The sequence below is a fragment of the Microtus oregoni genome, unplaced genomic scaffold (assembly GCF_018167655.1).
Source record: "Microtus oregoni isolate MIOR12 unplaced genomic scaffold, Mior012 000021F_ref0000039, whole genome shotgun sequence".
Lineage (NCBI taxonomy): Eukaryota > Metazoa > Chordata > Mammalia > Rodentia > Cricetidae > Microtus > Microtus oregoni.
In genome coordinates, this window is record NW_024543080.1 from 18,515,208 (window position 1) to 18,739,276 (window position 224,069).

At 43.3% G+C, this 224,069-nt stretch overlaps 7 protein-coding genes and 2 pseudogenes across 12 annotated transcripts; 4 read left to right on the forward strand and 5 right to left on the reverse strand.

Moving 5' to 3' along the window:
- Positions 1–8,187: 8,187 nt before the first annotated feature.
- Thegl (theg spermatid protein like) lies at positions 8,188–47,669 on the reverse strand. Its single transcript, XM_041671634.1, has 10 exons — positions 47,205–47,669; positions 46,887–46,973; positions 28,779–28,812; positions 26,453–26,518; positions 23,221–23,349; positions 17,139–17,276; positions 15,362–15,467; positions 10,453–10,584; positions 8,662–8,837; positions 8,188–8,346 (listed from the first exon to the last, which is right to left on the reverse strand). Exons 1-10 carry the CDS (start codon positions 47,578–47,580, stop codon positions 8,232–8,234), a joined length of 1,359 nt encoding a protein of 452 aa, XP_041527568.1. The 5' UTR covers positions 47,581–47,669; the 3' UTR covers positions 8,188–8,231.
- A 4,767-nt stretch (positions 47,670–52,436) lies between these two features.
- On the reverse strand, positions 52,437–68,024 carry Arl9 (ADP ribosylation factor like GTPase 9). Its single transcript, XM_041671131.1, has 6 exons — positions 67,976–68,024; positions 65,907–66,062; positions 64,719–65,593; positions 61,606–61,768; positions 58,596–58,771; positions 52,437–52,613 (listed from the first exon to the last, which is right to left on the reverse strand). Exons 1-6 carry the CDS (start codon positions 68,022–68,024, stop codon positions 52,437–52,439), a joined length of 1,596 nt encoding a protein of 531 aa, XP_041527065.1.
- Positions 63,880–64,008, reverse strand: LOC121460977 (annotated as a pseudogene).
- Positions 68,025–68,081: 57 nt separating the features above from the next.
- Srp72 (signal recognition particle 72) lies at positions 68,082–93,992 on the reverse strand. Its single transcript, XM_041671612.1, has 19 exons — positions 93,857–93,992; positions 92,409–92,529; positions 90,532–90,655; positions 88,899–89,042; positions 88,708–88,819; positions 87,196–87,227; positions 85,822–85,946; positions 85,677–85,734; positions 83,691–83,822; positions 82,272–82,400; positions 81,055–81,127; positions 79,601–79,665; positions 77,572–77,667; positions 76,655–76,758; positions 76,478–76,555; positions 75,681–75,818; positions 71,264–71,301; positions 70,030–70,189; positions 68,082–69,219 (listed from the first exon to the last, which is right to left on the reverse strand). The coding sequence occupies exons 1-19, from the start codon at positions 93,963–93,965 to the stop codon at positions 69,042–69,044; spliced, it is 2,016 nt and encodes a 671-aa protein (XP_041527546.1). The 5' UTR covers positions 93,966–93,992; the 3' UTR covers positions 68,082–69,041.
- Positions 93,993–99,639: 5,647 nt separating this feature from the next.
- Paics (phosphoribosylaminoimidazole carboxylase and phosphoribosylaminoimidazolesuccinocarboxamide synthase) lies at positions 99,640–115,025 on the reverse strand. The gene is made up of 9 exons (XM_041671061.1): positions 114,648–115,025; positions 110,596–110,793; positions 107,940–108,118; positions 106,160–106,339; positions 105,936–106,049; positions 105,273–105,356; positions 102,963–103,143; positions 100,502–100,660; positions 99,640–100,226 (listed from the first exon to the last, which is right to left on the reverse strand). The coding sequence occupies exons 1-9, from the start codon at positions 114,661–114,663 to the stop codon at positions 100,060–100,062; spliced, it is 1,278 nt and encodes a 425-aa protein (XP_041526995.1). The 5' UTR covers positions 114,664–115,025; the 3' UTR covers positions 99,640–100,059.
- A 284-nt stretch (positions 115,026–115,309) lies between these two features.
- On the forward strand, positions 115,310–148,025 carry Ppat (phosphoribosyl pyrophosphate amidotransferase). The gene is made up of 11 exons (XM_041671060.1): positions 115,310–115,558; positions 128,736–128,802; positions 129,616–129,822; positions 132,650–132,762; positions 132,866–133,011; positions 134,424–134,496; positions 136,389–136,540; positions 136,931–137,058; positions 138,574–138,795; positions 141,654–141,774; positions 146,044–148,025. The coding sequence occupies exons 1-11, from the start codon at positions 115,431–115,433 to the stop codon at positions 146,238–146,240; spliced, it is 1,554 nt and encodes a 517-aa protein (XP_041526994.1). The 5' UTR covers positions 115,310–115,430; the 3' UTR covers positions 146,241–148,025.
- LOC121460647 lies at positions 141,965–142,997 on the forward strand (annotated as a pseudogene).
- A 4,182-nt stretch (positions 148,026–152,207) lies between the features above and the next one.
- Positions 152,208–190,955, forward strand: LOC121460625 (amidophosphoribosyltransferase). Its single transcript, XM_041671059.1, has 11 exons — positions 152,208–153,061; positions 169,872–169,938; positions 170,764–170,970; positions 175,575–175,687; positions 175,791–175,936; positions 177,379–177,451; positions 179,516–179,667; positions 180,058–180,185; positions 184,688–184,909; positions 186,151–186,271; positions 188,784–190,955. The coding sequence occupies exons 1-11, from the start codon at positions 152,934–152,936 to the stop codon at positions 188,978–188,980; spliced, it is 1,554 nt and encodes a 517-aa protein (XP_041526993.1). The 5' UTR covers positions 152,208–152,933; the 3' UTR covers positions 188,981–190,955.
- A 5,156-nt stretch (positions 190,956–196,111) lies between these two features.
- On the forward strand, positions 196,112–222,696 carry Aasdh (aminoadipate-semialdehyde dehydrogenase). 6 transcript variants are annotated; one of them, XM_041671044.1, is made up of 15 exons: positions 196,112–196,129; positions 198,337–198,604; positions 199,164–199,284; positions 201,111–201,421; positions 204,088–204,280; positions 208,930–209,171; positions 209,608–209,714; positions 210,163–210,335; positions 212,001–212,193; positions 213,081–213,196; positions 214,162–214,945; positions 216,870–217,033; positions 218,836–218,958; positions 221,081–221,212; positions 222,219–222,696. In XM_041671044.1, the coding sequence occupies exons 2-15, from the start codon at positions 198,375–198,377 to the stop codon at positions 222,609–222,611; spliced, it is 3,282 nt and encodes a 1,093-aa protein (XP_041526978.1). In that variant the 5' UTR covers positions 196,112–196,129; positions 198,337–198,374; the 3' UTR covers positions 222,612–222,696. The 6 variants fall into 6 exon arrangements, with proteins under 6 accessions (XP_041526978.1, XP_041526976.1, XP_041526975.1 ...); XM_041671042.1 differs by lacking the exon at positions 196,112–196,129 and adding an exon at positions 196,198–196,295; XM_041671041.1 differs by lacking the exon at positions 196,112–196,129 and adding an exon at positions 196,238–196,645.
- The last annotated feature ends 1,373 nt before the right edge of the window (positions 222,697–224,069 follow it).

Genomic DNA, 224,069 nt, shown 5'->3' on the forward strand with positions numbered 1-224,069 from the left:
TAAGCTCTTTTTCTCTTTTGGTCCGTAATCTTCACGCCTTGCAAATCAGCATGTTTCAGCCCGATCGGGTGAGTCAGGATTTCCCCAGGAAAGTAATAGACAGCCAGTGTTCTCCGCCACCCATTTACTTAAAAAAGCAAACAAACGAAAAACCTAGATTCAATTTTTTTCTGGAGTTTTAAGTTTACAGAAAGAAAGTGAGCAAAGCTTACATCTTACATTAGCAGGATACAGCTGATAAATAATCGATGACCGAAATGAAGAGGTCATTCTTAACTAAAGTTCACGGTCGATGCTGAATTCACAGTGGCGCTGCAGTCTTTGAGCTTGCATGAATACACAGTGTCAGGTGCCCATCAGAATCATGCAGAGTGGTCATGGTCCTAGTCCTCTGTGCTCCCCCTCCTAACCCCGCCTCCCTTCTTCACCCTGCCTCCCCTCATCCCTCCAGCCCTGAAAACATCCAATTTGCTTTTACTCATTGCGCCACCTCAGAGATAGTGGGATTCCAGAGATTGTGAGATTCCAGAGATTGTAGCCTTGTACAGATTCTCTGTAGCTTTGGAGCCTGTTCTGGAACTAGCTCTTGTAGAGCAGGCTGGCCTCGAACTCACAGAGATCTGATCACCTCTGCCTCCCAAGTGCTGGGATTAAAGGCATGTGCTACCACCGCCCAGCCAAGGCTGTGCTTATAATGACCTTTGATGACTCCCAATCATCATTGTCAGAGCCCTATTTCCAGGTTCCCCAGAGTCCACACCCACACTGCCCCACGATGTGTAAGGAGGAATCCCAACCGTATGAAATAATCCAGCTCTTCAACAGAAGCAACCAACACCAGAACACAACTTGGTTTTGTTTTTTTTTTTTTTCACTTGTGAACTAAATGTCTGGATTTGGTCCACCTTCTCAAAGAGGAGTGTTCTATTAAATCAGCAACTTCTCATGGTTAAATTCTGATTTTCCCATAGGAAACAGAGAATAAGGGAACTCTTTCTGGAATGTAAAGGGACTGTGTCTTTGGTTTAGTGTTGCTGGAAGATAGCAAGACTGTATACTGCTTCGGTATTATTCGAGAGGTCTCCTGTCGGCTCCTGGGTGCCGCCGGGTTTGAGATCCACGCCTAATCTAGAGCCTGCTGGTGTCAGTCAGAGACTTCAGAAGACCCTACTCATCACAGGAAGCATGGGGGAAACTGAGGTAGTGTATTATCTCCCTAACCAACTGAACTTTTTTGATAGTGTGTGACTTGAAGAAAGGGCTAGCTTGACTGCAATTGGCCGCCATAATCCCAAAGGGAGCTGCGCTATTAGGAGGTGTGGCCTTGTCAAAGTAGGCGTGGCCTTGGTGGAGGAAGTACGTCACTGTGGATTGGGCTTTGAGTTCTGTGTTCAAGCCTCTCCCAGTGTCACAGATGACTTTCTGTCCCAGTTGTATTTCTGTTGTGGTCTGGGCAAGGACCACATCAGTTCTTATAAAGGAAAGCCTTTAATTGTGGATTTGCTTACAGTTTCAGAGGTTTAATCCATTATCATCACGGCAGGGAGCATGTGGCATACAGGCACCACGGTCCAGGAGAAATAGCTGAGAACTACGTCCTAATCCACAGGCAGAGAGAAAGAGACTGGGCCCGTTATGCGCTTTTGAAATCTCAAAGTCTACCTCCAACAAGGCCACACCTCATAAGATATACCTTAGGCCAGATCCCTTAAATCTCATAAATCTCACACACAACCCTCCCCTTGGTAGATGATATGGAAGCCAAGCTGCTGTACTTTAGGGATAGCTTTTTCTGAAGACATCTTGCCTTCAGAAATGTGTACTTTTGTCCAACATTGCAACATTAATAATATGCTTTGAGACCATTTAAAACTGCTGGATCAGGAACTCTTAAGGAATGTGATAAGGATGCTAGGTGTAGCTCTCCACAGCTGATGGCCACTGGCAGGGGTGCAGGTGAGGAAGGATTCGTTTTGTTTTGTTTTTTAAGGGCTGACCACCGGGAGTTTGACCATGCTCCAGTGAGTATATGAGCAGCACAAATTGGACCTGTGGGTTTTCTTTTCCATTTTTGTGGAGGTCACAAGAGTTGGGGGGCAGATCTGGGAGGACTGAGAAGTGAGTGTGATCAGGGTGCATTATGTGAAATTCCCAAATAATCATTAAAAATATGCTGAAAAACCACTCTGTTTTCCTACTGGTTCTCAGCCTGTTTAATAGCCTGTGCTATACTGGGTTAGTTGGGGTCAGTCTTTCCTTGTAAAACTGTGGTAAGATTCCTGCAGAAAACATATCCCCTTCTGAGAGTAGTGGCCCTGGCCTTTAACCCTAATATTCAGGAGGCAGAGGAAGGGAGATCTCTAAGTTCAAGATCAGCCTGGTCTACACAGTGAGTTCCAGGCCAATCACGGCTACCTAGAGAGAGACTCAGTCTCCAAAATAAAAGATAGATAAATAAATAAAAAATAAATAAAAACTTAGCAAATATCTGTTGTATTTTGAATGAGAATGCTTCCCATAAACTCACAGGGAGTGGCATTGGATGTGTGGCCTTGTTGGAATAGGAGTGGCCTTGTTAGAGGAAGCGGGTCACAGGTGGCGGTCTTTAAAGTTTCAAAAGCTCAAGCCAGGCCTAGTATCACCCTCTCTTCCTGCTTCTTGCCTGTTCAGATGTAGGACTCTCGGCTACTTCTTCAGGACCACGTCTGCCTGCGTGCTGCCGTGCTTCCTGCCATGACAGTAATGGACTAAACGTTTGCACCTGTAAGCCAGCCCTGTCGTAGGACGCATTGTCCTTTATAAGAGCTGGCGTGGTCCTGGCATAGATCCACAGCCACAGACACCACACACACACAACAAACAGATGATGGACAGACCACAGGAAACAGACAACAGAACAGACAAAAGACACAGTGAAAGGTGTGGCGAATTCAGATTTGGGCTCACTCTTGCTCTAACCTACTCCAAGAGGAAAAACCTTTGCACTCCTTAATGCTGCCTTGATGCATTGTACCTCAGCAAACTATTAGCTCCACGTTGCTCTGTTCCAAAGCTACATGGTGGTCTTTGGGAGCCAGAATTTAATAATAGTATTTTTGCTTCCGTTTTATTGGTGATAAAATGGAGGCCCAGAGGGGTTAGACATGGAGTCATAATGTGCTGTTCTACTCATATATCTACACTGCTTCCCTGGAACATTTGAAGTCACATGATACAGGTTTTTTTTTTTCTCTATAAATGGCCAAGCATGTGGGAACCATCCCAGAGAAGCCTGAATTTACAGCGGACCCCTGACACTGGCTATGTTTTAAGTCTGATGAAGCCAGGAAGGGAGGGGGCACTTTCAAACTCTTCAAGTCTCAAGGAATGTATGCCAGCTTAGGCATTACGGTTCATTCCACGAAGCTGCCTACCCGTGGCCACTGTGTTCCTGGCACCTGGGTGTGGCTCACTGCCCACTTACCCTGAAGGTTTCTGTTTCCCGATCTCCACCCCCTACAGCCACCTTCCCTTATCCCTGGCCAGATGCCGATGCTCTCTTGCAACCCTCCCAGGATGCTCATCATCCGAGAAGTCCTAACAGGCCACACCTTAGCCATAGGAACCAGAAAGGCAGGCAGACGCATGCTACGGTGGGTGGGAGCATTCTTTCACCTGGGAACACCTCCCAGATGGAAAAGGAAAATGCACATGAAGTCTGAAAGAATGAATGTCTTCAGGCACCCTTTCCTTACAGCCCCTGGTATAGTTGTTGCCAAAGCAGGCCAGTGGCCAGGACCTCCTCAGACAAGCCCTTTAGAATTCACAGCCTGATGGGCATGGTGCTGCATGCCTTTAATCCCATCACTTGGAAGGCAGAGATAGGTGGATCTCTGTGAGTTCGAGGCCAGCCTGGTCTACAAAGTGAGTTCCAGGACAGGCTCCAAAACTACACAGAGAAATCCTGTCTCGCAAACAAACCAAAAGACAGAACTCAAAGGCTTCTTCAGCAGGAAAGAGTCTACCAAAGCAGGAGAGCTGAACCTGTCGTGACCAACCCACTTCTCTACTCCAAACATGCAGTTCTTACTGGCCAACCCTGGGTGGGTATAAGAAAACCGACAGGGGGCTAATAAAGAAGTGTTACCTGCTCTTTCTACCAAAGCAAAACCTGTGTCCCCAAGCCCGTGGAGAGCAGACAACAGCTGGCAAAACCATTCCACTTTCCCCGTTTTGTAAGCCAAGACTGTGTGCAGTCTTTCCTTCTGTTAGCTTATTCTAGCTTCATAATCTATGATTTCATTTTGCAAAGTTATTAAACAGAGAATCCCAGTAGTAAACAACTTGCATGTTTCTTACTGTCTGCTATTCTGAGTATTGAAATAACCTCTCATAATTTCCCCCACCAGCCTCCCCACTCCCACCAGTGTCCTCCAACCAGGGACACAGTTTACTTTTGTATCTGGTGTATCCACATCATATGTGTTACGCATCTGTTAGTCACCTAATACCTATCTTGGTTACAGACTGTCCTTGTGGTATCAGAGTATTTGTCTTCAGGCAATCCTTATTTTGCTCAGTCATATCCCCAGAGTATAAGAAAAGTGACATAGGGCATTTAAATGTGCTAAAGAGAATATGTAACAGGCTTCCTTTAAGCAAAAAGGTAACTGTTTCTAACTAAATAGAAAAATACATACATGATAATCTAGAGTAGTTGCTGCCTTCCTGACATATCAGAAGACCAGTAGCAGCCTCGTGCTATGCCACACGCCTGCATTCTTGAAGCTTCATCTCACCATGGAGACACTGGACCAACTCACATCATCACAAGAAGGGAGACCACGTATGAAGATATTCTGAGAGCTATAGAGAGGGAGGGACCACACTAATAACATTGTGTTATAATGTTCTGTGGTAATCTTACCTATTGTTGTCACTTATGATGGCTACTTTATAAATTAAACTTTTTCTTTCTTTTTTTTGTTTTTATATTTTTATTTTCTTTTGTTTTTTTGAGACAGGGTTTCTCTGTGTAGCCCTGGCTGTCCTGGAACTAGCTCTGTAGACCAGGTTGGCCTTGAACTCAGAGATCTGCCAGCTTCTGCCTCCCAGGCATATGCTACCACCTACCACTGCCTGGTGTAAACTAAACTTTCTTATGGCCTGGCGGTGCATGTCTTTAATCCCAACACTCAAGAGGGAGAGGCAGGTAGATCTCTATGAGTTTGAGGCCAGCTTTATCTACATAGTTTGTTTCAGGACTGCCAGGGGCTACATAGACCGTCTGAAAGAAAAAAATAGCCAAAATAATAATAATAAAAATAAATTAAATGGCCGGTTGTGGTGGTGCATGTCGGTAAGATTTGCTGAAGGAGGTAGAGGCAGGCAGATCACGAGTTCAAAGCCAGCCTGGGCTACACATTTAAAAAAAATAAAAAAATAAATTAAATGTTCTCATATCGCCGGGCAGTGATGGCGCAAGCCTTTAATCCCAGCACTCGGGAGGTAGAAGCAGGCAGATCTCTGGGAGTTCGAGGCCAGCCTGGTCTACAAGAGCTAGTTCCGGGACGGGCACCAAAGCTATAGAGAAACCCTGTCTTGAAAAAACAAAAAACAAAAAAAAAAAATGTTCTCATATCTATTCATCCATAGAAAAAGCATAAGTGGTTTGGCACTCTCCTCATTTTCAGATGTCCACAAGAGACTGGGAACATCTGCCCCAAGGACCTGGGCAGTTACTACACTAACACACTGGCTGAGATGAAGCTAAGGCAGTAAGAGAAAGCATCCTGCTCTCTCTGCCCAGAGCCCAGTCATGACTTATAAGGACCAAAGATATTCTGTCACCTCATCTACATAATTTACTTAACTCAGCAGCTTTCCATTGCCTTTAGGATGGAGACTAAAATGCTCAACTTGACCTCCAGAGTCCCATCTTGCAGCCCTTTCTGTTGGAGGAAGCTGACATTCTTTCAGCCTACGATCCGCTCTCCCCTCTGCTGCAGAGGATCTCCTAGAAGGCTGTAGGCAGTTCCCGAATCAAGGGGGGGGGGGAACTGAGAGAAGTCTTAGCGTTCGAACCCCTAGAGCTGGAGATGTCACTTCCATCCTTGCATCGTGCTACTCAAAACCCAAAGTTTGAGACAACGGCACTAGGCCTGGATGGCCTGGGCATGTGCCCATTCTTTTACTAAGACACTTTGAAGAAAAGTCACCATAATTGGTTTTTTGTTTTTATTTTTATTTTAAAAGTCTCTTATATAATCCTGGTAAACTGAAGCTTGATATTTAGACCAGGGGTTGACTTCAATCTCAGAGAGATCCTCCTGCCTCTACCTCCCAAGTGTTGGGATTAAAGGCGTGTACCACTACACCCAACCCCATAAAACTTTGTTACTTGTCTATGTTTTTTCTTTTGAAGATTTTACTTTATTTCATATGTATGGATGCTTTACTAGCATGTAAGTAAATGCATCATCACATGCATTGTGCAAGGAGGCCAGAAGAGGGTCTCGGATAGCCCAGCACTGGAGTGACGGGCAGTGGCGCCGTGCCGCATGAGTGCTGGGAACTGGATCTGGCTCCTCTGCAAGCATCGCGAACGCTCTTCACCCACTGAGCAGCCCTTCCAGCTCCCTCACTTACCTGTTTTCAGTGTAGGTCCCGGGGGTTGTACCGGGGGCCTGGCACATGTTAGACAACCACTGTCCCAATCCTAAGCCATGTGCCCATCACCCCGTGTAAAACGAATGAGAAGACGCTAGCGCATCGAAAGGAAACAGCAGATGTTCTCCGATGGGGGGAAGACTCGATGAAAGATGACCGGAAACTCAAGTACATCCCTGAAACACAGATTCCCGCTCTCTGGAATGTCTTGCTGTCCTCTCTGATGTTAGTCAGGTTCCAGCTCAACTGTCTCTCCTTTGAAGAAAAGCTCCCTGGCTTTCCTAGGGGACTGAAGCTCTCTGTTCTGTTATTTCACGACACTGCTTCATGGCACTGTTCTATGGCCATTTTACACTTCTTTATAAGGGGATGTCGCCCAGATGGACAGGCCATGAGAACAGAACTGGCATCTCATTGGCTCACTGTGCTGTACCTCCTGCCCCTTGACCAGCACCTAGAAGAACACTCAACATTCACTTGAAGGGGGAAAAAAATCAAGCCATGTTTTTTTAATATTAATTATGCCATTTCTCCATCCCAGAAAACACAGTGAAATTAAAAAAACGAATTTCAGTTCAAATTCACACTTTATTATATGTATTTTTTTCCATTTAATCTTTTCAACATTGTGGGAAGAACCTTATTTATATGTAAGGAAACAGAGATAGGGAATGAAGGAATTGATTTAAGCTTCAATGCCCAGTAAATGGCCCAGGAGAGCTACAAACCCAGGCAGGCAGATCTCTGAGTTCGAGCCCAGTCTGGTCTACAGAGCAAGTTCCAGGACAGGCTCCAAAGCTACACAGAGAAACCCTGTCTAGAAAAACCAAACCCCACTCCCCACAAAACAACAACAAAACAAAACAAAAAACCCAACCCAACCCAAACAAACAAAACCTGTTTATCTTTTTGAGATGGGATTCTGCTCTTGAGCTCAGGCGACCCTCCCTCCCCTGCCTTCCCCAGTAGCTGGGATTATAGGTGCACACCTTCACTATGTGGGTATCTTTTTTTCTGTCCTTCACAGCGAGCCTGGAACAAGGCAGTGGAGACCAGTGAAGATGTTAAGGCAAGCAACAGTTCCCTAATAGAGACTACAAAACCCATTTTGTCTCATCCAAAGAAGCCCTTCGGGTCGGTGTTTTTGCAGATGATGAAGGAGGATAGACAAGGCAACACTGAGACTAACCTCAATTCCCATGACTTTGTAGAGAAGGGCTGGAGACAGAATGGGGAAGTCAGAGGTGGAGGATGAGCAAAACATACGAAAGTGAGAAAGCAAGCCCTCTGCGCAGCACAGTGCGGGAGCTGCCAAGATGCCTGCATGAGTGGGAGGGATTTCGAAGCAGGCATTGGTTTCCCCTGGTTTCCCCTTTATTGCAGGGCAGAGTCCCCTAAGCCAGTAAAGACAAGGAAGATCACAGACAGCGCCTATCTGACGTTCACGGTGGTGTTCCCTGGAACGCTCATATTAGGGAGGATTTGGTAAGATGTAAACACCGAGGCAGGGAATCAAGTCATCTGCTCCATGTGCCGGATATGGAACTCCATAACTCGTGTTGACCTCGGGTAGATTGTTGCCGTTAGCGCACAATGGGTTCAGCCAGCTCCTTGACCCTGGGAGAACACTGTGCTCTCAAAGCAGAAGGCTTGACTTTAAAGACGTCTGGGTCGTAGTATACAACGTGCACTGAAGCCCTGGAATAGTAGGAAAAGAAACCAATGTGAACTAAGAAGAAGAGAGAAAAGAACTGGTATTTTCCAAGCACACCCCACTCCCACGTTAAGCACTAGGGTATTATTGTTTGGTTGGGATTTTGTCGTCTCCATTATACAGAGACGCCATTAGCATGATCTAGGGTCTGCATGCTATCATATTCCAAAAGTTTTGCTCTTCCACCCCCTAAAATTTTTTGCCTTTTTGCTTGTTTTTTAACTTTAGATCAACCTCCCCCACCCTTTTCTCCAGACCCCTAACCCTTCCTGTTTCATGTTAGCCTTAAATTGCCATACCTTGTGGGTGGGTTAGCTAGCTCCTGGATTCTGCTAGACACTTGAGAATGGGTGGCGGCATAAGAAACAGGCCATCGGGCATCCCGGACAGGGAGATAATCTTCATGAACAGGTTTAGACTTTGCTAGCTTTATGGTTCGGTCAGTAGCTTTGGCAAGCAGGGCAGCAGGGGCTACCTGTAGCAAAAACAGAGATCCAAATCTCCATCCCAGAATTCCCCAGGCTTCCCTTGTCTCCCTCTCATTCCTCTCCTACAATACTGTGACTGTACGGACTCCCTGCTGATCTCCTTGCCCCCTCTCATGGCTCGACCCATCCAGCCTTCCTGTGATGGCTACTGGAGAGTGAACGGCTCTCAGTGACTCACCTCCATCATCATCCCCACTTCACCATCACTGTTGGGGACTGCAGACCCTCAGACCCTGAATTTTCTGTGACCCCTTGCCTGCCATAGTAAACAACTTGTTTTCCTATACTTGCAGCTGCTCTGAGCACGAGACCCTCAGGAGTTCCTGATGGTAGGGGAGTGGTTTCTTGCAGCTGAAAAATCCCAAGAGCTAGAGCATGGCCATTAGTCAAGGAGAGCCATATATAAGCTGCCCTGGAACACAATAAGAGGGGCATTCTTGTTTCAAGGATGACCCGTGTCTCTGTCTATGTGTGTGTGTGTATGTATGTGCGCGTTTCAATCTCCAGACCCTTGCCTGACTGTGAACCATCACGTGGTAGGCAGGCGCTATTCATCACAATACTCCACCAGGCAAGGACCTCCTAATGCTAAGGGACACACCACCCTCAGGTGCTAAGCCCTCAGGCGGGTACCCTCATTTTCCTTCCTGTATCTACAGAGGTCCATAAACTCTGACTGCCACCCCTCTTCTCTAACCTCATCTTCCCCCTCCTCATCAGGGACACTGTGACTCTCAGCAGCCTCCATTCTGGCTCTTTCTGCCTCAGAACCTCTTACTAGTTCTAGTAGAGACTACTAGTTACTACTACTTCCTAGTTCTACTTGAGACTACATCTTTCCTCGTTCTTGACTGAGATACATTTTCCTCGCATGTCTCTAGATCAGACCCTCAAGGAGGGCTTCCTGACCTGCAGCCCACCCTTCCTAATGTGCCTTCTCTTCGGTGTTTATAATCCTACCGTCTGTCTGTTTGAGACAGCCTTACAAGCCCTGGTGCCCAGCTCATGGGACTCAACTCAACTCTGCCTCAACTCTGAGATCCTCCTGCCTCTGGCTCTTGAGCACTGAGAGAACATGTTTGTGTGCACCTGGGTCATTTAATCGTCCTCATAGTATGTATCTACAGTATAAACTCATTTGCCTTCCTATCATCTGCTTTTTCCATTACGATATTTCCAATCTACCTAGGGAAGATTGTTTGCCAGAAACTAATCCAAGCTCTGGTACCTACCTAATTAGGTACCAAATGAGTATATGGTGCCTAACTAGTCTCTTCTTGTCTTACTCTGAAAGGCACGTCTTCCAACGGTCTCTTCACTGTTTCTTTACTGGTGAAATAAGGATGGAGCCTAGCAGCCAGTCCTCACGGTGGGGAGTTCTTGGGAAAGGGCAGACTCACACCCAGCCCACTAACTTCAAAGTCCATGTTCTTTGCCCTCTACTCTTGTGCCTTTTCCCCTTATCATATCCATCAGCCTCCCTTCCCGCTACAGACCGCTTTCAAGATGGTCTGTTCTGATGATTCCTATGCCTTGTTGAGGCAAAATAACATCTTAGGGGCAATCGGAAAGACAGCCGATGAGTGAGGAGGGGTGGCTTACGGGACGGATGGGCAATTCACTCTTTTCTCTCTCATAACACAGGCCTTCTATCTTGATTCTCGGGTGGGCGAGGTCTACAATCCTTGGACTTGCAATAGCACTTAGGGTAGATAAGGAAATCTTGGTTTCAATCTAGGAGAGAAAAAGGAAGCAGTGTGTAAGTGCCTGTCCTGTTCAGTGTTATAAAATGGGGTTTGAGCTCAGAGCCACCAGGCTTCTCAGCAGCTCAGCAGAAAGGACGGGAATCACGGTCACCCCTGACAGGATCGGTTTCTATCTCGCTTAAACTGGAGTGTATGTTGTTCCAAGCCAGCTTTCCACAGATTCAAGCTTTACATGACAGACGTGGGAGAGACAGTCAACGACACTACATATGAACTCAGAAATAAGCGGCGATGCTGAGCGGTGGGCGAAGAGAGTCAGCCCAAGTCTAGTGAGGTGGCTCAGCAGGTAAAGTGTTTGCCATGCAAGCCTGACAACATGTGTTCGGTACCCAGAACTCACATCAAGGTAGGAGGAGAGAACAGGCTCCATGGGATTGTCCTCTTTCCTCCACGAATGTACCAAGGCATGGTTGAATGTGCACAGGCACACACACACACAGACACACATACACACACACAGAGTAAATAAATGTGATGAAAAAATTTAAAATAAAATACAAAGTCAGCCAAGAGAAGGTCATAAAAGAACATCCAAAAGAGAAAACTTTTAACCCTTTCGGAAATGGAGCTCTTGCATCACAAATCGCCGTAGTATAGGACATTTACCCAAGCGGCTCTCTTCTAATCGGAACACGTAAGAAAAGCAGTGAAAGCCAGAAGAAAGCAGAAACACGCACTTCTGCCAGGTAGCTAGTTAGATATTAGCAGGCTTGGAAGACTTTGGGGCAGGACCCCTCACTCAGAGTCGATAGACTGTAAACAAAGGATTAGGCAGTCCCGGCCCAGACACAGAAGAAGCAAGATGTGACTGTCTCGCTGAAAAAGGTACTGAGCCATGTGGCTGACATATACTAGAATAATGGGTTAATATAAGTTATAAGAGTTAATAAGAAGCCTGAGCTAATGGGCCAATCCGTTTATAGTTAATGGGGAAAAAAACCCAAAGGACTAAAAGGGTGGCATTTCATTTAGCGGTTGGAGGAATCGGGCCCGAGCCATATTTCTGTCCCTAAAGAGACATGTGTCCTGAACTGTCCAAAAGGCTGTTAACAACTCTCTAAACCTGAATCCGGGAGCCATAAGCCTCATGGGAGAACCACCCAGCAAGGGTCTGTCTGCTGAAGAGTGAAGACAGAATATTACTGCCTCTTGGGAGAGTCAAGTGACACAGTTCCCTGTCACTTAGACAGGTCAATGCCTCTCAGAAAAAAACCTGCTTGTTCTGAAGACTAGAAAACTGTATAAAACCTGTGTAAAATGCGGATGAGACAACGGTCTCTTTGGCCATTGTCTACTCTTACCCTTGAAAATGTGGTTTATTTTTTTAAGATTACTTTTTAGAATTACTAATTTATGCTTGTGAGTATTTTACCTGCATGAATATCTGTGTACCTCTTGTGTGCCTGGTACCATAGGAAACCGGAAGAGGGTGTCAGATCCTCTGGAGTCGAAGTTACAGATGATTGTGAGTCACCACGTGGGCAATAAGAATCGAATAAGAACCAGAATCCTCTGCCAGAACAACCATGGGGCCATCTCTCCAGCTCCAAGAGTGTAGTGTAAGAAACTCAACCTGTTTCCCACACTAAATCCGCGTGTCTTGTTTGAATTCTTAAGTCAGAGATCACAGGGACCAGGAAACGAAAGGATGCTGGTATTGCTACCACCGGATAGGGAAGTCATTTATTAGTATCTGTTGTGAATATTTGCTCAAATCGTGTGCTCTTGCGCTTGGGCTCTTTGTATTAGTGCTCCAGTCTCAGCGCCCACATGCGGCTCACAGCCACTTGTAACTCCAGTTCCAGGATATCTGTTGTCCTCCTCCATCCTCCGCGGGCATCAGTCATGCAAGTGGTGCGCATATACACGCAGGCAAAATACACACGAAATAAAATAAATCTAAAACTAAATTGAAAAGGGGTTTGAAAGAGGATGTATCAATCTATGGCAATACAATAAAACCTCAATTGCAGGCAAAAAAATAGTAAACTGTCTTCCTGTTTAAGTGAAGACGACAATGGGTGTCACCAGTGATAGTATTTTATGTGTATTCAATAATTTCTTCCTTGCCTGGGCTGTTGTTTCCATTCCTATTTCACTGAAAGAAGCACCAAAGCATTGGAGGTTCAATAGTGTACGTTTATGTAACTGGGGAATGGCAACGCTGGGATTTAAACAGAGGACAGTGCATGTCCTGACACCATGAAGAACTAATTAAGCATTTAATGCGTTTCTTATAAATAAAGCTTTGTCTGCTACAGAGCTCTAGGTGAGTTGAAGGAATATGCCAACCACTGCTTTTAATTAAGCCTTTCAATCAAAAGGGGATACAACTATCAGTCAGCTCTACAAAGTAAGGCAACAAAGAATAGCAAAGCACAATAGAGTCTAAGTTGCATATGGACATGCAGAATGCCTACAGCTATATAGTACGTGCTAGGCCATTCTGGGCTACAGAATAAAGCCCTTGTCTCAAAAAACAACCAAATCAAAACATACATTCGCAAACAGCTGCACACAAGTGTTCATAGTAAATTTATCTGTGGTCGTCCACATAGAAATATCTCAAATGGGGCTGGAGAGATGACTCAGCAGTTAAGAGAACTAGCTGCTCTTCCAGAAGACCCAGGTTCAATTCCCAGCATTCAGATGGCAGCTTACAACTGTCTATAACTCCTGTACATTAACAGCCAAGTCTAGCCTGGTCACCGCAGCCTAGGCACAATTCACAACAGTACAATTATGGATTGACTGTTTGTGACCCTTCACATATAAAAGCCTGAATCCCAAGTGTATCAGATGTGGTCATCTGCTAGAGTTGGATATAAAATAGCTCCCCACAGGTTCAAGTGTGTTTGAATAGTTGGCACCCAGCTCATGGTCTTGGTTTGTAGTTTTCATGCCGGGGTCTCATGGAGGAAGTAGGAAGCTCCAGACAGGCAGACAGATTATGATCTGGCCCTAGTTCCAGCCTGAGTTCCTGCTCTGCTTACTACTAGCCAACAAGAAGTGACCAGGCCACCTCACGTGCTGGCTTCCACAGCTATGTGCTCCCGTGCTTTCCCCATAATGATGGACTGTTTAACACCTCAAACCATGAGCCAAAATGGATCTCTTTTCTCTCAAGATGCCTCTTGTGAGGTATTTGGGTTCAGAGAAGAGGAAAATAACTCTCACCTGGAACATTATCTGTAATCAAGAAATCACCTTCAACAAGAACAGAATCTATTGAGGTCTTCATCTTGGGTTTCCCAGCTTCTAAGAATACCTATATGTCTTTTGAAGCCACCCAGCCTATAGCGACCTGTACTGATTAGGCTATGGAGGAGCCTCCAAATGATTTTAGCTGACCGTAACTGACACCCAGGTAAGCACAGATTCCCCAGTTAAGCCTTGACACGGAACAGAGCCATCCCTTTCTCCTTCTCAGAATTTCTGACTTATAAAATCCTTGAGTGTGGTAAAGTGATGGTTACTTCTCCCCATTAAGTCTGTGGGTTGGCATGATGCAACAATCAGACCAGAGCTCTAAGATTCTCTATAATGGTTCTGATGCTGGTTTTAGAATTAGCTTTGGTGGCATTTAGACTCACAGGCATTAAGGGGTACATTGTTAGTGGCAGTTTAAAAAAAAAATCAACAACTGGTAGCCCATGGCATGCAATGGCAAAACAAATCAAAGCTCTGGCTGAACGACAGTCAATGCCAAGAACTCGTCAGTGAAATAAGGTGGAACAATGGAGTGGGATGTTGCTGGTAAGGATGCTGGACAACTCGAACGAAAACAAAACAATCTTAGGCCATTAAATTTCCAGCATAGAATCCAGATAAAGGACCAGAAATGACTTCCACCAAGAGAAACCTTTATCTTCTATTGTCACAGGGCTGGATAGTCTGAAAAACAAAATCTAATTCAGCAGGTGAGTGGGTTACAATACAAATTGAATTTTCAAATTTGTCCAATCACTGATGTTAAAGTTGGGGCAATGGTTAAGAAATAGCAGGGCCTGGAGAATTGGAATGGTGCTGTATGGGCAGATTCCAATAAAACAGGGGGCCCTAAATCCTACATTTCCAATAAAACAGGGTACTCTAAACCCTTAAATACTGCTCTCCTTACCAGCCCTTCCACCTCAAACGGGACTAGACCCCACACCCAGGAGACCTCCTGAGGAACTTCCCACTTATTCCTATCACTGCTCCACTGTGGACCAGCCTGCCATAGACTTCATCTAATTCCGAAATTATTCAAGGGCTAATACATGTAATAAATCCCTTGCTCTATATCACACATGGTTCTAGTCTATGATCTACTCCTGGCAGATTAGGCAAAATAGATTTTGTAATTGTGGGAAAACCCACAAAGAAAAGCAGCAAAGGAGCGGTGGATGAAATGAAATGTCTCCCATAGTGCCGTGTATGTGAACGCTTGGTCTCCATCCAGCGGCCTTTGCTATTTTAGAGGGTTGAGTAACCTTTGGGAAGTGGTGCCTGTAGCCTGGCCGCACTTCCTGCCAGCTTTCTGTTTCCTGTTCTGTCAATATGTGAGGAGATAAGAAGTCCCACCTAGCTACTCCTGCCACCGAGAAGCCCCCATTGCCACGCCTTCCCCTCGACGATGGACAGTATGCTTCAAACTGCGAGCCCCAGCAAACCCTTCTCCCCCAAGCTGCTTCTTGTCGTGTTCTTCGCCACACAGGAAGTAACCCGCTCGGAGAGTGTTGCATGAGACAGTCACCACTTACGCTTTTCGGAGGAACGTAGTTGGGATCTGGGCCTTTGGCTATGGAGAGCTGCAGGATTCTGGGAGACGGATCAGAGAAATGGAGAACCTCTGGTGGTAAGTCATCCCTGAGGGGGCGATATGCAAACGGAAACAAAATACAGCTTTGGACGGAAGAACAAACAGTTCACAGCTACAACCAACTGCAGCTATGCACACGCTCTGAAAGCAGGAACATCTTTTCTCACGCGCGCGGGAGTTCTTTTGACAGATTGCTGTTTCCCATTGGTCCACAGTAGGGGATACATTTAATGTGTCACGGTGTATGTAAACATGCTCCTATATACGAAACAAAATTCTCAATACACTGTGCTTCTATGCCATACAATCTGATCTAATTCTTTTAAAGTTTGATTTAACTAGAAAAAAAAAAAACACCCTAGAAGTACATGTTCCATTGGATGGGTTCTGACCTATAGACTTAAAAAAAAATCTCACTTCCTAGCTGGGCTGTGGTGGCGCCCGCCTTTAATCCCAGCACTTGGGAGGCAGAGGCAGGCAGGTCTTTGTGAGTTTGAGGCCAGTCTGGTCTACAAGAGCTCGGTCATCACCTAGGACACCCGTGGGCCATTCTCTCTCTCTCTCTCTCTCTCTCTCTCTCTCTCTCTTTCTTTTTTTTTTCTTTCTTTCTTTCTTTCTTTTTTTTTTTTTGGTTTTTTGAGACAGGGTTTCTTTGTGGCTTTGGAGCCTGTCCTGGAACTAGCTCTGTAGACCAGGCTGGTCTCGAACTCACAGAGATCCGCCTGCCTCTGCCTCCCGAGTGCTGGGATTAAAGGCGTGCGCCACCATCGCCAGGCTGGCCATTCTCTTTTGTAGTGCAGTGTGAACTAATCCTTGTCTCAACTCTCAGTCACTTGGCCAGTTATTATGAGCTGTGTACCATATACTTCTCTCTCTGATCAAAAATCTAAAACCAGCCAATTAACAAATCTACAAACTTAGCATGGAAAAAGGTTTTCTCAGCTATGCAATGACTTTCTAAGGGTGGAGAGCTATAGGTTTTGTTATCATTAAGGTACAATTGATGTACATAAAACTTACCCTTTCAAAGTATGCAACTAAGTGGTTTCTAAAATATTCACAAAATGTTCAACCATCAGCATTAATTTGAGAGTATTTTCGTCAACCCAAAAAGCAAAATTCCTATGGTTATACAAAGGTCCCAGAATAATCTAAAATGATCAAAGTTTAAAGGTATTTTATGATTTCAAAATCTACTAAAAAGCTGTGATAATCATGATTGTGCATTATTGCATGGAGACAAACATTTAGTATATGGAGTAAGACTGGCAATCCAGAAATAAAAGTTTGTGCTTATAGTCAAGTGGTTTTTGACAAGGTTGCAAATTATTGCATGTACGTTTGGATTTGATTTGCTAGCATTCTGGTGTGGACTCATGTGTACATGAGTGTGTATATTTGCAGGAGAGAGTAGTTGATAACTTTTACATTTTGTAATGGATTTTTCTGGGTGCTGTAGATTGCGAGCAGGAGCTGTCATACCAGGCTGAGAGATTCCTTTTATTTAAAGCCTGATAGTGAGGTGGTTTACTGTGAATTTCTGCCCCAGCATTCCCAGTCAGAAGAGTTGATGATGAGCTCCTGTTGCAGATATTCCACAGTTTTATCCAATGTGTTTAGACGTAAACTGTCTTTTTGCTCAGACGGAAACTGGACCTACAGTGAGTGACACTCCAGTCAGCTAGATCGGGATGTCTGGAGAGTTTAAGATACTCTACCTATTCAGCAGACACTGCATTTTGAATCTGTTGGGTTTTGCCAGCTTCTGGATCCGTTTAGAAGGCCGGGTAAACAGCGCAGGAGGTGGGATCTCCCAAATTACAGACTCTCTGCCGCAGCTGTAGTAATACTGAGCCCTGCCAGTCGCAGAAGAGAAAAGAAATCAGTGGCATATGAATTCAGATCATTGCGGTCTTCTCAGGCGTTGACTCCCAGGCCGGGGAAGCAGGCAGAAAGCTCTGAGTGTGCTCCTGGGCTATCTTCCACACTGGGAGAAGTGAGCATTGTCTTAGAAACGGCTACAGAGTAAGTGTTCAGCTCGTTTCTATTATCTTACTCTAAAACAGGTAGTTTTCTTTACTGAACAGTGTATATCTTCCACACAGATGAAAAGATACACTATTGAGAAAAAGATGATTATCTGTTTTTAAGGCCAAATTTTTCTAGGAGGCAGGAGGATTCCATTTGAGACCAGTCTGGGCAAGATACGCACACAAACACCCCATCTCAAGAAGAAGAAGAAGAAGAAGAAGAAGAAGAAGAAGAAGAAGAAGAAGAAGAAGAAGAAGAAGAAAAAGAAGGGAAAAAGGAAGGAAGGAGGGCGGGGGGAGGAAAGGCAGGCAGGCAGGTTTGCTGGCTGGCGAGTATCCTGGCCCCGTGGCCTTGACTCAGCTCTGCAGTGGTGACGTCCACGTTGTGCGGAGCAAGGCTGAGATCGCTGTCGGTGGACCTGAATGTAATCCCTTACTTAAGATGGACATCCTGGTATCTCAGTGAGAGGGAAAAGGTCAAATGCAGCAAAACCACTTTGCATGCAGCAAAGCCACACTGCCCACTTTTCAGAGCCTTCACAGAACAGCATGCAGACTGTGGGGCTGTACCACATGCTAACTGAAACAGTGAAATATGATGGACTTATTACCCCTCTTGTTCCTGAAGAGTGAGACTTCGATGACCCTCAAGAGAAGATGCAGATGGGAGAAGGAGCAGGCTCTACCCACCAAGAAAGAATTTGCCAAGATGAAGCAAGCACCGGAAGCTGTGGATCTCACAGTCTTCGAGAAGACCGTGTGCTCTCGTGAAACCTTTCCTCAGTGCCTTTCTTCCCACCCTGTTCTCAGTGAAACTGTGACTCTCATGGTTTTCTGGAGCCACGCAGTGGGTGGGCAAATACCGAAGATGCGTGGCAGCTTTTTAAAAAGTGTGATACCAAGGGCTGGTGAAGTTCCCCATCTGGAGTGAGGGAGGTGGTGACCTTTTGAGTGAGAGAAAAGCTTCCTTATCTTTCACAACAGGATCAGCGAGTCCTGAGCTGAAGTGGACAGAAGGACATGATTTCACTAAAATGTTGCTGATGACGGTATCCACACTGCAGCCTGCCTGCGTGGCTCGGCATGCAAACAACACACTTGCATGGCGCGGCATGCGAACAACACACAACCCCCATGCTTGAGGTGCAAGGAACATTACAGAAGAGTGGGGTGGGGGAGACTGTAAAAGTCAGAGGATCGGGATGTTGGCTGTGAGATTGTGTCTTCTGTATATGACAGGGAAGCTGTGCGCATGAAATCTCAAAAATACAGCCACCTAAACAAAAGCTGCACGATGACAACACCTTTTGACATGCCAGTATGTATGGGGAAATCACAAGGCGATGGCCCTAAACAAAGAGCTACAGGACATTAATACTGAGGGAATTTGGAAGAACAAGTGTGATTTTAAGGGTTTTAGTAGATATATGTACATTTAAGTTCAAATATTTTTAAGAGTTTTTACTTATTTATTTATTTATTTATTTTACTTTTTGCTTTTTGAAACAGGGTCTCATTACATAGCCCAGAGTGGCCTGGAACTTACTATCTAAACCAGGCTGGCTTGAAACTCATGGAGACCTGCCTGTCTCTGCTTCCCAATGCCCGGATTAAAGGCATCTGCCACCACACCTGGTTTACATTAGATAATTTAACGGGGCACAAATATGGCAACTTGGGAAGAAAGTGCATTAATGGCTCAAGTTTGGGGGAACTTAGCTTCAAATAGCTAAAATCAGACAGAGATTCTGCCAGAAAGAACCCACCTACAAAACCTACACACTAGCTGGACATGGTGGCACATGCCTTTAGTCCAGCGCTGGGTTGGGGGAAGAAAGGGCAGAAGCAGATGGATCTCTGAGTTTGAGACCAACCTGGTGTACAGAGCAACTGCCAGGACAGTCAGAGCTACACGGAGAGACTGGTATTAAAAAAAAAAAAAAGCAGTGACGAAAACAAAACCATAAAAGTGATCATTTATTTTGTTTTAATAAATGACAAAATATAAGTATTGTGAATGTATGCATAATTTTTTTTTTTTTTGGTTTTTTGAGACAAGGTTTCTCTGTAGCTTTGGAGTCTGTCCTGGAACTAGCTCTTGTAGACCAGGCTGGTCTCGAACTCACAGAGATCCACCTGCCTCTGTCTCCTGAGTGCTGGGATTAAAGGTGTGCGCCGCCACCACCCAGCTTCATAATTTATTTTTTTAAATACAGTCTTACTATGTAGTCCAGGCTGGCCTCAAACTCTGGATCCTCTTGCCTCAGCCTCCTGAGTGCTGGGATTACAGGAGTGAACCGCCACACCAAGTAATCTTATTTTTTCTGGAAGACATTTTAGGGGGTCTTTTAAGGGGGTCTGAGGTCAGAAAAGATTAAGTTTTTCTTTTCCTCCCTTTCAAGCCACCCAGGGTAAATATATTCTCTTCCTCCTGCCCTGTGAAGGGCAAGGGGTTTCCTGTTATTTTTCCTGGAATGTGTCTTAAACACAGTCGGTATGTCTTACCTGGCTCTGTCCCTTCGACACCTTCACAGTATGCTTGCAGAATTATACTTAGTCATATTGTTAAACAAGCGTGATGGGAAAGTGCCAGCAAACACGAGCTCATTCGCCCGCTGCTGGGAGAGACGGTGAAATTCACGACGTGTACCTGGCACCGTCTTGTTCAGACAAATGAGGTAATTTCCTTTAAGGATTTTGAAAAACTGTCTAAAAGAAACCTTAAAAAGCAAACAAGTCCATCAACGAGCAGAGCCTACCTAGATGTCATTCTGAAACAAAAGTCCAATTCTACCTGCATAGATGAGGAAGAAGCCCTACGGCACTGGAGGGTTTGGCGTGGGACCTGGCATGGCAGACTGGATAGAAACATGGACAGAAAAGATCCAAGCCTCCCTGAGAACAAAGAGCAAGGGCACGGCCAGTTCTCCGAGGGAATCCGAACTCATTTCCCAGATCCCTTGAACTTCTAAAATGTCTCCCATGAAAAGAGTTTGGATGTATGTTTGCCCGGGAAGACCATTTCTCCTTCTCAGCCCTCCTTACTTGCTTGTAGCTCTTTGTGCAGGTTTGAGACCTCATGTCCCCCCCCCCATCCCCCCCCCATCCCCATCCCCATCCCCATCCCCATCCCCATCCCCATCCCCATCCCCATTCACTTTAGTGTGTCTGCTGTTGTGTCCTTGAGAGGTCAAGACTTTGAAACAGAGCACAAGGGGTGTATGGGGGAGTTGGGGAGAGGAAAGAAAAAGGGGAATGATGTAATTATAATCTCAAAAAGATAAAAGAAGCAGGTTTTCTTCATTGAAGGCCCTGTCTTGAAATATTAAGGACTTCTGTAAGAATTCCTGAAAAATAGCTTGAAAAGCTGTTTTCTTAACTATAAAGAGATTGATAGAACCGTTGCTTAAAATGTGCAAGGCCCTTGGGTTTAATCCCCAGCACCAGGGGAGGAAAACCCAAAGAAAACAAAGAAACAGAACCCCAGAACTTTAAGGTTTTTTTGTTGTTGGGTATGTATTATGTCTTTCCCTCATGCATGTGTCTGTGCCATCCATATGCCTGGTTGCCCACAGAGGTCAGAAGGAGGTGTGGGGTACCCTGGAACTTAAGTTTAGGATGGTTGTGAGTTACTGTGTGGTCGCTCTGAGCTGAACCCAGATCTCCTGCCAGAACAGCAACACTCTTAAGCACTGAGCCATCTCTCCGGTCCCAAAGAAGAAAAGTAAGATGCATTTGTTGTACAAGCGTGATGGCCTGCGTTTGGATCCTGCACCCACATAAGAAGGCAGAAATGGTCATCCACCTGCCATTATCCCAGTGTGGGGTAGACAGGACCACCCCTGGGGCCCGCTGGCCACCAGCCTAGTCCAGGTTCATAACAGAGTCAGTTTAAAGTAATAGTGGAAAGAGATAGAGCAGGACACCTGAGGTCCTCCTCTGGTCTCTGCGCGCGCGCGCGCACACACACACACACACACACACACACTTACTTTAAAACTCCCTTAATTAAAAAAAAAAAAAGAGCCCACATAGACCAAAGTATTAGGAAATAGAATACAAATCTTCAAGGCTGTTCTTAGAACTGATCTTGTTCCAAAAAAACTTGCCTGTGGTATTGTTTGCAATAAGTTTGGGGCTGGAGAGATGGCTCAAGTGGTTAAGAGCACTGCCTGCTCTTTCACAGGTCCTGAGTTCAATCCCAGCAACCATATGGTGGCTCACAACCATCTGTATTGAGATCTGGCGCCCTCTTGAGGAAGAGACCAATCAGTCATTCTCATCGACTTAGATCATGAAACCCAATATAGAGAAGTTCAACAGAACCTATATATGGGCTGCCCATGCTTGCTTCAGCACTGTCAGGGCATAAATTTCACTCATTTCAAATTGTAAAGAAAGAAACCACTGTTAGGCAACTTTACTCTTAATCAAGGAGAGCAAACACTGAGACAGGAAGTGCAATTGGTTTTTATTCTAAGGTGGTGGCTGTGTCTTTTCCCTATTGCCTGGGGTCTCTTTCCATTAGCTAGTCTGAAAAGAATTGTTGCATTGGAAGTGGGGAGACGGGAAAGGAGTTATGTTGAGTAAATTTTTACTAGGTGGGAAGCAAGTGTGATTTTAAGAGTTTTAGTAGACATATGTACGTTTAAGTATAAGTCTTCCAAGGTGGGAGAGACAAAAACATCTAAATTCCATGACCTAAATACTATATAACTAAATAAAATATAGCATTTTATAGAAAAGACTCATTCATGTTTGCTAATTCTTACATAATATACTGAGACTGGAAACCACAATAAGGCATTGTGGTAGCTTGAATGTAATTGACCCCCATAATCTCATAGGGAGTAGCACTGCTAGAAGGTGTGGCCTTGTTGGAGTGGAAAGTGTGCCACCATGGGGGCGGGCTTTGAAGTTTTCTATGCTCAGGATACTGCTCAGTGTCTCAGTCAACTTCCTGCTGCCTGCAAGATGTAGGACTGTCATCTGCTTCTCCAATACCACGTCTGCCTGTGTGCCTTCATACTCCCTGCTGTGATGATAATGGACTGAACCTCTGAGACTGTTAGCGAGCCACCCCAATCAAATATTTTCTTTATAAGAGTTGCTTTGGTCATGGTGTCTCTTCACAGCCATAGAAACCCGAAATAAGATATAAGTTGGTACCAGGGACTGAAGTATTGTTGGGATAGGTCTGACCATGTTTTTGTTTGCGAGAATTTGGACTTTGATACTTGGGTTAGGAAAGCAATGGAACACTTTAAGTGCTGCTTAAAGGGCCATATTGGTAGGACAATGGAAAACAACAATGTTGAATGTGATTTGATGAACTGTGGAGAGCTTTCTCAAGAGGTTGCAGAGGAGAATTTTAATATGTTGCCTAGAGATCATTCTTGTGACATTTTGGTCAAGAAAGTGGCTGCCTTTTGCTCTTGTCTGAAGGGTCTGCCTGAAGCTAAAGTGAAGAGTTTTTGGATTAATTCTGTTGGCAGAGCAAATCTCAAAACAGCCTAGTATGGACTCTGTCATATTGTTATTAGTGGTAACTTTAATGAAGAATTATAATGAAAAGGAACAAACTGAGTGGTGTCAAATTACCAAATATAAGTTTTGAGGAGAGAAAGAGCACCAGGAAGTTGAATGAAGCTAAGTTCCATAAGCTTGGCTTCCAGGTTCAACAGTTCACAGCTGGTGATAGAGCCGGGCTCTAAGCTCATTTTCCTTGTGAAGTCCTGACGAAGCAACCTGACGTCGTGTCAGCACCAACCTGTTAGGGACGTAGTGTCGGGAGACCAGCTTGGGCTGAGCAAGGTCCTCAATTCTCTTGGTCAGCTGAGCCTTCAAAGCAGCATCAGAAAGAGGGCGAATAGGATCTTGATTTCCCCAAAACAACCTTCTGTTAATGAAGCAGAAAAGCCAAGCATTGCTTTCAAATAAACTCCTGCTAATAAGCATCACAAAGGTGACACTCAACATCTATATAGATTAGTCTCCAAGAACTCACTCTCCTTTATAATTGTGTATTACAGTGTATTTATGTGTGCTGACACATATGTCGTGGTGTGCGTGTGAAAGTGAGGGCAATTGCAGGGATGGCTGTCTCCTTCCACCATGTGGGTTTCAGGGATCAGACTTGGGTCATCAGGTGTGGTGCCAAGTGTCTTCCCCTGCTGATCCCTCTCAGCATCCTCATCTCTCACAGGATTTTATGATTTTCAGACACCAGAGAGAAATGGACATTAAACTAAAAATAGAATAAAATTGCCATGACTACTCTATTTAAGAATAAATGGTAACCTTGGACCAGCGAGATGGCTCAGCTGGTAAAAAAAGCACTTGCTGCACAAGCCTGGCAACCTGAGTTTGAACCTCCATCCCACAGCAAAAGGAGAGAATTGATTCCCAAGGGTTGTCCTCTGAACTCCAGCACACACGCATGCACGCACGCACATAGAAGAAAGGGGGGGGGGGAGACTGTAGTAATGATAAAAATTATCAGTGACTTATAATGAGCCTATTAGTGATAAGATAGTTCAGTTTTGCCATCATGGAGTTAGCAGTGTCATTGTAGTAGGGAGGCATAAAATAGACATGCCTGGTGTGGGAAGTCCTTCTGTATATGTGTTGCTTTTATTAATAAAGAAGCTTTCTTGGTCTGTGATAGGGTAGAGTAGAGCTAGGCAGGGAAAACTAAACTGAATGCTGGGAGAAAGGCGGCGGAGTAAAGAGACGCCAGCCATGCAGCCTCCGCAGGGGACAGACAAGCCAGAACCTTGCCAGTAAGCCACAGCCATGTGGTGATAATAGTAATGAGTTAAATTAAGATGTAAGAGCTAGCCAATAAGAAGCTAGAGCTAATAGGCCAAGCAGTGATTTAATTAATACAGTTTCTGTGTGGTTATTTTGAATCTGGGCAGCAGTTAACCAATAAGCGTTCTCCTACTACACAAGCCAAAGTCTACACAGTGCTCCCTTTTTGAGTGAACCCCTGTACCAGGTGGTCATAAAATAAAACAGTAACAGAATAATGTGGCTTACAACCATTTGCAGAACATTTACTGTGTGCCAGGCACCATGACATCATGGCATTTAGTCCCAGTAGCCCTATGAAACAGGTATGCCTGCTGTGCCAGGCTGAGAGAGAAAGGCAAAATCAGCACAGAGTTCCCTGAGAAGGTTCCAGAAGAGGTGAAAGGTACAGACAGTTGGAATTAAAGCCCATAGCTGAGGTGGAATGGAGAATGGGAACAATCCTTTCCGGCACTCGGCAGGTTTGGGCCAGAGCAGAAGGGTATGTTGGGAGATGTAGGCAGTAGGATCGGGACTCCAAGATCATCCTGGGCTACACAGAGAATTTGAATCCAACCTAGGACACTTGAAACCCTGCCTCAAAATAATATGAGAAAATCCAAGGGGTGAAGGGTTTGGCAATTAGGCTGCAGATATCAGAATTCATAACAAGAAAAAATGATAAGCTGAATTTAATTGAAATCAGAGCATTTGCTCTGTGAAAGACAAACTCAAACTGGAAGCACTAATCCCCAGAAAACATAGCAAACACTCGAGAGGAACAGTTGGAAGAGAAGGAGTCCTGTTAAAACTCTAAAGGTCTAACGGGAGACCTCAGCAAAGGAAATATGCCAAGAAAGCTGTGAAGCAAGTTCAGATCTTGCCATAGGGAACCGCATTAACACGGTGAACTCCTCCTACATGCCTGTGAGAATGACTAAAAGCAAAAACACCGACAACACCGAAAGCTGACAGGGATGTGCAAGACAGCAGGAACTCTCATCTATGGGAAATGAAAACAGAAAATGGTCCACATTCAGCAGAAGAGAGTCCTGTGGTCCCTTACGATGTGAAGTGTACACTTGCCAACTGGTTCAGCAACCACCCAAATCCTAGACACTTACCCAACTACAGCTGAAAGACACCAAAACCTATACATAAATGTTACAACAGCTTTGTTCATGATTGCCAAATATTAGCAACAACCCTTCATATAGGTGCGTGGCTAAACCGAGGTTTCCATATAATGGAATATTAGTGGGACCAATGGGATATATTACAAGGAGATGAGAGAGAAGAGCACTAACATAAATGGAGAACCTAGAACACCTGTTACCAAACGAAACAAGCCCCTCTGGAGACATACAGCACGATTCCAATTATACGACATTCCAGAAAAGGGAAAATTATGGAAACAGTACAAAAAGAAAAAAACGGTGGTTGCCAGGGATTCTGAGAGTGGGATGGATGGGAGGAAATGAATGAAGGACAAAGCAGAGTTTAGGGCAGTGAACTCATCTGCACCCCACTCTGCACTGGCCAAACCCCACAGAACCACAGGGCATGGAATTGCATGGATGCCGGCTCCTCTGCTGTAACAAGACCACATTAATGCCAACGATGATTACAGAGGAGACTGGAGGAAAGGGTACCTATGCTCACCTTTCCTGTAAATCTAAGACTTCTCTATAAGCTACCAGGCTTTATACAGGAGCCAAAGAAGGAAAAGAGACGTCCTAGAGTATGGGAGATTGGGGTCTGGGTTGCTGAGACCCAGAGAACAGAAGGTCCTGGGAGGAGGCTCAGAGGCTGGTGGATGGTCCGCCAGGAGGCTGCAAAGGTGGACTCGCTGGATGAACCCAAGAGTTTCAAAAGAGTGTGGAGACCCACCTGGTGCAGCACTTCCCAAAACTTTGTTTATTAGAAGCATCTGGTAAACGCTCCTGAAGCTGCACCCTTAATCAAGTCAGACTTCTGGGTATGGGTATGGGGCTCAGTCTTTGATCAGTATCCAAGCTCCCTCTATGACCCCCTAATGTGCAGACAAATCGTGGAACCACCAAGCAAAGGTTAAACTCCCGTGTGTTCAGTCCTGAGGTAACATTATTGACAAAGTGAACCTAAGTAAGGAGAGACGGCAGCTACACCTGAGACGCAGTTGATGTAGCAAACACAGCCATTGCAAACAAGACCATATAATATTGCCTTACCTGTCTGGTGTTCCCCATTGCTTTTTCGGTTTAGCAAGCTCTTCAATTCTCTTTCTAGAAAAAAAACTAACAAATACCAGCTAGTTAATTCAGAGCCTGTTTGGAAATATCTTTATATCACAATCCCAGAGAATCTAGACAACAATGAGGACCCTAAGAGAGACATACATAGATCTAATCTACATGGGAAGTAGAAAAAGACAAAATCTCCTGAGTAAATTGGGAGCATGGGGACCTTGGGAGAGGGTTGAAGGGGAAGGGGAGAGGCAGGGAGGGGAGCAGAGAAAACTGTAGAGCTCAATAAAAATTAATAAAATTTAAAAAAGAAACCATAATGTTTAATTTTATAACATAAAAAAGAAATATCTTTATAACAAATAACTACTCATCAAAGAGGCTCTGGGGAGGGGCAAGTGAGACTATGCATATTTGGGGTGACTTAGAGAGCATCTGAAGAGGTGACTCAGTGGAGCAGCTCAGACTATGTCCTGCTCTTGCTGAGTACCCGGGTTCAGTTACCAGCACCTAGACTGGGTGGTTCACAACTGCCTGTAACTCCAGTGTCAGGGAATCCAGCTCCAGAGCAGCTGAACCTCCACAGGTACCTGTACACACACACACACACACACACACACACACACACACACACACCGACACATCCACATAATAAAAACAACAGGCACACGCCCGGTCCCTCTCTACCATCCTCATCCTAGCCACCAGATGCACTGATCTCTGTGTCCCCCGCCTCCACACATGTCCTCTGCCCACCTGCTCCCCACGCAGTAGCCGCAGTGAGATTTCTAACCCAGACAGAGAACTCAAGCTCTCCTTTCTGCTCAGTGTGTAATGGGTCAGGGTAATGAGCATTTCTGCCTCTTTTTGTGTGTTTAGAGTTTTGCTCCTCTCATCATTTTGAAACATAAAGCTCTTCCTAAACCAATAATTACGCACTATTGTGACCTTCTCTTTTCTGTGTTTTAAGGTCTCTTTAAAATTTTTACATGTAGCTGGGCGGTGGTGGCGCACGCCTTTAATCCCAGCACTTGGGAGGCAGAGGCAGGCAGATCTCTGTGAGTTCGAGGCCAGCCTGGTCTACAAGAGCTAGTTCCAGGACAGGCTCCAAAGCTACAGAGAAACCTTGTCTCAAAAAACCAATAATAATAATAATAATAATAATAATTTACATGTATTTATTTATTGAGTGTGTGAGCAAGAACACATGCTTGAAAAAGTACATGGCCTACAATACATGTGTGGAGGTCAGAGTATATTTTAAAGGAGTCATTTCTCTCCTTCCATCGTGTGGATCTCAGGGCTTGAACCCAGCTGGTTGGGTGTGGTAGCAAGTGCCTTCACCCACTGAGCCATCTTGCTGGTCTATTTTAGTGTCTCTTATTGCCAAAGAACTTACTTCATCTACTTAATACTTTTTTTTTCGTTTGGGTTTTTTGAGACTAGGTCTTGCTATGAAGCCAATACTGGCCTCTAACTCAAGGCGATGCTCCTGCTTTTATCTCTGAGGGGCTGGTATTACAGGTGTATGTACCACCATGCCAGGCTTTATTCAATAAATGGTTACTCCACACTTTCTATAAACCAGGAGCGTCCTTGGGTTAGATACTCACTGGTGCTAAAATGGTCTCAGGTCAAGGAAGAAAGGCATTACCTACTACTGTACCTTAGTTAGAAGCAAGGAGGATTGAGATATAGTCACCTGGAGCTTCGTGCAATCTGTGACAAGAGGTTGCCACTGCGGACCACTAAGAGCCCTGGAAAGCGCGGTCTGCTATGAAACCAACCCTGAGTAACCCAGGCACTTCCAGTTGGGTCTTTCTCCTTCCCTCCTTACTGTTTTAGTATTTTCTTAATGTAATGCCTATGAGTGTTTTGCCTGCTTGTATGTCTATGAACCATGCGTATAGTGATTGCAGAAGCAGAAAAGGATGTTGGATTCCTTGGGACTGGAATTATAGATGGTTGTGAGCTGCCATATGGGAGCTGGAATCCGACCTGGGTCCTGTGGAGAGCAGTCAGTGCTCTTAAGCGCTGAGCCATCTCTCCAGACCCTTCTTACTTATGTGTGTGCTTATTTCTTTATTTTGGTGGTGGTTTGGTTTTAAGCAAACACTCTACTATGAAGCTACATTCCCAGATCGCCTTTCTTGTTCCCACAGAAACTCAGATTCTAAAAGGGTCCATCACAGAGGGAAAGCACAGAGACTCCTAGGAAGATCTGGCTTTCTCTCAAATTCTCCAGGAGCCCGGCCTCCAGCTTTGCTAGTCACCATTTCAGGTGTGATAACACTATTTTCCTTGGTCTTACCATTTCTTTACAAGGTCACGGGAAACAGGATGTGCTAAAAGAGAATAAGAGCAAAAAATTAGATTTAACAGGAATTAAAGATATCAGGATAGCATCACAAATCAAAAGAGATCACAAAAGTAGCTATGGGGGAAAAATATTGAAGTTAAATAAATCATGTCATGTACTAAAATAAACCACACACAAATCAAGAGGTTCAATTTTTTTTAAAGCTGGGCTGGAAAGAAAATAGAACATTTAATCACCAGATTTTAATCTTCTAGGATTGAAGCTGCCCAAAAGATTAAAATATTTAAAACTTAAAAACTCCTGTGTATCCAAAAGACTATTATCCAGCTACAGAAAAATTGTATTTGCAGAAAAAAATGAATAAAACTAGAATTGTATTAAACAAAGCAACCTACAATCAGAAGGACAAAGATCACATTTTCTCTCATATGTTTATGCTAAATTTTAATTTTTATACATGTGTGTGGTTGTGAGATACAGCACAAAACTAGAAAGGGGACATGGGAGGGGAAAGAGGCCTTAAGGAGGGATAAAGAGTGTGAGATACTAGGGGCTGGAGAGATGGCTCAGTGGTTAAGAGCATTGCCTGCTCTTCCAAAGGTCCTGAGTTCAATTCCCGGCAACCACATGGTGGCTCACAGCCATCTGTAAAGAGGTCTGGTCTCCTCTTCTGGCCTGCAGACATGCACACAGACAGAATATTGTATACATAATAAATAAATAAATATTTTTTTTAAAAAAAGAGTGTGAGATACTATATATGACCTGAAAGTGGATTGGGGAAGAAGGGAGAATAGGGGAGGAAGAACAATAGAAAGAATGCATTATTTCAACAACGGAATAATGCCCATTATTCGATATGCTAACTTCAATTTTAACTGTGTGTAAAAAATGTAGATCTATAGGAGAATCAAAATATTCTATAAGTATCAGACAGTAAGTAGTAAAATGCTCAACAGATGGTGTTAGTATCTGAAGACTATCAAAGGACAAATAGGAATCATACTAAAATGTGTGCCAAGAATAAGATAAGCTAAGAATATGAGTTAAATTCAAATATGAACATCCATGAGAGGCCAAAAACACTTAAAAGTCAACTTTACATATTTTTTATTTCTTATCAACCTTAGTCATAATCAAAGCAATGCAAATAAAAACAGATTTTTTTTTACAAAGGACAAAGTGCTAGAGGGCGAATGGACGTGCATCCTGTGCACAGCTGGCAGGTGTGTAAGTTAGCACGCGCTAAAGAGAATGTCGGGACTGTGAGCAGCGATGTCCACACAGCGCAGACCAATCCTGCTTCTAGAAATGTACCTAAAGGAAATTGTTTCAAATGTGGGCAAAGATACATGCATAAAATGTTCGGTGTGGTGTCTCTGACAGGAAGAAACTGGTAAATCTGAGATATCAGTACCATACCAGGAGATATGATTCAGCAAATGAAAATTCATGGTTTTGGTAGAAAAATGTGGTTGATTATAGGGTCACTGTACCTGGAGACTTGTCCAATAGGCATCATAATGACAGACTGTTCCAGACAGAGTCTCTGCGTGGGAGTTTTTAATCACCTCTGAAAGCTCGGAAAGAGCACACTCTGCACTTGGGAGTGTTTTTTGGAAAAGAGAGCAGGTCGCGCTGGCACCACAGAGAGACAGATCCAACCCCGACTTTGTCACTTTGTCAACTACATGATCTTGGGCAATCGGATTAAGTTCTGTGAGATGCAGTTTTTCTCTTTCAGATTGGAGGATAATAGATAGGTCTGTGCATATATCAAAGAGATAGAGAGAGAGAGACAGATAGAGATAGACAGACAGACAGACAGACAGGTAGATAGACAGAGATAGAAAGATAGATATAGATAGAGAGACAGACAGACAGATAGACAGAGACAGACAGACAGACAGACAGACAGATGGAGATAGACAGACAGATGGAGATAGATAGACTTGGCTCCTATGAGAGAACACAGGGGAGGTAGAAGTGCCTGTCCTCTCTAGAAGGTGTCCTCTGAGGGAGGAGTGGGTGTCAAACTGGAAAGAGAATGGACTCGGGCATTTTCAGTTGTTCCTTTAAAGGCTAGACTCCTTCTGACCGCAGAAAAGGGTCAGTAGTTTATGGCTCTGCTGTGCTGCCGTCTAGGACAGTCACAGCTTTTAGTCTACGGGTTTTTCGTAGCCTACTAACTTGGGTTTTCAGCTTCACATACACAGGTCAGTGTCAGTATAACGCCGAACCAGTCCTAAGGGACCATTTGTAAACACAGGTGATGGGAATGAGTAACAAACTATCCTTTCATGCTGTGTTTCCCAGTGAGCCTCACTTCCGAGGTTCTTTCATTCATTAGCAGGATGGGATAGCTCTGGAGTGGCCAGTGTTAGGTAATGTCTCACGTAAAACAACATTTCTAAAATGGTCTCAGATCAGACTCACCTGGGATTTAAAACTTCCGGGTCTCGGTCCATATCCCAGATCAATTAAGTCACAAATCTCTGGAGGTGGGACACAGTCACAGTATTTTTAAAGCAGATATACATCTGGGGCTTTTACAATATTGTCTAATGGCTAAGAGCAATGGTTCCGGAGTCAGACCGCCTGGAGCCAAATCCCGACTCTAAACTCTGACCTTGGGCATGTATACTCCTGCTCTCTGTGACTCGGTGGTGTGGCGTGTGAAATGGGTCCACAAGGTACTGGAACATTAAAAAAAAAAAGGCCATATGCATTAAGTACAGCATGGTGCCCAAACTGTAAGGATCTAGCAATGGAAACCATTATTCATTCCCAGCATTTATAAGTAAAGACGCTGTTTAAATTTCTACAGATTAAAAAATGTTAAGAATGCAGTGTAAACTGAATTGTGAACATGTCCTTATTTCTATTTCTGTCCATTTATGTGCATATGCCTTCCAGTCATTTGAGGTTGCTTATATGAATACACACAGGAATGTGCTACAAAGAGGTGCATCTATTTTAAGACGAACAATTCAGGGAGGGAGGTAAACACTAGTGGAGGAAGAAGAAAAATAAAACAAAACAGGAGACTAAAGTCCAACACAGTGTCATCTGGAACATTCTGCCACAGCCAGCACACCCCTTAGCTTTGCTTAATACAGAAATCCTCTCTATTCCTGATTCCATTCTTGGTGGTTTCCAGTCAACGGAAGTCTGAAAATGATATATAGAAACTTCTAGAAGGTGATAATTTGTAAGTTTTAAATAACTTTTATCATAACATGTTGCAATCATTCAGCAATCTCTTACAACACCTAATTTATAAGTTAAGCTTTATCATGGGTATTTATACATTAAAAAAAATGCTGTACATGAGTTTCTAACGGTTTCAGACCGTTACATTTATATATTTATATTTATAAGTGGTTTCAGACATTTGTAGAATGCCTTAGAAGATCTTCTCTGCGGACAAGAGAGGGACTACTGCATTAAAGTGGGGGTGACTTTGGGAGGATTGCAAGGACTTTTCACTTACTTTAGTCTCTCATAGTAATACAATATTTTATTAGTTCGTGGAGAATAATGTACTTGCATACAATGTCTTTTGACCATTATCCATCCCTAACTCCTCACGGATGCACGCCCACCCATCTCCTAGATCATCGGAGTTCAAACACAGGGAGCATGTTCAAGGGTTCTACCGGTTTGCCAACGGCACTGTGCAGGTGTGAGTGAACAACGCCCTGGTCCTCCACGTTTTTCTCTCGTGCCCACAGGAGAAGCTCTGTGACCTCGGGCACGCTGGCTTTCCCGTTGTCTGAGATGCGCTGGCACAGTTTTGGTACGCCCCTCCCGTGGAGAAGGCTGCGGCTGTGGGCGTCTAGAAGCGCCGGGCGAGGGAGCTTTGTGGTCTTTGGTGGCAGCGCCCGGTGGTGGCGAACGTTCGGTAGGGGACGCCCTTAGGGGCTTCGTAGACATGGGTCTGACCCGGTCCCGGGGCCGGGGCCGCCCGGTGATGGTGGGGAGCAAGGCGGGGCCTGTTTGAGCGGTGCCCTATGCGGGGCGCTGCGTCAAATATTGACATACTGACGTCGTAAAAATTTGCCCTATGAGATCTTAAAGGAGTTATGCAAGGCACAGATTAAAGTAGTGTTGGCCGTGGAAAGATGAACAAAATTTCTCTGTTTCTTCTTCAAAGTTTACAAGTATGGGCCAAGTGAGAGGCCAGAAGTGGGTGTGGGATGCCTTGGAGCAAGTCACAGCTAGAAAGCCTGCTGGCCTGGGTGCTGGGCCCTGGAATTCCTAATTCCTCTCTCTGGAAGAGCAACAAATGCTCATAGCCCGAGCCATTGCTCCAGCTCCCAGAGGTTACTCTTGATTCGTTCATAAAATGAATTAAACTCAGAACACTGAGGAAGATCCCAGCAAGGTACTACCAGGGAAGAACCTTCACTGACGTTTTTATAAAACGGGGTTCCCAGCAAGAACCTATCTATTGAGCAGTTTCTTCTAAATGACCTATAGACACCGGCCAAGGAAAATGGATTACCTTGAATAAATGGAAGAAAAGGACCTCAGAGCGCTCCCTACCAAAATGGGAGAAGAAATTTAAACTATTTTAGAAAATTAACCCTTGAATTTGTGGAGATCCTCTTGTCTCCAGAGTGTTAGGATTAAAGGCATGCGCCACCAGGTTCATCTGAAAATTTATTTTCAGAACATCAGCATACAGCAGAACAAAGCATAGGAGATTGTAGAGTGAAGAAAAGAGAATTCAGTTGTCCCATGAACGCCTTCCGTCGGCTGGTGGCGTAATTTCTAGCAGCAGCCGAGTGCAGGGTTACAAGCACCCCATCTTCCTTGGCCACACAGTGGGGTGTAGACAATGAAAAAGACTGTCACCGGGGACTCATGGAGGGGTCGGGATGGTGGCTCCTCATCGAGCCTGATGCCCCACCCCAGTGGAAGAGCCGGACATCAAGTGTGACACCCTGAGTGTCTCAAGGAAGAACGTGGTGCCGAAAGGAATTTGTCCTGAGTGAAACAGTCTGTGTCCTAATTATCTGTGGAACAATTAAAAAATAAAAATACTCTTTAAAAATTTGAGGCCATTTTTTAAAATTATATATATAATTTTTAAAATTATATAGACATACATATGTATGTATGTGTGTGTATATATATATGCACACCTAGATCTGCCTAGGTAGCCCAGGTTAGCCCTGAACTTACAGGCATGCACTGCCATGTATGACTTTTTAAAATAAATGCATTTTTGAGACAGTTAGGAGGCTTGACTATTTACTGTGAGTATTAGATATCATTAGGAAAATTACTGAATTTTGACTGGTGTTAATGGCATAGTTATTGTGAAGTTTTAAATCCTTAGAAAGTAGAGGTATGTATGAGTGAAATGCCATGGAGCCTATAATTTTCTTTAACACAAATTTGTCCTGCAGGGTGGGAACAAAATTTGGAGGAGGCAGTGAAGAAAATACCTAAATTAAACAAAATTCCAAGTAGGGCAGTGGTGGTATGTGCCTTTATCCCAGCACTTGAGAGACAGAGGCAAGTAGATCCTAAATTAGAGGCCAGCCTGCTCTACAGAGCTAGTTCCCAGACAGACTCTGTCAGAGAAACCCTGACAGAAATACCCTGTTTTGAAAAAACAAAAACAGAACAAAACAGAAACCAACATGATTCCAAAACCTACTACTAACTGTTGAAACTGCATGATAGATACTATAAGACTCTTTGAGTATGTATACTTGAAGATTTCTAAAATAAAACCCATGTGCCCTGAAAAAAGTGTGTTCAGCTCTTCAAAGTGACGCTAGTGATGTCAGATATGCCTTCAAAAAACAAGAAAAAGCAAACAACAATGAAAAGACCTCTCTCAAGAAATACTAGAAATAAATGTTTTTGTACAACACCAAGCAGCCTGGCAAGACAGTCCCACTAAGGTAATAGTGGCATGACGGTTATGGGGGTAACAACTGCTCTCTGACGAGATACGAGGTCTCTTCTGTAGGAATTATTCCATGCTTGGTACCATAAACGTGGTCAGAAATTCCTGGCTGAAGGGGACCATGGGCACAAGGCAGAAGCTGCTGCTGTTTTGTTAAATGACCATACTGTCAAACTGCATTAGAAAACTTTATATATTTGTGCTGCTTTCAGTTCTGGTCAGAGAAGCTTCGTTTTTGCAGTAGGCAGAGGCTAGAACAAAGAGCCGAAACCTGTCCGAGGCCGGAACTCTGATCACTCAATTGTGAGTGGTTTATCTAGACCAACCACCCAACACCCAGGATGAGTATGGGAGCAGATGGGAAAGAGATCTGGGACACACTGGCTCCTGGACATCACACAGCTCAAGGATATCCAGCTCTCTCCCCTCGGAACTCAATGCTCCAGCTAGAACACCCAGTATGTATGTAGCCATGACTGAAGAACAGCAGTGTTTAAACAGCCATGTTGCTTTGGGGGAGGCAGGGAAGATTTTACACACCCAGCTCTTCCTCTTAGTTGTGGACCTGCGGCACAAACACAGCCTTGCTCCCTGGCTCTAAAACATTTCCCTGTCACCGGGAGGTGGTGGCACACGCCTTTAATCCCAGCACTCAGGAGGCAGAGGCAGGCGGATCTTTGTGAGTTCGAGGCCAACCTGGTCTGCAAGAGCTAGTTCCAGGACAGTCACCAAAGCTACAGAGAAACCCTGTTTTAAAAAAAAAATTTTTTTTCTCCCTGTCCCTGCGGTGCCTGTTTCCCGTGCAAGGCCAGATCTGCCCCACTAGTCCAGTCACTACAAGTGTGTTTACAGGTTTTGGATCAACTGAGTTGACTTGGCATGTTGATCCATGCACCTTTGGACCAGTCCTAGGTCTCAGATCCCTCAGTGCAACCAGGAACCAAAAATGTAAACAAGTGTGTGTGTGGGGGGGGGAGAGCGAGAGAGAGAGAGAGAGAGAGAGAGAGAGAGAGAGAGAGAGAGATCTGAGTGTAGAGGTTGTGATTAAGGGTATGTCCACATCACTTGTCTAGACTTTGTAGTCTGTTACGGCTTCGTCTGTCTGTAAATTGCCAGTAGCCTCATCAGAGAAGCTGCAGTCTGCAGTGGAACTTGTGGAACACAGTCCAGAGGATAACAAAGCTACTCTGGGTCCATCCAGGAGAGACAAAGCCCCAGGACTGACTCCAGGATGCCCCTGGCTTCTGCTGGGCTTCCTCCTGCTTGCTGCATCTGGGTTCCTTCTGTATTTGGCACGGTGTGGTTACCATGTGAAAGGATCCCACTGTAACTAGGATAAGTGTGATTGTCCTTGGGAAAATCCCACTCCTCACTGGAGATCATAATGAAGGTGTTTTTTTTTTTTTTTTTTTTTTTTTTTTAATTTTCGAGACAGGGTTTCTCCGTAGCTTTTTGGTTACTGTCCTGGAACTAGCTCTTGTAGTTCTCGAACTCACAGAGATCCGCCTGCCTCTGCCTCCCGAGTGCTGGGATTAAAGGCGTGCGCCACCACCGCCCGGCCATGAAGGTGGTTTTTATAGAAGCAATGATGATTTGTTAGATCTATGATTTAATTGAACTTTCTGAGGTAGCCTAAAAGATACAGGTGGCTAAGACAGTAAAGATAATAAGAAAAACGTGTTAAGTTACTCTGCCAATTGCTCCAATAAGAGATATAATAAAGACAAATACAGGCTAAAAGTCACCTTCTCCTTTGTTAGCTATGACAATTACGGAAGATGGAAAACAAGAACAAGGAAAGCAGGCCGATGATCAAAGAAAACAACTATGCCCCTACACAGAGTTAGGCCAGAGTTCCGTGGTCATGTAACTTACAGAATTAATCCCAGGCCTCAGTATGCACCTGGAAAAAACAAAACCGTGAAAGGAAATTAAATGACCCTATTAAGTGTAAAGAAAAATAGATTGTCAGCTGACCGCTTGAATGAAGCTTTGAAGGCATCGGCTGCACTGAAACCGCAAACAGCTTCCTGCCTACAGAAGGAACTGGCTAAAATACACTTAGTTTGCTTAAAACTTTGTTAATTATAAAAGAATCATTGCTTTGGGGTGAAGATATTACGGTTGGAAAATTAATAAAAGAAAAATGTTTAACTACTTATGAGCTTCTAAGAAAAACATGTAACTTGGCATCTTATGTGGTTGCTTCTTACGTAAAGATTTTAATTTGCTTTTTGAAACCATGTAACTTGGTTATGAGGTAATCTTTTATTGTGTAGAAATTTTTGTATTCAGAGGTATAAAAGGATAAGAGAAAAATAAGAGGAAGGAGAGGGAAAGATATAGAAGGAAAAACATCAGAAAAGAAATAGAAGGGAATCATCAGGGAAGAATTCAAAGGAGAACTTCAGGAAAGATCTAGAAGAACCGGGAAGAAGAGGAGGAGGAGAAGGAAGAAAGGAAGGAAGGAAGGAAGGAAGGAAGGAAACATCAGGGTAGAAGAACAGAACAGAAAAAGAACAATGAAGAACATCCAGCCAAGAGAAAATGAAATGAAGAATTAAGCTTTGACCCTCAGGAATAGTCTCCTGTGTGCGTACGCAGCTCCTTTCCAGTTTCTCAGACACTGCTGAAAACCAGTCTTCCAGCAGCAGCAAATGTCTTAGGAAATACTCTGCTCACCTTGATATTCCCTATAGCATACAGTGTGCACAGTCAAGAACAGGTCTTACTTCTGTAAAGAAGTACTAGGCATGCCTCGCCATCACTGACCATAACACTGAATGCTTAAAATGGCCAAGCATTTATTTATGTGCCAAGCTCTTTCTGTTCCTTCCCTCTCATCTTTACCCTTAGGTCACTCCTAGCACTTATAACAGGACTGCCCCCATGCAGTGAGGCAGAGAATAGGGTAACAATGAAGAGAGGGCTATGGGGTCTCATCACCTGGCTCAGTATCTGCTGTGGCTGTGTGCATAACCTCTGGTTAGTCATTTGACTCCTCTGTGTCTCAGTTAGCCCACCTGTAAAATGGGAACACAAAATGCTTACTCTAATGGAGTCTCTTGAAGATACAACAAAACGCTGTTAAATGTTTAAAACACTTAATGGAGCTGGGCGGTGGTGGTGCACACCTTTAAGCTCAGCACTTGGGAGGCAGAGGCAGGTGGATCTCTGTGAGTTCGAGGCCAGCCTGGTCTACAAGAGCTTGTTCCAGGACAGGCACCAAAGCTACAGAGAAACCTTGTCTCGAAGAAAAACAACAAGACAAACAAACAAAAAACACTCACTAGATATACGTTATTTGAGCTCAGTAGCTACCAAGCAAATCTAGAAGATGCCAGAAATGTCCATATGGAAGAGTCCTTTATCCGCCTTCTCCAAGCTATAGAACAGAAAACTAAATCTAAATTCCCTGTCCTGTCCTCATGTAGCTTGATGTGATAGACAGAAAGATGGAAAGGAGTTGAGTAAATAGGTTCAGGATGGAAATTAGTGCACACGATGTAAGCAAAGACATTGCCTACTTTAAGGAAAAGAATTTGGAAAGTACTTTTTAGAGGAACTGATACTTGAACTGGGGGATTGAGGATGGGGGGATAAGAAGGTACCAGATATTCACTGATGTGGAAGAAGATGAATTTGAAGACAGCTTTACATGAAAGGAAGCCCTGTGGAGGACCTGGGCCAGAGGCACAGCAATGTCATAGGCCAGGGTGGCTGGAAACAGCAAAGAGGAAGGACAGTGGACTTGTGGTTGGGTCCGATGACCTCCAAACCTGGAGGAATTCTGTTTCTGCTCTATGGGAAGGATCTGGAGCTAGATGGCTGCGCACATCATCCCACCAGGGGCCATCAGAACATTCCAGCTAGATGGCTAAGCATCTTCCCACTGGGGACCATCAGAATATTCCAGCTCCATCACTCCATTTCCAGGGTTTGAATTTTACTCCCCTGTAGTGGAATATTGTTAACATTTGTTTATGCTGTGGGACATTTGTTTAATGATGCAAAGATGTGTTGCATTCTTTTATGTTGCATTTGTTTAACTCTGTGAAGCTGTGTTACTTTGCCTGTCTAAAACACCTGATGGGTCTAATAAAGAGCTGAACAGCTAATAGCTCGACAGGAGAAAGGATAGGTGGGGCTGGCAAGAAGAGAGAGTAAGTAGGAGGAGAAATCTGGGGAAAGGATTAAGGAATAAGAAAAAGGAGGAAGAGAGAGGATACCAGGAACCAGCGACCCAGCCACACAGATACAGAGTAAGAAGTTAAAAAAAAAAAAAAGGATATACATAAACAGAAAAAGCTAAAAACTCAGAGACAAAAGGCAGATGGGATAATTTAAGAAAAGCTGTCTAGAAACAAGCCAGTCTAAGGCCAGACATTCGTAAGTAAGAATAAGACTCCGTGTATTTATTTGAGAGCTGGGTGGAGGGCCCCCCAAAGAGTAAAAGAGTTAAAAAAAATCAACAACACCCCCATAGCACTGAATCCCATTGCTTCTAGCATAGCCGCCTAAGGCTGACAAATGGGCTGTTGGCGCCAGGCTTTAGTCATCGGTGGACAAGACTGCCACCTTCTGGAGAGACGCTTCCAGGCACTCACACTCGGGACCGGTCATGCTCAGATAAATCCTTCTGATGAGGATGAACTATCAACACAGAAGAAATCTCCACCTGCCCCTGCCTGCCTCCTATGAAGTAAGTCTACGCCTGAGTACCTGTGAGGTGAAGGCGACCTGTGAGGACAAGACAAAGAGGAAGTCTACCAAGAAGAGTGCTACGTGCTGAGGATAGAGGGGACGGCTGGGTTAAGATTAAGCTAGTGTGTGTGCTTGCAGTGGCGGAATGAAACTCTGCTGCACTTTCTCCTTCTTCCTCGGCTAGTGTTTACCTCCCTCCCTGAGTTCATTGTTCGTCTTAAAACAGGTACACCGCCCTGTGGCATATTTCGGTGTGTATTCATATAAGCAACCTCAAACGAGTGGAAGGCATGAACACACACATCGATGGACATACAAATAAGCACGTGGTCACAGTTAGCTTCAGCCGTCAGCCGGACACATGCCTAGAGTCACCTGGGAAGAGGAGCCGCACTGTAGGAACTGCCTCCATCAGGTGAGGAATAACCATAGCTGCGGTGGGTGTCAGCCGGTGAGATGAGTGATTTCAGGAATGTTCAATCAAACTAACAGAACTTTTGCTGACGGAATTGTGTTTTTGAGTCAGAGAAAAGGAATCTAGGAAGAATGGATCGTTTTAGTGCAGGCAACTGGATGGTATTTTCTTAGATGGAAAAAAACAGAAGGAAGAACGGGATTCGGAGGAAATGAAGACTTCCATCAGGAAGTACATTACAGAGCTGGCAAATTGGCTCACTTGCCATCTGATGCAAACCTGATGGCGTGAGTTTGACCCAAGGAGCCCACATAAAGGTGGAAGGGGATCTAGGGATACGACTCACTAGGAGAGAGCTTGCCTCCTGTGCGTGAAGACTGCCGTGATCAAGCTGTGTGTGGCTCTACATTACCTTGTACTGTGTAAGAACGGTGGCTTTCAGGCTGTGTGTTACCCAGGTGACTCTGTTTTACAAGCAGGATTGGGTTCTGTGCCAAGTGCAGAGGCAAAGGGGAATGTCTCTCCTTGTATCACGTGTTCAGCGTGACCACGAAGCCCAGAATAACAAGTAGTTCTTAAAGGACAGAGGCATTGCCTGTAAACTTTCCAAGGTAGATTGGGAACACATGAACAGGCTACATTAAAGCCATGTCAGAAACAAAAACAGCTTTGCGAACTGATCAGACACAGAAGACTAGAGATGAGTATATAAAGACAGGACATCTAACCTGGCAATGGTGACAAACCCACATCCTAGCATGAGGTCCCTACAGTGTGCATCCAATGACCAATAGGCAGAGAACTCCCGACTGTCCCAGGACGTCACTCAGATCCTCTCCATTGCTGACGCAGCCTGCTTGATAGCTGCCTATCTGGACCTGAGCCTGCACCCAGCATCTGCAGGAAGATCTCTATGAGTTCAAGGCCAGCTGGGTCTACCTAGAGAGTTTCAGAACAACCAGAACTACACAGAGATACTCTCTTTCAGAGAAGAGGAAGGGGAGGGGGAGGAGGAGGGGGAGGGGGAGGAGGGAGAGGAGGAGGAGGAGGGAAGAAGATGTACTTGCCAATGGCATCTATGAAGGGAAACTGGGACTACTTGGCAAGTCCAACCAATGAAACTGATACTTCTAATCACAAGTTTATTTTTACTCAATAAATTCTGACATCGTGGACCATCTAGGTTTCAAGCATAGCACATTCATCACAAGGACCCTATTCTATTTCGAACACCAGAAAAAGAAATTTACCTTGATGGAACACACTTGTAATCTCAGCCCTCAGGAGCCTGAGGCAGGAGGATCATGAGGCCAGTTTCAGTTACATACTAATCTGTTGTCTCTAAGCAAACAAATAAGATGCAGTATTAGGAGGGTGCATATTAAAATTTGGGAATCCAGTGGGGAGAAGGAGTCAGTGAAAAAATCCAAGGAACAAACTAAGGTGGCTATATTATTCCAGAGGACAAGAGAAGGTCTGTTTCAAGAAAGGAACAGCTAAGTGTACGGAATACTGCCAAGAGGTTAAATAAGATAGCATCAATACTCCCACAGTTAGTGTCTACTGTACACTTACCATGTACCAAAACCTGCTCTACATCCCTCACAGGTATTAACCCTGAATCTTTTACAACACCCAGGACACCAAAGGATGCACTGGATTTCATGACACTGAAGTCACTGAGGAGTTTCTTCATCCAACAAAAATCATGCCTTCATGAGAGTGTAAAGAGCTAAACACAGAGGCATATATTAGAGTTGGATATGTGTTTTAGAGAAAATTATCAGGTCAAAGACTGGTATTTTTTTGTATGAGGAGGGAACACACACTTTGAAAGTCTCCTAGCAGAAGGAAAATTGACTCTGAGGAAGGAGACGGTGCCCGTGTGCCCGAGAGCAAAACAATAAGGAGACCGGAAGTCCTAAAGTTAGGGACAGGCCAGGTCAAGTTCTGGATCAGGTCAGTGAGTTGGAGAGGTAGCTCCACTGGTGAAGAGAGGGCTTATCTGCCCTACACAAAGCCCTGGGTTCCATCCCTGCCCATCGTAAACCAAGTCCAGGGTCCAGGCCTGTAGTCCCAAGCTCTATGGAGGTGAAGTGAGAGGTCACGCTCAGCTCCACGAGTTTGGAGCCAGTTTGGACTGGGTGAAAGCTTACCTTAAAAACAAAACTCGGGTTAATGATCAAGACTAGACCAAGTGGGGGCTGGAGAGCTGGCTCAGTGGTTAAGAGCATTGCCTGCTCTTCCAAAGGTCCTGAGTTCAATTCCCAGCAACCACATGGTGGCTCACAACCATCTGTAAAGAGGTCTGGTGCCCTCTTCTGGCCTTCAGGCATACAGACAGAATATTGTATACATAATAAATAAATATTAAAAAAAAAAAAAAAGACTAGACCAAGTGAGGCTTGGTAGGCTTTTTAGATTACATGCCACATAAGATGGGAACTACCGCTGGGATGGTGGAGAACAGGAAATATGCTTGTAACATATATTCTAGAAAACTCCCCTGACCGGGATGCGAACAATGAATTGGAGGGTAGAGACAAAGCAGGGGGCCAGTGTGGTGAACTATGCTAGAGATAAAAACAGCACACAGTAATACTTTGGATGCTAAGGAAGGGTCATGGAATATAATTCAGAGTTAGGGTTTGTTAACGGTTCAGAGCTGTCAATTTGACACAGTGAGCTTCTTGTGGGTAGTCCAGCAGGAAGGCTAGATAACTGAGTTCTGGGGGAGAAGTAAAAGCTATAATTTGAGAAGCTACTGGCAATTAAGCCACGGAACTAATGACATCATCCAGAGAATAAAGGGAGTTCTAGAAGAATCTGAGAGGATAAAGCCATCAGTAACGTTAATGTAAAGGCTGGGAAAGAAGGGCTCCGAGCAAAGGAAATGTCAGGAAGAATCCACGAGGTAAGACAGCAGAGGTATTAGTATTCCAGGAAACAAGGAAGAGTCCCACGATAGAAGGAAGTGTGTCAAATGAAGGGGTCACTTTCGCTCTTGGCAGGACAGAGATCATTGTGACCTCAACAAAACCAGCTTTAGCTAAGTGAGCAGAATGAAATCTTAATCAAACTCCTTCTCAAGAGGACAGAAAAAGAGGACATTGAAATCTTGACTTTTAGGCAACTATTTTGAGGATTTTTTTGTGTGTGTGCCTGTGTGTGTGTGTGACTGTGTGTATGTGTGACTGTGTGTATGTGTGACTGTGTGTGTGTGTGACTGTGTGTATGTGTGACTGTGTGTATGTGTGAGTGTGTGTGTGCCTGTGTGTGTGTGCCTGTGTGTGTGCCTGTGTGTGTGTGCCTGTGTGTGTGTGTGACTGTGTGTATGTGTGAGTGTGTGTGTGCCTTTAAAGTCAAGCAGAGAGATAGAGTGGTATCTGAAAGGGAAGGGTCCATAGGGCTAGGGAAGACTTGTGATCGTTTTCAGGTGGGGTAATTGTGTAATATTTGTGTGTCAAATGTGAACAGTCAAGAAAGAGAAGACCACAATGGTGCAGCAGAGAGAGGGTAGATGTGGGCTGGTGAGATGGCTCAGCGTGTGGGGGACTGCTGTACTAGCCTCGTGTCTAACCTAAACTTGATTCCCAGAATGTACATACAAGTAGGCCCTAAGAAATTGCCCTGACTCCACCCTAGCACCACGGCACGCATGCCCACCACATCCATACATCATTAGCATGCGTGCACACACACACACACACACACACACACACACACCACACTAGTTAAAAAATTTTAAAGTTAGATGAGATCCAACAGATAGAAGTCAGAAATGGCCATTAATAGAGGTTAAAAACAGTTCGCCCACTACTGTCTAAAGATAGGGGTCCACCCACTATCAGCTGAAGAAAGGGGTTACTTAGAGGTGCTGTATTGTGGTGAACTTCAGAGGAAAAAAATGAGTGAGTCTGTGTGTGAGTGTGTGTGAGTGCCTGTGTGTGTGTGAGTGTGTGTGTGTGAGTGTGTGTGTGTGTGAGTGCCTGTGTGTGTGTGAGTGCCTGTGTGTGTGTGTGAGTGCCTGTGTGTGTGAGTGCCTGTGTGTGTGTGAGTGCCTGTGTGTGTTCCTGTGTGTGTGAGTGTCTGTGTGTGTGTGAGTGCCTGTGTGTGTGAGTGTGTGTGAGTGCCTGTGTGTGTGCCTGTGTGTATGTGTGACTGTGTGTATGTGTGAGTGTGTGTGTGTGTGAGAGTGCCTGTGTGTGTGAGTGCCTGTTGTGTGAGTGCCTGTGTGTGTGTGTGAGTGTGTGTGTGTGAGTGGCTGTGTGTGTGTGTGTGTGTGAGTGCCTGTGTGTGTGTGTGCCTGTGTGCGTGAGCGCATTGTTTATGAGTGGCCAGATGAGGATAGCTGGGTGTTGTTCTATCATTCTCTTCATTCCTTTGAGAGAGGGGATCCTTCTGTCTGTCTCCTCCTCCTGCCCCCTGCACTGTTGTTTACAGGAGGGTACAGCCACACTAATGGTATAGGTGCTGAGATCTGAGTTCAGGTCTCCATATTTACACGAGTCCTCTCACCCACTCCCCAACCTCAGCTTTATGTTTGTTTAAGTGATGTGGAAGAAGGGGATATAGGGAAATAACGAAAGTTGAACACAGACAATGTTTTCTGAAGTGTTTAGAAATATTGTTTGGGTTTGCAAAGCAGGGTGGAGAGACCACTTGACATGCAGAGACCAATTATCCACATAGTTGTCTATCTTCCTCTTGTAATATCTGTCTACACCAGAGAGCTTAGGGAAGCATGGCAGCACACGCCTGTAACCCCAGTTCTAAGAGGATGCAGAAGGACCAGCCTGGGGCAGAGAGAGAGGGGGAGAGAGAGAGAGAGAGCGCACTACTAAAATATGCACAGGGGCAAAAGTGGGTCACAGCAGATAAGGTAAGAAGAGATAGAACGTCAGGGAAGATGAGGTAAGAGGGGACAGAACATCAGAGACTGGTGGCACATAATCGGAGATCAGAAGAATCAATGGGCTAAAGGTGCCTTCTGAGCTAAATTTTGGCAAAAGGAGACTCAAGGTTGAGCTCAAAATATTGGGCATAGCTTGAGACTGTGCTTAAAACAATTCTGGAATGACACAACAGTTGAGGGGAGCTAGGGGCAGGGGGAGCACCAGATGGGGTGAAAACTAGAGTCTTCCCAATGAGGGCATCAGAAGGAGAAGCCCAGTGGCTCACATGTAGGGATGATGAGATCCCCCACCACCATCAGCATGGGGCAGGGACAGGGTACACTAGAGAAGGGGCTGGGTTTTGTTGTTGTTTTGCTTGCTTGTTTGGTTTTTGTTTGTTTGTTTGAGACAGGGTTTCTTTGTGTAGCCTTTAGAGGTCCTGGAACTAGCTCTTCAGACCAGACTGACCTCAAACCCAGAGATCTGCCTACCTCTGCCTCCTGAGTGCCGCGATTAAAGGTGTGCACCACCGCCCAGCACCAGTTTTGATGAAGCAGTTTTGGTGAAGTAAAAGGGAAAAGAGACCTACCTAGGGAGCTAAGAAGGTAATAAGAGGAGGAAATGAAGGCTTGGGGTCAAAGGTTATTTCGGGCTACTAGTCTGTTTTTCATGGGACTGATTCGTTAGAAAAGGAGAAAACGCTGCAGCCGAGCAGTGAGATGTGTAAGGTTCTTTAGGAGACTAGTGGGATCTGAGGCATACGTGGGGAACGTGGCTTTTATAAAAATGCACAATTCTCTCCTGGAAGATGAGAAAAGGCAGCGTCCATGAGCACTAGTCTTGGGAGGCCAATAAACTGGTTGCAAAAAACTGGTGGCAAAAAAGTGAACTCGTGACCTGACCGATTGCTTCTATTTCTTGATAAAGTAGGAAGTAAAGTCTCCCACTGGGTGAAGGACAAAAGTGTGAAGGTTGGAGGAGGAGAAAGAATGCATTTAGAGCCCAGGAGAACCAGCTTACCCAGTATATAAAGGTGAGTCTGCCAGAGAGTTCTCAGTGCCAATTCAAATTTGTAGTAAAGAAATTGAAATAAGGGCTGGAGAGATGGCTCAGAGGTTAAGAGCACTGGCTTGCTCTTCCAGAGGTCCTGAGTTCAATTCCCAGCAACCACATGGTGGCTCACAACCATCTGTACTGAGATCTGGCGCCCTCCTCTGGGGTGCGGGCATACATCGAGGCAGAATGTTGTATACATAATAAATAAATAAATCTTTAAAAAAAAGAAAGAAATTGAAATAAAACCATCAGTACAATAATGCAATTTTGGCTAGCAAGAGTCAACTGCTGGGAGCATATAGATTGCTGCTGGTGTTTCCCAGGGTTGGAGATCTGGCAGGAGCGTGGGGACCAGCAGAGCCAGCGACATGTTAGGACGTGTGGCAAGGGGGTGGCTGGAGTGATGAACCATGTAACTGAGGCTAGGTGAGAAGCCATGCCTAGTGTGACCACAGGATTGCAGGTCCAGTGCCAACAGTCTCTAGGGAGGAGTTGGAGGTGGGCTTAAGTGGTAAAAGCAAGGACGTTTTTATTCACGTCCCACCAGCCTTGTTACCGTGTAAGTTTGAGAAGGACTGGGCAGACGATGAACAGTTTCATGCACTCTGCCAGTACTTGTTCTCTGAATGCTTCATTTCCCCTGGGCCCAAGCCCCAAACGCTAACAAAAACAGCCTCCCTTTGAGGATCTGTCTTTAGGTGGTGAGTAAAGAAATCATATAACAAAAAAAAAATCATATAAAAAAGAGAAATATAAATAAAATAAAAAGAGAGATCATATAACAAAAAAATAATAAGGACTAGTTGAGATGTAACCTAGCAGGATAGACTGGTGTGCTCAGTCCAAGAGCTTTTGGGGCAAGAGCACTTGCCTAGTACGTGTGAGGTACTAGGTTCAATCCTGGAAGCCGTGAGGTGGCTCTGTCATTATTAGGGTGTCAATTTCCCATTGGAGTTCCTTGAAGTACAAAGAGAGGCGGCTGCGAAGCAGCAGTAGATGACACAAGAGTCAAGTTCCTTTAAACTCGTGAACCTTCACCAGACTCCTGAGTTCTAGAAGGGTGGATATGGGGGCGGGGGGGGGGGGAGGGGAGCTAAACCTACCGCTCAAGGAAGCCAGCTGGAGCCGCGGTAGGTATCTGGCTATCAAAGATGGGGAGGTCGTAACCACTGCGTTGGGAAGCAAGTCGCCTTTTCCATACGCCTGGACCTGCGGTGACCGAAGAGGCTCACTGCCCTTGCGGTAGTGCAGGGGCTCACTGCCCTTCCGGGGCTGGGGGGGTTCACTGCCCTTGCGCGACTGGAGGGGTTCACTGCCCTTGCGCGACTGGACGGACTCACTGCCCTTGCGCGACTGGACGGACTCACTGTCCTTGCGCGACTGGACGGACTCACTGTCCTTGCGCGACTGGACGGACTCACTGTCCTTGCGCGACTGGACGGACTCACTGTCCTTGCGGGACTGAGAAGGAACGCTGGTCTTGCGGGACTGAGGAGGATCGCTGGTCTTGCGGGACTGAGAAAGATCGTTGGCCTTGCGGGACTTGGAAGATGTGGAGGCATCATGGGATTTGTGAGTACTGGAGGATTCACTGAACACGGTGAAGTCTTCATACTCATGTCCCTCTTCTTGTTTTTCCTCCTCATCCCCTGCGACCTCTTCACTTCCAAGTTCTTTCACCTCCAGGAGCCTGAGCACAAGGGGCTTCGGGTGGAGTTCCGAGTGTGTTTCTGTCGTGTTCTGCCCATCAGTCACCCCAGACAGCACGGATGAACCTGAGACGTCTCCTTCATCCATTTCAGTTAGAAGCTCCGGGTACCCAGGGCACGAACTGTCCGCCTGCAGCCCTAGCGCAACCCGCGGCGCGGACACGAGATTTGGGGCCGTCGGCACCGCGCCCGGGACAGACTCAGCTCCGTCCCGGGAAGACTAGCTCCGCCCTTCCCCGCCCCGCCCATCATTTCAGCGCTTTGGCTCTCTGGTTGCTACGGAGACGCGTTGCTAGCCTAGGGTGCACCTCTATTAGTTGCCGCACAGGAGACAGAGAGCCTGGAGAGCGGGATGCTGCTTCTGCTTCTGGTGTGAACTGAGAAGACTCAACAACTCACTGTACTTCTCTGCTTCCTGACTGGTTAGGTTTCCGAGATTTCTTCACACTCTTTACAAAGACTGGGAGTGGATAGATTTTTAAGTCTTAATATCCCCCGGCACCCCCCCCCCCCACACACACACCTCCCCCGCCCCAGCCCCACTAAGGCAATCGGTTTCTAGTAAAAATTCAGCAGTCAAAATGAAGGTTGTGAAGGGAGAGGGAATTACAAGCTTAATGTCCGCCGGAATAGTCCAGATCACTAACCTTTTCTTTACATGAAATTCTGCACACCGTCACAACGAAACACTTCAATGAAACACGTCTAAATACATATGCATATTCAAGGACAGCTTGTGTGCCGTTCCAAGGCCCACTATCAAAACGAGACTAGGAGTTAACTGTTAGCAGACAGATAGGGAGAGGGTCCCTGACTACTTAAGAAAGATGGCCAACTTCTATGATTGCCAGCTTCATCCACACTCCTGACTTTAGGCTAAGCTTGACAACTTAGGCTTTGTAGACTTTTGTCTTCCGCTGGCAGGGCCCTGCTGATGGACTTGCTCAACAAGTTCACGACCTCTCAAGACATGCCAGTCAACCATCCTTGCTTTCTTCAGAATGACCTAAATTAGGGAAGAAAACTCTTCAGGAGCTTTGAAACCCTACAACCTCTAAAAAGAGACCAGACTTTCCGCTTCCTGAATCCATTGCTTTGCCGAGGGTCTTTGCCTTGGGTGTCTGCTTATGTTGTTTCCTCATCTCCAATAAATGCCGTCCTTCAACTGCTGATTCTGTCTGCGATGCTTGAGGTTCCTCTGTGGCTATCTTTTGCGCTGCAGATTTTCCTGCCTTTTAATTCTTTAACTGGCAAAGAACACACTTGGCCAACATCTCTAGATTGTATCATTTCAAGACCCCTGAGCCTGTGTCACTACAGACATTATTAATCATATAATTAATCTTGTGAACAGCACAATTGTGTTGATTTATTCATAGTGATACCTCTGACAGATTATTTTGTGACTTTGTGTCTCTCTCTCCCACTTCCTCCCATTACATCTTTTGTCCCCACCATTTTTTGTTTGTTTGATTGATTGATTGATTGATTGATTTTTGAGACAAGCTCACTCTGCAGCTCAAGCTGGCCTGGAACTATTTAGTCCAGGTTGGTCTCGAACTCTTGAACTTTTGGCAATCCTCTTGCCTCAGCCTCTCAAGTGATAGGTTATAGGGAGTCTTTTAAAAATATTTACTTTTGGGCTGGAGAGATGGCTCAGTGGTTAAGAGCATTGCCTGCTCTTCCAAAGGTCCTGAGTTCAATTCCCAGCAACCACACGGTGGCTCACAACCATCTGTAAAGAGGTCTGGCGCCCTCTTCTGGCCTTCAGGCATACAGACAGAATATTGTATACATAATAAATAAATATAAAAAAAAGGAAATTAAAAAAAATATTTACTTTTAGCTGATTGATGGTGGATCAGGCCTTTAATCCAAGCACTCAGGAGACAGAGGTAGGCAGATCTCTGAGGTCAAGGCCGGCCTGGTCTACAGAACGAGTTCTAAGACAGCCAGGGCTACACAGGGAAACCTTGTCTTGAAAAAGCAAAACAAAAAAAATTTACTTTTATTTTTTAATTATGTGTGTGTGCCTGTGTAGGTTTGTGCTCTTTTTAGTATTAGAACCCATGGAATCCAGAAGAGGACATCAGATCCCCTTGAGCTGGAATTACAGGCAGTTAGCAGCTGCCAAAGGAACTGGAAACTGAACTGGGGTCAAACTGGGATCCTCTGCAAGTGCAGTACCCCTCTTAAGTGTGTGTGTGTGTGTGTGTGTGTGTGTGTGTGTGTGTGAAAGAGAGAGAGAGAGAGAGAGAGAGAGAGAGAGAGAGAGAGGACAGAGAGACAGAGAGAGAGACTGGGAAGTACTCATCTTCATGGCCATAATAGTATGGGGAAGAAAAGCAAAATTGGTGCCGTCTCAGTCTTGTGTTTACCTTCAAGAGCAGGAATTAAATGTTAAGGAATAAATCATCTGTCAAAATGTATGGTTGAAGGCACCGTTTACAAAGAAAAATGGAGAGTACTTAAATTCACTGTCCTATAGAAAATTAAAACGTTTTTATGGAAGTTACCTGGAATGGAACTAGGAGACTCATTCTAGAGTGTGTATGCATCAATCAGGTAATCTGTTGCTTCAAACGTATTTTTTAGGATCTGATTACATTTTGGTCCATCAGTGAAGACCACGTACAGCCCTGGAAAGATGGTTCAGTGCTTAAGAGCATTTACTGTTCTTACAGAGGACCTGGGTTTGGTTCCCAGCACTTACATGGTGGCTCACAATGGTCCTTAATTTCCAGGGAATCAAATACCTCAGACATCTGCAGGCTCCTGCATGCATATGGTGTGCATACCTACACCCAGGCACACAAACATACAAACAACCGCTTGCTGCAGAGAACCCAATAATGGCTCCCAATGGATTATCCTCCAGTTCCAATGAATCTGGCACCTTCTTCTGGCCTCTGCAGGAACTAGCCACACATACAGGTATACTTTCAGATATGCAGGCAAAACATTCAACACATAAAGATTTTATTACATGTTATGTGTGTGCATGTATAACTGCCACATTACACATGTGGAGGCCAGAGGACACCTTCGGTGCCGCAGCCTGGGAGTCTAGCTCCCAGAACTCACCAAGGTTGCAGAAAAGAATGCCTTCAGAGCAGTGAGCACTTCAGGAAAATTTCCAATCTTTCTAAAGGAAAAAGACAGCCGGGCGATGGTGGCGCACGCCTTTAATCCCAGCACTCGGGAGGCAGAGGCAGGCGGATCTCTGTGAGTTCAAGACCAGCCTGGTCTACAGAGCTAGTTCCAGGACAGGCTCCAAAGCCACAGAGAAACCCTGTCTCAAAAAAACCAAAAAAAATAAAATAAAATAAAATAAAAAATAAAGGAAAAAGACATCCATGATCTGAAGGTCATGCTCTTTTTATTTCCAACTCTCATTCCGCAGCTTCAATCCTTTAGTTCTCTGCTCTCGTTTCTCCTGCTCTTCTTCTCTTGTTCCCATTCTCTCCAGCTTCTTTGCTCAACTAGCTTATATGTACAACAAACTTCTTTCAACAAAAAAAGGTTACAAAAGCTACATCTGAGGGGAGTGAGTAACCATGGCAACTCCTGGCTTCAAAGTTCCTGGTACATAGGCTGTGACCCGAGGCCAAGGGGCATAGCGTTTGGCATTTTGCCAGGCGTCCCAAACCTAAGAGCACATTTTCTTATCCTGCATGCAGCCCCAGAGCACAAGGAGGGAAACTTGTAACTTTTTAATTCAAGGCTGTGAGGCCAGACCATCTTTGTAGCCCTGGCTATCTGAGAGATTTTCCCATGTAAAGCTGTTTCTCTCTGGACTTGGGCAACTGGTTGTTGTTCTTGTCCTCCACATATATTTTAGGACTTAAACCAGTTAGTTAGGTAAGCCTTAAATTGTGTATCAACAACTGAGGTTAGAAGCTTGTGCAGAGGGTTAATTGCTGAGGAATTTAGTAGGGAGTGGTCACTGGTCTCTGTTATCAGTCAAGTCTGGCTGGAGAAACTCACGTGGTAGTTTTAGACTGCTTTTGTGTCTAAACGACTTGGGTTCAACAAAGCAGTCACCTATACCTCCATCCTTAAATATAATCTGCGGAAGTCTAACAATTGACACCCAGTGTTTCTGTCCTGCCTGGACCCACAGCTGTTCAGTTCCAAAGAAACACACAGAGGCTTATAGTAATTATAAACTCTTTGGCCTATTAGCTCAGACTTATTATTAACTAGCTCTTACAATAGATTAACCCATAATTCTTGTCTATATTTAGCCACGTTGCTTGGCACCTTTCCTCAATGCAGCATTTTCATCTTGCTTTCTCTGAGTCTGGATGAGGACTGACTCTCTACTTTTCCTCTTCCCAGAATTCCTTAGTCTGGTGATCCCGCCTACACTTCCTATTTGACTACTGGTCAATCAACATTTTATTAAACTAATACGAGTGACAACTCTTCACAGTGTACAAGAGCATTGTACCACAACAGAAACCACAAAAAGCAAAAGTGCATACATGATTTATGGCACCTTTCTGACCTTACATGTACATACATGAACATATACACAAAACATAAAGAGAAACCACAGGTGGGATGAAAGCTTGCTAATATGAACTTTACTTTTGAGTTAAAACCCTCCTCCAGGTGTGTGGGCATAGCACCACGGTAGATGGGTGTGTTTAACATATGTGAGGCCCAGGGCTCCACTCTCGGCACCCAAAACAAGCAAAAATCCAAATTGCCATCAAACAAAATAATTTAAAAAATTTAAAGTTAAAAATCTAAAAAAATAAAAATGTAATCTTAATAAATGAGCATTCTCTTCGTATATACACTTTGCATTGAGAGAATAGGAAATGGCTTATTTTTTATTGTAAGTGGAAACCTTTGGGTTAAGCCTGCCTGCCATTCAGCCCTCTTTGATGACAGTTTGATGGTGAATTGAGGAGTGGGCCGGGTCCTAGTCAACTTCTACATATTTGCGGCCAGATGTGCAATCAGGTCTCTGGCATCTTGCATGGTGGAAGGGATCTCTGAGCCATTTTCAGTCACCTGAGTTCCAAACAAGAACAGCTTCCTGTCATTCCCCACTTCCGACAGTGCTAGAGCTTCGTGGATGTCTATAATATGGTAGGCGTCTTCAAGATCCTTTACCCACAATGGAGAGAGAGGAGGACACATTGTTAGTCTGCATTCTTGTCGGACAGAAATATTTCCTCCTTATTCTAAATGACTCTACCATTTAATGCAGAAAATACTGAAACTTTGTTATTATGACTCCAGAGTTGGTATGAACAGTAACATTTTTATCAGAATTATTCCAGCATTTCTGACTTATCAAAAAGTACTTTCTGCCCCCACCAAAGACCTTAATTTTTCTTTTCTTTTCTTTCTTTCTTTCCTTCTTTCTTTCTTTCTTTTTTTTTTGTTTTTTTTTTTTTGTTTTGTTTTCTGAGGCAGGGTTTCTGTGTAAACGGCACTATCCTGGAACTTACTCTGTAGACCAGGCTGGCCTCAAACTCATAAAGAGCCACCTGCCTCTGCCTTCTGAGTGCTGGGATTAAAGGTGTGCGCCACCACCACCTGGCAGGACTGAATTTTCTAAATGATACCATCAATCTGTTTATTTTTCTAAGATAATTTTAATATGATGAACTATTAAGAATTTATATCAACAAAAGAAATTTGGTTCATCATTTTATCTGGTTGTTTGATTAGTTTTGTTTGTTTTGTTTTTCGAGACAGGGTTCCTCTGTGTAACAGTCCTAGCTGTCCTGGAACTCGCTTTGTAGAACTGGCTGGCCTCGAGCTCCCAGAGATCCATCTGCCTCTGCCTCCCAAGGGCTGGGATTAAAGCCATCCACCACCATGCATTTGATTGCTTTTAATGTACTATTTTTATTCTTTGAGAATTTCATACAGGCACACCATCTACTTTGATTATATCCCCTCCTTACTTTTCCCCCAATTCCTCTATATCCATCCTCAGCCTTATGCCCTCTCTCAATTATATGTTTCCTTTTCTTCTTATAACTCACTAAATCCAATTTGTGTTGCCTGTATAATCGTGGGTATGAATGAGGCCATCCACTGGAGGGTGGTCAACCTATAGAGGCCACATCTTTAGAGCACATTGACTGTCCCTAGCCCAGAAGCCATCAATTGTCCATTGCGTCTCAGCTGGGTGGGAGGTGGGGGGGCTCATGGACCCTTAACTCACTCCGTGTTGATCTTGTGCACATGTTGTGCAGGCAACCACAGCTTCTGTGAGTGAGTGCGTGCAAGTGGTCCTGGCTGGTCTCTGGCTCCTGCAGTCATCCCCCCCTCCTCCCTCCGCTGGTATGTTTTGTTAGTGGGAGGAGTTGGTTGGTTTTCTTAAAGAGACATACCGTGAGACTTAAACTGGGCTTGAAGTTTTGAGTCATACACCTGTTGGGGTTAGAGGTGTAGGCCATCATACCCTACTCATCAATTACTTTTTTAATTTTAATTTTTTTCGAGACAGGGTTTCTCTGTAGCTTTGGAGCCTGTCTGGAACTCGCTCTGTAGACCAGGCTGGCCTCATACTCATAAAGGGCCACCTGCCTCTGCCTTCTGAGTGCTGGGATTAAAGGTGTGTGCCACCACCGCCTAGCTATCAATTACTTTTTGCCCATATTTTACTGATTCTCATACTTATCATTTGTGAGTTCTTTGTTGCTATTATTATTTATTCAGATCAAAAATTTATAGCAAACTGGTGGGGTATACAGAGGTCCATGTATGTTGTCTTAGCTCCACAGCCCTAGAAGTCTACGAGGTTCCCCCTGGTGGGCTATGTATGGTGACTGGGTGTTGGTAATCACAATATGTTATTCATAGAGCCCTTAGAGACTTCTGTGACAGAGTAACGGATGCAATAGTATATAGATGATATCTCAGGTTAATACATCTACTGAAGAAATTATAAAGGAAGATGTAGGGAGGAGTCAGTATGGGTAGGAATTGAGGTTATAACCAAAGAATAAATAAAATAACATTTTTTATATGCAAGGTCTCCCTATCTAGCCCAAGCTGGCCTTGAACTTGCAATCCTTCTGTCTCTGCTCTCCACTGCTGAGATTACAGGCATGAACTTCCATGCCCAGCTTTCAAAAGATAACCTTTTGAAACCCCTGATGTAATATATTGACCTAGTGATTCATCTAAAAGCATAGACTAAATATTTTCCCTAAAGAATACAAGCAAAAATGCATTAATTTAGAATAGCTAAGACTTATATACTCAAGATGCTCAGTCATTCCACAAGGACACTTGCTCAACTATGTTCACCATTATTCATCATGGCTAGAACCTGGAAACAACCTAGATGCCCCTCAACTGAAGAATGGATAAAGAAAATGCGGTCCATTTACACAATGGAGTATTACTCAGCTGTTATAAAGGCATCAGCAAATCTGAAGGCAAATTAATGGAACTAGAAAAAAATCCTCTTGAGCGAGGTAACTGAGACACAGAAAGACAAAGATGGTATGTTCTCACTCATAAGTGGATATTAGCTATAAAGTAAAGGATAACTATGCTACAGTCCACAGTCCCAGAGAGCCTGGGTAACAAGGAGCCCCAAGAGGGGGACACATAGATCTCCCTGGGAAGGAGAAATAGAATGAAATCTGGGTGGACTGTGGGCCAGTGGGGATGGGAACTTAAGAGACTGAGTTGGGGGGTGGATGGAGGGGGAAATTAATGAAAGAGACATCTTGATGTGGGGATGTAGGGCATTTGGGGGTCAGGTAGAGGCCTGGTGCAAGGGAAACTCCCAGGGATGACCCCAGCTAAGACTCCTAGCTATGGTGAATGGGTAACATGAACTGGTCATCTCCTGTAATCAGATTGGTAACAATCTCAATTATCATCAGAGAACCTTCTTCATCCAGTGACTGGTGGACATGGATGCAGAGATCCAGGGCCAAGCACTGAGCCAAGCTCTGAGAATCTTGTTGAAGGGAGGGAGGAAGGGAATAGAGGAGGTGAGAAGGGGAGTAAGGGAAGAAAGGGATGGGCCGTGGGGTAAAGGATAGGGAGTAGTTTGTCAAGATCATGGGAGAACCCACAGAAACAATTAACCTGGCGTCATAGGAACTCACAGACTCTGAACCAATGACTAGGGCGCCTGCATGGACCAACCTAGTGTGACAGTTGTGTAGCTTGATCCTCTCGTGGGATGCCTGGTGGTGGAAGCAGGTACTGTCCCTAACATTTACCAGGAGCCTATTTCTAGTACTGGGTTGCCTTGCCCTGCCTTAGTACAAGGGGAGGAGCTTGGTCCTACCTCAACTTGATATGCCACTCTTTGTTGACACCCATGGGAGAAGGAGTGAATTGGGGTGGAGTTGGTGTGTGTGTGGGGGGGGGGGGAGAACAGGGAGGGGAAACTTCGGTTGGGGTGTAAAATAAATGAATAAATTTAATTATAATTAAAAAAGAATAACTAAGTCTTTTATCATTAAGGTAAAGCAAAAGTCTTCAATTTAGCTGAGTATAGTGGTATACTGAATACTCAAGAGGCAGAAGCAGGTAAATCTCTATGAGTTCAAGACCAGCCCAGTCTATATAAAGAGTTCCAGGCCAGCCAAGATTACATAGTGATATACCTTGTCTCAAATAAACAACAAAAAACTTTCAATTTGACAATGGTTCTGTTTATTCAATTTGATGAAGACAAGACACACAAACCACAAAAGGAAAAACTGGATAAATTTGATAAATAAAAAGGAAAATCTGGCCAGCCTTTAATCCCAGTACTCAGGAAACAGACAAGCAGACCTCTGTGAGTTCAAGGCCAGCCTGGTCTACAGAGCAAGTTCCAAGGCAGTCAAAACTATATAGAGACCTATGCAGAACTATGTCTTAAAAAGAGAAATGGGGGGTCTCTAATGTAAAAATAGGAACCATAAGCAAAGCAAAATGAAAATCACTGAGATACTGGAGAAGATGTTAGTGATGCATATAACCAACAAGGGAATTTTGCAAAAAATATTCAGTACCCTTATATATCAAACAGGAAAGGTAGAGGCTTCCGTCCCATCTTTGTGGTAAACAGTATGCTTAGTACAAAAGACCTCGGCTCTCATTCCCAGCACCTCTCCCACAGGAAGAATCGGAGGTGAGAAAACAAGAGCAAACAGGATGTAGGTCTCAGCCAGCAATAAACACCTCAAATAAATAAGGATCATAAGACCAACACATTGGCAAAACGGATGGTTGTGACAATGGCCAGTCCCAATGAGGGGTGGAGCTTCAAATAACTATCATCTCCCGATGGAAGAGTAAACTAGTGTGACTTTGGAAAGCAATTTAGGAATATCCAATAAAACTATTTGCAAATCCAAAAACCTAGCACTTCTGCACACTTGAGAAATACGCATCCGTGGGTACAAGGGCGCACACATTTGAAAGCTCACTGCAACCTTGCAACAGTAAACAACTGGGAATAATAAAAATGACCAGCAACAAGAGAAAGGCCAGATTACAGTCCACCAGCATGCCACACAGGTGAAATGTGTGTACAGGAACTTCTAAATCTTTGCAGTTCCCTCACCTACTGCCTGCCGGGATTGAACCCAGGACCTCGCATATGCTAAGCAGATTCACTATCATTGGGCTACATCTCTCAGGCCCTGAGTCTTCGTAGTTTTAAGATACTTCACTTGAAAACGAAAAACAAATCATCAACCTTTCTTTCTGAAATGCCAACACCATATCAAAATGTGCTGGACCAGCCTCTATTCTTAATGCCAATCAAGATTTCTGATAAAGTAAGATCTATTGTAATTATTTAGTTTGCTTCCATGAACATCCTACTCATAGAAGACATAAGGGAAGGAAGGCATTGAGTTTTTGGTTGGCAGACCTAGTAATTGAGAGAATTACTGTTCCAGTATTTGGAAACCTAAAGGTTATGTGTGTGTGTGTGTGTGTGTGTATAGTCATTGTCATCGTTGTAATAGTAGTGCAATAACAAAATTTACCATTTTAGTGTGTAATTCAGTAAAATTAAATGCATTCACAGTGGTTTAAACCATCACCATCAACTCTTCATCTTGCTACACTGAAGCTCTAGCTGTCCTAAGCTAACTCCACTTTCCTCCCTCCTATAACCCTTGACATCCACAGTTCCACTCGGTCCACTGCAGAGTTGATGGCTCTGGGAAGACGCTCTATACGCAGAACCACACAGCATCTGTCCCTCTGTGGCTAGCTCATTCATTTAGGATAGTATCCACAGGTCCATCCGCATGGTTGCATGCGGTAGAACTTCGTCCCTCTGCAGGCTAAAGTAACACGCTGTATGGACACACCATGTTTCGTTATGCGGTCGTCAGCGGACAGACCTTTCTAGCTTCTAACCTGCGGCTGTTGTAATCATAGTGCTACCATGAACCTAAGTGTATAAAAGCAGACTGGCTCCCTGGTTTCATTTATCTGGGGTATATAAAAAATGTAGAATTGATGCATGATACAGGAATTCTGTTTCGTTTTTTTTTTTTCGTAGTTGCTTGCACTTCCAAGGACTGTGTAAAAGCTTCGAGCTTTCTCCATGAACGTTAATTGCTTTTGATGCAAGCACCAAAAAAAAAAAAAAAAAAAAATTCAGTCAAGTGTAACTGATCTAAAATAAAACTCTTTTTCTATACATAGAAGCCACTCAAAATTGTGTCAAATTAAATCAACAATCAGTATTGGTTTATTGAAATAAGTTCAATACACATGGTTAAATTCCTTTTCTTCATGAGGCAACAGACTAGGCAATTCAAGTACACAAGACAATTATATTTACATTGAAAGAGTATATAATCCAGGAGACCTAATAAATTGAATACGCAGTATATTTTTGATTATCTACCTATTTTTTTTGTTGTTTTGTTTTTTGTTTTTCGAGACAGGGTTTCTCTGTGGCTTTGGAGCCTGTCCTGGAACTAGCTCTTGTAGACCAGGCTGGTCTCGAAGATTATCTACCTATTAAAATAAGACATGTCTGTGCTAATAATGAGAAACTATTGAGTGGAGGTTCCATTAACCTAGCTTTGGTGTGGACTTGCCTGGAAGCGAGGCAAGGTGCTCTGCCACCAGATTAGCACAGCTTTTTACCTGTTTGTTGGCAAACACAACCAGAGGGAGCCCTGGGTTTGGCGCAATCAGCTGATGAAGGTATCTCCTGGCTTCAGGCAACCGACTGTGATCAGCTGAGTCTACCACAAAGATCAGCAGCCATACCTTAGGCAGGTACATCTCCCAGTAGGCGCGGAATGGCTCACTGCCGCCAACTGCAGAGAATGGGAGAGGAAGGAGTCACACATGAATGAATGAATTAAAATCACAGGGATGGCCCCCAAGGGGGACTATAGGACACACTGGCCAGGTGCTCTGGTCAATGTCACTGAGTTACACTGTAGGCAACTCTGAGTGGCCAGAGGCATGTTACCGAGGGAATCGTTGGTCAGTGGGAATCACCGTCCCTCAGAGGTGGATCACTCATCCAGGAATGACTAAGAATCAACATGAAAAGCCAGGCCGGGCAGGTCATGCCTGTAATTCCAGCACTCAGGCTAGTGAGGCAGGAGATCTGTTGTGAGTTTGAGGCCTGCCAACCAACATAGCAAGACGGTGTCTCACACAAACAAACATAAAATTAAAAACAAACAAGCAGAACACAAAAGTATCAGTATGGGAATCCTAAATACTCCAGTGATGTCTTCCTGTGCTATATAGACACAGAAGAACGGCCAGCTACTGCTTGTTCATCCAGCATAACTGAGAAAATGGGCATAAGGTACTAAGATAATGGAAGATGGTAGGCTGAATTGTGTGCCACTCTAATAATATATGTGTGTGTGTAGATAGATAGATAGATAGATAGATAGATAGATAGATGGTAGGTAGGTAGGTGAATGGATGGATAGATAGATAAAGTAGGTAGGTAGATAGGTAGATGATAGACAGGTAAGTATGTAGATAGGTAGGTAGGTAGATAGATGGACAGAGATAGATAGATAGATAGATAGATAGATAGATAGATGATAGGTAGGTGGATGGATGGATAGATAAAGTAGGTAGGTAGATAGATGATAGACAGAGACAGATAGATAGATAGATAGATAGATAGATGGATGGTAGGTAGGTGGATGGATGGATAGATAGATAAATTAGGTAGGTAGATAGGTAGATGATAGACAGGTAAGTATGTAGATAGGTAGGTAGGTAGATAGATGGACAGAGATAGATAGATAGATAGATAGATAGATAGATAGATAGTCTCACTATGTAGATCTGGCTGTCCTGGAACTCACTATGTAGACCAACTGGCCTCAAAGTCACAAACTCCACCTGCTTCTGCCTCTGCTTCCCAAGTGCTGGGTAAATGCATGGCCCACCATGCCTGGCTTCTAAAATAATTTTTAATGTTTATTTTTATGAATGTGAATGTATGCCATGTGTTTATGTGCCTGTGCATAGACCAGAAGAGGGCACTGGGTCCCCTGAAGCTGGAGGTATAAGCAGTTGTGAGCTGCCTGACATGGGTGCTGGGAACTGAACTCAGGTTCTTGGCAAGAGAAGCACATGCTATCTGAGCCATCTCTCTACCCAGCAAAACCATTGAAGCATTCGTGGGAATGTTACATTCCTGTCAGTGTAACTGGTGACAAGCTGGTTTTTAAGTCATATTGTTTATTTGTGCTTTACAGATTTTCTTGATAAATTTTACCAGAAGTTTGTCTATTTTGTTTATGTTTTCGATGTACTAATTTTGGACTTTTCTGACCTTTGCTATTGTGTCTTTCTTCCCCATTTCACCGGTTTCTTAGCGATTTTCTCACCCTCCCCCTTTGTTTTTATTGTTACTGGTTTTTTTCGACACTTTCTTGGCCTGCTCCTTTCAATCAGAAGATTTTTTTTTTTGGTCATTGTTTCTGGAGTTTTTGAAACAAGGTCTTACTACGTAGTCCAGGCTAGCCTCTAGCTCATGATTCTCCTGCCTTAGTCTTTCAAGTGCTCAGATTACAGGTCTGTAACACCATGTCTGGCTTCACGGTGGTTTCTAACAATGCCTCAGTTCTCCATCTTTCTCACTTTTCCATAACACCTTATCTTTGAGCTAAGAGTTATCTAGAAGTGGATAAACCAATCATCAAGGCTTTTTAAACTAGCAAATGCTTAGTTTAAATAGTGTGTTAAAATAGTGCTCTTTGAGTCTGGACAAAAGCAAAGATTTCACAATTGACTGTGGTGCCTGGGAAGAGAAGAGAGGGGCAGGTTCTTCTCACATGGGAGCCAAAAAGGACAAAACTTATACATTTGATGCATGCTTTGGAGACAGAAAACCTCGGTGCTTGACTTGCAGAATGATGCCATAGAGAAAGACTGTCAAGGGTGATGCCTGGGGCTCCCCCTTGAGCACCTAGTGGAAGAACAGCCCCCATGCACTGGCCATGGGCTACAGGGAAAGGAACAGACAGGGGATAAATCATGCTTGCTTTGCTTGTTTTGTGACCACAGTAAGTCTCAAAGGCCACGTAGGAGTTCAAGTGGAGGTAGCAGAAGACATCTGGACATGCTTGAACTGCTTAGATAATTCTGGGTGCCTCTAAGATGATATTTAGGGCCATGAGGACAAATGTCTTGTGTGGGGGTTTGTAGAGGGAAGACTGGAGGCCTGATCTGACTTTGGGAACTGCATTATTAGTGAGGTGGGGACAGTACTACCATACGGTAGAGACTGGGACTGTCAGCTTACTAGAAGAGGTTTGGGACTGCACCCAGTTTTGTTGTTGAGAAGGACGCCCATTATAGTTGCTTAGATGGCCGTGTTTCTGCAGCAGTGAGGGAAGGTGAAGGATGATTACAGGAGATCACAGGAGGGTATGCTAAATTTAGCCTTCCTCTAAGCCTCTTCTGTTGCCAGCACTACAGAAACGGGAGAAAATCGAAACAGCGGAAAGTGGATTCCCCAGCCCCCACCCCGAGCACCTAAGTATTAAACCCTGAGGTCTTCCTAAAGTGTAAAAGAATCGCATCCCGCACCACTTCTCTCAAGATTACAATGTCAGTAGATAACGCTGCTTCCGGCTTAAGATGGATGCTAATGAGAAGCAGAACGTACTCTCCAGGAACTCCATCTGCCTGTCCTCAGTGCTGATGCAAACTTCGTTGAAACCTTGGGTAGGTGCCAGGCTGTGCTGGATTCTGTTGGAAGCCAGCGAGTGGAGGACGCTGGTCTTTCCTGCACCATCCAGGCCTACTACTAGGATCTGGTTACTTTTCTCCTGAAATAAAACAAAAAAAAATCCATCAATAAACTCTTGCCATCGGGGCTGTGTGTGGCTGGCTTCTGACAGCGTGCCTGACTTGTTAGGACCTAACTGTAACCAAGGAATTGCTGACCAGTCTAAACCAAAACTACCCCTACTTCCGTGACATCATTCCCAGGTCCTTTTTTTATTGTCCAATTCCTTGTCAGTTTATCAGACAACAAATATATGAAAACACACACACATGCATGCATGTACGCATACATACACGCACACACAACTCACACAGCGCATGCACATGAACACACATCTTAGAATTTACGTGCCATGCAGTGTCATAGATCTACGGATACCAGGACCAATTTCCATATTGTGTGTGTGTGTGTGTGTGTGTGTGTGTGTGTGTGTGTGTACTCATGCATAGGGGCACCTCAGCATGCGTATGGAGGCCAAGGGACAATTCTCAGGAGTTGGTTTTCTCCTTCTACCATGTGAGTCCTGGGGATCAAATGCAGAGTGTTGGCCCAAAAGCAAACATCTCTACCTGCTGAGCCCTCTCCGGACCCCGTTTTGCACCTGGGATTATCATTTATTGGCAACTGCGCTGGAGTGAGTTGTCGATGACACAAGTGTGGCTGGAACCCAACATGGAAGCATTTAAGGTCTCTTATTTGTCTTGTCTTAGCAGTTGGATAATTTGGCTACAAAATATTAGGACAAAGGTCCTCGCTTAGGTTTTGTTTGTTTGTTTTTGAGACAGGGTTTCTCTCTGCAACAACTATGACTGTCCTGGAACTCACTCTGTAGACCAGGCTAGCCTCAAACTCATAGAGCTCCACCTACCTCTACCTCCTGAGTGCTGGTATTAAAGGCATAAACCACCACCACCCAGCTCTCACTTATGTTTTTGATACAAGTATCATGATTAAGCAGAAAGACTAAGGCTATAGAAATTGTCAAACCTCCGAGGGTTAAAGACGCGGACTACCACTTAGCTCAAAAGGTGATCTTAAATAGTATTACCATGGTGGTTCATGCTTTTAACCCCACTCGGGAGCAGAGGCAAGTGAATCTCTGTGAGCTCCAGGCCAGCCTTGCCTACAGAGTGAGTTCCAGGACAGCTAGGCTATGTAGAGAGACCCTGTCTTGAAAAACAAAGAATCTCTAGTGCAGCTCTTTGAGTCTGGTTTTTTTTTGTTTGTTTGTTTGTTTTTTTGAGTCTTATTTGCTAGCCCAGAGTGGCCCTGATATCCCTAGTGCTGGAAGTGAAACACTCTCATCTGCTTAAAAAAATAAAAAAAAATAAATAAAAGAATCTGTGTGAAAGAAAGATGTTTTAGGGCATGGCCCAACAGGGACTTAATGTAAAAAGCATGATTTATAAAGGCCTCTGAGTTTTTTGTTCTTGGAGCAAAAAATAAATAAATAAATATAAAAAAATAAAAAATTGTCTTCTGGTTGGTGTATTCTGGTACACTCACCTGAACCTCTGTTTGTGCATGCGCGGCTAGGCCAGAGGTTGGTACTTAGGTGTTCCATGAATGCTGGGGATCCAAATTCAAGTTCTCCAGCCGCACCGCACCCACGGAGCCAACCTCCTAGCCCTAAGGAATTGGGATTCTCACGACTATTTCATATCTCATTAGATATGAAATTCTAAGTCCTTACTTCCGTTCCCGTTCTAAGTGTTACAGTGTCGTTCTAAGAATATGCTACGGTAAGGAATAGGACAGCGGAAGTTGTTCAGACTGTACTCTTTAAAGGGACAGAGGAACCAAGAAATGACTGCGGGGTGTGGATTATATCCCCCTACAATTGCCACTGTGATTCCTACCCAAGCTACCCTAATCTACTCTACCAATTCTAAGAAGACTACCCCCACTGCTGAAATGAGGGCGTATTTTATACCGGTTGGTCATATTTTGACAGTTTTGTATCCGAAGTCTTAGGAAAATATTGTGCTAAAATCTGTCCCCTGCTCCTCACCATGCCCCCGGCCTATCTTCCCTAGAAATTCCACACTCACTTTGGCTTCCATTCTGCTTATACTTTAGTCTACACTATATGTTTTGGGCTGAGGTGTAGCTCAATGGTAGTTTACTGCTGAAGCCCTGGGTTCTAAGTTTATCTAGCCCTAGTCCACAACTACCAGAAATTATGCAGTACCTCGAATTAGGGGAAATCGCAGGGGCCTACATATCCAGAGTGCAGTGGAGAAGCCGCGCCCTGGGAAAACCACTCCGCTAGGTACATACTCAAATCGAATTCTGAACATCACTGTTCTTGTAACAGTTATTTCTTCCATCATCTATGATTCGAGTCTGTGCTTTTGCCAGGGATCAAGTCTCCGTTAACAATTCCCACTGTTCAGAAGTAGAAAGCGGCTCTGAGCCAAGGAACCAGTCAAGGAACTGGGAACACTAAGCGACAGAGTAGTTTCTGACCAAAACAGTGCCTGGGCTTCTGAGACCAATCTGCGTCCCTCCTATGGTGAGTTCTGAAAGCCCTGCAAAGGGTAACTACAACGCCCGTGGAAAAGAACCAGGAGCTCCCAAACACACCAGGTACTTATCGTGTCCAGGAACCCTATCTCTTCCAACCAAGACTATATTAACTGCACGTGCTGGGAAGAGGATTCGGTGCTGTTTTCAGCATTGTCTATGTGGTCCGCACCTGGTATGAAGCGCTGGGACAGAGCCAGGAGCCGGTCCCTGCGTTCAACTAGGACCAATTAAGAGATCCCTGGTCTCTCCACAGTAGACAATAACGGGTGCCGGAAGGGGTGAAGTTGGGGGCGGGGATACGTTCGAACCTTGGCACATTCCCCCACACCCCCGCCATCCATACACAGACGCCCTCGGACAAGATCCGGTTCTCTGCGTACTTCGGGGGCGACGTAACAGAGCCCGGCGGGTTTGAATGCCCACAACCGACTCGGAGGCGAAGCGGGTCCCAGGTCTCTTACCGGCGGCGGCGGCGGCGGCGGGTTCAGGATTTTAATCGAGGTGCTGCTGCTGTCTTTGACCTTTTCTGTGACCTGTTCCTCCTCATTCTCCATCCCTTGCTCCTCCTTGACTTCCTTTCCTTTTCCATTCTCCTTGATTTTCAACTCCACACTCTTCCTTTTCTCCTCTTCCTTCCCTTTCTCCTTGATTTTCGCGTCCACACTCTTCCTTTTCTCCTCTTCCTTCCCTTTCTCCTTGATTTTCGCGTCCACACTCTTCCTTTTCTCCTCTTCCTTCCCTTTCTCCTTCCCGTTCTCCTTGATTTTCGCGTCCACACTCTTCCTTTTCTCCTCTTCCTTCCCGTTCTCCTTGATTTTCGCGTCCACACTCTTCCTTTTCTCCTCTTCCTTCCCTTTCTCCTTCCCGTTCTCCTTGATTTTCGCGTCCACACTCTTCCTTTTCTCCTCTTCCTTCCCTTTCTCCTTGATTTTCGCGTCCACACTCTTCCTTTTCTCCTCTTCCTTCCCTTTCTCCTTCCCGTTCTCCTTGATTTTCGCGTCCACACTCTTCCTTTTCTCCTCTTCCTTCCCTTTCTCCTTGATTTTCGCGTCCACACTCTTCCTTTTCTCCTCTTCCTTCCCTTTCTCCTTCCCGTTCTCCTTCCCGTTCTCCTTGATTTTCGCGTCCACACTCTTCCTTTTCTCTTCTTCCTTCCCTTTCTCTTTCCCGTTCTCCTTGATTTTCGCGTCCACACTCTTCCTTTTCTCCTCTTCCTTCCCTTTCTCCTTCCCGTTCTCCTTGATTTTCAACTCCACACTCTTCCTTTTCTCCTCTTCCTTAGATTTTCCGCTGTCGTTTTTCTGACCTACATCCTTCCTTTTCTCTTCTTCCTTTCCTGTCTCTTTCCCCTTCTTGATTTTCAGCTCTACAGACTTCCTCTTCTCCTCTTCCTTCCCTATCTCTTTCCCTTTGCTTTTTACTTCCACATCTTTCCTTTTTTCCTTCTCTGCTTTTACTGATTCCCTACTGCTCGAAGAAGAAAACTTGTCCCTCTCCTTCGCCTTCCCTCTCTCCATCCCCACCGCCGCTGTTCCCCTTCTCTCCCACGCGCCAGCGCGCAGGAGCCGCGGCCCTGGATCCTGGCAGGTGTTGCCCTGGTGTGGGGGCTCAAGGGAGACGTAGGTCCAGAAAGCAAGCGTAAGCCACACCTGCGGTCACAGGGTGGCAGGCCGCGCCAGTGAGCGCAGCTGTCAGTCTGGCATCTTGCTTTAGTTGGTCTAGAGCTGGCAGCTGATTGGTCGAACTTGAGCCTGAAGGAAGGACCGGGAAAGGCGTGGATGCTAGGATGCCCAGTCTAAGGGAACCTGGTGATTTTCAACAGAGAACGGGAGAAACAGGCAAGGCGGACTGCTTTTGCTGGAGGTCCTTAGGTACCCCTTGCTCCAGAGCGCACAAAAACACGATTTGACAGTGCTGGAGAAATGCTTCCTACGAGTTTCAGCAACCCCGCTTCAACCTCCAATTTGCCCTGCCAGTCCGTGCCTAACTTAAGAACGCCTAAGGCTCTAGAGTCCCTAGAAGACTCCACCTTCCCCCACCTTACAACCACCACCCCAGAACACAGGCTACACATCTCCCTGCTCCCATCCCATGTGAATTCCACGGGTAGAAACAAAAACTGCTGCTATTCAGCACAGAGATCGCAGGTCATGACAGCAGGGGACAGATATCAAAACCTAATGATCCCGTTCCCAATCACTGCGGAGTGACTTGCGCACCCTGACTGAGGTGGCATGTTTCTTTAGTCGAGGAACTCACGGTTCTCATATTTTCTGGCGGGACTCGGAATATTTCACAATTTAGCAAGGCGGGATTTTAGGGATGGAGTATAAGCGGTGAGAGAGTGCTTGCTGAGTAAGGGGCCCAGGTTCCTGCTCAGTTAAAAAAAAAAAATGACGAGTAACATCAGGACATGGGTGCCTGTATCCCAGCACTGGGGAGGCTGAGGGAGGAAGGCTTGAGTTTAGACTAGCATGCTGAGACCCTGTCCCTCCCCGACCATATGGAAAACTTTAGTTGCTACATGAAATTGATTTTCTTTCACCAGATTTCAGATAAGCTGGCGAGGAAAGGTGGCAAGTTCCGGAAGGCCTGAGTCAAGGGACAGGTTTTAAGGTCAGCTGTCTTCAGCTACCTTGAAAATGCTAGGTTAGGGGCTCAGTGGGTAAGAGCACTGGCTGCTTTTCCAGAGGACTGGGGTTCAATCCCCAGCACCCACACGGCAGATCACAGCTGTCTGTAACTCCAGTTCCAAGGGATCTGACACCCTCACACAGACAAATATGCAGGCAAAACATCAATTCACATAAAATCAGAGTAAACAAACCATTTTTTAAAATGTTTACCAAAAGATTTGCTACTGTTCACTAATGCCCATACCAATAGGATGGATTTATTCTTTGTAAGATTTCTTGTTTTGGGGGGAGAGGGAGAGGAGAGGAGGGGGAGGGAAATGGGAAACAGGGAGGAGGCGAAAATTTTTTTCACCTAAAAAAAAATAAACAAAAAGATTACATAAAATACAAAAAAAATTTCTTGTTTTATGTTTATGGGTATTTTGCTTGCACATGTGTATGTGTATGGCATGTACGTAGTGCCAGATCCTCTGGAACAGGAGTCACAGGCAGCTCTTGGCTGCCATGTAGGTAGGTACTGGGAACTGAACTCAGTGCCTCTGGGAGAACAGCTAGCGCTTTAACTGATGGGCCATCTCTCCAGCCTCTGACTGTCACTGTTTAAACAGAGTTCTCCCAATCCCACCAGATTTGTAGTTTTGCTGGGAGGGACAGGAGGTAATTTTAGATATTCAGTTTAAAAGAAATTCTTAGATATATCAGTAAGGAAGTGCGCCATAAATGCCAACATCTGGAACATCTTCACTCCAGTGAAGGGATGCTTTCCATACTGCACACACACACACACCCCAGAACTATTGGTTAAAGGCATACCCAAAATATTTACCAGAATGTTAATACAGATGAAATTTAGACTTAAATAACATATTTGAAATGAGGTTTTCTGTGGCTTAGCAATGACAATACAAATCTCTGCTACTAGAGTATGTATGTATCTCACCATGGTGTCTTGGACCAAAATTCTCAAAGTGCAGTAATCTCATGAAGATTCTGTGGGTAAACTTAAGAAAATTACCTTTGGCCATAGAGATGTAATGGAACCCTAAATGACACTCATTCCTGTAAGAGGTACTCAGTCTCACCAAGACTGTTCTCTGGAGAGCTGTGTAAATCGTTCTCAGCTGCCCCCATCTGTAATCCCATAGGGCAGGAAAGCCTTGTAAGGACTCACTGAAGAAGTGCCAGAGATAATGCTCAAACACAGCAGCACTTTTATTAACAAGGACAGAGTAATGTGATCACAAGGAAATAGAAGTGTAAAATGAATGATAGCGTGGTGGCATAAACGAGTACTGAACATGGAGACACCCAGGTGTGCCTCTCAACTGTTGGAGCAAGAAAGTGGCCTGCTAGCCATGAAAGACAAGAGCAACATTTACACCACAAAGCGACTGCAAACCACATTACTTTGAAGAAGGTAATGAAAGGCCATGTTCCATAAAGAAAGGGGTGCCATCTGAGTACTAGCTGGGCCAAAAGTTCTGGTGAATTTCAATATCGCCTGTTTCCTCTTAAAATAAAGAAGTCAAAGTTTATGTTCTGATTAAGAAGCCCAAACCCATTTGCCCTCAGAACGCTGGGTCTAAGTGACAACTACTTGTAACATTGATATATCTTCTTGAGGTCTTCAGTGGAACTAAATCAGCATGTTAACATAATCTGAGGATGAAAATGACAAGGGTACAAAGGAGCCAGTCAGATGTGTACACACACACACATGAGAGCTCCAATTCCAGTGTCGCAGGACAGAGGATTTATGGTGAAAATTATTTTAGACACTGAGTCTTTTTGGCCACTCATTTACTGAGATCCCTTTTCATCACATGATAGCTCTAAACAAATACTTGGAATGCTCAGAAGATTCCACCTTTAGCCTCCTAAGACATAATTTAAGGTGAGACTTGAATAGGAACGCGTATCTTCACACTAGTTTCCTTAGATAGCGTGCCTCATGCTCAGTCTTCAGTCTTCTGTAGAGCTATTTGGTACAAGTAGGCCAAATCTGATTAGACAGTTTGAGGAGGACGTCTTCCCACTTGAAGTATAAGAAATCATTTCAGGACTCGGGATGGAGGAGGGAAGCTCTGTGCGTCTTGCTGTGTTACCTTTATTATGTTCCTAATGTCACTGGCGACAAGTACATCGTCTTCACCAGCCACTTTTGCCTCCTTTCTTCTTCTTCTGTTGTTGTTTCTTTTTCGTTGCTGGGGCCCCTGCAGGCTTCTGGTGTCTTGGGGGCACGATGTTACTTGTAGAGGAAGATATCGTTGCTGCACTGCCAGGTCTTGGGGAGGTGGGTGGGCTGCTCACAGTTTTACTGGCATCTCTGAAATCACCAACCAGAAAGGCTTTTAGTCATTTAGAAATATAGGACAAGGCATAAGCATATATGTTCATGGATTTCACTTTTCCACACCTAATACTTCCCTAAAACTATTCTTTTTTTTTAAAAAAAATAATGACTTAATTTTATGTGCATTGATGTTTTGCCATGGGTGTCAGGTCCCCTGGAACTGGAGTTACAGTTGTGAGCTGCCATATGGTTGCTGGGAGTTGAACGTGGATCCTTTGGAAGAGCAGACAGTGCTCTTAACCGCTGAGCTATCTCTCCAGCCCCAATTCCCACACACTTTAAGGATGGGTGCACCCTACCTCTGTCTATTTCTTCTGAATATTTTTAAACCACCTAAAACTAAAGAAAATGTAATAAGTGCTACATGACAAATTTAATAACTTTAAATGACTATGTAGAAAAAAATTCACATTTTAAATTCTTCTTTCTAGGTATCACCCCTCTATCACACAATTAAATGATTCATTATCTTTAGTTTCAAAACTAAACGTGATTGCTAGGCTGGTCTGTGGTTTGTAATACTAGGGCATATGCTAGGCAAGGGCTCCATTACTGGGCCATTCTCACAGCTCCTAGAATAGTTAGTTTTTAACAATAAAATCACACAGTTTTTGTATCTGTAATAAAATCAAACACTGTATTTTCTTCCTTTCATATATACTGCAAATATTTATCAAGGCTGTAGGACTGTGTTTCTCATACAGCATATAAACAAAAGTCTTCCTAATACTTGAGTCAGATGAACTACACTCGGGGGACTTCTGTTCCTCAGCCACAACTCACAGTTCAGAGGAGGTCCCTGCAGTCGCTCCCTGTGTTCCTTTTCCAATCTGGTCCTTCTTTTTACCCTTCTTTCTTCCTCGGTAGTAAGACCGTTCTCGCATGGGTAGCCATCTTTCTGGATCTGGGGTGACTTTTGGGTCATAATTCTTAGGCAGCTTTCCTAGAAATGATTGTTAAATGAGAAATATACCTAGAATAGTTTCAAGTTTGTTCAAACAACATGTTCATGACTTGGGATAAACACAACTGAAATTAGTATGAGAAAGCCTGTCGGTTTTTGATTTTACTATGTAGCGGGGCTGGCCTTGTACCTGTGATCCTCCTATCTCTCCCTCTGGAGTGCTGGGATTGTAGTCATGCACCATGTTCAGATGTCAAGAAAATTTCTCTTGAAACAGTGTCTCACTATGTAGCCCTGGCTGGCCTAGAACTCACAAATATCCCTATATCTCTGCCTCCCTAGTGCTAGAATTAAAGGCTTGAGCCACCATGTGTAAGGAAAAAAATTTTCCAGATATAACTTTACAAAAATTTATAATTTTTATCTAATAAAATGATACATTTTAAAGAAAGAATGGGGCACTAATATAGGAAGATCACAATTGTGCTACTGAAAGTATGTCTATATATCAGGTAAGAGTAAGCTGATACCCAAGTACTGGGACAAGAAGTGAAGAATAAGTGAGACTTCTGAAGATAATGGACTAATGCAAACATTAGTTTGTAAAATTTCTGTAAACTCAACTATAATAGCAATAACTACACATTTAGAACTTGAAAAATATATGGACTTTTAATAATTCATTTAACTAAGGTTTAAAAATCTATCTCAAACAACAATACAGAAATCGGAGTGTATTTTTTTTTCAAGACAAGGTTTCTCTGTGTAACAGTCCTAGCTATTCTGGAATTAGCTCTTTTTTTTTAATTAATTTATTTATTTGTTATGTATACAATAGTCTATCTGTATGTATGCCTGCAGGCCAGAAGAGGGCACCAGACCCCATTACAGATGGTTGTGAGCCACCATGTGGTTGCTGGGAATTGAATTCAGGACCTTTGGAAGAGCAGGCAATGCTCTTAACCACTGAGCCATCTCTCCAGCCCCCTGGAATTAGCTCTTTTAAACCAGGCTGTCCTTGAACTCAGTGATTTGCCTGCCTCTGCCTCCCAATTGCTGGGATTAAAGGCGTGTACCACCACCATCCGACCTATTTTTTCCTTAAAATCTTACCTTTCTTTTTTTTCTTCTTCTTTTTCAGATCTCCCTGTCTAAAAAGAAATTGAGATTCATTACATCACTGTGATAGAACATGGTTCATTCCATGTGTGCAAAAGAGCAAGCTGGGCATGTTTTCATAAAGGTGCATGTAAGACTTGGTGCCAGTCTAAACTAGCTGGACTGTTAATTCAGTCACACGGCAAACTTTTCTCTTAAGGAAAAAAAATATTATGTGTGTATGATATGTTTGTGGGTTCTCATGTCAAGGCACATGTTTAGAGGTAAGAAACTTTGTGGCATTGGTTCTCTCCTTCCACCACTATGTGGCTTCAGGAGGGAAAACTCCAATTATTAATTAGACTTGCAAGTCAAGTGGCCTGTATGAGCCACCTCACTGTCCCTCAAGTGGCCTTTAGCTGCGAAGCCACCTCACTGGTCTTTAATTCCAAGTCCTGCCTCAAGGCTTCCAGTGCTGGAACCTTCTGAAAGTACCTCCAGGACTGGCTGAAAACAATCTTAAAATGACATACATCAGCTTTAATGTAGAACTCTTTACCCTAGAAATATTATCTATTCATTGAAAAGAGCTATCATGCCTAAATTACCCAGTGTTGTCTGAGGTTTCTGTCACGCTCAGTCCCGCAGCTGTTCAGTCCCAACAAAACACACAGAAGTCTACGTTAATCATAAACTGGTTGGCCTATTAGTTCAGGCTTCTTATTAACTAATTCTTATATCTTAAATTAGTCCATTATTCTTGCCTGTGTTAGCTAGATGGCTTGGTGCCTTTTATCAGTGAGGCAGTCTCATCTTGCTTCTTCTGTGTCTAGATGACACCTGCAGACTGAGCCTTTCCTCTTCCCAGAATTCTCTTGTTCTCGTCACCCTGCCTCTAATTCCTGCCTAGCTACTGGCCAATCAGCATTTTATTAAAAACAATATAAGTGACAGGATACAAGACCACTGTCCCACAGCAAGCCAGTTATCCTGTAAGTAGTGTAAACGGTATATAAAGAACCTAAAAGTACAGAAGTCTAATAATAATAGTAAGTTATTATACAAAAAAAAAAACCTATCATGTCCTCAGGAGTTAACTGTTTGGCAAGATTTTAGAGAATCAAGAATTCTCTGCCAGAGAACATGGATAGGCAATCTTTTAGGAGGATATGGAAAATAAGTTACATTGGCCATGGCACTAGAAGAGAGGATGGATGGGACACCTTTCACTTATTCTGCACTTTTTATTTCATTTTAAAAGATTTATTTATTTCTTACATTTTTGTGTTTTGCCTGCATGTTTGCCTGTACACCAAAAGAGGGCACCAGATCTCATTACAGATGGTTGTGAGCCACCATGTGGTTGCTGGGAACTGAACCAGGCCTCTGGAAGAACAGCCAGTGCTCTTAACCTCTGAGCCATCTCATCTACCCCTACTCTGCACTTTTGTTTTTTGAGACAGAGTTTCTCAGTAGCTATGGAGCCTGTCCTGGAACTTGCTCTGTAGACCAGGCTGGCCTCGAACTCACAGAGATCCACTTGCCTCTTTCTCCCAAGTGCTGGGATTAAAGATGTGTGCCACCATCATCTGGCTTACTTTGCACTTTTTTTCTTTTTAAAGATTTATTTATTTAATATGTCTGCATGCTCAAAGAGGGCACTAGATCTCATTATCACGGTCATGAGATGATGTGGTTGAAGGGAACTGAACTCAGGACCTCTGGAAGAGCAGCCAGCACTTTAACCTCTAAGCCATCTCTTCAGCCTACTCTGCACTTTTTAAAGATAGGGTCTTGTGCACCAGCTGGCTGACTTGGAATTCACTATAGATCAGGCTGGCCTTGATTCACAGAGATCCCTTGCCTCTGCCTCTTGAGTGACAGAATTACAGGCATACCTGACCTGTTTTTGTTGTTGCTTTCCCTTAAAAACTAGCCAAGGCTGGTGTTCAATTGACCCCCCTGCCTGGTAGTACAAAAACGTGCCAGCACGCCTGGCTCATTATGTAGAGAAGGACAGCCTTGAATTGGGAAGTACCTGCCCCATTCCCTCAGTGTTAGATTACAGGTTGCTGACACCATGCCCAACGACTTTATCTTTAAAAACAAAGTTATTTTGATGGTGCTAGGGCTCAATCTCAAGGCCTCCTGCAAGCCAGCCAAATGCTCTAAGACTTAACTACATCTCTAGCTTTGTTTTTCAAAATTTGAACCTTAAAAATTTGTTAACTTTTGAAATAGGCAAAGCAGTTTACTAAGTATACTGACAAAAATAAAAAGTACGTACTGGGAAGAAATCAAGAAAAAATTTTAAAGTCATTATTAAGCACTCTGAGAGTTACCATCAGAAAACAAAACATCTCTTTGTATATTTATGTGTGAGCAGCCAAGAACTGCTAATCAGAAAGCTAAGGCTGAAGAGGTCTCACTCCATCTCTCACTGCTATTCTTAGGACTTTCCACCAGGGACACTTCTAGCAAACCCACGTGAAATCTCCACTCCAATTACTCTCTAAATGTATTTGTTAACTGCTTAATTTTTGGTCAAGGTCTAAGATAAACATGGTAGAGCTTCAAAATAAACTAGACCTTTGCTATTTAATAGTATAAAGAGCATCAATAATGTCTAGTGAACTTACTATACTGATAATTTGAAGCTCAAAAGTCAGCGGTAAGGCCATCAAGATAATTCAGTGGGTTAAGGTGCTTGCCACAAAGCCTGATGACCTGAGTTTGAGCCTTAGAAACATAATATAAAGACAGAACTGACACCCCCCCAATACACAAGTTGTGTTCTGACCTTCACAGAAGTGCAATGGCACAGGAATGTCTCCCTCCACTGAATGATTAATGTAAAAAGAAAAGAGTAGTTGGGCATGGTGGTATATGCCTTTAATCCTAGCACACAGAAAGCAGAGGAAGGATGATCCCTGGGTTCAAGGCCAGCTTGGTCTAGGCTACCCATGGAAATATAAATCATCTTTGTAAAAAAATGCTACAGTTTTCCAGATTCCATCGTTTTAGCTGATTCAAGTTTGAAGCTTTTGGGAACACCAAAATAAAACAGAAAAACATAAAAAAAGACCATTTCTCAAACAAACAAACAAAAAAAGAGTCGGTGTACAGGTGGGACGTGGCCGTAGCATGAGGAGGTGGAGGAAGGACCAGGAATTGAAGTCATCCTCTGCTACACGTGAGTTTGAAGCCAGTCTGGGCAACATTAGATCCTGTTTCAGGGAAGACCAGAGAAGTGGGGTCAGGGCACAGCACGCACATAATAGGCTGGGCATCTCACCAGATGAAGACAGAGAACACTGAGCACCATCTTCAGGCTATCCATGTGAACACATAAGTGCAAAAACATACAACCACACACAAAATCTCTAAAAGAAAGTAAACATGTAGTATAATGATTAAGAGAAAAAGAATTTAGAAGGGCCAATCGCTTATGTTAGAGAAAAAATTACATAAATAGATAGCACTCTAGAATTCACATTAAGACTTAGACTAAATTTATTTTGTCCCCAAAAGCTTGAAATTTGAAGTCAGTTGAAACAATGGAATCAGAAATACTGTAGCATGTGAGGCATCTTTTAAAAGGTTTTTTAAAAAGATGAAAATAGGGGCTGGAGAGATGGCTCAGAGGTTAAGAACACTGGCTGCTCTTCCAGAGGACCCATTTTCAATTCCCAGCACCCACATGGCAGTTCACAACTCCAGCTCCAGGAGATCTGATACCCTCACATGAATATACATACAGGCAAAACACCAAGGAACATACCGAAAAAACAAAACATAAAAGTATAAAAGAAACATTTAGTATCTTCCATGCTCTGTTCATTCTGAACCAAAAATAAAATCTTAAAACATTAAAAAAATATTTCATTGCTGGGGCACGATTTCACCCATCTTTAATCCCAGTACTCAGGAAGATGAATCTCTGTGAGTTCAAGGTCAGTGTGGTCTACATAATGAATTCCAGGCCAGTCAGGGCAACACAGTGAGGCACCTGACTCTCCCCAAAAAGAGGAGGCAAGAGGAGCTCCAGGGCCAGCCAGCCAACCAAGCTATGGTGAAGAGATGAGCTGAACAGGTAAGCTCCAGGAGGGGCTGTGGAAAGGTCCACATATGAAAGGTGTACTCAAATACATGCACAGAAGATTCAAGTTTTTATTCCTAATGAAATTTCTGTTTTTGTCTTCAGACAGGGTCTCATTTAGCTCCAGATAGAGGAACTGGCTGAAGCTAAAGATGACTTGTGTGTCACTATTCCAGTTTATGTGATGTTAGGGATGGATGAACCAGAGCCTCCTGGCTAGGCAGGCACTACCAACTGAGCCATATCCCAAACCATCAAAGTTCTCTTACATAATTTTAAATTATGTAAGTCTTAGAAAATATTTTAAAAATATTTTGTAATTAAAAACATTACCCTTGTTCCTTCGGCTGATTATCTCCAGTAACCTTTCCACCCTTCTTCCGAATGTACGTAGCACCAGGAGAATTTTCAAGAGCCTCGACATCCACTTTTAGTGACATGCTATCCGACGAGGGCAAGTGTTTACTAAGACTGGAGGAGGAGAGGGGTTCAGGAACACAACACACACAATTTGTCTGTCAGGACATCTCTGTCAACAGAAAAATACTGTCTTTTCCTGATGGCCCTTATCAAAAGCAAAACATATTCTTAAATCTTCTACAGAAAACCAAATCACATCAAATCCAGTCTATATTCCGAAAAGAACAGTAACTCGGTAGTGCTGGAGTTCAAGGATTCCCAAGCTTCCAAATGCATAGGCTGTCTCAGAGCGGAGGCTATGCCTAGCAGCTTCTGAGCATCTGATAGGCAGCTCAGTTCTGGGGACACTGCTATGTCAGAGACCACAACTAGCCAATCAGCATATGGAAATTGTTTTTGAACTTGGATTAGTCTTGAACTCGCCATATGGCTAAGGATGATCCGATTCTCCTGCTCCTGTCTTCCAAATGCTAGGACTGCAGGCACACACTACCATGCCTGGTCTTCAAATCATCCTATCAGCATTGTTTGTGATGGGCATGTGACCCCCTTCCCATTTCATTACTATTTTTCAATCCAACTGATAGATCTATAGTCCTAACTTTTGCTTTGTCTAGGCAGAATCAAGTCTGTGAGCTACAATTTCTAATTCCAAACACAAGCACTAGCAGAGCTCCGGCACTCCGTGGAGAGCTGTGCACAGAGGATACGCCTTTGCCTTCTCAGGATCCACAAGCGAGTAAGCAGAAATAAGCTGGGCTAGGGTGTGAATATCTTTTGAATTTTGCCTAAAAGAAGAAATAAAGTTAATAAACAGTTTATAAAACTGACACTAACATAAATAAAGCAATACCCTTCATATGAACAAACCACTTTTCAGGGCTTACTTCCACAGCTGTTCTAGGTCACTAACTGCCTCCTTCTTCCGTCCATACTTGAGCTTGAAGTTTGCAGCTTCTCTTATCAAGGACAAATGAGCAGGGGATTTGGGCTACAGGTTCAATAAAATAAAGTCTTGAGTTAAATATCTAGCCAGTCAGTGAAATTCTATTTATCAGCCCTTTAAAATGGACCTGCTCACTAAATTCTTCATCTTAGTTTTACTAAGTATGTAAACAAGTAATCATCAATTTATGAACTAGAACACAGTCCATTTCTATCTCAGTCACCTGCTGGGAATGGAGGTCTGTGTGAGTGCACCTGCCTAGGATGCCTGGGGTGTGGTTCATCTCTACCACTAGCAGAAAAAACCCAACCAAACAAAACAATGTACTCCCAAAATCAAACCATAAAAGATATGGCGCATTCTCAAACACTAATTCAACACAGTACTTTCCAAAACTGATGCTGATAGTCGATAAGCATGTAAATGCAATGTGTGTGTATGGTAATGTGTACGGATGCATGCGTGGTAGAAAGCTGATACTACCCATGCAGAGATCGACACCGGAAATAATGAAGATGCCTCTATCAGATGAGACATGATACATACTCATTCCAGACACTGCTGTTTTAATAACCAGCCATCCCTGCTTGACTTTCTGAGTGTGTGCACACGTGGACCTACACAGCAAAGAGTGTATAAAAATACGAATGCACTGCTTTGCTTCATTTTGTAGCTGTTCCCTTATGTCTAACAATTTTATTTGAACCTGGCACACTTTACAAAAATTAATGAGTCTAGCAGCTTTCCATTTTTAAAAGAGTGACTCAGAATACTTGGGTTCTCAAAATCTTAGTTCAGGAGAATACTTTATTTATGGAAAAAAATATGCCCTTGTAATACTTCACCCCGTTCCCTTACCTGATGGCTTTGATACCATTGGATAGCTTGTGTGAAGACCTCAATGGCACTATCGATATCTTCCTCGTGGCTGTACATGGTCACTAAGGCAGACACCTGTCCAGCAAAGGAGAAGTTAATGAACAAAATGCTCCATTCACTCTCAGAACATAGTTTTTAAAAATTAAAAATGCTAAGCACTAAAGAAAAATTGATGGGATCTATGCCAGTACCTAATTCACCATAAATGTTATTGTTTTTAGAGAATATAATGCCTAGAAATACTTAGAAAAATAAGGTCTTTTCCAAATACAAAGGCATTTATCTATAAATTGGACTTCTTCTAAAGTAGTGTCAAGTTTTGTAAGATCTGAACATGAAAAATAAGCATTTTGATATACAAACCATCTTGCTAGACATTCAAGTGTGTGATTAGGGAGCTTCCAGCATGGCTGAACTGGAATAAGACACACATCCCCTAAGCTGTAAAAGCTTACCTAGTGAGCGTGTGGGGAGCACGGAGACCCACACTACCTGTGTGCACAGGTAAGTGCTGTGCACTTAAAGGAACAGTAAAGGACAGGAAACAAAACAGCTGCATTTTAAAGACACCATAGTCTGACCACACTGGTCAGACAGAGATAACACAAGTGTGTTGGCCGGTCTTGAACATCAGCATGACACATCCGGGAAGCAGGAACCTCAATTGAGGCACTGACTGCATCAGACTGGCCTATGGCCATGCCTGTGTGGCATTTTCTTAACTGATGATTGGTGTGGGCAGGCCTAGTCCACTGTGAGTGGGGTCATCACTGGGCAAATGGTCACAGACAATATAAAAAATGTGAGCCTAGAGTACAGCAGTACATGGTGTCCCATGGCCTCTGCTTCAATTCCTGCCTCCAGGCTTCCCTTAATTACTACTTTGGTTTACTGTAACCTGTAAGGCAAATGAATGAACTCTTTTTCTACCCAAAGTGGGTTTGGTCAGTATTTTACCACAGCGACAGGAAACTCTGACTAGGTCAAGTCACCAGCACCAGTGAGATCCCGCAGTTGTTCAGAGTATAACAAGAGAGAAATTGCACAGCCTCTCTGGCAAAAAGTCCAACAGCTCAGATGAAATTTTCCTTATAGCAAAAGGCCAGATTTTTCAGTCATATAATGGTATAATTCTAACAGAAAAAAACTGTAGCACAGGCCTTAAAATATGGATGAAGAGAAAGCACTGTGAAGACGGTGCACAATTACCAGTGCTGTGTCCAAGCTGCGCGAGAGCCAGAACTGTGAAGAAAACAGTTCTTAGTTCAATAGACGCAGGTCTATCACCACCCAACCAAGACTGGATTACGAAAAAGACACTTCCGCACCTAGATAAACCCGCAATACTGTGAGCTATATAAACTTAGCTTTTTGAGACAGGGTCACTTCTGTAGTCTTGGCCGGCCTCAAACTGAAAGAGATTCTGCCTCCACTCCTGGTATAAACTACAGTATTTGAACAAAGAACTAAAATCTAAATTTACTGATCACTATTTTTTTAAATTTATTTATTATGGATATAATATTCTGTTTGCGTGTATGCCTGCAGGCTAGAAGAGGACACCAGACCTCATTATAGATGGTTGTGAGAAACCATATGGTTTCTGGGAATCAAACTCGTGTCCTTTGGAAGAGCACGCAATGCTCTTAACCGCTGAGCCATCTCTCCAGCCCCCAGTAACCACTATTTTTAAGCTGTTTTAACAAAAACAAACAACAAAAATAAAAAAAAAATTATAATGACATGATAATCCAGGAAGAAGAAAAAAATCCATATACAGGTCTGAGGTTGAAGCTACCCTTTATGGGTAATGTGGGGCTTAAACAAGACTTAGTACAGCTGTCTACCAGAGCACAGAATGAACTGTGTCCCAGATGAGGAACTGGAGCCATTCTAAATGCTAGTCCTGCCTTACCCATACATGAAGCAGAAATGAAAGAACACAGAGAGCACAGACATGGAGATAGTAGCCCTCTCATGGTCTTCTGGGAGCCACTTGGGAACTTACCATGCCTGGCTTATGCTTTAACTCCTCTATGCTTCTCAGGATGAGACAAGCTTTGGAAATGTTGCCTAAGGAGATGGACACAAAACCAGCACCACAGTGAATAAAGCATAGTGGGGAAAAAATACCAGAAAATTTACTTTCTACCATTTTTCCTTGGGAAAATGCATTTTGCAGTATCTCTGACTACATAAACACAGGGGACTTTGGACGGTGTACCCATTGCTCAGTTCTTAAGTAAGGAAACTGACTTGCTAAGCTTTGGCAACTGTGTTGAGTGTATGGCGATGCAACTATGTACAGAAACATGGAAAATAGGATGTCGGCTGTCTTCCTTGGAGCTGCTGTGGAGACAGGGTCTCCTACAGCATTGCAAGTTTGCAGTTTGACAAGGCGGCTAGTGAGCAACTGCTGGAATCTGTTTCTCAGGGGATGGAGGTTCACACTGAGCTCCGCATGCTCCCTCACTGTCTCCCAGCCTGGAACCATGGCTTCCTACGGAGCTTTTATCCAAGTCTTGTAACTCCTTTTCTTCTTTCTAGACTGGAGCTGAAGGGGGGGGGGGCGGGGGGGGCGGGGCGGGGACTTCCCAAAGGGCCTTAAAATATGTTACTACAGACTAGAGAGTAATGAAAAACTGGTGGTATTAAAATTCTGATTTTACGCTCACTGCAAATCTCAATAACCCAAAATTTCATCTTTAATTCCCAAACAATCCTCAATCTTGTTTCAACTACTGCCTCACTAAGGAACATTTTTTTTCATTTTTCCTTTTTACACTTTTTCCTAAATGCCAACTGTTTTCTCCCAACCCATGAAATTTTCATCTCAGCCACTGTGGCTAGCTAAAATTTTCTGGACAATCTGCTACTGTCCACTGAGAACCTGAGCTGTCTGATGTCGACTTCTGTAATGTCAAGGTCCATGCACCTGCACTGCCCACAGTCCTTTAGTTTTATCTGGCTAATATTAAAACTCACATTTCTGAAACAGGCCATTCTGTTCTTCTTAGTTTAAAATTCAAATAGCTACATGAAGAGAGCAGCTAGGTCACTGGACAACCAAGCTTAATTAAGAACAAACAAACCACAGTCTTCTATTGGGTAGCAAATATATGAGATAAGTTTCTGTGCTTAGCAAAGTAAACAGGAAAAAGGGAACAAGCTATGAAATACTGCAAAGTCCAAAGCGAAGGAGCGCTGTTCTCACTCTCAGAGGCAGGCTCTCTGCACGGGACAGCCCAGGGGATGTAGTGCAGTGCTCTGCAACAGGAGCCTCAGGCTTGCAAGGACCTTTAAGGCTTGAGAATCATCCTAACAGCACAGGGAAAACCCAAAAACCAAAGAGGCCGATTTCCTCACTACTCAATCTGTTGGACATCACGTAGTCTAGTATGTTTGGAAAGAGCAGTTAACCTTAACCAGTGAACAAAGAACTTAAAAGTCAAACATTAATACCTTGAGAAATCTTCAATTGTGCCATGGTAAGCTTGATTTCAGCTGCATTTTCTGGATGTTGATCAGAAAATTCCTAAAATATTTTTAGTTGTGTGTTAAAAATACATGCTTAAAAGTGGCTTAGACAAAAAGTGAAGAAAAACCAGCTTACAGTCCACAACCCCAAAGAACCTAGACAACAAAGAGGACCCCAAGAAGAACATACATGGATCCACATAGAAATGAGAAAAAGACAAGGTCTGAGTAAATTGGGAGTGTGGGGGTCATGAGAGGGTTAAAAGGGGAGAAAGGAAGGGAAGGGAGAGAGGTGGAGAAAAATGTATAACTCAAAAACAATTTAAAAAAAAACATGCTTAACTTATACAACTGTAATATTATAATTACTTATCATATGTATGTAAAATTTCAAAGTTCAGCTTAAAGTATTAAACTTCTGGTTTCTGGACTTTATTTATTTATTTTAAAGACAGGACTTCTGCATAGCTCTGGTTGTCCTAGAACTTAATCTGTAGACCAGGCTGGCCTTGAACTCAGAGATCTGCCTGCCTCTGCCTCCCAGGTACTGGGACTAATGGAGTGTGCCACCAACCTGGTTCAGGTCAAAATCTTACCTTAGGAGAAACTATATTCAACACTCATGCTTTATAGCAAGCTCTCTAAGTAGGTACGGTGATGTTACGATCCCTGCTACACAGACTCGCTTGTTTTAAAGAGACACATTCAACTACTCCCTCCTCACTGGGGGTCTCTGCAAGGCGATTTTCTCTCAGAATGGTCCTAATTTTATCCTGTCCATCTTCTCAACTATTACATTCATGAAACTCATATAACATTTACATAATATGCCAGCTGTTTCAGAATGCTAAAAACCAAGTCAGTATCTCCCTAACTGGAACTATGGAGTAGGACCCAATGAGGCATAAATCACTGAAATGGGGGTCAAGCACGGTGTGGGACTATAAGTCTAAACCTCAATAAAGTCAGCCCTCTAACTCATGCTGTATACACTGACAAATGAAAAAGCATTCTTTGGGATTTACACAAATATTAACATTACAACATATAAAAAAATCTGTAACTTACAAGTCAACTAAAGCCACACTGGAACTTGGTCCGTAGGCTGTTACAGTGTATTGCACAGGCTTGCACATTGTAGTGTAACGAAACAGCTTTAACTACCTGATGCCTCACTAAGCATTCAAGCTCGATGTCTTTACCTGAAGCAGCTCTATTGCTTTTGTGTGTTGCTTTTCACGGCAGAGCTGGGCAGCTTGGATTAACACAGGCAAGAGACGCTCAGGACTCTGGGACTGCAAGCTGGCAGATATTTTTCGGCACTGTTCTGCCTAAAAGATGCACCCCTTATTAATAAGTGTATTAATAAAATTAAACATTAAATAATCCAAAATAAAGGGATGGAGTAATCAGCTTGAATTAAAATAGGTGAAAAAATATGTAGGGTTAAACACATCAGTTTATAGCATCCATCTTGTGGTTTATGGTAAGGACAAAACTTGTAGTTACTGAGTTTAAGAGAGTCCTAAAAGCAGTAAGCAACAAGCAAATTCTAAATCAGTTGTTCTCAACCTGCGGGTCATGACCCCTTTGGGGGCGTCAAATGTCCCTTCCATGGAGGTGGCCTAAGACTATCAGAAAACATAAATATTTGTATTATGGTTTATAACAGTAGTAAGATTACAGTTATGAAGTAGCAGCAAAAATAATTTTATTGTTGGGGGGGTGTCACCACAACACAAGAACTGTATTAAACGTCACAGCATTAGGAAGGTTAAAAACCACTGGATTAAATGATCATCTGAAACCTAAGTTTCAGGTAAATGAAATTTAGAATTTCTTCCTAAAAGCAACACAATGAACAGAAAAGCCACGGAAATATATTTCTTGCTGAAACATCAAGAAACTTGACTCAGCTCTAAATAATAAAAACATTACTGCTTCTCATGTTTTTGGACTAAAATCTTGTATGTATGAATTCAGAATTTAATTAGGAATACAAATAAAGAACTGAATCCCTTGGGGGCTGGAGAGATGACTTAACAGTTAAGAGCACTGGCTGTTCTTCCAGAGGATCTGGGTTCGATTCCCAGAAACCACACGGTAGCTCATGACTGTAACTCCAGTTCTATGGGAATCTAATAACAGGCAAACTCGTGGTGCTCAGACAGACATGCAGACAAGACACATAATAATAAATATAAAATAATTATTTTTTAAAAAAGAATTGTAACCCTTAACATTTCTAATTTGTGCTATGTACAGTAAAATGGAAGTTGGGTATTAGATCTGACTGATGTCTTTAATGATTCTGTTTTAATTCAGAAAGATTAGCAATGAAAGTAACAAAAGGGCTAGGCATATAGCTCAGTAGTATATGCAAGTCTGTGATCAATCACCAGCAGTTAAACAGGAAAGAGAACACCCCCTCCCACAAAGCTGCTAACTTTCTCTAAAGTTATTAAGTCCATATGCTTAGAGAATTACTTGTTTAGCAAAATTACTAAACTTATATGTAATACTAAAGAAGGAAAAAAGACGAAACAGATCATACAGATACCTGTCGTGCCTCTTAAGCCCACGTAGTACAAGGTCAGCCAGGCAACAGACTTATTACTTACCTGGTTTGTATACATAGCCAGCAAAGCTTTGTTAAACTCTATGGCTTGCAGCTGTCTCTTAGAGAGCTTGAACTCTACTCCTTCTGCATTGGTTAATTTTACTTTCTTCTTGGAGTCAAAGACATTTTGGTCCTGACAAAGAAAAGTTGCCCACCATTAGCAGAACTTCCACTTTGGCTTGTGACTCTCAAACGCCTTCCTTTTCCATTCATTTATTTCACATAAACACAATAAGAAAGCTTGGTTTTTGTTTGTTTATGTAAACACATATTCCTTGTCTACTTATAGCTATGGACATGCTGCCATGACATTCTTTACGGGAGAACAAGCTTTTGTTTCATCTTCCCAATGTTGGATGCTGGTTTTGAGACTTTTCGTTTTTAGTGTTTGGTTTTCAGACAGGTCTCACTCTACAGCCTAAGGTAGCCTGGAATCCATAGCAGTTCCCTGCTTTGGCTTCTCAAGTGCTACGATGTCAGGAGTGAACCACCGTGTCTGTTTGTTTTGTACTCTGTAAGTAATAAATATGGACAACACAAACCCTAGTCACTTAAGACTACAAAGATGCTGGGCAGTGGTGGCACATGCCTTTAATCCCAGCACTCGGGAGACAGAAGCAGGCAGATCTCTGTGAGTTCAAAGCCAACCTGATATACAGAGTGAGATCCAGGACAGTCAGGGCAGTTACACAGAGAAACCCTGTCTCAAAAAATCAAAATGACCACAAAGACACATACCTTCAGTGTCTATTAACCATGCCGTTTAGAATTTAGATGAGAAGTGAAGAAGGTGACAATCCTGCTTGAATTGTGGCTAAGAAAATCCCTAAGTTTCTGAAACAGACTCCACTTGTAGCAGACAACATGAATGTAGTACAGTCACTAATTCCCTTTCCTAAGTTCAACTAGGCAGCCACATGAAAAATCAATTTCTGATAAAAAAAAAAAAAGAAAATCAATTTCTGAAGCTTCTTACAGGGCAACCATGTACTTAGCACCGAAGCTCTGAATTCAAGCCCCAGCTCTTCATAATGAGGGTGAGAGGGGTAGAAGACAAAATTATCGAACATTGTGCATTTCTTAAGAAGGTAATACAACTAAGCCATAAAGCACTCTGTAGACAGTTTCTTTTGCTTGCAAGCATATTCTTATTTTTATTGCTTTGAGATAGTCATAGGTGGCTATAGCTGGTCTTGAATTCTTGAGCTCCCTACCTAACTCTACCTCCCAAGTGCTGGGGTTATAGGTATGAGCCACTACTCCCAATACCCACGCTTTTGAATTAGGTATTATTACTACTTTTTATAATTCAATTCTTTATGTATGCCAATTTGAGACTTTTCTTTTTATTTATTTGGTTTTCCAAGTAAGGGTTTCTCTGTGTGACAGCCCTCGCTGTCCTGGAAACTCCCTCATACAAACAGCTTCTTTCAGTCTCCTACCATTGAAGATAAGGAACAGCACGATAAATCAAAGAGTTGATTTCAAATCTCAACTTGAATTGTTTTTCCATTTAAACAATGTTCCACATAGTAATTAATTTGATTAGCATAGCACTCTTAAGTTAGAAATACCTATAGCCACTCCTATAATGTTTCACAGAGGGTAGGTGGGTAGGACAAACCACCTACCCATATCTTGTTCCCCATTACTGCCCTCCCCCCAATTCAGACTCAGAAAAGGAATATAAAACACCCATGTATTTAAAGGTCCAAACTACTTATATTTCTAACACAAAGATATTCTTCATTGTTAGCATAAAGTAGACAGTAAATATTTTATTAAATCTAAGGCCTACAACTAAAAAAGTTTTACTACTTGAATAAACATGGCAAAAACACCAATACTATGAGTTGAGAATACTTTCCATTATGAGTTTGTTACACCTGAATTTCTTTCTGTAATGGAAAAAAGAAAACATTCTAGAAAAAAGCTGGGATAATATGTTCTCAGCATAAAACACGTGTAGAAAATCCAGAGTTCATACCTTATTAATGGTAATGATGTTATTTGCGATTACGGCAAGTAGAGCCACATCTGTTGGCCTGTGAACAAGCAACAGTTAGCATCAGACACACTGTCAACAACAACAAAAGCCTCATCCCCAGGGATGCTTCATTTCAACAACTCACTTCAGCTTTATTATCTGATTGTAGAGCTGCAGCGCCTCCTCGGTGCGACCCTGCAGCTGCAGGATATACGCCATCTGACCATGAATGATGGCCAGCTCTGCCTGTGGGTCTTCCTCAGCCCCATCCTAAGCAGAAATAAATAAATAAAAAGAAACAGCTACATATTTTTTTTATCAAGTATTGCAGACATATGAAATATACACAATCTTCATGAAGTTATGTAACTTCAAGAATCTTCCCTGAGAATCAGCTTTGATTTCAGAATTGAATTTCAGAAAACTGTTGAAGGAAAATGGAAAGGAGGTCTTGAACAAGTATGGTTACAGATGCAGGAATTTAAGGTATTAATTACTAAATGTATTATAAAAAAGTAACATGTGCTTTTCATGACTTCTCCCCAAATTCTTAAAAACTGCTTTCTTGCAAAACCACATTTAAACATGCTTCTCAGGATTGTATAGCTCAGTGTTAAGAGCACATACTGCTTTTAACACTGGGACCTGAGTTCACTTCCCAGCATGGAGATCTGGCACCTCACAACTGCCTGTAACTCTATTTCTAGGGAATTCAAAGCTCTCTCCTGGATTTGCTGGACATATGGCAGAATGCTTCCTAGCATTCATGAGGGCCCTTGGTTCGATCCCCAATACCTAAAAAAAATAGATGCAGATGGCTTTCTTAATTGATGCCCCAGATTAAGCTAATAATGTAACTTATATGCCGAAGGATTATTCTCCAATCCTTCCAGAAAGACTGGCTGGTGCATTCATAACGAATAAATATACAAAGCTAGGCGGTTATATTCTTTATCCACGAGTATACATATTCATGTATGTACATGTACCATCTTCTCATCCCATCTACTTTCTTATTTGTCACTTGCTCAGAACCTGTTCATCAGGGTAGGCTGCACCTCTAGAGGGCTGGGATTACAGTGCAAGATGTACACAGCATGCCCAAGAACCCAGCAAATAAAACTCATTATCAGCATCCACAGCTAGCACTTCACAGAGTAAGCCATCTCCCAGCACCCAGTACTTCTTTTACTAACCGAGCACTAAGCTGGTCAAAGTATACTGGCTGGGTGGGTATGAGATGCTGTTCCCAAATGCATGATTTCATTTGTGTTTGATAGAGAAATGTTAAAACTAAGAATTAAAGTAAAAGAAGAACAAGCGCAAAAAGATGCTTGTCTCAATACAAATCACACATAATGCCCAGATTTGCTGAAGGCGAGTTCCTGAAGAAAATTACTATCTGATCAGATAAGAACCAAATGTATGCAGTCATCTTTCCCACAAAGTTAAAACACAATTATGAAACCTCCCACTACTATTAGTCAAAACATAAAATTTGGTTTTATTGAATACTTACAGAATCTTCTGAAAATGAACGACGACAAAGATCTATAGGAGAAAAATGGTAAATGGCTTTAAAATTAGTATTGCTGGGCACTTCCTATTCTTTTCACAGTTCAAAGGGCAAAGCTAATTTCTGAGCAATTTTCAAGCAGTCTACCAATTGAGATACATCCTTAGGCCCAGAGTTTTTGTTTGTTTGCAATTGTTAATTTTAGATGTAGGTTTTGCTAGCATGTAGTATGTGCATCATGTGTGTGTGCCTGGTGGCTATGAAGGCTAGAGGAAGGAATCTGGTTCCCTAGAATGGGAATTGCATATGGTTATGAGCTACCATGTGGGTGCTAAATCAAACGGGGGTCCTCTGGAAGAGCAGCCAGTGCTTTTAAATGCTAAGTCATCTCTCCAGCCCTACCACAGCTTTTTTATGGGAGGACTGGACTAGGAACAAGTTCATTCATTGCAAGGCAAGCACTTTACTGACTACGTAACTCCCTCCAGCTCCATGACCTATCTTTAACAACACAGAAACTCATGCTACTTATAAACTCGTTCTCCTAAACATCCCTTCAGTTTAAAAATTCTCTCTCTCTCTCTCTCTCTCTCATTTAATTCTAGAAATAGAATTCCTGGATATGGCAGTGCATCATGTGTGTGCCTGAAGCCTGTGGAGGGCATAAGAGGGTGACAGATCTCCTACACTTAAGCTATAGATGGTTTTGAGCCAAATTTTAAATCTGCTAAATTTAAATTTAAATCACCCAAGCTTTCTCTCTTTCCTCTCTCATTCCTCTCCTTCTTCCCTGTTTTCTTTTCTATTTTGGAGCTGGAGACTGAACCCAAAACCTTGTAGAATGTTAAATGTACCCCTACCACCCTGGTTTTAAATTAAAGGCTTCAAAGTATAAAATGTATGTAGAAAAATAGTAAATGAGCTAAAATATCCTTGAGTGGTACAGTTCATATGTGCACATGTACACAGGAGTAATATGTATTGAGTAGAAATAATAACTAATATTATGGAATGACTTTTAAAAAAAATTTTAAACTTACATTTATAAAATTTATTCTGTATGTGTGTGCGCACATGAGCATGTGTTTGTGTATCATGTCATGTGGAGGTCAGAGGACAACCTGTAGTAGTCAATCCTCTCCCACCATGTGGCTATCAGGTCATCAGGGATAGAGGCCAGCACCCTAACTCGCTGAGCTGATTTACTGGCCCTTCACTGGTTCAGGAATCATTTTATTATAATACTGTTTTGTTGTGAGTCAATTAATTTACACTTAGTCCTCATATTAACCCCTCAAAGACCTATTCTTCAAAATCAAACTTTAGAAACAACTTTAATTCTTCAACAGAACTAGAAAGATGGCCAATGAGAGATGGCTAGACAAACCTCTGAAAATCTCACTGCCCCAGTAACTTCCACTTCAGAATTTCACAAATATTAAATGCGATTTTTAGAGATTATATAGAGTTATGTATCCCACACTGTAGTTACAGAAAGCTTTAAAAACTCCCAACCTTCAGCTTTCTGTAGGATTTTCATGGCCTGGTTCAGCTGGCCTTGCCCTATCAGTGCACAGGCAGCATTGTAGCAGAGCTCATGTGTGCCTTCTTGGAGACCCAAGTTCTCCTGTCACAGAGAAAAACGTCAGTCAAACCGCAAGTACATGAATATTGTTTCATAGCTGCGTGATCAGAAGGATACTCACTGGAACCACCTTCTCCCAATTGCTCTGCGCTGCAACAACTGCCGACAGGTTTGTTTTCCGTTCCTCATCATAATCGTCCTGCGAGTTCCGGACAAGATCTCTGTACACAGCCAAGCACTCGTCATACCGTTCCAAGCGGTAGAGCTAAGGCCAAAACAAAGAAGTCAGAGGTGACTAAGGGTCTTGGTTTCAGACGCACTAACGTTTTCTGGAACCAGTAAGGAAGGAACATGGGAACACAATAGGAGCAAGTGAAAGGTTTATCTTTTGTATATATTTTTAACTAGTTTTGTGTGCTAATACTTTCAAGAAAAATTGCTTGTGATGAATCTATTATAATATACATTTGTAGGTATTATAATACCTATATTTAGAAAGCAAGTTCTTTATCTTTCTATAACGATCTATGCAATCTATAAAAATCTATGTAATTTGGCTATCTGAATTACAATGAAGAAAAAAGGCCACACAAAATGATTACTAAGTGCCAGTAAATAGAAGAAAAATTAAATGCCAACTAAAGCCTTAACATTTCCTATTAGTTCACTCTATACAACCTTTACTCTCTGTTTCTCAGAAGTTAAGGGTCACACAATATGATAGTAGCACCAAGTATATACAACACTAGTCCTGCTTTAGTCAGGTTGTTCTAAAAGGACGGCAACAGGGCTGGGCGTGGCAGCACATGCCTTTAATCCTAGCAGGAGGATCTCTGTGAGTTTAAGGCCAGTCTAGTCAACACAGCAAGTTCCAGGCCAGCCATAGCTATATACTAAGAAAGAACCTTCCTTCAAACAAAATCAACAAACAAGAAGGGCAATAACAGTTGCTCCTCTAGACCCATTAGGCACCTATGTGTCCAGAGACTAGTTCCTTCAAGTCCTGGAACCTACCTATAATGATCCAGTTTACACCTCTGTCCTCTCATCATTAACAGCACTTTCAGATCAGGCTGAATTTTGTCTGAAATCCTTGGAGAATATTTTCAGGGGCTGGAGAGACAGCTCTGTGGTTAAGAGTACCTGTTCTTGCAAAGGACCCAGGTTTAACTCCTACTATCTACATGGTGGTTCACAACCATCTGTAACTCCAGTTCCTGGGCATGGGACACTGTCTTCTGACCTCTATGGCACAAAGCAAGCATGTGGTGCACATACTATACATGGAAGCAGAATACTCACACATACATACAATGAATAAATCTAATTTTAACAATTTTAAAAACAGAATATTTTCATAGGGCATAGTTTTACAAATAAAATATCTATTGCAAAAAAAGTCCCCCAAATTCCCACCCTTCATAATCATCCTATTTTCAATTTAGAATACTAGTTAATATTAGAAATATTGTCTCACCTATGTACACAGCTCACTGGCCTTACTTTACCTTTCTAACTAGAAGTTCCAATCTCATGCACTGACCTTGAAGAAATCTTAGCTTATAGAATGCTATACATACAACTCTTCCAGCAAAGAGCAAGAACAGGGAATATAGTCAAATCTCAAGAACTGGTTTGGTGGCTAATTCTGTTGAGATCAGGATGGGCTGGATTTCCTCAACCCTGCTCCATGTTAGGGCTAAGGCCATGCTTCCTTGGCATGACTGTCAACAAGTATTGAAAGCAGTAATTACCACTTGTCCGTAAAGCTCCTTTAGTTTGTCTGTCTGCTGGTTGGCACTTTCTATTGTCTTCAAGGCATTTTCAATTCTGTTCAGCCTGTACTCGCAATATGCCTTCTCAAAGGAGAGAGAATTACTGAAGAAAAAATAAATAAATAAAAAAGGATCTGATTATTATATAATAATGTAACACTCCATATATACCAGATTGCTCTAAGCCTGTGGTTCTCAATCTGTGGGTGATGACCCCCAAAGACAATCAGAAAACACAGATATTTACAATACAATTCATAACAGTAGCAATAAACAGTAGCTACAAAGTAGCATTGCATTAATTCTATGGTTGGGGGTCACCACAACAGAGGGATTATATCAAAGGGTCTGAGCATGAGGAAGGCTGAGGGCCACTGCTCTAAGCACTTAAGGCATGTTAATCTATTTAATAGTCAAAACAAAGCTTTCTGACTTCCCTCCCAAATCACACAGACTCTTAAAGAGGCACAAAGTACTACATTCATTTCCTCATCGACTCTTCTTTTTCGTGAATATTAACAAAACTACTGGTATTTTGAAATAAGCATTAAAGATGGCAATTGTGGACTAGCTAAACCCACGACTGCCTTAGATACAAATACTCAAATGGTTCATCTTGACACACAGCTAGTAGAGTGCTTACCTAGGATACACCAAGTCCTGGTTCTATGCCCAGCACCCCACAACTGCATGTGGTACACATCTGTTATCTCAGCCCTGGGAAGTACGGGTAAAGATCAGAAACCTAAGCTCTACCTCAGCTACTTCAGGAGCTCGAGACCAGTCTGGGAGACACAAGATGCCAAAGAAAAAAGTTTCTTAAATCTTTCTAATAAGTTATATGATGCTTCTGTTTTTGTTCATGAAGCAAATAATTAGCAAAGGGAAAAATTAGAAGTAAAATATTGTATTTATAATTAACTGGCAAAGATAAAACCAAACAAGCAGCATTTAAATACCCAGATTTAAAACTCACCCATTAATGTATCTAAAGTTCACTTTGAAATTTCAACTAAAATCTCCCACTCAGAAAAAAATCTATCAAAACAAATGTAAAAAAGTAACCATTCAGGAAGTTCACATTCTGTGAAATAATAAATTAAGTTAAAAAACCAACAAAAACTTAAACAACTGAAAGGTCTTCCCTAAACAATTAATGGAGTTAGGGCCAAAGGTCAGGCAAAGCCTGCCACATCACTTTAAAGCCTTCCATCAATTTAGATGTGCCTATGCTCTGACCTTATACATATCTATTGATGGATTCATGATTGCTTTCTCCCTCCTTTCCCCGCTCCATGAACTATTACTCACGCCCTTCACCAAACTCCACCTTTGGAAACAAAGTCTCAAACTAGGAACTCGGCCTCAGCATCCTGAGAACAGGATTACAAGCATAAATTATACACCTGGCTCTTTTCACATTTATATTCTGCATTCCTTTATAGTTTGCCCCTTCCTACTAGTTCAAAAGAAATAAAGCTGGGGGCTGTGGCACTTACCTGTCATCCCATCGTTCAGGAGGCTGAAACAGGATTTTAAAATTTGAGACCTACTTGGGCTACACAGTAAATTCCAGGCTATCAAGGATTAGACCCAGGACAAACAAACATGCAAATACAAAACAATGAAACCAGGGAAAACAAACAAAAAACCCCAATAAATGCTTCTGATGGTACAGTAGAACAGAACAAAAGTAACTACTGCTTCTTCCAACTTCAGAAAGACCCATGGCAAACAACAACAAAACAAAACAAAACAAAGGGGAAAGAAAAGTAGGTCAAAAGTATGTGACTAGTGGAAGCAAACAACACTAACAAAGTATTCCTAGTAACTGGACAACTCACTGAACCACTTACTTGGCTAACACTTTGGTGTGAGTATTGATGACATTCAAGGCTTCTTTGAAACTTCCATTCTGAATAAGGCAAACAACTTTGCAGTGCAGGGCAGTTACGTCATCCTTGTTGATCTGCAATACTAGAGAACGATTTTAGGTAAGTCATTTTTAAATCCAATTCTTACCCAATTTTTTACTAAATAAAAATGGGAAGATAGCTCGCCTAACATATGTGAGGCCCTAAGTCCAATTTCTAGCACTGCAAAACCAAAGGACAATGTAGACACGATTTATCTCAAATTTTCCTTTTCCCATAAGGAGATCAAAGAGATATACAAACAACTCAGGTGGCCTAGGCTGAATGCTAACAGAGGGTCAGTGTCAAAATGACTAGGATCATGGTTGTCCTTGCTCCTGGTCAACTACAGGAGTTCAATTCTCAGTTTACGAGTCAAAGGAATTTCTAGAAAGTGATATATATTGCTAAAATGACAGTCCTGGCTGGTTAAAGTATTACTGCAGAGGGTTACACAGCTAAGTATTGGTTGGAGGCCCAGTTAAGGGATAGTGTTAATTCAAGTAGAATCAAGGATTCAAATTAGTCGCTATTTTCCTCAATGCACTGTGGCCACCATCATTATTTTCACAGTAACTCAAAAACCCAAAGGTGCAAAGTGTAGGTTACTGCTGTACCTTTTACATAACTAGTGTTTTGCGCAGCTAAACCGTTCGGTAGTTACATTACCAAGCCTAACACACAAGCGCATCTACTCTATAGAATTTAGCAGGGCCAAATTACAGGCACGTAGTGAAGAATAACAACGTATGGAATCTCATACTGAAGACAATTAAAATTAGAAATGATCACTTATGGGGGGTAAAAACACAGATCCGAGTTTTCTTCCTATGTAATTTTAAATGTTGTGGCACTTACGCGGAGACACACACACACTCACACACTCTGGCTAAACACCACGGGGGAGACTATATACGTGGAAACGAATAAATGGAGCCTTGACATCCACACCCCACCCCTTGTCTGCAACAAGCTGTTACGTATCCAGCAAGGTTGCTTCTCCTGCCCCTACCCTTGCCCCAGTCAACAGGTTCCCTCCATGAGACTGTACGGATCAGTTCTCTCAAGATAACGAAGAAGAAGAGTCAATTTGACGTCTCTGCAAAATCCGGCAGCGGAGAAGAAATCGAGAACAATTTGGATGCGGTCCGGGACGCCGCGGTCTCTTTAAGGCCCCCCTCCCCCTCGGCGTCGGATCCCGCGGGCACGGAGGAAGTCCACGTGGCCTTAAGCAACCGAGCCCGGGCCGCCGGTGGCCGTGGGGCTGCCGCCCGCCTCAGAGTTTGGGGCTGCGCCGGAAGACGCAGCGATCCCCACGGCGCTGTGCTGAGGCGTCGTGCGCTGGACACGGACGGCGGCGTCCTGACAGCCCGGGCCGCCCCGACACTTACGCTTGTTGACGGTCTTGAGGGCACGCGTGAAGTCGCCGTTCTGGCCATAACGGTTCACCTCACTCCACAGCGCAGGAACAGACACCCCGCCGCTGCCGCCGCTCGCCATCTTGGAGGAGACGAGGGTAGGAGCGGGGCGAACTCTGCCCCGGAAGAGAATCTCGAAGTTGGCCGGGCGGAGGAGGAACTTAGTGGTTGCTAGGCGACTGGGAGTCGCCAGCGCTAGCGTCGGAAACCGCTCTTCTTCCGGTCTCCCGGCTAGAAACTGGTTTACCTAGTGATTAGCACTCCTACTCCCGACGAAAGGCGGCTGGAGGAAGAAAGGGTAGGGCTCAGGAGGGGCTCACCGAAGTTGTCCGCCCAAAGCCGCGCAGCCACGGTGGTCAGGCTGCGGCGGGGCGACAGGCTTCGGGAGAGAAGTAAAGCCCGTAAGGCGGTAACTAAGAAACCCTCGGGAGTCACGTGAAGGAGGCAGGTAGAGGCACAGCTTCTCGTGGGTGTTTCAGAATTGCCATTAAAGGACTTGGAACGGTGGTTAGAACCCGGGGCTGACTCTAATGCGGACGCAAATGCGAAGGCACTGTTTAACCTCTTCGAGATCCAGTTCAGGAGCAGAGGGTTGGCGCCTAATCAGGCGAGAATGCCCAGTTCAGAACTGGATTCTACGATTTATGTGGATGCCACACAGTAAACTACTTCTTGGAGGACTTCCTTCAAGTACCTCTGTAAGTTCACATAGCCTTTCTACATCCTGGTTCTAAGGGGTCAACTTCCTTGGGTGGCGGTGGAAAGCAGGCCCATGCATGCTAAGTGCTCTTACCATCAGCTACGCACTCCGTACCAGACTGTACCTCTGAGCATTGATCCTTTAAGTATTTAAGTACTATCTTACTCTTATAATCCTGAGGCCAGAAACCTTATTTACTTTGCTGTCACTGCTTTTTATGGTAACCGGGGAGACCTGTGCCAAACCTCCCTTCACTTCCTCCAGAGTCAACCCCAGGTTCTCCTAATGCGGTTGTTATGCAGTCCCCCCCGCCCCCAGAGTTTCTCTGTGTTAACAGTTCTGCTGCTGCCCTGAAGCTCGATTTGTAGACCAAGCTGGCATAGAACTCAGGAATGTCTGCCTGCCTTTGCCTGGAATTAAACGTGTACGCTACCAGTACACCGCCACCACCTGGCTGTTACTCATCTTTTAAACCAAATATTTATTTCCTATTGTCTGAGTCAAGGGCTGTCTAGCCAGTGGTCATATGGTGCCTGCCAACTTTGTGGGCTTAGTGTAATACATCATACTGAACTAAGATTATTTTGGATCATGAATTCACAAATTTCAGCCCATGGTTGGTTGGTTGCTTTGGAACCTTGGCGAGGAAGAGCATGGTGGGAAGCTTGTGGTAGTCACCTAGAGCTGCTCACTTAATGATTACCATGAAGCAAGAAGCTGGAAAAGCCCCAATCCAAATGTCTCCCTTAAGAAGACACTCTAACTAGGCTCCACCTTCTAAAGGTCCCACCACCTCTAAACAGTGTCAAAAGGGTCTTTGGAGGACAGCTGCTGGACATGCACTAGATGTGTCTCCATCTTTGGGAATTGTCACTATTTTCATTCATTGAGTATTTCAGTGGCATGTGTATACCTAGAAATTGACTTGTTGCTGAGATAAAACAAGATGTCCAGTGTACTGGGGTTATGTACTTCCTAGCTGGAAGTGATAAGCAATAAACAAAGATACCTGGTGGTGGTTTAAGTTTTATGAAAAAACTGAGGGTGATGATTGAGAATAAAAGGAGATGTTAATCCCCCTCTTTATTCTCTGCATTTTTCCTTAGATTTCAGAAAGTCTATCAAAAGCACCTTGTCACTATTCCATACTAGGGTCATTTAAAGTATTGAAGCTAATTCAGTCATTTGCCCAGCACACACAAGGACCTGTGTTCAATCCCTTCCACAGGGATGGGTGATCCCACAAAAGACAAAATCAACGAAAACCAACCTCCTCACACACACAAAACCACCGGCCATGCAAACACTACAAAGGACTGTTTAGCAAAGACTTACTAAGGGCAGAAAGTCAGTTGTACTCATCTTTGCATCCTCAGAATCTTGTACATGTTATGGGTATTTGTGGGAGGTTTCCAGAGAAAGAAAAGCCATGGTCAGTGTACATGATTAGTTTCAGGTCAAGCATGGTGGCTCCTAGCCAGGAATGCTAATGTCTAGGGGAAGAGACATTTTCCGTCTCAAACAGAACAATCTAGTTTATCCTTCAACAGATTTTTACTTGGTCAATATTCAATGCTATTTCCTTTCAGAAACACTCGCAGAAATAATTTTATCAGCTACCTGGGCATCTCTTAGCCCAGTCAAATTCATTAGTAGGTACTCAAAAGCTTGTCTGTGTATGAATAAACCAGATCACTTATGACTCCTGGGAAGCTTCCGCGTATACTATTTTACACCACCCATCCCATGAGACAAGTGCTTTTTAGCCTCACATCATCCAAAACAGCCTTTTATTTGCTGGGACATGTTAACCTGTTCTAGGGATTCCCCTCTGTATACTGTGAATGTTTTATTACTATTGGTTAATAAAGAAGCTACCTTGGTCTATAGCAGGGCAGAATATAGCCAGGCAGGAAATCCAAACAAAGATGAATATAGAGTAGGTGGAGTCAAGAGACACCAGGTAGCTGCTAAAGGAGACAGATGCATGAAACCTTTCTGGTAGGTCACAGCTTCATGGTGATACATAGATTACTAGAAATGTGTTAATTTAAGATGTAAGAGTTAGGGGCTGGAGAGATGGCTCAGAGGTTAAGAGCATTGCCTGCTCTTCCAAAGGTCCTGAGTTCAATTCCCAGCAACCACATGGTGGCTCACAACCATCTGTAATGAGGTGTGGTGCCCTCTTCTGGCCAGCAGGCATACACACAGACAGAATATTGTATACATAATAAATATTTTAAAAAAAAAGATGTAAGAGTTAGTTAATAAGCCTGAGCTAACAGGCCAAACAGTGTTGTAATTACTATAGTTTCTGTGTGATTATTCAGAGTCTGAGCAGTCTTTGCCTACACCAAAGCAGAACAAATGTAGTTGATGAGGTCCTCTTAGTCAGGGTAGTTTTCATGGTGAGCTAGAATTTTATTTTCTATACAGTTGTTAAAAGGATCTAATATACTATAGTCATTTGCCAGGTTTACATATTAACTCACTTGATTTTAGATTACTTATTGAAGCAACAAAAATCTCACATAGATTTACAACAAAGATTTAAAAACCAGACAGGGCTAGGGGTATAGCTCATTTGGCAGAGTGCTTGCCTAGCACCATAAAGGCCTGGGTCCAATCCTCAGCACCATCTAAATCAGGTGGTAGTGGTAGGAAGGTCAGAAATCCAAGGTTACCCTCGGCTATAGATCAGGTGTAGGGCACACTGGGCTACATGTCAGTGTCTCAAGAAATAAAAACTATACCATTGGCACTTAATGTTCCTCTACAAGCCAGGGAAATGAAAAACGTTTACGCATTTTAAACAAAACATACTTTCAAATGCAAATAATGATTATACCGAGGACTTATACTGCATATTAAAAGAAACTAATGGGGGCTAGAGAAATTGCTCCTTGGTTAAGAGAATACACTGTTCTTCCAGAGGACTTGCATGAGTCCCATCACCCATACCAGGCAGTAACTCCAGCTCTAGGAAACTCCTGACATCTCTGGTCTAAGGGCACTGATATTTACACACACATACCCATACATGTAAACATATTTAAAAATAAAAATGTGAAAACAAATGGTCAAACTGATGAGCACTGCTAATAGATGTTCTGTTAACCAATCTGTCCATGCTTAAAAATAATTTTCACTACTGTGGGGTAGTAGAGCAGAAATATCAACACATCAAGCAACAGTAAGACTGTCTAGATGTTAAAAAAACCAAAACACCATGGGGGCTGATGAGGTGGCTCAGGCATTAAGAACACTGGTTGCTCTTCCAGATGTCCTAGTTCAATTCCCAGCAGCCACATGATGGCTCACAACCATCTGTAATGAGATCTGGTGCCCTCTTCTGGCCTGCAGGCACACAAGCAGACAGAAAACTGTATACATAATAAATAAATCTAAAAAAACCCAAACTGTAATTCTTTAATTTCTAGGAGACACCTAGGCATAGCGGAGTGAAACTGTGATGGTTAACTGTCAACTTGACAGGACTTAAAATCACCATGGAAACACACTGTTGGATGTGTTGAAGGTATTCCCAGGAGAGCTCCCTGAGCCAGGATGACTCATCTTAGATGTGGGAGGCACCATCCCATGGGCTAGGCCATGGACAGAATGAAAAGCAGAGTGAGCCTAGCACTAACATTCATTCCCCTTTCTGCCCCTGGGAGCATGACTAGCACTCCTGCCAGCAGGCCTTCCCCACTGTGAGCCAGAAGAAAGCCATCCTGTTAAGTAGCTGTGGTTGGTATCTTGTCACGCATGTGCAGAGTAACTAATATGCTGTGAGAAAAACAAAGTGTGCAGCATTTCTCTAGAGTTGACAAGCCAGCAAAGAACTGTTATGATTGTTCATCACTTTGGGAGACAAACCACGCCCACTCCCTCCCTCCTGAGCTTGCTCTCTTTTCCACCTTCCTCTCTGAGAGGCAGCTTCACTTCTGCCTTTCTCCCCACTTCTCCGCTCCCTTTTTTTTTGCTGTCCTCTTTTCTCTCTTCCCTTTCCTTCCCCATTCCATAACTCAACTAATGTACAATTCTATTCTGTATGATGTGTCTGTCCATGTGCCTCCTACATGCCGCAGGGAACCTGCACCTTTGCTGGGAACTTGCACTTTCCGGGGACTCACTTCTCTGTAGCACCAGCCTGCTGCCTCCACTGCATGGCTGGGCCCTGCCTAGGGGTGGCGGCTCTCAGGACCCACTGCCTGGCCCCCATGACCCGCAGGCAATTTCATAACATGTTATATCCACCGTGCCTGTTTTATGGAAACTGAAGATGAAGCCCAAATAACCAGTATTTTACTTTTTGGAGTGTCAGGGAGGGGAAGAAGGGGATTGTTTTCCAGGGGAAAAAGTGATTCCTCCTTCCAGAGCCTTGTGCATGCCAGAGAAATGCTCTGCCATTACACTATATCCCCAGCACCTTTCTGCAGTGGGAGCTTCTTTGGCCAATAGCCTTTAAGACACCAAATGGCAAAAATAGGAGGACTCAGCCTTCTGGTATATGTAGGAGGGTGGCAAAGCTCGACATTGGACTGCTAAGAATCTTAAAGTAGATGGCACCAATACCTAAGAAAAAGGCTGAGAAAATATGGTAAGTTTTAACTATCTTGATGTCTAGCTGAAGGAACAACTAATTACACCCTACAGGGCCCAAGCAAGTAGATTATAAGAGGTAGTATCTGAATAGGTGAAAGGTGGGACATAGACTAAAGTGGGTTGTCACCAGTTCATCTGTGGTTGCTTCTTTGCAAACCTATACTCCTTTCTCATAAAAATGGACATGTAAACTTCTACCCACCCACTTGCTTGATTATACACTGGAGATCCAATTTTTTAAAAGGTGGTAGGAAGGTGCCTGCAGGTGTGACTCAAATGTTTTACAGAAATAAAATTGGTAGTGCCTGCCTACATGTGCAAGGCCCTAGGGTTTCCTCACCACTGTAGAAACAAAGCACAAACTTAGCTGGAGTCATGTAGCTGTGTACTTTCTTAGATAATGACTTAGAATACAGACCATGCAGTGAGAAGAATGCATTGTTATTAGCATAAACAACACAAATATTTTAATTTTCAAATAGTGAACTATAGAAGATCAAGTAGTAACTACTGATTTATATAAAGTCATTATTAGCATTTAGAAATAATGAAAAGTTACAGGTGATTATTATTCCACACGGATGCTGGGAACCAAACTCAGTCCTCTGCAAGAGAACCACACTGATTCTTAAGCAGAGACATAGCTCCAACTCCATAAAGGACATTTCTTTGCTAATGTTACACAACTGCCCAACAATGATCATATAGTGGGTGATATCTAGAGGACCATTTGTTCAGTAGTTAGTTGAATTGATTTCCCTAATGTGAAATCATTTTGTTTGAATTCTTTCCTTTTTAATCCAAACTAGGAATGTGTAACTTTTCTCCTAAAAGGTAAATTTTTTCTCTTCCTTCCTTTCCTTTTTTTTTACAAATTGCTTTCTCTGATTTTCTTGTCAGCTTGCTTTAAAGATATCCACGTGTTCAATATGCTTGCTCGAAGTTTGGCCCACACCAAATGATTGTTTAGCCCAAATATCTGAGCAGCAAACTGGGCGGATCCTTCTGGAGAGAGTATAGTTGAACAGCCAAGACCTATTGATTCAGAAGGGAAAGGACAGAAAAATGAGTTGGCAGCTTAAAAATAAGTAAAAAACAAACTAAAGGATAATAAACCCAAGTTCTTATCTTTTAGAGATACATATTAAGCATATAGATATAGAATAATTAAAAAAATATAAAATCTGGTTTAAAATTAGTAGCCTGTAATGTGCAATCAAATATCAGTAGATGAAGTTGGATAGAGACATTGAGATTGCATCTTGAAATCTGGGGTATACATGCAGTACTGATAATTTTCAGGGTCTTACCACTGGGCAATCGAAGAGATGACCACACATCCTGAGCACCCCAATCTGGTGTGATGGGGGGACAGCTGATAACTGGATATGCAGTGTTACCAGACATCACTGGGCCCAAACCATTGCTTCTGCCTGCCACTGCGACAAATACAGTAGGTATGCCATCCCCTAGGGAAATTACAAGATAACCAGGTAATTTGTTTTGGTGACAGTAACAGCAGGAACAGAACAATCTTGGGCAGGTGAGATGGCTCTGTGGGAAAGGGGGACTTTGTTAAAGTCTGATGACCTATGCTTGACCTCTGGAAACCATATAGTTGGAGAGAATTGACTCTTGCAAGCTGTTCTCTAACCTGCATGCATGCTCATGGCACATGAACCTACACATACCCATACAATAGAAATAAAATTAAATCCCTTAGTAATCTGCTCTGGAAAAAGTATCTAAAAAGATAGTTGCATACATATATTCAAAATTAAGATTCACTTTGTTACCTAAGTGTACAGTAAATAATAACCTAGGTAGAATAGGTCTGGCCATTTTTGAGATCTATGGTATAAAGGCAATGTCGTGAAGTAGGTGAGGGAATGTATGGTTCATAGCTTCCTTCTGCTATGGTTGCTTAGACTCGGCAACATGAAGACCCCACCAGCTGAAGGGCTATCTTTCATGTTGAGCTTTCCTTCAACACACTACCAATACTCATTTAAAAGTGAGTAAAAATGTTGTGGCTACTTCCTCAATACACAAGATCTGGGTGCTGGGGTACATACAGTAAAGCTCCCACAGCTAACGTGATTAGGGTGCTTGAGACTATAGGCTCGATCATTTCCAGCATCAAAAGCCAACAGCCAAAGTGCATATACAAATTTCCAACCTGACATATTTACATATGGTATTACTTTAGCCCAGGCTCAGCTTGACCCTCCAACAGTTAGGATTATAGGTGTGATACCTGTTTCTGGGTTTTATGTATGTTGAATCACGAATTTCTTGCATGCTAAGCAAGCACTCCACCAACTGAGCTATATTATAACTCAATCTGCATTTCTGGAGAAAGAATCCAAGTCTTAATTAGCTTATTAAAAGGACCGGGAAGCATTCCTCCCATGATTAACTATACTTCTGTAGTAGTCACCGAAAGAATCAAACATTTTTACCTAGAAAAGTTTTAGATCAATGATATCATATCCTTTATTTTTATCCTGTCATTTATTTCATGAAATCATAGCTTTTTATTTCTTATTTCCTTCTAAGAAAGCTAACAAAGAGAAAGGCCCAGAACAAAGAAACGCTGCTTCAGCCTTAGGCCTCATCCAGGTGGGTAAGGGGCTCCTTTTCTTTTGAAACACAGCAGAAACAATGCTCAAGGGGCGTTGATAATTAGACAAGGAGACCATACATCCTTACAGGTGTAGTTCGCTCTCTTGCATGCCAGAACACCCCAGGACTGGAGCTACAGATGGTTGTGAGTGCTCTTAATCAATGAGCCATTTTTTTAAAAAACGATTTACTATGTATGCCTGCATGAGTTTATTGGCATCACAAACATGCAGGTGCCCAAACAGGCATAGGATGTCAGATAGATACCCTGACTGGAGTTACAGGCAGTTGTTGGATGCCTAATGTGGGCACAGGGAATTCAACTGAGACCTCTTTCCAGCCCTTCACACTTGTGTTTTAAGTTCTTGCTCCTTGTTCTTTTAAAGGTTTCTAATGCATCCCTGGAAATTAAAAGTACAGGCCTATGTGGAGGCAGACAGATGGGAGCCTGTTCCACCTTGACTAAAGATCAGAGTGTGAGCTTATTTTTACTCTTTCAAAGTTGGTGACCACGAGTGTGGCTACAAACAAGAAATCCTGATCTAGGGTGTGTTTAAGTGGTGTTTTGGATATTAAGATGGCCCAGAGAATGAGCCTATTTCTGCTCCTTCATTTTAAAATAGGGGGTTTGACATAGGGAGTGGCTGCTTACAGGATACTTGGTCTAGGTTGTGTTTGCCGCATATCCATATCCTGCCTAAAACATCAAATGCTTTACTCAGGAAATAATGGCTCGATGTCTAAAGTATTGAAGCAAGTAACTGTGCTGGTTGTCCTTTGTGTCATGTTTAAGCAATCTTTTGCCTTCTTTTCCCCCTTTTATTAGGGTATAAAAGTGTATGAAAATTAAACTCAGGCAAATTGAGTATAGGTTGAGCTGCCGCCCTATGTCTCTGTGTTTCTTTCATATCTCTGTTCCTCCTACCTAACATTTCTAATCACACACCCTACCCTGGAATGTATGAACCAGCCGGCTGGACCACAACAGAAGTCATACAAAAACATGGCTTACGATAAGGCATGCCACATGATTTTCCTTGGAAATATGGAAAGGCTCTTTTAAACATATTATTCAAAAATAATATTTTAAAATCTTTTATCAAAATCAGAAACAGCCAAAATTCCTCATTTATTTATAAAGTTTACCTTCATACTCTGCTTTAATCCTCAACGTCTCATCTGGTCCTTTATGGGCAGATGTCACTCGGAGTTCACACGGAATCCCGAAGTTTCCACAAGCCTTCTTAATTTTCTCACAGTGACCAAGGTCAGAAGCTGAACCCATCAGCACTACAACCCTGCACTGACTGTCTGACTTCAGAAGCAACTAGAGGAGAAATGGGTATGGAAAAGACAAAAATGGGTACCACAAGAAGTCAGTGTAAGAGAGTATCTTTTTTTTCTGTGTGTGTGTACGTTGAGCCAGGGTGTTACACAGCCGAGGATGCCCATCAATTCTGGATACTCACTCTTGCCTCTCTGCCTCCAGCACCCAGACAAGTGGCTTCTCTATCTTTTCCTTCCCTTTTTTGAAAGGGTTTTGTCTGTGTAGCCCCAGACGACCTGAGCCTCACAGGCAACTGGGCATGATTATCAGCCTGTTTCCTGCGTGCTGGCTCACAGGTGAGCACCGTCACATTTGGTTTTATGCAGTCCGGGAGATCAAACCTAGCTAGGGCTTCATGACAGCTAGGCAAGCACTTGTAAACCAAGCTACAGACTCAGCACATAATTTTTTATGTTTTATTTTCTGAAACAGGCCTCCCTCATTAGGTAGAGCAAGCTGGCTTTAACCTCAGAGATATGCCATCTCTCTTCTAAGGGCTAGAATTAAAAGTGTGTGCCACCATGCACAGTTGACATTTTCTTTCTAAACAGACCAAAATGATCATTAAAGTAATAGTAAGAATCTTAGACACAGTGGCACACACCTTTAATCCCAATACCGAAGAGACAGAGGAAGGTAGATTCCTGAGAATTGGTGGCCATCCTGGTCTACATTGCAAGGGCCTGTCTCAAAAAAGAATGAACAGATCCCAAACCTCTGTATAATGCATAAATTTGGTTGTTTAACTTAAGGTAGGGTCTGGTTACACAGCTCAGGCTTGACTCAAGCTTGCAATCCTACTGCCTTCTGGGTCCTAGGATCACAGACATGTACCATCTTGCCTGCCTGCGAACAGAAAAGACTTTTTAACCAGATAAATTATGTTTACTAATTAATAAGATAATAAGCATTTTAATATTCGAGACCAGCCTGGTCTACAAGAGCTAGTTCCAGGACAGGCTCCAAAACCACAGAGAAACCCTGTCTCGAAAAACCAAAAAAAAAAAAAAAAAAAAAAAAAAAGCATTTTAATATTCAGGGAACAATTTAAAGCGTAATCAGCCAAATAAGGTTAGGTTATAAATTTGTCAGTTGGCCACTTTGCGCTCTATCTACACACATAAGTTGGAAATAATCTTCTAAAAAGTGATTATGATTCATAATGAATCCCATTCAACTTTCATGGATTCTCAGTTGTAATACCATAAAAATGAAAGTGACACACAGAGGTTAGAAACAGAACCTCAGGCTCCCTCATGAGAACTGTGAATGGCATGAACTCAACAGCAGAGAGTTCTGGTAAGGTAGTATAGCGGGGCCACCTCTAAAGCTGTTCCTTTCTTTCAAATCACTGAAAAAAAGATACAAAATGGGCTGTCGTGGCGCATGCCCTTAATCCCAGCAGAGAGCCGAAGCTAGCCTGGTCTACAGAGGGAGTTCCAGGACAGGGTCCAAAACTACAAAGAAGCCCTGCCTCAAAAACAAAACAAAACAACACAACACAACAACAAAAAACCCACCCCACATAGTTTCACTTAATCAGGTTGCCCACACTGGCCTGGACCTTGAAACTTCACATCTTGGCCTCCTGTCAGCATCCTGGACACACTGTTTGCTATGTACAAACGTGTGGAACTGTGTGGAACGCAGAGGACAGCACAGATGCTCCTCAGATGCCAGCCAACTTTCCCCTAATTTAAAAATTAATTTATTTTTGTATATATGTCCACACAAATGTGAAAGTCAGAGAACTCTTGGGATTTGGCTTTTTCCTTTGATCTCTATTACACGAGACTTTGCAACAAGTGATTAAACCACTGAGCCATCTTGTCATATCTATCTTTTTTCTTTCTTCTGGAGACAGGACTGTCTGTGGCCTGGAACTTTCCAAGTATGCTGGCCACCATGGGAGGCCAGGGGTCCTCCTGCCCCGAATCCCAACCTTGGGACTGATTACAAATGCCACCACATCTGGCATTTTCTTTGTTGTTTTATATGGGTGCTGGAGAATTAGAGCCAGGTCTTCATGCTTCAAAACAGGTAAACACTTTAAAAGCTACCGAGCTACTTCCTCAGCCCAATGATGCCATCAAGTTTTGGTTATTGCAGGTTTACTAGAGAAGAATTACCTCCACTCGATCTGCAACCCACTCAAAGTTTTTCTTTACCATCTGGAGTCCTTCCGGAGTTACTTCCTTGAGGTCACGGTAAGACTGGAAAATAAGATACAAAGTTAGATAATCTTATCATGGTATCTTAAAAGACTTGTTTAAGTAGAGCTTATGACAAGTTCCCATAATAAGATGTATCTGAAGATGCACCCTGCTGTACAAATGTTTTTCCAATAAAAAATTTCTGCAGCAAAGTTTTGCTTTTCATTTAAGGTCCTATGCTTTTATTAGCAATTACAAGTAACCGACTTAAGCCCTTGAGACTTGCTATGTAGAGTCCCAGATTTGTTACTTAGTCTTGATATTGTGAAGATACTTATTAGATAAACAAGGACACACGCTCCTTTCCTGTTTAAGAATCAAAAGATGACAAATAATACAAAAACCTGCTTTTGTAGGTTAAAAGTATTCCTTACTACCACAGGAGAGTTCCGTCTACTTTTACTTTTTGGTACTGAAGGCTGAATCCAGGGCCTTGTGTGTGCTAAGCACGTGCCCTGCCATTGTGCTGTATCTCCAGCAGAGAAATGATTTTTGAAGGCAAACACTTAACAACATATCAGACTAATATCCCCTTCCTCTCACCACTGCCACAGCTTGATCTTACAAAGCACTACATACCTGTTTGTCTTTCTGCTGGCTCCGATCTCCCGATGGCCAGAGTCTCCAAGAATCATTATCAATTACATCAGCAAGAACAATCTCTTTGGTAGTTACATCAACACCAAATTCAATCTAGAAGCAGCACATTACCAAGGAAATGATTTGAAAAAAAAAAAAAACACACACTACTAAGAACATTTCTTATTTACAACCTTCATTTTTAAAACTTATTTTATCAGTACCTTCATATCAACCAGCGTGCAGTTCTGGGGCAGCCAGGCTTTCTCCAGTATTTCAAAAATAGCTTGTGTAGCATGACTCATGATGTCCACTTCAGTCTGGCCTATAGCAAGTCCAGCAAAACAAAACTGTGCAGCAATGAGTTGCTCCTCAGACCACTGTGGATCATTATTGGCATCATCCTGAGAACAAGGCAAAGCAGTACAAGTTCATTTCAATCTTAGAATTTCGAATTTTCCAGAGAAAAGAAAGTTCTCTTTTTCCTGGAATGTGTTCCTAAGAATTGAAATTTTCACCAGACAGTAGTGGCACACACATATTTAATTCCAGCACTTGGGAGGCAGAGGCAGGAGAATCTTTGTGAATTCGAGGTCAGCCTGGTCTACAAAATGAGTTCCAGGACAGGCAGGGCCACACAGAGAAACCCTGTCAGGAAAAACAACAGAATTGATATTTTCAATATAACTAACCTTCTCTCAGAACATCTTAAGATTCAACTTTGTCTATTTATTTTTTTTTAGTTTGTGTTATGCTACATGTGTGGAGATGAAAGCAAATTCTGTTTCTTTGTAAGAGTAGTTAAGTGCTGAGCCACCATTCAGGCCCTAAGTTGACTACTTTTACACACACACACAGTTTTTCTTTTTAGGTCTATGTGTGTTTTGCCTGCACATAATATGTCATTTGTATACTACGGTGCCTATAGAAGCCAGAAGAGGAAGCTAGATCCCCTGGAATTGGAGTTACCAGCATATGTGAACCACCATGTGGATGCTCGGACTTAAACCTTGAGCCAGTGCTAAGCCATCTCTCCAGTCCTTAATTTGTTTACTTTTAATAGCTCTTTTAGGTCATTTAGATAAGAAACTTATTCTAGGTAATGAAATACTTAAACCAAATTTGTCCTCTCTCTGTAAAGCAATTTTTATGTAATGAATGTTCTGTCTGTATATATGTGCATCACGTGTATCCACTTTGGATACAATGTCAATTTTCCTTTTTAAGCAATTAATAAAATGTTCATAATATGACTAAAATTATAAAACTTCAATTACTTGGGAGGCGGAAGCAGACAGATCTCTGAGTTTGAGGCCAGCCTGGTCGAGAGTTGAGTCCAGGATAGCCAGGCAGGGATACACAGAGAAACCTGTCTCAAAAATCAACAAAACAAAAATCAAAGCACCTAGGGACAGTGTCTCATTACATAGCCCAGACTGGCCTTGAAATAGTAATTTTCCTATGCCCCTTCTTTAAATTTCATTTCTCAGTAAGTATGGGTATTTTTCCTGAATGTATACCAGAAGAGACCATCAGATTCCCTGGGACTGGAGTTAGAGTTAAATAGTTGTAAGCCACAAATGTGTACTGGGATCAAACTTGGGTCCTCTGGAAGAACAGTCAGTACCCTTGACTGCTGAGTCACCTCTTCAGCCCGGGCCTTCATTCCTTAAATACTGGGCAGGAATGCAGGTGTGCACCACCAGGCCTATCAAGCATCTAAATCTTTCCTTGCTGTGGGACAACAATTTTACCCTGTAAAGATTTGTTTCTTCTATTTGTTTAATGAAATGCTGATTGGCCAGTAGCCAGGCAGGAAGTATAGGTGGGGCAATGAGAACAGGAGAATTCTGGGAAGAAGATTGAGTCTGCAGTTCTCACCCACAGAGGAAGCAAGATGGGACTGCCTTGCTGAAAAAGGTACCAAGCCACATGGCTAACACAGACGAGAATTATTGGCTAATATAAGTTATAAGAGTTAATTTAAGTCACAAAGGCAATCACCTTGAAGAACATCTCCACTTTTGGTGGGTAAAACTTATACCCCTCTTTTACACCAGGGTTCCTTTTGAGAAAAGATCCAGTTGCTATTCTTCGGCACACCCATTCAATTGGAATCATTTCACATTGGGGTGCAATGAAAGCAATCTCCCCACATTTCTTGGTGAAAGCAGTCTTGATACCTACATATTGATGATAAAAGGGTAAAAATCAATAAATTTTTCTTTAAAGGTTAATAAGACATAAAGAATAAAGTTCCTCTTTCAATTTATTCTGATATATGTATACACTGCAGGGCCAGCTCCCTCTTTATAAGGTTTCTGGGGGATAGAACTCAGACAAGTTAAGCTTGCATTGGCTTAGCCACCTCAAAAGTAAATAAAAACAAAAACAAACAAACAAACAAAACCTCTTATCAAAAATAAAGTTCACCACGGGATTAGAGATGGCTCAGAGGTTAAGTGCTTATTGCTATCCTAGAGGACCAGAGTTTGGTCCCTAGCACCCATGACTGTAGGCTCACAATCCCTTTTAACTCCAATTCCAGGGCATCCAATGTTTCTGGCCTTTTTGGCACCTGCACTCAAATGCACATTCCCACATGTAGTATACTTTGTGTCTTAACATACAGTGCTTGCCTGAAGATCAGAGTGCAGAGCTAAACCACTAGGGGCCAGGCAGTGGTGGCTTATGCTTTTAATCCCAGCACTAGGGAGGTGGAGACAGGAAGGGATATGGCAGGATGGAGAGAGAAATATAAAGCGGGAGACAGGAGCTCACTGCAGTCTGGAGATGCAGTCAGAGAAGGCAATCTGAGGACAGGATTGCCCCTTGGTCTGAGCATCGGTAGAGGTAAAAGGTGTCTTTAGTGACTGGCCACTCTGCTTCTCTGATCTCTCAGCTTTCATCCCTAATATCTAACTCTGGGTTTTTATTAAGAACAATTTGAATTCGTGCTACACCCATACACAGATATATATAATTAAAAATAAGATCATAAAAAGGCTAACAATGTTTTTGATTAGCTATCAAAATAGCAGACAGTTTCATTTTAATATCACACAGTAGAACTAAAGACCCAAGCTAAGCATGCTTTACCCTCCACCTATGAGGCTTATTTTAAACAGGACACCCCAGTCTCTCCCCTATTTACTACTGATTATCTAACTTTGTGGAAGGCATTAATACCGAGAGGTATTAAATTACCTCTAAAGCTAAATGGAGTACAGAAGTCTCATGTCCTATAGTCCAGTATTGTGATTCACTCCTACATTCTAAAGATACCTTTTCTTTTAATGTCTAAAGAGTCCTTGAAATAGCATCTATCATATGTGCTCTTCCATTTCTTGTGACTGTAACTGAAAAGCTAAGCCAAGAGCTGTTTGGGATGGGACTCTGAAAACTAACAACCTCTCTGATGACAGTTTAAATGTATAGTGCTCTAGGGCTGGAAAGGTGGGTCTGCACTTCTTGCTCTTGCAGAGCTGGGTGTGGTTCCTAGTAGCCACAAGGCAGTTCACAACCACCTCCAATCTAGTTCCATGGGACCGGAAACCCTCTGCAGATACCAGAGGACTCATGCATGCATGTGGCATCCCACCCAGCTTCAGCACGTACACATAAACTTGGAAAACAAAGCCTCATGATCCAATAAATAATAAAAAATCCTAACTCTCCTCCTTCACTTCAGTATTCTGTATACTGGAAGAAAAATAGTTTTTCAAGGTGGACCTCTTAACTAAGTTCAGTCCAGTCACTTAGAACACAAGGACAGGAAGGCACAGCTGCTACCTTCCAATACTTCTCAGCATTTACAAGTAGAAGCAGGACTTAAGTCTGTACTGCCTCCAATAGGCAGAACAAAGAGCAACTGTGCAGCACTCCAGGGAGTAAATTCATGTTATTACTTAGGGCTGCTAACACCAGGAAGGCAGCCTGTATAGTTAAATTCCCTAAGGTTGAGATGATCTTGCAGAAGAAAATTACACTGGTGATTCACAGGACCGAAGACTACAGGAAATTGTTAGTTTCTCTTAAATTCTTTTTTTTCCCCTGGGAGGTGGGTTTGAATGCTTGTTCCCTAGCTGGTGGAACTGTTTGGGATTAGGTATGGCCTTGTTGGAGGAGCTCGGCTTTGATGTTGCAAACCCCCAAGTTATTCCCAGTTAGCTCTCTCTGCCTCCTATGTGTGGTGTAAGCTCTCAGCTATTGCCCCAGTGCCCTGCCTGCCTGCCACCATCCGGCCACAACCGTCATGAACTCTACTCTCTGGAACTGTACACCCCAAATTAAATACTTTCTTTTATAAGTTGCCTCAGTCATGGTAACAGAAAAGTAACTAAGACTGTGGGCAATATTGGAGATTATATACCTGAGCTATCCCCAGCCTAAAGTTTCTTTGAACCTAAAGACCATTACCTCCAAACCAGTTACCTGTTAAAAGTGAACTTTAAAAACTCTAGCCTTGATTTTACTATATGCAACTAGCCTGTGGGACATTCCCAAACAGGTCAGCTCAAATACAGCCATCTCCCAGAGAAGAAGTCAGTTACCCACATCTAGATGTAGTAAAATACACAGGTAATTGTAACATGTTCCTGATCCAAATAATTTCTCTCCACGAAAACGACCAATATGAAGACACAAAGGGAGCGCTCACCGGCATCCTGTAACAGCTGAAAAATACAGCTGGTGATCTTGTTGGAGATTGCAGCTTTGCCTTCCAGGTGGTTCTTTCTGGCTGCATTTCCCGCTGTAATCTGGTCCTTGGACTGTAGGAGGACTCTTCCTGGACTATCTAACAATTCATAGACTTCTTTTGTCTTACCCTCATAGAGTTTTCTCCCAATGTTCAGTACTGTGGAAATAAAATAGAATTATATCAGATTCAGGAAGATTTCCTAAATATCAAAGAATCAGCTAAAATGTTGAATCACGGCATGGACAGTGATTAATATAAAAAATTTAGAAAAACCATTTGCATAAACATTATACTTTTCAATGTAATTTTCTCATGTATCATCACATAATTTTGTTAGTGTACTTATGTTAACTACAGATTAGAAAATGAAGGCTCACAAAGTTGAGGTTACACATTTAGTATATGCAGAACTACAAATAATCCCAAATCCTAGCCGGACAGTGGTGGCGCACGCCTTTAATCCCAGCACTCGGGAGGCAGAGACATGCAGATCTCTGTGAGTTCGAGACCAGCCTGGTCTACAGAGCTAGTTCCAGGACAGGCTCCAAAGCCACAGAGAAACCCTGTCTCGAAAAACAAAAACAAAAAAAATCCCAAATCTTCTGGATAACATCAGGCTTTCTCTATCAGCTTGTCTCTGAACTAAAACAATTAAAATTAGTGTAACCATAGTAGTTGTTGTAGTTTACAAAAAGCAGCCCAGGAGAGAAAGATGCCATGTGACAGGGCTCAGGTGGAGGGGTTTTATACTGGGAGAAAGTGAATGGGAAAAGGGTAGGGGAGACTGGCTTCTGGGAGTGTCAGAAGAGAAGAGTCAGAGACAGACAGACAGACAGACAGACAAAGAGATGGGAGGTGGGAAGAGTCCTTTTAAAGGGGAAGGTAATAAATGTGCACAGGAGGTGTGCTCTTAGTGGCTACAACTGGGGACATACACCCCAAGATCAGGCCAGTATAGATACCTGAAAACTAGCAGTAGTATTTTTGTACACACAACTACAATACATTATTTAAATTAATTTACAGGAGAAAAAATGCTTTATTTTTCTTGACTTTTCATAACAAGTTAAATGGGAAAATTCAGAATAATTTCTTGATTTCAATTTTTTTAAAAATTAATTTGTAAGGGGCTTCTTCACTCATCTGAAAAATCTAGTAGGTGGTGGAGGTAGTGACAGCAGAGCTGGCATAACATTTAAAAGGTCTGGGCTGGGGCTGGAGAGATGGCTCAGAGGTTAAGAGCACTGGCTGCTCTTCCAGAGGTTCTAAGTTCAATTCCCAGAAACCACATGGTGGCTCACAACCATCTGTACTGAGATCTGGAGCCCTCTTCTGGCGTGCGGGCATACATGGAGGCAGAATGTTGTATATATAATAAATATTAAAAAAAAAAAAAAAAGGTCTGGGCTGAAAGTGTAGTGCCCGCCGGGGGCCAGCCTCAACCAAATACCTTTCTCCAGAGTGGAGGTGTGAAAATTGATAAATGTACTGAAAACTCGCCTGTGTTCAATTTTCCAACAGCTTAATATACCCCTAACCCCAAAAGGTAAGAGTAAAACAACAAAAGACTGCATGTACCTACAAATTGAAAATCACAGGCTACATTCTTCACACTCACACCCTAGACCAACCACTCCCTGGGTGAAATCCCAAGTCACTTCCAGAATGGAACTTAGTTGGATCCTTAGACTTTTGTTTTAGGAGGGACCAACTTCCTCCCATTCCAGGAGCCAGCACAGGCACAGCAGCTAGCCACACCTGTTGACAATAGCCTTGAAGAGTGAGTGGAACTCTTTGATTCATAACTAGGTGGGACCTTTGTTTGATTAACTTTGACTGAACTAGAAACAAGTCCCAGATTCTTTGGGCCTCCCCAGTACCAAATGAAATAAAAATCCCAAATCAAAAGACATTTTTATGAGGTTCCCTTCTAAAGCTGGGCCCACCCGACTCCTAGGCTAGACTTGGAGACTAAGGCAGGCTTTCCTCTATTTACAATTGGGTTAGTTAGCCCTCGAGAAAGAAGTACTTCGAGTCTCTGCCACCAGTCAGTGCCCTCTCCACTGGGGAAGTAGAAAAGTACCAGGAAGTGAATATAAAAGCATTTTCTTTTCCCCAGAGACAGGGTATCACTGCACAGTCCTGGCTAGGCTGGAATGCTCCTGGTAGACAGACTAGGCTAACCTTGAACTCAGAGGTTCCTCTGCCCCTGCTTCTCCCTGAGACTGAAGATGTGCACAGCTAGACAGGCAGAGCACTAGACTCCACACTGGAATGATTTAGATGAAAACAACAAGGAACCAAAGTGTAAAGGTACAGGGAATTGCTTCTCAAGTTTCCACAGCACATTTATCCCCAGTACTTTTCCAGGGTATTCGTGTGCCAGGATGATGGATATAATAGCAAATGAAATCTAATTTCTGCTCTCAAGGGACCTGAGTATTGAAAGAAACAGTCAATAAATAAGCAACGATAATAAAAATAACACAAAGTAGGGACAATGGGATCCCATATTCACAGCAGGACCACCTTACTTGCATCAGAGAAGCCTAGAATAAAGTAAAAGCTGCATGGAGGCCTGAAATATGATCAGAACGTCACATTGCATAATTAAAAGTGGCAAGATCAAGCAGCAAGGGTGGAGCGGGTCAGCAAGGCTGAGCACTTAGTGCCCTGGTCGCATGCAGACTGGTAGTGGTCAGAGCAGCCAATAGGCAGAGCAGCAGGAAATAAAGTGGAAAAGCTAGCGGGGAGGCCAGCCAGAGATACACAGTGAGACCCTTTCGGGAACAAACAAAAATAAATCAAAGAAGAGTTGATTAGGTCACACCAGCAGCTGGCACAGGAAAACAATTAAGTGTCCAAGAAGGAAATCAATGGCCTAGCTTGGTCTACAAGAGATCGTTCCAGATCAGGTTCTGAAAGCTACAGAGAAACAGGGGTTCGAAAAACAATAACAAAAACCCCAAAAGCAAAAAACCAAAAGCATAAAAGCAGTATCTATTAAAAAGGCATTTAACTCGGGTTCTAAGGGACTAGAAACACTCCAGACTTCTCAAGCATACCCCCCAACATAGCATTCTGTCACATGAGAGTGATGGCACCCAAGAGGAAAATTCTAGAGATTTTTACTAGTTTTGAAATACAGGCACCCTGATCTCAGAAAAATTCTGGGCCAAAGTTCCAATTAATGAAGCTATAGCACCGCTTTGTTGTTGTTTTTCGCTCTTCGTAAGTGGGAAATAATATGCTGGGGCGCCAACACAATTTACGTCACTACGTAGAAACTTTTATTGTGGCCCACGACAGCGTTTTGTGGTTTTTACCACAGCAAACGACCTTTCCTGAGGCTCTAACCAAGCAGAGACAAAATGATAGCGTAACTAAACTTATCAAACAAAAAGTGAGTTTTCCTTCGATTTTGGCGCTCTCCAAAGATTACCAATTATCCATGGCACCAAAGATTACCAATTATTTCAGATCGGTACTCTCCCACACCCGTTCCCGAAATCCCAGGCTAGCTTGAACTACAAATCAAGCACTTGACCAACACGAAATATCTGGATCTAGAGTCATATTATTAAATTATATGGCTAACCTAAAGGAGATAATTGGCGTAAGAATCTTAACAAAATAAACTTTGGGTTAAAAATTCTGCTAGATTTTTATTACTATTTATCTATCCCAGATTCTAGGATCTTCGTTAGTTTTAGGACATTTCTCCTCCGGGGCACCTAACCACTCTGCTACTTTCCTCCACTCCCGGGGAGTTTTCTGGGAATTTCAGGAGACCCGGGTGCTCGGTGTCCAAAGCACGTCTCACTGCACGTACACCACGTGTGCAGTATCTGGGCCTTTGGCGCCATCGCGGGTAAACCAGCCGGGCACTGTACCAGGAGGGCTGCAATCCGACCCCGGAGCTGCACGAGTCCACGCCAAGCATGCAACTCCCTGCTGGAGGGTGTGTGTGTGTGTGAGGAAACCAGCGGGTCGGAAAGACTGCTACTCACCCTCAGCTGTCGCCATGATTCTAGGTGGGATGAAGGTGCAAGACGGCGCGGGAAAGTGGTGGAGCGGTCGGTAAAACAAGAACCACCAGAGGCTCGGGGGGGGGGGGGGGGGGGGGGGAAGGCGATGCTAGGGGAGGTAAAGCCGCTACGTCTGGTCAGTCCGTGCGACCGGAAAGCTACAGCGAAGTACCGGACTGGCCGCAAAAGGGGCTGGGATCGGATACCCACGGGTTTCCCGCCGCGCATGCGCGCCGACGAGACACCACTTCCGGGCGGCTCTGCGTCTCCCAGCGGCGAGAAGTGGGGCGCAAGCTTGGGCCCCGCTGGCCGGGAGAGGGTTCTGTGTTGGAGCGTACCAAGTCCCGACGGTCGGGGGACAGCGTGCGACCTGGGGCACGCACGGCTCAAATCTTCTGAGGGGTCAACACCACCAACTGCGCTCCTCTCACCACTGACGTCTCGGGAGCGGAAAATAACGGAGATTTCCACGTGTGGAAACAGTAGCCTCCCTTACCTCACCCGCGGAGAACTGGCCACACCCCTTTGACTCCATAGCTCCGCCCCCGATCAGCGCCGTAGCTGATTGGCCAGGCGCTGGAGGCCCAGCTGGCAACGCCCCCCTTGAAAGCGCGCGCCGCCGCAGTAGCGAGAACCTAGCCCGCGGGGAAGGAGGAGGCAGTCGGCGGCGTGAGCTTCTGCGGCTTACTAGAGCAGAGCGGACAGCTGGTTGGTGCTCGGACCGCGCCGCGGCCGCAGGTCCGTCCACGTGCTTTCGGCGGGGCCATGGACGTGGAGGAGTCGGGGATGCGTGAGGAATGTGGCGTGTTTGGGTGCATCGCTTCTGGAGAGTGGCCCACGCAGCTAGATGTGCCGCATGTGATCACTGCAGGACTCGGGGGTCTGCAGCACCGGTGAGCAACAGGATGAGGGGTAGGGTTGGAGTGGCAAGTCTTTGCTCAGCTCCGCGAGCGGCTTCCCTGCTCTGGAGCTATTGAGACCGCAGTACTAGGACGGTAGAACTCACGAATCAGGACCAGTACCTGCGCAGTGCATTGACCGAGTGGGCGTGGGGTACGCCTTGTCTCATAGACATTAACCTAGCCTGTCGAACTCCTCCCTAAAGCTCTCTATGGTTAACTCCAAGAATGTGCACCTCTCCTGCGGGTTTGCTTGCACTAGCCAGGTTGGGAGGAATCGTTTAGATCTCCTTAAACCTAGAACTATTCTTTTTTTTTTTTTTTTTTTTTTTTTTTTTGATTTTTTCGAGACAGGGTTTCTCCGTAGCTTTTGGTTCCTGTCCTGGAACTAGCTCTTGTAGACCAGGCTGGCCTCGAACTCACAGAGATCCGCCTGCCTCTGCCTCCCGAGTGCTGGGATTAAAGGCGTGCGCCACCACCGCCCGGCTAGAACTATTCTTGAGATAAAGTTCTGTAAGGTGGTGGTGCCTGGTGAAGGTCCACCAACACTTTAGTCTTTTGCGCGTGGCCTCCAGCTTGCAGAATCTTTGTTTGCACGGGCAGAGCTAATGAGCAGATTGTCAACCTGAAAGCAGTTATCGGTTTGGGCACCCTAGAGTTCAGACCCAGGAAAGCAGGTCTAGTTTGTATTCAGGTTGAGTCACAGTGGTAGTAGATTTCATATACATTACCTTCATAGGATGAAGATTGATCGGTAAAGTCTTTTTTTTGTTTGTTTGTTTTTGTTTTTTTCGAGGCAATGTTTCTTGCTCTTGTAGACCAGGCTGGCCTCAAACTCACAGATATGGGCCTGCCTCTGCCAACACCGCCCGTCTCTGATTGGTTAACCTTTTTTTTTTTTTTTTTTTTTGGTTTTTCCAGACAGGGTTTCTCTGTGGCTTTGGAGCCTGTCCTGGAACTAGCTCTGTAGACCGGGCTGGTCTCGAACTCACAGAGATCCGCCTGCCTCTGCCTCCCGAGTGCTGGGATTAAAGGCGTGCGCCACCATCGCCCGGCGGTTAACTTTTAAATAATAAATGAAAACAGTAAGAGCCATTAGCAAACTCGCTTCTTTAAAGGGAGACAGGAGAAGTGCTTGATGTCCAGATACATACTGATTTGGAAAAACTGGGAGATGCCTTCGAGGTAAACAAAACAACACCTGACTTAACAGGCAGTTAGTATAAATCTATTGAAGGAAATAATAGACGGTTTGTGTGTTTCCCCAAAATCTTACAAAGTTTCCTAAGACAATAGCCACAACTTCTGGAACGGAACTGGCAATGGCACTTATGAGCAGCGTGGGTGCCACAGGTGCATTCCTATTCCTAGTGATTTCCTTTCCCTCACCAGCTCACCTTTGCCTTTCTCACAGTCCTAAATGTGTGTTTGGAGTTTCACATTCTGCATGCTTTTTGTTTATTAAAAAGCCTCCAGGAGCCAGCACTCACCGAGATCTGCCTGTTTCTGCCTCCCAAGTGCTATATTACATCTTAAACTATTGAGATCTGGACATGAGCTCTATTGTTTTTTTTTTAAGATATATTTATTTATTATGTATACAACTTTCTGCCTCCATGTATACCCACACGCCAGAGGAGGGCGCCAGATCTCATTACAGATGGTTTGGAGCCACCATGTGGTTGCTGGGAATTGAACCCAGGACCTCTGGAAGAGCAGACAGTGCTCTTAACCACTGAGCCATCTCTCCAGCCCCAGGTGCTCTATTGTTGAACACTTGCCTAGATTGGAGGGGGCTCTCGGGTCAGTCCTTAGTATTTGTGAGAGAAAAAGAGAAATTTATATCTGATTTTGTGATTCTGAGGAGCAGTTGTCTATACCACTTTTGGATTTATTTCAGATATCACATTAGGAGCAGTGGGAATGGAGGTAGAGAATCTTAGACAACAGAGGGAAGTGACTCCATCCTTTTCTCCGTTGTGTTTGCATTGTAGTCAGTTACTCAGAAATTTCCCTCTTATACTTACTTCATTTTTCTTTCTATTTTTGTTAAATTTGCATTTGTAGGGTACTACATGTTTTTCTTTTTAAATTAACTACACCTTGCCAATTCCCTCAGCACTGGAGAATCCTTTTGCCCCTCCTATACTTGCTGTCTGGCTACTGACCAACCAGTATTTTATTAAATCAATGCAAGTGACAAATCTTGCCTGTGTTCGAGAGCATTATCCCACAGATTCTTATGGGGAGTAGAATGGTCTGGACTTATTTCAAACTCCATAAAAGAAATTACTAGACACATCCCATGGACTTCCATGTATAGATTTTTGTGTAGTGTAGATATGATTTATCCGCCAAAGATTTGTGTGTGGGAAGATGTTCTCAGTGTGGCAGTACTCTAGTGTTATATTTTAAAGGTGGCAGTTGTACACACCTTCAATCCGAGCATTTGGGAACCTCAGGCAGTTGGATCTCTGAGTTCAAGGCCAATCCTGGTCTACAGGGGGAGTTCCAGTACAGTCAGGGCTACACAGAGAAACCCTGTCTCGATAAACCGAGAAAGAGATGGAGTTTGCAGGAAGGACAGTGGCTAGGTATTGAGGATTGTGGTGGCCTCGCTGAGTTAGTTCCCTGAGAGCAGGTTGTTATTATGAGAGTGAGCCTAACCCTTGCATTGTTTGGCCTTTGTCCACCTTTGCTCTCCCATCTTCCTTCCTCCCCATCTCACTTGACCTTTACCACGAAGTCATCCACATTGACAGCTTCACCAGAGCTAAACTGCTGGGACTTCCCGGGCGATGGTGGCACACGCCTTTAATCCCAGCACTCGGGAGGCAGAGACAGGCGGATCTCTGTGAGTTCGAGACCAGCCCAGTCTACAGAGCTAGTTCCAGGACAGGCTCCAAAGCCACAGAGAAACCCTGTCTTGAAAAACCAAAAATAATAATAATAATAATAATAATAATAATAATAAACTGCTGGGACTTCCTGAAAAGATGGGCTTTCAGCCTCCCAAACTGGCCAAAATAGCCTTTTAAAAAAACAAAGTGCCTAACATGGGCATGGTAAACTGGCCTTTAATCCCAGCACTTGGGAGGTAGAGGCAGGGGCATCTCTTGAGTTCAAGGTCTGATCCGTCTGCAGATCAAATTTCAGGGTACACAAGGCTACAGAGAAACCCTGTCTCAGAGAAAACCAAAACCACAACAGAACAAAGTGCTTTGCCTGCTGTACATTGTTATAGTGACTGAAAATAGATGACGACTGTTGTTAGATAGGAGATGAGCGCGCCCTCTGTCAGGGCGCTGTCAACGCCCCAGGAGAGGAATCAAAACCAACAACTAATAAGTATTTTTAGACTTCTGAACATTTGGGAAATTTACTGATTGAGTTGAAGGTGCTGTTGGAAGAAACAATCTGCAGACTCTTCCATTTCTGCTAGGCTTTGGGAAAACTGGTTTATAATGATCTCAGGAGTTTTTGAGAGGTGCAGACACTGGTTCCTCCACAGCCCCAGAGGGAGAGACAGCCTGCTTGGGATGCAGTGTCAGCCCTTTTCCCAGAGTTGTTGAGGAACACACAGGAGGTTATCAGAGAACTTGTTTGGGTGCTGAATTAAGGTTGGTGACGTTAGCCAGTAAGCTGAAACACCAACTGAATCCTGGGCATTTCTGATAACTTCTAGATCTGTTTTCTCATGTCTTGGGCTACACCTAAGCATTTTAAAGTTCTAGTATTGCAATTTAGTCAGTTCAGAATGATGCTTTTATGTAGATAAGCCAGCGGCAATCTCATGATGGATTCGCTGGAGGTCAAAGGTGGGACAAATAATCTACCCACATTTTATATTAAAGGAAAAGTGGTAATGTAAGATTTTCACCTCACGTGAGTTAAAAGAGTTGAGAAGTAGGAGTCGGGCATCAAGTTCCCTCTACTCCTACACTGTGGCTGTGGCTGTGGCTGAAGCATGGGATATGTATTCTGAGAAGTGCATCATTAGGCCATTTTGTTGCTATGCTCCACACCGCTCTTAGTGTGCAAGTTTGTTCAGGTCACTCAGCAAAGAATCCTGATCCAATAAGGAGACCTGGTAAACATTGGGTGTAGAAGGTTGCTGCTACAGTAACAGGGCAGTTGTTTACATCATGGGAGCCCTTTTATAAATAGCAGAGCACTGAAATAATGCTGCAAATACAGAAACAGTCACAGCGTTGTCTGCTACCAGTGTTGTTGTCAGGTGCCATATACTTGATGAGTGTGCTGTACTTTCAAATGACAGGCAGCGTGGCTTTCTTGTCAACAACATGACCAGCCATGCAATGTTTTGTCTTGTGGTGCTGTGGGATGTTACCAAGTGACAGTTTTCAGCTCCTTTGTAATTTTACAGGATCACTCTCGTGCCTACCATCAGTCTCTTACCAAAATGTCACACAGCGCAGCTTTTTTGAGTTCCTGCTGTGTACATACAGTGCACCTTGATAAGTAGGGGAACACAGGGTAAACATGGCTTCTGCCCTCTTAGAAGCATGTAACCTACTATTCAGAAGCACAGACTTTACCAGTTTCCATCCTTCTGAATTGGCCATAATGATCATACCCACCTCATAACTTGTACAGATGAATTCTTTTTTTTTAATATTTATTTATTTATTATGTATACAATGTTCTATCTGTATGCCTGCAGGCCAGAAGAGGGCACCAGAGCCCATTACAGATGGTTGTGAGCCACCATGTGGTTACTGGGAATTGAACTCAGGACCTTTGGAAGAGCAGGCAATGCTCTTAACCTCTGAGCCATCTCTCCAGCTCCCCAGATGAATTCTTATATATAAACTGAAGAGTACCTGGTATAGGTATGCCCTTTGTCTCTGTCCCACTCTTGGGTTTCATTTTAGAGAAACTGTAACTGTTTCATAGCAGTTATATTGTGTTATATTGTATAATATCAGCAATCAACAGATGGCTTACAATGTATAGGAGGATAGGTACAGATTATAAACAAATACTATACCTTTTTATATGAGGAACTTGAATGTCTTCATATTTGGGTTTCTTTTCTATATTGCTTCGAGCTACCGTTTGTAGTATTTGGTTGGCTCACGTGTTTTGCTGTTTAAGACGGGGTCTCACTTTGTCCCAGGCTGACCTGGAGCTCTACTTCATCTCAATTGGGTCTTCCCTCAGCCTCCCGAGGCCTACGTTTATAACGGAATGAGTTTTCACATCTGGATTGCTGCTTCATTTTACAATTTTTATTGGCATAATTCTATAGAGACCTCAGAGTTTGACCTATCTTCAGACTTATAAAAACAGTATCCTACCTTTGAACAAAGCCAAATTTTACAGCTTACTAATTCGTGTGTTCCTTTCCTTTTATGTCCCTGTGTGTAATTTAAATGGTGCAGTTATTGCAGTTATCTGGCTGGGAATGTGTCCAGTTACTTTTAGAGTTCCTCTTCCTCTTGAGCTGAGAACTAATTTCCCAGCATTCTCTACTGTTAAATAGTTCACAATGTATTCGGTCTAATTTGTCAGGGACAAGGCTAAATATCTCTTATCAGGAAAAAGCAACAAGTTATTCACAGAGAAAATGCCTTGGCGTTTCTCAGGCTCTTGCTATCTTCATGTGCTTTTCTCTTGTCACTCACGGTTCCTTGGCTTTCCAAATGACCTTCAGATAATTCTTAAACAGACAGAAGAAGGAATAATATTAGTTTTCATATATCTCAAATTAGGAAATATAAGTAGAGAAATTAAGGATGAGTTGACAAATTAGTATTTTGGTCAGGACTTAGAAAAAAATGAAATTAGGAACGTTTCTTTCCTAATAATTATAATCAGTTAAGTAAAAAGTAATGGTGTATGAATTTTATTTTTAGAATTTTTTCTTGACAAATACAAAATGGAAAGTTCTTAGAGTTCTTTTGTTAAAGTCATCGCAAAGCTTACCATGTTTCCATTTCTAGTTCTAGGGATCCTGCTTCTTAGGATGTAGCCACTTTCTTCATAGAGTCTCCATTCTTTGAGGGTTATCATTTTTCTTTGCAAAATTCTATGTTTGTATTCTAAATTTTTGTATTTGGTACGACACTGTTTCCAGTCTCTGTCTACCCCAAATTGGCCAGTCTTCTGTCAGTTTCCTCAGATATTTCTTTGGCCTTTGTAGTCTCTGAACATTTGCTTTATTTCATCTGCGCTCTGACCTCGTTTTCAGACCAATGCTTCCGGCTCCCGTGTCATTTGCTGTTATGGAGTGTGTGTAACTTTCAGGATCTTGTAAGGGAATGTGATTATCTATAAATGAACACAGCTCAGTTATTCAGACTTGTTAATGATTCTCGTAGTTTGAGTATCATCCACTTGACACACAAGATTTCCATAGATCACTGAGCATCATAATAACCAGGATGGGGGCGTTGATCTTTCAATCTAACATGAAGACAGACTGCCCCTTGATGTATCTGCTTGAAACCAGTAGGTTGCCTTCATTGGATTTCTATAACTACAGAAAGCTGTATTATTTACTAATTTCTTTTGGTAAGAAATAGAAATAGACATTTTTCTCTTTCTCTCATAGCATATTCTGCACAGACTTATGTATAATAAGGAAGTTCTGAGGTAGCATACAATAGAGATCTAGTTTCCAACTACTTAAGATAGCATGTTTTAGACAGAAAATATCAAAAGAACACTTGAAATCCAGCCACCTAGCTCCTGTTCCCAATCTTTAATACTTTGATGTGTCTTCTAGGGCAGCATTCACATTATTTTCCTCTGTTAGAAAACAGCGTAGCAGTTTAAATTTAATCTGTTCTTGCAATTGAAGGTTGTACTGAGCCACTGTCGGAGCACATTTCTAACCTCCAAAACATAACCTTGAGACTAAGAGTATTTGTCATGTTGGAATTGCCTCCTTCCGCATCTTCACGTATTCCATGTTAAAATTCAAGGTGGTGTGCTGAGCTTGGACCTGAACTAGCATTATCAGACCCAAGTCTGTTGAGCGCCTGGCTAAGGACGATCTCATTTGCTCTTCATCGTAACTAAGGATGCTCCTTAATGCAGTTGGTGTACAGAAGGAAGACCGCATTAGTGGTTTGTGCTTTCATGTTGAAACAGTGGTCTGTATTCACTCAGAAGGGTTCCACTAGATAGTTATTTAATTCATGGGTTTATCTGGTGTGCTCTACTGCGTGTAGGAGATGTTTGCAAGTCAGTCAGTTGTTTGCACCCCGGGGGAAGCACTGCTAATCCTGAGGTGACATTCTGAATTGAAGTGTCTGATAGTAGTACTTTTTGTTTTCCCAATCTCAGTTATACTTTCCTATACTTGGGATAGTATTTTAAAAATACTGCACTGTGTAACTAGGTATCTTGAAATATATAGATGTTTAGATGTTTATAAAATTGAGTTTTGATGATTTTTTTGACGTTGAGACAGGGTTTCTATGTGTAGCTTTTGAATCCTGTCCTGGAACTCGCTCTGTAGATCAGGCTAACCTTGAACTCACAGAGATCCATCAAACTCTGCTGGAATTAAAGACGTGTGCCCCCATGCAGCTGATGTTCTATATGAGACAAGATCTCTCTCTCTGTAACCCTGAGTGTCCTTCAGTTTCTATGTAAACCAGTCTATCCTCAAACTCAGAGAGATTCACCTGTCTGTCCCCTGAGAGAGCTGGAATTAAAGGCATATACCACCATGCCTGTAATGTTTTTTATTTTTATTTTTTAATTTTTTTATTGAAATGTAATATTTTTTAAACTAAAAAATGATTTGTTTAATATGCCAGTGAAGCAAAATGTTATTAGTATATGTAAAAGTGGGTATGAGGAGAATTACCCCAAACTATTAAGGACATATTTGCACAGCGAGTCCAAAATGAAGTTTAGATTGTGGCAACATCAAGACTTTAAATGATTGCACTCTGGAGTCACGGAGGTAGAATCACATAGGCTGCTAATATACAGTATCTTTGTATGTCTTCCTATGTAGCCTTGGCTGGCCTAGAACTTGCTATGTTGACCATGCTAGACTTGAACTTATACATCCATCTGCCACTGCCTCCCCAGTTCTGGAATTCAAAGCATATGCCACCATACTCTGCAATTCCCTTCTTAGTATAAATCGACCTGAGTACTGAATCCAATGAGTCTAATCATACAGGGTTAGAATTCTGTAAACCTCTGATTATATTTTTTGCCATAGATCAATATATAACTTTTTTTTTAATTCATTCATTCATTTATTTATTATGTTTACAATATTCTGTCTATGTGTGCCTGCAGGCCAGAAGAGGGCACTCATTACAGATGGTTGTGAGCCACCATATGGTTGCTGGGAATTGAACTCAGGACCTTTGGAAGAGCAGGCAATGCTCTTAACCTCTGAGCCATCTCCCCAGCCCCATCAATATATAACTTTTATGTGTGTTTCTGTTTAGTGTGATGGATTCATTAACATTGAATTCACTGCCAACAGGGAGTGTAAGGCATGCCTGAAGAAGGTTATCTGATGTCTTCTCCCTAGGTTTCAGCCATGCACCTAACCCTTAGAGGCTATGGATAGCAAGGCAGCATTGCACTCGGGTCATTGCTGAAATAAAAGTTACCCGAAGTGTGGAAAACCATGGTGCTGCATAGCACTTGGGTAGCAGGGGATGAATCAGAAGTCCACATTTATCCTTAGCTACTTAGGAAGTTAGAGGCCAGTCTGAGCTACGTGAAACCCTCTATAAACAAACACAAGTAATTAGAGCTTGTACTCTGGAAAATCTCCTTGTTTTCAAGTGTTAATGAAGTAACGTCAGCTCAAGGGCATAGCTTTTAGGCTAAATTGACTTCTCAAAATATATTACAGCTCTTTTTATTCTTGTTTTTGCAGTTTAGGTTCAGGACTTTTCACTTTTACTCTGTCAATACTCCTAGAAGGTCAAATGTGTGAGGAAGGAATTAATTTCTGGAGCATATGTATGTGGGTGTTCATTTGTCAGTGTGAGAATACAGTCATCAAAGCTTGAAGTTGAAACAGAACAAGAAACCACAACAACTCGTGTTTACACTAAGACAGCTACAATAAAGGCAAAGTGTTGCTTTGTCCTTGTCTGCCTTTAACTGAGAATGCGTGTGTCGGGATAATTGCAGATAGCAAATGACCCTTGAAAACAACCCAAGAGCTGAATTTCCTATCGCAAAATTAATAAGTAAGGACCAGCTGTACCTTGTTACTGTAGCTAAGCTACACACGCTGGAATAGTAGATTGTTAGCATGGCCTTTTGAAAAGAAGTAAAAATATCTTCTCCCGTTGATGAAAAGCTCAAGTTGAAATATTTTCATTTATAAAATTTCAGTTAGACAAGAAAGAAAATACTATTCTGGGATAGTTAATGAGAGCAATTGCTGGGGGTGTCTTGGTAAACCAGTACATGTCTTAATAAATGCTGGTGTACGTGGGTATGGGAGGAGAGGTGTTACTCAGCAACGCTTCGTAATGAGCCCTCATCTCAAAGTTTGCTCGGTTTTAGTGCCAAATGATTTTCAGACGTCAAGGAAATTTGGACATCTGTTTACGTCACTTTAACTGGGTAGATTCATCAAAGATTCTGTTAGGAAGGTAAAATAGTCCGTCATTGGAAAACATTTATACCCCAGAGAATGGAAAACAGGTTCAACACAAAGTCCGGTACTCGCTGAGGATAAACAGTGTGCAAGCTCATTTACACAACTTAAACACGTTACCGTGTGACCTAACAGTTTCACACGGTGAACTCCCGAAAGAATCGGGAGCTGGTACCCAGACCTGTGAGTGCTCTTGTTCACAGCTGCATTTTCTAATTTTAAGTAAAAAAAGAAACCAGGGGCTAAAAACCATATAGGTGACACCATTTATGAGACATTTCCAGAATGAGCAATTCTGCAGTGGTTGCTATTGACTGCAAACGGTCCTCAGTGCAGTCAAGTGTCTACTAACAGATCCAGGGTCTTTGCAGGCTGGTCGGGATGCTGTGAAATTTGCTATTTGTGACTAGAATGACTTTGAATATACAAAATATGTACTGTGAGAGTAACAATTGATATGCCCTCTGCTGGCCATCTCGGTGCTAATTTTATTCAGAAGTTAGTGACATTTTTAAGTTCAGCAAGGCATTTTAGTACAACCAATGTTTTATTAGAGTTCTTCTCAGATGAATAACGTGGCCTTTCATTTGTGGATTTTTTTGTTGTTGTTGTTTAGTTTTTTGCTGTTGTTGTTGTTGGTTTTTAGGCTGAACATCTGAGTAACCGTTCAACAGGATCCCTTCTGCTTGTGCAGTACTTGTTTAGTATTCCTTATTTTCAGCCCTCCAAATCAGAATTGACCTATTACTGTCCTTCAGATAGCCATGCCTGAAAAACAAGATACCGTGTTTCCAGCCACTGAGACTGGAGGTGAATTGAGTCAGTTTTGTTTCCTCTTGTTTGTACTTCAAACCCAGGAGGAAATACAGATCTTTCTTTTAGATCCAAAGTAATAATAATTATCCCAGCCATTCCATTTTACTCAGTGTAACAGGAGGAGACTGGGAGTTGTTTTCCCTGGCTGCTTTAGCCACGGGCTTTTAAGCAGTGACTTACTGGATGGAACCAGCTCATTTGTTGTCTTGAAGTGGAATCAAATTGGTTTTTGTGTGCTATGTTCCCTGGTCCTCTGCTAGTCCTATTCTCTGAGTATGGCAACCTGGCTGTGATTCCCACCACCAGCTGTGCTTGGGGATTGTTAAGAATGTAGGTGCTGGGGCTGGAGAGATGGCTCAGCAGTTAAGAGCTATGGCCCCCAGACTATGATGTAGAAGGAGAGAGCCAGTGTCTTCACATTTAAACTCTCAACCTTAAAACTGTTCAGAATCAGGTTTCACGATTAATTGAGGCTAAGTTGCAGATAATATTCCAGATTTAATTTAAAATTCTAAACTCTAAATTTAGATTGAAAATTCTGCTTTAGGGAAGCGAGAAGACCAGGTGGTGGCTGCGGGTGCACTGTAGATCTCTGTGTTTGATGCGAGTTCCAGAGCTTTCAGGGAAACCATGTCTCAAAAAATCAGAAAGAGAGAGAGGAGAATCGAGGGGAAGATGTTAATGCCCACATGTCTCTTACCTCCCTAGCTTGACTAGGGCTTAGAGGCGGATAGAATTTTTATATATTATATTATCTGGTTTTATGTTCAATGAGTTGGCCTGGTGCAAACTGTCAGTGGAACAGGGGAAAGCTCATGTCGCCATTTGTGGTGTGAGTCATTAAATTGTACAGAGGCCACTGTCGTAGAGATTTGACGGTGTATTTGTATAAAGCAAGGAGACAGAAAGAAGTGGACTCTTCACCATTGTTAGAATATGGTCCAGACTGATTTCAGTTATGAGACCTCAGGGCTTATGTGAGATGCTCTTGGCATGAGTAGTCAGTTAAAGAATTGAGTAAATCTAAAGATGTTGCACACTGCTAGTGATTACGTGTTAAAATATCAGCTGTGGAGTTTTAGGGGGGAGAGAGAAAAGGAAGGAATTTTTCGTAGACACCATAAACAAGTGTGTCTGACCTGCAGGAGTTTAACTGAGAAGGGACTGGAGGTGTAAGGAAGGCTGTAGGTCAGTGATCCCAGAAAGGCCAATGCCCTTCATTCCTCAGAACTGCCTGGTAGGTAGGGAGGGGAGAGACAGAGATAAAATGGAGTTGGTAGGTTTTAGAAGTTAGTTTTTCTTTAAGGCAGACAGGTGGCAAAGGGCTGCAGACACTGACTGAAAGGGAAGGTACGAGATGCCATATCAGCTCTCCAGAGTCATCATATCTAAGAGGTGGCACCAGATACCCTCCTTCGTGGTTCAACAGTTTCTTCTACTGGATCCCTAGCCGGAGAGCCTGGCCCTGCTAGCTGATGCTTGTCCACGTTAAGAGACAATGACATAGTGTACAGAGGAAGGGGAAGCAAGCTGGCTTAGAGTTTGACAAAGCTGGGGAGAAATCTCAGTCTGTGGACCTTGTTTGAGCAGTGACACAATTGATCAGAAGATGAAATAAGCACATGTAGGTCTTTGTCCCAGAAGGTGCATGGGTGTATTCTGTTGTCCAAGTCTCCTGCAGACAGCCTGTTTTCATTCCTAGTGTTCCATTTCCTGAAGGAACCCTAATTCCTGGGGACTCCATTACAGAATTTCAGTGTTTTTATTTGTATATTTAGGAAGGTGGAAATACTAGAGGAGAATTTTCTGTCTTGTTTGGAGCTATGTGAAAATCATCAGCTGGACAGCATTTTTGATAGACCCGTTTGCTAAGGGTTTAAATTAATTCCAAACCTATCTTCATACCTCTTCGTACATCAGAGCCACAGCAACCATGGTTTGTACAGAATTAGTGCCATTCTGATGTGCCTTTGCTTTACTTGGAATCTAAGAAGTGATGGTATTGAACCTCCTTTTGAGCTTCAAACCTTGCACAAAATAGTATGTTAGATTGTTTTAATCTTTATTTCAGACAATATTTATCACATGTACTCAGAAATTATAAACAAAGTGAAAGAAAAACAAAAGATTGACAGTTGTCTTTTTATCTGCAGTGATCTCTGGGGTGGTGCTTGAGCTCAGGGTTGCCAGGAACCTGCTTTTACCATCCTTCCCTCTGTCATTGTGTGGCAGGTTCATACCGCATCTAAATCATGGAAGAACTTCATAATTCTAGCGCTGTCTCCTGAGCTGTGGACATCCTTAATTATTCTGTGTTCATACGTGAGCTTTTTTTTTTTTTTTTTGGTTTTTCGAGACAGGGTTTCTCTGTGGTTTTGGAGCCTGTCCTGGAACTAGCTCTTGTAGACCAGGCTGGTCTCGAACTCACAGAGATCCGCCTGCCACTGCCTCCCCAGTGCTGGGATTAAAGGCGTGCGCCACCACCGCCCGGCTCATACGTGAGCTTTTTATACTTTGCTCGACACTGTTGCCAGTCTGTCTGCTCGTAATGATTGCAGCCTTTGGCAATGTAAACAAATGCTCCTTTATTTCTCAGTGATCCATAAAGTTGCTTTTGTATATTTCTTTCTGCCCAGACACTTAGGAAAGCTTTAATCTCCTCGTCAGTCCAGTGGTTTCCAACTCCACACCCCATGTTGAAAGTGACCTGGAAATGATCCATTCCTTTGTTCACAGGGGTCAAGAGAGTGCTGGCATTGTGACCAGTGATGGGAGTTCAGTGCCTACATTCAAGGTGCATAAGGTAAAGTGTGATCCCTAAATCCTGATGATATTACAACCAACTGTTGCCAGCTGGTCATTGGTATCTGGGGTGGGGCTAGGCACAGGAGTGTGCATCTTTAATGTCAGGACTCGGGATGTGGAAGCAGGTGGATTTCAGAGTTTGAGACTAGTTTGTTCTGCACAGTAAGTGAGGTTCAGGCCAGACTTGGCTACACAGTAGATGTGTTTTCTAGGTAAACAAGTCAGTAAATAAATAAAGTGTGGAGATATGAATAAAATTGAAACTAGAACCGTTTGGATCAGCAAACTGGAAGATTCTTGGGTCAGTCTACTTCCAGCTTTGTGTCCTCGCATTGGTCCAGTTAGGGTGTATGTCTTCCCCAGTGATGTTTCGCTAACCAGTGCATGCAAGCCAAGGGGTCCATCAGTTTCAATACTTTTAGGAATCCTTTTTTTTTAAAAGACAGGGTTTCTCTATAACTTTGGAGTCTGTCCTAGCACTCGCTCTAGACCAGGCTCACCTCTAACTCACAGATCCGCCCGTCTCTGCCTCCTGAGTGCTAGGATTAAAGTCGTATGCCACCACCACCCAGCATAGTTAGTGTCATAAAATAGAAGTGTCTCAAGGCTGTGGCAATCCTGAAAACTAAATTGTTAAGTTCTAAATGAATTTAATGTGAAAACCTGGAGTCCAGTTTAAATCCACTAGAATTCTGATGCACAGAAGACCATGAAATGCTTGTCTGTTTTGGATTGCCCATGCCTAGTCTTGTCATTAGCAATACCAGTTTCTGGTTTTTCTTAACATTTGCTTTTACATTAACTTCTCAAGGGAATGGGATTTGTCAATCATGTTTTTACTGAAGATAATTTGAAGAAATTGTATGTCTCAAATCTTGGAATTGGTCATACGAGATATGCCACGACGGGAAAGTGTGAGCTGGAGAGTTGCCAGCCATTTGTTGTTGAAACTCTGCATGGGAAAATAGCTGTGGCCCATAACGGTGAACTGGTAAATGCAGCTCGGTTAAGGAAAAAGGTGAGTGGGTTCTTTACTGGCTCCTTGGGTGTTATGATAGTTAATGAAAAGACACTGATGATCTAGATCTAGGGCATCTTCTAATTATTGCCACTTGTTACCTCTGTTCAGGAAACCATTGCATCAGAATTGCCCGGCACGCTTGCTCTGACTCCAGATTCTTGTACTCCCCAGGCGACTGGAGGCAATGCCACTTTAGTGCTGTGATTTAGACCATTGATTTATGGGGCTGTCAGCAGCATGAGGAATTGCTGTCAAGATCCTCTTATTGCTTTGTCCTCTGTTCAGAGTTTGTGTGAAAGGAAAACTAAGCATTGTTCCCTGCGTCCAGACTCTGCACAGCATATTGCTATGACCAAACATGGAATTTCTTAAACCAGCCTGTTGGAGGCCTGTCGTTCCAATCCCCTCTGGTCCCATATGTTAGAACTCATTCTCATGAGGCTAAAGCCCAGTTCAGATGCCCACTCCAGTCTAGGCCCTGAGCACTCAGGGCCTATAGGCTGTACACTGAGTTCCCACATCCCCTCCTTGATTCCACTTGGTAAGGGAGTGACTCGTGGAACTCAGAAAAATGCTTAATTTATGCATATTAATTTATTGACCCCTGGAAACCACTCTGCAGGCACCAATCAGAAGCTCCATGGACCCAGTCTTTTAGTCCTGTAGCTTGACCTTTGCTGGTCAACTTGAGCTTCAAGGACTGTTCTCCTTAGAGGTCTGGTCTAAGACTGAATGTAGCCCTCTGTTCACACCATTGGTTTCCATGGTAGCTGCCCTGTATCCTGACGCTGTCAAGGAACATCTAACCACCAGACATAACATTATTATATTATTATACAAATTTCTTTAGTGGCCAGGCAGTTTGGGGATTCTGTGCCAGGAAAGATTAGGCTGAAATTGATGTGTGTTTGGCTTTTTTTGGCTCTCTGTGTCTCTTAAATGTAGATAAAAATATTTGGAGTTGAAAGTAGAAAACTGTCTATTCTGAACATGTATAGTGTTCTTCCTCGTTAGTCCCCTAAATAACCTGACAGTAGTTACAATGTGCTTGTTACTGTAAGAGTAGAAAGAGGATTTTAAGTAGGTTTTGTTTGTTAGTTTTCCTTTCTGGGAGTTGGACCCAAGACGTCATGTGTGCTAGGCAAGCACCGAGTCACTGAGTTATGTCCTCTGCCCACGTCAGTGTGTTTAAGGGATCGAAGCATCTGTGGAGTTTGGTTTGTCTAGGGTTATCCCTTATTTCTGACTCTTTTCTCGTGACCGGGTCTTACTGTTGCCCAGGACACATAAGTAGATCTAGCTAACCTGAAACTCCCCTTGGTCCATCTTTCAAGTTCTGGGATTACGGGCATTTCCGCTTCTGAACAATCTCAGGAAAATGCAAAAAGAAAGTGGACTATAGACTCAGAAATCTTTATCTGACATGCTTAGGTGGGAGGTCTTTCAGATTCTGTAGTGTTTGCACCTGATGAACTGCAACCAAGTCAACGTGTAGCTTATATATCGTGGTACAAATTTAACATGTTGGCTAAATATAATTCTGTGTGCTTTTTGTTTGTTGGTTGGTTGGTTTGTTCAGCTGAGCTCTGCTCTGTTCACGGAGAAGTCATGAAGATGCAAAGTATCAACAGTTCTGAGCCCACGGGGTCAGTGTTACCACCCTGGGCTTTACGTGCCCGTGGCCCAGCTTCTAGTGTTACAACCCTGAGCTCAGAGTGTTGGGTAGGCACAGCTGGTGACTTCTGGCAGCCTGGGAACCCTTCCAGCAGTTGGGTCTGACAGCTTCTCCACAGCTCTGCTGCCTCTCACCTTCTCCGTGCTGCCCTCTGTCCTTTTGATTTTGTGGATATGCGTGTGGGTCTGAGCGTATGTGTCCTCCCACATACATGATGGTGCCTCAGGAAACCAGAAGAGTGCATCAGATCCCTGGGTGCTGGAGTTCTAGGTGATTTTTGAGCTGCCATGTGGATGCTGGGAGTCGAATCTGTGTCCTCTTAACGGCTGAGCCATCTTTCCAGCCCTTTCCACAGGTCTCTATAAATCTCTGAAGTCTTTGGTAGCTGTGGTCCTGACCACCCCTTTGAACTCTTTAGCCTTCTTCGAGTTGTTGCTGGGTGTCCCTGGGATGAGGAACCCCAAGGGACTAGGTGTTCCTCACACAGCCCACTCAGCCTACTGGACCCATAACGAAAGGCCCTAAATAAGCAGCAAAACTAATCAAATTGGTGACTTTGCTGCAGCCAAGGTGCGGTGGGCAGGAAGTGTCCCAGACAGACGCCCGGAGGCTGAGAGGAGCCTAGCTTACATTTGTGGACTAGCTGACCTGATGCAGAGTTCCTGCCCTGGGGAGCTGTGGACAACTGCAGTGGGGTTGGAATATCTAGATGGCTGCGAGGTGCGGGCTGCAGGCTGGATTGTGTGAAGGATCTCTGAAGCTGTCAGGGCCTAGGAACTTTTGAGAGTTCTTGGCAATTGGCAAGCACCCCTTTTCCCCTCCCCGTCTGAAATTAGTCTCAGTGGAGTCCACTGTTGGCCTGGTTCTCCCTGACGTTATCCTGACCCATTTATTTGGCAACTCTCAGGATTCCCCTGAAGATGGTAAAAGCTGAAGCTGGCTGTCACCTTTCCAGGAAACATCAGGCACTGCATATCAGGTTACACTCCCAGCAGAGGTCCTCCCAGTCCCGCCATGATCTGGGGCCTCAGAGATCACAGTAGCAGCTCTGTAGCCGTGTCTCTGCTTCTGTTTCTGCTCTCGGGTAACTGCTGCACTGTATGCCGTTGGACAATAGCGGTCTAACTGTGAGTCTTTTCTCTCCCATAGCTTTTGCGCCATGGCATTGGGCTTTACACGTCCTCTGATAGTGAAATGATTACCCAGTTACTAGCCTACACCCCTCCTCAGGAAAGAGACAATACCCCAGACTGGGTCGCAAGGTAACTGTATAACTAGCTGATGACTGCAGCTCTTGCGTTGAGAGCTTTACTTGTACAACGTGTTTATCGCCAGAGTGATTCATTCGGTCAATTGTGATTCCAGAATTAAGAACTTAATGAAGGAAGCGCCCACTGCATACTCTCTGCTCATAATGCACAGGGATGTCATTTATGCAGTGCGTGATCCATACGGAAATCGTCCTCTCTGCATTGGTCGTCTTATTTCAGCATCTGATGAGAATGGCAAAGGTAATGGGCTTCAGTTGGAATTTGATTTATATAATCCTTTTCAAAATCATTGTTTCTATTGGCAAGTCTCCCCTTTCTCCCTTTTTCTTTTAAAAATCTGTGGTTACAGGAAGCTTATGGAAAGGAAGAGGGGGAGGAAAACACATTATCTTTAAGTGTATGTGAGTGTGTACAACATTGTATGTAGGTGTGTGCCCCTGTGCCGTTTCTCTGTCGAGATCTGGTGTCATCCTGTTCCTGTGAAGCAGGGTCTCTCTCTGCACTTGGAGGTTGCTTGCAGCCTACCTTAGCTGGAGTTACAGGGATGTGCAGGATGTCAGGCTTATTATGTGGGTGCTGGGATGGGAACTCTGGTCCTTATGATTTCACAGCAAGCTTTCTAGCCCTAGCTATTGATGTCTTTTAAAGATGTGTGCATAAGGAACAGGCATACACATGTATGTACGCATGGAGGAGTGCTTGCCTGTGCGTGGGTTGAGAGAGGCCAGAGCTCAACCTCCATTATCGTCTTTCCTTGCTTTCTGCTTTACTTTTTGAGATGGGATCTCACTGAAACCTGAGCTCACTGTTTTCAGCGAGGGTGGATGGCAGTGAGTTCTCTGGGTCTCTCCCAGAGGTGGGGTTCCATGTGACCACTGGCATGCTCAGCCTGTAGAGGGTCTCTGGGATCCAAACTCAGCCTCTTATTAGGATACAAACATGTTCTTCACTGAGACACCTCGCTAGCTCCTGGTTTTAGTTTTAAAGTGTATTGCCCAGGCTGTGTCTGACTCCTCAGTTCATTTAATATTGTATTCCTATGTTTTTCTGAATTGCCAGTTCATATTTTTGCTTAACTAACCTTTTTATTTCTGCAGTGATTTTTCTTCATGATGTATCGTCTGTGTTATTCGAACCATATAATGCTAGAAGGAATCTTGGATTATTTATTATCTTATACTGGAACCAGCTGCTATTATTGTGATGCTAATAATACCTTTTATCTATTTAAAGTTTAGCTCTTCTCATGAAATATTCTCCTTTTTTTAAAGCTCTTTTTTAAAAGTTATTTTACAATTTTGTGTTTGAATCCACACAAATGGCAGTGGCATGGAGAGGGAGGTCAGAGGACCTCCTGCTCATTTTTGGGATTCCTTTCCCCTCTGCCATGTGGCACCCAGGGATTGATCTCCAGCTGTGAGGCGTGAAAAAAAATCACCCTTGACCTGTGAGCCCTGTCATTTGCCTGAAAACCTCTTTTAAAAAATTTCCTTGTGGGGACTGGGTATGTAACTGATTTTTAGTACAGTGTTTACCTGGGATGTCCAAGACTCTGTTTGGGCTTCTATTTTGAGGGTGCCATACTAAAAGCAAACAGAAAACAGAGACGTTCCTGTACCCAGTGACTGAAATGATTGTCTTGTGGTTTCTAGAGAAGAAATCTTCAGAGAGTGCAGGATGGGTGGTGTCTTCCGAGTCGGGCAACTTTCTCTCTATTGGCGCAAGGTAAGTTGTATCCTCTTTATTATTTCATATTGTTTTTACATCATGAGGACATTTTTCTGCCAAATTTGATAATACATGCTTGTAGTCTTGGCTTCCAAAAGCCTAAGGCAGTAAAGAGAACCTGAATTCTACATATGGCCACCCTGTCTCTCACCCCATCTGCAAACAAACAAACAAAAAAATACAGGAAACCAGCTGGGACAGGGCAAGGCGGAGAGGGAAAGAACAGAACTGTTTTATTCAGACATAGTGTTGCACACTTTATAAGTGCCGAACAGCCTAGTCGTGATTTTGAACATGGAAAATCATTTGAACCTTGAACTCTGGAGTTCAATACCAGCTTAGGCAAATGTGTATCCAAAAAAGAGGTGAAGAAATGTATGGCCAGGTGGTGGTGGCACAAGCCTTTAATCCTAGCGCAGGGAAGGCAGAGGCAGGCAGGTCTCTTTGAGTTCAAGCAAAGCCTGGTTTGAGCAAGTTCCAGAACAGCCAAGGCTCTACAGAGTAACCCTGACTTGAAACACCTTCCCCTACCCCGAAAGGAAAAAAGAAATGAGTTTGGGAATTATCGTTTTTAAAGAGAGATGATGGCTATTTTTGTTTTCATGACCAATTTCTTTGCGATATAAGACAGCACCTGTGAGTAGTGTCCATAGCAATCGTACTGAGTTTAATGTCCCAGTGCCACTTTCTGGTTCTGAAAATACTGTCTTTCAAAATGCCACAAGTCTCCAACTTGATTTGATTTTTTTATTTTTTAAGTATGGCTGTGTTTGAGTTTGATTCCATGTCTCTCACTAACCCAGGCCACCCTGGATTCAGAGGGCTAGGACTACAGGTTGAGACACAATGCCTAGCTTAGACAATTTAGTTTGTTGATTTTATAATGACATTTATTTAGTTGTGTGGGGAGGGACACATTTGGAGGTCAGAAGATAACATGCAGGGGTCAGTTCTTTTCTCCTAGAGATCAAATTCAGGTCTTTACACAGGTCTAAGCACTTCTACCAAAACAGCTGAAGACTTACTTTCCAAAGTAGGGACTTGGGCTGGAAGAAGGCTCTGTTGGTAAAGTGCCTGCTGCCTGAGCAGTGGACTTGAGCTTAGATCCCAACACTCAAGGGAAAGTTGGTTGCAGTATAATCCCAGGACCTGAGGGGTGACTGGGGAGAGGTTTCTTGTTTGTTTGTTTTACATTTCTTTATTTTGTGTGGTGAAGGGGTGTGGGTGCCACAGGGCACCTGTGGAGAGATCAGAGGACAAGTTGTGAGAGTCAGTTCTTTCCTTCTGCTGTGTGGGCTCCAGCAATCAAACTCAGGTCCTCAGACTTGGAACCAACTTCTTTCCTTCTGCTGTGTGGGCTCCAGCAATCAAACTCGGGTCCTCAGACTTGGAACCAACTGTCCTTAACCGTACTGAACAATTCACTGCCTCTTTAGGTCATGCTCTTAAGAATAAAGTAAGCCAGGCGTGATGGTGCATGCCTTTAAATCCAGCTCTCAGGAGGCAGAGGCAGCCGCATCTCTGAGTTCAAGTCTAGTTTGGTCTAGGAGGGCTAGTTACGGGACAGTCAGGGTTGACAGAGAAACCCTGTCTCCAAAAAACAACAACAAAAAGAATTAATCTTTACTCCTCTCAAAAAACACATGGTTACTTTCATAATGAAGTGATATTATAGATTATATTGTATACCGTATCAAGATTTGTCAGTGGGCAATGAACGAGAGTACTTACTGACTTCTTTATTGATAAAATATAAGTCCCTTTTTTAACATTCTTCTATTTTAAGAGTAGCAGAGTTATAGTCTTTTCTTTAGCTTTTTAAAAATTAGCATATACTCATCGTATAAAATGATAGGTTTCACAGATATCTTCTGTTTGTTTGTTCTAAGATATTCTCATGAAGTCAAGCCTGGAGAAATTGTAGAAATATCCAGGCACGGTGTCAGAACTCTTGATACGATTCCAAGGTCTGAAGGAGACCCAGTGGCTTTTTGTATCTTTGAATATGTTTATTTTGCAAGACCAGACAGTATATTTGAAGGTAAGTCATTTCTTTGACTCTTTGTATGAATCTCATTTATCTCATTGAGACATGACAGTTCTTGGCCAAAGGCTTGTGTGGCACTTGGGAAGCATATGGCTCAATAGGAGCTATGAATATGTCACTGAGCTGCAAATCATAATCACCCTTCTTTTCAACTCTTACATTCTATTTTTTTTCTTTGTTTTTTTTTGTAATAAAGGGTATAACTTTCAAATACATTTTATGGTGGAATTTTGTATATATCACACAATTGAATCTCTTAGTTTATGTCTTTCTACTTTATTGTTTCTGTATTTTTTGTTCAATCTATAAAATCCTTACACCAGCTTTTCAGAAACCAATATTGTTCTCAGTTAAGACAATCTTATTCTTTTCCAACCATTCCAGGCCAGATGGTTTATACAGTAAGGTACCGCTGTGGCCAGCAGCTGGCGATTGAAGCGCCTGTGGAGGCAGACTTGGTTAGCACGGTTCCAGAGTCGGCTACACCTGCAGCTCTTGGGTATGCGGCAAAGGTATTGACTTTTAATTATTCAGTGAGTTGTTCTTCTGTCTTTCAAATACATACGGATTAGAACGGGAAAATTCACCAACTTACTGTAAGAAGGAAATGTTGGGGTCTAATGTTGATTCCTGTTCAAGAAGTTTTAGCCGTTTCTTTCAACAAAATGTGGGCTGAGATATTGGGTGGTGGGTAAAGGCTGACATGTGAGTTTGCTACCTAAGACCCCCGTGGTGGAAGCACAGAACTGACCCAAGTACCCCGATTTCTGTACCAGCTGTGGTGTGCAAATGCTCGTGGATGAACACCTGCACAAACAAGAAGCAGTTTTTATTCACCTAAAGATGAGAATATTGGATCTCATTTTTAATTTTGAGCAGCATACAGAATAATGAGTTTCACTGTGACATTTTCATACACTTGTATTTTCCCCAGTTCTTCATCGTCCCTTTCCCACCGCCCGTCCTCTGTCACTTTGCAGTTTCTGGCTTCTCCACAGTGCTGTGCTGTCATGTGTCTTCCTTTATCTCTGTTTTCCTTTTCCCTTGTGGCCTGTTAGTCTCTCCTCGTCACCTTTCTTTTTTTTTTTGGTTTTTCGAGACAGACTTTCTCTGTGGTTTTGGAGTCTATCCTGGAACTAGCTCTTGTAGACCAGGCTGGTCTCTAACTCACAGACATCCGTCTGCTTCTGCCTCCGAGTGCTGGGATTAAAGGCGTATGCCACCACCGCCCGGCTTCCCCTTTCTTTTTTCACCTCTCTCTCTCTCTCTCTCTCTCTCTCTCTCTCTCTCTCTCTCTGTCTTACACACACACACACCACTGCACACTATATTCAGGTTTGTGTAACTTCTCATTGGTGGTGTGTCCATCTTTTTCTCGGTATTTTAAACTGTTATGATGCCTTTGTGGTTTTCCACGGTGCTTCCTTTCTTTTGGGATGGAATCTCCTTTCTCCAATTCTTACTCTTTTTCATGGCATTACCCAGAGGTCTGGCATCTTACTGACAGTCTCTGGCCTCACTCATTGTTTGAAAAGATAGAAACTGCCGGGCGGTGGTGGCGCACGCCTTTAATCCCAGCACTTGGGAGGCAGAGGCAGGTGAATCTCTGTGAGTTCGAGACCAGCCTGGTCTACAGAGCTAGTTCCAGGACAGGCTCCAAAACCACAGAGAAACCCTGTCTCGAAAAACCAAAAAAAAAAAAAAAAAAAAAAAAAAAAGAAAAGATAGAAACTGCATAGGCCTGCAATCCCAGTACTGGAGCAGTCGAGGCAGGAACACTGCTGTGAGTTGGAGGCCAGTCTGGGTAGCATAGCAAACACAGTGAGACCATCTCTAGGGTGGCATCCATGAATATGTGCAGAATTTAGTGGTGTAGTTGAGCATCCCTACTTAGCCTCTAAATGAAGTCTCGAGTGTGTGTTAGAGCGATGGGTACCGTGAGGAATGGAGGAGTGTCTCCCGTCCCTGAAAGGCGTCTTCTCAGCCCAGTGTTGCTACTAACAGTGCATTTATTTCTCCCCTGCCAGAGTGGACTGCCATACGTGGAGGTGCTGTGTAAAAACCGATATGTAGGAAGAACCTTCATCCAGCCAAACATGAGGTTAAGACAACTTGGTGTTGCAAAAAAATTTGGCGTGTTGACTGACAACTTTAAAGGCAAGAGAGTTGTCCTTGTAGATGATTCGATTGTGAGAGGCAATACCATCTCACCCATTATAAGACTGCTCAAAGAATCCGGGGCAAAGGAGGTGAGTACTGTTGAAACAGTCCTTGTGGCCCCCAAATCAACCAAACGATGTTGGCATCAAAGTTAACGTCCAGTGAATAGGTAGGTGGGATTTAACTCTGCTTATCAGATGGCTTTGTGATAGCTGAGCAGCAATATGGAGAGCATGGATTAACTACTCTTACATTATACGAAGTTTAATCTTTACTATATTAAAACTTAGCCTAAAAGAAACATCACTTTTTTAAAGAAAAATAGAACAACATCAAAAAATCAATAGTATTTGCTTTATTCTCTATTTGAAGATGTAGAACCAATTCCTAATTCAATGAATTTAACCCAAATTAGTTTAATATCACTTTATCTTTGTCAAATAGAGCTTTAAAAAGGATTGCTAAGCATGTGTCTAATTTTGCTGTTTTAAATGCTTGGATGCACATTATAGGAGATCTTGTTTTCATGTACTTAACTTTATTGAATTTTATATATTGTAGTTTTTACAAATTCAAATTTATTAAAATTGTTTGAATCATCATGAACTATGCCTTTTAAAATTGATGCCAGCCGGGCAGTGGTGGCGCATGCCTTTAATCCCAGCACTCGGGAGGCAGAGGCAGGTGGATCTCTGTGAGTTCAAGACCAGCCTAGTCTACAATAGGTAGTTCCAGGACAGGCTCCAAAACAACAGAGAAACCCTGTCTCGAAAAACCAAAAACAAATAAATAAATAAATAAAATAAAATTGATGCCAAACTTAATCAAGAAGCTTGTTTGTTCCCACCAACCAATCCTCTTGTTCTCTTTCCTTTGCCCTGTCTACTTCCTAAAACACAGTATTGAAACTGGCCAGTAAATAAATTTCAGTGGCCTTGAAGTGTTTGTGTGCAAGGCTGAAAAACTTGCTTTCCTAGTGATTTAGCCTAATGAGAAAGGCATGCTGGCCTAGTCTGCCTTATGCTCATTAGTTCTGAACCACCAAGGGGAAATTCATGACCATATATAAATAAGAAGAAAAACTGCTGAGAAAGGAGTTTAGTGATCCAGATAGAAGACCTTGTCTACCGCATTCACGGTCTTTCATCTCTCTCCTTGTTCATTGAGACAGTTTCTCTGTGTAGCTCTGCCTGCCTTGGAGCTTACTATGTAGATAGACCAGGCTGGCCTCAAACTTAAAGACAGTTAGCTCCTCTGCTCCCTGAGTGCTGGGATTGAAGGCATGCGCCACCACCTCCCAGTCATCTCAGCCTTTTCAGTAAAGCAAAATCATGCCTAGCTGTAGTGCTTCAAAGAGAGCAGACAGAAATCCTAAGGCCCTCATGTTACAGTAAATATGCTGTACGTGCATGGTGATAGAGCAGGGCCTGGATGACAGCGGATCTGTTTACTGTGTGGTTTGCTGAGTGTGTAAAGTTTGCCCTTCACGAGACATTCTCTGCAGCGTGAATAACCACTGCTCCTTGACATCACACCTTGTCACCCGCATACTCTACTGCAGTATGGGTCATTCTTATTGTTTTGCTGCTATTAGTGTCTGCTTTGGAGGCCACAGACCAAAGAATAATTTTAATTTCTGGCCATTTTTATTTAAGAGTGTGTGCCAGTCTTGGTGGTACACACTCATAATCCTAGCATTTGAGAATCAAGGTTACTTTGTTCTAGAAAGGTAAATCTAGGCCAGTCAGGCATATAGCCTATGAATTTGACTCAACGGAAAAAAAAAGAAAGAAGCACATCCCATAAGGATATCCCTGTCATGCAAAATGTTTTGATGGTGGTTCTGAGAAAAATTAATTCAAAGTCTTCAGCCTTTTTTTTTTTTAATTTTCGAGACAGGGTTTCTCCCTAGTTTTTGGTTTCTGTCCTGGAACTAGCTTTTGTAGACCAGGCTGGCCTCGAACTCACAGAGATCCGCCTGCCCCTGCCTCCCCAGTGCTGGGATTAAAGGCGTGCGCCACCACCGCCCGGCTTCCTTCAGCCTTTTTGATTGTCTGGTGGCCCAGCTAATAACAGCATTTTCTGTTGCTTGCTGGCCTTTCAATGCCTGGGACCTACACAGTGGATTGAGGACGCTCATTTCCATGAGTTGTCTGACCTCCTCATGGGCAACAAGGCACAGGTTTGCATAAGTGTGTACATACATATCAGTAAATAAATAAATGTAATTTAAGAGGTTTCAACATTTTATATGCTACTAAAAGCATTTGTGAGGCTGGGTGTTTGGGTGCATCCTTTTAATCCTAGTACTAGGTGGCAAAGCCAGGTTTATCTCTTTCTGTTAAAGGCCAGCATGGTCTACATAGAAAGTTCCAGGTCAGCCAAGGGTAGAGAGTAAGATACTGTCTTAAAACATTTGTTTTAAGCACGTTGTGGGTAGAGCCAGGAGGATCAAGAAGAGGTCAAGGCCAGCTGCAGCTGCTGATAATAAATACTAACTCAAAAGAAAACAAAAAAGCCCAAACATTTTTCACAGTATAATATTTTAAAATTAATGTTATTTATTATTCCTTTGGTCTCCTATGTCTGAGTTCAGGTTTCTATTGATGCAGTGAACCCAGGACTGGAAAGCAGGTTTGGAGATGGAAGGGTTTGACTTGTACTTCCATGTTCATCACTGAAGAGAGTGAGGACTGATGCCCTCTTTTGGCCACTGAGTGTGAAACACTCACATGGTGCTCAGACAGACATGCAGGCAAAAACTCACACGTAATAGAAAAATGAATATATCTAATAATTTATCTACTCTAAAAATTTCCTATTCAGTGAAATGATTTCTATGGTTTACCTTGTTGCTAATGTTGTTAACTGAATGTTCAGTAAGACAGTTTTATAAGTATGGAGTATGCATAATTAATTTACTGTGAGTACATGATTTCTTTCTAAGGTTCACATTCGAGTCGCTTCCCCACCAATAAAATATCCTTGCTTCATGGGAATAAATATACCCACCAAAGAAGAGCTGATAGCCAACAAACCAGAATTTGATCATCTTGCAGAATACCTCGGTAGGTATTAAAGTTTCTGTAGATTGTAATTGTTGGTTTGTTTGTTTTAAATTTTAAGTGCACATTTGTGTAAAACAGCAATAAGAAGCTGATTTACAAAATAAATTTGAGTGCTGGGATGTGGCTCAGCATTATAGTTCTGCACCACAGTTTTGGGGACCATAGTTGAGTTCGCAGTTGCTGGGTAGGTATGGGTGCCTTTGTGACTCCAGAGTTGAGCACGTGGAGACCGTATACCCAGAGTAAGCTGATTAGCCAGACTAATGGAATCAGTGACTCTGTGACCCCTAACTCTAAGTAGAGCCTTTCTGTCCTGTCCATCCCCCATGTTTGCTGCCATAATCCTCCTGCAGCCTCTTTTAAAATAACCACTCTGAGGCTTAATATTAATTATAAACTGGCGCATTAACTCAGGCTTATTAACTAGCTCTTACAACTAAATATCTGTTTCTATTAATTTGTGTATCGCCATGTGGCTGAAGGCTTACTGGTGGTTTTTTGGCATCTAGTACTTAGGTAGGTATATGTTGTCTCCCTGACTCTACCCTTCTGTATGTGCTTGCATTTCCTGCCTGGCTATATTCTGCCTGACTATTGGCCAGTCATCTTCTTTATTAACCATGGAAATTAAACATCCACAACATGCTGAAAGACTTCCCATATCAATTAGCCTTGGGCCTCTATAGCCACGTCCACACATGTGCATGCACACGTGCACGTGGGGAGAAAAGTCACTCACAATAGCAACAAAACTTATGTCTTTTAGAAATAATTTAAACATAATGATTTCAGATTCTGCTGTGTGGTGTGGCTTATGCATTTAATTCCAACACTGGAATAGGAGCAGCTGGAGCTCTCTGAGTTCAAGGCAACGGCTAAAGACATTTCTTTAAAAAGAAAAAAAAAAAGCCTATAGCAAAAGGCAGCCTCAGGGTGTTCTTGGTTTGTGATTTGGTATAGAGTTCCAAGAAATGCATCCTGGCTTAGTCCAGGCCTCAAAAGCACCAGAATCCATTTCTCTTCAAAAGAACAAATTTGATAAAAAGTTTTCAGACCAGAAAAATAATGCAAAACTTCATGATGGAGTATATCAGAGCCGCAAAGAAGTTCTTGTTTGGTGTGTAAAATACCGTAAATAGAAACCACTGCCAAAGCCTAGGAAGTGTGTCAAGTGTACAGAAGCAGGGAAAAACTCTTACACACATGTAGAGCATGTGCTGTGAATTTGTAGTAATAGGAGCGTTGGGTGCCGTTCTGTTGTATTAGGAGCGGCGGAGCTGCGGCTGCGTCCCCGGCACCCCGGCTGCCTGGCTAGCTCATGTCCGAAATAACAACACACAAACTGTATTCATTTAATCACTGCTTGGCCCATTTCTGTCTAGCCTCTTCTAGGCTAATTCTCACATATTAATTTAGCCCATTTCTAATCATCTGTGTAGCGCCCCTAGGTGTGCTTACCGGGAAGATTCTAGCCTATGTCCATCCTGGGTCGGAGCTTCATCACGTGTGCCTTCCTGCGAGCAGGGAGCATGGTGTCTCTCCGAGGCATCTGCCCCAAGAGGAGAGCTTTGGAGTCTGAGCTCACTTCCTCTTCCTCCCAGTGTTCTGTTCTGTTTACTCCTCCCACCTATCTTCTAACCAATGAGGGCCAAGCAGTTTCTTTTTATTTAACCAATGACCTTCCTCCATCACTATGAAATTGTGAAGTTTGTGCAGAGTGTGAAAAGAACGAAGTTATTATTCTGTTTAATAAAGAGTCAGAAACTTAGCTGGGTGGTGGTGGCGCATGGTTATATTCTCAGCATTCAGGAGGCAGAAGCAGGTGGATCTCTGTGTTCCAGGCCAGCCTGCTCTGCAGAGTGAGTTCCAGGACAGCTGGAACTGTTTCACAGAGAAACCCTGTCTTATAACAAAAGAAAAGAAAAATAACCAGAAACATCAAAAGCTCCAGAAGGAAAAGGGACAGTGATGAGGATCTAGATGCTGACAGTGGCTCAGGTGACAAGATGGACACACAGATGGCCACCAGTACAGAGTCGGCTGCAGAGGGCTCAGAGAACACACACACAACCTAATGAGAGCATCAGAAAAGAATGCTCAAAACTGACGGAACTGGCAGGTGAGCAGTATACATTCTTTATGACATCTGAGTAACAAGCATTCAGGTTTTCACAATGAAACTGTAGTTGCACTGGGCGGTGGTGGCACACGCCTTTAATCCCAGCACTCGGGAGGCAGAGGCAGGCGGATTTCTGGGAGTTTGAGGCCAGCCTGGTCTACAATAGCTAGTTCCAGGATAGGCACCAAGGCTACAGAGAAACCCTGTCTCGAAAAACCAAAAAAGAAACTCTAGTTGCATGTACAGAATATATACACTGGCATGTTATAATCCACAGAAATTGTTTAGAAAGCCATATTGCCTAATATCAAATTATCCCATGAAGCACGTATTCTAATTGGTCTTAATAATAAAAACCCAAAGTCAGAGCCGGGCGGTGGTGGCGCACGCCTTTAATCCCAGCACTCGGGAGGCAGAGGCAGGCGGATCTCTGTGAGTTCGAGACCAGCCTGGTCTACAAGAGCTAGTTCCAGGACAGGCTCCAAAACCACAGAGAAACCTTGTCTCGAAAAACAAAAAAAAAAAAAAAAAAAAAAACCCAAAGTCAGATATAGGAGTTAATGCTGAAAGATCAGAGAAGCAGAGCAGCCAGCCACTAGAGTTTTCTTATCTCCACCAACACTCATACCAAAGGGGCGATCCTGTCTCTGTGACTCTTCAGGATGAATCTCTCTCTGTGCACCCTCAGACTGTTCTGTGCTATCTCCTCCTGCCTATATTCTTTTATCCGCACAGACAGATCACTGCTGTCTCTGCCTCCCTAGTGCTGTCCTTAAAGTCATGTGGTACCAAGTGGGATCACCTTTGTGTGAACTCTTTCTCTTTTAGACAGATTGAATCTTGTGTAACCCAGGGTGGCCTTGAACGCAGAGAGATCATCTGCCTCCTTCTGAGTGCTGGGATTAAGGTGTGTGCCTCTACTTGGCCTCTATGGCTAACTAGTGACTTAGTTCTGATCTTCAGGTAAGCTATTTTTTGTTAGATCAATAACAAAATATCACTGTAATCCAGTATTGAGAATTTTTGTTTATATCAGAAGTACATCATGGAAAACTAACATGATTAGCTCATAGCGAGTACATTTCCACTAGCCTGACTTCAGCTGTGTGGCTTCTAGCAAAAGCCCCCTTACATCTTACAAAGCAAAACAGCTTACTTTTATACATACATATACAAAGTTGTGTGTAGTGATTTTTCTTCATTCTTCAAAAATATTTTATACACTTTATTCCATGATTTTTACCTTTACCAGTTTGGAAATAATATACTCAGAAAAAATTGTGTGGACTACATCATTAATAGCTAGAAATAAAAATCCAAATTTCATGCCTGGTGGAGATACTGCCTGTATTGGAAACTCCTGTAAGGGTCTCATAATCGCATCCTTTCCAGAATTCCATTGTTCTGAATTCCCGCTTTGCCGCCATTGTTTCTACTTATACACAGTGTAGGTTAGCTATTCCAGATCTACACAAAAGTAGATGGGCGGTGCAGTGAACTTTACCATGCTTTTCACCTACGTTCCCAATTGTAGCTTACTATGTTTTCTTTGTATGTATGTATGTATATGGGACTGTCTGTACATGTACGTATGTATGTATATATTTGTTGAGCCATAGAAATCAATGTGAAACCCTGAATTTAAAAAGTTATTATCATTATATGTTAAGTAGACATTGAACACTATTCTAAAAAGTAAAAGTGCTAGGGCATTTTTTTATATTAGAAATTATATAATATTTTATATTAGATGTAGTCAAAGCAAGATCAGAAGAGAAATGACTACACACACACACAATCAGAACCCTACCCCAGACCCCCCCCCCCCCCCCACACACACACAGAGAATTAAATCCAGGGATTCCTGCCTCTAAACAAGCATTTTATCCCCAGGCCTCATTCTCACGTTGTTCCCTCTCCTTTTAAAGGTTGGAACTGTCCTGGGTGACTTGACCTAGAGATCATCTTGTCTCTGCTTCCCAAGAAACTGGGATTACAGGTTAGAAGTCATCGCATGCAGCTTCCTTTTCAGGAAAGCTGAAGGAGACTTTCCATGCTGACATAAATGATGCTTTCTGTAGCTGCACTGTGGTGGAGCGTGTTTTCCTCCCTAGAGCAAAAGCTCGTGACGTTTCCCTTTCCTCCTGCAGGAGCAAACAGTGTTAAGTATCTGTCGGTGGAAGGACTGGTTTCATCTGTGCAACAAGACATCAAATTCGAGAAGCAGAAAGTGAAAAGACATGATATTACAATTCAAGAAAATGGCAATGGTCTGGAATGTTTTGAGAAGACGGGACACTGTACAGCCTGCCTCACCGGGCAGTACCCTGTGGAACTGGAATGGTAGCTGCCTGGATGGAGTGTCTTGAGACTGAACTTGATCGAGAAGTGGTTTATATACTATCTGTTACTCAGTTGGTACAAAAGAGATACCACCTGCTTGTGTGTGTATACCTTTATAAGCTCTGAGAATTCCTGAGGTTACTAAATTGCTATAATTGAATCATGATGGTTACATGTAATACAACATGTAAGGAATTTTTTTTTATACAAGGATTGACTTCTCACCTAGGAGAAGGCAGGAGGTGAATGGTATTTCCCAGGCCCATGCTTGAAGGGTTTGCAAGAGGTTAGATTAGGGATGTGTAATATACACAGGACAAGGGGCTTTATAATGTTCAGGAAAAATCGGAATTCCTCATGTCCCATAGAGATCTAATCTGTAGTCTAGTCTGAAGGAGGGGCCGCCCCCTCCTCAGCACACACATCTGTGGTTCTGGGGATCAATGGACAACTCAAAACAAAAACAAAAACAAAAAGGAAAGAAATAAAAACTACTTGAGAAGCTGAGGCAGGGGATTCTTGGGTTCAAGGACAATCTGGGTTTTCTGCCTGAGGATTAAGTGTCTTTCTGTGCCTCGGAGCCCCCGTTTATTTAAAGCATCTAATACACAGTAGGAACGTGAATACACGCCATACATAGGTGTTTAGAGGTATCATTTTACCCTTATGTTTTAATACGCATGGTCGTTAGCTTTTGCTAAGTAAGTTTTCACTTTCATTAGGATGGAGGGAAATGTTCAGATTTGCAGACCTCTGCCATCTCTTTGGGATACACCAGAATGATGGAAAAATGTATCTGAGGCCTTCTTTTTCCTACGCTTGGACTCAAAGATGTGATCGATGACATCTAGTACCTTAGGATACAAGCCTAGCAAATAACTTAGTACATTGGAAGTAGAAAACAAAAATTTGAATTCCAAGCAAGCCTTTGTCCTTAATTTGATTAGATTTGGCTGTCTGGATTGAGTGCTTGATAGTTTACAGTCATGCATTTCTGTATACATACAGACATTGGATTGAAATTGAGCAAATAGAAACATACTAGGGGCCGATTTTGTTTAATGGCTCAGACAGCTACTGTTGGGGAATATTTGCCTGTACCCAAGTGTCAGTCAGCTCATAACCATGTCTTTTGTGCTTTGTTTTGTTAGGTCTAGTGAGATTTTAGTTTCAATTTTTTTATGATGTAGATTTAGAGGATTGTGGTGATTTTCTTACTAACTCATGTTTGTGTAAGTTTTCACGTGCAAAAACATTTTTCTATATTGTTGCCAAAATTGCTGTAGCTTCCCAACCCATTTAGAAACATAGTATTTATTAATAACTGAAATTATTAGTCTGCCTCTGGTATATAGTCTCACGTGTTACAGAATAGCAGTCAAGATAAACTGTTAGTACTTTAAGGTCATGTGCTTTGGTGTCTGGAGTGCTCCTGTGACAGCTGCAGGCAGGTTGACATTGTATAGTCCTAGGACCGTTTCAGTGGGCGGAGCCTTGTATATTAAATGCATTACTTATGGTGGGCTGGAGGGTAAGCCTTTAGGTCAGTTTTAAAATGGCCTTATTTAAATTTGATGTTTTGAAAAGAAACTCAGGGAAAGTATTAAAACCAAAATCTCTAATTTGACTTTGTGTTTTCCATAGTTTTTATTTTGTTTTATTGGGATACTTTTATAAAGGGAAATGATGTTGTGGTCGTTTGATAATTGTACATCTTTCTTATTTCTTCACTGTGACCTTTTTTTTCACTAGTTTCTCAATATGAATTAAATTCACACTTTTTTCACCAGTTTCAAGCCTTCCTTTTTCTGCTTTAAATGTATATAACTAGAGTACAATATGCAGAAAAAAATGAAAAATGTCTGAACACAGTTAACATCAGAAACCAATGTAAGCCTTTTTTTGAAACCTTTTTGTGATCTTTCTTGGTGACAAATATATGTAATAAGTATGTTTCCATGTGTGCTTTTTAAAAATAGTCGTCAGCCGGGTGGTGGTGGCGCATGCCTTTAATCCCAGCACTCCAGAGGCAGAGGCAGGCGGATCTCTGTGAGTTCGAGGCCAGCCTGGACTATAAGAGCTTGTTCCAAGACAGGAACCAAAAAGCTATGGAGAAACCCTGTCTCGAAAATTAAAAAATAAATAAATAAATAAAAATAGTGGTCATTGGTACATTATGGTAAAACCATGAAGACGGCAGCCTTGATCATACCTGGCACCAACTAGTGAGATCTCATTTCTCTGATTCATTTTAATAAGTAGCCTATCTCTTATGACCTGTGCAAATTTATGCCAAGTAGGAGGGCAGTAAAGTAATTTGAAAGTAGAATGCTGAATCAGCACCATACAGAAAGGTTTGTTTGAAAACACTGGGAGCCATGGTTGGGTGTTCAGAGTCTTCAAAAATGCAAAGGAAATGAAAGTGGATCCCTCCTCCCCAATCGAGACAATGGGGTCCTATGCAGTGTTAAAAAGAAACAAGCTCCTTGTAGTTGTGGTGCACATCTTTAATTTGAGTACTCAGCAGGAAGCAGCAGGTACGTCTCAGTGAGTTCAAGGCCAACCTGGTCTGAGGAGTGCATTGTAGGATGGCCGGGAGTGTTACATCAAGAAACAAACAAACAAAAGAAGAAGAAAGAATCTGTTAAGCAACACAAGCTTTAATGCATAATCACATGTAAAGGGCTGTGAGAATGTACACACTGATTTCAACTGCCTGGTTGTCTAGGGAGACAGAAACAGACAAACACAACAGTAGTATCAAGTTTCAGGGAGGGAAGGAGATTAGGGACAGCACTCTTGAAACACTGGATCCTAAAGGCCACAGCATAAAATCTCCCGTTTCCAGCCTGCTGGAACTCAGAACTGGAAATTAAGCTGCCAGGTGATGCTGGGAATTGAACCCCAGTCCTTTGGCAGCTAGTGTGTTTGACCAGCTCTCCAGCCCTTTTATTGGTTATTTTTAAGGTACATATCTTTACATTGTGGCCAATTGAGGAATAAATCTACTTTTTTTGAGACAGGGTTTCTCTGTAACTTTGGAGCCTGTTCTGGAAGTCTGTTTACCAGGCTAGCCTTGAACTCGAGATTTGCCTGTCTCTACCTAATAGTGTTGGCATTAAAGACATGCGCCACTACCACCATTTGCTATAAATCTACATTTCTACCTGTTTATTCCTATTATGTATGTGTTACATCATTTCCACATGTTTAAAGTTCTGGTCCAATGTTGATTGAACTGCCATTTGTTGGCAGAGGCTGTTTATGGGTTTCCCAGCGGCTAAGCCCCGAAATAATCACACAGAAACTATATTATTTGCAATACTGTTTGGCCAACAGCGTAACTGCATTTCCGGCTAACTATTATGCCTTAAACATTTTTATTATTTAATATCTTACTAGGAGGATCGTAGCCTACCGGCAAGGTTTCCATACTTGTCTCCAGCCATGGCTCCATGACTTTTCACTGACTCTACCTGCTCTCTATAGATATCTCTTCCAGCCTGCCTCTATTTTGTTAAGCCACTGGCTGAAGCAGCTGTATTTCTGTCAGTGTTTTCCACAAATTGCCGTTGGATTTTTGTAAGTCTAGAGCATCAGTTATGGATCTTTGATACAGCTTTTTGTTGTTTTAGTAACACAAATTACTGCCCTTACCATAAGGACAATAAGAGATAATTTATTATGAGCCAAAAATGAGAGGTCACGTTTCAGGAACACAGATTAGGTTCCTTAAAAATCGTGTCCCAGGCATGTAAGCAGTTCTATGAGGTTGTATAGCTGAAAGACACAGGAAAGTAAAAAACCAAGGCATTTTCAAAATCCATTGGTGGGAATTAGGTGGGTGGATTACAGCAAATTTAGAGACATTCCATTCTTGTGTGTGTGTGTGGGGGGGGGGGGGTCCTGAGATGATGGTCATAGCTGCGGGCTTGGTGGAAGCTAGGCTGTCACATCCAGAGAGGCTTCAGTTGACAGACACTGAGGATGTCGGCAGACAGCTGTGTGGAGAGGTTTTTCTTTGGACCGCCAGCTCACAAAAAATGACATGGAGACTTAATAATTAAGAAAGCTCGACCTATAGCTTAAGCATATTCCTCACGAGCTTTTTTTTTTTTTTTTTTTTTTTTTTCGAGACAGGGTTTCTCTGTGGTTTTGGTTCCTGTCCTGGAACTAGCTCTTGTAGACCAGGCTGGTCTCGAACTCACAGAGATCGCCTGCCTCTGCCTCCCAAGTGCTGGGATTAAAGGCATGCGCCACCACCGCCCGGCCCTCACTACTCACTATCTCTTATAATTTAAATTAACCCATTTATATTAGGCTGTGTACTATCGCATGGTGTTACCTTTCTCCCATCTTGCACCTCCTGTTTTCCCTGTGTCTCATGGCAGCTCCTGTGTGCCTGGATTCTCTCACTCTTTCTCCCAGGAAATCCTACCTACATCTCCCGCCTGCTATTGGCTGTTCAGCTTTGTTTTATTTTACACCAACCACCGCAGCACACCTTCACACAGTGTACAAGTGTCTCACAACACAGGTGGGCAATAAACCTGCTGTTGGGATATCCCAAGATAGTGTGAGTCTGCAGATCCCAGTCAACCCTGCAGACTCATTTCATCAGTTGGTCCACTTTCCCTTGCAGAATCTCTGATAGAGACATAGCTTCCATCTGAGCACTTCCTCTCAGTTTGTTCTTTAGCCTTGCTGGGGACGGAACTGGGGGGGGGGGCACACTGGCAAGCAGTCTGTTACTGATGTAGATAACCAGCCAATCAATATACACTCATTTTTTATTCTGGGACGTGTTTCTTCTTTGCCTCCCTAAAACTCCCCTAACTTCTGACATTTCTCTCTGTGTAGATTTCTCGGCCACTGGTGTTTAGACAAACCTCAGTAAAATGACTCTTCAGGAGGTAAGAAGTTAAAGTACACATTTATCCTAATATTACTTTAAATTATATTAATCATTTTTGTTAATAATTTTTCCTAACGCGAGCTCTCTGCTGAGGCAAATTCCCAATCAGGCCAAATCAAAACAAGCCAATTTATAAGCAGGAGGCCTCTAACATGACTTCCTGGAGGAAGGAAAAGGGACCACGTGTTTCTCCTTAGATAGCTCACATAAATGGATTGTGAGAGTGGTCCTGTTGGCCTGACCCTCCCCCGGGGAGAGGTCAGGACCTGGCATGCTACGATTTAGAGTTCAACCAACACAACTCTCAGGCCTGCGGGCTAGGATAGATGAGAGGCGCTGGGGTCTAAGCTCCCAATTTAACAATTTTTATCATTTAGGTTGTGCTTTTTAAGGACAGACTAAAGGATTTTACTAATAGAATATTTAAATTTCTCCAATAAAGACCACATTTGTCTTTCAAAAGAAACCAGCTGAAGCATTATATAGTGGTTAAACCAAAGAAAAGCACAGAGACACCACTGCAGTCCTTGTCAGGTCTTTTAAAATGTTGTATTTCTGTACACTAAATATTAAGAGCTTTCAGATATTCGCCGGGCTCAAGATGAAATCGTCATGTAAGTCTTGGTGTTTTAAGTGTTTTGGAGGCTGTCAAGTGGGAGGGAGATGGGGACTTGAGAGTATTTTAGGCCTTTCGTTAGTTTTAGGACATTTCTCCTCCGGGGCACCTTCCCACTCTGCTACTTTCCTCCTCACCCGGGGAGTTTTCTGGGAATTTCAGGAGTCCCCGGGTGCTTAGTGTCCAAAGCACGTCCCCCAGCACGTGGACCACACGTGTGCAGTATCCCGTACCATGGCGCCAACGTGGGTTAGCCAGGCGGGCACTGTATCAGGAGGGCTACAATCCGACCCCGGAGCTGCACGAGTCCACGCCAAGCATGCAATTCCCTGCTGGAGGGTGTGTGTGTGTGTGTGAGGACACCAGCAGGTCGGAAAGCCTGCTACTCACCCTCAGCTGTCGCCATGATTCTAGGTGGGATGAGGTGCAAGACAGCGCGGGAGAGTGAAGCAGCGGTCGGGAAAACAAGACCGAATAGAGGATTAGAAGGGCGGGGAAGGGCAGTGCAGAGAAGAGGCGCGTCCGCTAAACCTGAGCAGTCCGTGTGACCCAAAGGCGACAGCGAAGTACCGCACTGGCCGCGCCCGATGCTGGGATCGGATACCCACGGGCTTCCCGCCGCGCATGCGCGCCGACGAGACACCACTTCCGGGCGGCTCTGCGTCTCAATCCCAGCGGCGAAAAGTGGCGCGCAAGCTTGGGCCCCGCTGGCTGGGAGAGGGTTCTGTGTTGGAGCGTACCAAGTCCCGACGGTCGGGGAACAGCGTGCGACCTGGGGCACGCACGGCTCAAATCTTCTGAGGGGTAAACACCACCAACTGCGCTCCTCTCATCACTGACGTCTCGGGAGCGGAAAATAACGGAGATTTCCACGTGTGGAAACAGTAGCCTCCCTTACCTCACCCGCGGAGAACTGGCCACACCCCTTTGACTCCATGGCCCCGCCCCCGTGCAGCGCCGTAGCTGATTGGCCAGGCGCTGGAGGCCCAGCTGGCAACAGCCCCTGGAAAGCGCGCGCCGCCGCAGTAGCGAGAACCTAGCCCGCGGGGAAGGAGGAGGCAGTCGGCGGCGTGAGCTTCTGCGGCTTACTAGAGCAGAGCGGACAGCTGGTTGGTGCTCGGACCGCGCCGCGGCCGCAGGTCCGTCCACGTGCTTTCGGCGGCGCCATGGACATGGAGGAGTCGGGGATGCGTGAGGAATGTGGCGTGTTTGGGTGCATCGCTTCTGGAGAGTGGCCCACGCAGCTAGATGTGCCGCATGTGATCACTGTGGGACTCCAAGGGCTGCAGCACCGGTGAGCAACAGGATGAGGGGTAGGGTTGGAGTGGCAAGTCTTTGCTCAGCTCCGCGAGCGGCTTCCCTGCTCTGGAGCTATGGAGACCGCAGGACTAGGAGGGTGGATCTCGGGAACCAGATCAGTACCTTCGCAGGGAATTGACCGAGTGGGCGTGGGGTACGCCTTGCCTCATAGACATTAACCTAGCCTGTCGAACTCCTCCCTAATGCTCTTTATGGTTAACTCCAAGAATGTGCACCTCTCCTGCGGGTTTGCTTGCACTAGCCAGGTTGGGAGGAATCGTTTAGATCTCCATTAAGCTAGAACTATTCTTGAGATAAACTTTTGTAAGGTCAGGTGGTGGCTGGTGAAGGTCCTCCAACGCTTTTTAGTCTTTTGCGTGTGACCTCCAGCTTGCAGAATCTTTGTTTGCACGGGCAAAGCTAATGAGCAGATTGTTAGCCTGAAAGCAGTTATCGGTTTGGGCACCCTAGAGTTCAGACCCAGGGAAAGAGGTCTAGTTCGTATTCAGAATGAGTCACCATACTTGTAGATTTCTTATACCTTAGCTTCATAGGGCGCAGATTGATTGGTAAACTTTTTTTTTTAATTTTTTTGTTTTGTTTTGTGTTTTGTTTTTTTCGAGACAGGGTTTCTCTGTAGCTTTGGAACCTGTTCTGGAACTAGCTGTTGTAGACCGGGCTGGCCTCGAACTCACAGAGATCGGCCTGCCTCAGCCTCCACCGCCCAGCTCTGATTGATAAACTTTTAAATAATAAATGAAAACAGTAAGAGCCATTAGCGAACTCCCTTTAAAGGGAGAGAGGAGGAGTGCTTGATGTCAAGACATATATTGACTTGGAAAAACGGGGAGATGCCTTCGAGGTAAACAAAACAACACCTGACTTAACAGGCAGTTAGTATAAATCTATTGAAGGAAATAATAGACGGTTTGTGTGTTTCCCCAAAATCTTACAAAGTTTCCTTAAGACAATGGAGCTGAGCAGTGACTTCAGCAGCGTGGGTGCCACAGGTGCATTCCTATTCCTGGTGATTTCCTTTCCCTCACCAGCTCACCTTTGCCTTTCTCACAGTCCTAAATGTTTGTTTGGAGTTTCACATTCTGCATGCTTTTTGTTTATTAAAAAGCGTCTGCCAGGGCCAGGCAGTGGTGGCGCACGCCTTTAATCTCAGCAGAGGCAGGCGGATCTCAGTGAGCTCGAGGCCATACTGAACTACAAGAGCTAGTTCCAGGACAGGCACCAAAAACTACAGAGAAACCCGTATTGAAAAATAAAAAAAAATTAAAAAAAAAAAGCATCCAGGAGCCAGCACTCACTGAGATCTGCCTGTCTCTGCCTCCAAGTGGTGGAATTAAAAGTGTGTGCCATCACTGCCAGACTATATTACATCTTAAATTATTGAGATCTGGGAATGTGCTCAATTGTTGAACTCTTGCCTAGATTGGTGAGGGCCCTCGGGTCAGTCCTTAGTATTTGAGAGAGAAAGAGAGAGAGAAATTTAAATCTGATTATGTGATTCTGAGGAGCAATTTTCTATACCATTTTTGGATTTATTCGAATATCACATTAGGAGCAGTGGGAATGGAGGTAGAGAATTTTAGACAACAGAGGGAAGTGATTCCACCTTTTTCTCCACTGTGTTTACATTGTGGTCAGTTACTCAGAAATTTCCCTTATATACTTCATTTTTGTCTTTCTATTTCTTTAAATTAGCCTGTGTAGGGGACTATATGTTGTTTCTCTTTTTAAGTTAAAACTACAGTTTGCCAAGTGAGTGGCACAAGCTTCTAATCTCTCAGCATTGGAGGTGTGTGGGTAAACAGATCTCATGAGTTTTAGGCCACAAAGTGAGTTGCAGGCCAGCCAGAGCTACACAGTGAGACCCTGTCTCAATAAAAAAATAGAGCTTGATTTTTAATTGCATGTCCTACATTATGTTTCCTGTAGCTGCTCTTATATGAAGGTACTATGAGTATAGATAATGTGAGGACATTGAAGATGTGTTAGTGGCATCAACGGATTGTATTATATAGTGGAGTGTTTAATCTCAGCATTGACAAAAACACAAAGCAAGACGCTACCAAGGGAGGGAGGGAGGATTTGCTTTATTAGGATGGCTCTTTACTGACACTAAGCAGATCTTGTTAGGAGACTTGGGTTGAAATTAGGACTGATATTTCCTTTTCTTTTGAACAGCAACAATAAGCTAGTTTCTGGGGAATAAACGTACTAGAAAACGACTTATGATTTTCGTAAGAGTCATTAAAGTTTATCTAGTTCTCACAATAAATCCTAAGTGAAGCAAAATTTTAAATCAGAGGAAAGTCCTTACTTTGAAAGAATTGATTTTAATTGGAAAAATCAATGGAACACCCTTATGCTTAGAAGATATAGTAATTGGCCACTACCCTAAAAATAGCAGATCAGTGTCAAAAAAAAACAAAACAAAACGAAGAACAGTGTGGCAGTACTCTAGTGTTATATTTTAAAGGTGGCAGTAGTACACACCTTCAGTCCCAGCATTTGGGATACACAGGCAGTTGGATCTCTGAGTTCAAGGCCAATCCTGGTCCACAGGGGGGTTCCACCAGGACAGCAAGGGCTACACAGAGAAACCCTGTCTCGATGAAACGAGAAAGAGATGGAGTTTGCAGGAAGGACAGTGGCTAGGTATTGAGGATTGTGGTGGCCTCGCTGAGTTAGTTCCCTGAGAGCAGGTTGTTATTATGAGAGTGAGCCTAACCCTTGCATTGTTTGGCCTTTGTCCACCTTTGCTCTCCCGTCTTCCTTCCTCCCCATCTCACTTGACCTTTACCATGAAGTCATCCACATTGAGGGCCTCACCAGAGCTAAACTGCTGGGACTTCCTGAAAAGATGGGCTTTCAGCCTCCCAAACTGACCAAAATAGCCTTTTAAAAAAACAAAGTGCCTAACCTGGGCATGGTACACTGGCCTTTAATCCCAGCACTTGGGAGGTAGAGGCAGGGGCATCTCTTGAGTTCAAGGTCTGATCCGTTGCAGATCAAATTTCAGGGTACACAAGGCTACAGAGAAACCCTGTCTCAGAGAAAACCAAAACCACAACAGAACAAAGTGCTTTGCCTGCTGTACATCGTTATAGTGACTGAAAATAGATGACGAATGTTGTTAGATAGGAGATGAGCGTGCCCTCTGTCAGGGCGCTGTCAACGCCCCAGGAGAGGAATCAAAACCAACAACTAATAAGTATTTTTAGACTTCTGAACATTTGGGAAATTTACTGATTGAGTTGAAGGTGCTGTTGGAAGAAACAATCTGTAGACTCTTCCATTTCTGCTAGGCTTTGGGGAAACTGGTTTATAATGATCTCAGAAGTTTTTTTGAGAGGTGCAGACACTGGTTCCTCCACAGCCCCAGAGGGAGAGACAGCCTGCTTGGGATGCAGTGTCAGCCCTTTTCCCAGAGTTGTTGAGGAACATACAGGAGGTTATCAGAGAACTTGTTTGGGTGCTGAATTAAGGTTGGTGACGTTAGCCAGTAAGCTGAAACACCAGCTTAATCTTGGGCATCATTTCTGATAACTTTTAGATCTGTTTTCTCATGTCTTGGGCTACACCTAAGCATTTTAAAGTTCTAGTATTGCAATTTAGTCAGTTCAGAATGATGCTTTTATGTAGATAAGCCAGCGGCAATCTCATGATGGATTTGCTGGAGGTCAAAGGTGGGACAAATCATCTACCCACATTTTATATTAAAGGAAAAGTGGTAATGTAAGATTTTCACCTCACGTGAGTTAAAAGAGTTGAGAAGTAGGAGTCGGGCATCAAGTTCCCTCTACTCCTACACTGTGGCTGTGGCTGTGGCTGAAGCATGGGATATGTATTCTGAGAAGTGCATCATTAGGCCATTTTGTTGCTATGCTCCACACCGCTCTTAGTGTGCAAGTTTGTTCAGGTCACTCAGCAAAGAATCCTGATCCAATAAGGAGACCTGGTAAACATTGGGTGTAGAAGGTCGCTGCTACAGTAACAGGGCAGTTGTTTACATCATGGGAGCCCTTTTATAAATAGCAGAGCACTGAAATAATGCTGCAAAGGCAGAAACAGTCACAGCGTTGTCTGCTACCAGTGTTGTTGTCAGGTGCCATATACTTGATGAGTGTGCTGTACTTTCAAATGACAGGCAGCGTGGCTTTCTTGTCAACAACATGACCAACTATGCAATGTTTTGTCCTGTGGTGCTGTGGGATGTTACCAAGTGATAGTTTTCAGCTCCTTTGTAATTTTACAGGATCAGTCTCGTGTATACCATCCATCTCTTACCAAAATGTCACACAGGGCAGCTTTGTTGAGTTCCTCCTGTGTACGTACAGGGCACCTTGATAAGTAGGGGAACACAGGGTAAACATGGCTTCTGCCCTCTTAGGAGCATGTAACCTACTATTCAGAAGCACAGACTTTGCCAGTTTCCATTTTTCTGAATTGGCCATAATGATAATACCTACCTCATAATTTGTACAGATGAATTCTTATATATAAACTGAATAGTATCTGGTATAGGTATGCCCTTTGTCTCTGCCCCGCCCTTGGGTGTGCACTCAGCAGGTGCGTACAGATGTTCATTGACTGCCAAGCAGTTACTCATAAGGGCATCTATTTGAAAAAAGGAACTGGCATATTATAGTGGAAAGGCGTGGGGAAGTAGTGGGATACATGCTGCTACAATTGACCATTCCAGAGTAATACAAAGAAAAAAACACAATTAGGGATGGATCTCCTAAACATTGCTGGACGAGAAAACTTGACAATTAAAAGTTCTCACTAAGGAGAGAAAAAGCACAAATCTTAAGCTAATCTGTGATGACAGCGATGGCCTTTATGGACTGGAGTCAATAGCTAGCCGCCTTGTAGGGTCTGGTATTTGTTAGTCTGGAATTTTAATTTTTGTTGCTTTACATACTTTTGCCATGTAGCCCAGGCTGGCCTTGGACTGGGGATCTTCCTACGGTAGCTTCCTATATAGTGGCCTAGTCATGTGCTGTATTTATATTTGAATGCTGGTCACATGGTGTTGTGTCTAATTGGGAGCAGAGACTAGAGCTCAGTTTCTCTGATCTTCAGTTCTGTGGACTTTCCTGTGCATAGGGAGCCATCTGTCTCCATGTGTTCTGTCTCCATGGTTTCAACCCATAAATACTGGGAGTATTTTTTTTTAACTGTCTGTACTGAACAATAAAAAGACTTTTTCTGGTCATTGATTTTAAGACAAACTGTAACTTTCATAGCATTTATATTGTACTATATTGTATTATATAATTTCAGCAATCAAGAGATGGCTTAAAATATGTAGGAGGATAGGTACAGATTATAAACAAATACTATGCCGTTTTATATGAGGAACTTGAATGTCTTCATAATTGGGTTTCTTTTCTATATTGCTTCGAGCTACCGTTTGTAGTATTTGGTTGGCTCACGTGTTTTGCTGTTTAAGACGGGGTCTCACTTTGTCCCAGGCTGGCCTGGAGCTCTACTTCATCTCAATTGGGTCTTCCCTCAGCCTCCCGAGGCCTACGTTTATAACGGAATGAGTTTTCACATCTGGATTGCTGCTTCATTTTACAATTTTTATTGGCATAATTCTATAGAGACCTCAGAGTTTGACCTATCTTCAGACTTATAAAAACAGTATCCTACCTTTGAACAAAGCCAAATTTTACTCGTGTGTTCCTTTCCTTTTATGTCCCTGTGTGTAATTTAAATGGTGCAGTTATTGCAGTTATCTGGCTGGGAATGTGTCCAGTTACTTTTAGAGTTCCTCTTCCTCTTGAGCTGAGAACTAATTTCCCAGCATTCTCTACTCTTAAATAGTTCACAATGTATTCGGTCTAATTTGTCAGGGACAAGGCTAAATATCTCTTATCAGGAAAAAGCAACAAGTTTTTCACAGAGAAAATGCCTTGGCGTTTCTCAGGCTCTTGCTATCTTCACGTACTTTTCTCTTGTCACTCACGGTTCCTTGGCTTTCCAAATGACCTTCAGATAATTCTTAAACAGACAGAAGAAGGATTATTATTAGTTATCACATATATCAAATTAGGAAATGTAAGTAATAAGAGAAATTTAGTATGAGTTGACAAGTTAGTATTTTGGTCAGGAATGTAATTTTGAAATTAGGAACCTATTTTTCTAGTAATAATTATAATCATTTGATTAAAAAATAATGGTGTATGGATTTTATTTTTAGAAGGTTTTTTTTTGACAAATACAAAATGGAAAGTTCTTAGAGTTCTTTTGTTAAAGTCATCGCAAAGCTTACCATGTTTCCATTTCTAGTTCTAGGGATCCTGCTTCTTAGGATGTAGCCACTTTCTTCATAGAGTCTCCATTCTTTGAGGGTTATCATTTTTCTTTGCAAAATTCTATGTTTGTATTCTAAATTTTTGTATTTGGTACGACACTGTTTCCAGTCTCTGTCTACCCCAAATTGGCCAGTCTTCTGTCAGTTTCCTCAGATATTTCTTTGGCCTTTGTAGTCTCTGAACATTTGCTTTATTTTATCCGCGCTCTGACCTCGTTTTCAGACCAATGCTTCCGGCTCCCGTGTCATTTGCTGTTATGGAGTGTGTGTAACTTTCAGGATCTTGTAAGGGAATGTGATTATCTATAAATGAACACAGCTCAGTTATTCAGACTTGTTAATGATTCTCGTAGTTTGAGTATCATCCACTTGACACACAAGATTTCCATAGATCACTGAGCATCATAATAACCAGGATGGGGTCGTTGATCTTTCCATCTAACATGAAGACAGACTGCCCCTTGATGTATCTGCTTGAAACCAGTAGGTTGCCTTCATTGGATTCTATAACTACAGAAAGCTGTATTATTTACTAATTTCTTTTGGTAAGAAATAGACATTTTTCTCTTTCTCTCATAGCATATTCTGCACAGACTTATGTATAATAAGGAAGTTCTGAGGTAGCACACAATAGAGATCTAGTTTCCAACTACTTAAGATAGCATGTTTTAGACAGAAAATATCAAAAGAACACTTGAAATCCAGCCACCTAGCTCCTGTTCCCAATCTTTAATACTTTGATGTGTCTTCTAGGGCAGCATTCACATTATTTTCCTCTGTTAGAAAACAGCGTAGCAGTTTAAATTTAATCTGTTCTTGCAATTGAAGGTTGTACTGAGCCACTGTCGGAGCACATTTCTAACCTCCAAAACATAACCTTGAGACTAAGAGTATTTGTCATGTTGGAATTGCCTCCTTCAGCATCTTCACGTATTCCATGTTAAAATTCAAGGTGGTGTGCTGAGCTTGGACCTGGACTAGCATTATCAGACCAAGTCTGTTGAGTGCCTGGCTAAGAACGATCTCATTTGCTCTTCATCGTAACTAAGGATGCTCCTTAATGCAGTTGGTGTACAGAGGAAGACCACATTAGTGGTTTGTGCTTTCATGTTGAAACAGTGGTCTGTATTCACTCAGAAGGGTTCCACTAGATAGATATTTAATTCATGGGTTTATCTGGTGTGCTCTACTGCGTGTAGGAGATGTTTGCAAGTCAGTCAGTTGTTTGCACCCCTGGGGAAGCACTGCTAATCCTGAGGTGACATTCTGAATTGAAGTGTCTGATAGTAGTACTTTTTGTTTTCCCAATCTCAGTTATACTTTCCTATACTTGGGATAGTATTTTAAAAATAGTGCACTGTTGCGGGAGGTTTTTCCGCTCCTCCAGCCAATAGCCGCTGAGATACCAGCCCATTGGGGCGTGGTCTCTCTCCCTTTAAAAAAGTGGCTACTTCCCTTCTCACTCTCTTTACTTCCTGCTCTGGTTCGGCGACTAGACTTCTTCCTGATTTGCAGAGGGCTGTCGTCTGGATTGGTGATCTGTAATTTTTTTCCCCTTTAAATAAATACCACCCTATCAATCATAATTCCAAACTGGTGTGGGATTGTTTATGACTTATGCCTTGAGTGCACTGTGTAACTAAGTATCTTGAAAAATATAGATGTTTAGAAAATTGACGTTTAAGTTTTGTTTTTGTTTTTTGTTTTTTTTTTTTTTTTAACTTCAAGACATGGTTTCTCTGTGTAGCTTTTGGAGCTCTTTATATCAGGCTGTCCTTGAACTCACAGAGATCAATCCACCTCTGCTGGGATTAAAGGTGTGTGCCTCCATCAACTAGCTAATGTTCTTCTTTGAGACAACATCTCTCTATGTAACCCTGAGTGTCCTTCAGTTTCTATGTAGACCAGTCTATCCTCAAACTCAGAGAGATTCACCTGTCTCTGTCCCCTGAGAGTGGAATTAAAGGCTTATACCACCATGCCTGTAATGTTTTTTAAACTAAAAAATGATTTGTTTAATGTGCCAGTGAAGCAAAATGTTATTAGTATATGTAAAAGTGGGTATGAGGAGAATTACCCCAGACTAATAAGGACATATTTGCACAGCGAGTCCAAAATGAAGTTTAGATTGTGGCAACATCAAGACCTTAAATGATTGCACTCTGGAGTCACGTAGGTAGAATCACATAGGCCGCTAATATACAGTATCTTTGTATGTCTTCCTATGTAGCCTTGGCTGGCCTAGAACTTGCTCTGTTGACCATGCTAGACTTGAACTTATACATTCATTTGCCTCTGCCTCCCAAGTTCTGGGATTCAAAGCATATGCCAGAATATTCTTCCATTCTGTTCTTTGTGTAAATTGACCTGAGTACTGAATCCTATGATTCTAACCATACAGAGTTAAAATTCTGTAAGCCTCTATGATTATATTTTTTGCCATAGATCAATATATAACTTTTATGTGTGTTTCTGTTTAATGTGATGGATTCATTAACATTGAACTCACTGCCAACAGGGAGTGTAGGGCATGCCTGAATGAAGGTTATCTAATGTCTTCTCCCTAGGTTTCAGCCATGCACCTAACCCTTAGAGGCTCTAGATAGCAAGACAGCATTGCACTCAGATCATTGCTGAAATAAAAGTTACCCGAAGTGTGGAAAACCATGGTGCTGCATAGCACTTGGGTGGCGGGGGATGAATCAGAAGTCCACAGTTATCCTTAGCTACATAGGAAGTTAGAGGCCAGTCTGAGCTACGTGAAACCCTCTATAAACAAACACAACTAATTAGAGTTTGTACTCTGGAAAATCTCCTTGTTTTCAAGTGTTAATGAAGTAACGTCAGCTCAAGGGCATAGCTTTTAGGTTACATTGACTTCTCAAAATATATTACAGCTCTTTTTATTCTTGTTTTTGCAGCTTAGATTCAGGACTTTTCACTTTTACTCTGTCAATACTCCCGGAAAGACAAATGTGTGAGGAAGGAATTAATTTCTGGAGCATATGTATGTGGGTGTTCATTTGTCAGTGTGAGAATACAGTCATCAAAGCTTGAAGTTGAAACAGAACAAGAAACCACAACAACTCGTGTTTACACTAAGACAGCTACAATAAAGGCAAAGTGTTGCTTTGTCCTTGTCTGCCTTTAACTGAGAATGCGTGTGTCGGGATAATTGCAGATAGCAAATGACCCTTGAAAACAACCCAAGAGCTGAATTTCCTATCGCAAAATTAATAAGTAAGGACCAGCTGGACCTTGTTACTGTAGCTAAGCTACACACGCTGAATAGTAGATTGTTAGCATGGCCTTTTGAAAAGAAGTAAAAATATCTTCTCCCGTTGATGAAAAACTCAAGTTGAAATTTTTTTATGTAGAAAGTCTCAGTCGAAGAAAGAAAATACTATTCTGGGATATTTAGTGAGAGCAATTGCTGGGGGCGTCTTGGGAAACCAGTACATGTCTTAATAAATGCTGGTGTATATGGATATGGGAGGAGAGGTGTTACTCAGCAACGCTTCGTAACTCAGCCCTCATCTCAAAGTTTGCTCGGTTTTAGTGTCAAATGATTTTCAGACCTCAAGGAAATTTGGACATCTATCTGTTTAAGTCACTGTAACTGGGTAGGTTCATCAATGATTCTGTTAGAAGGTAAAATAGTTCCGTCGTTGGAAAACATTTATACCCCAGAGAATGGAAAACAGGCTCAACACAAAGTCAGGTACTCGCTGAGGATAAACAGTGTGCAAGCTCATTTACACAACTTAAACACGTTACCATGTGACCTAACAGTTTCACACGGTGAACTCCCGAAAGAATCGGGAGCTGGTACCCAGACCTGTGAGTGTTCTTGTTCACAGCTGCGTTTTCTAAAATAGCCTAAAGGCAGAAAGAGCCCTAGTGATTGTTGACAGGGGACCAGCTATGCAGATCGCGGCACAGATTTACCCTGCAAAGTCCATGAACCTGGAAGACATTGTGCTAAATGAAGAGATAAACCGCTGTACAACACTGCATATGTGAATAATCACATTGATGAAAGCAAAGGACAGTGGGTGTCCCAGAAAAGAGAATAATAGTCTCCTTAATGGATCCAGGTATTTCAGTGTGATATCCGTCAACCAGTGAATGGAACAAAATTAGTTTATCCTTAAAACAATAGTATTCAGCCACAAAAGAGAATTGGAAATACCAATCTGTCTGCAGTGCTATTCAAATTTGAAAACTAATTTTAAGTAAAAAACGAAACCAGGGGCTAAAAACCATATAGTATGACACCATTTATGAGACATTTCCAGAATGAGTAATTCTGCAGTGGTTGCTATTGACTGCAAACGGTCCTCAGGGCAGTAAAGTGTCTACTAACAGATCCAGGGTCTTTGCAGGCTGGTCGGGATGCTGTGAAATTTGCTATTTGTGACTAGAATGACTTTGAATATACAAAATATGTACTGTGAGAGTAACAATTGATATGCCCTCTGCTGGCCATCTCGGTGCTAATTTTATTCAGAAGTTAGTGACATTTTTAAGTTCAGCAAGGCATTTTAGTACAACCAATGTTTTATTAGAGTTCTTCTCAGATGAATAACGTGGCCTTTCATTTGTGGATTTTTTTGTTGTTGTTGTTTAGTTTTTTGCTGTTGTTGTTGTTGGTTTTTAGGCTGAACATCTGAGTAACCGTTCAACAGGATCCCTTCTGCTTGTGCAGTACTTGTTTAGTATTCCTTATTTTCAGCCCTCCAAATCAGAATTGACCTATTACTGTCCTTCAGATAGCCATGCCTGAAAAACACAAGATACCGTGTTTCCAGCCACTGAGACTGGAGGTGAATTGAGTCAGTTTTGTTTCCTCTTGTTTGTACTTCAAACCCAGGAGGAAATACAGATCTTTCTTTTAGATCCAAAGTAATAATAATTATCCCAGCCATTCCATTTTACTCAGTGTAACAGGAGGAGACTGGGAGTTGTTTTCCCTGGCTGCTTTAGCCACGGGCTTTTAAGCAGTGACTTACTGGATGGAACCAGCTCATTTGTTGTCTTGAAGTGGAATCAAATTGGTTTTTGTGTGCTATGTTCCCTGGTCCTCTACTGGTCCTATTCTCTAAGAATGGCAACTTCACTGTGATTCCTACTATCAGCTGTTCTTGAGGAGGGTTTAGAATGTAGGTGCTGGAGAGATGGCTCAGCAGTTAAGTGCAATGGCTGCATTCCCGGAGGTCCTGAGTTCAATTGCCAGCAACCACATGTTGGCTCACAGCCATCTGTAATGAGATCCTGTGCCCTCTTCTGGCCTGCAGGTACACATGCAGGAGGAACACTGTATATATAATAGATAAATAAATAAATCATAAATGTTTGTTTTCTTTTGAAGAGTGTAGTGCTGAACTGATTGTAACCTACAATTGAGTGTTTCCCAACCTTCCTAATGCTCCTTCTCATGACCTCATCTAAACACAATTTCCAAAGCCATTCCCACAAATCCCATCACCCTGGGAGTTAGGGCTTCAATACATAATTTCCTGGGAGCTCGGAGAGGCACAATTTTGTCTACTTATCACTGTAACATATAATAATCTTTTGTCTTCACCTGAAGGCGGACCATTACTTTTCCTGTGTCAGGGCTTTGTTGTCTTCTGACTTGTGGCTTCCTGAGTCACCCTTGGTGCCTTCTCCAGCAGCGACTATAGGAGCATAAAGAGATTTTATTCCCTTTCAGAATTTCACTTTAAAACCACGAATGCTCTGTGTGATTGTGTTTAGATTCCTCTCCTTTAAGCATCATTTTGGCTTAGTTCATTAGTAGGTATTGACTATCTGTAAATTTCCAAGTCTTCCAACCTAGTCTCCATCCACCCCTTTCAGTAACATCACTGTACTCCCTGTGGGTAACTTTATCAGAAGACATCTTACATTTAGTTTTTAATGTGAATAGCTGCATAAACCGCTAATATACTTTATCTTCTATTTCCTTGAGTGTTCCAGTCTTAACTGCTATTCCCTCATGGGTTCTTTAGATACACACAGAGTCACACCATTTAAGCCACTAATACAATCTTTAGGGAAGTGCACGGTGAGGTCTTGAGGACCACCTTGCCCGAGCCTTCAATTTTAGGCAACAGTTTCTGTGCTTGGCTGCTTCGGGGTTCTGTCCATCTTCTGAGAGACTGACACAGAAGGTGGCTTCCTGACCGCTGGTCCATTTTACGTTACCTGTGTGTGCATTGTATCTCTGTACTTGTAGCTACGATGACTTTGAAAGGATTTTCTGATGTTTCACCGAAGACTTACCCACCCCTAAGGATTTCTTCCCTGCTATTTTTAGATTTACTGTGTTATGTTATGACAGCTTACCTTAATTTCTGTGATCTGAGATTGCGTGTTGGGCCTTTGAAATTTTTATCTATTCTGAAATTTGTTCTGAATAATCCTACTTTATTTCTTTCTTCCTTTCCAAGTATGTAAAAAAAATTATATTGGGCTGGAGAGATGGCTCAGTGGTTAAGAGCATTGCCTGCTCTTCCAAAGGTTCTGAGTTCAATTCCCAGCAACCACATGGTGGCTCACAACCATCTGTAATGAGATCTGGTGCCCTTTTCTGGCTGGCAGACATACACACAGACAGAGTATTGCATACATAATAAATAAATAAATAAATAAATAAAAATTATATTTTAGAGGAGAAAAGTATGCATTAGCTCTACTTCATTATCAGTTCAGTAACTCGTTAATTAAACATTTCAGGGGCCACCTCCTGGTTCAGTGGGTAAGCGGAATGCAAGCCTGGCAACCTAAGTTCACTGCCAGGAGCTCTTGTAAAGATGGAATGAGAAGCACATTCCATAGAGCTGTTCTGACCTCCACGTGTGCACAGTGACACATGCCCCACAAGCCCTGTGTAGCATCTATGCAAAATAATCATTAAGTAAGTAACATTTACTGAAACCCCTTTAACTCGGATTGTGTTCAGTTTATGCAGCTGACCCCTCTATAGTGTGATATGTTAAATGTACTCTTCCCTCCCTACCTGTCTGGTCCTCTTCCATTCCTACACATGCACAGCCTGTGGCTTGTTCTCCGTCTTGGAATTCATGACTTTCTGATTTCTGTGTTTTGTTGTTTCCCAGAATTGCACCCAGCTCAGTGAAAAATGTCCTATTCCTGCTCATACCTAGGCCTCGGCTGTTCTTACAATCTTGTATTCATAGTTTGGATTTTTGTTCTTTGTTCTGCACTGCTTTCAGTTTTTCTCTATTCCAGTTTTTATTCTCACTGCTCCCTCTAGTTGTTGTTAGATGGTATTTTTTGACAGTTGCCCTGGAGAGCCCAGACTTCTGGTCCAGTCCAGTGCTTCCTTCCCTTGTTTGCTAACGTTGGGATAAGAGTTGAATTAGTAGGGGCTTCCATTATCAATGTACAGATACCTGTATCCGCCAGAGAGAGAAGAACATATATGGATTGCATACCTCAGACAAGATGCATAAACAGACACAGTATTATTATTATTTTATTGCAATCTCTTCTCTCCTCCCCTCATATGGACAAGTATGACCTTGAATTAATTCCTTTTTGGATGGATTTTCACTGCTGTTCTTTTTTTTTTTTTTTTTTTTTTTTTTTTTTGGTTTTTCGAGACAGGGTTTCTCTGTGGCTTTGGAGCCTGTCCTGGAACTCCCTTTGTAGACCAGGTTGGTCTCGAACTCCCAGAGGTCCGCCTGCCTCTGCCTCCCGAGTGCTGGGATTAAAGGCGTGCGCCACCACCACGTGGCTTCACTGCTGTTCTTAATAATTTATCTTTATGTGGGTTGGTGTGAAGATTTCATATGAGATCCCATGGATTTGCATACAGACGGGTATAAACTGCCATGCAGGTGCTGGGAATTGTACCCAGGTCCTCTGCAAGAACAGCCAGTGCTCTTAACCATTTGAGCCATTTCTCCAGCCACAGACACAGTATTATTAAGTCACTTTCCACAGGGGATGGGATAGTAAGTATGAACTAGCTCTCTTCAGTGAGGGATTGAAATTAATTTAAACATACATGGCTTCACTGTGGATTTGCTTTTAGATGTGAATTTGGTTGTCTTGTTAGAAAGCTGCTCTATGCATTCATTATTGTGTATCAGCTTAGCTCTGACATTTCTTACCTGGTTAAAGAGTAAAGCTTGGAACCTACAACGCAGTATTTCTTGGAGATCCACGTTTTACTAAACAAATCAAGTGACTTGGAAATGATCTTTCAGTATAGATGAGTAACAGGGAGAACTCATTAATACTAAGTGTCTATCAAGGAAAAAAATGTCTGTGCTTCTTGAAGTTAAGAGCCAGCCTTACTTTCCAGCTTGACACTAGATCGGTTTCATTACCTTTTGGCCTGCTCTTCTATACCCAGTTCTCTTTGATGCCAAAGATCTACAGTAAGAGACCCTGAGACAGCTGCTGGTGGCGCTGCTGGTTTGCTGGGAAGGGGAATTGGATTGGTGGAACTGACGATCCCTGCTGATTTGGGCATATTTTATAACAGAGTGGGCTGATGTAGATTAAAGTCATGATGATGCTCCGTGGGTGAGGACACTTGCTGCCAAGCCTGGTGACCTGTTTGGTCCCCTAGACCATGATGTAGAAGGAGAGAACCAGTGTCTTCACATTTAAACTCTCAACATTGAAACTGTTCAAAATCAGGTTTCACGATTAATTGAGGCTAAGTTGCAGATAATGAATATTCCAGATTTAATTTAAAATTCTAAAATCTAAATCTAGATTTAAAATTCTGCTTTAGAGAAGCCTGAGGACCAGGTGGTGATGACAGATGCAAGGTGGATCTCTGAGATTGAGGCTAGAAAGTGTAAACGAAGTGAAAAACAAGACAGTTTTCTTTTTTATCTGCAGTGATCTCTGGGGTGGTGCTTGAGCTCAGGGTTGCCAGGAACCTGCTTTTACCATCCTTCCCTCTGTCATTGTGTGGCAGGTTCATACCGCATCTAAGTCATGGAAGAACTTCATAATTCTAGCGCTGTCTCCTGAGCTGTGGGTATTCTTAACTATCCTGTATTCATACGTGAGCTTTTTATACTTTACTCGACACTGTTGCCAGTCTGTCTACTCATAGTGACTGCAGCCTTCGGAATGTAAACAAGTGATGCTCCTTTATTTCTCAGTGATCCATAAAGTTGCTTTTGTATATTTCTTTCTGCCCAGACACTTAGGAAAGCTTTAATCTCCTCCTCAGTCCAGTACTTTCCAACTCCACACCCCATATTGAAAGTGATCTGGAAATGATTCACTATTTCTAGCTAACATTGTGTTTCCTAGGAAACTAGGGGCCTGGTTGTCAATCAGTGCCTGAGAGCTTGAAAGGATGTAGTTTTAACTGGTTCAAGCTGCCTAAGGGAGTAACTTGAGCATCTGCCAAATGAGCTGGCTTGTTGGTTAAAGAACTCAGGACCTAAATGATTGCTAATCTTACTGGTTTGGGCTTTAGGGGAAATTTACCTTTGGGGCAAAGGAAATAAATGCAAACGATTTTTGAAGTATTTCTTTTCTTATATATTTTTGGCTTTATTTAAAGTGTTTTTTTTTTAATTACTTGGAAATGGTTGGCAGTGGCTTTGGGGATTTTTTAAATGTTTATAGTTAATATTAATAACTCTACATTTAAAAAGCATTACATTTTGTGCTGAATGATAGCTTATTGTGTAAGGGCACTTGTTATTGCATGGGAAGGACCCAGGTTTGTTCCCAACATCCACATGGCAGGTCACAAGTGTATGCAGCTTCCTTTCCAGGGGATCTGACAGCACCCTCTTCTGGCCTCCGTAGGAGCACCAGGCACCCACGTGGTACACATCCATACATGCAGGCAGAACATCCATGCACAGAAGATAATAAGAAATTGAATTAGATTTTGACTGAGCTCCATACCTCATGCTAACTTAAAGACCATTGTTTCATGTGGGTGACGGTGCACACCTTTAATCCAGTATTTTAACTCTGAGTTTGAGGCCCTCTTGCTATACATTGCAAGTTCCAGAAGAGGCAGAACTACATAGAGAAATGGAGTGGTGTTTATTGGAGAAAGTTTTCAAAGTGTGAAAAGCAGAAGACAAAAGCTTGAACTGTGTGTGCTAATTAGTACTTCAGGTCCCTGCACACTGGAGGTGTGCACCCATGTACTCAGGAGCACCTGTAATCCCTGCAGCTGGAGATGTGCCCCTGTGTGCCCACAAGCACCTGCAGTCCCCCAGCTGGAGGTGTGCCCCTATGTACCCACAAGCACCTGCAGTTCCTGCAGCTGGAGGTGTGCCCCTGTGTGCCCACAAGCACCTGCAGTTCCTGCAGCTGGAGGTGTGCTCCTGTGTGCCCACAAACACCTGCAGCCCCCCAGCTGGAGGTGTGTTGATGCATGATGGTGAGCACCTGCAGTCCCGTGAAGCTTGCTGATTTGACAGACGATCCATTCCTTTGTTCACAGGGGTCAAGAGAGCGCTGGCATTGTGACCAGTGATGGGAGTTCAGTGCCTACATTCAAGGTGCATAAGGTAAGTGTGAGCCCTAAATCCTGGTGATATTACAACCAACTGTTGCCAGCTGGTCATTGGTATCTGGGGTGGGGCTAGGCACAGGAGTGTGCATCTTTAATGTCAGGACTCGGGATGTGGAAGCAGGTGGATTTCAGAGTTTGAGACTAGTTTGTTCTGCACAGTGAGTGAGTTTCAGGCCAGACTTGGCTACACAGTAGATGTGTTTTCTAGGTAAACAAGTCAGTAAATAAGTAAAGTGTGGGGATATGAATAAAATTGGAACTAGAACCGTTTGGATCAGCAAACTGGATGATTCTTGGGTCAGTCTACTTCCAGCTTTGTGTCCTCGCATTGGTCCAGTTAGGGTGTATGTCTTCCCCAGTGATGTTTCGCTAACCAGTGCATGCAAGCCAAGGGGTCCATCAGTTTCAATACTTTTAGGAATCCTTTTTTTTTTTTTTTTTTTTTTTAAAGACAGGATTTCTCTATAACTTTGGAGTCTGTCCTGGCACTCGCTCTAGACCAGGCTCACCTCTAACTCACAGATCCGCCCGTCTCTGCCTCCTGAGTGCTAGGATTAAAGTCGTATGCCACCACCACCCAGCATAGTTAGTGTCATAAAATAGAAGTGTCTCAATGCTGTGGCAATCCTGAAAACTAAATTGCTAAGTTCTAAATGAATTTAATGTGAAAACCTGGAGTCCAGTTTAAATCCACTAGAATTCTGATGCACAGAAGACCATGAAATGCTTGTCTGTTTTGGATTGCCCATGCCTAGTCTTGTCATTAGCAATACCAGTTTCTGGTTTTTCTTAACATTTGCTTTTACATTAACTTCTCAAGGGAATGGGTCTTGTAAATGACGTTTTTACTGAAGATAATTTGAAGAAATTGTATGTCTCAAATCTTGGAATTGGTCATACGAGATATGCCACGACGGGAAAGTGTGAGCTGGAGAGTTGCCAGCCATTTGTTGTTGAAACTCTGCATGGGAAAATAGCTGTGGCCCATAACGGTGAACTGGTAAATGCAGCTCGGTTAAGGAAAAAGGTGAGTGGGTTCTTTACTGGCTCCTTGGGTGTTATGATAGTTAATGAAAAGACACTGATGATCTAGATCTAGGGCATCTTCTAATTATTGCCACTTGTTACCTCTGTTCAGGAAACCATTGCATCAGAATTGCCCGGCACGCTTGCTCTGACTCCAGATTCTTGTACTCCCCAGGCGACTGGAGGCAATGCCACTTTAGTGCTGTGATTTAGACCATTGATTTATGGGGCTGTCAGCAGCATGAGGAATTGCTGTCAAGATCCTCTTATTGCTTTGTCCTCTGTTCAGAGTTTGTGTGAAAGGAAAACTAAGCATTGTTCCCTGCGTCCAGACTCTGCACAGCATATTGCTATGACCAAACATGGAATTTCTTAAACCAGCCTGTTGGAGGCCTGTCGTTCCAATCCCCTCTGGTCCCATATGTTAGAACTCATTCTCATGAGGCTAAAGCCCAGTTCAGATGCCCACTCCAGTCTAGGCCCTGAGCACTCAGGGCCTATAGGCTGTACACTGAGTTCCCACATCCCCTCCTTGATTCCACTTGGTAAGGGAGTGACTCGTGGAACTCAGAAAAATGCTTAATTTATGCATATTAATTTATTGACCCCTGGAAACCACTCTGCAGGCACCAATCAGAAGCTCCATGGACCCAGTCTTTTAGTCCTGTAGCTTGACCTTTGCTGGTCAACTTGAGCTTCAAGGACTGTTCTCCTTAGAGGTCTGGTCTAAGACTGAATGTAGCCCTCTGTTCACACCATTGGTTTCCATGGTAGCTGCCCTGTATCCTGACACTGTCAAGGAACATCTAACCACCAGACATAACATTATTATATTATTATACAAATTTCTTTAGTGGCCAGGCAGTTTGGGGATTCTGTGCCAGGAAAGATTAGGCTGAAATTGATGTGTGTTTGGCTTTTTTTGGCTCTCTGTGTCTCTTAAATGTAGATAAAAATATTTGGAGTTGAAAGTAGAAAACTGTCTATTCTGAACATGTATAGTGTTCTTCCTCGTTAGTCCCCTGAATAACCTGACAGTAGTTACAATGTGCTTGTTACTGTAAGAGTAGAAAGAGGATTTTAAGTAGGTTTTGTTTGTTAGTTTTCCTTTCTGGGAGTTGGACCCAAGACGTCATGTGTGCTAGGCAAGCACCGAGTCACTGAGTTATGTCCTCTGCCCACGTCAGTGTGTTTAAGGGATCGAAGCATCTGTGGAGTTTGGTTTGTCTAGGGTTATCCCTTATTTCTGACTCTTTTCTCGTGACCGGGTCTTACTGTTGCCCAGGACACATAAGTAGATCTAGCTAACCTGAAACTCCCCTTGGTCCATCTTTCAAGTTCTGGGATTACGGGCATTTCCGCTTCTGAACAATCTCAGGAAAATGCAAAAAGAAAGTGGACTATAGACTCAGAAATCTTTATCTGACATGCTTAGGTGGGAGGTCTTTCAGATTCTGTAGTGTTTGCACCTGATGAACTGCAACCAAGTCAACGTGTAGCTTATATATCGTGGTACAAATTTAACATGTTGGCTAAATATAATTCTGTGTGCTTTTTGTTTGTTGGTTGGTTGGTTTGTTCAGCTGAGCTCTGCTCTGTTCACGGAGAAGTCATGAAGATGCAAAGTATCAACAGTTCTGAGCCCACGGGGTCAGTGTTACCACCCTGGGCTTTACGTGCCCGTGGCCCAGCTTCTAGTGTTACAACCCTGAGCTCAGAGTGTTGGGTAGGCACAGCTGGTGACTTCTGGCAGCCTGGGAACCCTTCCAGCAGTTGGGTCTGACAGCTTCTCCACAGCTCTGCTGCCTCTCACCTTCTCCATGCTGCCCTCTGTCCTTTTGATTTTGTGGATATGCGTGTGGGTCTGAGCGTATGTGTCCTCCCACATACATGATGGTGCCTCAGGAAACCAGAAGAGTGCATCAGATCCCTGGGTGCTGGAGTTCTAGGTGATTTTTGAGCTGCCATGTGGATGCTGGGAGTCGAATCTGTGTCCTCTTAACGGCTGAGCCATCTTTCCAGCCCTTTCCACAGGTCTCTATAAATCTCTGAAGTCTTTGGTAGCTGTGGTCCTGACCACCCCCTTGAACTCTTTAGCCTTCTTTGAGTTGTTGCTGGGTGTCCCTGGGATGAGGAACCCCAAGGGACTAGGTGTTCCTCACACAGCCCACTCAGCCTACTGGACCCATAACGAAAGGCCCTAAATAAGCAGCAAAACTAATCAAATTGGTGACTTTGCTGCAGCCAAGGTGCGGTGGGCAGGAAGTGTCCCAGACAGACGCCCAGAGGCTGAGAGGAGCCTAGCTTACATTTGTGGACTACCTGACCTGATGCAGAGTTCCTGCCCTGGGGAGCTGTGGACAACTGCAGTGGGGTTGGAATATCTAGATGGCTGCGAGGTGCGGGCTGCAGGCTGGATTGTGTGAAGGATCTCTGAAGCTGTCAGGGCCTAGGAACTTTTGAGAGTTCTTGGCAATTGGCAAGCACCCCTTTTCCCCTCCCCGTCTGAAATTAGTCTCAGTGGAGTCCACTGTTGGCCTGGTTCTCCCTAACGTTATCCTGACCCATTTATTTGGCAACTCTCAGGATTCCCCTGAAGATGGTAAAAGCTGAAGCTGGCTGTCACTCTTTCCAGGAAACATCAGGCACTGCATATCAGGTGGCACTCCCAGCAGAGGTCCTCCCAGCCCCGCCATGATCTGGGGCCTCAGAGATCACAGTAGCAGCTCTGTAGCCGGTGTCTCTGCTTCTGTTTCTGCTGTCGTCAGGCAAATACTGGGTGGCTCTCCGGTAACTGCTGCACTGGCCAGCCCAGGAAACGACTGACAGCTGTCAATCATGGATGAGTGTCCAGTCCTGACAGTTTCCTTTCTTTGAGCTGACGAGGGAGGGGGACTTGATTGGTGGGAGGGGGAGGAATGGGAGGCGGTGGGGGGAGGATGAGACAGAAATCTTTAATAAATAAATAAATTAAAAATAAAAAAATAAAGAAATAGGTAATGGGTGTGGTTACAGAGTGGTGGCTGTGGACTCGTGACCTCTTCGCCCTTTGGAGGAGCCTTTGGAGCATTCTGGTGTTTTGAATTAGAAAATACTCTCTATGTTTTTGAAACTTAAGAAGCCATGTGAGGAAAATGAGTACAAACTTGAAAATGATAAATTTGAGACAAGTATAAACTGGAAATGAGCACAGGAAACCAGAATCTGGTGGTCGGGGCGGAGTTCTTGCTCAGGCAGCCTGTCCATGGCACGTTGTTGGGGACCTTCGTCTTTTAATGGTGTCCAGTTTCTGTGTGTACGTGGTCATTTCATCAGTTTATTGCTGATTACGCAGCATCTTTATATTCCTGGTAGCCCCTTTTGGTCTATTTGTTCATTCAGTTATTGCTCTCTGCTTCCTCCAGTTCATTAGTTCTAGTAACCTTCCTTTGGTAACTTCAGGACCAGGTGGTGGTTAGTATTAGCATGTATAGTGCTAATATACCCACATACATGCACATTTTGTTTAGAATTTTTAGAGCTGATATTTCACATATGGTAAGTTGTTACAGAAATTGAATGATAGTGAATTGTTGGTTTCAAATACCTAGAGCCAGACTTCATCATTACCCATGGCCTGTCTGTTTTCTATTGTAGTGTTAAGTAGCTCCCGCAGCTCTGCTGTGCCCTCTTGGTGAGCAGTGGCATTTGTAGTGACTATAACGTACATCTCTGTCCACATATTGAAAATATGAAAATGAGTATTGTTAAAAATTTAGGCAATTCCAAAACTTTGAATATGAAGTAAATAACCAAAGTTGACTGCTTAAAAATAGTCATCACCGGGCTGGAGAGATGGCTCAGTGGTTAAGAGCATTGCCTGCTCTTCCCGGCAACCACATGGTGGCTCACAACCATCTGGAATGAGGTCTGGTGCCCTCTTCTGGCCTGCAGACATACACACAGACAGAATATTGTATACATAATAAATAAGTAAATATTAAAAAAAAGAAAAGATCTTTAAAAAAAAAATAGTCATCACCAAGAATTCAATTCTAAAGAATATACACATCACTTTTTCCAGACCTATCTTTACCCATTTAGCTATCCACTGAAAATGCTTTTTTGTGTCCACCTAATTATCCTCCACATGCTTGTGGAGCAGCTTCCGGGTTAATTCTGTGCAGAACTTCGTGATGATAGAGTGCACTCACCCGGTGTTGATTAGCTATCGCCTCCATTTCGTCCTTTGAAGTGTTGATCCCTGTCTGCTGTCAGTGCTCACAAGTATGGGTGTTCATTTATGCCAGCAGCGCACTCAGTTTGAGAGTCACGGGCGCAGTTTGCTGCTCTTCGGGAAGGAGTGTGCCCTCTTCAGGGTTATGGAGGGTAGAAAAGGCGGCCCACAGTTCAAGCCACCCATACTCACTTTTGCTTTGTGTCTGCTAAAGCCCTTTTCTGCCTGGCTTTGGAGACTTCCCATTGCTCTCAGCAGTAGTACCCTGTCACGAGTATGCACAAACAGTAAGTGGGGTTTAGGGGTTGTCACTTCGTATCTGTAGGATGTCTGGTTTCTATTACTGTTGGACAATAGCGGTCTAACTATGAGCCTTTTCTCTCCCATAGCTTCTGCGTCATGGCATTGGGCTTTCCACGTCCTCTGATAGTGAAATGATTACCCAGTTACTTGCTTACACTCCTCCCCAGGAACGAGACGATACCCCAGACTGGGTCGCAAGGTAACTATATAACTAGCTGACACTTGCAGCTCTGGCTATGAGAGCTTAACTTGTACAACATGTTAACAGCCAGGTTGATTCATTCAGTTACTTGTGGTTCCAGGATTAAGAACTTAATGAAGGAAGCGCCCACTGCATACTCTCTGCTCATAATGCACAGGGATGTCATTTATGCAGTGCGTGATCCATACGGAAATCGTCCTCTCTGCATTGGTCGTCTTATTCCAGCTTCTGATTTGAATGGCAAAGGTAATGAGCTTCAGTAGGATTCGATATTAATAATCTTTTCAAAATCATTGCTTCTATTGGCAAGATTTCTCCTTTCTCCCTTTTTCTTCTATGAGCTCCCAAAATCTGTGGATACAGGAAGCAAGGGAGGAAAGAAAACACAGTATCTTTATTTCCTTTATGTTTAAAGTTTCTGTGAGTGTGTATAACATTGTATGTAGGTGTGTGCCCCTGTGCCGTTTCTGTGTCTAGATCTGGTATCGTCCTCTATCACTCTTGACCTCTTCCTGTGAAGCAGGGTCTCTCTCTGCATTTGGAGGTTGCTTGCAGCCTACCTTAGCTGGAGTTACAGGGATGTGCAGGATGCCAGGCTTATTTTGTGGGTGCTGGGATGGGAACTCCGGTCCTTATGATTTCACAGCAAGCTTTCTAGCTTTTGATGTCTTTTAAAGATGTGTGCATGGGGTAGAGGCATACACATGTATGAATGCATGGAGGAGTGCTTGCCTGTGCGTGGGTTGAGAGAGGCCAGAGCTCAACTTCCATTATCGTCTTCCCTTGCTTTCTGCTTTACTTTTTGAGATGGGATCTCACTGAAACCTGAGCTCACTGTTTTCAGCGAGGGTGGATGGCAGTGAGTTCTCTGGGTCTCTCCCAGAGGTGGGGTTCCATGTGACCACTGGCATGCTCAGCCTTAAGGAGTCACTGGGATCCAAATTCAGCCCCTCGTGTTCACATAGCAAACACTTCACTCACTGAACCACCTCGCTGGCTCGCTCCTTGTTTAGTTTTAAAGTGTATTTCCCAGGCTGTGTTTGACTCCTCTTGTATTTAATACTGTATTCCTATTTTTTTTCAGAATTGCTAGTTCATATTTTTGCCTAACTATCTTTTTATTTCTGCAGTGATTTTTTCTTTGTGACATATTGTCTGTATTATTCGAATCATCTCATAATGCTATCAGGAATCTTGGATTATTTATTATATCATACTGGAACCAGCTGCTTTTATTGTGATGCTAATAATACCTTTTATATATTTGATGTTTAACTATTCTCATGAAGTTGTTTCCTTTTTTAAAGCTCTTTTTTAAAAGTTACTTTACAATTTTGTGTTTAAATCCACACAAATAGCAGTGGCATGGTGGGGGCGGGGGAGTCAGAGGACCTCCTGCTCAAGCTTGGGATTCCTTTCCCCACTGCCACGTGGCTCCCAGGATTGATCTCAGTTGTGAGATGTGGAAAAAAATCACCCTTGACCTGTGAGCCCTGTCATTCGCCTGAAAACCTCTTTTAAAAAATTTCCTTGTGGGAACTGGGGGTGTAATTTTTTAATATAGTGCTTGCCTGGGATGTGCAAGACTCTGTTTGGGCTTCTATTCTGGGGGCGCCATACTAAAAGCAAACAGAAAACAGAGACGTTCCTGTACCCAGTGACTGAAATGATTGTCTTGTGGTTTCTAGAGAAGAAATCTTCAGAGAGTGCAGGATGGGTGGTGTCTTCCGAGTCGGGCAACTTTCTCTCTATTGGCGCAAGGTAAGTTGTATCCTCTTTATTATTTCATGTTGTTTTTACATCATGAGGACATTTTTCTGCCAAATTTGATAATACATGCTTGTAGTTTTGGCTTCCAAAAGCCTGAGGCAGGTTGATTATAAGTGTAAGAAGAACCTGAATTCTATTTATGACCACCCTGTCACCCCACCTCCAAACAAACAAACAAAGAAACCAGATTGGACAGGGGAAGGGGGGAGGGAAAGAATAGAACTGTTTTATTCAGACATAGTGATGCACACCTTATAAGTGCCGAACAGGCTAGTCGTGATTTTGAACATGGAAAATCATTTGAACCTTGAACTCTGGAGTTCAATACCAGCTTAGGCAAATGTGTATCCAAAAAAAGAGGTGAAGAAATGTATGGCCAGGTGGTGGTGGCACAAGCCTTTAATCCTAGCACAGGGGGGCTGGAGAGATGGCTCAGTGGTTAAGAGCATTGCCTGCTCTTCCAAAGGTGATGAATTCAATTCCCGACAACCGTATGGTTGCTCACAACCATCTGTAATGAGGTCTGCTGCCCTCTTCTGGTCTGCAGACACACAAACACAGACAGAATATTGTATACTGTATACATAATAAATAAATAAATATTTAAAAAAAATCCTAGCGCAGGGGAGGCAGAGGCAGGCATGTCTCTTTGAGTTCAAAGCCTGGTTTGAGCAAGTTCCAGGACAGCCAAGGCTCTACAGAGAAACCCTGTCTCGAAATACCTTCCCCTACTCTGAAAGAAACAAAGACTAAATGAAATGAGTTTGGGAATTATTGTTTTTAAAGGGAGGTGATTGGTATTATTTTCATGACCAATTTCTTTGCTATAAGACAGCACCTGTGAGTAGTGTCCATAGCAACTGTACTGACTTTAATGTCCCAGTGCCACTTTCTGGTTCTGAAAATACTTTCTTTCAAAATGCCACAAGTCTCCAACTTGATTTGATTTTTTTATTTTTTAAGTATGGCTGTGTTTGCGTTTGATTCCATGTCTCTCACTAACCCAGGCCACCCTGGAATCTGTGGCATTTCTCTTCTGCCTTCCGAGGGCTAGGACTACAGTTTGAGACACAATGCCCAGCTTAGACAATTTAGTTTGATGATTTTATAATGACATTTATTTAGTTGTGTGGGGAAGGACACATTTGGAGGTCAGAAGATAACGTGCAGGGGTCAGTTCTCTTCTCCTAGAGATCAAATCCATGTCTTTAGATTTAGCGACAAGCACTTCTACTAAAATGGCTAAAGTCTTACTATCCAAAGTAGGGACTTGGGCTGGGAGAAGGCTCTGTTGGTAAAGTGCCTGCTGCCTGAGCAGTGGACCTGAGCTTAGATCCCAACACTCAAGGGAAAGTTGGTTGCAGTATAATCCCAGGACCTGAGGGGCGACTGGGGAGAGGTTTCTCGTTTGTTTGTTTTACATTTCTTTATTTTGTGTGGTGAAGGGGTGTGGGTGCCACAGGGCACCTGTGGAGAGATCAGAGGACAAGTTGTGAGAGTCAGTTCTTTCCTTCTGCTGTGTGGGCTCCAGCAATCAAACTCAGGTCCTCAGACTTGGAACCAACTGTCCTTAACCGTACTGAACAATTCACTGCCTCTTTAGGTCATGCTCTTAAGAATAAAGTAAGCCAGGCGTGATGGTGCATGCCTTTAAATCTGGCTCTCAGGAGGCAGGCAGCCGCATCTCTGAGTTCAAGTCTAGTTTGGTCTAGGAGGGCTAGTTACGGGACAGTCAGGGCTGACAGAGAAACCCTGTCTCCAAAAAACAACAACAAAAAGAATTAATCTTTACTCCTCTCAAAAAACACATAGTTACTTTCATAGTGAAGTGATATTATAGATTATATTGTATACCGTATCAAGATTTGTCAGTGGGCACATGAATGAAAGTACTGACTGGCTCCTTTATTGATAAAATAAGTCCCTTATTTTTAACATTTTTATTTTAAGAGTAGCAGGGTTATATAGTCTTTTCTTTTGCCTTATAAAAATTAGCATATACTCATCGTATAAAATGATAGATTTCACAGATGTCTTCTGTTTGTTTGTTCTAAGATATTCTCATGAAGTCAAGCCTGGAGAAATTGTAGAAATATCCAGGCACGGTGTCAGAACTCTTGATACGATTCCAAGGTCTGAAGGAGACCCAGTGGCTTTTTGTATCTTTGAATATGTTTATTTTGCAAGACCAGACAGTATATTTGAAGGTAAGTCATTTCTTTGACTCTTTGTATGAATTTCATTTATCTCATTGAGACATGACAGTTCTTGGCCAAAGGCTTGTGTGGCACTTGGGAAGCATATGGCTCAATAGGAGCTATGAATATGTCACTGAGCTGCAAATCATAATCACCCTTCTTTTCAACTCTTACATTCTATTGTTTTTCTTTGTTTTTTTTTGTAATAAAGGGTATAACTTTCAAATACATTTTATGGTGGAATTTTGTATATATCACACAATTGAATCTCTTAGTTTATGTCTTTCTACTTTATTGTTTCTGTATTTTTTGTTCAATCTATAAAATCCTTACACCAGCTTTTTAGAAACCAATATTGTTCTCAGTTAAGACAATCTTATTCTTTTCCAACCATTCCAGGCCAGATGGTTTATACAGTAAGGTACCGCTGTGGCCAGCAGCTGGCGATTGAAGCGCCTGTGGAGGCAGACTTGGTTAGCACGGTTCCAGAGTCGGCTACACCTGCAGCTCTTGGGTATGCGGCAAAGGTATTGACTTTTAATTATTCAGTGAGTTGTTCTTCTGTCTTTCAAATACATACGGATTAGAACGGGAAAATTCACCAACTTACTGTAAGAAGGAAATGTTGGGGTCTAATGTTGATTCCTGTTCAAGAATTTTTAGCCGTTTCTTTCAACAAAATGTGGGCTGAGATATTGGGTGGTGGGTAAAGGCTGACATGTGAGTTTGCTACCTAAGACTCTGAAGTAATAAGAGTGGCGGGGCTGCGTTCCCAGCACCCCGGCTGCCTGCTCAGCTAGCTTATGCCCCGAAATAACAACACACAAACTGTATTCATTTAATCACTGCTTGGCCCTTTAGCCCTAGCCCTTACTGGCTAATTCTCACATCCCGATCAACCCATCTCTAATAATCTGTGAGAACCGGTCTTACCGGGAAGATTCTAGCCTAGTCCATCCTGGGTCGGAGCTTCATCGCTTGTGTCTGCCAGGGAACAGGGCATGGCGTCTCTGCTGAGGCGTCTGCTCCGGAGAGCAGAGCTGTGGAGTCTCTCAGCTCACTTCCTCTTCCTCCCAGCGTCCTGTTCTGCCTACTCCTCCCATCTATCCTCTAACCAATAAAATGGGCCAGGGCAGTACCTTTATTAGCTAATTACCTTCCTCCATCATTTCCCCTTTTTCGGTTTAAACCAAAAAAAAAGCTTTAACTTTCACATAGCAAAATTACATATAACAAAACAGTTATCAAGTAAAAGTTACAATAATCTTTATCATAACTAAGGAAAACTATAACTATAACCAACTATTTTTTAACTCCATCAAAGACTCCAGAAAGATACAATACTACATAAGCAAACAGGAAAAAAGCAACTTTTAAAACTCTAGAAATGATAGAGACATCTCGCTGCCTGGACAGTCACCCAAAGTTCCTCTGTACCGTTGGGGCATCCATCTTCAGCCTTCAGACCCATGGTATCCAGCAGACATTTCCGTAAAGCAGGAAAATTCAAAGTCAGTTCAGCCACTATCTGTTGTGTCCTGCAGAATGTCTCGCAGACTCTTTCATGAATCAGGAACCCCGAAAGATCATCTCACCTTAGGCAAGTTCAGTAGTCCTCTCTCTGCGGGTTCTCTGTGTCCAGTTTATGCAATAGTCCAGGCAAGAGCAGTTTCTTGCCCAAATGGCTATCAAACTCCATAACGAGCCTCTTCGATGCCCATCTTCCTCTTGAAGTAGATTGGTGCTGTCAGGAGCAGAGTGTCTCATTGTCATGAAAAGTCCTATTCTGTAATCTTTGAAAGACATGAAGAATGTCTATCTAAAATATATCTCTATATATCTAGAAAATCTAATTAACATGACTACAAGCTTTACTATTATCGATGATTATCCATTAACAACCTATATTTCTTAATTATACAGTACATATTTAAATGAACTACACAATCACAATACCTTAATCAAAATCAGAAACACTTATACATATAACAAAATTGACCTTAAATCTCTATCAATAAAGCAAAATCTATACTAATGCAAATTATTCATATCTATATCATATCCCCCTTTAAATGTAAAAGAACGTTTATAAACCATATTTGGGAACATGGGCGCAGTTTTTTCTTTCCAAACTGCTTCCTGCTGAATGGGGGCGTCGTTAATTAGGTCTTTCATGCTATAACCTGTGTGTTAGTTTCATCTCAGTTGGCAGTTGAGCGAAGCAATTTTCTGAAGATGTTCACAGCAACTCTTCAGGAGGGCGTGGTCCATCATACCAAATCGGAGTAGAAGAAATGAACAGCGTCTCATCCTCTGTGAAAACAAAATAAGAAACTCCTTTCCAAAGTATCATGTCCTTAGATCCAAATTTCAAATTTAAGGCATTTTCAAAGTATCTATGTTGGATTAGTTCAGCAGCATTTATAAACAAATATCTTTTAGCAGTTGTTTGTCCTTCCTCAGCATTCTAACAATTCAAAGAGAGCATAATAGCATACAGTATCAAAATTCTCTTTGTATTTTCCATCTTTGTGCAGCTGTGTTTTAACCTCTATTTTGTTTATTTTTACTTTTAACTCTTTGCTTTTTGAGGCAGGTTCTCTGTATCTTTGACCTGAAGTAACTCTGTAGACCAGGCTGTCTTTGAACTCTCAGAGATCTGCCTGTCTCTGCCTCCCAGGCATTCGGGATTAAAGGTGTATACTACTACACCTTGAACTCACAGAGATCTGTTTGTCTCTGCCTTCTAGGCACTGGGATTAAAGGCGTGTGCTACCACACACAACAACTCTCTTCCTTTTTTTTTTTGTTACTTTAAGAACTTTAAATTTTAGTCTGCATATATTTTTAAAACACTTCAAACCATTTAGAAATTTTCTTTGTCTTTGAATCTCTCTTTACTGTAATCTCTCTTTTTCTGACCACACAAGTCTTTAATTTACCAAGCAATATCAGTAGGATTAAAGGCGTGGCTTTGCCGGCTGGATCCAGCCCATTCCTTAGCTTTCCAGCCTCATGGCTAAGGTACTGGCTGTAGCCAGCAAGCGAGCTTCAGCACCCTGTGCTTGCAAACCGCACAAACTGCCTGTGTAAAAGAGTCAGAGTTTGTCCTGGCAGGACAGCCCAGAAAGCCGGCATTTTTAAACGGCACAGCTTTTTTCCTGCTACGGCTGAAAACCAAAAAGCATGTGTTCAGCTTTTCGTCAACACCGTTTAAGTGTTTCGTGGCAGGACCTCTTAATGAGCTGCAGGCTTTGCAGCTAAAGCTGAGTCAGGAAGCCTCTCTTAGATGAAAGCGCATGCTTGCCTCTAACAAGCAGAGCAGGCCCGAGAACACAGCGAGTCTAGTTGCCATCAAACAAATCGTAGCACTTTACTCCAAATGCTCTATTCAAAAGCTCTGTCCCCCACAGGAGCCAGACAGAGATCGCAATGGCGGCACAGCCCCAGGAAGTCGCGCTTTAAAATGACACAGCGTTTTTTCTGCTACTGTTGCCAAATCAGGAAATCTCTCTACAGCATGCCACCAACAAACAGCAAAAATCTGTGTTAAACTCTCTCTCCCTTATTTTTAAGCCTTCTCAGGTTTTTTAAATGGGTTTAGTTGTCCACATGTCTGGGCGCCAACTGTAGTAATAAGGGCGGCAGGGCTGCGTTCCCAGCACCCCGGCTGCCTGCTCAGCTAGCTTATGCCCCGAAATAACAACACACAAACTGTATTCATTTAATCACTGCTTGGCCCTTTAGCCCTAGCCCTTACTGGCTAATTCTCACATCCCGATCAACCCATCTCTAATAATCTGTGAGAACCGGTCTTACCGGGAAGATTCTAGCCTAGTCCATCCTGGGTCGGAGCTTCATCGCTTGTGTCTGCCAGGGAACAGGGCATGGCGTCTCTGCTGAGGCGTCTGCTCCGGAGAGCAGAGCTGTGGAGTCTCTCAGCTCACTTCCTCTTCCTCCCAGCGTCCTGTTCTGCCTACTCCTCCCATCTATCCTCTAACCAATAAAATGGGCCAGGGCAGTACCTTTATTAGCTAATTACCTTCCTCCATCAAGACTCCAGTGGTGGAAGCACAGAACTGACCCATGTAATCTGATTTCTGTACCAGCTATGGTGTGCACATGCCCGTGGATGCACATGTGCACAAACAAGAAGCAGTTTTTATTCACCTAAAGATGAGAATATTGGATCTCATTTTTAATTTTGAGCAGCATACAGAGTAATGAGTTTCACTGTGACATTTTCATACACTTGTATTTTCTCCAGTTCTTCATCGTCCCTTTCCCACCGCCTGTCCTCTGTCACTTTGCAGTCTCTGGCTTCTCCACACCAGTTCTCCTTGTGCTGTGCTGTCCCGTGTCTTCCTTTACCTCTGTATTCTTTTGCCTTGTGGCCTGTTTGTCTCTCCTCGTCCCCTTTCTTTTTTCACATCTCTGTCTCTGTCTCTCTCTCTGTCTTACAGACACACACATACACACACACATACACGTACACACACGCACACCAGTGTACACTATATTCAGGTTTATCTAACTTCTTACTGGTGGTGTGTCCATCTTTTTCTCATCATTTTGTTGTGATGCTTTTGTGGGTTTCCACAGCACTACTTTCTTTCTTTTGGGATGGAATCTCCTTTGTCCAATTCTTACTCTTTTTCATGGCATTACGCAGAGGTCTGGCATCTTACTTACTGACAGTCTCTGGCCTCACGCATTGTTTGAAAAGATAGAAACTGCATAGGCCTGCAATCCCAGTACTGGAGCAGTAGAGGCAGGAACACTGCTGTGAGTTGGAGGCCAGTCTGGGTAGCATAGCAAACACAGTGAGACCATCTCTAGGGTGGCATCCATGAATATGTGCAGAATTTAGTGGTGTAGTTGAGCATCCCTACTTAGCCTCTAAATGAAGTCCCGAGTGTGTGTTAGAGCGATGGGTACCGTGAGGAATGGAGGAGTGTCTCCCGTCCCTGAAAGGCGTCTTCTCAGCCCAGTGTTGCTACTAACAGTGCATTTATTTCTCCCCTGCCAGAGTGGACTGCCATACGTGGAGGTGCTGTGTAAAAACCGATATGTAGGAAGAACCTTCATCCAGCCAAACATGAGGTTAAGACAACTTGGTGTTGCAAAAAAGTTTGGCGTGTTGACTGACAACTTTAAAGGCAAGAGAGTTGTCCTTGTAGATGATTCGATTGTGAGAGGCAATACCATCTCACCCATTATAAGACTGCTCAAAGAATCCGGGGCAAAGGAGGTGAGTACTGTTGAAACAGTCCTTGTGGCCCCCAAATCAACCAAACAATGTTGGCATCAAAGTTAACGGTCCAGTGAATAGGTAGGTGGGATTTAACTCTGCTTATCAGATGGCTTTGTGATAGCTGAGCAGCAATATGGAGAGCATGGATTAACTACTCTTACATTATATGAAGTTTAATCTTTACTATATTAAAACTAAACCTAAAAGAAACATCCCTTTTTTTAACAAAGTTTTTTAAATGTAACAAAAATAGAACAACATAAAAATATAAGCGTATTTGCTGTATTGTCTATTCGAAGATACAGAACCAATACAATGGATTTAACCCAAATTAGTTTAGTATCACTTTATCTTCTGTAAAATAGAGCTTTAAAAAGGATTGCTAAGCATGTGTCTAATTTTGCTGTTTTAAATGCTTGGATGCACATTATAGGAGATCTTGTTTTTATGTACTTAACTTTATTGAATTTTATATATTGTTGTTTTTACAAATTGAAATTTATTAAAATTGTTGGGGCTGGAGAGATGGCGCAGAGGTTAAGAGCACTGCCTGCTCTTCTAAAGGTCCTGAGTTCAATTCCCAGCAACCACATGGTGGCTCACAACCAAACCATCTGTAATGGGGTCTGGTATCCTCTTCTGGCCTGCAGGCATACACACAGACAGAATATTGTATACATAATAAATAAATAAATATTTAAAAAAAATAAAATTGTTTGAATCATCATGATCTGAGCCTTTTAAAATTAATGCCCACCTTAATCAAGAAGCTTGTTTGTTCCCACCAACCAATCCTCTGTTCTCTTTCCTTTGCCCTGTCTACTTCCTAAAACACAGTATTGAAACTGGCCAGTAAATAAATTTCAGTGGCCTTGAAGTGTTTGTGTGCAAGGCTGAAAAACTCCTTGCTTTCCTGGTGATTTAGCTTAATGAGAAAGGCATGCTGGGAGTCTGAGTACTTTCACTGAAGAGAGTGAGGACTGATGCCCTCTTTTGGCCACTGAGTGTGATGTGAAACACTCACATGGTGCTCAGACAGACATGCAAGCAAAAACTCACACATAATAGAAAATGAATATATTTAATAATATATCTAATCTAAAAATTTCCTATTCAGTGAAATGATTTCTATGGTTTACCTTGTTGCTAATGTTGTTAATTGAATGTTCAATAAGACAGTTTTATAAGTATAGAGTATGCATAATTTATTTACTGTGAATACATGATTTCTTTCTAAGGTGCACATTCGAGTCGCTTCCCCACCAATAAAATATCCTTGCTTCATGGGAATAAATATACCCACCAAAGAAGAGCTGATAGCCAACAAACCAGAATTTGATCATCTTGCAGAATACCTCGGTAGGTATTAAAATTTCTGTAGATTGTAATTGTTGGTTTGTTTGTTTTAAATTTTAAGTGCACATTTGTGTAAAACAGCAATAAGAAGCTGATTTACAAAATAAATTTGAGTGCTGGGATGTGGCTCAGCATTATAGTTCTGCACCACAGTTTTGGGGACCATAGTTGAGTTCGCAGTTGCTGGGTAGGTATGGGTGCCTTTGTGACTCCAGAGTTGAGCACGTGGAGACCGTATACCCAGAGTAAGCTGATTAGCCAGACTAATGGAATCAGTGACTCTGTGACCCCTAACTCTAAGTAGAGCCTTTCTGTCCTGTCCATCCCCCATGTCTGCTGCCATAATCCTCCTGCAGCCTCTTTTAAAATAACCACTCTGAGGCTTAATATTAATTATAAACTGGCGCATTAACTCAGGCTTATTAACTAGCTCTTACAACTAAATATCTGTTTCTATTAATTTGTGTATCGCCATGTGGCTGAAGGCTTACTGGTGGTTTTTTGGCATATAGTCCTTAGGTAGGTATATGCTGTCTCCCTGACTCTGCCCTTCTGTATGTGCTTGCATTTCCTGCCTGGCTATATTCTGCCTGACTATTGGCCAGTCATCTTCTTTATTAACCATGGAAATTGAACATCCACAGCGTGCTGAAAGACTTCCCATACCAATTAGCCACGCCCACACACATGCATGCACACGTGCATGTGGGGAGAAAAGACATTCCATATCAATTAGCCTTGGGCCTCTATAACCACGTCCACACATGTGCATGCACAAGTGCACGTGGGGAGAAAAGTCATTCACAATAGCAACAAAACTTATGTCTTTTAGAAATAATTTAAACATAAGGATTTCAGATTCTGCTTTGTGGGGTGGCTTATGCCTTTAATTCCAACACTGGAAGCAGGAGCAGCTGGAGCTCTCTAAGTTCAAGGCCATGGATAAAGACATTTCTTTAAAAAAAAAAATCACTCCAGGGGCTGGAGAGATGGCTCAGTGGTTAAGAGCATTGCCTGCTCTTCCAAAGGTCCTGAGTTCAATTCCCGGCAAACACATGGTGGCTCACAACCATCTGTAATGAGGTCTGGTGCCCTCTTCTGGCCTGCGGACATACACACAGACAGAATATTGTATACATAACAAATAAATAAATAAATATTTTAAAAAAATCACTCCAGATAACTCAGCAAAACAGTTTACTTTTATACATACATATACAAAGTTGTGTGTAGTGATATTCCTTCAAAAATATTTTTATAGACTTTATATCATGGTTTTTACCTTTTTCCAGTTTGCAATAGTATACTCAGAAAAAAACATGTGGGGCTGCAGAGACGGCTCAGTGGTTAAGAGCACTGACTGCTCTTCCAGGGGGTTCTGAGTTCAATTCCCAGCAACCACATGGTGGCCCACAACCATCTGTAATGAGATCTGGCGTGTGAGCATATATGCAGGCAGAATGTTGTATACATAATAAATAAATAAATAAATAAATCTTCAAAAATTAAAGGACTACATATTCAGGCTGGCATGATATTGCACATCTTTAATTCCAGCACTCAGGAGGAAGAGGTAAGCAGATCTCTAAGTTCGAGGCCAGTCTGGTCTACATAGTAAGTTCCAGGACAGCTAGTGATTTGTTGAAAAATACTCAAAAAAAATATGTGGACTACATCGTTAATATCCAGAATTGGAAATCTAAAATTCATGCTCAGGTGGACATACTGCCTGTATCAGAAACTCCTGTAAGGGTCTCCCTCATTATTGCATCCTTTCCAGAATTCCATTGTTCTGAATCCTCGCTTTGCCGCCATTGTTTCTACTTATACACAGATTAGCTATTCCAGATCTATGCAGAAGTAGATGGGCGGTCAGTGAACTTTACCATGGTCTTTACCAATTTTAGCTTACTATGTTTTCTTTGTATGTATGTACGTATATGGGACTGTCTGTACATGTACGTATGCATGTATATTTGCTGAGCCATAGAAATTAATTTGAAACCCTGAATTTAAAAAGTTATTATCATTATATGTTAAGTAGACATTGAACACTATTCTAAAAAGTAAAAGTGCTAGGGCATTTTTTTATATTAGAAATTATATAATATTTTATATTAGATGTAGTCAAAGCAAGATCAGAAGAGAAATGACTACACACACACAATCAGAACCCTACCTCAGACCCACCCCACCCCCACACACACAGAGAATTAAATCCAGGGACTACTGCTTCTAAACAAGCATTTTATCCCCAGGCCTCATTCTCAAGTCGTTCCCTCTCCTTTTAAAGGTTGGAACTGTCCTGGGTAACTTGACCTAGAGATCATCTTGTCTCTGCTTCCCAAGAAACTGGGATTACAGGTTAGAAGTCATCGCATGCAGCTTCCTTTTCAGGAAAGCTGAAGGAGACTTTCCATGCTGACATAAATGATGCTTTCTGTAGCTGCACTGTGGTGGAGCGTGTTTTCCTCCCTGGAGCAAAAGCTTGTGACATTTCCCTTTCCTCCTGCAGGAGCAAACAGTGTTAAGTATCTGTCGGTGGAAGGACTGGTTTCATCTGTGCAACAAGACATCAAATTCGAGAAGCAGAAAGTGAAAAGACATGATACTACAATTCAAGAAAATGGCAATGGTCTGGAATGTTTTGAGAAGACGGGACACTGTACAGCCTGCCTCACCGGGCAGTACCCTGTGGAACTGGAATGGTAGCTGCCTGGATGGAGTGTCTTGAGACTGAACTTGATCGGGAAGTGGTTTATATACTATCTGTTACTCAGTTGGTACAAAAGAGATACCACCTGCTTGTGTGTGTATACCTTTATAAGCTCTGAGAATTCCTGAGGTTACTAAATTGCTATAATTGAATCATGATGGTTACATGTAATACAACATGTAAGGAATTTTTTTTTATACAAGGATTGACTTCTCACCTAGGAGAAGGCAGGAGGTGAATGGTATTTCCCAGGCCCATGCTTGAAGGGTTTGCAAGAGGTTAGATTAGGGATGTGTAATATACACAGGACAAGGGGCTTTATAATGTTCAGGAAAAATTGGAATTCCTCGTGTCCCATAGAGATCTAATCTGTAGTCTAGTCTGAAGGAGGGGCCGCCCCCTCCTCAGCACACACATCTGTGGTTCTGGGGATCAATGGACAACTCAAAACAAAAACAAAAAGGAAAGAAATAAAAACTACTTGAGAAGCTGAGGCAGGGGATTCTTGGGTTCAAGGACAATCTGGGTTTTCTGCCTGAGGATTAAGTGTCTTTCTGTGCCTCGGAGCCCCCGTTTATTTAAAGCATCTAATACACAGTAGGAACGTGAATACACGCCATACATAGGTGTTTAGAGGTATCATTTTACCCTTATGTTTTAATAGCGCATGGTCGTTAGCTTTTGCTAAGTAAGTTTTCACTTACATTAGGATGGAGGGAAATGTTCAGATTTGCAGACCTCTGCCGTCTCTTTGGGATGCACCAGAATGATGGAAAAATGTATCTGAGGCCTTCTTTTTGCTTGGACTCAAAGATGTGATCGATGACATCTAGTACCTTAGGATACAAGCCTAGCAAATAACTTAGTACATTGGAAGTAGAAAACAAAAATTTGAATTCCAAGTAAGCCTTTGTCCTTAATTTGATTAGATTTGGCTGTCTGGATTGAGTGCTTGATAGTTATGCATTCTTTTATACATACAGACATTGGATTGAAATTGAACAAATAGAAACATACTAGGGGCCGATTTTGTTTAATGGCTCAGACAGCTACTGTTGGGGAATATTTGCCTGTACCCAAGTGTCAGTTAGCTCATAATCAGGTCTTTTCTGCTTTGTTTTGTTAGGTCTAGTGAGATTTTAGTTTCAATTTTTTTATGATGCAGATTTAGAGGATTGTGGTGATTTCCTTACTAACTCATGTTTGTGTAAGTTTTCACGTGCAAAAACATTTATTTCTATATTGTTGCCAAAATTGCTGTAGCTTCCCAACCCATTTAGAAACATAGTATTTAGGGGCTGGAGAGATGGCTCAGAGGTTAAGAGCATTGCCTGCTCTACCAGAGGTCCTGAGTTCAATTCTCAGCAACCACATGGTGGCTCACAACCATCTGTAATGGGGTCTGGTGCCCTCTTCTGGCCTGCAGGCATACACACAAACAGAATATTGCATACATAATAAATAAATATTAAAAAAAAGAAACATAGTATTTATTAATAACTGAAATTATTAGTCTGCCTCTGGTATATAGTCTCACGTGTTACAGAATAGCAGTCAAGATAAACTGTTAGTACTTTTAGGTCATGTGCTTTGGTGTCTGGAATGCTCCTGTGACAGCTGCAGGCAGGTTGACATTGTATAGCCCTAGGGCCGTTTCAGTGGGCGGAGCCTTGTATATTAAATGCATTACTTATGGTGGGCTGGAGGGTAAGCCTTTAGGTCAGTTTTTAAATGGCCTTATTTAAATTTGATGTTTTAAAAAGAAACTCAGGGAAAGTATTAAAACCAAAATCTCTAATTTGACTTTGTGTTTTCCATAGTTTTTATTTTGTTTTATTGGGATACTTTTATAAAGGGAAATGATGTTGTGGTCGTTTGATAATTGTACAACTTTCTTAATTATTTCTTCATTGTAACCTTTTATTTCACAAGTTTCTGAATATGAATTAAATTAACATTTTTTCTACCCGTTTCAAGCCTTCTTTTATCTGCTTTAAATGTATATTACTAGAATACAATATGCAGGAAAAAATGAAAAATGTGTTTGAACACAGTTAAAGTCACCAACTAATGTAAGCCCTTTTTAAAAACCTTTTTGTGATCTTTTTGGTAACAAATATATGTAATAAGTAAGCTACATTATGGTAAAACCATGAAGATGGCAGCCTGGATCATACCTGGCACCAACTGGTGAGATCTCATTTCTCTGATTCAGGCATTTTAATAGGTAGCCCATCTCTTACGAGCTGTGCAAACTTATGCCAAGTAGGAGGGCATAGAATGCTGAATGAGCACCTTGCAGAAAGGTCTTTGGAAACACTGGCAGCCATAGTTGTGTGTTCAGATTTTTCAAAGATCTTCAAAAATGCATACAAAGTAAACAAAAGTGGGACTCCCTCCCCCCTCAGACAGTGGGGTCCTATGCCGTGTTAAAAAGAAACAAGCTGTGGCTGGAGAGATGGCTCAGAGGTTAAGAATATTGCCTACTCTTCCAAAGGTCCTGAATTCAATTCCCAGCAACCACATGGTGGCTCACAACCATCTATAATGGGGTCTGGTGCCCTCTTCTGGCCTGCAGGCATACACACAGACAGAATATTGTATACATAATAAATAAATAAATATTAAAAAAAAAAAACCAAGCTGCCTGTAGTGGTGGTACTCACCTTTAATCCCAGTACTCAGCAGGTAGCAGCAGGCAGGTCTCAGTGAGTTCAAGGCCAGCCTGGTCTAGGGAGTGAGTTCAAGGATGGTCAGGGCTGTTAACACTGAGAAACCCTTTCTTGAAAAACTGAAGGGGGGGTTGAGAACAAAGCTGTGAAGTAACAAGATTTAGTGCATAATCACATGTAAAGGGGCTGTGAGAATGTACACACTGATTTCAACTGCCTGGTTGTCTAGGGAGACAGAAACAGACAAACACAACATGTCTGTGTGTGTATGTGTATGTGTGTGTGTGTTGTAGCATGTAAGTATAGATGACCAGAGAGGCATCAAGACTACCTGGACCTGGAGTCAGTGGTGATTTTTTAGCTGCCTGGCATGAGTGCTAATGTGTGCTAGGAACAGAACTTGGGTACTCTGGAAGATCAAGTTCTATTAACTGCTGACCCATCTCTCCAGTTCATTTGCATGTGTGTGCACGCACAACTGAAGACCAGAAGACAACTGTGGGAATCATTTCCATTGTGTGGGCCAAACTCGACCTTGGGCTCGCTTGTGAGTGCCCTTGTCCTTGAGCCACCTTGCTGCCTCCCTAAGCGTGTTTGTCTTCAAAATGTCTTCCAGGACTGTTTGTGGAGGGTCAGGCTGGACGCCAGCCTTGTGCACGGGGAAAGGAGTTAAACAGCTTAGGGTGAAAATGCTGTGTCCTTGAGAGCAGGTGAGTAAAGAGGTGTCCCTGAACACATTAGAGGGTGAGCCACTCCCCAAACCAAAGCCCCGGGGCTTATCCCACAATGGAAAAATGCCTCTATAGGACCAGCTTCTTTGATGTCTTACCTGCCAAAAGGTGATTCCCATCCCTCTGATCTGATGGTCTCAGTTTATCTGCTGCCTGCTGTTTTAGTCTTGCTTGTGATATATGTAATTTACTCAATTGAAACCAAAACCTTGGCTGTCGTTGCTCATTCTCTGTAAAGGCAAAGCAATTTTCCAGATTGTTTTGGAAAATGAATTTTTGAAGGAAGCAGTGCTGTTCACTTCCCAGGTAACTGGAAAAGGGAAGCAGTGAAATGACCAGACTATATATGAACAGGAAAATGCAGATGACTTTTGAGCTGTCGAATCTTTAACTCGAGAACAATGTGTCTGTTATGGTTATATGAATTGCATATCAGCCAGGTGGTGGTGGTAGGGTACACCTTTAATCCCAGCACCTGGGAAGCAGAGGCAGGCAGATCTCCGTGAGTTCAAGGCCAGCCTGGTCTACAAGAGCTAGTTCAGAACAGCTAGGGCTGTTATACACAGAGAAACCCTGTGTATAACAAAAAACAAAAAACAACACCACCAACCCCCACCCCAGCAAGAATTGGTTGCACCTCACTATAGGGAAGGGACTGATTATCAGCTTTCTCATAGCTGGTGTGACTGTTTCAGAGCAGTGGACTAGAGGTTCCTGAGTGGAAGGGAGCAGTGTTAGGTCAGGCAGAGTGTCATTTCTGCACCCGTTTAAACTTGGACAAAATCCCCCAGGGGTGAGGGAGGTGGTCTTGGAGAGCTATATGCACACAGTGGGTTGTGTTAGAGGAGAGAGATTCCCTCCCTATTTTTTTTAATGATAAGTATGTTTTTTGCCTTAAGAGGATAATCCTTCCACTATGAAATTCATCACCCCCAACAATTCTGAAAAAGTAACCTGGATAAAGAATCAGGGCTCTGCAATCTTGACATACCTGGCAAGAAAAAGTACAGGGACACTCAGCCTATGACAGATGGCCCTCACAAAAAATAATGCTGGGTGAATTCTCAAAAATTGAAAATAAAAAGGCCTGGTGATGGTGGTGCACGCCCGGCTAGGGTTAGGTTTTAAAAGGTGCAATCTAGCCAGGTGATGGTGGCGCACGCCTTTAATCCCAGCACTCGGGAGACAGAGGCAGGCGGATCTCTGTGAGTTCGAGACCAGCCTGATCTACAGAGCTAGTTCCAGGACAGGCTCCAAAGCCACAGAGAAACCCTGTCTCGAAAAAAAAAAAAAAAAGGTGCAATCTACAAAGAGGCTTTTTGAAGTGACTTTTGGCACGGGTGTCCCCTTCTGTCCCCTCCTATCCTGGTAAATCAGCTTTCTCCTTGTTTTACTTGTTATCACCAGGTGGCTGGCTGGCTAAATTCTACTGCTTGGATTCTCTCGGGTGGGAGGGGGAAAGGAAGGTGCTGCTAATCTGTGTTTCTAATTTAAAACATTTTGCTAGGGGGCTGGAGAGATGGCTCAGTGGTTAAGAGCACTGCTTGCTCTTCCAAAGGTCCTGAGTTCAGTTCCCAGCAACCACATGGTGGCTCACAACCATCTGTAATAAGATGGTTGCAGGCATCCATGCAGACTACTAAGAATACTGTATACATAATAAATAAATAAATCTTTAAAAAAACATTTTGCTAGAAAATTCTTGTCCCTTTGAAAATAAGGGGTGAGGGCTCTCATGAGGGTCTCTCACTGAGCAGTTAAAAGATGGTGTAATTTCTATAGATCTATAGAGCACAAAGACAGGTGTGCTGGCCACTTTGTCAGCCAGACACAAGCTAGAGTCACGTGGAAAGAGGGACGGTCAGTTGAGATGATGTTTCCTTCATGTTGGGAGGGTCCAGCCCACTGTGGGCAATAGCACCACTGTGCCTGGGTTGTTTAAGAAAATAGCCTGGGGGTTGGAGAGATGTCCAGTGGTTAAGAGCACTGATTGCTCTTCCAGAGGACCCAGGTTTAATTCTCCACACCCACAGGGTGACTCACAATTGTCTGTAACTCCAGTTATTATTATTATTATTTTGGGTTTTTTTTTTTTCGAGATAGGGTTTCTCTGTGTAACAGCACTAGCTGTCTAGTAGACCAGGCTGGCCTCAAACTCAGAGATCTACCTACCTCTGCCTTCCAAGTGCTGGGATCAAAGGCGTGTGCCACCACTGCCGGCCTTAAGGCCTTAACACCAGTTCTTGATCTGACAACACAAACCTCTTCTAGCCTCAGGCCACAGGCATGCATATGGTTCACAAACAGGCAAAACACCCATTCACATGAAATAATAAAATAACTGAGATACAAAGAAAGAAAAGAACGGCCCAGGCATTGGAGGCACAGACCTTTAATCCCCAGCACTAGGGAGTCAGAGGCAGGTGGATCTCTGAGTTCAGGGCCAGCCTGGTCTACAGAGCGAGTTCCTGGACAGGCTCCAAAGTTACATAGAAAAACCTGTCTTGAAAAAAAAAATAAATAACGAGAAAAGAGAGTCATGGGGTGTATGGTGGAGGTGGGGCAAGCCAGCAACCAGCATTCCTTACAGACGGCTTCAGGTCCTACCCCCAGATTTTGGCCTTGGGTTCCTGTGCTGACTTCTGTTAGTGTTGGAGTGTGATGAAATAAACTATTGGTTCCCCAAGTTGCTTTGGTTATGATGTTTTATCACAGCAACGGAAAGTTAACTAAACAAAACACTAGCAAGGTGTTTGGAGATGTCCGTAGTACACAAGAAAAAGGCGGTTTCCAAATGGGTATTTTTTAAACCTTCTTTTTTTAAATGGGTATTTTTTGTATGGTTGGGTATAAGAGCTTCCGTCCTCGGCAGGCAAGGACACCCCCCTATCCCTTTTCAGGCACTGTGATGGATGCTCAGCTGCTCCCACCTCCCATTCCGACACAAGAACAAAATTCCCTGCTCCTTTCCTCTCTGCTGGGGCACAGTAACCACTTGTAACCCTTAAGATTGATTTAATAATGGTCGCTTTGGAAACACACATATAAGAAAATGGGTCTAGGGAGCGCTGTTCACCTCGGATGGGCTTGGGTTTCCCTGATAGTGAAGTGTTGTGAACAGCTGCAGATGCCATAGTTTTGAGTCTCATTCCGCTGGGGGCTTCCCTTGAGGGCTTCACTGTAGTGACAGTCCCACCAAGCTTGACTATGTGTACTCAGAAAACGTGGAGGAGATAAAGCCAGTTACTCTCAAATTTGGGGGTGATTTCTTCACTTCAGCCTTTTGGGCTGCTAATTTTACCCCCAATTTAGGGAAGAGGTGATGACTGTGTTGGAGATGGCCAGGCTGTGAGGAATGCGCACTGCCTTTCCAGAGGCCCTTTCCGGTTCCGCACCCACGTGGCGGCTCACAACCACCTGCGACTCCTGGGAATCCGCCCGCACGTGCACGCACAAGGTGCCCGTTGACTCAAGCAGGCGCACACGTGCGTACAGGTTTGCTACCTGGAGGGTGTGGCAGCACTTAACCTGCACATCCCGTCTCCGCCATTGCTAACTCGGTACCAGGACCACGCGGCAAACCTGGGTGGAGCCCCGTCAGCGATGGCCACGCCCCCGCCGCTGTCGTTGACGTCACGGGCGCTGGAAGATTGACGCTAGAGGCCCGTTGGGGAGGTAGCTCTATGGCTGCTGGGTATCTGCTGCTCGCTGGGAAATGTAGTCGGCCCGATGTCGTGAAAAGGTGGGGTAGGAGCTTGCCCCGTCAGCGATGGCCACGCCCCCGCCGCTGTCGTTGACGTCACGGGCGCTGGAAGATTGACGCTAGAGGCCCGTTGGGGAGGTAGCTCTATGGCTGCTGGGTATCTGCTGCTCGCTGGGAAATGTAGTCGGCCCGATGTCGTGAAAAGGTGGGGTAGGAGCTTGCGGCAGCCACAGGATTTAGGGGTGGGAGATGGAGGGGCGCCGAGAAGGCTGGCTGCTTCCGCTTGAGTCCGCCCGACTTCGGCAGCCTGCCTGGCCTGGCTTGGAACCTGTGGGTCTGGCCAGCTGATCCCAGTTGTGTGGCGTCCTGGGCCACCCGCCTCCACCCGGTGCCCTTCAGGAACGTGCCTTGTACCTACCCCGCCGCCCTCCAGCGTGGTCCCGAGAGCCAGTGAAAGACTTGGAAGCCCCGAGTGCATTGTAACTAAAGGTGGCTGCGTGATGTATATGAAGGCGCGGATGGATAATTCACCAGTATTTATAATGCCCGATATAGGTAGAGCCCATCATTTACAAAAGTTGTAAATCGGCAAGCCGTTTAAGCGCGATAGTGTAACACAAAATCTGGTTGTTAGATTATCTTTTGTTATTCCTTAAAGACCCCTTTTTTAAAAAAAGTCATAGTTGACTTGGTTGTTTTCTTCTTATTTATTTAAAGTATTTGGAGAGGGATGGGGGTGATAGCATGCTTGAGGAAGTCACAGGATTTTCTTTCAGTTGGTTCTTTCCTCCCATCATGTGGATACCACGAATCGAACTGAGGCAAGTTTCTTTATTCGCTGAGCCATCTATTTAGCCCAAGTATGTCTGAGCATGGAATAATGATGTTATTTATTGGAGAGAAAAATATATATACATAAATTCGATGACTGGAATGAAAACCTAGACAAGACTGAATTTTGCCACTGGGAACTTGTAAATTCAAAGTAGAAAAACCCCTTACTGATTGTATAGATTTTTTGTGGTGAGTTTTGTAGTTGGATATAAAAAATTGACACTTTTCTCTTTTTAAGAACTTAGTTTATAGTCCCGTTATTCCACCGCTGTGAAATATGTTACTAGATTATATTTTCTTGTGAGAAATTAGCAGTTATATACGTGTTTGCTTTCTGGAAGAAAAGCAACTCTCAGACAAATTTTTAAAATTTTATTGTATGTAGGAGTGTTTTACCTTATGTGTGTACCTTATGTGTTTTACCTTATATGTGTCGGTACACAGCTCTGTGGAGAGGTTTTTCTTTGGACTGCCAGCCAGCTCACAAAAAATGACATGGAGACTTAATAATTAAGAAAGCTCGGCCTATAGCTTAAGCATATTCCTCACGAGCTCTTATAACTTAAATTAACCCATTTATATCAGTCTGTGCATGGTGTTACCTCTCCCATCTTGCACCTCCTGTTTTCCCTGTGTCTCATGGCAGCTCCTGTGTGCCTGGATTCTCTTCCTCTTCCTCTCTCTCCCAGGAAATCCTACCTATACCTCCTGCCTAGCTATTGGCTGTTCGGCTTTGTTTTTTTTTTTTTTTACACCAACCACCGCAGCACAGTGTACAAGTGTCTCACAACACAGGTGGGCAATAAACCTGCTGTAGGGATATCCCAAGATAGTGTGAGTCTGCAGATCCCAGTCAACCCTGCAGACTCATTTCATTAGTTGGTCCGCCTTCCCTGCAGAATCTCTGATAGAGACATAGCTTCCATCTGGGCACTTCCTCTCAGTTTGTTCTTTGGCCTTGCTGGGGACGGAACTCGGGGCACACTGGCAAGTGGTCTGTTACTGATGTAGATACCTGTTGGGACTAATGAGTCCTGGCCTTCAGCTGCTCTTCTCTCCTAGAACCTTCTAATTGAAGTTACTAGAAGCTGTGCCTAGCTTAGAGGATCAGAGGATGGGATTTTCACCTGTTGGCCATTGACTGCAGTGTATTGATGCCTACACGGTGCTGTTAAAGAGGGGCTTTGGTATCAGTGTTTAAAGGTCTGCGTGTCGGTCTGTCTCTGTGTCTGTGTTCTCAACCTCCAGCCCCTTGCCCGAAGCTCGCGAACTGGGGTCTAGCACGTAGAGCGCAGACCGGGGTCGCGGTGCGCGGCAGATACCCAGCCAATACACTCATTTTTTACTCAGAGACGTGTTTCTTCGTTGCCTCCCTAAAACTCCCCTGACTTCTGACATTTCTCTCTGTGTAGATTTCTCGGCCACTGGTGTTTAGACAAATCTCAGTAAAATGACTCTTCAGGCGCTGGTGCACCGTGCGGCCTCCATGCACTTGAACAGAACAGCTGTGTGCTTTGACGAAGGCAGCAGCCGGCCCCCAGTGTGTCACAGCTACAAGACAGTGCTGAGCGAGGCTTCCGAATTATGTGATTTCCTGCTGACACACTGTGACTTTGGAGGAATTCGGGAAATTGGTCTCTACTGCCAACCTGGGATAAGCGTACCCTCCTGGATTTTAGGGTAAAATTTCTAGGATAAAGTGAGATGACTCTAAGTTAGTTTATAGCTTTTAATACACAGCACACATTGTAAGCTACGTTTCTATTTACTGTTGGATTTTTTGGCATTAGTTTATCAATTTTCTAAAGAAGTTAAAGTACACATTATGCTAATATTATTTTTAAGTAAATTATTTTAAGCATTTAATCATTTTAATCATTTAGTTTGTGCCTATTAAGGAGAGACTAAAAGGTTTTACTAATGGAATATTTAAATATCTGCAATAAAGACCACATTTGTCTGTCAAAAGAAAGCAGCTGAAGCATTATATAACTGTTGTTAGCTCACAGGAAAGCACTGAGACACCACTGCAGGTCTTGTCAAGTCTTTGAAAATGTTGTATTTCTGTACATTAAGTGTCGGGAGCTCTCAGATATCCACTGGGCTCAAGATAAATAACTATTTACAACTGAGGCGTGACCCTAAAATTAGTGAAATTGGAATGGATATTAAAACAGGGACATCAAAGTGCTCACAGGAGAATTTTGTTTGTTTTGCTAACCTTGCACTTGCCCTTCAGGATTCTTCAGGTCCCAGCGGCTTATGCACCTGTGGATCCAGACTCACCACCGTCATTATCAGCTTACTTTATGAAGAAATGTCATCTGAAGTATGTTCTCGTTGAAAAAAAGCAGGTTAACGTAAGTCTTGGTGTTTAAGTGTTTTGGAGGGGTGTGAAGTGGGAGGGAGAGAGGGGAAGAGAGAAAGGGAGAGAGAGAGAATATGAGAATATTTCCAGTTTAAGAGTTCTCTCAACCTATGACTTTGAGGCCAGCCTGGTCTACCAAGCTACTTCCAGGACAGCCAAGACTACACAGAGAAACCCTGTCTCAGAAAACCAAAAAAGAAAACAAAGTTCTCTCCTCTGTCTTAACTTCTTAATCCACCAACTCTGGCAGTATTTCCCAGGTCCAGTGATGTCACTGTTCTGGTTGAGTGTGTGCTGTGGGAAGTTTCTCAGGTCCAGCATTTTTGGTTGAGTGTTGTGGGAAGTTTCCTGTACAACATAAGATGGTTAATAGCATTGCTGCCTTCCACAAACTAGAGACCACTAGCACCTTTTCGGTATGACATCCAGAAATGCCCAGATCTTCCCAAGTGTCCCCTCTCCACCCTGAACACTTCACTGAGAACCATCCCTTTATGATATGAAAATATCTTCCAACCTTATGGCAGTTGTGTGTTTTCCTTTCCTGTTTCCAGATTATTTCCCATGGTGGAAAGTGCCATACTTGGAGAGTCTACTTTTATGTACTTATATCAGTGTTAGAGAATTATAAATAATGAAGCTGCTTTTATCAATCAACACAAGAAGCTCTATTCAGAAGGACCCCACTTTCAGTGTGTATGAATCCAGTGGCGGTGCACCCTGTAGTCTTAGCACTCAGGGTGCTGACGATGACCTCCAGCTGGAGGCTGAAGTGGTCCACATAGTGCATTCCAGACCAGCAGGGTCACATAGCAAGGACTTGTTTCCAAAGATCAAAAACCAAACAAAATAAATATAACACCGTTTCATCCAGCTCACTCCTGCATTGCACCGAAGCCAGAACCATAGCCATTAGGTCCCACCTTCTGTTGAGGCTGCTTGCAGAACCTTGCTGTCCACTCCTAGTTCAAGACCAGCTCAGAACCATTGTAAAGGATTCAGTAAGTGGCTCTAATTTAACGGAGTTTAGTCCCATGCTGTTGCCGCTTTCAGGTGGGTCCCATCCTATATAGGCTAAGGGTACTTTACGCTAATTACACAAAGTAATTGAGGATTCTCCGTTCATCTCCATTCATCTTTCACCTACACCAAACCTCACCTTCTCCTCCATTTCTGCACATTTCTGAAGAGCTTACTGTTCTCCAGTGTCAGCTTTCTTAGATCATGTGGCTCTATATTGGTGATTGTCTGAACTACCCATCTTCTCATTTGGAGAATACAAATATTGCCTCTGAAATCTCGGACCCTTTGTGTGGAGTTAAATTCTGCTTCTCCACTAACATCTCAGTCATGTGCTGTTATCATTTTTCCAATGTTGCATTACAGTTGCATGCTTTTATATACATCTGCTTTGAAGGTGAGTTTGAAAGTAAGGACACTTAACTCTTAGGTATGTCTTATTTCTCCTTGTTCCCAGATCATAGCTAGTACTCCCATCCCTGGTTACGCCATATTGAATGAGTAAATGGATCTTTTACATTTCTATAAAAGAAGCCTTTCTTTCTTTCTTTCTTCCTTCCTTCCTTCCTTCCTTCCTTCCATCCTTCCTCCCTCCCTCCCTCCCTCCCTCTCTTTCTTATTATATACACAGTATTCTACCTGCATGTACGCTGCAGGTCAGAAGGTAATTACAGATGGTGTGAGCCACCGTGTGGCTGCTAAGAATTGAACTCAGGACCTCTGGAGGAGCAGAGCCATCTCTCCAGCCCAAAGAAGCCTTTTTAATATGTTAATATTTGTAAATATTTTCTCTAACAGAAATTCAGATCTTCACATGAAGCAGTTTTGAACTATGACACAGTTTCAGTGGAACATAAGGACCTGGTGCTCTTCAGACTTCATTGGGGAAACGGTGAGGTGTCGGCGCTCAGTGATGGAAAAGAGAAATTCGAGGTGGATGATAAAGAAACCAGCATGAGTTCTGAGAGCAGCATCGAAGGGAGGGCACACGTGGACATTCGGCAGGAGCGTTGCTTGGCTTATGTTCTACACACCTCGGGGACCACAGGGACACCAAAGATTGTTAGAGTGCCTCACGCATGCATACTACCAAATGTCCAGCACTTTCAGTGAGTCCTGTCCTTTGAATCCTTTAGAATTTGTGCTTTAAGCTGGGTGTGGCGGGACTCGCCCGTAGTCTCAGCATTTGAGAGGCAGAGGCAGGCGGATCTTTGTGAGTTCGAGGCCAATCTGGTCAACAAGAGCTAGTTCCAGGACAGGCACCAAAGCTACAGAGAAACCCTGCCTCAAAATACAAACAAACAAACAAAAACCGTCCATTTTAGCTGAGCAGTGATAGTCCACACCTTTTATCCCAGCATTCGGGAAGCAGAGGCAGGTGGATCTCTGTGAGTTCGAGGCCAGCCTGATCTATAGAGTAAGTTCCAGGACAGCCAGGGCTGTTAGACAGAGAAACCCTGTTTTGAAAAACAAAGTACCAAACAAACAAAATCTTGCATTTTAAAAAAGAAAAATGAGTTTAAATCTTTGTAAATCTTGATCCAAGTGGATAATCTTAAATAACTGATCAGTTGGATCTGCCTGATTGATGTGTATATCAAGAGGCAGACAAGAGGCAAGTTATGTACTTGTTAACAGGCCAATCACAGAATGCGTGTGTGCTTCTGTGTGTCTGTGTGTGCGTGTGTGTACGCGTGTGTGTGTGATTGGAGGTAAGATCCCAGGCATCCCACCAACGCCTCTAATCCACTAGCATCCTTTCCTCACACGTTTGTGTGTGTCTGTGTGTGCGTGTGTGTGTGCGCACGCGCGTGTGCATGTGTGTGCGTGTGTGGTTGGAGGTAAGACCTCAGGCATCTCACCAGTGCCTCTAATCCAGTTCATCTTCTGGCCACTAGCATCCTTTCCTCATATGTTTGTGCATTTGCAATGCGCACACACAATGTCTTCAGAAATAAAAATGAAAAATAAATCAAACAGAAGGAAGAGTCTACTGAAAGGAAACCAGAATATAATAATGAATTATTATAAGGAACTGGCTCTCACAGTGTGGCTGAGGAAGTGTGGAGACCACAGAGTCCGCAGCTAGGAGAGAGTCATAGCAGGCTGGGACCCCACAGGCATGAGACTGTCCACAGCAGTCAGAAAACACGGTCAGCTGCTGCTGCTGCTTGTTAAAAAATATTTTAATTTGTGTATATGTCTGTATATTCTTGTGGGTATGGTATGTGCCTGCAGAGGCCAGAGACTTTGGTTGCTTCTCGAGCTGGAGTTACCTAGACCGAACTGCCTGACCTCTCAGTAGGTGCTGGAGCACTAGTATGCTCTGGTCCATAAAGCCATCTCTCCAGCCCTGTTTGGTTTTCACTAAGGAGAAATTCAGCCATTCCAGGATTGATAACACTCAGCTGACTGTGGACTAGAACGTTCAGCAGAACCGACAAGAGGGTGTATCTTTACTAAATGGCAGCTGCCATCCTTCTGTTCTCTGACTTCCCCCTTAAAGGGGAACCCGTATAACTGGTGATTCGCATCTGTAATTCTAGCTATTGGAAGGCTGAAGCAGGAGGATTGCTGTAGTAATAAGGGCAGCGGCAGGGCTGCGTCCCCAACACCCCAGCCGCCTGCCCGGCTAGCTTATGCCCCGAAATAATTACACAGACACTGTATTCTTTTAAACACCGCTTGGCCCATTTCTATCTAACCTCTTCTAGGCTAATTCTCACATATTAATTTAGCCCATTTCTAATCATCTGTGTTGCGCCCCTAGGTGCGCTTACCGGGAAGATTCTAGCCTATGTCCTTCTTAGCGTGCGTCTGCCCAGGAGCCAGGAACATGGCGTCTCTCTCAGGCGTCTGCTCCCGAGAGGAAAGGGTCGAGTCTCTGAGCTCACTTCCTCTTCCTCCCAGCATTTTGTTCTGTTTACTCCTCCCACCTATCCTCTAACCAATAAAATGGGCCAGGGCAGTGCCTTTATTAGCCAATGACCTTCCTCCATCAGATTGCTGTGAGTTTGAGACCAGTCTGGGCTACATAGAGAGTACCAGGGCCAGCCAGAATGTCTCCATAAGCAAAGAAAAACAAAACAACAAAAATAAGAACGAAACCATAGTAGAAAAAGAATTCTGGGGGTTATAGTTCACTCTGTGTAAATTGACATATCAGAAAGTCTGTCTGGTAGAAGGGGGGAAATGCTGTTATTTAAGGGACTTTCTTCTATTTATTTTATTTTTAAATTTTTTTGAGACAGGGTCTCATTATGTAGCTCTGACTGTCCTCAAACTCATAGAGGCCCACCCTTCTCTGCTCCCAAGTGCTAGGATTGTGGGCATGTGCTACCACACCTAAAGGGCTCTCAGTCCTGCCTTCTGTAAAGAGGGTTTCTAGCAGCAGCTGCACCGTTGGTTAATCTGAAGAACAAAGTCTGAAGCATTCAGAAAATGTGTTCTCCTGATAACTGATTTCCCCCCTCTTCTTTGTTTAGATTCATCTATTTTTATTTTTATGCATATGAATGTTTTCCTTGCATTCATGTCAGTGTATGCCTGGTGTTCATGGATGTCAGGAGAAGGCATGAATTCCATGGAACAAGAGTTTCAGATGGTGGTGAAATACCATGCAGGTGCTGGGACCTGAACCTGGGTCCTTTGCAAGAGCAGGAAGTGCTTTTGACCACCCAGCTGTCTCTCCCGTCCCTACTTAATGGTTCTTTAGGGTCTGTGCTTACCCAGGCTTGGGCGTTCCTTATGACAGCTATGCTCTGTCTGTCCCTAGGGTGCTTTTTGACATCACCCAAGAAGACGTTTTGTTTCTGGCTTCGCCTCTGACCTTCGATCCATCTGTTGTGGAAATATTTGTTTCTCTGTCCAGTGGAGCCTGTCTGCTCATCGTGCCAACTTCTGTCAAAGTGTTCCCAGCCAAGTTAGCTGATGTTCTCTTTTCCCGCCACAGAGTGACCGCTCTACAGGTATATTTCAGTAGCAACAGAAAAGTTTTCATCTACATTCTTCTAATGTTACATGTCTTAGAGAATCCTTTATATTTCTATAGTTCTTCCCAGTGGATTGATGATGTGCAGTTAGCTCATCAAAGGTACCACCTTGTGATGGCAATGTTTATTTTAAAATGAAAGAGAGTTCAGTTAGTCATGCCTAGAGAATCATTAACTGTGCATTACCTGTAGTACAACTGGAGGAACTTGACTTTGACTATGGTGTACTGTTGGGGTATCTTCTCTCACAACATTTAAGCATATTATGTTTCCTACCAAAAACTAGTATATTAATTGCACCATTACAGATGAGCTAAGAACCAAGTGTGTTAGCACCTGCCTAGACTCTCAATACTTGGGAGGTAGAGTCTTCCTATAAGGAGCTCAAGACCAACCTCTGCTATGTAGTGAGTTCAAGGCTAGCCTGAAATACCTAGAATCCTGTATTTAAAATAAACTAAGGATGCCGGGCGGTAGCACTCTGGAGGCAGAGGCAGGCAGTTCTTTGTGAGTTTGAGGCCAACCTGTTCTACAAAGTGAGTTCCAGGACAGCCAGGCTACACGGAGAAACCCTGTCTTGAAAAACCAAAACCAAACAAACAACCCACCCCCCAAAAAACAATCCAAAACAAACAAACAAACAAAGGAGCCTGGCAGTGTTGGTTCCTATTGCTATGAAGAGACACCATGACCACAGCAACTCTTATAAGGAAACATTTAATTGGGGCTGGCTTACAGTTCAAAGGTTTAGTCCATTATTGTCATGGTGGCACTTAGGTAGACATGGTGCTGGAGAAGGAGCTGAGAGTTCTACATCTGGATCAGCAGACAGCAGGAAGAGAGAGAAAATGAGCCTCAAAGCCCACCCCAGATGACACACTTTCTCCAACAAAGCCACACCTAATAGTACCACTTCTTATGAGCCTATGGGGACCATTTTTATTTAAACCACCACAAAGGCTGATTTGTGCAGACCAAATATTCTTGGATGTGTGGCCTTTCACTGACACATGGTCAACTTACCAGGGCTACACTATTTTTTTTTTAATTTTTTAAATTTATTTTTATTATTTAATTAAAAATTTCCACCTCCTCCCATTTCCCTCTCGATCCCCCATCCCCCTTCCCCTCCCTCTCCAGTCCAAAGAGCAGTCGGGGTTCCCTGCCCTGTGGGAAGTCCAAGGTCCTCCCCTCTCCATCCAGGACTAGGAAGGTGAGCATCCAAACAGACTAGGCTCCCACAAAGTCATTACATGCAGTAGGATCAAAACCTAGTGCCATTGTCCTTGGCTTCTCAGTTAGCCCTCCTTGACAGCCACATTCAGGGAGTACGGTTTGATCACATGCTTCATCATCCAGCTGGCCTTGGTGAGCTCCCATTAGATCAGCCCCACTGTCTCAGTGGGTGGGCGCACCCCTCATGGTCCTAACTTCCTTGCTCATGTTCTCCCTCCTTTTGCTCCTCATTTGGACTGTGGGAGCTCAGTTTGGTGCTCCAATGTGGGTCTCTGTCTCTAGCTCCATCCATCGCCAGATGAAGTTTCTATGGTGATATGCAAGATATTCATCAGTATGGCTATAGGATAAGGCCAGTTCAGGCTCCCTCTCCTCAGCTGCCCAAGGATCTAGCTGGGGACATCTCCCTGGACACCTGGGAACACCTCTAGAGTCAAGTCTCTTGCTGACCCTAAAATGGCTCCCTTAATTAAGATATATACTTCCCTACTCCCATATCCACCCTGCCTCCATCCAAACCGTCCCATTCCCCCAAGCTCTCCCCATCCTCCCTTCTCACTTTTTTCTCCCCATTTCCCCTTACTCCCACCCCATCCCCACCCCCAAGTTTCCCATTTTTAAAAAAATATTTATTTATTATGCATACAATATTCTGTCTGTGTGTATGCCTGCAGGCCAGAAGAGGGCACCATACCCCATTACAGATGGTTGTGAGCCACCATGTGGTTGCTGGGATTTGAATTCAGGACCTTTGGAAGAACAGGCAATGCTCTTAACCACTGAGCCATCTCTGCAGCCCCCAAGTTTCCAATTTTTGCCTGGCAATCTTGTCTCCTTCCAATATCAGGAGGATAACTTTATGTTTTTCTTTGAGATCACCTTCTTATTTAGCTTCTCTAGGATCTCATATTATAGGCTCAATGTCCTTTATTTATGGCTAGAATCCAGGGCTACACTCTTAAGAGAAACTGGCAGTTGCTGGTAGCTCCTTGGTTAGGGGTGGGACATTGTGCCCAACTCCTCTCTCCATGCTGGGACTTGATCTGGCCTGGGCGTGCATGGATTTTGTGCATGCTGTCACACCCACTGTGAATTCAGATGCTGTCCTTGGAGAGAAGAGGTTCAACTTCTGTCACCCACATGGTGGCTCATAACTGTAACTCCAGTTCTAGAGGATCTGACACCATCTTCTGACCTCTGAGAACACCGCCTAGGCACACATGGTGCACGCATGGTGCACACACAGGCATGGAGAAGAAGCACTCACAGAAGTTATAAAACAGAGTGTAGAACACGGGTTGTGAGATATTACATGGTAAATGGCTCAGCGAGATGGGGCTGGAGTGGTCGCTGAGGATAAGAGTGTTTGCTGCTCTTCCAGAGGACTTCAGTTTGGTTCCTGGCACCCACATGGTGCTCATAACCATCTGTCACTTCAGACCCCAGGATCTAGGGGATCTGGTGCCTTCTTACATCCTCAGGCACCCACATATGCATGAAAGCAAAACAGTCATAGAGATAATAATAATCTTTTTGTTTTTTGTTTTGTTTTTAGAGACAGAGTTTCTCTAGGTAACAGCTCTGGCTGCCCTGGAACTCGCTCTGTGGACCAGGCTGGCCTTGAATTCACAGAGATCCACCTGCCTCTGCCTCCTGGGTGCTGGGATTAAAAGTGTATACCACCACTGCCCTCTGTTTTTGTTTTTTTTTTTGTTTGTTTCTTTTTGTTTTTTTTTTTAATTTCAAGATATTATATTATAAATGGTGAAAGATACTGATACTGGGTGTGCCAGCAACATGCCTTTAATCCCAGCACTCAGGAGGTAGAGGCAGGTGATTTTTGTGAGTTTGAGGCCAGCCAAGACTATATAGTGTGATCCTATCACAAAAGTCAAAAAATGAAAGAAAAAAACATTGAAGCGATGGGGCTGGAGGGATGGATCTGTGGCTGAGTATGCTTGCTGTGTCTCCAGAGGGCGCCCCCATGTCCATGGCTCACGGAATTCCGGCTCTAGGGACTCTGAACCCCTTTGTGGCTTCTGTGGGCACTTGCACATATATGCACATATGCACACATAGTCACACACATATACACATAGAAATAAATCTTAAAGAATTGAAGAGCCATGTGTGATGATACATACCTTAAATCTCAGCTCTCTGGTAGGTCTGTGGTTTCACCAAACTTCCTTTTATTTTATTTTATTTTATTTTTTGTTTTTCAAGATAGGGTTTCTCCATGTCCTGAAATTACTCATTCTGTAAACCAAGCTGGCCTTGAACTCACAGAGGTCTGTCTGCTGATTGCTGGGATTACAGGCACGCGCCACCACTGCCTGGCACTCTCTGCTCTTCATTAAGAAGAGAGAGCTCTTAATGCTGGTGAGTCTCACCAGTGCAGTAAGGGCAAAGGGAAGGGAAGGAAGAGTAGGAGGAAGAAGAGGGAGAGAAGAAAAAGGAGAAGGCGGAGGAAAAATTTCGTGTGTAGATAGCATGATCATGTGTCTGTAGAACGGGGAAAGGCAGCAAACCTGGAAGATACACACTCGATATAAAAACCAGCTGTACTGAATGTGTAAATGTATGCATATAGTCATGTATTTCTATATATATTTCTATTAAGAAAATGCCTAAAGCAAAATTAAGAAAATATTTCTTTACAATAGCGTCAAAAATAATAAAATAGGAATAAGTTTAAAGAATATCAAGACACGGTTGTGGGGGGAGGAGGGAGAAAGAATAGCAAGATTCATCCACCAAAACTCTAGCATCATTGACGGAAATTAGAGACACACCTACATAGACAGGCATCTCACACTTATGTAGAAGTCCAAGCATTGTCAACAGGGGAGTTCACACTCAGTCTGTAAATTATATTAAATGCACTATCCTACCAAATCCCAGGAAATGTTTGATAGAAGTTCACAAGTTGATCCTAGATTTTATATGGAAATGGAAAAAAGTCTTAATTTATACAGTGGATTACCACTTGATAATAAAAAAGAAATAAACTGTTTATATATACAATAAAATGGATAAGATGGGAAATATTTATTAGGGTTTTATAAATAGGGCTTACCAACTGAAAATTATAGCCGTAGGGCTAGAGAGATGTCCCAGTGGTTAGGAGTATTCCTTGCTCTCTCAGAGGCCCAGAGTTCAGTCCCTAGCACTGTGTCTAGGTTGACAATGCCTCTAACTCCAGCCATAGGCATCCAATGACCTCTTCTGGCTTCTGCAGGCACACACATACAAACATACACAGAAATAATAATGCATCTTTAAAAAAAATAAAAATACAGTCTTAGTGTCCTTATAGGTTCCGAAGTAATGATTACAGTGTTTACATACGGAAGGAGGAAACTAAGTGATTTTTATTGTGTTTCCAGGCAACGCCAACATTGCTGAGAAGATTTGGATGTGAGCTCATCAAGTCCACTGTCCTGTCAGCGCATACTTCTCTGAGAGTGCTGGCCCTTGGTGGGGAAGCCTTCCCCTCACTGGCTGTTCTCAGAAGCTGGAGAGGCAAAGGCAATAAGACACGAATATTTAACATTTATGGTATCACAGAGGTGTCTAGTTGGGCGACTTTCTACAGGATCCCCGAGGAAGTCCTTAATTCTCCTGTGAAGTAAGGCTTTAGTCACACTCAATAGAGGGGGAAGTCTTCTCCCGAGATCTTAGCATTAGCCCTGGGGCTTGTGAGTTTTGTTGGGGATGGCAGTTGAACGTGAGGCTGTTGAAGGTGATAGTCTTTGCTTGCTAAGCCCACCCTCCACTGGGGAGCTATGCTCCTAACCCTACTGACAGGGTTTGTCAGGTGCTGTAGTGATAATATTTAAGACACTATTTCAACTTAAGAATCCAAAGTCTTTCTTATAACTGGTGACAAGATTCTACCAGATCCTTTTGTGACATAACACATGGTACCAAACCATTTCCTCGGGCATCTTTGCATTGTACCATAAACTGCTTTTGTCTTTGTTTGCTGTAGTGTGCTTTTGAGACACTGGGAAGTGTGCCCACATGTGAATTTTAAGCCTGCCCTGGGCTGTGTTTTTCTGCAGACACGAATCTCCCGTGCAGCTGGGGTCACCACTCCTTGGGACGGTGGTCGAAGTCAGGGACACAAACGGCTCCCCAGTTCACGAGGGCACCGGCCAGGTATTTTTAGGTTTGTTCATGTTTATTGGTTTATTTTTCAAAAAGAAAAATCAGATGTTTCTTATGTTCATTTCATGTTTTTTTAATATAGAGTGCACTTTTCCGTGATAAATTTTAGTCTTTTCATAATCACAAAATATTTTGTGTTTACCCGAATAGTTTCACATGTAGTTTCTAATTATCTAGAAACATGATTTGAAGTGTTAGCATTTGTAGACAAAACTACGTAAATTCTAATGATACTTTTACAATCATATATATTTTTAGAAATAAGTTTGGTTTTATCCTTTTGCTAACTTCCTGAAGTTATTGTGCCTGGGTAGCATTAAGAAGTCTCCTCATTTTAATATAGTCAAGGTCTGAATCTTAGTCACTGAATTTTAGAGATACTTTGATTTTGATGTTGTTAAATCAATTTTCCATGGATTTTGTGACATTGGAGTTTGTGTCTTTGAAAGGTGGGGAAAACAGAGTGTGTTTCCTGGATGGTGAAACGGCAGTGCCTCCTGGCACCATGCGGGCCACAGGAGACTTTGTGACTGTGAAAGATGGAGATATGTTTTTCTTGGGAAGAAAGGACAGCCAGATCAAGCGCCACGGCAAACGTCTTAACATTGAGCTTGTACGACAGGTAGAGCCATTTAACACTAAGTGTCTCTTAGTGTATTAGGCAGCAGAGGCAGCTACCGCCAGACTTCTGTGCCAGGTCCTCTACAGCTCACATGCCTGACACATCACTCAGGAGGCTGAGGCTGAGGATTATGGGCTCAAGGCCAGGCTGAGCTATATAACAGGATCCTAGCTTTAAAAAAAAAAAAAAAAGACAGAATCAGTGCCAGGTGGCAGTGGTGCACACCTTGAATCCCAGCACTCAGGAAGCAGAGGCAGGTAAATCTCTGAGTTAAAAGCCAGCCTGGTCTACAAAATGAGTTCCAGGACAGCCAGGACTACATACAGAAGCCCTGTATCAAAAAAACCTAACAAAACAAAACAAAAATCCCAAAATAATTGCAGTAAAAGGCATGGATAATTCAAGGTATCTCTTATTTCCATCAGGAAGATATTTTGTTTGATAGTTTTGTTTTGAGGCAGAATCTGTTTATGTAGCCCAGGCTAGTCTAAAATTCCAAGTCCTCCTGCTTCGGCCTTCCTTGTGTTAGGCTTACAGGCACGACTCCCCAAGTCTGGCTTTAGATGGACATTTTTAAATGTTTTTGTTCGGGGGGGGGGGTGTTCTGAGACAGGGTCTCTCTGTGTAGTTCTGGCTGTCCTAGAACTCACTCTGAAGACCAGGCTTTGAACTCGCAGAGATCCTCCTGCTTCTATCCCCTAAGTGCTGAGATTAAAGGCATGCAGCACCACTGCTCAGCCAAGATGGCTATTTTTAAAATAAGGGGTTGGAGAGATGGCCCACTGGTTAGAACAGTTACTGTTGATGGAGGAAGGTCATTGGTTAAAAAAAATAAAGAAACTGCTTGGCTGGCCCTCATAGGTTAGAACACAGGTGGGTGGAAAAAACAGAACAGAATGCTGGGAGGAAGAGGAAGTGAGCTCAGACTCGACAGCTCTCCTCTCGGGAGCAGACGCCTCAGAAGAGACGCCATACCCTGCTCCCGGGCAGACACACGCAATGAAGGTCTGACCGACCCAGGATGGATGTAGGCTAGAACCTTCCCGGTAAGACCGGTACTCACAGATTATTAGAGATGGGTTGATCCGGATATCAGAATTAGCCAGTAAGGACTAGAGCTAAAGGGCCAAGCAGTGATTAAATGAATACAATTTGTGTGTTGTTATTTCGGGGCATAAGCTAGCCAGGCGGCCAGGGTGCTGGGGATGCAGCCCCGCTGCTCCTATTACTACATACTGTTCCTGCAGAGGACCCAGGTTTGCCTTGTAGCACCCACATCAGACAGTTCACAACCTTTTTCTGTAGCTCCAGTTGCAGGGTACCCGACTCCCTCTGTCTCCTCCAGCACCTGCATTCACATGGTGCATAAAAACTCACACAACACACATACATAAAAATACATAAAGAGGTTAACAAAATAGATTCCGAGACCTATGAAAATACATTGGTTTATTTGCTTTGGAATGTATTTTTGCGGACAGGAGGACTGGTAGCTCTGTTAGTAGTACATACCAATAGCAAGCAATTAAAAAAAAAAAACTCAGGTATTTTCTGGAAGTGATTCAGCTGTACTGATTTTAGATCGGCACAGGACTGCAAATCCAAGCATTTAGGAGCCCGTTTCTAGGTGTCCCCATTAGTAAGTGAGGACAATCTCTCTTCCAGGTGGCTGAAGAACTTCACCAGGTGGAATCCTGTGCAGTTACGTGGTATAATCAGGAAAAGTTGATTCTCTTCGTCGTAACCAAAGTTGATTTGGTAAAGGATAGCATCTTTAAGGAACTGCGGAAACGCCTTCCAACTCACGCTCTCCCTGATGACATGGTGTTGATTGATGCTCTGCCAGTCACGTGCCATGGTAAATAAAGTGACGTAAAGCAGATGTGTGCCGAGCTGGAGAACACTAATTAGTTTAACAGCTGCATAAGTGCCGTTATCAGCGATACTAGCATGAATTACGGTAGACTCTGTTAATCGCTTTGTGTTACTAACTCATCCCTGATGAGAGACTCCTGTGGGCTGGTGGTATTCTGATTTGCAAGTAGGCTGCAAAATATATACTCTTAAATTCAGACACAGGGAGGGCCACATACCTGCACTGGGGAAACTGAGGCAGGAGGATTACCAAGCTTGACACCAGCTTGAGCTACATAGTAAGATCCTGCTTTAAAACAAACAAACAAACAAACAAAAAAAACCTATGAGGCTAGAGAGATGTCTCAGTGGTAGAAATGGTTGCAGCACCAGCCTGGTGGGTTGATAACTTGATGCTGCGATGGAGAGAGTCAAGTCCCAAGAGGTGTATCGACTTACACAGAACACACACAGACACATTTTAATGTGCATCGTGTGTGTGTGTGTGTGTGTGTGTGTGTGTGTGTGTGTGCGTGTGTGCGCGCGCGCGCATTCTTGGTAGTTCCTTACCCGTGGCATTTTTATCTAAGGCATACTCGAGACCACGTCTTGAGCCTTTTTCTGTGGATAAAGAGCGTCTCCTTTCCTCTTGTCTTCGTAGCATTGGCCTTCAGAACTGACTCTCTGTGCTCTATGGTGTCTGAGCTTTACAGTGAAGAGCGTGTGGCTGATAAACACAGTGACTCTGGGGCAAAATTAATTTGCTTATTTTATGGGGTGGGATCAAGCCTAGGCCCACGTAGGTGCTGAACATGTGTTTTACTGCTTGGCTATACCCCCAGCTGCAGTTTAAATGTTATTTTAATGTTTGTTATTTCTCTTCATACTAAGGAAAAATTGATGTTTCTGAATTAAACAAGATATATTTAGACTACATAAACTCGGAGCCTAGGAATAAGATCCATGGAAAAGAGGAACTTTGGGAAAAATTACAGTATTTATGGAAGGTACAGTTTCTTAAATACAAACTTATTTTTGTAATTCATTCTTTGTAGGGAATTTTAGTATTCCTAGTAAACCAGTAAAAATGTTTTTAAAATGTTATTTCTGCCCAGGTGCCAAGTAGCATGTCTTCCTTAGTCCAGTCAGTTCATGCTAAAGGTTGGAGTGTTTAAGTAACTGTCTCACAGACATTCATTGAAAGGGAGCTAGTTTACAAGGTGCTCGTGTCTACTCGCCTACTGACGTGACTTTTCTCGGGAGAGGCAGTGCAGTGCCTGTGCTCTCGCCGGCTAGACCATGCTGTACCGGGTAGGCTAGCCATCGCATGTTGGGCTCTGTCATCAGTCTTGAGAAACGTGCAGTAGCTGTGTGCTACTGCTCAGGCATTTTTTAAATGTGTCCCAATAGGCCAGCAAATGTTCTTAGATAAGATGTAGAGTTTTCAGCAGGCGTTGGTGTCCCAGGCCTTTAACTCCAGCACTTGGGAAGCAGAGGCAGGTGGATTTCTGTGAGTTCGAGGCCGGTCTGGTCTACAGAACTAGTTCCAGAACAGAGAAACCCTGTCTCGAAAACAACAGCAATAAAAAGATGTAGATTTTCTGAATGCTTCTGTGAAGCAGATGCATTTGGTTAGTCTTAAAAATCGAGGACTGTTGTTATTGCTCACTGTAAGGCAGTTTGAGCTGTACGAAGTGGAATATCAGCCATGGGGATTAGTTGGTAAAGCAGATGTTTCTGTGACCTATTCCTTATTTTATGGGTAGGAAAACTGCTCTAAAGGGCATCATATTTAGAGATTATAGAGTGAATCTGACAGAGTTGGTGGTATAGTGATAATCATTAGAATAGAAAAAACAATTTTTAACTATCTTAATTGTTAGCATTTTTTATGATTGCTGTCTGTATCACTTGTTACGTGTGCAGTCCTGTGTTCGGGCCTCTTACCGTATCTCTCCCTCTCTGTATGTAGTCTATTCTGAGTCTCCCTGGGGATCCCGAGGATGCCTGGAAGGTTCCCGAGGACTCAGTCTTCTTAGATAGTGGCGGCGATTCCCTCAAGTCCATGTGGCTCCTCAATGAGATTGAAAAACTCACTGGCACATCTATGCCTGGGCTCCTGGAGCTTATTCTCAGCAGATCTATCTTAGAGGTGTACAACCACATCGTTCAGACCATGTTTGCACAGGAGGACCTGAAAGTCGGCAAGGGCTGTGCCTCGAAAAGGAAACTCAGTGACACGGACCCAGAGGAAGCCAGTGGCAAACCTGCACAGCCGGCCTTGCCCTTTGCCCACGACAGCGAGGCAAACGCTCTGATTGCTCTCAGCAGAGGGAGTCAGCTCCTATCTCTGGGCACTCGGGGGCATTTAACTAATTTAGGACATTGCCCGTCAGTCTGTCCTCCTGATTTCATCTCACAGACTGACACTCAAGCACCAAAAGACTTAAGTCCTCCAGTTCCTGAAGAGAAGTTGAAAAAGCCATCAGTTTCTCAGGAGGGGAAACCTGCGGCAGGGGCTGAGACCGTGTTGCAAGAGAGGTGGCGGTCAGACACGGGCAAATGCGTAGATGCGTCCCCTCTGCTGGTGATGGCAGCTGCCGATCCGTCATCCACAACCGTGTACATCGGTTCCCACTCCCACAGAGTGAAAGCGGTTGACCTTTACTCTGGGAAGACGAGGTGGGAACAGCTCCTGGGAGATCGAATTGAATCCTCGGCATGCGTGTCCAAGTGTGGAAACTTTATTGTAGTGGGTAAGCTTCTGAATCCGAGGTTCATAGAGTTAAATTCCACACGCACACGCACATGCACACGCGCACGCACACACACACACACATGCACACACACACACACTTTCAGTCTGACACCCGGATGGAAGCTTAGCTCTGTATTGCTGTACTCTGACTTTGGCAATGTTTAATTCACCACCTCACTTTTCTCACGGAGAAACGGAAACCGTAATAGAGCATGATGCTGTGGCACACATTACATTGAAACCCACTGACCCACCGCAGTGTCCCTGGGTCAGGAAGTTTGGAGGCACCTAGCTGATGATTGAGGTCTCATGCTTCTGTAGGCCCTGAGGGCTTTATGTGGGGTGGCAGGTTTGCTTTCAAGACGGCTCACAGACAGCACTGTCAGCACAGGGCCTCTGTTCTTAGTTGGTTTTTGCTAAGAAGATTCAGGTTTTGCCACATGAGCCTCTCTCTGTAGCTGTCTGAACATTTGCACAGCACGGCATCTGACTTCCCTCAGAGCGGGTGATCCCAAAGAGAAAGCCACAAGAGACCTAGGCTCTAAAACTGGAGACCATCATTTTTGTTTAATTGTGTTCATTAAACATAGATCACTAGGTCCAGTTCCTGCTCAGGGGAGAAAATTAGTTTCCATTTCTGGAAGAACGTCTAAGAATGTGTGGCTGTATTTTAGTTCTGGGCAGGATTAATCAAGCCCAGCAGTCCATTGGTACACTGCAAGGCTCTTCAATGATGGCGACACAGAAAACAGCTTGGAAATTGAATCTCAAGAGCAATGACCTGGCCATGGGCAGAACAATGTAAAGTGTAGCAGTTGAAGCCATCCTAAATGGCTGTCCTCAGGTCCCATCCACTTCGTCTTATTCTGTGTGCCCAGGTCTCTGTAGCGACTTCATTTGGAGGTTTTTACCCTTTCTACATCAGGATCCCCCAACTTTCTTTTCATCCACAGCCACACTTGGGAAGAGAAGTTCAGTGGAGTTACTAAGAATACCAGCTCTTAGATATAAATCCTGATGCTGCCACATGGTAACTTTGAGATTTTGGCTCTTTTGTTTGTTAACCTGCTTCCATTGTTGTCATCCATAAGTATGGATATAATTAGGCTAAAGTATTTGAAAATGTAGGCTGGGGATGTGGCTTGGATGGCAGAATGCTTGCCTAGCATGTCAGGGCCCTGGGTTCAATTCCCAGCACTGTATAAACCAGATGGTGTGATCATGCACAACTGTAATCCCAGCACTCAGGAGGTGGAGGCTGAAGGATCAGAAGGTCTTAGGATACCTGAGGCTAGCCTGGGCTAATGGCCCCAGTCTCAAAAGAAAAAGCCCCATACATAGGAAATGTGCAGTGGACATTGGTTGTTATTCATGCTAGCTTTTCTCAAACAGCTCTGAGCATCTGTACTGTTACAATAACGGTTGGGTAAAAGGAGAATAACCCAAGGCTCTGTGACACTGGGCAGTTTATCTGGTCACAGCCAGGGCAGATTTGAACCCAATTCTATCAGTGTGTGTGTGTCCGTGTGCTCGTGAGGTGAGAGACTACTTGTTGGTTGTCTCTTTCCCCCATGTTGGCCTGGGTATCATGACGTCAGGTTGGTGGCAGGTGTCTTTACTGACTGTCTTGCTGCCCCGCAGTACTATTAAAAACAAGGGCCTGCTGGGTGCGGAGGTGTCCACCTGCATCTCAGCACTCGGGGCTGAGGCCTAGGGCTGGGTGAGAGACCTGTGCCGCCAGACCAGCACTAGCCGGGATTTTATAGGAATGTGCTCTTCAGGATCTGCTGTGTCTGCTGAAAGCTAAATAAGGTGCGAGAACAGACATATAAGAAGAGCGTGAATACAAATTGTCATCATTTAAACTAAATATTTTTATCAAGGTATCTTAATCTCATCGTTTATATTTTGTTTCTCTGTAGGCTGCTATGATGGATTAGTTTATGTTCTAAGAAGTAAGAGTGGAGAAAAACATTGGGCATTTACTACTGAAGATGCTGTCAAAAGCTCGCCAGCCATGGACCCCACCACAGGCCTCATCTATGTCGGGTCTCATGACCAGCATGCGTATGCTCTAGACATCTATGTAAGGATTCCCTGTATCCGTGTCACACTGCAAACACAGGGGCATGTCACTGTAATGTGCGCCTGAGTCTGGAAGCAGGCATTAGCTATAAGCCCATGTATAACGTTTAGTCTGGAAAAAAGTGATTAGTCAAATTTAAACATCTTTAGGCATTTTTAACTTTCTTTCAAATAATTTCTGCAATATTAGGTATTCAGAATGAGCATAACAGAAAAAAAAGCTATTTTAAGCTCTTATTACATGAAAATATTAAACTTATATAAAATTATAAGGAAACTGCAATAATTTTTTTGAAATAACAGTGAATCAAAGCTCACTGGTATAAATAGAAATAAAGAATAAATATAAGTGATTAGAAAAACCCAGAAGAAAATAAAAACAAGTGCATAAACACACAGGAGGAAGCTGCTGAGGACATAAATGTTTCCGACCTTTAGTACTCGAAGCAACGAAATGAGACACTGCTATTACAGTGATTGACAGTCACGTCCCCGAGAGGTCGCAGCTTGTGTGGACGGGAGGACACAGGAGGACAGTTTGAGGGCTGGGATACAGCTCACTGCTACAGTGCTTGCCCAGTATGCACGAAGCCCTGAGTGCCATGCCTCCAGCCTCATACAGATGAGCTGGCACGTGAGTGATCCCAGCACTCAAGGCTCGGTTATGTGCACATAGTGATGTAATCAGTAATACACAGGAAGTAAATGCAGAGATGTAGTGTGGCTGTGGAAATCTCATAATCTTTGACCAAAAAATTTGTTTCTATGATTCCACCCTGGCAAAATCATCAGAAACATAAATATATGCACCAAGTTGTTTATAAGATTGAGTAATTGGTTTCTAACAGTTTTTAGATAAGGAAGAGAGATTATTTTGAATATAATGCTTTAAAATTATTTTTAAAGCCATTTTGTAAAATCAGTGAAGGAAACATACTGAGCTGTGTGTTCAGAATGAGTAAATGCACACATGCACATCCATGAGGGCACACACATGCATATGTGTTGTAATTGGAGCGGCTGGCTGCGTCCCCGGCACCCCGGCCGCCAGCTAGCTTATGCCCCGAAATAACAACACACAAACTGTATTCATTTAAACACTGCTTGGCCCATTTCTATCTAGCCTCTTCTAGGCTAATTCTCACATATTAATTTAGCCCATTTCTAATCATCTACATAGCACCGCTAGGTGCGCTTACCAAGAAGATTCTAGCCTACGTCCATCCTAGGTCGGAGCTTCATCGCATGTGCCTCAGAGAGCAGAGCTATCACGTCTACCCGGGAGAGGGGAGCATGGCGTCTCTGCTCCAGAGAGCAGAGCTGTCAAGTCTGAGCTCACTTCCTCTTCCTCCCAGCATTCTGTTCTGTTTACTCCTCCCACCTATGTTTTAACCTATGAGGCCAAGCAGTTTCTTTATTACTTAACCAATGACCTTCCTCCATCACATGCGCGCGTATGCACACACACACACACCAGTCAATCAAAAGGGAAAATGGTAGTGTGTTATCAGTATCAGTGACTTCCTTTGCTGCTCTGTGCTGTCTTACCCGGAATGGTAGTCCTAGCACTGACGAGGCTGAGGCAGGAGGATTCTGAGTGAGTGAATAGGGAGGGCAGGGGAGAAGAGAAGAGAAGCCTGCATTCCTCTGGGTGCTGGCGCCTTGCTCCTTGGTGCAGCATGTGCAAGGCTCTGGGTTCAATCCTAGCACCTCCAGAAGGAACAAAACCCAGAACTTAGCTATGTTATATGTGGACTTGTTAGCAATGAGCACCACCTGATTAATTCAAATTCTTGTTTTCAGGAAAAGAAATGTGTCTGGAAGCTAAACTGTGGTGGGATGATCTTCGCTTCTCCATGTTTGAGCCTGAGGCCACATCACCTGTACTGTGCTACGCTTCGGGGACTTTTACTGGCTATAAGTCCTGTAGGCATCCAGCCACTGTTAATTTAGCTCCTATCTTTATTTCTGATTTTGATATTTAAAAGTTTGAGTACTTTTCAGTTAAATATAATCTACACATTAATGAGTTAGAATTCACTTAAAATGATTGAAATTATTTGGGAAAACAAGGTAGCATGTGTTCATGTTTTTATTGTATTTGTTTCTTTAGTTATTTTTATTTTAGCCTTTAAAAAGATTTATTTGTATGTGTAACACATGTGTCTGGTGCCTGAAGAGGGCATGGGATCCCCTGGAACTGGAATCACAGATGGTTGTGAGCTACAGCGTGGGTGCTGGGAACCAAACCTGGGTCACCTGCAAGAACAGCCTGTGGACTTCGTCACTGGCCCTCTCCAAACTGTTTGTAACCTTGTTAGACAGGATTTTCTCAGTCATTTTAAGGACTTCTTGTCTGCCCCTTACAGTGGTGAACACCTTTAATCCCAGCATGTGGGGGCAAAGACAGGTGAATCACTGAGAGTTCCATGCTAGCCTGGTCTACATAGTGTTCCAGCCTGGGCTACATGGTGAGACCCTTTCTAAAAAAAAAAACTGAGCAAAACAAAAACAAACAGCACCAAAAAAAAACTTCTTGTCTATTGTAAGGAGAGAGGTCTTGTTCATATTTTTTTCTAATCTTAAAATTGTTTTTCCTTTTTTTATGTTTATGTTTTTTTTTTCTTTTTTCATTTTTGAGACAGGGTTTCTCTCTGTAGCTTTGGAGCCTGTCCTGGTACTAGCTCTTGTAGACCAGGCTTGCCTCTGCCTCTCGAGTGCTGGGATTAAAGGTGTGCGCCACCACTGCCTGGCTGTTTTTCCTTTCTAAAGATAGATTTTAGCTAGGCAGTGGTGGCATATACCATTAATCCTAGCAGCTGGGAGGCAGAAGCAGGCAGATCTCTGAGTTTTAGGCCAGTCTGGTCTATAGTGTGAGTTTCAGGACAGTCAGGCTGTTACACAGAGAAACCCTGTCTTAAAGTGTGTGGCTTTGTTTTATGTTCAGGGCTGACTTTTTGTCATGGCTCTGAGAAGCAGCACTGATTTTCTGACTCTTGTGTGCGCACGTGTGTGTGTGTCTGTGTGCATGTGTGTGTGAGCGCATGTGTGTGTCTGTGTGCGTGTGTGTGTGAGCGTGCGTGTGTGTCTGTGTGCGTGTGTGTGTGAGCGCATGTGTGTGTCTGTGTGCGTGTGTGTGTGTCTGTGTGCGTTTGTGTGTGTGAGCGCGTGTGTGTGAGCACATGTGTGTGTCTGTGTGCGTGTGTGTGAGCGAGCGCATGTGTGTGTCTGTGCGTGTGTGTGAGCGCGTGTGTGTGAGCGCGTGTGTGTGAGCGCATGTGTGTGCCTGTGTGTGTGTGTGTGAGTGCATGTGTATGTCTGCGTGCGTGTGTGTGTGCGTGTGTGAGCGCATGTGTGTGTCTGCGTGTGTGTGTGAGCGCATGTGTGTGTCTGCGCGTGTGTGTGAGCGCATGTGTGTGTCTGCGTGTGTGTGTGTGAGCGCATGTGTGTGTCTGCGTGTGTGTGTGTGTGAGCGCATGTGTGTCTGCGCGTGTGTGTCTGTGTGCGTGTGTGTCTGCATGTGTGTGTGTGTGTCTGTGTGCGTGTGTGTGTCTGTGCGTGTGTGTCTGTGTGCATGTGTGTGTCTGTGTGCGTGTGCATGTGTGTGTCTGTGTGCGTGTGCATGTGTGTGTCTGTGTGCATGTGTGTGTCTGTGTGCGTGTGCATGTGTGTGTCTGTGTGCATGTGTGTGTCTGTGTGCGTGTGTGAGCATGTGTGAGCGTGCCAGCGTCATCCACAGCGCCACTGTGCCACTGTTGCTGCTTGGTTCCAGCCTAGATGTGTAGTTTGCTGTAAAGTGGCTCCACAGGTAAGGCACGTACCGCCAAGCCTGACAGCAGGAGTTCAGGCTCCTTCCCACATGCTGGAAGGAGAGAAGCAAGTCCTACAAGCTGTCCTGCATTCTCCACATGTGCCCTGTGGCACGTGCGTGTGCACACATACATGTGCACACCCACAATAAATAAATAAATCAGCAAATGTAGCTTTAAAATGGTAAAGGTGCTTGGTTAGTAAATCGTCTTCAGTGCTGTTGCTTCGGTTACAACAGGCTGCTGGGAGCGTCGTTTGGAAGCACTGCTGTGGACAGCCGCTCTTCTCTTCCCCACGGTGCTGCCAGCGGTATGTTTGCGTCGGCTGTGTGGACGGGAGCTTGCTCTGCTTCACTCATGTAGGAGAGCAGGTGAGAGCAGGTGTTCCAGTTCTGTGCGTAACCCCACCCCCAGCCCTGGTGACTGGACCCAGGGACTTGCTGTAATCAGCGACCGCTCTGTTATTGAGCTTCATTCCCAGCCCTTGCTCACACACAGACACACATATATACACACATACATATATACATAGTATATATATATATGTATATATTATTATTATTTTTAATAATTTCTTTTGATACAGGGACTCCCTTGCTATCCTGGAACTCATTGTGTAGGCCAGACTGGCCTAGAACTGTGATCTGCCTACCTCAGCCTCTTTTTTTTTATTTTTATAATTTATTAATTTGTACTTTATGTACATTGGTATTTTCCCTGCACATATGCCTGTATGAGGGTGGTGGATCCCTGGAATAGGAGTTACAGACAGTTGTGAGCTGTCCTATGGGCGCTGGGATTTGAACCTGGGTCCTCTAGAAGAACAGGTAGTGCTCTTAACCACTGAACTCTCTCTCCAGCCCCTGGCTCAGGCTTCTTGAGTGCTGGGATTGAAGGCGTGTACCACCTGGCAATGCCCAGATTTTTGTTTAAAGCTCTAACTATTTGCACTTAAACTCCTTCATTCCGTTTCCATCTCACTTGGTTTGGAAAACTTGAGTTAGACTTTTTTCTCCCTTTCTCTTTGTTCTAGAGCTGGTTTTGGAACAAAGGCCAAGTTCCACACCCTGTCCAAGATTGTTAATAACATAATACAGTTTTTTTCTGTAAACACAGTGTCTGTGAACACACCAGTAGTAATTCTCAAGCAGCTCAGAATTACTTGTAACAGCATTGTCACGTAACTTGTCTTTGTTTTTACCACCGGAGCAGTCCAGTGGGAGAATGAAGCTACTTTCCAGAAACCAGCATTATTTTTGTCTCTGGAGTTACCCAGTTGTCTCCCTCTCACCTTTTCTGTCTGTATGAAGAAACCCTGCAGGCTTAAGAAAGTACTGCCCTGGATAAAAGACTGATCGTTCCTCCTCTTCTTTGAAGGTGTGGCGCTTCTCTGCGGGAGGACCAGTCTTCTCATCCCCGTGTATCCCAGCATCAGAACAAGAAATATTTTTTGGTTCCCATGATTGCTTTCTGTACTGTTGTAGCATGGAAGGTCACCTGCAGTGGAAATTTGAGACTACCGCGAGGGTGTACGCAACCCCCTTTGCTTTCAGTAGCCAGAGCTGCAGCAGCGAATCCCTGCTGGCGGCCGCATCCACCGACGGGAAGCTGTGGATCCTGGAGTCTCAGAGTGGCAAGCTGCGAAGTGTGCACACACTCCCGGGAGAAGTTTTCTCTTCTCCTGTGGTCTGGGAATCCATGCTTATCATTGGGTGCAGAAATAATTACGTTTACTGTCTGGATTTATTGTGTAGTGATAATCAAGTATAGTCCTTGTAAGTATATATGTGTGTGTGAGATGGTTGGAAATATTGTAAAGCTATGTGGATGGTTTTATATTAAAGATTCTATTTTGGGTAAGGAATTTGTCTGCTGTACTTCAATAGAGAACAACCATGTTTATTTCTTATAGAAGGAGCAGGAGCTTCTAGTGGGGGTTGATAAAACACCTGCTATATATTTTTTTTTTTTCGAGACAGGGTTTCTCTGTGGTTTTGGAGCCTGTCCTGGAACTAGCTCTTGTAGACCAGGCTGGTCTCGAACTCACAGAGATCCGCCTGCCTCTGCCTCCCAAGTGCTGGGATTAAAGGCGTGCGCCACCACCGCCCAGCTCTATAGTTTTTTAAATAAACTTTTAAGATTTATTTTATGTATATAATGCTCTATCTGCATGTATACCTATATGCCAGAAGAGGGCATCCGATCCCATTATAGATGGTTATGAGCCACCATGTGGTTGCTGGGAATTGAACTTAGAACTTCTGGAAGAGCAGCCAATGCTCCTAACCACTGAGCCATCTCTCCAGCCCACATCTGCTGTATTTTGTAGTACTTTTAATTAAGTACTACAAATGTGATGGTGTGCTGGATAGTTTCATATCAACGTGACACAAGCTAGTCATTTGAGAGGTGGGAACCTCAACTGAAAAAAAAATGCCTCCATAAGACTGGGCTGTAGGTGAGCCTCTACAGAATTTTCTTAATTAATGATTGATGGGGGAGAGCCCAGCCCATTGTGAGTGGTGCCACCCTGGACTGTTTCTGGCTTCTTTAGCAGGTTGATCAAGTCATGAAGAACAAGCCAGTAAGCATCACGCCTCCATGTCCTCTGTATCAGCTCCTGCCTGCAGGTTCCTGCCCTGTTTGAGTTCCTGACTTCCTTCAGTGATGGACTATGGTATGGAACTGTAAGCCTCACTTGCTTTTGGTCATGGCGTCTCATCACAGTAACCCTAACTATGACAGGTGGTGAATTGTATGTCGTATGGGGGCGGCACCTTTGTGAGATGGTTAAGATTCTGTGAGGATGTGTGTGTGTGTGTGTGTGTGTGTGTGTGCGTGTGTGCGTGTGTGCGCGCGCGCACGTGTGTTGGGGGATGCTGCTGACCCTGAGGGACTGGAACTTTGTAAGGAGAGACCAAGGCCTGTGTGCTCTGCTTTGCCATGTGATGTCTAGCATCATCTTGGTTGGGACTCTGCAGAAGGTCTCTATTAGTAAGGGACACATAACTAGATGTGGCCACCAGTCCTTGACCTCCTCAGATTTCAGAACTGAGAGCTAAATAAACGTGTATTTATTATAGTTAGTCTGTGGTATTCAGCCATGGACAAGTGAACAGAGACAGCTAGTAAAACAGTTCTTGCTGTGGATTGAGCTCGTTTGTAAACTGGCTAGCGTTTGAAGTCGAGCCAACAGTGAGTGTCTGCATAGAAGGCAGCAGAGGACGG

What these genes read in the sequence shown, in the direction of transcription:
- Thegl (XM_041671634.1), bottom strand. Translation starts at nt 47,580, where the DNA reads ATGGATGAAGGAGACGTCTCAGGTTCATCCGTGCTGTCTGGGGTGACT. An exon ending in CGACACTACGTCCCTAACAG is followed by an intron (nt 17,277 to 23,220) that starts GTTGGTGCTGAC and finishes TGCGACTGGCAG; the next exon opens with GGCTCAGTATTACTACAGCT. An exon ending in ATGCAGTGTCTGCTGAATAG is followed by an intron (nt 15,468 to 17,138) that starts GTAGAGTATCTT and finishes TCGCCCCCTCAG; the next exon opens with GGATGACTTACCACCAGAGG.
- Arl9 (XM_041671131.1), bottom strand. Translation starts at nt 68,024, where the DNA reads ATGGGGGCAGCTGAGAACGATTTACACAGCTCTCCAGAGAACAGTCTT. An exon ending in CTGCCACCCTGTGACCGCAG is followed by an intron (nt 65,594 to 65,906) that starts GTGTGGCTTACG and finishes GGAAAGAGACAG; the next exon opens with GAAAGGAAGAAGAGAAAAGG. An exon ending in GCAGATGGAGTTCCTGGAGA is followed by an intron (nt 58,772 to 61,605) that starts GTACGTTCTGCT and finishes CATTCTCTGCAG; the next exon opens with TTGGCGGCAGTGAGCCATTC.
- Srp72 (XM_041671612.1), bottom strand. Translation starts at nt 93,965, where the DNA reads ATGGCGAGCGGCGGCAGCGGCGGGGTGTCTGTTCCTGCGCTGTGGAGT. An exon ending in GATCCTGAGAAGGCAAAGGC is followed by an intron (nt 75,819 to 76,477) that starts GTATCCTCTGTG and finishes CTCCTCCTCCAG; the next exon opens with TCTTAGTAAACACTTGCCCT. An exon ending in AATCAGCCGAAGGAACAAGG is followed by an intron (nt 71,302 to 75,680) that starts GTAATGTTTTTA and finishes ATTTCTTTTTAG; the next exon opens with ACAGGGAGATCTGAAAAAGA.
- Paics (XM_041671061.1), bottom strand. An exon ending in TCAGCTGTTACAGGATGCCG is followed by an intron (nt 108,119 to 110,595) that starts GTGAGCGCTCCC and finishes ATCAATATGTAG; the next exon opens with GTATCAAGACTGCTTTCACC. An exon ending in GATTAAAGCAGAGTATGAAG is followed by an intron (nt 100,661 to 102,962) that starts GTAAACTTTATA and finishes TAATTTCCCTAG; the next exon opens with GGGATGGCATACCTACTGTA.
- Ppat (XM_041671060.1), top strand. Translation starts at nt 115,431, where the DNA reads ATGGACGTGGAGGAGTCGGGGATGCGTGAGGAATGTGGCGTGTTTGGG. An exon ending in ACCAGACAGTATATTTGAAG is followed by an intron (nt 136,541 to 136,930) that starts GTAAGTCATTTC and finishes CAACCATTCCAG; the next exon opens with GCCAGATGGTTTATACAGTA. An exon ending in CTCTTGGGTATGCGGCAAAG is followed by an intron (nt 137,059 to 138,573) that starts GTATTGACTTTT and finishes CTCCCCTGCCAG; the next exon opens with AGTGGACTGCCATACGTGGA.
- LOC121460625 (XM_041671059.1), top strand. Translation starts at nt 152,934, where the DNA reads ATGGACATGGAGGAGTCGGGGATGCGTGAGGAATGTGGCGTGTTTGGG. An exon ending in TTCTGATTTGAATGGCAAAG is followed by an intron (nt 175,937 to 177,378) that starts GTAATGAGCTTC and finishes TGTGGTTTCTAG; the next exon opens with AGAAGAAATCTTCAGAGAGT. An exon ending in AAGAATCCGGGGCAAAGGAG is followed by an intron (nt 184,910 to 186,150) that starts GTGAGTACTGTT and finishes TTTCTTTCTAAG; the next exon opens with GTGCACATTCGAGTCGCTTC.
- Aasdh (XM_041671044.1), top strand. Translation starts at nt 198,375, where the DNA reads ATGACTCTTCAGGCGCTGGTGCACCGTGCGGCCTCCATGCACTTGAAC. An exon ending in GTACCCTCCTGGATTTTAGG is followed by an intron (nt 198,605 to 199,163) that starts GTAAAATTTCTA and finishes CTTGCCCTTCAG; the next exon opens with GATTCTTCAGGTCCCAGCGG. An exon ending in GTCCTTAATTCTCCTGTGAA is followed by an intron (nt 209,172 to 209,607) that starts GTAAGGCTTTAG and finishes GTTTTTCTGCAG; the next exon opens with ACACGAATCTCCCGTGCAGC.